This window comes from Epinephelus lanceolatus, chromosome 8, assembly GCF_041903045.1.
Source record: "Epinephelus lanceolatus isolate andai-2023 chromosome 8, ASM4190304v1, whole genome shotgun sequence".
NCBI classification, from domain to species: Eukaryota; Metazoa; Chordata; class Actinopteri; order Perciformes; family Serranidae; genus Epinephelus; species Epinephelus lanceolatus.
In genome coordinates, this window is record NC_135741.1 from 8,294,737 (window position 1) to 8,538,644 (window position 243,908).

Sequence of the window (243,908 nt, forward strand, 5' to 3'; positions counted from 1 at the left end):
ACATTAAACCCTGGGAGGGCTGGAGAGCCTTATGTTGCTCACAGCCTGTCTTCGGAGAGCAGCTTTGCCTCCTCCTCACCAAAGGAGCTTAGATTTGGGGGCTCCTGCCTCCTGCCACATGTCTGAGGCAGCTGTGTTATTATGGATGGAGATTACTGAGCGTTGGTGGGCAGAAGAGGACCTCAACTGATTATTAAGGAAACAAAGAGCACTGCCTGCTCAGGGTGGTCTGCTGGATCGCCGCTGGAACACTCCACTGTTTAACATCCTCTCATTAAAAGGGTCAATAAGGAGCACCAGGGTTCAATCAAAGACCATTTTGCCAATAAATGTCCTAGATTTGTACAGATATTGTTGCTTTATGTTTAAGGGGTTCTTTGACTCACCAGTTACTGCAGAGGGAAGCTACAGCACTGTGCTGAATCATACTGTGGTAACAACTCAGAGAGTTTAAGTGAAACCCAGAAGTAAGAGCTCAAAATCCCACTGACATCTGATTTAAAATGACAAATTCCCAGCCCAGTCGCTAGAAGGAAATTGTAGCCTTGTACATTTCTGCAAACCATGGATATGTTACACTTGTGACAAGCTGACTTTGTCATCAGGAGGTGGAGGGGATGGTGGATGGTGTGACACTCAGGCACGACAGCTGTCAAGCAGCAGACTGCTGTTCAAGACCAGCAAACAACAAAAGCAGCTGTTATTTCGTGTTTCCTGTTCTCGTGTTTTAGCAATCACATATGTGTGTTTTGTAGTGACCCATCGCTGTTTTCCGGCTGAGATGGTGTCACGAAAGCAATTGTTTTTTACCAACATTCTTGCATTTTCAGTCAGGATTGTGCCCCTAAAATTTGGTATTTTAAGCCAAAACACTGGCCTCTAGTTTCGCAGACCGGGCGAGGCGGAGGCGCAGTGCACCTGCGCTTTGCCAACTCGGTGTGGCCAGGCGGATTTTGCAAGTTTGGCACACCGTGCGCGCTGGCGCAGCTACTCCTCTTTCCTACCTCCGTCCCTTGCATTGTTAATGTGCCTGATATTCTGGAAACCTGCCTGTGAGGTTTTGTTGACGTGTGCGCACTGTCTGCCAGTCAGCCAAACTTCCGCTACATCGGCTGCGCTCCGCCTGTGCTGACAGTAGACCTGGTTTCAGCTGGTGAGCTTTTAGCGCACCTTCGGCAAAGCCTTTTGGCACAAAACTGTCACTGCGCCAAGCTGGATCTGTCGTCACCTCCCCCTGGTGTGCCGTCACACCCATCTCAGCGCACCTCGGTCTGCCAAACTAACAAACTGAGCCTGCCTCGGGTTGCGCTGTTTGAAACTAGCTCTGCGCGGGGTTCGTCACCCTGCGCCATGCTGGGAAACTAGAGGCCATAATCTCTACCTAACCCCAATGAAGTGGCTTTTGCACCTAAACCCACACGTTAACCACAGCGTTCTTGAAATGTAAAGTTTCAACGTATTAGCTACATAATAACGTGCAAATATAACTGTGGGTTGCAGAAACATACAATGCTAATATTTTTTAATATGGTTGTAAAATCAAACCAACATTAACATAAAGCTACTCAACAGTGTGATGTGTGGTTAACTCCATACGTTTATATGAGGAGGTTCCTTATAAAAACCAAACGAATTACAGTCTGATATTGTTGTTATTTCAATATCTTTGATTTTTAGCTGATTTAAACAAAGACCATTAACGAAGACCTCAGGCCTGAGGTCATAACCAGTTAAACGTCACAGCTTGATAAATGAGGCGAGACCATGGGCGGATCAAAGGGCTGAAGCTAGTTCAGACATGTCTTTAAAGCAGTGGTTCCCAACTGGTGCAGTCACAGGAGTCCATATTTCTCCTTAGTCATTAATTCAAGGTCCACACAGTTCAATACATTCAGTGTCATACTTGTGTTTCATCAAGATAGTTTGCTGTCTCTGTTAAGTAGCTGTCCGTTAGTCACTCACTCTACAGCAGGAGACGACACTTCAAAATAGAAGCTCTGTGCCGGAAATTTACTATACTTAAAAATAAAGTGCGTTTCGTACAAACTTGACACGTTTGTGAGTCACTTCACTCCATTCAGAATGGACCCACTTTTGGACCACAACCCGCCAGTGGGGAACCACTGCTTTAAAGAGTAACTTAACACCAAATCCACTTTGTTGTGTTCGTAAATTACATGTCACTTTATCATCTAGTAACTATCTATAGATTCTGGACTCATTCATCATAATTTATTATTGATCATTGCAACATGAGCTATTTTCCTTTATCCAAATAAAATGTGATAAATACAATGCTTGATTTATGCTTGATGGATCTGCAATGGTCACGGGTGTCCACAAGGCCAAAGTGAAGTCACAACCCCTAGACACTGCATTTCACGGGGGTCCCACGCATCGGGTTTTCACCTGTATATGCATGTCAAAAATTTTCTGGCCACACAGATATGGATCGGTGGAGAACCATGCTGCAGACATGAGTTAGCTGAGTCATGTGTCACCTCATCGCCATGTGACCAAAAGTATAACTGAGCCTTAAGACGTAACCCAGGCCACTCTGCCCCCGAATTTCAAGGCAATGTCATGAGGCTGGTGAGGGTAGCCCAGATGTGACATCACAATTCTCAATTTGGCTCACCTAGGCAGGTAGTCTCTTTTTTTAAGGTATTCAGACATTTCTGTTGCACTTTGACGGTCTGTTTCTGTTAGCATGAGCATTTGAACACAAGATACTGTATGAGTAAACTACAGGGATGGGCATTTTAAGTAAATTCCATTTTCAAGTACTCCCATTAAATCATGATTCAGTCCTCATCTAACGTAAGAATAGGAATGTCACTTGGCCAACAGTGGAAAACAAGTACAGCAGCAAGTACTCTATCCACTGAACGAATACTGACGTCCAAATTAGGCTGACCAAACGTCCTCTTTTGACCGGACATGTCCACTTTTCACGTCCTGTCCGGGGCGTCCGGGGGGTGTTTATAAATTGATGATAATGTCCGGTTTTCCTTGTGTGTGTGTGTGTGTGTGTGTGTGTGTGTGTGTGTGAGAGTGTGTTTGAGTGCGGCACGGGCCGCATATTTCTGTCTGAACCCGTCCGAACCCGACAGTCATTCTGTTTTGTTATGTCCGAAACCAAACCGAGCCCAACATTATTTAATGACTAAAGCACTGAGTTTGTGTCACACAGTTGTTATGGTTACAGGCTATCAAACAGGCCGGGCGTGCGCCGTGGGTGCTCTGCGGAGAGGGAGACCTCAGTGTTTGAGATGGGAGTGGGAGGCGGGAGGTCCGAGGCTTCCAGCGAAGGGAGACGGAAAAATATAACAAAATAAGATAAAATAGGAAAAACTTGTCTCCCTCTTTTATTTTATTTTCAGCATTTAATCAAGGCGGAGGCAGGCAGTAGGAAGTCCGAGGCTTCCAGCGAGGGGAGAGGTAGAAACAAACAGCCACTGTGTGTCTGTGTGTGTTCTGTTCAGGTGTTGTCACATAAATAACAGTGCCCAAGCAATAAACAGGACAGACAATAGGATTTTATTTATTTTTACACTACATTTTCACTGAAAGCTGACCGAATCCGACCCGAGCCCGAATACAATTTATAGCTACATTTTTGACCAAACCCGGCCCGACCTGTCGGGACCCGTCGGGCTCAGATTGCCACACTCTAGTGTGTGTATGTGTCCCCTATTGGGGCCTATCTGAATTTCTGTCTTTGAGAGATATTATTTTGTAATATAACTGAATATTCTATCCATACATATAAACTTTAAATATATTAAAATTATAAGGCATCTTTGAGTAAACTGCGAGTATCATTTAAGTAGGCTATGTCGTGGCCGGCCGAGTGTCCTCATTTTTGGAAATCAAAATATGGTCACCCTAGTCCAAATAAGTACTCAAGTACTCATGCCCATCCCTAGAAAATGATATTCTAACGTCTTAAATGGCAGTGAAGGCTAACTGGTAGCTGGCTAACTCCTTAACCTTTCACTAACTGCCTATTGAAAATTTTAATGAGGTGATTGTGGCAGAGCTGGTTTAAAACATACAAGTTATAAAATTATAGCCTAAATACAAAACTAAGATCTAGCTACACAGCCAGATGCTGACAAACTATTCAACCTCTAGTTTTAGCCTTGATGACTTTTTTGTTTTTCTATCCTTGTTCCCTTGTGATTGTGAGACTAGATTAACTTCAATGAAAAAACAAAACAAAAAAACGTATAATTTGTTTGTGATGGCAGAGCAGTATCAAAACACAAATCTTTTCCATATCTTTAAGACTGACAACGCAGACACCCGAGGCAATTAGGCAAATTGCTGAACCTGTTTTGTTCCTCGTGTGATTATTTTCTGCCTCACACACTTTGAAATTGAAATAGAAAAGTGTTCTCAATTGCTGAGACAACAGTCGAGGCTGTGTTTATCTACACAGAAACAAATCTCACGCTACTGCTCCTCAGCCAAACATCCTATCATTCTGCCCCAGTGATTTCATGCTCAGGGAAGCTGAGGTTTGGGAGGATATATCAGGTAGGAGGGGACAGTAAGACCTCTGGTGTGGGAGCACCTTCTGACAGACAAAGTGATTTGCTTTGCCCACATTCAGCACAGGTATATTATCTTTTTATTGCCTATAGGGCCGCTTAATCTCTAAATTGTTCTTATGGCACTTTAGTATATGCTTGAAAGGATACACAAGCTATTTGACTCACTCACTTACGCACAATTTGGATGGACAAAATTACAGCTGCATGGATCAGATATTTGGTAGGAAAGAGTTTCACTAAAAATATTAGATACATTCAAGACTTACAGCACTGTGTGGCATTTTCTGTTAATAATCTTCAATTAAATCATGAATCCTGTGAGATGCCTGAGGTATGTCATGTTATATTTCATACATCTGACACATTGCTAATCAAACATTCAGGTTTTTCTTTCATATAACCCCTTGACTTTAATTTATTAAACCTGTGTGCATGCCTGGGTCCAGTTACCGTGGTGACTAGATCACATTTCCTCCTGTATAATGAAAACAAGCTCATCATCTCCGGGCTCTGTGCTTCTGCACCTGCTCAATACAAGGCTATAAATGTCTTAAATTACTAACACACCTATTGGACCATAAATAAGTAGCCTTGGGCAGTACATCCTTGAGAGGGGCCTGTGGGGCTCATGAGGAAGACGCTTCCGTATATATATCAATGGTCACGGTATGCAAGGCTTTAGCAGGAAGACTTGGGGATAATCAGTGCGGTAATTTTGTACTTAACTGGATTTATACTAAAACCAGGCTAATACCCAGTATGCAGTAGATCCAAGTAGAACATGGCAGGATATACCAAAACAGATCAACAATGAAACATCTAGGCAATGGAAACGTTGTATGGACCCACTGGTTGTGGCTTTGAGCTGAATGCATGATAAAGTGCTTACACTAGGTGCGTTTCCATTCCCCTGTTTTTACATGCATTTTCAATTTGCGCATAAAAACCTGAGTGGGAATGGACATAAAAGTGGGAAACACAAAGCAATCTCGAATTATTGCAAAAAAAAGTTTTACACTTGGGGGAGGTGGAAAAGTCAGTGTATCGATAAAAGGTAAATGCGACTTAGTGCAGTGAAAACATACTCAGTGTATAGATGTCTATGTTCAATCACGACATAGGCCTTCGGTCACTGCATAGGTTGCTGCAAGCTCTCTTCGCTGTCTCTTTTTACACTCTTATGTGTGCACACAGGGCTGTTAACAGAACTCTTCCCCGAGCCACAGAGTTGTAATATGTTTTAGAATAGATTTTAAGATTTTACTGATTGCTTTTAAAGCTCTTCATCAAGTAAAGTCTCTCTCCCAGCTATATCTCCGACGTCTTAATGCCGCACACGCCAGGACGTACTTTGAGGTTCTCGGGCAGAGGTCTTTTGTCTTTTTGAGGTTCAGCTGAAAACTAAAGGGGACCGAGTGTTTGGTGTCAGGGCCCCGAGGCTCTGGAACAACCTGCCCGAGGAAATCAGGTCGACCGAGTCAGTGATCTCTGTTAAGTCCCTTCTTAAAGCAAACATTTATGGAAGAGCCTTTCCTGATTTTACTTGAGTTAGACTGACTTCCTCAGTTTTTATCAGTTCTTTAAAAAGCTGCTGTTTTCATGTCTTGTCTCTTTTAGTTATTGACATGTACAGCACTTTGCATTTCTGTTTTGAAATTTCCATTGTCCAGTGTGCTCTTCGTTATTATACATCCATTGTTTTCCTTCATTTGAGGTTTGACTAGCACTCTTTTAATTACATCATCTTGTTGCACTTTCCCGCATTGGCACCTGACCGGAGAGCGCCGCCTACCCTTTATCTCAATGAATCAACTAATAACAGTAGTGAATGGAAAAGCACATAAATTTGCTTTTTGGGGGGTCAATTTTCTAAAGAAGTCCAAATAATGACACCACTAACATGCTGATGTCAAGCAGGAATAATGTTTACCATGTCCAGGGCAACATGAATATCCTTATTAAATTTAAGGGATAGCCATCCAAAAGTTGTCCAGACATTCCACCTTAAAACCACAAATGTGAACCTCATGGTGCGCTAGAGGAAAAGTCAGGGGATCACCAAATGCATGAATGTCAGGTAAAAAGCATTCTGTGCCAGATGTTTAGATATTTCACTGGTTGAGTGAAAGGTTTGACCTGTTATTGGTGCTAAAGGAAAACTCAGGGGGTCACCAAAGTCTTTAGGATTCATCTACTGGGCACCATGAAAATGTGCACCAAATTTAATGTTAATGTCTATCCAATAGTTGTCAAGACATTTCCCTAAAAATCCAGAATCTAAACCTCATGATGGCATCAGAGGAAAAGTCAGAATATAACCAAAGCCGGTAATCTCCATCCTCTGGGGACCAAGAAAATGTGTACCAAATTTCATGGTAATCCATCAAATAGCTGTCAAGACATTTTCCTACAAATCAGAAATCTCAACCCCATGGTGGCGCTAGAGGTAAAAGTCAGGATATAACCAAAGCCAGTAATCTTCATTCTCTGGGGACCTTAAATGTTTGTACCAAATTTCAAGGCAATCCATCCAATAGTCGTTGAGATATATTAGCCTGAATCAAAGTGGTCAACCAAACACCCGGCCAACAGACCGACAATGCCAGCCCATCCTTCAATTTCTCCATCCACTTATTCACTCAGCCATTAATGCATCCATTTAAGAGCTGAAACATTTCCAAACAGAGTCCTCCACCAGGCACTCACTGGCTACATGTCTGCACAGAATCTGTCTGGCAGTCTCCCCATGTGATCTGACTCAACACCCGATGGTAAACAGTTCACCAGACTCTCACCTGCAAGCAGGAATGACTCACACCGAGGATTCAGTCATTTCTCTCATACCGAGTAGTTTTTGGCTGACTGTGGCTTGTAAACACACTGCAGTTGGCAGAACAGCATGTCTCCCAAGCCTCAGGCTAGAAGGGCAGACCTGAACAAGCATGAGTGACAACATGATACATTGCTTGAATATCTGTCTAAAATGTCACAAATATTGTCAGATATCCCATAGATTCATCTAAACACATTGACAACTATTGAAATACAGTAACAGGATAATCATATTACAACTGTAAAAATAAGAGTCTACAGTATGGCAGTGTACAATGTTAGCATGCCTATGTTTAGTTAGCTTGGCATCGTCAGACCAATTTGTAAATGCAAATTAGTCTGGAACCCCTCAGTTGAGTTTTGACGTCCAAGTGGCTTTATCAACGGCCATAGATCAAAATACTAAGGCCGCCCCCAACCAAGAATTTTCCTAGTTGCCCAGTAGTCATCATTTAGGGCCATTCGTCGACTAGTCGCCCGCATGTTTACGATATTAATTTGATTATTAAATGATATATTTTGGGCGGGGCAACACAATGGTTTGAGTTGAAGGTGTGAGAAAGAATAGTATCAGTAACGTTGTTAACACTGTGCTACATTATATCATGTTTGTAGTCGACCAATTATTAACTAGCCTGTGGAATAACCGCAGGTACCAGCCCTCGAAATTAACCTGACTCCTGTCTGACTGTTGAGTGTGGCCACTTCCTGTGTCTGTCCTTTCAAATTAAATTCCCATTCCCTTTTTTTTTCTGTGACTAAGCAACCAATGAAATTTTGCCGACTAATGACCTTTCTGGTTGACGAACATTTGATTGACTATTAGGGGGCAGCCCTACAAAATATCTCTTGTTGTGACATAATTTACCTACAACGATTCAGAGCAATAAAACGTGACATAGTGCTGAGCTACAGACAACTGTGAACAGACTACAGCGTGCAGGGACGAGCTGTGATGGTGAAGCAATGTCAATGTCTGTGAACCAGTGTTGCCATTTTTGCCTCAGAATAAAAAAATAATATTCAGCAAATTCCACATCAGTTGAAGCCATCTTGGTTGTTTTCGAAAATGCCTTAGCGGCTAAGCTAGGTTTATGCTCACCATCATGACCCTGGTGTGACATGACATCACCACGTATGCACTGCGCACACTGGAGAGTGGGACAGTTCGAAGGGTTGGAGACAGCGTCTGTCACCAAGCCTGTATTTTCTCAGTCTGTGCTGCACACCACCTCTCCTTCCTCTTTTCCTTTTGTGTTTCTTTGCCTATATTCCACCTTCTGTAGCATTTGGGCTACTCCGTAACAAATGGGGGATGTGCAGAGAGTCTTCACCTACTGCTGGTGGTCGAGGAGCAAGTAGTACCTCTGAGTTGTAGGCAATCCTGCTGACAGCCTCACCACCGCCATCATAGTGCCCACAGGTGAATCAGCTCAACAGAGTCCAAAGTGCACCAAAAAAACCCAAGTAGACACCCTTCATGGTTAAAAACATTTTCTCCTGAACTGCAAGTCATTAAAAGTTGAGTTAGAATTTTAAAAAAACTGCAGGCATGAAGACTAACATACAAACGCAGACAAACAAATACAACCACAAGCTGCTCCTTGGTTGCACAGGCATCTGCCCAAGCAAATAAAACACGAACTTGCAGATTTGTTTTGTTCTCACACTCATGTTTAGCAGGTCTCATCTTTAACCATGTTTACAGTCGTAGTTTTGCATCTGATAACTGGCACTGAACACAAAGTACAGCTGAGGCAGATGGAAATGTCTTTAGTTTTGCAGGTATTTGATCATAAACCAAAGTAATGGACAGTTGAAATTTTGAACTGATGGTGTTAGATGGAAAATAAAGGAATCATCAAAATTATTACAATTCATCTTAAGTGTCTGTGACAAATTTCATGAAAATCCATACAACAGTTGTTCAGACATTTTACTCAAAACACAAAATGTCAACCTGGTGGTGGCACTAAAGGTAAAGTAAGGGATCACCAACATTCAATGGCCAGTCTATGGATGCTGAGATTTAACTGGGTGAGTGAAACGTATGACCTGTTGGTGGTAGTTAAGGAAACTTAAAGGGGAATTTCGGTTTATTTCAACCCGTCTCCTATCGTCCTAAATTTGTTTCAAGTGACTAGTGACATAAAAATAATAGTTAGCATGTTAACCGAGATACAGCCGGGGCGCATAGTAGTGTCAGACCTGTTAAAACGTAAGTGAACGGGCAACCTTCAAGTGCAAAGTTAGTCCACTAAACAAGCTTTTTTTCCACAAAGACCGCCTCATATCGTTAGGATAAATGTCAGAGAACATATAGAAAACGACATGTAAACGTGTTGTCTTACCTTACTGGTGTGCTGCCATGTTTGTTTACCATCTAGCTCTGCTTTCCAAAGCGCGGCCAAAATATCGCGAGAACAAGCTGCGATCTCATACCGTGCCTGAAATCTCGCAAGCTCTAGATAAAGCCCAGCTGGATACTACTCCAGGTGGAGGTGTCTCATTCTCGGGTCACATCTAGACCTTGAAAATAAGGCTGCAACCGGTCCCATTCCTTGCAACAGAGGCATTCCTCTTCTGTGGGCACTGGGGCACAGCATTCACAGGTACACCACCAATCTCCAGAGCTACGCAGCCTTGCAGCAGCCATTCCTCCTCTCTCGTCCTCTACCTGTTGCGCCTCTCTCTCTCTCCTTCTCCGTTCTTCAATTTCACGAAGCTCTTCGTCAGTGTATTCTGGCTCAAATAAATAAGGGCGGCCATCAAACTCTGCAAAATCAAATTCCTCCTCCACAAAGTCGAAGTCTGGCAAAAAGTCAGCCATTATTCTATAAATCTTTCATAAAATAAATGAATGAACTTTTCAGGCTACTGTCTGGTCCTGCCTTCCAGCTGTTGCTGCTTGTTCTCGCGAGATTTCATGGCAGCACACCGGTAAGGTAAGACAACATGTTTACATGTCATTTTCTATATGTTCTCTGACATTTATCTTAACGATCCCCTTTAAGGGGATCACCAAAGTACTTGGGATCCATCCTCTGGGCAACATGAATTCTTATACCAAATTTCCTGGCTTGCCATCCAATAGTTGTCGGATCAATATCTGGATCAAAGTGGTGAGATGGATCGGTGATTTGGTGCAGCTTCTGCAGTGATACAGGTGCTGCACTGGACCATCGTGGTGAAGAGGGAGCTGGGCTGGAATGCAAAGCTTTCCATTTACTGGTCCATCTACATCCCAACCCTCACCTATGGTCATGAGCTCTGGGCAGTGACCGGAAAAATGGGATCACAGATACAAGCAGCCGAAATAAGTTTTATCCATTGGGTGGCTGAGCTCAGCCTTAGAGAAAGAGTAAGGAGCTCGACATTGGGAGGGAGCTCAGAGTAGAGCAGCTGCTCCTTTGCATCTAAAGGGGTCAGTTGAGATGGTTCTGATCAGGATGCCTCCTGGGTGCCTCCCATTAGAGGTGTTCAGGGCATGTCCCACTGGTAGGAGGCCCTGGGGCAGACCCAGAACACACTGGAGGGATTACACATCTTGTCTGGCCTGGGAACACCTTGGGGTCCCCCAGGAGGAGCTGGAAAGTGTTGCTGAGGAGAGGGACGTCTGGGGTGCTTTGCTTGGCCTGCTGCCCCCGTGACCCAGCTCCGGATAAGCGGATGAAAATAGATGAATGGATGGATAGATCAAAGTGGTCAACCAAACGCTTGGCCAAGAGACTCACTGTCTTTTTTATTCTGCAAGCAAGGTCTTTCTTTTATTTCACAGTAAATGTTGTTATTCATCATTGTCTGAATTTTTTATTTTTTAAATAAAAAACATTTAAATTCTTAGACTAAAGTTCAAACGACTTCTTGTCAGTGTAAAACATTAAGATACTCAAAAGCACAAAGGATGTTTCAGATATTTTGACACAAGTTTTTGATGGAAATCTTCCCTGTCAATGTACATTAGAATCAAGATTTATGGGCGCATGAGTCACCAACTCATCTTGTGATGGTGCTATTGAATTGTTAATACTGTCTAAGATAATTTTCATGTTCAAGCTGTTTTTTAAGATCTGGAAAGGTGATTTTGTACAGTACATTTCATATAAATATACCCTTTAAAAGGCTTTAAATAATGTATTAAAAACATTAACAAGAAAATAAAACATACACCTCAATCCAACTTTCAAAGCAGCTCCTTTCTTTTACGTCTCTCTTGCGCTCTAAAAGCAAGAGAATAGATCAAAGACATCATTGATCCTCTCCGCCTTCACTTGCCATCAGATCTGAAGAGTGGCACTCTGCTACGATAATCTACTGTACACACCAGAGAAAGTGCTGCTGCAGTTACTCCGACAGTCAATCTATCAGAGTTTTTTGTTTTGTTTTGCTTTGTTTTTTCCCCTCTGTTTACCAGAAAGGTCCCATTGAGACAGAATATCTCTTCTAGCAGGGAGTCCTGGTCAAGATGGGAAGTGAAATCAGCAAATTTCAAATACAAGTACAAATAGGGACTGATAACACCATAAAAACATACCAAAATACAACAGACAAAAAATGATGTGTGTGCCAATTTTGCGAGATTTCAAGAATCCTAGGCCCCTCAAAAATGTGATTGCACAGCAGACAAAAAGAAAAAGAAAAGAACAATCTTAACAAAACAATAGATTCTTTTTCAGTGGGCCAGTTGGGACCATTGGTCCCGTTAGGCCCTGCTCATGCTCAGTGCCAAATTAGTCTCAACCATATCATCCCAAGTTGAGCATAGTCTTAGTTCAGGCAGGACACGATGTCAAGCTCAGCTCACATTCCAGCTACATCAGCTGATCTCAAACAGCCAATCAACTGATGGAGCAGCTGATTGATGGAAGGGAGTCAGCTGATAGAGCACATGATTCATTTCTATGCAACCAATTGGTAAATCTCATTCAAAGCGCCCTATTTAAACTGCTCTGGCCTGCCTACTGTTGCTGCTTCCTCTGCAAGCTGCTTTACAACCTGCCTCCACCCTAGCTCCTCCTTTTCATGCTGTATCTGACTTATCAATGTCATTTCTGTTTGTCATTGATGCTGCTCTGTTCTGTTCTGGTGGGGTCTTTGCTGCTGCTCTCCCTGCCTTAGGCTTTCCATGTAGGCGCATGGAAGGGCAGCTCTTTCAAGCGGGATTTATGCTTGTGCATCAGTGCTATGCAGAGCCTATGCCGTTATGAGCATTTATACTTGTGTGGTGGTGTGTCTGTGTCACTCTGCAGTTACACATCTCAAAAACACTAGTCAGTGGTGGGGTACAAGTTCTGTAACGTTTACTTGATTCAAAACACACATTAAACATGGCTTAATTGAGACAATTTCAAACACAAGTACAAAGTTCGGCTTTGCTATAACTTGCAGCATTCACAAACAAAGCGCTCGTCTTTATCTGGACACATTTTCCCCACAAATACAACATGCTAATGTTTTTAGCACAAGTCTATGGCATTTTACATTGTATAAATTAGCCTCCTGACTAGCGGACTTTTCCTCTACTCATATGAAGCCAGGAAAAACAGCAACATATATAAAGGTAACATAACAAAATTCAGCTCGATTACAGCTCACAAGGTTCACTGACAAAACAACTGTCTTATACTAAACATGTTTTCCAAACAAATACAACATGCTAATGTTTTTAGCACAAGTCTATGGCATTTTACATTGTATAAATTAGCCTCCTGGCTAGCGGACTTTTCCTCTACTCATACGAAGCCAGGAAAAACAGCAACATATATAAAGGTAACATAACAAAATTCGGCTTGATTACAGCTCACAAGGTTCACTGACAAAACAACTGTCTTATACTAAACATGTTTTCCAAACAAATATAACATGCCGTTATCCACCTTATTTTTCACGGAAACACGGAGGCAAAACAGAACGCAGCCAGCTTCTGTTTTTTTGTGTGACACTTCCGGTCCAGCACTCTTACCACTGTGTAAATGGGAATCCCCTTGTTGTTTACCTTGCTGAGTTTAGCTATATATATGTATATATCACATTTTTCACGTCACTATATCACCGTTTAGACTAATCTGATGTTTGTAAAGTCTATAAACACAATGACTGAACAAACATTAGTATTTTCTCTATGTGTAATTAATAACATGGTTATCGTAGATTAGCTGGGCTAACCGTTAGCTGTTAGCCGTGTCTGTAATAACTCACTAAACTCACAAAGTGGCCCGTGAAAAAAAATATTTTCTCCAGCGGATGTCTTAATTACAACATGATTGAGCTAACTGGAGTAGTTTCATGTCGTATCCGACAACGGGAGGCTTTTAACAGATGACGATCCTGATGTTAGCTTTGCTGCTAGTGTTAACGTTAGCTGTCCCTGTCAGCTGCAGCCACTGATGCTTTCTAGACATCGTGATTTCCCAAAACTGAATAAATACCACACATAGCAACACAAAACTGCTATGCTAGCTCAATCATGTTGTAACGGCTGGATGGTTGATGCGTACATGCTGATTCAGGTGCTATCAGAGCCGATCCGCACATCACTATGGCTTAACGATCAACTCAGTCAATTAAAACAACCCGTCCTGTGTTAGGAGTGTATGTCGCTGACAGAGAGAAAGAAAGAAAGAAAGAAAAGGGAAAAAAAGATAGAAAAGCAGCGTACACCTCACATATTTATTTCTCACAGTTGCGCACACGTTTGGCTGGCATGCAGAAGCACCGTCTGTGTGTCGAGGGTGCGAGCCGCAGCTTCAGCTGCTCAGGTAGAGAGGCTGTGTAGCCCGGTGTGTTTGGTTGATTCGGTTCTGCAGGTTCTGTGCTGGTACACTGGAGATGGGGATCAAGCAGTTTGTCTCACTCGGGATAGATTGTGCTTTTTTGGTTCATAGTTTATGACTGACGTGCGATTTATTCGCGTTTAGAGGGAATAAATTTCCGTTATAACAGAAACGTGGGCACAGTTATCTATACAAAATACACAGACTAACTAACTGACTGACTAACATAAACAACTGAAAATTGAAAAAAAAATAGCTTGCACCGTTAGCTCCAGTAAGGGAAAGCATGAGGGAAAGCGGCTGACCGGAAGTCACGCACAAAAAAAACCGAAGTTGATCACTATTTACTTCCGTGTTTGAAAATAAGGTGTATTAGCACAAGCCTATGGCATTTTACATTGTATAAATTAATGTAGCGACGAGCAGAGATTTCCTCTGCTCATATGAAGCCAGGTTAAATCACACACAAGACTTAAAATGCTATTTTTTTGTGGAGGCTTTATTGTTTTCACAATTTATTGTTTCTTGTCTGTGACATTAATGTAAATAAAAGCTCCGTTTCCACTGAGGGAAATGATTTCAGCTTACAAAAATAGACAGGAGGTCTGCGGCACTGCAACGTGTAGTTACATGTCTGGGGAGGTGCACGTCAGGCTACAGTGTAGGGTATGTTGTAGGCTCTATATCGACGCAGTGCCTATGCCATAGGAATGGCACAGAAGTATAAATCCTGCTTCAACCTTAGGCTTTCCACTTAGGTACATGGAAAGGCAGAGAGGTGTGCCCTCTCCACCTTGCCTAGAAAAGGCAGAGAGGCCCCAGAACAGAGCCATACCGCCAAATATAATACTGCAAATAGAAATAAAGTTTTCTTTGATGAAAGTGTTCTTGACTGAAATGGATTTTGCTAAAAAAGGTCTTTAAAAGTCTTACATTTAAATTATTGAACCCTGCAGACGCACCACACCAAACTGACAGCTTTTCTGTCAGTTGCAGTCTTTTCATCACATACTGAGTAAGCTGAACGGTGGTCCATGAAAAGTGGGTGCAGCCTTTCAATTCTTGGCTTTTTATTAAGAGTTGTGTAGACCTGTAAAGGAATAATGAGAAGACTGAGTAGAAAAAAAAGCTGATGACATTTACATGTCTTGGGATTGATATGGATGACAGCGGGCACCGAGAATCGACTCTTTTGGGTTCCATCGCTCCTCTGCACCGGGCTGACAGGAGCTCAATTAAACACCTCATCTCAATGACATTCAGGACATGTTTGGATGAGATACCGCTCTGTGCACATTTCACCTGGACACAGAGTAATTACGCTGATCGCCATCCACGCTCTGGACATCGTCACTCTCGTTCATCACTTGTGTTGTGTGCATAGCCTTATTGAACAACACTGTGATATCATGGCTCCATAAGTATTTTAAGCCCCCTTTGAGGGCTTGACGGAAATAGCATGTGTGCGTTGCATTGTAATTCCTGCAGGCTCTTGTGTTATATTCACTGGCAGATCTATTTGTCCACAGATCATCGCTTCATCTGTTGTATTGTTGCTTCAGAGCACCATCCATCAAATCCTGCTTACACAATTTAAGACTGTTGCTAATGAGCTTAACTATGAGTCAAAATAGAAATATTTCTCTCGTTGCCCCACAGCTGAGTAGGGAATCTTTTGATTAACACATCGTGACAATGAAACACACACACACATACTGGGATACACCAACACACTGGCTATATACTGTATAAATCCTGCCTCCGTGGCCCTCCGGAGAAGTTTGTTAAAGTGCTGATGTTGATTAGCATAGCTTTGAGTGAGCCAACCCTTTGTCATGCATTTGCCACGATGAATCAAGTTCAACATCTGCAGCCACGGGGCTGTCACCACAGAAAGATTTGCCACAGATGAAGTTGATTTGCATATCAAACCGAGGACCTTGTGTGCCACAACCCCCTCATTTGCTGTGAAAAATATGCCTGCACCTGCTTCAAAATTATCAATATGACCACCACTACACTCCTCATTTATTTATAGCTTATAGGCAGAACCCCTAATGACAGCAGACTGAAAGGGTTTAAATCTGCGGGATTATTAGTACCATCTAAAACGAGCACTCTCAGCAGTTGTCTTGATTATCGCATTAATTCACCATCAGCATACAGAGGGCCTCCATTTGTTTTTTTTAAATCACTTGTGTAGCTGCGGAGATCTAAATTATTTAGAGATGGAAACACAATTATATGAGAAGCACTATTTTGTGTTCTTTTTACTGTGCCTCGTGAATAATTAATAAAGAGGGTAAATGCGCTGCGCGGTTAAATCAGAGCCGTTTAATCAATGTTTCATTCTGTTTAACTTATAAGAAGGCGGGGATTTGAACACAGTGTTGATCATGTTTCCTCTTTGATTTGATGCTACTGGGATATTTTCAACTGATGTTTATTCAGTTATTACTATCGCCCCTGTCAGTGTTTAGATCCTTTACTTAAAGGATAGTTCGGGTTTTTGATGTGAGGCTTGCAAGCTTTTATTTATAGTCAGTGCATTACGTACAGTAGATGGCGGCCGTTGCGCTTTGTGTTTGCAGAAAAAGACAGGACTAGCACCCCATGAGATCAGCTATGCACTGCTGTGGATTAGGGTTAACAGAAACACGTAATTTAACCACTTAAAAACACGCCTACCTAGAGAATTTAATATCAGTCTAAGTGGACGCGAGACTGAGAATATTTTCACAGCTTTACCTCACTGTCAGACAGATGCTACATTTTCTCAACTGTCCATGTTCATACGCAGAAACACCAAACTGTGCTCCCACTGCATTATGATGCAGGTCAGCTGTTTGTGTCAGAGTCAGAGAGCTGCTGCTGCCTGGATCTGGTTACAACCCAACCTCAAGATCCTTCCGAATAAGGAGACGCCTGCACTTCACACTTCACTGGTTGTTTGGTAAGTCATTATGCCATGGCCACAGGCATTACATTTTCAGGTTGTCTGTCCATCCATCTGTACGTATGTACCATTCTTGTGAACCTAATGTCTCAAGAACACCTTGAGGGCTTTTGAAAAAAATAAATAAATAAATAAAAAAATCGATGAACTCATTAGGTTTTGGTGGCCCTAGGTCAAAGGTCAGGGTCTCTGTGACCTCGTCTGTCTTATTCTTGTGAACACCATATCTCAAGGACCTGTGGATACGTCCATTTCTTCACGCTCGGCATAAACGTCCGCTTGGACTCAATGATGACTTGATTAGAATTTGGTGGTCAAAGGTCAAGGTCGCTGTGATCTTGTGTCCATTTCATTCTCATTAACATGATATCTTAAGAACGACTCAAGGGAATTTCCTCAAATTTGGCACAAACGTCCACACAGACTCAACAATGAATTGATTAGAATATGGTGGTTGAAGGTTGAGGTCAAGGCCACTGTGACATTAGAAATCATGTTTTTGGCTAAAACTCAAGAACTCATGTGTGCTTATCATGATAAAAGTTCACCAAAAAAGTCAAATAATGAAAAAGTGATGAGATTTTATATACAAAAGGTCAAAGGTCAGCTTCAGTGTCACATCACAATGTTCTGCACAAACACATTTCTGGCCATTATTCAACATCATATCTCAGGGACAGAAAGGGAGACATTTGGTCAGATACTGAATTGATGACTTTAATCTTCAAAGTCCATCTTGAAACTGTGCTGATTGTATAGATCGTCTGTGCTGCTGAGGGGAGGAAGTATGAAACATCCATGTTTCCATAGACATGTATGCAAAATATATCTTCAGCTTGACTGTGCGGAGGCATACAATCGCAAGGCAGCAATTTTAGTTTCATTTATTTGTAGGTATATAGCATAATTTTACCTGATGGTTCGGTATAGCAGTAGAAAGTGTCTCCCTTATTTGATGATGGTTTAACATAATCTTCTTGAGAGTAATGTTCATTGCAAACACTGAGTTGTTTCAGTCTTACAGAAATCTTTAGAAAAGTAAAGTTTCATTTCAGCTGGATTGTGCAACAGCTCCTTCTGACACAAACAGCTGACCTGCAGTGTAATACAGTGCACTGCACACCTGGGTGTTTTGTGTGGGAATATGGAAGTTATATGGTCGAAGAAATGTAGCACCAAAGGAAAGGGCTGTCTGACAGTGAGGTAAGGCTGTGTCCACTTAGACTGATATTTTTTGGTAGGCCTTTCTTTAAGTGGCCTAAATACATTTTGCTATTAACCATAATTCACAGCAATGAATAGCTGAGCTCCTGGGGTGCTAGTCCGGTCATTCTCTCAAAGGCCCTGACACACCACGCTGACGGTCAGCTGTTGGTCAAAGTTGAGCCGTTGGTGAGCGTCTGTCGCCCTCATTGGTGCAGTGTGTCCCGACGGTTGCCCCTTGTAGGCTCCCGTCGGCTCTTTTTTTTTGGCTGATTTAACATGTTGAACCTGCAGTGATAGCAAAGCCCATTGTTGAATGAAATCACTCTGACTGGCGCTTCAGCTCAGCAGACGAGAAGAGAAATGGAAGTGAGAGAAGTAAACAAACACCTAAATTCAAGAGGGAGTGAGACCATAAAAAAAACTTCTTACATAAGGTAAGATTTTTTTTCTTTAGCCATTGATCTCTTTAGCATAAATGTTTGGTGATGGTTTGTATTATTATTCACTTGTACACGGCAAATGCTCTGTTCTTTCAACACTGGATAGTGTCGTTAACGAGCTAACTAGCTAACTAGCCTCAAGATGGTCTTCCAGTTTCCCTGTTTTAATGGCGCGTCCCAGGCAACCTGTAAATCATGTTTTTACAACCTTCTACCCGTGACAGTGCACTGGAACGGCAGTCAAACCCGTAACTTAGCACCCATGAACTTGTACCAGATCGATGTACTCCCAGTTACGCTTTCTGACGTCACACATCCCTCTAAACCAAATACCTTACTCCTCTAAACAACAATGGCAGCCCTATGGATGCAGTGTTGATGCAGGTGATACACAGTGAGAAATAGACATAAAATAACCCTAATGTTAACGCATTATTGGCAGCCGCTCTAACAGCTGGTTTCCAGTGCAAGAATAAATCAATACAAAATACGTTTCCAAACACACAGATAACATAAAATCAAAAGTATAATAGCATCTGTGACCTTATGCACTGCTCCTCCTCCGTTTCGCTCAAATGAGAAAGGAACCGGCACCTTTGGTGACAGAAGTGATCATAAACAAACATAAACCCCGCACGGTCCGCCATGTTGCTTTGAGAGTTTGGCATGACTTGCCTGGAACGCTATGAAGTCGTGACTTGAAGTGGTGACTTACGGGCTCAGAAACTTGCCTGGAACGCAGCATTATTTCCTCTCACATAGGTGCAGAAAGTACGTGTTGGTTGACTGTTGGCTGTAGTCTTTGCGGTATGTTCATGTGCAACTTTTTTGGCTGGGAAACGGCAACGTCGGGCAACGCAGCAGAGAGCCTTCATCACTGCTAGCTCTCTGAAAATGGTTTGGTGTGTCTGGGCCTTAAAGGGATAGTGCACCCCAAAATGAAAATTCAGCCAGTATCTACTCACCCATATGCCGACGGAGGCCCTGGTGAAGTTTTAGAGTCCTCACATCCCTTGCAGAGATCGGCGGGGGAAGCGGCGAGCACACCTAATGGCAGACAGCGCCCCAGACTAACGTCCAAGAACACAAAATTGAATCCACAAAGTATCTCCATACTGCTCATCCGTAGCAATCCAAGTGTGCTGCAGCCGCGACATAAAAAGTTGTTTCGAAAAACGTCATATGAACTCTGTTTTTAGCCTCATTGTAGCCTGTAGCTCTGACTGTTTCTCTGTGCTCCTCGCTCACGTGTGCGCGCTCAGGGTGATCGGTGATCTCTGAAGAGCAGCAGTCTCGTCAGTACTGATGTCCAGATTCTCAAGTGCAGGCATCGCCAATTCCCAGTCTGAGCAGCAAAGACTTTCCTCATCTGTTGGCATTGCTTTGCGTTTGAAACAACTACACCACCAGGTTTCCAGTGCTCGACTCCGGTATTCAACTTTTTATGTCGCAGCTGCAGCACACTTGGATCACTATGGATGAGCAGTATGGAGATACTTTGTGGATTCAATTTTGTGTTCTTGGACGTTAGTCTGGGGCGCCGTCTGCCATTAGGTGTGCTAGCCGCTCCCCCCGCCGATCTCCGCAAGGGATGTGAGGACTCTAAAACTTCACCAGGGCCTCCATCGGCATATGGGTGAGTAGATAATGGCTGAATTATCATTTTTGGGTGCACTATCCCTTTAAGGGTTAGAATTTTCTCAACACGTAGAGGAACATCCTTCAGTTCATCACAAACATTCAAAATCAACACATCACTGAACAGGAAGAGTGTGAAAAACTATAATCTGTAAATTAACTAAAGCTCTCAGAGAAATGTAGCGACGTAAGAATATTTTCCTCTGAGATATAGTATTAGTATAAAGTTGCAAGACATGGAAATACTCTGGTGAAGTACAAGTACCTCGAATTTGAAAGCACAGTTCATTCCACCTCTGCCCTCTGTTATTATTCTGCTGACTTCCTCTGTGTTTTATCCGTCTGCTACATTATATATTATTTCACCTCATACTCATGTGTATTGTGATGTAAAGTTTACCTCGAACTGCAGCGTATAGATAGGGTTATTATTAATGTGGAAGTGAGGGAAGATGTTGGAGGCTTCTCTCAGTAATGGTGCATTATCTTTTTTATGGCAGGTTATTTCCCAGCTGCCTTCATGATGCAATATATACGTTAACAAGGAACCAGTGGCGTTATTTGTCTGACATACTGGACATCTTTGGACAACACCCTCTGAATAATGTAGAAGTGGGAAGACGTGCTGCACCCCAGGTCTATTTTCCTCCAACATTAAAGCTGTTACATCGGCACTGTTTGCAGCACTGGAAGGAAATCACTGAGGTGGCTTTGTTTTGACATCTAAGCACCATCTTGTGAATGTGAATACAGGTAGGCAGCAAACTTGTTTGCATTAACAGGACCGCAGGGCAAATGAAGGGGGCGAGTCAGTATCAGCTGTAGCAGAAGCAGACAAGTAATTGACTCTTTTGAAAAACCGCAGCCAGAAACGATTTGTTATTTGCCTGTTAATCAGGACTGCCAAAGAGGAGAAGATCCAATCTTGAGTAACAGGAAGCGTAGTAGACCCCCAGACCCAACCTTTGAGAGGAAGCCCGGGGTGGGGGCTACAATAAGCTCTCAATTATCTGAGATATCTGGGAACAATAGCCTGCCAATGTAGACAGCGTCGTATTTACGCCCTGCTTTAACTGAATTAAGGAGGCGAGCTGAGATCTGCTTAAACTCAATATCACTTTGTAATTAGAAAAGCATGAAATCATTTTTCTGATTCGTCACAGGGTTTATTGAATTACTATAATTAATGGTTAAGAACATAATTAAGGGATAAGGTCAAGCAGGTTCACATATAGTTCAATATAATTCAGTGGAAAAAGTCAAGGCAATTAGGTTTTTCTCTCGGGTTTTTTTTTTTTTTTTGCTTCAAAGCCTTGATTTGATAATAAACACATCTGAGTGTTCACTTACTCTAATTACCCAATATGAAAAATTAATTTGAATTGAATCCTCAGAGGTTTAGGATCAGCTGCTCGAGGTATATTTGCTTTTATTGAGCTTCAATAGTCTCCCAACAGAAACATTCAAGCAACTTTTACATCCCAGCTCACACTTAGTTACATCAAACTGACAGTTGGTGCAAAGTTTTAAACTGTATATAAAATGAACACATATCCAGTGGTCCCTTTACTTTACTTGATTATTTCATTTTTATTCAACTCAGTACTTCCACTCCACAACATTTCAAATGGAAATATTGTATAATATTTAAGGCTGTACTTTCAATTATCTGACTGGAGTACAATTAGTTTTCATTTTTCATTCTTTGTTATGAGTTACTTTATGGATTAAGATTTTAAAACAAAACATGATCAGCTTATAAAATATGATACTGTGCTACAGAATACAACATACACTAAACCAGAACCAGCAGCTAGGCACTATGCTTCTGCGACAACGCCGTCCCAATATCAGTGGTAATCACTGTATGTGTGCAGTGTAAAATGGCAGCGTTGAGCTAGCCAGTGGGATACACACATGTACTAACATGCATGCACAATCTGATCATTTTACCGCGACAAACCACAGAGAAACTCAGATTACAACAATCAAAGAGGTAGCATGACTTCACTCTCTGCTCAGGGCATCACAATCTCTGAACCCATTCAGTCTGATGATGATAAAGTTTCTGGGGGTGAAGGCCAATATTTCAGGCCGATCCGGTGTAGTCATCAGATATCCAAGCCAAGACCTACTCTTATGTGTGCCAATCATTTCGGACTAATCTCTATATACAGATATCTGCATATGAATGCAGATAAATAAAACAAGCTAATAAAAAGCCTAACTGCAATCGCCAATGGACCCTGATTGCATTTCGCTTCTTCACACAGACTGTTACCATCATTAAAACATGATTTGTCAGTACAACTCGGGTAACCAGAACACTTCTGATACCCAAATGTTGTCCTGTCCCTACAGATGCTGTGTATTTATAGAAATTAAGGATGCCATTACTCCACTATATCTTTACATGGATAACACTGGTTTGCTGCTATATTAATGCCCTGATGCTGCTTACAGAACCTTTAAGAGGTCTAAATGTGCTCCACCTCCACCAGTGTAACATTAAAATGCTGTGTCTGTAATATAATATATATATAGAGACCAAAATGTGTCCCCCTTGTAAACCTGCAGTCCCTCCATTGAGAATTAGGAAACACTGACGGACTGTTTCTTTCAAACAGTGCAGCATTTGTAGCACTGGTAAGCAGACCTGGACACTTACAAACCAACTGCATGTGTTAAATCAGTGGTTCCAAACTGGTGTGTCACAGTCCAGAAGTGGGTTGCAGGTTCATTCTGAATGGACCGCAGGTGACTTGCAAACATGTCAAGTTTGTAAAAAACACTTTATTTTTAAGTTTGTGAATTTCTTTTACTTTGTTGGTTGTTTCCTGTTGTAGAGTTAGTGACTAACAGACAGCTCCTTGACAGAAACAGCAAACTAGCTCGATGACATGGCCAAACACAAGTATGACACTGAATATATTAAACTGCGTGGACCTTGAACTAATAACTAAGGTGAAATTTGGACTAGGCTTGTCACGATATCAGAATTTCAGTAGTCGATACCAATACCAGTGAATCTCCACAATTCTCGATACTCATTTGACAGCACGATAAAAATCAAAAAACAGAACTCATGTATTTCTATATTCACTACTTTATTAAAACTGTTTCAAACTTTAATTCTAAGGCCTCATTTACACCGCAAGCAATCCACAAGCATTGCGGCAGCACACGTGTATTCACACCAATACCGAACAGATGGTGGCGGTAGTGCACTGTGTTTGCAAATCTCCAATAAACCCCAAAGAAGAAGTGAGTTTGGACCCAAAGCCCAGGGTGGACAGGTTCGCGTGCCAGTGATTATTCCAACACCTGGAGAATTAATATTTAGCATTACATATAGGTAAGTACATGAAACATGTGCCTGTCAGGTCTTGCTTGGTCAAGGGGGAGATATCTACGGTGGCCGAGAGAGGTCACAACACACACAAACTCATGTTTTTTGTTGAATACCGTGACCATTCACTCGCGAGTCGCGCAAAAAAAACGGTGTGTCTTCTATTTTTGAGCTTGCTCGCGAAAGCAGCGCGACTCGAGCAGCGCGTAGAACGGATGCGGTGCAAATGCTCTAACCTGTCAACATGCTCGCCGAAATGAAAACGTGAGTAAACAGCGACCGTTTGCAAGCACTAGGCGAACGCATCACTTGCGGTGTAGGAGGCCTATCCCTCTCCACACAGGACTCCTACTACCTGACTTTTCAACAAGCAGAGGTGTTGTGGCTCCAGCAGCACTTGTAAAAGCCATTGTTTCTAGCAAAGACGATGGAGAACAGGGGTTCCTCTTTGGCGCTCATCCTCGGCACCGACTGACGCGCGTATACTGCCCCCGTCAGTTCCGACATGAATCAACATGGCCTGCTGAGGGCAAAGTTGTATCTGGTACTTAAGGTACCGAAAAAAAACAGGTACCTACGTATTTTTTGCTTGTTGGCATCGACTTGGTACTGAAGTGTCGGTTCTCATGACAACCCTAATTTGGACCCCGTGGCTGGACCAGTTGGGAATCACTGTGTTAAAGGGAAATTTCGGTTTATTTCAACCCATCTCCTATCGTCCTAAATTTGTTTCAAGTGACTAGTGACATAGAAATAATAGTTAGCATGTTAGCCGTTAGCCTAGATACAGCCGTAGCGTCAGACCTGATAAAACGTAAGTGAACAGGCAACCTTCAAGTGCAAAGTTAGTCCACTAAACAAGCTTTTTTTCCACAAAGACCGACTCATATCATTAGGATAAATGTCAGAGAACATATAGAAAACGACATGTTAACGTGTTGTCTTACCTTACCGGTGTGCTGCCATGTTTGTTTACCATCTAGCTCTGCTTTCCAAAGCGCGGCCGAAATATATCTTGCAAACTCTAAAGCCCAGCTGGATACTAACGTTACTCCAGGTGGAGGTGTCTCGTACTCGGTCACATCCAGACCTTGAAAATAAGGTTGCAACCGGTCCCATTCCTTGCAACAGAGGCATTCCTCTTCTGTGGGCACTGGGGCACAGCATTCACAGGTACACCACCAATCTCCAGAGCTACGCAGCCTTGCAGCAGCCATTCCTCCTCTCTCGTCCTCTACCTGTTGCGCCTCTCTCTCTCTCCTCCTCCATTCTTCAATTTCATGAAGCTCTTCGTCAGTGTATTCTGGCTCAAATAAATAAGGGCGGCCATCAAACTCTGCAAAATCAAATTCCTCCTCCACAAAGTCGAAGTCTGGCAAAAAGTCAGCCATTATTCTATAAATCTTTCATAAAATAAATGAATGAACTTTTCAGGCTACTGTCTGGTCCTGCCTTCCAGCTGTTGCTGCTTGTTCAGGCACGCTATGAGATCACTGCTTGTTCTTGCGATATTTCGGCCCCGCTTTGGAAAGCAGAGCTAAATGGTAAACAAACATGGCAGCACACCGGTAAGGTAAGACAACACATTTACATGTCGTTTTCTATATGTTCTCTGACATTTATCCTAACAATATGAGGTGGTCTTTGTGGAAAAAAAGCTTGTTTAGTGGACTAACTAACTAACGCCCCGGCTGTATCTAGGCTAACGACTAACATGCTAACTATTATTTCTATGTCACTAGTCACTTGAAACAAATTTAGGACGATAGGAGACGGGTTGAGATAAACCGAAATTTCCCTTTAAATCATCTCATGCGATCCTGCTCATCCAATCAAACCTCTGCATTCTGATAAGCATTGGGACTACAGTCAGTGAGATACACACAGGAAAGATGAGATCATGGGTATATAAAGAGACCTAGATACAGTGTTGGAGGCCGGCCTCTGTTCATTCCTATGGAAGTTGCTCAGTGGTGCATAAAGTCAAAATATCTCTATATCCGTTTTATGAAATTACCCAGATCTTTCGCATTGTGGGGCCCAAACAGCGAGCACACTACAGACTTATGCTAGCTGAGTGCAGCCGAGTGGCTAACTTCCAATTTAGCACTCTGCTAACTTGAATGAGGATAAAACTATTAAGTCTTGCAGCTCTTCTAGACATATGAAATGTTATCAGACCGTATGAATCAAATACTGATCGTGAACATTTCGTGGGGTTGTGACGCTCATAAAAATGTATCCACTGATTTACAGACGTCTCTTTCATAATGTAAGTCTATGGGAAAAGGTCTTTTTGGGTCCCATAGCATCACGTGTCCAACCTGAATGGTGTAATTCCACTATCTGCCACTATTTTAAATTGGCTTCAAAGCCCAGCTTTGTTCCTCGGGGCTTAGATGAGACGAGAGACAACCATAAAAAGAGAAAAAAAGAGAGTTTGGGAAAAGTAATTTCACATGGCGTGCTTTAAAGAGAGAAAAGTAGACAGCGAAAACAGAGCTTTTAATCAAGAATGGACACATGTTTATGTATTCATTATTCCCACGGGCAGTTTAAAACCAGTATGTGTCATTATATGTCCCGAGAGCGCGGTGATTACTGAAAGTGGAAGTGAAGCACCACTACCACACAAAGCAAAAAGCACTTTTTGGACAAACATGCCCACTCACATCCGAACTGAGGGCACGGAAAATAAAATATTTTGAATCACTGAATCAGACATGACAGCAGGAGTATTTTTACAGTACAATATTGATAAAAGTACTTCTACTGCACATACATATCAGCATTAGTTCACACTGTGCAGCCTCATGACTTGTTCTCCCTCCTCCCTGTCGTTGTTACTCCTGTTCACAGACATAGTTAAACCCTCATCATTACAGGTTGTAAACACTCAGGGATCACAATCTGAGCGACGGGGGGATTGTCGGTGGGAGCAGCGAGACCTGAGGAGTCACAGGTGGTTCAGCTCGAGGAGGACTTTATCACAGGAGACATTTTGACCTGCAGGGACCGAATCTGTCCAACTGTGAGAAAAACAAGCCCAGTGGTCGTTAGGTTTTTTCTGTTTGTGCAGACTCAGAGGAGGAGTGGCGGCGGGGGCTTTACAGTCACATTGAGGGTGGGGGGTGGGGGTGTGGCAGGGGAGTGATGTGGTAACAGAGCAATGAAGAGACAGGAGGTGGAGGAGGGGGCGTTTTTTTTTTTTTTTTTTCCTAGGCTCTGGTTAGTTGTTGTGTTTCTTTGTGACTTGCTTTCTGTAGCGTATGTATGTATGTGATGCAATAATTCTGCCCCTCCATCACCTGGGGACAAATATGATTCATTAAGTCCTCACACATTACTGCACACACACATTAGTACGCATACAACATGTTCATGCACTTACCATGGTCCTGCTTACACACACAAACTGAGGCACACACACACATTTGTACATACACTCAAGTGTGTTTGTGCATAAACACATTTGAGACACCGTGGAAGGAGAATCAGCCGAGGACGGAGACAAGTTGAATTCATCTTCTGCATGTTAGGTTGCTGCTGCTGCTGCTGCTGCTGCTGCTGCTGCTGCTGCTGCGTGTGTGTGGGTGTGTTAGTCCCCTTGGATAAGCACACACTCGGCTGAGGATGCAGCTGGGAGCATGAGTTCTGACCGAGAGGAGTATGACATGGTCTGTCAGAAAGCTGTGACCTTAATTGTTGACCTTTGCCTGCACAACAGCTCACTGTTGGACCAGGACACCTGTCAGGATTACCTCTTCCTGTTGTCCACCCACAGCTCTGACCACAAAGAATTGGGTAAGGACTATAATTAACTCCTGATCTATACTGGGGTGAGAGGCTGCAGCTCTCCTCGTGTGCTTTGTAAGTCTCCATGCTCGTCTTTTCCTCAGAAGAAAGCTCATTTTGTAAATGCCACGGCTAAAATCGAATTTTATTGCCAGTTAACATGTGGTTTTACTTCTTTCCCCTGCTGTTTATCACACGTGCAGTCACAGATGGTTTCTCAGATAGAGCTTCGACTGAGCCATTAATACATCCTTAATGAGTTTTTGTGACCCCGGGGCAACAGGGAGCCATAGGTGTGTAAAACAAACTCACATTGACTCCCCAGTTTGCTCCAGAGAGCAGCGCATCTATACCGTTAATAGATAAGCCTTCGGGCTGACTAATGCCAGCTGATGCTGTCCTGACCACTCAGGCTTACCGAAGAAAAAGAGATGAGAAACAAACAAACCTCTTTAGAAATGTATCTCGCTGTGCCCAGGTTAAAAGCATCACGCAGCAGTGCCGTGTGTTTAATCTGCTCTGCAAAGTTTCAACATCCTGAAGTGGATTTTTTGAGTTATTCATGAGGGTTGATTTACACATCTGTTGCCGCCTCGTGCATCTGTTGCTTTGGCACTTGTGGTTGGCTTCATCCCCGTTAAAGGAATAATCCCTCTCGTCAGACGCATTATTAATGGAGACGCTCTTGTGTGCTTTAATATTTGTTGTGTGTGAATATTAGTTGTGAAAATGTAATGTTTGATCTGGCAAACATTGACTGACCTGGTGAATTTAGTGTTATGCTGCAGAGAACACTACACAAGATGTGATGAAAGGGTGTGTGGAGAATTGTAGCTTGATAGATTTAGACAGACAGGCGTCCCTGAGCTCTGACAGTGTTCAGATTGTTTTGATATCAGAGCTTAAACATTAAAATATCTCCGTGTACAATTTGAAAAACAGCACTTTATTTTTATCTGGATTAACTGGATTTAAAATATCTACGCAGTAAATATATTACCAAATATAATTCCATGCTAGTTATGTGATCTGTTGCATATTAGACACCCATAACTGCTAATCCAGCTGATTTTTTATTTCCTCTTCCAACGAGTGAGTCTGGCTGTTCGTCAGCAGGTGCACAAGAAAGAAGAAATATCATTTGTAGCTGCTTTTTCGAGGATGGGTCCCTGTTCACAGAGTTCATGTCACACCAATCCTGACCAAATCCACTGTCAACTCACATCATTCTCAGCGGAGGAATTGAACGTACATCACAGTGCCACTGGCATCCACTACTGAGCTGTGGGGACATTAAATGCCATTGCATGTTATGCAGCCATTGATGTGGATTATTTCTGCCACATGGAAGCTAAAGACAAGCTGCTTCCCATAGTGTTGGAGGATGTGCAGGTTGAGGGGGGGTTGTATGAAATGTCTCCTTGTATATATTTTTAGTTTCTATAATTCATAGGTCCCACATAGAGCACTATGTGGCTGTTCAACAAACAGGAATTTAAAGAAACAGACCATGAATGTGCTGAGGCTACAACTTATTATTCCTTCCCTTCTTATAACACACGACTAAAAACTACACTAACTGAACGATATAATTTTCTTACCATACTACTAGTTAGTTTGTTTTTGCTAACACATCAGTACACACATCCTTTGCTTTGATTTGCGGACTCATCTGGTAAACAAAGTACAATTTTGATGTACTTTTACTTGAGTATCTCCATTTAAAGCAAGTTTAAGCTGCTACTCCACTACAATTAAGGGAAATATTTCATTTCTTAATTGACGAAATTTATCTGACACGGGTTAAGCTACTTTTCAGATTAAATTTCACACAGAAAATGTATCAGGAATTTTCAAAATGATATGCTATCAAGGTTTGAACTACCAAAAAGTATCAGATATATATATATATATATATATATATGTACGGTAACATTACATTGACAGGGGCCATTTTGCTGCCTAATGAGTACTTTTAAGCCCAATTTCCACCAAACACTTTCGTCATAGTACCTTCGGAACCAAAAGTAACCCTTCAGACATGATACCTAGACCCTTCATCCACTAAGTGTTTCCACCACAAACAGTTCTAGCTGTATTTCCTCATCAGCGGTGACACAGATGGAAGTCTGCACCTCGTTTCTCATCCACACACGAGGCTGCACGCTGACATTTTCAGAACAAAATAAAACAGGCTGCAGTGAGAGTCTCTCTCCATGGGATATTTAAAAATAGCAGGTTTGTGCATTTTTTCCTTCTCAGGCAAGCTCGGGGGTTTAGTGTTGCTGTAGCCCACAGGAAAGATGCTCCATGATGCTTTTTTTCTCTAATTGAGGACTAGAATATATACGCAGTTCACATAGTCTACTTGAACTTAATATTTTTTCATGCTTGAAGATCCACTAATTTCTAAAGGTGTAGGCCATCTTACAGAGACAAAAAAACAACTTAAGTAATGGTCATAGTTGTCCTATTGAAATTTAACAGCCGGTATACACTGTGCGATTTTGGGCTGTCCCAGATGAAAGATGGCCATCGTGGGAGAAATGTGGCGATATCTTTGGTCGTGGCTCTAAAACGGTGGTCTTACGTCGCACTGTGAGACAGGTTCAAGGACGGCCGTTGTCAACATCTTGCGACCAAAGATAACCTGAGATAAAATTCTGACAGTGTCAGAAATTTAGGATGACTATCTCACAGTGTGACAGCTGCTACGACCTACGTCTTCTAATCAACCAATAGAAATGCAGCACGAAATGACACAATGGTCACCGGCGCTAAACCCAAATAAATGACCGCTTGCCATGGAGGTAAAACGAACAAAAAAACGAACTCCCAGACAGAGGAAAGTTTGGTAGAGCTGTGGCAGCAGAAGCCTTGTTTATTAATGTTTCCTCCAGCTGCTATCATGACCGCGAGAAAAAAGATGCTGCATGGAAGGCCATCGTACAATCTGCACACATCAAACTTGACGTCGTACCAAAGTTTATTAGATCCACGTCTCACAGTGTGTCATGCAATGGTCTTATAAGATTGCTAAAATCGCAGTGTATAGAGGGCATAAGGTGTGCGTCACGTCGTCACCTCATGCAACAAGTAAACGTTCCACCTTAAAAGTCGCTGGCAGTTGGCCCAGTGAATGAAGTTATTTTTTCTCAGACTCCAGCTGCTGTGAGAGGCAGCAAAACATCCTTTCATTTTATAGTTACAGTTCACTAATGAAGCTCTCCACAGTATGAACAGTGGTTACATGAGCCTCAAAACCAGACACAACTCAGCCCTGAGCAGAGTGACTGTCCTCTACTGACCAATCAGACTGCAGTGTTCACAGCTCCACCTTTTAGTACCAGATCTGTGTGCTAGGTACCCCAACAGAGGGGGGACCAAAAATGGAGACGGTACAGAACAGTTCCATTGGTACCAAAATGCATACCGAACTGAAATGAACTGTACTACTGGTATCTTAAGCACTTTTTGTTGCTAATTTTCATGCACTTGCTAAGGTACTTTCTTAACAATATTTTTTAAACTAATATCCTAGTACTTTTTTCATGTGGGCAGCTGGGGCCTTGGAGGTGGAGCCGGTTTGTCCACTAGTCGGAGGATCAGCGATTCAATCCCCTTCGACATGTCTAAGTGTCCTTGTGCAAGATACTGAACCCCAAATTGAATGTCTACAACTGAGTAGCAGGTGGCATCTTGTACGGTAGCCTCTGTCACCACTGTGTGAATGTGACTCGTAGTGTAAAAGCGCTTTCAGTGGTCAGAAGACTAGAAAGCTGCTTCACAAGTGCAGGTTTACTATTTATTCACGAGGTAATAACTTAGTAGTTACTATCTTTTCTTATTGGTACTATATGAATGCCTAGATTTTATTACCATCTAGTTTCCTGGTAGGTTTCCATGTACTCACTAAGTAACCTATTAACTTCTTACTTACTAGCCAGGTCTTTTGGTACTTTCCTAATAACTAGATTTTGTTACCATTCTGTTTCCTAGTTAAAACCAGGTAATTAGCAGACTGTAAAATAAAGGGTTACTAATATTTTAACGCAGGTCTTTTACTTGTGACAGAGTGTTTTTACAATCTGATATTGTTATTTGTCAGTAAAAGATCCAAATAAGTCTTTCACTTCTGACCAGTACTCTAATGTCATCTTTTTAACGTTTTAGCCATCATCTCTGCGGTCCAAAAAAAATCCCGTCTCTGTCCTGCTGTTATTACAGACATGTTAGAGCTAACTGCAACCTCTCAACTCACTCGGGGTCTCTTTTGTCCGGCACAGACGTTCAGCACACAGTGGACCTCAAGCTTATGGGAAATGGTCTTTGTTGAAGGCCTCTCAAAACAGAGTTGTTAAATAAACAATGATATTAGACAAAGGAAAACACAAAAAAGCAAATTCATGAAGACTCAATTGCGGCCGCTGATGGCACCATGAATTATGCATCACTTGGCAACTGCTATCTGCTTCATCTCAAGGTCTGATTCACAAAAGATACTGCACCAAAGGTGTAACACAGGGGTTAAAGCAAGAAAACATTTTGTGCCTGAAATGTGGAGCACAGAAGATTTGTGTGCCTGAAATCTGAAATCTTTTCCGGAGCGGGGGGCTTGGTGTTGTGGTCACAAAATGAAGAAATAGAAATGTATGTGTTGCAAAGGAACGTGTTTAGTATTAAAACGAACAAAAAGATTATAGCTTTAGTAGTTACTTTTCAGATTAAACTTTTATAGCATAATGAGTTTATAAATAAAGATTAAACTTTCAGTGGTTACCAGACTTTTTGACTTATAGCTCCTACATCTCTTTTTGCCTTGGTGCTATTTATTATTAGAAGCTAAATCATTTAGGCTGTTTGCAAAATTGTATCACGCTTGATGTGAATTAAACAGGCAGTTACGTCGAAATTTCACCTCTGGGCAAGCATGTCATCATTGAAATGGATCATATAACGTTGTGGTGGTGACTTTAAAACTTCAGCATAGAGGATTTTTATTGCAACCTTCGTTTCTGTCTGGTTTCTGTTACCTTACCTTCAAAATTACCGCTGGCTTACCGGAGCCTCTCCTGCTCTGTCTGTGCTCTGTGTCTCAATGTGACATGATGTGAAAGCATGCACAGGCGTCAGTGTTGATTGGCTATCACTTGTGCCGTGTAACCAATCAGAGGGGGCTGTAGGTGGGACATTGTTACAAAGCTCAGTGCAGTGGGGACTGCAGGCAGGGAGGGAGACGGCTGTATCAGAGCCAAAGGGGCGAGTTTTAAAATACATTTATTTGATTGGTTCTCGATGAAAAAACGTCCGATGCCGATTATGGTAAACAGTAGGCTGTGTTTACTCGCACACTGTGCACCTAAATCATTTTCCCGGTTCGCACATATGTATATATTTTTAGGGGCAAATGCGAGTGAAATGCTCACACTGCAGAGCACTTCTGCCTGTGCCGGACAGAAACTTCGCCATGCCGGAAATCCGGCGCTGTGCTGGAGAACTTTAACCCCTGTATAACAGCACACATAATGTTTTGCACCTAAGTACTATAAAATACAACTGGAACTTCAGACCAAGAGCTACAGGTCCTGAGATGCAGCAACCTGTTGTCATTCCCAGGTCATCAAATACACATGCTTTGTCTCTTCCCTCTGCAACTGATAGCAACACAAAGGGCACCGTTTATCTATGTGATGCACAGCTGCAACACATTGTAATGTGATTTAAGTTGTAAAACAGTGGTGGTTAGATTTAGACAACAGACCTACTTAGTTAGGGTTAGAAAAAAGATCATGTTTTGGGTTAAATACTTATGTTTCACATGATTAAAGTGTGCAAACCACGTAACGTTACATTAAAATAACAGTGACTTGTCTACTGGGTGAGCGTCCAGTTTTGACGCTGGTTGCAGCGGCATTCCTCAAAACTTCAGGGAAGGAATTTAAATGTAACAGAGAGTCTGTGCTGTTGGTGTTTTCAAACACACACCTTCATACTGTTATGAAAGATGAGTGTGACACCCATTATAAATGTGCCTCTCTTACCACCAGCTCCCTAAAGACACTGATAACTTCACTGTACCTGTGTGTGACTGTTTGTGCTGACCTTCGTGAAAGGGACTGCTTTTTAAATTTGGCTCATTTGCGTAGAAAGGGGCCGGTTTGGGGCAAAATGTTACATTAATACATGTTGCTTTATTTAAATATGTGCAAACAGCACAGTAGCACAGAGATGCTTTTTGCTTGGCAGCACAGTTGAGGATGCATTTCACGTTTCACTTTGCAGGTGTTTCGAGAATTATCCAGTTTCTTTTTGTCTTATTTGTGCAGATTAAAAACTGCATAAGCCATGAAATCCTTTTGTGAATTCACCCCTGAGTGTCTTGGAGCCTGACAATGACTTTGCAGGTGTTCAAATAACAAACTAACAAAAAGTAATTTCTGGTGGTAATAGATGTAAAGTTAAACCAAAAGTGTGTTCAGGGAGAACACAAAGCAAATTTCAGAGGGCGATGGAAAGTCACAATTAGACACACATTTACTCAGCGAAGTGCAGATTTATGTGAACATGCATCTGTGCGCATTTGAAAAATAATGTTTCAACCTGAGTGAAGCATTTGTGAGTATTCCAGGTCCTGAAAATCTACTTTATAAGTGGACAGAGGTGAAAAGGAGAAGGAGAGAGACTGGAGGGAAATAAAGCTTGCACTAGTAGACACTAGTTAGCTTAGCTTATTAGCTTCAAATTTTTCAAGTGAAATGGATAATTAGCAGCACGGCGGTAAAATTGGTAAATCATAAACAGTTGATAGCTGCACAAAATGTAGCTAGAATCCAAATTTCATTTACACTTTTAACTGTGTCAAACTTGTAAAGTGTGCTGCATGTTTTCAGTTTCTCATTACTCCATAAACTCACCTCAAGATGCACATTCACAGTTTACAAAACTCAGTCGCCAGAGCAATTTATGTTTATGCACAAAAATTTGGTCATGGTTGGGAAAAGATCATGTTTATGGCTTAAAACACCTGGCTTTGGTGCCACAACAGCCGCTGGAAATGCTGCTGATGTCTTGCTGGAAAAACAACTGTTCTTCTTGTTTATTGGTCTTGAACAGTGCCTTGCAGCTTGGCAGCCATTTCACGGGGTCACGCCATCCACCATTCCCTCCATCTCCACCTCCACCTCCCCATGACAAAGCACGTATACTCCATCACTTTGGAAACGTTGATATGATCCATATGAAACATGCAAACCTAACATAACCGTGGTTTGCAGAAACACAAACCCAGTATTTTCTTCTGGTGACTCAACATGTTTTCATCCCAACTCGTCAAATGCTGTTGCTTTGACTTACATGTGCAAATATGAAGCACTAGGTAACCTAAATCCTGCGTCTGTTTCGGACATTCAGGTGGTGGGACATTCATCGTGTCTCTTTAAAGCAGCTGTGCGGAACTTTTTACCATTCATAAAACTGTCCCTAGTTCGTATCACCTCCCCTTGAAGATCTGCATATTTATTTGAACCCAACAGCGACAAAAAAGCTTTTCTCTATATGGCTATTTAGCGTAGCCTGGCTCGGGTCGGACACAGCGGAAGTCAGCAAACCAGAATATGGCACCCGGAGGCAGAAGTAAGTCTGCACGCCCGCAGCAGCCCACAGCCATTAAACCACAGAATAAGAAGGAGCTGTGTTTACGAGTAGGATTTAAGAAACAGGCTAAATGACATGTAGTAGGGAGTAGTCTCTTGTACAGTAGGTGGTGGTATGCGCCTGGAAGTTGTTTGCGATCCGCCAATAAATTGAGAGAAGAAGAAGAGCCGTGTTTACAGAGTGTTCTCCGAGTAAGCGGTACGCAACGGGCATTGCTGAACACATAACAGTTTTACCAGATGTATCTATAAGGACTTGGTTGTACTTTCGATGTCATGGCGGATAAAGAAGGAGCACCATCTAAAAGAAAAAGAACAGAAGAAGGCTAAACGGGACAGTGATAGGGCTCGTGTAAACCTCGGTCGGGCATTCACCAAGTGGAGAGAGCTGAGAGATTTGAAAGGTTTTAAAAGTGATCCCAAGTTGGCCCTTTTCCTAATCGACAGGTATGTCATTTTTGTTTTTATTTAGAGAATATACCGCAACTTGTTAGACGTTGTTTCACTTCAATATATGACGACATGGAAGTTATAAGCAAGCTAAATGTAACGTTAGCTGATGTGAACCGCTTTTGTCTAGTAACGTTACAACAAACGCCACAAAATTATCTGTGACTGTGACCATGAACACAAATATACAGCAAGCAGTTGTCCTCAGTTTATAAGAAATTCAGAGCTACACCAGAACATTTATGATTTTCCTCTCACTCTCCAAAACAAATGCATGCAGTAATTGCCAGTTGCAGTCGAGATTTTACGACACCAGGCTGTGGGTGTCATACCGCTTCGACCAAAGGGGGGCGCTATAATCAATGAAAACGTAAAGTTCCGCACAGCTGCTTTAAATACACTTCTGTTTCTACAAGAAATGTACAGTTTCTGCTTGTTACATGCATGCAGCCTTTTTGAAAACACGCTTACAACATAGGTAAAACACTATTTTTGATAGGGGATGTACAGCTCTTGATTTTTATGTTTAAATTTGGTCAGAATGTTGTTAGTGTCAAACTTGATGTTACCTGTGTTTTTCTATTCCTCGTATTTAAACATTTTTTTTAAAGGACGTCACGTCATAATCACAGGTGTACCACAGGATTGTGCAGAATTTGCACTGTTTTCATCGGAGACCTACTTCAGTGAATTTGATCTCCTTCTGGTTGACCACTCAGGCAGGGGTGGGGTTGCCTCTGCGGTACACAAGCCTGCGTCCATTTCCAACCAGCATCACATCTGGCTTCTCCACAGGCACAGACAGACCACGGGCCAACGTGTACCGCACCTTGAACTTCAGGGATCCTCCATAGGAGTCAATCTAGAAACAGATGAAAAGATTCAAATTGTTCGTGACAAACACCACGAAACATTTACATAGTGTTTCTATTTGAGCTGCTTTAGTTGGTCAGTGAACCTCACAGATGTACAGCTTGTGCATTCTTTCATCTATTTGTAATTTCCATTTTTCTCTCCACTTCATCCCAGCTTTTAGAGAGATTTGGGAAAACAACAACTCAATGCTTCAATTTGGCCCATTTCCTCGTCTGTGACAGCGCAAAACAGCACATTAGTTTTGCGAACACGCAGCTGTTTGAATATATCTGCAGCAATCAGGCTCACAGCAGCAGAGTCATTTTACCAGAGCAAATTTCCCTTCCGAACTCCTCGCTGTCGGCCGAGTATTCCCTCGCTAGTTTTGAATCGATTATGATAAAATAAGAACGACTAATTAGAAAGCCTGGGACTTTAATTCCCATGTCCTGATGCGGCTGGGAGATAATAACCCATTGTCTTTATTGACCAATTTGTTGAATCTTGAGTTGGCTGATTGTATTCCAATAAAGGCCGCGTCGGACCCACCTGCTGTGCGTGTGAAAGGCAACACCAGACTTTTTCAGCGAGATAAATGAGAGCTCGGATCAGGCGTCTCACACTCTGCTGAGCGAACATTTCCCACTGATCAACTGCCGGCCTCAGATATTGATATTCACTCCCGAGCGTTATACAGGTTACAAAACATATCTCTTAAGCCCCGTGTGGCTCCTGAACGGCTGGATGCACTTATAACCCACCTTCCGCCCCCTCCTCCAAACACTCACTCACCCGCATTACAAATTCCTCTTTCATTATCAGCTGCAGCTTCAGGTGTGTGGGCTCTGAATTGACGAGGCTTATTTTTTTTTTGATCATGTTAGTTCTCGCACGCCCATCTCATCTTGAGGTTTATTAAACAAGACCTTGGCTGGCAGAGGACATTAGCATCAGCAGATCATTCATTTAGTTCCCACCGGTATCCGCTCTCTCTCTGTCCGTGGTATTTGCAGGCTCGGATGGTGCATTGCAGGTTGAATCTAAAACAGAAAAACAAGGACATCAAATTAACTGCACTGTGGAGATTAGAACCCCGGCCGAACCACTGTGCCTTTCAATAATTAATACCCACTGTCGACTGTCTCTGTCTTTTATTGATACAACATTTCACTGTAGACCACAAAAGAACAGTGGAGACACTACGTGTTCCTGTTGTGGAAGATAACAACCAGAAAAATGTCTGTCATGAAAAGACCAAACGCCAGTCCTCCAAGGCTCCTGCTTTTATTGCTGTAATCATTAGTATAATAAAATAAGTGGCAACAAGGTGGGCAAGGGAAGAGATCGAAGAGGCAGAATTAGGAGGGTTTAAAGGAACAGTGTGTAAGATTTAGGGGGATTGAGCTGTGAGGACTGAAGATTGCAGCCAGCTGAAACTTCCCCAGTTAGAATTCCTTCAGTGTTCATTGCTCAGGAGGTTTTTACTGTAGAATTATCCACAGAGGTCTCTTCCTCTCCAAAAACAGACCTGGGATCTCATTTAGAAACACTGCGTACACACACAACAAGGCCTGAAAGTGGCGTATTCCATTTCCCGCGCAAAAGCAGATTTGATGGGAGAAACTTTGACCCACGCTTATGAACATTCTGGAGACGGGAAATTGGTGATGCAGATGTATGTAATTTTTTTTTTTTTTTGGCAACTACCATTTTTGGCTTTTGTCCATACGTACATTTTTAGTATGGACCCTACGCACTGTTTTTATAAATGAGACCACAGGTGATTTCAACAGGTAAAAACACTGACTGAAGTAGTTTCATGTTACATATCAGCTTTTCTTTAATCTTCTTAGGCTCGTCAGAGACAGGCTGCTAGTCCAGCCCCTGCGAATATGTGCTCACCTTTTTCCTTTGATAACCTAAGATCTAGACGTTCACATTGTTTTTATCAGGAGCTGCAGAACTCTCTTTATTTCCAAAACAAATGGACCAGGTGATTCTAACCAGTAAAAACACTGAATAAAGCAGATAAGAATCATAGGGTGCTCTCAGATCTAGAGTTGTCTTGGTCTGAATCAGGGACTAATTTTGTCACAAAATTGTATAATTGCCTAGAGTTGGTTCATGTTCTCAGGGACCAGATCAAATGCCTTGTGTGAGAAAGCTGCTCTTGATTGGTCAGAATTTCCATGTGGGAAAAATCCAGGAAGTAAAGCAAACGTTGAAGAAGAGTACACTTGCAAGATAAATGTGACACTTTCTAATGTCACAATGGAGGGACAACTACGCAGGTTGATTTTAGCGCTGCTCATCGTGGACTATATTGCTGTCATTGTTCATTTTAGTCAAAGCATACAGTTTGAAAAAGAGGCGCGGCTCCAACTAGAAAACAATGTTTTGATGCATTGGATGTGCTGAATGTGCATATTAAGGCAGTACAGGAGGAGGTGCACATTAATAATCCTCCAGGACTGTAACATGCTCATGTTTAACCCAAACAATGTGTCATGTGACTGCAGTTGGTTCAGATCCAGGTCGGAACACCTTCTCACCACAAACGAACCGCACCAGAGTTAATTTGTAACCAGACTGAGACCACCTCTTCAAGAAGGTCTCGGTCTGGTTGTTTTGGTGCACACCTGAGTGTGATTGCTGTGTTCACACCTGCCCAAACGAACTGCACTTAGGGGGCAAACAAACTTGTGTTCGATTGACCTGAACCAAACAGGGCAGGTGTGAAAGGACCCATAATGTTTTCTTTACCTAAGAATGAGCCTCTTATATCTACATTATGAGCTGGTCCTCATCAACGAAGATCGCCGTGTTGCACTAACATGTTTCTGCCCAGGATGGACAAACCAAAAAGTCGCTCTAGATAGGGCCTTTGTGTTTTTGAGTCCACCACCATAGTAAGAAGCCCCTTCACAATGAGCAGTGTCAGAATAACACTGATTTTTTTTTTTTTACGCTAAGCTGCTTTTTGATTTATTTAATGGTTTAAATTACTGGGTCGCTTTATTTGGGCTTGTGGCCGGTCTGTGACGTGCCAAACTGCATTGGTGAAACACTGATTTGTATGTGAAACTGCTTTATTCAGTGTTTTTCGAATTAAAATCACCTGTTCCATTTGTTTTGGAGAGGAAGAGACCTCTGCGGATAATTCGGCTCCTGGTAAAAACCTCAGAACAATGAACACTTAAAGAATTCTAACCAGGAGAAGTTTCAGCTGGTTGCAATCTGCAATCCTCACCACTAGATGCCACTCAAATCTCCCTAAATCTTACACACTGTTCCTTGAAGAGCCAGACATTCAGGAGGTTTTTACCGGGAGCCAAATTATCAGCTTTGTCTCCCAAATAAATGGATCAGGTGATTAAAATCATTAAAAACACAGAACAAAGCAGTTCTACATTACAAATCTGTGTTTTCAGACACTGCATTCGTAGCCATGTGAAAACGCAAAAATAGAAATGGCCCTAGAGACTGTGTTTGGTTTATTCGTTCTGGACAACTGTAGAAACATGGTGGCGCAACATAGTGATCTCTGAAGACGAGGACCTGCTCCCTCTGCTCATTCTAAGGGAACAAAGCATGATAATTTTTTTCAGGTGATTATACACTAAAGGAAATATGCATACTATATTCTGCCAATTTATCCCCCTAAATCCTCCACACTGGACCTTTATGTATTTATTCAGCCTTTATCCTTTCTTTGCACCCTAACAAAAGAGGGAAGGTGTAAGATTATCTAATGCAAGAGTGATTTTATGACACCAGAGGTTCAAATCAAACAGACACGGCTGAGTAGGGTCAGCGGAGGAGGAAGTGGAAATAATGACCGGCAAAGTACACATTTTTCATTAAAGTTAATGCGTTAAAAGACAAAAGTCAAACAGTGGCTTGAATACCAATCAGCTCCTCTGTAAGCAGTCTGTGAACAGCATTACAAACAGGACCGCCTTCATTCCTCTTTCTCTGAGGGCTTCTCTGGTGTTTCCTCCCCCCACATTCTCATTCTGATGCTCAATGGCACCCGGGATGTCCCCAAAGGTGCTAATTTCTAGTGATGTTATCTGCTCCTCCAGTTGAACAGCTGTGGAACTATAGTGAATGTGAATCCATCTCCATGAATAAATAATAAAAATCCCTCTTCCTGGACTCAATAGCGCAGACGACACCACACTGTGTTGTATCTTTGTGTCAGTGTTTCGCAGCAGAGTGCTCCTCTCTCTGCGTGGCTTTCTCCAACAAAATGCATCAGTGTCATTAATGACAAAAGTGTTAGGTGGATGAGTAATGTAGAAACCTGCTGCGTGTTATCCAGGCCAGAGCACTGGGCAAGGCCTCTGCTGAGCTATTGAGCAGTAACATCGGTTTATTGATTAAAGAATCAGGCCCCAGGCGAGCAGAGCGGTGAGAGCCTCACAGGGCAACGAGAGACACAGCAGAGCATGAGAAATTTTTGTTCATGCCTTACGCCCCACTGGAGCACATTACACTACAATTTGATACTGGAATGCAACACAAGCACACAGCCTGAGTCACTGCTGCTACACATGCCACGCTTTCCGTTGACATACAACACATGTAGTTCACAATGAAAACACAAGGAAGACATGAAACTCATGGTAAATTCATGAACAATGTGTCCTTGATTTCAGACAGAGGTAGACAAAAGCAGGCCTCTCATTTCAAGCCAAGAACAGTCAATTTTGCGAGCTTTCCCCAACTAAGAATTTTCCTAGTCGACCAATAGTCTTCATTTAGGTCCATTAGTCAACTAGTCGCCCGCATGTTTGCAATATTAATTTAAATATTAAATTTTGTACACAATGGTTTGAGTTGAAGGTGTGAGAAAGAATAGTATCAGTAAGGGGGTGATCACACAGAAATGAGACGCTAGAGACGCGGACGCTTCAAAGACGCTTGAAAAGGCTGGAAGCGCTTATTCAATGCGCGCTAGACAAAAAAAAACAGCAAGGAGCGCCTGTGGAGCGGGGGGGGTGTGCGCAACACACACACACCTCCTGTCATCTCCCTATGTCTCCCCTTGAATATAGTGTTTCCCTCAAAGACAGTAGAGACAGTACTAGCTTACATGAAACTATCACAAGCTAATCAAATCAAATCCAACTTTGTTTATATAGCACTTTTCATACATAACAATGCAGCACAAAACTGTGAACTACAAAATAAGGTCACCAGCCCTCTCACATATCCCACCGTCTGAAAGTTAACTAGCTGCTATGACGGTATCGTCGTCATCAATTACATTGCACTCACCAGACAAATTTGTTGCGCTGCTCGCACAGCTCCATGCGTGTCTCCTCCTGTGTTTGTTCGAGTACTGAGGTGTGCGTGTGATGTATAATTCTTAAAAATCAAATATCGTCAGGATAAATTTCTCGTCTTCGGATTGCGTTGTGTTGTCTGTCGCTCGTAACTGCTGTAAACTACCGTAACTGACCAAACTGCCGTAACTGCCACAACAAAACAGGAAGGAGGATTTGATTGGCTGCCTGGGCCAATGACAAATGGTGCTACTGGCGTCTGACGCTCAAAAAGTTGAAAATATTTTAACTTTTCAGCATCTACACGCGTCTAAAAATGCGTGTCTAAAAAGACGCCGGAAAAACGCCCGCCTAAAAAGACGCCTGAACGCCGGTCAGACGCGCCGTATCATAGGAAGACAATTGTTTTACTGGCGTCGCGCTTCTAGTGTTTCATCTCTGTGTGACCGCCCCCAATCATTGTTAACACTGTGCTACATTACAGAAAAATACAAAACCGTACTAATGAAGCTTCATTAATATAGGCCTATATTCTATCTACAAGTGCACGTCACACACTGAACGAGCCGCCTGTTAATGACGCTAATGGGGCTAATGGGCATGTAGCTACTTCCATGTTTCAGATGATACTCCTAATAGAGTTTCACATTTGTTAGTTTTTTTGTTTTCTTTTGTTTTTTCTGTGACTAAGCGACCAATAAAATCTTGCCAACTAATGACCTTTCTGGTCGACTAACGTTTGGTTGACTATCACGGGGCAGCCCTACTTCTTTGACAACTCCTGCTAGCAGGTTTTGTAAGCTGTAGCTAGCTAATTAACAAAGACCTATTAGGCTTTTCCTTATTTTCTGTCATACAGCATACAGTTACAGTGTGGTTGAGTTTCAATTAATCAGAAATGTTTTATTGATCCCTGGGAGGAAATTGTGAAATACTGGGGTAAACACAGGGGCGTAAATATAGACAATACAGGCAGTACAGTTGCACAGGGGCCTGTGAGGTGGAGGGCCCATAGACAGTGTAGGGCGCTTCAACAATGTGTTGGGTGGAGAATGGGCCCTTATGAGTGACGGCCACCTTAGAAATATGCCTGTGTTCAAAGAAGAACTCTCATTAGACTAAAAACAGTGCCATTTGAAAAAGGCAAACCCACCTCAGTCATTTTTTTCTTCTTCTTCTTCTTCTTTTTTTAAAAAGGACTTAAAATGTTGCTCCGTACTTGATGTGTGATGTGTAAACAAGTAACAGTTTGCTATAAAGTGCAACTTAAAAGGTGATGATGTGTCAAAGTTGTGCTCACAGCTTGTTTCTGCTGCCCCCAAGTGGCCCAAAAATTCTACTGCAGGTTTAATGTTTCAAATGCACTGAGACTGACACTCATGAGGTCCCAGGCAAAAGTCAGGAGACGCATAGCCTAAACTCTGATGGCATCCAGGAACAGCTATTACACGCTGAAAAAATATTACACCTTCGATGAGCTAATTGTGAGTGGAACTTTTAAATATAACTGGCAAACCAACAGTAAAATATTTGTTGGCTTCTGAGGTAATGCTGGGTTAGATTAGTACCATAGGTAGTCAGCTGGTTGGTCGGACATGCTAACGTTTGCAGGTTGCATGAAAACACTCTGTTTAGTCAAATGTTAGACTTTTGCTCAAAGGCTCAAAAAAGTCTTTATATACCAAGCATCACTTGTGCTGCAGCTACATACACACCACAGATTGCTCAACTGTATTTTGGGATTGTCTTATTTTTGGATAGCAGCTGAGACAGAGAATAAAAAGTAGTCCTCAGTCTTCTTGTTTTGCCTCATTTGACTCCACGTCATTGATGTCAAGCTCTTCTGATCCCCCTCTTTTCTAATGAAGCCTCTTGTACCTTCTTCTGTCTCAGACTTTCACTGGCTGGTTTCGGTTCATGTAGCTGTTCTGTCATAATGGCTGTTGAGCTGTCTGTCACGGTGGAAGCGTCAGGGCCTCCGGGGGCTGACGCTCCTGTCACGTTCCCAGGGTTGATGGTGTAGAATTAGACGTGGGGCCCGAACACTTCATCACACAAATTAATGTGCAGTCTTAGAGGGTAATATCACTAAATGGTTGAACATTGAAAAGACTGGGTTGTTCCAGCAAAGAACAAAATCAGATCTGAGATCTGTAAAGGAGAAATAACAAACACTAACTTCAATCTGCAAATTGGACTGATGCTCTTGAGAAACATTTTTGCATTTTTTCAGCCCCAGAGGTTGCCGCTTGGCTGCAACTAGTGCTGCTACCAACTAAGAATTTTCCTAGTTGACCAACAGTCATCATTTAGGGCCATTTGTCGACTAGTCGTCCGCATGTTTACGATATTAATTAAATTGCTACATGATATATTGTGGGCGGGGCAACACAATGGTTTGAGTTCAAGGTGTGAGAAAGAATAGTATCATTACAGAGAAACACAAAACCGTACTAATGAACCTTCATTAATATAGGCCTATATTTTATCTACAAGTGCACGTCACACACTGAGCGAGCCGCCTGTTAATGACGCTGTGGGCTAATGGGCATGTAGCTACTTCCATGTTTCAGATGATACGTCATGTTTGTAGTCGACCAATGAAGATGAGTTTACATATCACCCTGGGTTCGTCCTTCACCTTCTCAAAATGATCCCACACTTTGGATTTCCTGCCCGACATGTTATTAACTTAGTCTGAGACTAAGCGACCAATGAAATCTTGCCAACTAATGACCTTTCTGGTCGCCTAATGTTTGGTCGACTATAAGGGGGCAGCCCTAGCTGTACCCTATATCCATAATGTATCGATATCTTGATATTAAATATCATCTTAAGCCCTGCTCGCACAGGATCAGTATTACCAATGGATTTGGAGAGTGGAGAGTTTCAGAAAGCAATATCTGCTGGTGATGTAATCAGGTAACTGATAAAATGTGCACTCTTACAACGTTACACACTGATAATGTGTCAATGTTGTGTTAACATGCTGCTTCACTACCCTTAAAAAAAAAAAAATCAATTAACACCACTCTCAGCCTGATCTTAAATTAGTCAGATTAATGAGATTTGTAAGGATAGGTGAGGACATGTGTAGCAAGTATTACAAATATCAATCACTCAAAGTTAAATTAGGCCTTTAATTTCTTTGCTACCAAGAGGATATACAGTGTATTTTCATCTCCAGAACACACTGTCAAAATGCACCATCAAACACAGCTGATCCGTGTCTGATACTGTAAATAAACAGCCATCTGTTGACTGTAACGCTGTAACTTTATAAAGGTGACAATGTGTTGATGTTGTGTTCACAGTTTGTTGTGCTGCCAAGAGGTCAGAAATTAATTAATGCTGCTTTGAATAACAAAGAAGCTGCATCTGTTTTCTGCACCTCATTTGTTACACAATGTTTAAAAGATGTTTTTTAGATTAACGAGCAGAGAAACCAGAAATATATAAACATCTTATATAATCCAGCAACAGCCCCACAATAAATTAAAGGTCCTGTATTCAGTGTTTGTTCAGACTGTGCGAAGTGTGTTTATTCAGCTGTACACTCATTGTGAAAGCTTGAAAATGTTTCTAGTGTTTAATCCACTGTGGGTTTTTTCAGCTGCACACTGATGTAAAAGACACCACACTTAAACAGTGTATGTCAGGGGTTGTGGGTCATAAATAGTTGAAACTGTAAATTATATAAATACACGAATGGACCATTTATTTTTTTGTTAAACAGCTGAAATAATCCATCATTGAATTACACGGCACATAATAACACCACATATTGCTGCAGACAGACTGCACATAGTTCCCGAACCACACAAAGAAAGAAATACATGTTTCACACAGAGACACAATACAATAGAAACATAATAAAAAATCTATCTGTATGACACTTTTTTGTCCAGAGACTGTGTCAGTTTCATAAAACCTTTTCATTATTTTCTCCAACAAAGAGATCTTTCTAGTTTTACTTCACAGCCTCCTTCTTAGATTGTGATAGAAGGGATGATATAAACACGTATTTTCATTGTCAGTTCACTCACACGAGTCCGACCCTGTTTTTCAATACCTGCACAATATTCTGTTTCCAGAGGCAGTCGTGATAAATCACCAAACCTGATTGGGCACAAGAGATTTTGGTAACACTTTATAATACATCCCTCCATTTGCCGTGTTATTTTGTTGTATGAATCATGAACCAATAAAATACTTAATGGTTCGTAATGGTACCTAAACATTCAACCTGTTCTCATACACAGGTCATCAAATACTAGAGCTCCCTTTGCCTCGTCAAAATAAATCCAAACCTATATGACTGGACCATGTGTGACTTTAATTTGAAAGGACAGACACAGGAAGTGGCCACGCTCAGCAGTCAGACAGGAGTCAGGTTCATTTCCAGGGCTGGTACCTGCGGTTATTCCACAGGCTAGTTAATAACATGTCGGGCAGGAAATCCAAAGTGTGGGATCATTTTGAGAAGGTGAAGGACGAACCCAAGGTGATATGTAAACTCATCTTCTTCTTTCTCACACCTTCAACTCAAACCACCAAAATATATCATTTAATCATTAAATGAATGTGGTAAACATGCGTGTCTAGTCGACTAATGACCTTAAATGACGACTATTGGTCGACTAGGGAAATTCTTAGTTGGGGGCGGCCCTAGGTACAGAAACTTAGTTTTAGGGCTGGATGCTCAAACAGTAGTACAGGAGGTACAGCAACATACTTATATGGGATTTAACAGGATAAACAGTAGCCCACTGCATAGACAGTTTAGCCAACCAGCTTCTGTTTTATAGGTTTTATTTTATAGGTTCTGCAGAATGTTAGTGTTGTTTCATTTTCCAGTACTGCACCCACAAGGTTCCCAATATTTACAAGAATACTTTATTTCCCCTTTCCTCTGAAACACCCAGTTGTTACTCCCTTGTTCCCCACTGTTTAGATTTTTTCCACTGTACCTGCATTTAATTACCATTAGGAAGTATTTTATTGGTACCATGGGGATACAATGAAATTACAGTGTAACTTGCAGGCTGTGTTAGAAATAAACAAGCACCTAATTTTACACAAACACAACATAAATCTCCTTTGGGGTGTCGGTGGCTTAGGGGATAGAGCAGGCGCCCCATGTACAAGGCTGTTGCCGCAGCGGCCCGGGTTCGAATCCAGCCTGTGGCCCTTTGCTGCATGTCATCCCCTCTCTCTCTCCCCCTTTCACACTTAACTGTCCTGTCCATTAAAGGCAAAAAATGCCCAAAACAATATCTTTAAAAAAAAAAACCAACAACATAAATCTCCTTTAAGTGAAGTGACTGAGTGAGAATGTGTTGTTATTCTGTTACAGACGTGTGCGTGACATGAGGTCCACTCAGCAGAAGGGTGTGAGGTGTTTCTCGTGTTGCCTCTGGGTGAAGGATGTCAGATATTTTCTTTCTACTATAACTGTAACTACCCGAAGGATATGACAAGATAATGAGCAGGAGGTCTACTTTATTAAAACTTTATCCACTAATTAGAAAGAGACGTTGCACGCATGAAAGACTAAATTAAATACAAATACCAATGCTTACGGGGCAAACCAAGGGTGTCATATTTATGCAGCGCTGCACTGTTTTATACTGCGATGCCAAAAGGGTACTGAGTCCTGCTGCCATGTGTTGTGACAGTGATTGAAGATGTTTTTCTTCCCTTTTTTAAGTTCAGCTGAAGGGAAGAGCTCCATTTTATGTATAAAAAAGTCAATTATAGTATGTGAAGGATTTTTAAAATGTTTTTATTTATTTTTTTAGGTTGCAGACGGTATACTTTTGTCTTTGCCTATGAATCCTGTGTGTTCGAGAGCTGCCAGAAAATGTGTTAGTCACGGTGCACCTAGAACATATGTTGCCTGCGGCCCTCCATCAGCTCAGACTATATCATTCCCATTTCCTGGAATCTCTGCTGCTTCCTATATTTTGTGTTTTCACTTATACTGCCATTAACAATCCCCCGAGGAAACATGACCCACACAAAGCACAATCAGGGTAGATGGGAGATGGGGGAAGAACAAACTGAATAACAACCTCACGACAGAGTGTGTCTCGCATGTCAATATGTGTAAATGTGTGTTTCTTGTGTGTTAGCAGCACAAAAGGCTTTTGAACAAAGTGTTCATTGTGTTTAATTAAAACAAAAGGCAGAATTAGATTTTTTACCTCCGTCTTTGAACACAACGGGAAAAGAGAGGTTTGCAATTTGAGGTTTGTTGTGACATTTCATCCTCTGATTATATTAGCGCCCTCTGCAAAGCAGCCGCTGCCTCTGAAATGATGTTACCTAAGCTGACAAGAATTGATGGAATGACCTTACAGTTTGTCTACCAGCAGAAAATTGCACCACAATTTCACCGTGAAACAATGGAGATGTGAAAACAGTCGTGTGTCTCTGTTGCATTTTTATCTCTAATATTACATCAGTGGAGCAACACCAGACTGTGGCACTGCAGATCAGAGGAGGAGAGAGTTCTTGGAAAAAAACAGAAAAGAGCTTTTTATATGTAATATTCAGTAAAACATATAGTAGATTGAATTTTTGACACATAGCCAGACAAAAAAATGTTATAATCACCTCATCCACACACACTCTGGAGGCCATGTTCCATTATTCATCAACAGATGTGTCCTGTAAATCTGCATTTTTCATTTATCTGTGAGATGCTGTAATAAATATCCAGATATAGATTCTGTTCGGTGACAAAATTACTTGAAATTCATTAATTCTGAGGCAGAGGTGGAAGTTTTGCCTCGAAAACACTGACGAGAAATATTTTGAAATGCAAATAGCAGGAGTGGAACTTTTATTTATGAAACATATAAATAATTCCAGCAGATTAGGAAACAGGTGAGTTGCAGATTATGAGTTCCTTAAAGTTTATGATAGATGTATAGAAAGTTAAAGGTATACTATACAGGATTTTCCTAAGAAGCAACTTAAAGACTCATTACTTGACCCACTACAAGTGTGTGATGGTGTAGTTATCTGAGACTTTGCCCTCTGCCTGTATTCTATTATCATTTTGCTTTGTTTGGGGCATTTCTGAGCACATAGTCTCGAGCTAATAACAGTGTGCAGGTGAAGTCAGAACTTTATAAAAAGGTAGCGATCAGGTGCTAGACCGTAAGCAGCATGTATCCAAGAGGACGCTATGAAAAATGCGGACACAGGACAGAGAAAACAAAAATGAAGCAAAATGAAACACCAAGCGGACACAGCTCGTTCCAAAACAAGAAGGAATCTGGATTGGACTTTCACTTTAGGTGAGCACTGAAGGAGAGGATGAAGATGAAGAGTTTTTTATTGTTACTATTTCTTACTTTTATTTAACAAGGAAGTCCCATTGAGACTGAAAATCTGTTTTACAAGAGAGACCTGGCCGAGGCAGCAGCCAATCAAAACACATTAAAATGCAACAAAATAAGCATAGCGTTAGCTCAGGCAGGACATGATGTCAAGCTCAGCTCACATCCCAGCTACATCAGCTGATCTCAAACAGCCAATCAACTGGTAGAGCAGCTGATTGATGGAAGGGAGTTAGCTGATAGATCGGACGATTCCTCTCTTGCAACCAATTGGTGAATCTCATTCAGGGCGCCCTATTTAAACTGCTCTGGTCTGCCTACTGTTGCTGCTTCCTCTGCAAGCCGCTTTGCAACCTGCCTCCACCCCAGCTCCTCCTTTTCATGCTGTGTCTGACTTATCAATGTCATTTCTGTTTGTCATTGATGCTGCTCTGTTCTGTTCCTGAGGGATCTTTGCTGCTTCCATGTAGGCACATGGAAGGGCAGGGAGGTGTGCTCTCTCTGTCTCAGGCTTTCCTCGTTTGCACCTGGAAGGGCAGAGAGGTGTGCTCTCTCCGCCTTAGACTTTCCCGGTAGGCGTGTAATAGAGGTTTTCTGCATAGGCCCAAGGAAAGGCAGGGGGGGATACCGCCAAGCATAATACTGCAAATGGAAATTAAATTTTCTTTGACTATAGTGTTCCTGACTCATATACAACATACAAAAATCTACAATAATACATTAACTTTTCACACATGTGGCCTCTCAAGAAAAACAAGCACATGTCTCTGTCACCATTCTTTATGATGCCCGTAAATTCATCAATGGATATGAGTATTTCTAATTTTAGATTGTTCCATGCCAATTGTGCACAGTAGGAAAATGCCATTTTCCCAGATCTGTTAAAACCCGGGGTTCATTAAAAGGCAACCACTCGGAGGAGTGTGGCTGGTAACTATCAAAGCTGACACACAGAGGGTGCAGAGGTAGGACACAACAATTTCTATTTTCAGGTGATTATACGCTCGAGAAAGCGTAGTTATTTTATTATATTCAATTTCTGATGATATAGCCCCCTGAATCCGACACACTGAAGCTTTAATGTAGCTGACATAGGTGTTTATTGCTGTGCAACTGACATCACTGAGCATGTTCACAGACTCCGAGACTCTCCTATTTTTCTTCTGCTGTTACACTGTTACACTTTTTTTTTTTAAATTCCCTTTCTTTTACAGGTCCATTAATTACTAATAATTTCCGAGAACATCTCCTGATAATCACTATGTAATGTTGTACTAATTATAGAGAAAATAGAGGCATGGTTCTGTGGGTAATTAATTTCAGCTGAACATAAAGTAAATCCAAACTGTCTCCAGGCAAACATGTAATTTACCATATATGAAGAATAATTAATGAATAATAATTAAAAGCATGTTTACTTGGGTTGAATGGAGTAGTTCTTTACCAGCTGCTTTCAAACTAAACACAACTAACTGAAACGAGGAAAGTCTGATTGACGCCAGGTGAGTCTGGGGGCATGTGGGTGGAGCTGTGTGTCCAGCATGTAGGCATGACACTAGTGAAAAGAAGGGGAGACGATATACAGGTTACATTATGAAGGTGTAACTACAGTAAGCCATATAGGGACAAACTTCAGACAAAATGTCCAATAAAACCCCTCCCTACGCCCCCTTCCCTCCAAACAAAGACTTGAATTTCACCCAGTTGTTCCTTCCAGCTCCCTTACAGTCAAGGCGGCATATCGTCTGTGAGACAGATGTAAAGCTCTGGGTAGCCCTGCACTAACATGATCAACTTTTCCATATTTATCCATAGACTGTATAAAAATATGGACGTAGTCACTGTGACATCACCCATTGGTTTCTGAGGAGCGTGTCTGAAGCTCAAAGTAGGTGGCTCTGGCCGTCGCCATCTTGGCAGTGCCTGACTCCGCCCAACTCCCAGCCAATCAAAAATGGGCAAAGAGGCAGGCCAAATGAAGCCTGGTTGCCTAAACACACCCACCTCGCTCGAAGCTGCTAAGTTAGCTAAGGCTAACAAGCTAGGCTAACAAGCTACACTACTTTGGCTAGCCCTGTGGTGTGGGCTGCTCCTGCTCATTCTCCTGCTTGGTGGCAGCTCCCTCACGAAACAAAATATCCAAAAGGCACAAAGAGGGCTGAGAGGTCAGGTTCAATGACTTGCGAATTAGCTGAGATGATCCCGAGCAGACAGCCAGCGGCTATTTAGCCACCCATGATCGCACCACCTGTCACTCAAAGTGACCACGCCCTTAATTATGCGCAACTTTAAGCCTTAATAAATTTTAAACAGATGAGTTATAAAAAAAAATTCATGCCCCGTACAGTTGTCATGAAAGGGGAAATTAGCTATAGAGACCAAAACCGTTTTTTGTACCTTGTAAACATGTTTATTTCTGCTGTAAATTTGAGCGTTTAACATGGGAGTCTATGGGGATTGGCTCACTTTTGGAGCCTGCCTCAAGTGGCCATTCAACGAACTGCAGGTTTTGGCACTTCGGCATTGGCTTCACTCGTCATCCCTGGAGGTTGCCGCTTGTATTTATCACAGACTGAGTATTTACAGAAGAAGGGAAAGATATCTGACGGCTGTAATTGGTTGTTCCTTGACACATGACATGCGGTGCGTGCTGCTGCTTTCCAAAAGTTGAACTTGGTTTATCTCAGGGCACAGCCATTGCGCCCTGAAAAATAGGTGCTCAGGAACACGTGTGTGCCGCGACAGCATCGCTCTGCTGTTTGAGCGCACCGGCTAAATTGAAAACAATGAATTTGAGGGCGCAAAAAACACAACATGTATGGCCCCTAACACAGTCAATAAAATTGACCACGAGAGCATACATTCATGAATGTGCACACAGAATATCAGGCTGAAAGGCCCAGTAGTTTGTGAGATTAGTTGCGGACAGACATGCTGCAGTTACATGGGCGATATTTCTTCAACCCAGTTAAAATCAATTTGATTAGAGATTCCAACTTAACTGTTTACATGAACCATAAATAAAGTGATCTGTTGAGAAAGCATTTCATCAGAATATATATTTTATGTCTTGTGCAACGTGGCGGCGTCTGTTGTGAAACATTTAATCTGACGGAAATATAACAAAAGGAGAAGTTTTTTTTTTCCAGCTGAGAAAATTCAGTTCGTTTTTTAATACTTAAAACGATATGTCATCACTGGGAAGATGGCCTCTTAATAAATCGAGGATGTCTCTGCAGTAGAAAGATGCAAATACTTTTTAAATTGGTGCTGCACATCAGAGAAAAAGGATGCGTTTGCAAACACGTCCGTTTGAACCAATGGTGGCCAGCTGGCAAGAAATGATCTTGATCTCTCTCTGATTTCTGAAAACATCCGAGGCGAAAAAATACGCAACTCAGTAACAGAATCTTGGTTTATATTTGATCAGCGCTGCTTAGTTTTACCATCTGATCGGATTCTGCAACAGCTGCAAAATTAAAATGACGTATACTGAATTCTACTTTCTCTGTTCTTTCAGGTAATCTGATGAATGAAATAAGTTTTCAGTGAATATTTTGTTGATACGTTCAGCAGCACTTCCTCATTATTTGATATCATTGTAAAATAGAACTCGCTCTGCATTACGTTTCCTCCAAAACAAATCTGCTGTTTCAAATTAGTTGTATATGAACATATTTCTAGGAGACAGGGCAGGTGTATGAGGCACTTTTATTTTGATTAGTGGAATATTAGGGTCCTTGTAAATTTATCTTCAGGCAGATACATGCATACACACAGGAGTACAACAGTCCCAGAACTTCCACTATATCATTATATTTGACACCAAATTACATTGTTGTTCCATAAAACTTTCAATAAGTTATCAGGAATTAATTACAAAATATCAAACTTGTAAAATAAAGTGTTATCAATCAGCATTACACTCTAGACTTTTAATTGTTTCCATGTCCAAATCCATGCTGATCTGCATGGACCAGCCAGCAGATTAGTTTTTAATAATTTTCACTTACAGAACAATTATCTGTCGGTATATCAGTGCTGTTAATGTCTGTGTTGGATTGTTCCCAGTGTGGCATTAATATTACAACAGGTGAAACGTGTTGGGAGAGTGACAGGAATGAGTCACCCTAATTTACACGCCATCAGTAATGACCTGGGGTTCACGTATGGAAATCCCTCTATGTAAATAAGTTTTTACAGATGGTAATTCATCCCCTGGTAGATCACAGCCCCCTCTCTTTGACAAGCTAATCCTCAGCCAAGCGTGTAATTAAGAACAGAGTCGGGAATGCTGGGAATACAATGCATGCATGTGACACGCCAGTGAAGCAGCAGTCTGTGGCATCAGTGTGGAAACTAATCACCTGTCACCGGCTGTCACTGACCAAACACAGTCGCTAATGCATCCCATGAGCCAGGTTTGGATGAAGACTACGAGAGGAGCATTACTAAGTGATGAACGGAGCATCATTATCAAGTGGCAGAAACATTCTGTCACATGCATGGGGATGTTTCATCTGCACGAGGCTGCGACAAACCCTGGATATCTATTTCATAAAAGGTAACACTACAGCCAGAGGGAACGGTTGAGGTTTGGAGCCTCATGCGTAAAACACCCTGTACAGCAGAGGATCCATATCATATCACTGTATTACCATAACATAATCATCACTTCATTGCAGCAGAAACCTTACACACACCTGAGGGCTTTTTTAGGAGTCTAGTCAGCAGTCTGTGCTACATGATAATATGACGACCAGCATCTCTTCTACATTTCAACTATGGTTTATAGATGAAAAACAACCCCACTGAAATAAACAAGATTAAACAAAGTTAGTTTGACTTGGCAATGCAACTTTTTACCTTTTGTTTAATGTTTGGGAGTTGTTGTTTTTTTGTTGCATGCCTCTGGTGAACGAAGAATCCAAAATCAGACACATTCTTGATGAACTGAAGTCATAGGGGGCCACATCTATCATTTTTCCATTGACTTTCTGACTATAGACACCTTGAAGGGCTTATTCCACTTGTTACATGGTCACTTGCCGCAGAAAAAGAAATTGAATCATTCATGCATTTTGCAATCAATATCTTAAGTTTTACTCAAGCTGTAACACCTGAGGGTTTGACTAATACTTGGAACAATCATTACCATTATGTTCTTATGCAATGGAAACACTGTTCACTACTTCAGTAAATAGGACGACCCTTAGCTACGACTTTGCAGTGATAGATATTTCTAGTCCCGTCAGATACGACTTGTAGGGGTCGTTATCACCAGAGACCACGATACAATATTATCACGATGCTAGATACAATATTATTGGGATTTTAATTATATTGCAATTTATTACCTTTTTCAACCTTAAATTAAAAGGAAAACTTTATCAACATCTGTTTTATCTAATAAAATAAAGTTGTTGGTCTGTTCATCTACTTTTTAGCAGCAGCAAAATGTATCTAGTGGACTGAAAAATTAATTGTTTATATTATTCTACTAGGCCACATAAAGTTTAATTTGTAATATTAATTATATTATTCGGCATTATTATATTATTACCATGATGTTCTTAAATAATGGAAATGTTGTTCACTACTCCAGTAAATAGGATGAACCTTAGTTACGACTTTGCAACAATGGATATTTATAGTCCTGTCAGATACGACTTGTTGGGTTGGAAATCGCCAGAAACCACGATACGATATTATCACGATACTTAAGTCCTGATACTATCTTACTGGCATTCTAAATATGTTGCCATATAATGAGTATTGCGATAAAATACATTGCAATATATATTGCAATTTATTACCTTTTTTCAGCTGTAAATTAAAAGGAAAACTTTGTCAACATTTGTTTTATCTAATAAGAAAAAGTTTTCAGTCTGTTCATCTCACTTTAGCCATTTTTTAGCAGCAGCAAAATGTATCTAGTGCAGCAGTTCCCAACTGGTCCGGCTCCAGGGTCCAGATTTGTCCTTAGTCATTAGTTCAAGGTCCACACAGTTTAATTTATTCAGCATCATACTTGCATTTGGCCGTGCCGTCGAGCTAGTTTGCTGTCTCTGTTCAGTAGCTGTCCATTAGTCACTCACTCTAACGTAGAAAACAGCACTATCAAAATTTTCCCCCACCCATACAATTTATTACCTTATTTTCAAGTACAAATTATCTCCCCAACGGAAATCTTTGTCAGAATCTGTTTTATCTAATAACATAAAAAGTTTTCAGTCCATTCATCCCCTGTCTATCAATTTTATTATAACAAAATGTTTCTCGTGGACTGAAAAAGCAATTGGTTTTATTTTTTCTAGAAGGCTACCAAAAGTTTAATTGTACTTGCAATATCAATAATGTATATGATTAAACAAATCGATAGTCAGCGTCCATGTACCGATTTAAAATTGCCATGCAAAATACCATAATACTATGTTGCAAATTTCGAGGCCACTCAGCTCACAGAACCCTTAAAATCAGCTATTAGCCAGAAAGCTAACGTTATGCTAGCAAGATTCAAAGTCAATAACACTGCACACAGCTAACAAACAGTAAATATAATTACATAATTTGACAGTATCTAAAACAACAAGACCAGCGAGCTATCCGGCCATGTCATTGTCAAGATGTTCACGAACAAATGACAGGCCTGTTGCTATGGTTACTCACTTTAGATACAGGCTGATACTCTGCAGCCAGCACATTAATTTAGAACGATGAACACATTAATAGGTCTCCTTTAGCAGGAATTAACAGACACTCTCCAGCCAATCAGAATCAAGTAATAGTATCAAATGACAATATTAAAACAAGTTCAGCATATCAGTTTAGAGAGTGATGCCATACTTATATTGTTAACTTTTTCCTGCTGCCAAAACAATAGTTATTGCAGGATTATGAATGACTTTGCACTCAATTTAATTTCTACCCTTTGTTGTGGGGCCATAACAGTACAGTCCAATAAAATAATAACTGCTATTTGTCACAAGGCAGCAGTTTGCTATCCAAAGTGGCTTCATATTGTGAAGATATCCTTGGCAAATTTATATTTAAAAAAGTTAGGTCTGTCCTAACTGGTAGGAATAAATGTACTTTGAGCCAAACCAGAAGAAAATGTTTGCATTGAACATTTCTGCAAACCAAGGATACATTACACTTGCTTTCCATACATATCATATGAACGTTTCTAAAGTGATATAGTACTGTATATGAGGTGACTTGGGATGGTGGGTGGCAACAAAACTGGTTGTTATTTAACATTTCATCACTGGGTTTCTGGTGGCTTTTTAGTGACAAAAGGTGGATGTTTTTCTAGGGATCCTTGCCTGTGTTTCCACCACGAATAATGCCAGAAAAAAAGCAATTGTTTATTAATGAGACATTGTTGTGTTTCATGCCAGGATTGTGCCCCCAAGACAGGGTATCTTATGCCAAAACAAAATCTTTTCCTAACCATAACCAACTGGGTTTTGTGCCTAAACCAATGACACATAAACCGCAAAAGTTGTTGACATGTAAAGAAACAAAGTTCCAATGTATCTACTACAAGATAACGTACAAAACATGGGTTGCAGAAACGCACAATGCCAACATTTACTCCGGTGATTGGGTGGTGTGAGCAGTTTACTGACTTTCTTAAACAGAGTTCTGCTTTTTAAAGCAGTATTAACTCTTTTGAAAACTTAGGGGCAGTGCAACAAACTGTAAACAAAATACTGACTTTTTAATCACCTGTTGATACATCAGTTGCATATTGAGCCTACACCTTTAGCAGACACTTTTAGCATCAATTTGGAGTCGTGTTTCTAACCTCCTGACAAATGTAAGTGCAATATTCACTCTCCTTTTCACTCTGTTTTTGGTTTCCATCAACTCCCGAGGGAAATGTCTCTCTCTTAAGCTGCTAAATGCTCCACTATCTTCAGCAGTTAGTCTCTAAATTTGTCCATCTGCTTCAGCAGGAAGTGTACAGCAAGTTTTTAAGAGTTATTTCACTGGAGACAGGTTCTCTCTGCTGCTCTAGAGGGGGTTGATCAGCGCTGTGAGAGTGAACCAAAATAGTAAAATTGTGGGCTGTAAAACCAAAACAATGGGCTGAAAGATGCTAAAGAAAACTTCACACAGAGCTGCTTTAATAATACACACATTAATTTGACCCACTGTTACTGTAAAAAATGCTTAGTGCCGCTTTAAAAAGTTGCCTTTCCATTCTTTGCAGCCTCAGACATGCCCTGTTGACATCAAATTTCTTTTTGTTATTACCCAGCTGACAATGATTGAATCCCTTTTCAAGGACACCCTTCACGTAAATTCACTGTGGACTCACTCCCATCATGGTGAGTGGGCTCTGCATACCAACAGGTCCCTCATGGTAATGACTCTCCGACACCCTATACGATGCAAAGATAACACTGGATAGGAAGGTGTTCCTATAGCCATAGCCCCTGTGGCACTTGGCCTCGACTGAAGTGAAAATGTGTCAGTGTTTGGAGAGCTGCCCTGCATTCAGAGTGGAGCAGGTCAGTCTAAGAGAGGAAATGGAAACACTCTCCCAGGACTGCTCAAACCACTAGAAGGAGAAGTCCTGCAATATCCGGCCTCTGCCTGATCTGATCAAGAACTGATATCTCTCTCTGCGGCTCAGCAAAGAGCTCCTCTGCTTAACCTAATCAGTTTTAGTACCAATCTCTGGCCAGGTTCCCATCCAAATGCTGTACAAATCTTAACCTAATCTTTCAGAAAATGAGCTAAAGAAATAAGAATTTATGTGAATTTCATTCACTTTGTAAATGTTGGGAGTTGGTTTATCAAGACAAGCAGTTAGTGGGGTTTAATCATCCAGTCAGGTACCATTAAACCACTGCAGAAGAAGAGGGTGCAACAAGATGACGCAATGTAAAGTCAAACCCAAGGAGTTATCTCTGGCTCTGAACAGTGATGCCAATGTCTTAGGGGCAACTTTTTGACATGTGTTGCAAACAGAAGTCCTATTGAACAAACGTCTTTGAGAAAATGATCCTTATACTTGCTTGATTAATTACCCCAATAAATCTGTTCCTAATGAGGCTTATTCATTACAGCATGATGTTCATTTTGTAAATTATGGTCCAATTTAAATGAAAACAGATGATAAAGTGCGGTTTACTTTAGACCGTGGTGATGGCAAGTTGCTACCACATCAGTGTTCTTAAGTTATCAGTCAGATCCACCCTTTGCTCCTCCAAAGCTCCACCCCCTTGTAGAAATACAGTCACTTCTGGCTCCATAAAAACAAGATGGAGATGACCAAATGCCAAAAACAAGGATGCTTTCTCAGTAGGCCAGGTCCTTTCAAGTCATTTACTTTAGAGGCTAGGCAAGACTCATTACTAGCATTTAGGGCCTGTTTATACAGATCCATATATTTCGAAAATGGGTATTTATGATTTACACGTAACTAGCGTTCTTCTCGACAAAAACGGAGAATTTCAAAAACGGCTTCCAAAGTGAAAGTTTTTAAAAATATCCATTTCTATGGAACCGTGTAAACAGGCTAGATGGAGATTCATGAAAACGATGACGTTGCTACCCAGTTTGCGCATTTCCATTAGGCGCCCGGGAACCACAACAACAATGGCGGATATAGTATGCCAGGTTGTTTAAGTTTTGTTAGCACTTTTGGAACTACTTACAAGCTTACAAATGAACTTTGTACTGCTGCATCAACATCACCGCTACATTGGCGCACAAAGACGTCTGCTGTGCCCAATATTAGTAAGTGCATAGCAGCTCACTATGCTAATTAAATTTAAAATGTAGTTTCATTGTTTTTATCACTAGCGCCAAGACAAAAACAAATCACTGTGCATGCACAGAACGTTCTTCTATGGTGTTTGACATATGGTGTATTGCCACCTACTGGCTTGGCATGCTAATTGCAGCAAAAAGCTGCCATTTTTGCATTTTCGTGTACACAGGGATATCGTTTTCACAATGGGATAAATAAAAATCTGTTTTTATTTGGATCAGTATCTGTGTAAACAAGGCCTTAGTGAACACACATTGTGACAAGCTAGTGAGTGCCCAGGAGTGCGTCATTAAAGAGGCCCCGCCTTCAAGCTCAGCAAATCAGGCTTAAAGAATTGAGGGTGCTTCATGTCTGCTGGGAATACACACATGCATCCTTGAAAATTCTCCAAAGGAAGGACTCGGTCCTCAGTAGAATTCACAGGATTGGAGTGCCTACTTGTTCACCTGGTAGAGCAGGCGCCCCATGTACAAAGGCAATGTCCTTGCCGCAGCGGCTGTAGGTTTGATTCCAATCTGTGGCCCTTTGCTGCATGCTATCCCCCCTCTCTCCCTTTTTCACACTAATAGCTGTCCTTAAAAAAGAATTTGAGGGCTCCTTGACATTGGAACAGTCCTTCAGCGGGATTTAATCACACAGCCTCCTTGAAATTCAGCTGTTTAAGGATCCGTCCTTAACTTTGAGAAGCACCATGGAGGCTTCAAAACGGCAGTCCACACACCAATGGGTGACATCTCAGTGGTTATGTCCACTTTTTATACAGTCCATCACCAAATACCCAAATGGTAGGGAAAAGTTTTTTCAACAAAAACATGTAAATATGGAATTTGTGCTTGTTTCATGTATTTATTTGAGAAAGGTTAGTCTCTAAATCTCTCTGCACAGACCTGATGTTTTTCTCTGCTGCAGTTTACTTGAGAATATCTATTTTCTGCTGCTTAATACTTCTGCTACTTCTACTATTACTTCCTCCAAATATTGTACTTTTTTACTTTCATTTGACATTAGTTACTTTGCAGATTCAGATAAATGATACAAAATATGATAAATCAATAAACTATGAATTATCATTATAGATAAAACTTAACTTATAAGTAATCAAAATGAGCCCCAGCTTTACCAGCTGCAACATTAAAATAACATGCGTTCAATTCTATGTTCTTTTAGCTGAGCTGATGCACTCTTCCTTTTTAATCTTTTATTTTCATGTATTGTTTTACAGTTTTTCCATGATTCTTTCATCTGCCTCCTTTTTAAACACATTGAATTTCTGATGTGTATGAATTGCTGCATTATAATTAGTGATGCCCTACACAGTAAGGCATCACTAATTATAATGCAACAATATAATATACATTATTCTCAATCCTGCACAATAAGTACTTTTACATTTGGTACTTTCAGTTTATTGTGATGCTGATACTATTGTACTTTTTGAAGTAAAGTAAAAGGAGAGAGTATTTCCACACTGCTGGTGTTGTGACTTCTGCAAGTACAATATCTGGGTACCTCTTCCACTACTTTTCTGTTCACTCTTAGAGGGAGTTTCGTACCATAACAATGTAGATGGTATGTGTAAATAAACAATGATAAACTTCCCTCGATCTTACCTGTGCCCAGATCTCATCTGGCTAGTGCAGTCTAATATAGTAACATCTACTATTTATATAGTAGATGAGTTTATCTACTTTATATTGTGAAAATATCCTTGATATCCTTAGGGAACTTACATTTAAAGAATCGCAAGTAATGTGAATGTTGGGCCGTTTTGCCAGCAAGCTGTGAGCGTTTACACACACAGAGCCGGACTGGCGTGTTGATCCGAGGTGCCCGATTTTTCGCCTCGTAGGGTAGTCTCATTAGTGGAACCCTTTTAGTTTAAACAGACCGAGGCGGCCCTCCGCCACAGGTGGGGCTGTTGTTGACTTGTGGGAGGAGCTGTTGATGACGCCGCACGTGCAACCCACTGGCGGTGGATAAACAGGAAACAGCTGATAGCAGGAATTAGCGAGCAGCTAGTAGCAAGAGGGAAACACAAACCTGACAGACACTGTAAAGTTGAGCAACTGGAGAGACAAAGCATTGCGCGCCCTCCTTGTCCTCGCAAACGAAGAGGCCATTAACCGTCAGATGACAGGAATGGTGAAGAACGGGCCGACTTAAGAGAGAATCACCAAAGGACTGACCAGCCGCTGCTTCCCTCCCACGTCACTGGTTACGTCACACACTGAGCTACACGCTTTGTTACTTGCTCACGCCCCCCATTGCCCCGAAAAAGGCGCATTCTGTATAAACAAAAGTAGACAGGCAGCATTTTGCTGCACTCCCCGATTTTGTTTTTATACTGCCAATGCTGAACGAAGACCAACTGGGTTTTCCTGCAAATCTGCACAATTCCTGTTTAAAAAGGGCTACAGCCTGTCCTTATTGGTAAAAAAAAATAACTGTACTGTGAGCCAAATCAGTTGCCCAAAGTTTGGGGTGGTGGATGTCCTATCACCTCGGTCAGATGCATACCAAACTGTTCACCACTGTGAAGACCAACAAACAGCTAAACCAGTTGTTTTCTAGTGAGTCACTGCTGCATTCCTAGTGTTTTTTAGCCACCAAGCGTGGGTGTTTCTTCTGAGATATTGCTGTGTTCCAGCCAGGATCATGTCCCCAAAACAGGGTATTTCATGCCAAAACATGATCTTTTTCTAATCATAACCAACTGTTTTTGTGCCTAAACTTAAGCACATGTTAACTACAGGGTTGTTTAAATGTAAAGAAATGTAAAGTTGCAACAAATCTGCTAAATAATGACGTACAAACATGGCTTGTTTACTAACATTCTTTAATGGAGTTCTGCTTTTTAAAGTTATATAACATTTTTAGGATAATTGTGAGCAGTCACAACCGTGAACAAAACACTGACTTATTATCATTCATCTTACAAAGACGATACGGTAAATAGTTGCATATTTAACCTACATATCCAGCAAAATATCCCAGCTCAAATCTGCCGGATAAGGTAAGCTTTTCACCGGCTCTAGGGGCTGGTGCTTCAAATAGAGACTGTACTTTCACAGTATCACGGTCACAAAGATTAAAGAAGCGGATCAAGAGAGACCTGCCCCTTTCACCCTCTCTCAAACTCAGACCAAACTCCAATCAAACTGTAAAACGAGGCATTGCTGATCAAATACAAACCAAGATTATGTTACTGCACTGCCTTCTTCACATCTAAAATGTCTACAGAAACATAATTTACTGTACTGTTTGGCTGTAATATGAGAGTTTTAGAACAGGAAGTGGGAGCCATACTGTTTCCTGTATTGTAAAAACAGAGGCTGAAAATACTGCCTTGCATATTTTTTGTCTCTAATGTCTTCGGACACATAATTTAGCTTATTATTAAACTTTCACATGAGATTGTTTGTTACCAGCCAACTGCCATCTTGCTTTCTGGGTCAAAACAGAGGAACTTGCATTACGTCACCCACCAGCAGGAGCGTTTATCAGTCCGGTGTTAGTAAATGTCACTGCCCTTTTCCTGTGTTTTCTCTGGTCATGTAGCACTAATTTCAAAAGTATTTGTGTCCTTTTACTGCAGAGACATTCTGGTTTTATGAAAAGACCATCTCTCCAGCAGAGATTACTTTTTTAGTGTATCTCTGTTTATAACTCCTTTATCATCACAGGAAACCACCATGAGAGGACCTAGAAGTGTTAACACTTGTTTATGTGCATGCTGTGCAGACTCCTGTGAGTATTTTGAAAAGTAATGAATAAAATAGAGTTGATGTGATACCAGACACAAAGATAATAGAGCCCATAGCCATATCTGTTCCTTCTTCAGCAGCAGAAGACGCCCTCTGTTCCCCAAACATGCTCTTCATGCCTGCACCTCGAGTCCAGTCTTATTAAAGCCTCTCCTTTAACCTTCTTCCAATCCTTTCCAAGTTAACGCACAGTTTCAGGTCAGGCTTGCTGATGCATGGGAGGATTTCAGGAGGGCTGTATTAAATCTCCTCCGGCGAATACCTGAGTGGATTTTGATTTAGATTTTTTATTCTCGAAGCATCAGTACCCCGGGGAACACAGTCCTCCAGCCTGAGCTCAGCTCCCTTTGAACTCTACTTAGATTTTCTGGCTGGGCCACCGGCCATAAGCAGATCCAATGTGTTGTTGAGACCGGAGAGGACAGGAGGCTCCTGATGTATGGTTCATTAGAGAGATGAATTGTGCCGAGCGCATCTCCGGTGAGGGTTAACCCTGCTGAAGTTACGTATGTATTCAGGCCATTGCTTTCCTCAGATTCACCGGCAGCAAGAGAGCATGTCAAGCATCCTAAAATAAGGCTTGTTTACCCAGATATGTCACAAACCGACACTTCTGAGATTCAAAGACAGGTAAATAAAGTTGATCCTAAAATACAAAGTAAAGCACCTTCAAGTTGTCAAAATCTGATGTGTGTTGCTATATTTATGTCCAAATCAAGCAAATCTAGATTCATTTGTACGGCACTTGATGGTGCTTAGACGGATCTGTGTACCAGGAGTGTCTGTATGTGAAGACGGATTAAGGGCTGTAATTTTAATTCCACATGACACAAACACAGACGAGGCTGAACAAGCATAAAGTGCTGCCTGATTTTTTTAAAATAATTTTCCGGTAAAAAGCTACAACTCAGTTGGATTAGGACTACATTGTGAAGTCGGGTGACGTAGGCCCATTCAGATCCCTTCTTTCTCCCTCCCTTTAAAAGCACACTGTGACATGGCACTCTGACATTTTCATGATGAAGAGAGCGATAAGGAGCGAATGAGGCACAAAAGCTTCCCCCTCCCAAGAGTATATTTAGGCTACTGTGTGTCCTTGTGCAAGCTGTAAGGAATTGTAGTGGCTGAAAATCTTAAATTAAACCAGCGTGAGAGCAGAAAATGGTGTTTCTGTTCCTGGGAAAACCAATGCATGTGTATTGCCCGCACAGGAAACTGCTGAAAATGAAAATAAGAAATAAAATAAAGATTAAAGTCCCTGTGTGGGGGAAAAAAAAAACATAAAACACATTTTTTCTAGTTAAACTAAAGCTCAATAGCCTGCAGGAGATCACTGACCATTTTGAGAGTGGGGATTCAGCAGTATGAAGGATTTAAAACCAGATTTAAAGTGACAGTTCACCCAAAAATCAAAAATACATATGTTCCTGTTACCTGTAGTGCTGTTTATCAGATTGTTGTGGTGTGAGTTGCTGAATGTTGGAGATATCAGCCGTAGAGATGTCTGCCTTCTCTCTAATATAATTAAACTAGATGGCACTCAGCTTGTGGTGCCCAAAGGGCCAAAAAAATCAATTGAAACACTCAACAGCAATGTCTCTTTCCAGAAATCATGACCAGTTTACTCAAGATAATCCACAGACCTTGTTGTGAGCAGTTTCATATAGGAACTATTTTCTTTCTACGGAGCTACACCCACCAACGGTAGGCATGCATCTACTTCTAGCTCAACTAAAACCACTGAGCCAGCTAATGTTACAGCTCAGTTGGGGACACCGCCATTAATGTTTACATCACATGCTGTCATAAACCTCTCGTTCATGAGGAGATGCACACTTCCTGTCACTGATTCCTTAAGGCACAGTGGGGGCGAGGAAAGTGTTTGGGGACCTCAGAATTGCAACTCTTTGCAGATGATGTGGTTCTGTTCACCGTGACCTCCAGCATGCACTTTTGCAGCTGAGTGTGAAGTGGTCGGGATGAGAGTCAGCACCTCCAAGTCTGAGGCCATGGTTCTCTCCTGGAAAATGGTGGATTGTTCCCACACGGCTGGGGGGAGTTACTGCCCCAAGCGAAGGAGTTCAAGTATCTCAGGGCTTGTTCAGGAGTGAGGGTAAAATGGAGCTTGAGATGGATTGGTGGTTTGGTGCAGCATCAGCAGTGATGCAGGCGCAGCCATTGTGATGAAGAGGGAGCTGAGCCGGAAGACAAAGCTTTCAATTTACTAGTCCATCCATGTCCCGACCCTCACCTATGGTCATGAGCTCTGGGTAGTGACTGAGAATGAGTGAGATCGCAGATGCAAGTGGCTGAAATGAGCATCCGCCGTAGGCTGGCTGGACTCAGCCTCAGAGATAGGGTAAGCAGCTCGGACATCCAGAGGGAGTTCAGAGTAGAGGTAGAGGAGCCGAATCCCCCAGGAGGAGCTGGAAAGCGTTGCTGGGGAGAGGGACATCTGGAGTACCTTGCTCAGCCTACTGCCCCCACGACCCTGCCCTGGATAAGGGTATGAAAACAAATGGAAATAGATGAAGAGTTCTCCCTTTAAATTGTTGTACAAAGTTCTTGTTAGACACCTGATTAGTGACCACAACTGTGTTGAAAATTCTGGATAAAAACTGAAGTTTAGGGGGATTGATTTGTGGATTAAACATCCTGGAGTCTGAACTGAAGCAAACTGAAAACACCTTTTTGTGTATGTGTCCTAGAAGTGGACACAATGTTCTTTACAGGGAGACATCTGAGCATGCAGGTTTAGGTTTGGAGTTGAGTAGTGACCTAGAAAAAAGTGCCAAGGGAAACATCCTGAGAAACATCATGGGAGTAATGATCAAAGATGGGTAAACTCAGTGTTCAAACTGAGGGAGAGCCAGCGGGGGCTCCCCAGAAAGAGACCTGAGCTCCGCCAGAAGCAACAACATCTAGAGTTTGAGGAAGTCTCAAAAAACTGAGATAACAATTAGCATTGAGGATGCTGTGAATTATATACTGTCAGACATGTAGAATGTAAAGTTACAATCTGACGAGTTGTCACTTTCCCATCACACACTTTTGTGCAGCAGGTTTCTCCTTTACGCGGCCACAAAAACAAGATTTTAGAATACAACAGATGTAGTTACAACCCAATCCCACACAATGACAAATTAGTTATAAAACAAATCAGTTATCAAACTAGACAACATACCTAAATTTTAGACCAAGTGGTGGAAAAGGTGAAATAAAACACTGATGGTGAGACACTGCACCACCTTCTTTCTTCCTGAAGGCTCGAGGCAGTGTTTAATACTGAATAAGATCAACTCACACATGCCCAGGTCAAGGAATTCCTGCAGTACAGTCTCCGATAATATGCCCCAACATTTTCCCTCATCATCAGGGTATCTCTTTATTTTTTCATCTGTTATCTTCTTGCAGATACCTTCACACACTTTCACTCAGTCACTATCCTTTACAGGAATAAAAGTATCAATACATTTATGTAAAAATACTCAACTAACTAATCAAAAGTTCAACAGTAAAGAAAAAAAGGTCCCTGATATATTATTCTATATTATTGTAGCTTAGGCTCGGGTCCCTCCAAAGGGTCACGTGGTAAATCTGAGGCGTCATGAGGAGACTAATGTCAGAGGGAATAAGAAAAACAGAATCCTTCAACACAAATTTAATTCATATTAAGCAAGGACGTCATCTTAGTGGGCGGTCCTTCAATGTGACACAGACGTGCCAGTTTAATACAGTTCATTTCAAATCCAGTACTGCGCAGGTCTGACCCAGTCATGCATTCACATACAGTGGTTACTACTTTGTATTAAAATCCCCTGCTTATATTAATAAGAGAGTAATGATTTAGAACAAATAAATAATCTAGAGCCTTTTAAATAAATGAATAGCCTTGGACAAAGAGTCAGGCAGAGGATCAAAGTCTGATAATTACGAGATGTGGATCAATATTTGTGGGTCTATGATATGAAACACAATCAACAAATATTGAGGTTAGCACAACAAAGAGAATACCGTTCAATTAAGTCACTGTGGCGGGCTCAAATTAAAACACTGGAGTGGGAAGACCCAACTGCTGGTTTCCTGGTGTGCCGGTCAGCTACAGCAGCAGCAGCACCAGAGAGACAGTTATGTATAAGACATTTTTATACTTGTTTTCATATTTATTATGTGTACTAGCCTTTCGTTGCTCATGTATAGTTTTATCTATATTTCAATCAGAGTCAAATGCAACGAAATTTTGTTCTTATGTGCACCGTTGATGCTGTGGATTTGAATGACATTTAAAGTCTATCTATCATCTAGGGCTGACCCAAAAAATTCGAAGCTTCTGCGCTTTTTTTTTTTGTTTTTTGGGGGGAGGCCTTAAACGCAACACTAACCCCCACCAGTCCGATACTGACAACGAGCACACTCAGAGCTGGCAGACATGTCCAAGAGGTCATCAGATGTGTGGTTGCACTTTAAAATATGCCCTGACAACCCCCAGAAAGCAGAGTGCCAGATTTGCCAAAAGCAATTAGCATATCACAACTCAACAACAAATTTGGGAAATCACTTGAAAAACGTAAGTAGTAACTAGGCCTAATATGCATTTTCCAGTTCCACCGGTCCGCTCTGAGTCTGGTGTCAGAGACACTTCTGATGTTCTGAGTTGCGCATCTGTTTGATTGTGCTGTAGTGTGCGCCGGGGGTTTTAATTTAGTGTTCAATCAAAAGTTAAACACTACTTATCACCGACCATTAGTGTTTTTTTGTTTGTGAATATTTTTATCTTAATTCTAGTGTCATCGAATGCTTCGAATTAAAATCGTTTTGAGCTCCGAAGCTTCGAATGTCCATAAATGGATTCAAAGGTCAGCCCTACTATTATCGAATACTGTATTTATTAAGTGCAATCCACTATTTATTTTACAGAGCCCTTCTTTAAAATACTATATACTTGGGATTTTATGAATGATTATGCTGTCTGTTTTTTACTCACTTGTTTTAACGACCAGTTTTCCAGTTTTGTTGTATATTCTTTTTACAATGACAATAAATGCTTTCTTTATTTCTATATATCATTTGTTCCTGCTAAAATATATGACTATAAAGCGTTACTTTTGTAACGTGTTACCCCCACTGAATACCACAGTGTACAAATACTCAATTACAAGTAAAAGCACAAAAGTATTAAAATATACTTAAAGAGGCAACAGATAGCATCTTTTCCTAAATATATCATTATGAAAATAATGTGGGTTGCACAGGGTAGTGGCCACAGTAAAATCAGACTACCAGCGTTTACATAGGTTACTTAGTGGCTGTGCAATAAGCTTCTGCCACCGGGGGCGAAATTTCGCGGGAAAAAATTTATGGCAGGAAACGCGTCATGTACTGCGAAACTGGTCGGTCAGCCAATCAGGGACTGGAGCTGGTCCTTATGAGAAGCTGGGCATGAGATAGTTGAGTCACGAGCACAATGGCAGACGGACAAAGTTTGGAGACAAGTGAAAAACGGCCTAGCAAAAGAAAAGGTGCTCCTCTGTCTGAGGAGGCAAGAAGAGCAAAAAGGAGAGTGATAAAAGAAGAGGAAAAACAAGAATATACCTCAGTCAGGCGTTCAAGAGATGGAGGGAGCTCCGTGACCAAAGAGGCTTCAGAACCCATGTCCAGCTAGATTTCTTTCTAATGGATCAGTAAGTAACACGGCTAAATGTTAGCTAGACCAGAGTGGACTGTACTGTACTGGCTGCTAGTTCATTCCTAGCTGGCCAGCATCGCAAATCGCCGCAACCAGGGAGCGGGTAGCGAGTGATGGTTGGCTGACATCCTGGTTGCCATTCTATGGCAGCCCTCGGACAGTGATACCCCCTCCCTTCCTTCTGTTCTCTTCTCATGGAGGCAGCTATCGACAGACATCGCCCAGCTAAGTTACGCCCAGCTGTGAACACTGAACTTTGTTTCCCATTCAATTTGAGCTCCAACCGGCCGCATCGTTTCCATACGGTACCGTTTATTCTAGAATGGGGGCTGTTTACATGTGCATATTGGTATAATTCCACTGTGTCTACTGTTGTTTGAACTGATACTGTACATATTGGTATAATTTACTGTGAGTTGTTTGTACTGGTACTGTGCATTCTGGTGTAATTATTTGCATTACTATTTGTTTTTTCTTCAGATAAATCTGATAATTGTTGCTCAGTCTCTTTACTCATTTATTTAGTAGAGTGTCCACACACCTTCTCATTCTACATATACATAGAGGTATACTGGTGGCTTTACAGCATATATTTTATTGATTATCTCTGATCCCCACGGTCAGTTTGGTCGTTGTGACAGTGCAAGCAACACTGCTGACGCTAGGTGGCGACAAGCTAAAAAACAACAACAAATCCTATCTGTTGCCTCTTTAAAGTACCAAAAGTAAGAATATTTGTTATGCAGAATGACCCATTTCAAAATAAAGTGTATTACATTATTGTATTATAATCATTAATGCATTAATGTGTTCATCACTTTAATGCTGCAGCTTGTAAATGTGGAGCTAAATTTAAATACTTTATGAACTGCTGGGTATCTTAATCCATAATATTACATTATAATCTATTGGTTAATTAATGATTTGTATCATTAATCGGAATCTGTGATGTAATTAGTAACTACAGTTATTTAAAAATGTAGTTCACATTTACTGTGTTGGCTTCCAAAGTGGAATAGAAATATAAAGTGGCATGAAATGGAAATACGTAAAGTACAAGTACCTCAAAATTACAGTACTTGAGTAAATGTACTTAGTTATTTCCCCCCATGACCCAGTCCCTGATAAGCGGATGAAAATGGATGGATTTCCACCACTGAGTGGCCTCTCCATTGAGGACTGTGGTGACAGCCACACCTCTGCAAATTGTTTTCTCCATGGTCAATACGAGGGTGTTCTAGTGAAGTGTATCTTGTGCTTTGTAGCGTAGCTGTTTATCTGTTTGGTCCCTTGGGTAGACATCTACCCCCAGCGCCCCCTAATCAGTCTTAATCCACTTATATTAGCCAGCTACAGATGCTGGTGTTACTGCTCCAGCAGGAACACCTTTATCCAGCTCCAGAGGTAAAATTCTGTCTGCTGCTTCTGGCATGTTGTGAACTGAACCGTACTTTCTGTGTGTTCTCCCACACCTACGTCAGCTTACATCTGTTATCTGAGTGTTTTTGTTGGTTGCCCAGTTTCCTCAGGCTTGTAAACCACCTGGGCTGCATGGCTGACTTTCAATTGTGTTTGCGGGCTGCTGCTGTTTTGATGCTATTTCATCTTCTTTTCAGTTATTTACCACACTGCTCGCTCTGCTGTGGCAACAGGCATGTAAAAACGGCACCGTGGTGACCTTTTTCCTCTGCAAAACAAGCCGAGACAAAGAATGCATTCTTTATGGTTACTCTGGTGGTGCTTCAGCTGCTTCTGAGACTGCACTCAGTGCCATCTTCGACAACATCATCATCAAAGAAGACAATTCACTGCCTGCAGCTTGCAATCAATTATGTGGGGAGAGGGAAAATTAGCCTGTGCATACCTCCTCTCATACTTCTGTTAGATCACCTTATGTGCCTTCTGCAGGTGTAAAAAAACACCTGCAGTTTCAGCGCCTTCACTAAATAACCATGTTGGACATTTGCAGAATTATAGTAGGAAGACAACAAGAATGATGGGAGGAATGTAGCGGCTATGCAGCACACTGGCCCCTAACTTGAATCATATGACTTCAGGGCCCTCGCTTCGCTTCAGGCCCCAGAGTCATGGCATGACCCTCATTACGCCCTCATTCATCTCATGTTTGCCTTCGCAGATTTCTTGCAGTCAACTGGGGCTGACCCCGCTGCAGTCCTTTGCATTTATAATAAGAGACCTTGGCGACTTATGTTGATACTGTCATGTACAACCACCGTTTCTATCCACTTCTCAGAGGTGTAGAAAAGCTGATGCTGTATACTTGGAACGATGGGAGCTGAACCTTTCCCCCCACTCATTAGTAACTGTCAGCTGGCTCAACCCCAAGGGTTTGTTTGTATATTTGTCGCATCATACGGGTGCTAAATGCAATTTTCAAGCCTGGTAACCCCAATGCTAAGAGATGATAAGAGTGTGACTTAGTTCTAAATATGTAGGCATATCATTTCATAATCAGCTGGTCACCATAATTCTGCAGTTTTCTGCTTAATGTTGTAACTTAATAAAAGGCTGGAAAGCAGAGTTTTGCTGCCCTCTATGGTAAAAAGCTTCAAGCCTGTTCCACCTCTGACCACACCCTACAGTGACGTCACATGGTCCTGGAGTGCATCCGTACACTGCAGAGAGGTGAGAAGGTAAACCACTGGACATTTTATGGGGGTGCTATGTTTTTATATGCAGATGTGTTCTAAAGTGTTTGGCCTTCTATCAACAGAATCAGTAACAGGTTTATTGCCAGGTATTTTTTTTGTAGCCCGAATCGAAACACTGATGGCACTGCTTTGTTCAGTATTTTTACTGGTTTTATCACCTGGTCCATTTGTTTCGGAGAGGAAGAGACATCTGTGCATCATTCAGCTCCTGGTAAAAACCTCCTGAAAAATGAACAATGGAGGATTTCTAACCGCGAGAAGTGTCAGCTGGTCGCAATCTGCAATCCCCAACACTAGACGCCACTAAATCCCCCTAAATCTTACACACTGTTGAATGACCTGCGACTGGCTGGTCAGTCTAAAATATGCCGATTTCAAATGGCGGTCAAATTCCCGCCGTGCTGCGTGATTGACATCGTGTAATATCAGCAGCGCGCACACACACACATATGCAACTCACGGCTTGGGCGATGTGAAGAAGTGAAACATGGGCTGCTTCTCACCTTAATCATTCAGGCACATTCGTCAAAAGAGAGAAGGAGAAAGTTGTTAATTGTCCGTGTTAAACTTAACTGCGGAGCACTCACTGCTGCACGGTGCCGCTTGAAACTGACGAGGCGCGTGTCCGCGTTCCGAAGAATGTGCACCTTTTTTCTAGTTGTTAAAATAAGACTGTCTATAACACTGCACTTTGTAGATGTGAAGACCTGTGTGAATTTTCCACAGGAGATATTTTTACTTTTTTATCGAAATTATCCACAAATGCTACACACCAAGAATTACTATTTTATTTATCCATGTTTTTATTTATGTATGCCTTTAGTATAGTATTGCATTATCTTGTGTGCTATGAAGTGGTTTGAAGAAAATGAAATCGGAATCGGCCGTCCAAACACTCTCTCACAAATCGGAAATCGGGGTCGGCCCAAAAAATTGTAATCAGTGCAAGTCAAGTTTCTAGTATGAACCTTGTGAGTTGTAATGGAGCCAAATTTTGTCACATTACCTTTGTAAAAATGTTGCTGTTGTCCCTGGTTTCATATGAGTAACAGAAAACTCAGCTAGCTTTTAGGCTAATTTATGCAATATTAAATGTCATAGACTTGTGCTAAAAATGTTAGCATGTTGTATTTGTGGGAAAAATATGCCCAGATAAAGACAAGTGCTTTGTCTGTGAACCCTGTGAGTTATAGTGAAGCTGATTTATGTTCTTGTGTTTGTTACAGCACTTCACAGAAACTCCACCGCCAGCTAGTGTTTTGGAGGTGTTATTGCAGAACAACATAGACACAACACTGCACAAGTAAATGCTCACAATGGTGTGGGGCACTTGTGTAGGTTACAGCGTAGGCTCTGCATAGAGCCAATGCACAACTATAAATTAGCATTAAGTTGAAAATGCATCACCCTCATCCTTTACAGTTTTTATACATATTTTATTTGTCATTTATTTCACTGAGAAATGAGATCTCTTCCTCCAGGGAGTCTGTTCAGTCTGATTAAGACAGCAGCACAATCAGCACAGTCAGTTTCACTTAAAAAATCTGTTTCACTTAAAGCATCATCAATCCCTCAACACAAGACAAATTATGTTTGGGACAGCAGATTCTTTCCCCGGCTCATACATATTGTGCACAACTACATACTAGAATTTGTTTAGCTAACACCCATCAGCAGTCTACCTTTAGCTGAGGCATCACCATCCCTCTGCTTACACCCATCAATGCCCCATCACGGGCCTGTCCAGCCGCTGTCAGCCGATTGTCATGCTGTTCGCTTCTTATAACCCAATCTGTCATGCATTGTTAATGTTTAAAGGATATTGTTGTGTATGCTGTTCGCAGCAGTTTCTTCAAACTGAGTGATAAGAGGCGACAACAGGATTACGGGTGCATCTGTTTCTTTGATATTAGACTTTTTGGGGCGGTTGTTCGGCTTACAGTACACATGCTTGATTTGATTTTAATTGTTAAAGAAATGAAAGGATGGTGCTGTAAGTCAAAATCACATTAAGCTTCTTAGCAGGAAGTTCAGTGTGTTGAAGCGGTTGGTGATGAAATCCCTGACTTTATCCAGTGTTGGTATTAGACTCACAAAACTGTTTACTGATGCAGGTTTTTTCCTGGAGCTGATCTCTGACAGAAGAGTTATTTCATTAACAGTTTTTCACTCACAGCACAGCACAGGGATTCAAAATATATGTGTGAAGATTGATAATGTGCCTAAAATGAAACATGAAACCTGCAACACGTCCTTCATATTACACGAAAAATACATTGTCAGAAGCATTTTCTGATTTGATCTGACACCATTTGTCTGTGCTTTCCAAAACTGAAAATCCGTCTTATCATCTGACAACGGTGTGGTTGACTTGGTTAGGTTTAGAGAAAGATCGTGGTTTGGATTAAAATAAGTACTTGGTTACGGTCAGAGATGCATTGTGGTTTTCAAAGTGGAAACAAACTCAAGTGTTAAAGCCTCCCTCCACTCAAAAATGTGTTTTTCTTCTCTTTTTGTCCCATAAAATGTCTGACCTTCACTACACTGACTTGTATCTTTGCAAAATTTGTCACTGGAGAGATGTTTTCACATTCCTCTCCTGAAGGGGTGATGTCTGTGCACTCACTTAAAATCTGAGATTCATACGTACCCCAGGCAACTGAATTAGGTATCTTACTTATACAAAAGCCAACCGACCTGGATGTGAACCAGCTGCAGTCACATGACACATTGTTTGGGTTAAACATGAGCATGTTACAGTCCTGGAGGATTATTAATGTGCACCTCCTCCTGTACTGCCTTAATATGCACATTCAGCACATCCAATGCATCAAAACATTGTTTTCTAGTTGGAGCCGCGCCTCGTTTTCAAACTGTATGGTTTGACTAAAATGAACAATGACAGCAATATAGTCCACGATGAGCAGCGCTAAAATCAACCTGCGTAGTTGTCCCTCCATTGTGACATTAGAAAGTGTCACATTTATCTTGCAAGTGTACTCTTCTTCAACATTTGCTTTACTTCCTGGATTTTCCCCACATGGAAATTCTGACCAATCAAGAGCAGCTTTCTTACGCAAGGCGTTTGATCTGGTCCGCTTGTAAATGCTGCCTTGTAAATGCTGCCATGAGAACACAAACCAACTCTAGGCAATTATTAGCCATGAATCCTTAGATGAATCGATTGTAGAGTCATGGATCGGGTATCACGAGACTAGCAATCGGTTGACTGGCTTTAACAGTCTGCATCTCTAAAACAACGTGAGAGCCGTCGGCATGCTCCGTAGCAGGCATTACTGACAACGATGGATGTAAACATCAGCGCCAGCTTGACCGGTGGAGCTGAGGAACAGAAGCTAATGCTGGTTGGATAAACCAGGAAGCAGCCAAGCTGCAGCAGAAACTAAAGGCGAATCCTGCCGGTTGTGGGTTGAACGAGGGGTCACAGACACAGAAATACGTATTCCTGTCAAATATGGCGGCCATAGTGCTCCGCGGCACAAGATAATGGCTTACCGGTGACCGAGAAGCCCGGTTCCAGGTCCAAGAAGTCTTCGTCGGTGTCATGACTGCCCAAAAATACCTGAACAACCGAGCTGTGGCAGCACCAGCACACAGGTATGTGACGTGTCAGAGGAGAAACGAGCCGTTCACATTTCCACAAAACTCACCACACTTTAGGGACTGTTCTTTACTTGTCGGGGGAGGAGGGTGGCTGGTTGATTTTGATTTTATTTATTTATTTTATTTTGATCCCCCCTATGTTAATCACTTATTCATGCTGTTTTTGAAGTATGAATAAGTCAATAAGTAATTTATTCCATTGAAATATCATTGATGTATTATAGAAAAGTGATTTAATTTTTTATAAATGACAGAGTGTAGCAAACACAGAGAAATAGTCTGACATGCTGTCAGTGATAAGCTGCTAGTCATCACAGTCCATGATATCAGCTAATAACAGGAGATGTCAGATTCTGCCCCTACATTGCATGTTATTATTTTATTCTGCTTTATGTTTATATTGCACAGCGTTATGATAAACTTTATTCTAGACTCAAGTCCATATAAGATACATACAAAAACACAGACAATGTGTGATTTTGTTGTTGTTTGTCTTTTTATTTTATTTTATTTTTGCCAATGCCATACAGCAACAATGCTTGGGGATGTGGTGTTTTACAAATTTGTAAATACTGTAAGAATGTCACTTTTATAGAATTGGCTTCTTTATTTTATAATATATGATTAATGTCTGCATCAACAAATGTTAACCATAGAATCGTATCAAATCGTATCGAATTGTAGCGTTCCTACACTGTATCGAATCGTATCGAATCATATCAGTCCTACACTGTATAGAATCATATCGAATTGTATCAGTCCTACACTGTATAGAATCATATCGAATCGTATCGGTCCTACACTGTATCGAATCGTATCGAATCATATCGGTCCTACACTGTATCGAATCGTATCGGTCCTACACTGTATCGAATCGTATCGGTCCTACACTGTATCGAATCATATCGAATCGTATCGGTCCTACACTGTATCGAATCATATCGAATCGTATCGGTCCTACACTGTATAGAATCATATAAGATCGTATCGGTCCTACACTGTATAGAATCATATCAAATCGTATCGTTCCTACACTGTATCGAATCGTATCGAATCGTATCGGTCCTACACTGTATCGAATCATATCGAATCGTATCGGTCCTACACTGTATCGAATCATATCGAATCGTATCGGTCCTACACTGTATCGAATCGTATCGAATCGTATCGGTCCTACACTGTATCGAATCGTATCGGTCCTACACTGTATCGAATCATATCGAATCGTATCGGTCCTACACTGTATCGAATCATATCGAATCGTATCGGTCCTACACTGTATAGAATCATATAAGATCGTATCGGTCCTACACTGTATAGAATCATATCGAATCGTATCGTTCCTACACTGTATCGAATCGTATCGAATCGTATCGGTCCTACACTGTATCGAATCATATCGAATCGTATCGGTCCTACACTGTATCGAATCATATCGAATCGTATCGGTCCTACACTGTATCGAATCGTATCGAATCGTATCGGTCCTACACTGTATCGAATCGTATCGGTCCTACACTGTATCGAATCATATCGAATCGTATCGGTCCTACACTGTATCGAATCATATCGAATCATATCGGTCCTACACTGTATAGAATCATATCGAATCGTATCGGTCCTACACTGTATAGAATCATATCAGATCGTATCGGTCCTACACTGTATAGAATCGTATTGAATTGTATCGGTCCTACACTGTATAGAATCATATCGAATCATATCGGTCCTACACTGTATAGAATCATATCAAATCGTATCGGTCCTACACTGTATAGAATATTATCGAGTCGTTCTGTATTAAAAATATATCATATATCGTAACCCGTGTATCTAGATACGTATCGAATCGTCTATCACAGAGAGATTCCCAACCCTAGCAACTATACAACTTGGTGACAAAATGAGTCCCTGATTCAGACCAAAGCAAGTGAACTCAAGCGAACTCTCGCTGCTCAAGCAGAGCTCATACACATGCATGTTCTCAGGCATACTACTCATAGACAGAAGTGTTTTACATTGAAAGGGAAGTACTGAGTGTACAACTGGATAAATGAGACTTGGATTATACTGCATGAGTTGTGTGAGAATTTGTTAACGGATGTTTCGGTATAGTTTTGCTGTTGTTACTTTAATTCATGAAGAATGTTCACCTTTTTGGGAATCTCTGTTCACCACGGAGGCAACTAAGTTTTCTTCCCGTTAAAACGCAGCTAGTAACTGATATGCAAATATTCATTTTGCAGGTGGAATATTCTTCAAGTTCACGGTTGCACGTGTGAAAGGGGCTTTCCTGAAATAACTGATGCTGTCGTTCTTTTTAGGAAAACAGTCTCAAAACTCTACCAGTGTCCTGATTACTTGTAACATTAAAAATGAATCAAGGACAAGCCAACATATTGCATCTAGTTTTTATAAAATTCTGCAGTATTTCGGAGCAATCCATAATGCATTAGCTACAGTAGCAGCACAGAAACCCTCTCAGCTGACAGAACTGCGCTGTCCATGTTATCCAGAACACTTTCTAGGATCTCGATTTTGAACGCTTGCCAACTGCAGCATTTCTTACATGTGTGCAGCGCTCCGAACGCAATTAATTTCTATCTGTTTTATCAGTGTTGCGCGACCAATTGATTTCAAGGTGCTCCTGCAGCCTCTGGTCAGAGAAGCATCCTCTGCGGACCACAGCCTGTTGAGGAACTGATGCTAATCTAGATAGAGGGAAGACTTGGGGGTTGCACTTTCTTCTCGCGCCCCTCCTTCTCTCCCTCTCTCCTCTCTCTGTTGAAGATTGTACTGATTGTGCTGCAATATGTCGCATGACCACGGTCAGGACTGCAGACTGAGGCACAATTTCTCCCATGCTTATTAAATCACTGGTGTGCGCCTCTTTAAGCAGTGCATGGAGGTACATGTGTTCATCACAGCAGCTTACCGCAAGCTCTCCTGACACAGAACAAAGCAAAAAGCCTTGCATGTGTTGCTCATCAAAAAAGACTCCCTTTTGATGCCTCATGACGCATTTGCCTAATGTCATTCTATGTAGAAAATAAAACAACTCTTTGAATGTGTTATCTGGACATCTATTCAAAGAAAAGCTTTGATATTCATGAGGACGCCCTCATGTGTATTCATGCTCCTAAACTTATGCATGTTTCCTTTCTTTTGCTGCATTGCCTGTGTTTTTAGGGAGCAAACAAACTCTTCCTTTGCTGGGTTTCTCTTTTGCCGTTCCCCCCTTCACTCCCTGTTTAGTCACAACAATGCTGCCTGCAACAGAAGTTGAAGTGGCTTGCAGGCATTTTAGCACAACAAGATTGAAGTGAGAGGCTGTTGAGCTTCTTTGACTGTTCGCCGGGCTGAGTGAGGGATCTGCCCCTAGACATTTGCACTACAGTATCCTGCTGACTTGCTTTGCTTGCTCACACTGCCATAGAAACTGGTTTCCTGAGCGCAGTGGAGGCTCATTCTGTTCAGGAGCAAGCAAGGGAGAGGATCGGGAGGAGAGAGTGAGGGGGGAGAGTAGAGGAGAGAAAAAAAAGAGACACAGAGAGGAAAAGAGAAGCAGAGGGAGGGAGAAGTGAGAGTGTGGGATCAAGAGAGGAAAAGTGAGAGACACTGTCACTGGTGAGTACATAGCTGTCACAGCTGATTCAATCAGTGGTTCAAATCTGATGCTTTGAGCGTCTTTTTTCCTTCTTTGTTGGCTTTTGACGACTGATTTCCCCGGCTTGGTTTCCCCGCTGTGCTTGTGTGAGGCAGGTTGCAGGTTGTCAGTTTGTTGGGGGATGTGAGAGAGGGTGAGACGCATGGCGTTTCGCTCTCAGACGCAGGAGACAGATGCAGAGCAGAGCTGGCTTTTTATTTTATTAATCAGTTAAATACTGTTGTAACCTCTAAACTGGTAATCTCTGACTAATATTTACTTTTGAATAATAGATGCTGAGATGAACCTCTTTTTTTGGCAGCCGTCCTGACTATATCATACTCTTCTCCATCATTTATGAAGCAGCCTGTTAATATTTGATAAGAGTGGATGTCTGCAGCTGCACTTTCCGCCTCTATCTTACACACCTCTGCCCATTACACTGCTGTGCGAACCCTGCTGAAAATTGGCGAGATATTGACTTGTCCTTTCCACAGCTTTTATCAATTATTGAGTGGCTGATGTGATGCTTTTTGTTCACCTGCGTGGCAGAGGTGAGGAGACACCTACCAGGCTGCAAAATGTTAAGTCAGGTCACTGCTTTGTGCATGTTTCCTATTTGTGCCTCTGTCTGCTTCTGTTTGCACATGCTTATGTCACTTTTTTTTTCCTTCCTGCTCCTCGCTCTTGCTGGGTTTGATCAACGTGCATCATGACACTTTGATGAAGCGCCAGAGCTGTGGGGCTAATAGAGGAGGAGAGATACAGCAGGATACCCTGCGCCTCGTGTCAGCCTGAGTGCGAGGAAATTGTGCTGTTCTGATCATCGTCTGCCACATTGTCACTTAGGATTTAAAGTACTTCAGATGTGCTTTGAAGCAAAGATTCCTGCTTTAAATTCAACAGAAAGTGTCGGAAATGTGCGCTACAAAAATGTACAACCTGTTATGTGGAGCTGAGCGTTGATCCTGTTGGTGTTTGTGTTTATCTCTGCGGTTCACTTGGATCCCCTGCCTCCCTTCACCTGTTCCTACAGTGCAGTTATATTTTTCCTCCCCCTCCAGCAGCAGCAGCAGCTTCAGGAGAAAGCTGAATTAAACAAACCCAGCCTTATCAGTTTTCTCCTGGCTTCTGCCGTGACTGGACCCTGTTGGCCCTCCCTGGCAGGCTGTGTATTATTCTTGTGTGGTGGCTCTGCTCTGGATGTGTTACAAAGCGCATGTGACCGAGTGCATGCATGCATGTGAGTGTGTGTGAGCGGCGCTGACATGATTGTATGTGATCAGGATAGCCGTGGGGGTCGTTTTGCTTTTCTTTGTGAGAGGATTCAGGGATTCTGGCATTTGTTTTCTCCCCTCTCTCCTGTGACATGTTTTATGACTTCTTGTTAAAATGTCACTCACTAAGGCCGGACCGTAAAATGTCCCTGAGCGGGAGCCTAGTGTGTGAACAATAGTGCACACAGCGGTGTGATAAACCTGGTAAAGCACACAACTGGGAATGCACGGATGCAGGGTGGGTTGAGATAATGCTGAGCTCTCTGACGGCCCCCTCTGGGCACAATTTGTTTCAATACAATATAAAATTGGGCCGAATCCTGACAGCCTTGTGGCCTGGATCAATACCCCGGTCGTCTGTGAGAGGAAACAATATTGCTCTTGTAAACAAGAGGATATGCTATACTGACAATGATTGCGCTTGTTTAGTGCAGAAAGCTAATGTTAGATAAAGCACCTGAGAGGAGGATCCTGTGTTTATGAGGTGGCCAAATGTTGCATCTCCAAATTGTGAGAGAGAGAGAGGAAAAAGCGCTGCATGGCAGAGCTGCTACTGAAATGCAAATGCATGTTTAGCAAGTAGGGTTCTGATAGCTGAGCACATTTTGGTAAAATACAGATTTATTAAGCTCTGAGGAGGCCAACAAATCCCTCATCAAATCATTAATTCACAATCTGTCTATACCAGTCTCTTTTGCTTCTGTCTGACACTGTTGACATATTAAAAACCTACAGTCTATGATACAAACACGTGATAACTCAGCAACACAGTTATTATCAAGACTGACTGAATGAACATGGCCGACAGTTACAAAGTGTGGACACACTTCACCAAAAGATACTAACAACAAGTGTGGGAACAATCAGTTCCCTGCTTAAATATTCATCAAATTTCCACCCCGTTAAATTAAGAACAGTTTTGATAATTTCAGAGAAACAAATGCTCCTCCTCAGTCTACTGCTGGTGTTACACCATGGTCTGTGACCCAGTGGTCCTCAAACTTTTCTCAACAGTATTCTAGGGATTTTCCCAACAACTTATTTTGCTGACGTTTGGACAAAGCTTTAAACTGAAACTAGTCAACTAGTCTGAAAGTAAGAAAACAGTCAAAAGTGTCTTCATCTTATTTGATAAAACAGATGTTGACAAAGTTTTGCTTTGAGGACATAATATACAGATGAAAAAAGGTAATAAATCGCAGTATCTTTAAGCGCAATACTCAGCATTTAAGTATTGTGATAATATTGTATTGTGGCACCTCTGGTGATTCCCACCCCTATTAAACACTATCCAAAAACTATTGCATATTATAAAAGCCTTTTGACACTGTTTATCACATTCTTTTAATACTTTATTTTTATCTATTTATTTATTTATTTTTACAAAAAAAAAAAAAAACAACCTCAAGGACAACAGGCTGGGACATCGTAGGTGAAGGTGAAATGCTAACATCTTGGAAAACAAAATGAAAAAAGCAAGATTACAACGATTATAGGTCCTTTATGTCCATGATCTTCCTTCAAGATTACTAAGGTCGTTATGATTCATAACTTTGATTAATGGAAATCCTGGCTATTTTTAAGAACGGAGGAATCTTCCATTCATTAATAAGTTATAGTCCATCTGTAATACCAAGGGGCATAAAACAAAATTCACCCGACAAGATACACATATAAATAAAAGATCATGTTTAAGTTAAATAAGAATTCAATTTTTTCCAATATTTTTCACATTTGTTAGTGGCATGACTCGCAGTTCATCACAGTTTTCAACAACTAAATCGTATTTTGCTGAAATGTGTAGCATTTTGCACCATACATTATAAACACTGCACATTATCCTATTAGACATGACAACAACTTACTACCTAAAAGTTGAATAACGTCTATTGAAAACAACATTCTTTAGAAAAGTAATTTTTCAGGAAACACGGCTGATTATTACAATGGCATTTTCATTGGGTGAACGCAATCGCATAAAATTGAATAATTTCAACAATTACTTTAACCGACTTTTTTTGGCTATTTTTGGTGCCAATTAGCAAGGGTACTAACTTTTAATTGACTAGTCAACCAATCATGCCCATCTGCTTTGAAACACCCTTTTCAACTGTGTGTCCCCTGAGAGGCGCAAAACATTTCTGGTAGAAACATGAACATGATTGCATTTGTTACAGCAGATGGCAGTTAACTACTGCATTGAAAAAAACAAAATACTGAACATAAAATGTGGTTTATCGAACTTACGTTTACGTTTTTATTGAACTTGTTTAGTATAATTATTTTACAAATTCTGTATAATTGATATTTTTTAGATCAAAGTTTAAAAAAGATCTCATGTACCCAACGTACCCATACTCCGAAGTACCCCACGAGTAACAATACCAATAACCTCATGTGAGAAACACTGCTATAACGCATTCTCACAAATGACGTTACGTACTTAAAGTAAAGTTGCGTAATTAACGTAGGCAAGTGAAGTTACTGTGGTTAGGATTAGGAAAAGAAACATGGTGACAATGTGCCTTAAAATCACTCAAAGTTCACAGGGTTTCGAACATCAATCTCCTGGGGAAAGTCCTGTGTTTTGTTCACCACCCCAAGTTGCCTCCTTATGGGGACCCCTCAAGAATGCTTCACTGTTTTTTACCGTCAGTGCATCGGTCACGTGATCGCAGCCTTGCAGAACATGTGGGATATGCTAGAATTACTGTCTCATGATTACAAAGGTTTTTTACGAAATTCGATGCATTATTTTTCATAGGAAATGTACAAACAATGCATAAGAGCAGCCTGACCTCATTTTCTCTGACATACAATAACAATTTAGCCTGCACCGTGCATGGATGAAAATCTGCGTATTTATTTTGCTAATATTTGCTGAATGATAAAGTAGAATACATATTACTTCCCTTGTTTTTCTTTATTTACTCCTGCAGCTGTAGCACATCTCCCCAGTGGGGAGCAAACTCCATTTACTGTCAGAACAAAAAATGAAAAATGAATCGGGGCAGGGTTAATGAATGTCACAGAGCAGTGATAAAACATGTGGTGAAGGGCCTGCAGCCTTTTGGGTCTCACACTGAGTGACATAAAAACAGCATATTTATTTTTAAACTAAGGTGTCTAGACTGTACTTCTTTTCATTATTAATTAATTTGACTATTATCTTTTCGATTAACTGTTTCAATTAAGCTTAACTATTGGACTATTTCCTTCAGCTCCGGATTATGCCATCAAATTGCTTTTCTTGTCCAACCAACACTCCAGAACTGTGAGATTTTTAGTTTACTATCACTGTTTTGAAGTTTCTGAACATTTAGTCTTGCTACCTCTTAATATAAAGCAGTGTCCCCTAATCGATGAAGTCAGAAGTCAAGTAGTAGAAGTTTGTTTTTGTTTTTTTTTCAGAGCAAAGCTATGGGATTAGAATGTGTGGCAGGACTTTGTTACTTTCTACATAACCAATCCCATGGTGCATCTCATAAACCCCTCAGATTTATACCGTGAGCCATATATAACCCAGCTTGAATCACTGACTTAAGACAAGACAAGCTGCAGATTTTCATATTGAATAGCTGGAACTAAAGAATAGTTGCTCATCATTTTTCTGTCAACTGACTAATTCAAAGATCAACGAATCCTTTTGGTTTTAAAGTAGGTGTGTAACAGTAGGGGTGTATTCGTCCTCAACCTTTCGGTACATGACGTTTGGTTCAGTATGCTACATCCTCGGTTTGTTACGGCCTGTGACCCAAACAATTACCAACAAGTTTATCTATTTATGTCACTACTCGCACACACAGAACAAAAATTCTGGAGTGTGAGTTTTACCTTGAAAGTTTTGGCAGTGCACCAGTTGGCGTCTATCAACTGGAGCATGCTAGTCGGCTTTACCCAGTTCACCAACGAGGTTAGTTGAGATTAACGGACAACAATTTTTGTCAAATACATTTGCACAATAATATCGGCACATCATCTGTATTGGCCAATATTGGCTTTAGAATGAACTGGCCAACATGCTTTTTATTAATGTGCACAATGAATGAATATTACACACATTGAAAAGTATTGTATTTCATGTCTCCATCTGCTGGTGGGCCAACACGATAAGAGTATGCATACATAACAGGATGTTAATTCCACCACAGAAGAGACTTGACGATGACTAAAATTAAGTGGGGGAAAAAAGTGCATATATCAATACCAGTATCAGTTATCGTCCGAATGAGTTGTTACATATCGGCATATCAGATATCTGCAAAAAATCCAATGTCGTGTGTCCCTATCCTCAAATGTTCGGTACATGACGTTCGGTTTAGTATGCTACATTCATCAAGTCGTGCTAGTCAGCCTCTCCCAGTTAGCCAGGTTACTTAAGCTCGATGGACAACAATTTGTGTCAAACTATAAGCGGACATTGTTCAGCTTCAGTCAGGAATATCTGTGGATACACTTCAAGTATCCCATTTAAGACAGCAGTACCCGAATGTTTTACTTGATCTGCCTTCACATGTGCATTTTAGTCCATTGCACCTGCCCTTTGTAAATGGCAACTGCATGCTACAGTTCAGGACTTATCAACAGGTGCAGACTTACGATAGAGCATTATATTTATGTTACATCACTGACAATTGTGTTGTTTCTTATTGGTATTTGTTTTTTTTTTATTTACAATGTGCCGGTGTTTGAGCGCCCTAACTGTTACAGTAAGAATTACGGTCTATGAGCCACCATTGAATGATTACATTTTTCAAAATAAATAATCTGCATTGTTTTCCTTGCTGTGCTGAAAACGTACTGAACCATAACTGAAAAACTGAGGTACTGAACCATGAATTTGTGTACTGTGACACCCCTACTCTAAAGACAAAACAAACTACCCAACAATATTTGACAAGAGATCTGGAACTGGATTCAGATTCAATAAAATGTTCTCAAACCTCAACCCTATGTAGCCAGTAACATTTCCATATAGCTCCCCAACAAATTATTGATGAAATGGCTCCATAATTACACTTTCTATCTAAACTTGCAGGAAAATAAATAAAATATGAAATCCAAGACAGTCATGAGTGGCAGGGAGCTTAAAAGCTTTTATTTCATTAAGCTTCAGGCCTCGCTTCTTACTGTAAGTCACGTTGCAGCTACAAACCAAATCTTTCATCACAACCTGATGTTGTTGAACACTGTGATCCCTCTTTCTGAAACACCACCAACAGATATAATACCAAAACACCCCAAAGGCACTCTTTCACTCTGTGTTTGTCCGGTATACAGGAGAGTATAAATTTAGGTTTTCCTCAAACACAAGAAAGTCGATAAGGACAGTTTGAGCGTTGGAGGTTGCATCCCAGAATGTTTTACAGGAGAGAAAAGTGCTTTAATGGGTTTTTGTTTGGAAGCTGAACTAAACATATAAAAAAGGCCTCGCAGAAATAATAGGAACAAGATGAATCAATGATTAATTTATTGCCTCTCTGTAATTGTAGAGTAGTACTCTTGTTTCAGCTTTAAACAATCATATACGTAACACAGCTACCATATCCAATACAGCAATTTGCTGAGCTGCATCTGCACGATCAATAATCATTTATCAAGATCTGATTGATCAGGCCAACAGAGAGAGGAGACTTGAATGGATTCAGCTCCAAACCCTCACAGGTAAACAGCCTTGCTGAGCAGTCCGGGGGCTCTTCTCAGCCTGATAACGTCCCTGTCATAAAACACTGTGTGCTTGCCATTCTTCATGTTATCAGCTGAGCCATAATGCATCATGAGGCGGCCGACTGCTGAGCACGTGGGTCCCAAATGTCAGACCTCGGCTGATTCGAAAGAGTCAGAGTGATGGATGCATCATTTCCGTATGCTGACTCACTGTTTGCTGCCATCACTCGGGGCCCCGGGGCCAAAGGTCAGGTCAAAACAAGGTCCCAACCCCCGCAAAGAAATCTGATGTGGTGGCATCTTTTTGCGTACTTTAGAGAGCATACTTGATGTGTCGTTGAAAATTAAACTTTGAATGGATGGGTGAAATTGAATATAAAGACAAATGTCACAGAGGTTATACAGTAGGTTGGCAGTCTGGGAAATGAGCCTATTTACTTTCTAGTCGAGAGTTAGATGATAAGTTATCACTTGTGTCTGTATGGTAAATATGGAACTATGGTTGGCAGCAGGTTAGCTTAGCATTAGGACTAGAAACAGCAGAAACCACTAACCTACTCACACCTTTACAGCTCACTTATTAACAGGTTATATCTTGTTTATTTAATGCATAGAAAACATTTAGTGAGTTTTGTTTGGATGCATCATTTGGACAGAGCTAGGCTAGCTGTTTCCCCAGTCAAAGGCTAATCGTTAATCTGTTAAGCACTGAGAATGTTTTTAATTTGTTGACTTTGCTACTCTTCAGTTTAGGAGTAGCACTAGCACTATGCTGTATCATGTTAAGAACAAAGGTTAAAAGGTATTGATGCTACTCAGGTTGCTAGCCTTGGCCATTCTGTACAAGCCGCCAGTAAGTGCATCAGCCCTGAAGCCAATTTTTGCAGTGCAAACAGTGGAACATGATGCCTTGTGGCCCAAAAAGAACGCCTCCAATGCCGTATCAGTTATCTTTATGCATCCATGATTCTGCACCAAACAAGTCACGTGGCAGCTAGCTCACAACACCATTCATTTGGCGATAGCCTTCCTATAGTCCCAGCCCATGGTGGCGGGACGGCTTCACTATGGAAAAAATGTGGCCAATCTCTGGTTTCCCTCCAAGTTGCCCCAAGTTAAGTAGCCTAATTTTGAACCGCAAAATGCCTTTAGCACTGTTAAATGATAGCTTTGTTAGTGCCGTTAGCAGGGTCAGCACAGCTAGCAGTGACAAAATAGGTTAGTTAACAATGATAAAGGGCGTGGCAGCTCAAAATTAAGCTGCTTTCTCACTGAGGACAACTGGGGGAGACCAGGAATTTTGCCAAAACCCGCAGCAACATTAGCTAGCAAGCTAATTAGCTCCCATCCGAACCTGTTGGTGTGCAGTGCTAAATGGCCAAGGCTAAAATTAGCTAATCAGTGGATTGCCTCTGTGCCAGCGATAGCAGTGGCTGGAGGTATTATGTTTTCAGGTCGCCTGTCCATCGTTGCCATTCTCATGATAGCAGTTCTTGAAATTTGGTACAAATGTCCACTTGGACTCACAGATGAACTGATTAGATTTTGAGGTCAAAGGTCAAGAGCATTGTGACCTCATCTGTCTCATTCTTGTGAACAGGATATCTCAAGAATGCATTGAGGGTATTCTTTTCAAATTTGGCACCAATATTACTCCAAACTAAAGGATGAACTGATCATATCTTGGTGATAAAAAGGTCAAAAGTTAAGTTCACCATGACCTTGCATCCTTCTCACTTTTGTGAATATCTCAAGAACACCTTGAGAGATTTTTTTCACATTTGGCATAAACATCCACTTTGTGTCAAGGATGAACTAATTAGAATTTAGTGGTCAAAGGTCAACGTCACTGTGACCCCTTCCGTCACATTATTGTGAATGCAATATCTCAAGAACACCTGGGGGAATTTCTTCTAATTTGGTACAAATATCTACTTGGACTCAACGCTTAACTGATTAGAATTTTTATCAAAGGTCAAGGTCACTGTGACCTCACAAAACATGTTTTTGGCCATAAGTCAGGAATTTGTCTGCTAATTCTGACAAAATTTCACACGTCTCATAGGATAGAATAATGAAGTGATGACATTTTACGTCCAAAAGGTCAATGGTCAGTTTCACTGTGACATCATAATGTTCTGCAAAAACACATTTCTGGCCATTATTCAACATCATATCTCAGGGACAGAAGGGGAGACATTTGGTCAGACACTGAATTGGCGACACTAATTTTGGGTGTCCACCCTGAAACTGTGCTGATTGTGTAAACCGTCTGTGCTGCCGGGGGGAAGATGTGTATGAAAAATCCATGATTTCACAGACATGGGTTTAAACTGTAAGTGTAACTTGATGTGTTATTGGTGATGGCATACAACCACAAAGCGGTCATTCTAGTCTTTTTAAAGATTATTTTGTAGAGCTTTTGCAAATTCACCAACTGCATTAATCTGTCTCTCTTCAAATGATGCATCTGGAGGTATTTCCCAAATTGTATGAAAATACTACTTCTACTACCACCAACAACAACAACAATGAAAAATACTAGTATTGTGTAATGTATACATATTTATTGCCTCACTCTGTCTTCTAAACAAACTCTATTAAATATCCATTACCCTCACAGCCTCTGGTAAACAATCAACCATTTTAATAGGCTCTTAAGAATGTGCCAAAACATATTACCATTTCAATTATGTTTCTCCCACATATTTCTCCTAAACCTAATCAGAGATATTAGGAAGCTATAGCATCTTCCCACTACCTCCACATCACTCACATCACTCACACCCTCTCTTTCCACATGACAGGGCGGCTGCTACTCATATTTATTCGTCATGATTAACAATGCAGTATTTCAGGGCAATGAAGCATTTTGAGTGGAGCAAAAGCTATCATCAAGCAATACCGACCGCTTATAACTTGTGTCTGTAATGGATGTAGCACATCCATTTAAAATCCCCGGTGATGAAAATTACTGAGACTGAAAATGAGCTTAAGCCATTTTTACAAGGGGCCAGATTGCAGCCCGTTAGTTTTATTGTGATACCTCTGGAAATTAAAACATCCATACAGTGGCATGCAGGAAGCATGGGCCACACCGATAGAGGTTCTCCACCCTTGTAAAGTCGTAAATTTTCAGCCTTTATTATTTGACAGCATCATGCAGTCCACCTGCTCCGCTGGTCTCATGAGTTCTTGTGTTATGGAGATTCTAACTCCGGCTGGTTTATGATATTCTCCGTCCTCCACATCTCATATAAAACAAATCATGCGATTCCATATTGGATATAATATTTATAGCTCTCTGTACGGTAAAAATTCATTAGCTACAGAGTGATGGGGCGACTGTGAGGATGATGGATCAGGCAGGATGCAGACGAACCACATGTCAGGTGGCTGGGGGAATGGAATGTTACCTAACTGAGTCGGGCTGCTGAGGAGGACAATGATGAGGTGTCTCAAGGTCAGCGACTCCTAACACCTGAACTGTGGGGAGAAATCTCTATCTGTCACTGTCCAAACGAAGTATATTACCTCTGGGAAAGGACGAAGCTCAACAGGTGTATTTGTCTCAGCACAGTAATTCTGCATCTCCAAGGCCTATATTCAATGCTAGTACAGGAAGCAGGATTGTAAGGCTGTGGAGTACAGGGTGGTGGATGGGTGTATAGCGCACAAAGGCTGGATGACCAACTGGCAACTGCTCTAAAGGCTCCAGAAGCTCCATGTTAAATGTCTCCATGTCCTGTTTTTGTCTCAATGGCTCAAAGCAGTGTTTTTCTCACTAGATTTGGCGATTTTTTTAGACCCTAAAGTGACTTTACTTCTAAAACTAAAATGCTGCCTCCACCACCACTGCAGGCGCAGCCTATTGAGCTCTAAATAGGTTGCAAGGCGGAGCTCTCAGGACGGCTGCTAAAATTTTACTCATGACGTCATCACCCGAATGAGATGATTAGCGGAACAAGACAAAAAAGACTGAAAATTAAGTCCTCCTCCTCACAGCATTCAGGCAGCCTCACACTGCAGATTCGGACAATAACCACCGAGTAATAACTAATGCTCTAGACTGTTCATTGCTGCAGATATCCGATCAAACTCACTTATACTGTACGTTGTAGAGAATGCCAAATTAAAGCACATGGTCAAAGCACTTAAGCTCAACTTCAGTGTGCTGTATAAATTAGAACAAGCTGCAGTTGAGAGAATATTACCAGGGATATTAATTCTAAACATTGCGTACGCACAATACAAGGCCTGAAAGAGACGTACGCCACCAATAGTTGCGATGTATAAAAACCAGACTTGATGGGAGAAACTTTTCCTAACCTTAGCCAGACCATAGTTAGTGTGCCCACATAACAATGTGCATGATTGGGATCAAGACACAAGAATATTAATGCAACCAATGTAAGACTAGTTTGGCAGAACAAACTTAATGATAGTTCCTCCAGCAACAACAACGCTTGCTAACACCTGTTAACAGAACCAACTCATTACTGGTTTTGTTTTTTCATGGTATTCGCTTACGGTGAGAAAAATGTAGACTATCACCAGACTTATCATGGACACAAATTCTCTTACTTTCTCATTTCTTTTTACTTCCTGAGGATAGAGAGGAAGATTTCCCACCAGTCACATAGCTGATGCTTTTTCATTTGAGTAAACAAGACAAATCTGCAGCGTCTCAGGGGCGACACAACTGAGACATAATAGGGTGCTCTTGCACAGAAATCGGACTTGGGATCGCTTGAAATACTAATTTAAACTATAAATTGCAGGCGTACTTACAAGTAGTTTTTTAACCAAACCTGTCAGACTGCCCTGGACTTTATTACCCCGTACAAAAACAAAAAGTCAAATACAAGACCCCAGCCCTGGCTGAACGAATACACTTGCAGAAGGAAAGAAAAGGGAACAAGATAGGTTTGCGTGAATTTTATGAAATCTGTAAATATGCCATGAAAGAAGTAAAGGAATCCTTAATCTCTAATTTAATTTTAGCAAATCACTTCTGCCGTGGTGGATACCGACACATCAGTGGGCTAAAAAGAGATGATGTGTTGAATAAAATCATGTGGCTAATGAACTGCTTTTATGGTTGGAAGAAGTCATCTAAAGTGATAAGTAAAGTTATAAGTTAGATATAGTAACACTTCCAAAGGGGGCAGAGGCTTTCTTTTTTTTTTTTGTCACTAGTCCTGTAAAGTAGGGCTGCCCCCTAATAGTCAACCCAACGTTCATCAATCAGAAAGGTCATTAGTCAGCAAGATTTCATTGGTCACTTAGTGGCAGAAAAAAACAAAACAAAACAAAACGAAAACAAATGTGAAACTCTATTGAGAGCTGCACCTTGTCCAAATAACTCAAAATCTATATGACTGACTGGGAATTTAATTTGAAAGGACAGACACAGGAAGTGTCCATGCTTAGCAGTCAGACAGGAGTCAGGTTAATTTCCAGGGCTGGTACCTGCGGTTATTCCACAGGCTAGTTAATAACATGTCGGGCAGGAAATCCAAAGCGTGGGATCATTTTGAGAAGGTGAAGGACGAACCCAAGGCGATATGTAAACTCATCTTCATTGGTCGACTACAAACATGACGTATCATCTGAAACATGGAAGTAGCGACTTCCATGTTTCCGTAGTAGAGAGACTGACCCCTTGTGGCACATGTTGTGTCCTACAATACATTGCCTAAATGCTGCATCTCCGTATCTGTTTAATAGAAAGAGGAACTTTTTGACAGCACTGAAAATCATTCTTGGGATTCCTTAATACCCCAGTGTACCGTAACACCCTGGTACCGCCTAAGACTCCTGTATATATCTATTTAATTTTATTTATTTTGTTTTTTTACAATAAATCAAATTTCCACCCATAAAAAGGTGCTTCAAAAGATTTTTTAAGTGTTGTTAAATGTCATCAGTTAAAGGTTTCAAAACAAGATAATCTTTGAGACAGAAGGTTCAATTTAGTGCTGTAATGTAGTAAATCAATATTCAATTTTCAGTTTGCCTCAGGAAAGTCCCAGTGTCTTTTAAGTGCTAACGAGTAATGGATTGAATTTGCAGTATACCTCTCATAAGGTTAACTGCAACAGAAATGCAACAGTGTGAACATAAATCGCTCTAAATCTTTCTAATTTTAATGTTTATTTTCTCTTGAGCAGCCTCTGAAGCCCTGCAATCTATTTCAACATTTGCTCTCGGCAAACAGCCCTCATGAGTAAAGGCAACCTGGCAGGGTGAAGCTGTGCGACAGAGATAGGGGCGCCTGGTCAACAAGCAGGTTAATTGTGTGATAGGACCAGATGCTAATGCTGGACTGAACTCGACAATCACAGCTCGGCGGGAGGCTCCCCCGTGGCTTCTGATTGGCCGCAGAACATAGTAGTCACATCGCATTTCACCCAAAGGAAAATGTGCTCGAGCCAAAATGTATTGAATTTTGTAGCGAGTTTAATATTCCAACTTTCCTGGATAGATGACAACAGCGTCTGAACCATTTGGAGGATTAGACGACGTGCAGGGGAAGAAAGACTGCACTTTGATTAACTTCACACTTGTGGAGGAGATAACAGCTTTCAGAGAGTCTTTCTGAGAGTCTCTCATGGGTGGATTATTGAGTGTGAGTACCAGCACATGAACCCTCTGAAGTCCGTTAGCATACTCAAGTCATTACGCAGTGAGACAGTGGGAGCACAAGGTAGAGAGTGTGCACCTTTTGGGTGATGTAAAATTAATTTAAAACTAGTTTTCTAAAAAAAAAAAAAAATCAGTCTGAATGATGTCATCATATTCAAATTCAGTTTGTTAAAATCTGTAATTTAATAGGCCAGGAGTCAGGTCCAGCCCTCATGATGTTTACTGCTACCTTTTTTCCTGTTAACCTTTACACTGGGCCATCATAAGTTGATAATGAGCGTCCCCAACTCGGGGTCGTTTGGTCTCCAGGGGTCCAAAGCCCCTTTTTTGGGACATGCTTCTAGCAAAATTATGTAAATGGAAATATTAGGGCATTACGATGGCATAAACAGTCATACTAGTATGAAATTTGGCAAGGAGTATCCTGACACAAAGTGGAAAGTAGCACAATAAGAATCTGGGGCTTGCTGAGGTCTTATTTCAGAATATCACACACACAACATCCCAAAAAATATAATACTATAATATAATGACCAATGCTGAAGTTAAGTCCTTCAATAGGATTCACTAACTTTTAGTTAGTGGTGGAGGAAGTGCTCAGATCCTTTACTGAAGTAAAAGTAGAAATACCATGGTCTAGAAATGCTCCATTATGGAGTTGGGCAATTGGACAGCTATATGACCTTTTGGAAAACAGCTGAATACATTTCAACGAAATAATGCCACATACGCACACACACACACCTGCACGAATACATTGGCTATCATTGGCTGTTTGGCTGATGGTGGCCGACTGGAAAATTCAAAGATATCGCTCAACACCACTCTATGACAAGTCCGTCCATCCAGCCATCCATTTTCATCCGTTTATCCCAGGCCCATAACATGTAAAAAAGTAAAAGTAAAGACTGGGTGGTTTGTTTTTCTGTTTTAATTACTAACAAATACATAAGAGCATTGTAAACTTGCAGTTTGTCGATGTGGAGTCAATACAGTTCTGCATCATGACATGTTTTTCAATGTAAAAAGTAACTAGTAACTCCAAGTTTCAAATAAATGTAGTGGAGTAAATAGAACAATATTTCCCTCTCAAAGGCAGAGGAGTAGAAGTATAAAGTAGCATTAAGTGTAGTGATGTGCGGGGTGGCATGCAGGTCAGTCGGTTTGGGTAAGCCTCTTAAAAAACATCACAGTTTTAGGCGGGCAAGTCATTAAGTGACAAAGCAGCGTTCCGAGTAAGCTATTTATAACTTACAGAAACATGGTGCAATAGTCCACCTTCAACCTTCCCCCGTCTCTCTCCATTTCCCTCTCGGTCTCTGTCTCTGTTACACACACACAGAGCAGCTTTATCATCAGCACTGCTTCACTCTGGATTTCTGTTATCCTGTTTTTGACTGGGATGATCTGTTCAAGTCCCACATATGGCGTCTAGTAGTAAGTAGTATTTTTCTTTGAGAGGTATGTAGGCCTAACACGCCTAACTAAATATGTACTTCTGTTAGGTCGGGTAAACAAACCACTGAACCTCTCAGCTGTGTGCTCACGATCATACTTAAGACAAAACCATTTAAAGATGAGTGAGTACTTGCTGTCTTCCTACGTTTGGACTTTATAAACAGACAACACAGCAAGTAGGTTGTTATTAGCGATGGTCATTACCAGAGACTTTCAGCTCAGGTTTGCTAGCCACAGGATCCAGATTTCTCCTTAGTCATTAGTTCATGGTCCACACAGTTGAATATATTCACTGTCATACTTGCGTTTGGCCATGTCGTCAAGCTAGTTTGCTGTCTCTGTCAAGTCGCTGTCCATGACTCACTCACTCTACAGCAGGAAACTGCACTTGAAACATGCCAAAAGTTCACTGTACTTCAAAATAAAAATGTGGTTTTTGTTTTTTTTTTACACTCTTAACACGTTCGCGAGACACTTACAGTCCATTCAGAATGGACCTGCGACCCACCAGTTGGGAACCACTGCTCCAGAGTTCACTTAAGAATCAAGTTTGTATCAAGAACATGTTGATATGTGAGCTTTAGAGACGCTGGCAGGTGGATTTTGTTGCCTTGAGGCAGAGCCAGGAAGCTGTTTCCCCCCATTTCCAGTCTTTGTGCTAAGCTAAGCTAAGCACCTGCTGGCTGCAGCCTTATATATATAGCGAGTATATATGAGAGTGGTATCGATCTTTCCATCTCTCCACTAGAAGGCTAAGAAGCAAATTTCCCAATATGTCAAACCATTGGTTTTAAAAAGGAAAAACACTGTCAGATTCTTAATCTAGAACAAACATCAGCCTACCTAACGAGTTTGTAATCAATTAATTTGCTTACTAAAAGTGCAGATAATGTAGATGCATGTGCTGAGCGTAAAGTTTTATATGGTTCAGAACTTGTATCTGTCCTTAGGTAGCCTCCATCCGTCAGCTGTCACTCAGTCTGAACATTTTCACCATGACAGTTTCCTGGACAGGACATCTCTGTCACATATTTTGGCAAAATGGAGACAAAAAAAACACCACCCTGCTCGAGACAGCAGCTCTAAGATATCCGAACATATCTCAACTTGACAGTATATCTTGGCCTCGCAGGTTGGAACTGTCAACCAGACTGAATGATTAAGCTGATAAACAACTCTGTAAGTCTGTACCGCTGCATTTGACGTAGTACCCAATATTCAGTTTTTTCGCTTAGGGCTGCTAAGTTCCCATAATGGGAAAAAGTTCTATTGTCTTTGTAAAGGTTCTGTCTTTTTTATCTTTATTGCCAACACGACTGCGCACTCTGAGAGGAAGCTTACTTTGTAATGAATACAACTTGCAGTAAGCTGGAACAAACATCCTTATCCAAACCTGCTACGCTCACTGTTTACTCAACACCATTAAAACTTGCTTACAGTCCCTTTTTCTACACAGACAAACTCGAAATTAAAACAATCAATACTGAGTAATGAGTTTGTAAATATTTTACGTAAGCATAATTACTACAACATGCTATTTTGAGCCTAATTTAGAGATTTTTTTCCATAAAGACAGCATCTTTCTCCCACCTCGGTGTGGTGTGAAACTACAGTGTTTTTCTCCACAGCCTCAAATTCCTCTTCACACCTCCGGCTGATCTGCTGCAGTCTAAACTCCTCTTCACATTAGGATTTGGGGATCTGGGGGATTATGGGATTTTCTGATTGCTCTGAAAGAGACACCATGGGATACAGAAATCCAAAAATGGCTGAGGTACCCACATCAAGATTAGAGCGTATTATATGCCCCCTTAGGAAAAGAAGACAGGAAAGCCACTGCTGACGGCTTTGAGACAAGTATGTTCGAGAGACATTTACAATTTGAGGAGACTGTAGTTAACTACAAAGCCTGTGCTTTGTGCAAAGTCGATGCACTTTTCCAATTCCATTTAATGTCACTGGCCGTTGTCTACAGTGTACTTCTCCCAAACCAGTTTAATTTTCTCTGCAAATTGTAACCATTAATAACAAGTCAACTGCTCATGATCCTCTTACACTTACATGTTTGGGGTGAAATTACTTTTACAGTTGCTGCAATTTATCCAATACCACTGTTGCAGAATGTGTTGCATATGTCTATGGATGCTGTAGGGTTATAAATGGCAATTTTGAGAAGGATATTAATTTAAAAAAAAAAAAAAAATTAAATCAGTCATAGGGAATAAAAATCAGAAAGTTAACTTTCCTTCATAAATTGTTGCTCGCCCACATTCACGTTTTATGCAGCCCTTTCCTGTCTCCTGCGGACACATCAGATGTCATGTGTGACAGGCAGAGAGCATGAGTAATTGTGGACTACAGGGCACAGACTTCACCAGCACTCACCACCATCCTCAGACACTGGCCTTTGGGTAATGAAGCCAACAGTACACGACACAGCAGCCGTTTTTTTCGCTATTGATCATCGACGTTTCACTCATTAAAAAAGCAAGGCCACCCAAGAGTTATTAATATTACTATAATATGGATAAAAAACACAGCTGCAACATGTCAACAAAAGCAAAAATACTGCACTGATTCAAGTCATTTTATCATTATACCTAAAGGACAGAAAGCACATCGAATTTTCACACAGCCACCAACTGAGTGTTAGATAAGCCATGCCCCCTTAGTTGCTGTTGCTATGTCTTGAATTCATGGCACATTATTCGGTTTACACCAACAGAGTGCTGCAGGAGTGAAGTTTTTTTGGTAGGCATACCTGGAAGTTAACATCGTCCTAGTTCCCTTGACAGAAAGCAAATGAGTTTTCCATTGGATTTTGGATTAATGCAGAAATTACGCTTTGTGGCAAACAGAGGTTTATGATACTAAGACATTTTGTTCTGCACGACAATCAAAAAACACCACTTTTATGATCACCAGAGGTAAAAAATATAACATTAGGCTATACACAAACTTCATCGTCACCACCTAAACGAGGCGTTCTGTTGTCTCATTTAGCCACTTGTTAGCAACCATCTTTTTTTTAAGACAACTTAAAGCTTCAAAACTTTATATTCTTTTTACCTTGTGCAACATACAAAACCCATTGATTTCAAGACCTGGCAACAGTGAGTGATGAAATGCTAATTCAGTCCTAGATTTTAGCATTCCTGCACCACTCTACAACAGTTGCTAATTAACAGTTGAAATCTATCTAATTCTAAAACAACAGTCTGCTATTTTATGCATTCACAGCGAAGTTGGTGAAATCTAGTTCTTGGTCAATGACTTCTGGCGTCATAAACCGACAAAAAAAGCTGTACTTTCACATCGGCATGATACGCAGCCGGTAGCCATTAGTGTTTATCAGCGCCTAGCGGCGATGGGGGAAACGCAGCGGGACAACAACGAAAGTTAAGGTGGTGGAAGTCTGAGTAGGACCAGCGGGAGGGGTGGTGGATGGGTCCGGCAACCACGACTCTCACCCGGGAGGCCAGTGTTCACTTCCCATCAGACTGTAAAGCCAAACCTTGTTTTCCTAAACCCAACTACATGCATGTGTTGTTGAAGAAAAAAAACATCAATTTTTGGTGCTGTACTGACGTAGTGTATTTTAGTTTCATTTAGTTTCAGTTTAGTTAGTAAGTTAATTTTGAAAGAAGACAATGCATGTAACAGGCAGAACACGACACGGCGTCCCAGCACATCAACAACCAACACAGCCAGGGTACCTTGCATGTCGTATCTCGACGTGAAAAGTCCATGACCAAACGTCAATATGTGGCGAGGTCGAAGTGAGAATGTGTTGGCTATTTCACACAGAAGTTAATAAACGTAGACCTCTGACTTCTATCTGATAACAACGAATTTTGTCAGCTGAAAAGACAACCGTTACTTGCACATAGCAAGTGACAGCAAATGCTGATACAAAAAGTCTTTAATTTAATTTTCTCTGTTTGATGCCTTAAGCCGATTCATTGTAAACTTGAATATGCACAAAAGTCTTCTTAGCTCAGTGTCATGAACGTAACTAAGGTTAAAACCACCCTATCAAAAAGAATGTCAATAAAGAAAGAAGCAACACAGGCAGAGCTAGCTGACCCAAGTACTACTGTACATTATTTTAAGAATAATATGCTATTTCAAGATTATTCGTTCTCACATAAGGTATTTCCCATAGTAACCTGTAATAACCTGCTCCTTGCCTTTAGACTAATGCTAGGTTAAGACTGCAGCCTACTGAGCTAGTTAACCGCGCATGCTAATGTTTGCAGATTACGTTAGAGCACACACACACACTTTTTATCCATTACATTACTTGCTTTTTTTGTATTTGGTCTTGGTATGACATTTTCACAGTATGATGACCGGGGTTTCAGAGTAACATGGTATCAGAGAACTATTATGATTGTAATAAGTCAAAATGACACTTAAAAGAATGAAAACAGAGCTTTTTTTTTTGTTGGTTGAACAAATGTTTTATTGCTATATTTGAAACTTTAAACCTTTTTTTTTTTTTTTGGCGTAAAAGGTCTCCTGTTTGCAAATAACTAAAATAAAGCTGAGATTCTCCGCCCAGTTGCATTTCTTTCAATATCATAGATAGCAAATGTAGACGGTGTGATAACTGTCAAATTTAATATCACAGTATACCTAAAAACCGGTATATTGCTGCAACCCTATTTAGCAATTGCCAAATATATGGAAAACATAGGCTAAAAGAATGGTCAATATTCAAGTCTCTAAGAGCTGCTAAATAAACTGTTCTTGCTTCCACCGGCTGAATGAACTGGGCCCAACTTGTACTTTAACTTGAGTATTACAGTCTAACTTTATTTGATACATTTACCTTTTTCATCCTTCACTGTAAAGGTGGAAATAACTGTTGGTAGGGATAATGAGTAACCACTTATACCAGTAAAGATCATGTGTATTGAGTTGTTGTCAAAAGCTGACATATTGGCTATTTGATCAACAAACCTCGAAAGGCAAGGCTGAAATAAAATGGATTTGGGGTGAAAATCAAAAGAAAAAAGACCAGCCTCCCTTCAGCAAAAAAAGACAAGTTACATAACCCCCCAATGACTTCAGCAGAGTCCCTTATAGACCTAAGACAATAAAACCACTGCCTCCACCTTAAAGCCTGTGTGTTTCTCCATCACACCTCAGACTGCAGCTTGTGCAAAGTAACGTACTCAGTGGAAACGGTATTTTGATGTCTCTGACCTGTGTGTACTATTTTCAGTGAAGTGGACTTTCCCTGTTGAAGATGAGTCAATTCATAACAGCAAACAGAGAGAGCACATATTCTCTCTAATGACCAGGTTACTATGGTAACCAGGTTCGATTTGAAAGTGCTTGACGAAGAAAAAAAAAGAAAAGGAAAAACCCTCAGGCTTCACTTTGCTCTTCGACTCAACTTCAAAACAAACCTTGATTAAATTTGTGCACCCTGAGAAACACCTGATAATGTCTAGCCAAGCCCTGTTTCGGTGGGACTAGCAGCACGAGTAAGAAACTTTGACTCCACAGCTGAATCAAATAAATCGTACTGAAACATGCAGAGTGGCAGCAGGGGGAGTAAAGCCACCAGTTGCTTTGCTTGCTGCAGAGCTTGATTTGGCTCAGCTTGTTGGAAAGGGTAGGCATGCCACATTTTTAGAGCAATGGAGCTGTCACTGTATCCACACAAGTCACCTAGCTTAGAGGTCAATACCTGAACCGTTTTTATTCTTAAAAACTGAATAGCAACCTTTCACTCAGCGGTGCCTCACTTCCTTGCCCTCTGCACCTGACCATAACACCCCACCCGGAGGAGCTTTACAGTGAGATTGATTCAGCCATTAAAGTATTGATTGTGAAAGGTGTTTTCAGCATGAAAGGAACCGAAAATACCCTTTTGATTGACTGCAGGTTAGCCATAGTCCACTCTTTCATGGTGTGGGTGTGATCTTTAATAGTCTGCTAAACCCTGAGGTCAGGGTAGTCTCACGCTGTCAGGTCCAGAGGGAGTAATATATGTTCACACAGCTCTGCTCCATTACCCATCTGTCTGGAGAGGAAGAACAATGGCTTTTCAATCACTCTCTGCTTCTCTTACACTCACGCCTCTCTCAGTCTCACTATCACTGCATCATTAGCTCTCTTCATACAATATGTCTCGCCTCCTCAGCACTAGAAGGTAAGAGAAGGACTGAGAAATTAACGCGTCTATTTTTGTAGTCATTATGGTAGAGATGACTTGCTGTACTGTAGGCATCGCAGCGCTGGAGTTCTCTGACTGACCTTATCACACCAAACTAGACTGATGACAGCTGTTGTGATTATCATACGGTATAAAAACAAAATCTTTTTCATACCTTCATAAATCACCGCATCTGTTAAACACGGTTCAAAAGTTAAAAAAGTAATTTTGCAGCTGTGATGTGATCAAAAGGTAATGACAGAAACACTTCCACTCATCATGTCTGCACGTCTGCTCACACTTCATTTCATGTATTTTTTAGCAGTACTTTGATTCAGAGGTTTCCAGATTGAGACGTTCAACTTAGCAAGAAATACTGCTCGATGTGAAGGAGACAGATGAATGCACATGTTCATAAAAAAACAGGAAGCTGGTTACTAAAGTTTGGCCCGCTGATTTGGCTGAGTTACCAAGACGGTAAGCACTTGGAGCTGCAGCAGTGGCTGTGACACACAGCTCAAAGAGGCTGTTCAATCTGGATTGTTTTGGTCTGAGTTGCTGGGTGTTGGAGATATCAGCTGTAGAGATGTCTGCCTTTTCTCAAATGGAATGGAACTGGATGGCACTCAGCTTGTGTTGCTCAAAGTGCCAAAAAATGCATTTGAAAAACTCAACAGCAATGTCTCTTTGCAGAAACCATGACCCAGTTACTCAAGATAATCCACAGACCTTGTTGTGAGCAGTTTCATGTAGGAACGATTTTCTTTCTTCTGAACTACATCCACCCAGAAGGAAGCGTGCAACTACTGCTAGCTCACCTAGAACCGCTGAGCTAGCAAATGTTACAGCTAAGCCAAGGAGGATGCCATTAATGTTTACATCTCATGCAGTCAGAGGCACGAGCCTCATGTCCATGAGTAGATAAGTAACCAGGTCATGAAGTCTCAAAGACATATTTTTATTGGACCCAAGGAACTTTTTCATAGTTCTAAGAACCCCCATTTTTGTTGTGTCCGCACAGCAGGAAACTAGGAACCATCGTAGTTCTTAGAACACTGTTTTGAGGGACAATTTAAGTTTCTATTTTGGAGTAGGTATTCTACCAGCACAAGTGGAACCATGAATGACGCAAGGTTATGGAAATTGGTCGAACGCAGCTAATGTGGGACCAGGAACGTCCATTTTTAAGCCTTGCACACTGAGTCAGTGCTTTTTGTCCAAAAGTTGTACGTCTCAAAATAAATACGACCTCACAATCACATTTGCACAATGAGTGCGAAACTTTCGCCTGTCATAAAAGTTTTGGAACAGGTTTTTGCATCCGTCAGAAGCCTTTCGAGAGTGGTTTCACCAGCGAAGAAAATGTTGTGGCGGAACACATCTGTGACAAGAGAGAGGAAGGGCACGCACAGTATTCTTTCATAACTCAGATAGCTACTTTCAGTCAGAAGTCAGAAAATAATAATCAGGTGGATGATGTGGAGTGCGCACACAGACAGAATGTGCGAAGACATGCAGAGAGAGTGCCAACAGCCAGAAAGGTAACTCCTGTGGAGAGAGGTAGGGAAGGATGTGTCTTTTCATTTGGTCTCGTATTACAAATTGTCACAACGAATAGAACAATGAAATGCACCAGACTCAGTGTGCAAGGTTCCTCTGTGTAATTTTGTTTAACAGTGTGTGAAGGCTTTCAGCCATGTAAACTACAAAACACAAACAAAAGCTTATAATAAAGTACATCACTTCAGCATTCCTATTGGCGGTGCAAATGCAAACATAAAAATGCCACTGAAGCCATGCAGTTCTTGGGGGAGCTCCGTAGTGCACCAATTCTCTCAGGTAGTCCTCAGAACTGTTTGGTCTTAAAACACCTACTGGTGTTGAGTTTTTCAAATGTATTTTTTTGGCAGATTGGGCACCACAAACCCGGAAACCCAGAAACATCTAGTTCGATTACACTGGAGAGAAGGCAGACATCTCTACGGCTGATATCTCCAACACCTAGCAAGTCACACCAAAACTATCTAGATTGATAAAATATGTATTTTGGGGTGAGCTGTCCCATTAAAACCCTTCGATTGCCTGATTGCCACATTTTTTATCAGAAATCACACTCCTCCTCCTGAGTCATAACTTAGTAAAATCTGAACACACAGGCAAAAAAACATATTTTTAGATTTAATGAGATCTACGCTTTTAGGGAACCTCATCATCTCCGATATCCATTGTGAATAAACGTCCATAGATCTTCTTAGAAATAATGGGGGGGAAAAAAACATGCTTTTTAAGTCCAAAACCTGTCAGAGAATCATCAGGGATAGTTGTCTGTATTTATGGACATATTGCAAACAACTGCTATTTGCTAATTTGCCATGCTTTGGTGCAAACTTGCCAAAATGTAAACTAATATACAGGCCAAAACAATGTGGCCCACAGCCTAATCGTACAAAGCAAAGTTATACTTCCTGCTTCCATCCCCCAAAGCATTATGGTTCCAAAAACTGCAGCATGATTTATCTACCATACAGACATAAGACAATGAAACGTCTTGATTTAGTCTGGGGGGTCCCCACAGTGTCAGACCTCTGCTTTAGTGGATACTTCACTTTGAAGGATTCTGCTGCAGTGGAAAAAAGTAAAACAATCCAAAGCCACATACTCAGATACACATTTCTGACCTGTCAACGCATTTTGCAGCGAATGATTGTCACCACAGGCGCTCGTATTTCAGTACCACAGCGTAGGATCTGCTTCGATTTGCCGTGACAGCGGATGAAGACTCTGCGAGCGACAGTCCAGTCAAGACGAAGCTTTGTGGGGAGCTGTGTGAAATTTCAGATGACATGGAGAGGCCAGGGCTGTGGACAGCTGAGAAATCCTCCTCAGGCACAAATCCTCCAGACTTGAAATCCTGTCCACTGCTTGGCTAAGCTATAAATTCTTTGTGGACACTCCATTTAGTTTTTTAGGTTTTTTTTCACATGAAAAATCTCAATTAGTGGGGGTAATGTTAGTCTTTTCATAGCCTTTTGGTCAAATAAGGGTAGTTTAGATATAAAAGCAATAAAAGTTTGTTATACAACTATTATTCTATGTGAGTTATTTTGAATTCTAAAACCATTTTACAACAAAGACCAGAGGTGGAATTAAATTTACACTTCACTACATGTCAGAGGCAAATACTGTACTTTTTGCTCCACTACATTAAATAGAATATGATGCATTGTTACAAATAAAGCCAGCAGTACATGAAATAGCTCAGATTAGTTCATCCTTGATCAAATACAATAACATCACAACAAATAGTCATCCTGCTGCATAATGAGCATTTCTAATTTGATACCCAGCGGTGGAATAAGTACTAAGATCATTTGCTTAAAGGGTGAGTTCTGTTTATTTCACCCTGGACCCTATTTTCCCATGTTTTTTTGTCTAAGTCACAAATTGGAACAACCACACTCTAGCTGGCAGCAGCAAAACAGGGTGCGATGTAACCACTTAGGGAATGTTCATACCACCACTTTACGGCTACTTTGTGCTTGTTTTTGCCACTGACGGGCTCAGATTGTAATTATAAGTGTCTGAAAACAATATGGAAAAGATCCCAACAGAGATCGACCTTTTTGTTGGAGAGTATTTAAATAAACAGTCATTTTGGGTGTATAGAGCCAGCATATTTTACACATCTAACTGCTGTTTCTCTTAACACTGGACAACTTTCAACAATTGCCGCTCACAATAGTCACTTAGACACAAAAACCATAGGAAATTGGGTCCAAAAATACTGAACCTAATCTTTACATAAAAGAAGTAGAAGTATCAGAAGTAGAAGAACTCGTAACCTGTGAGTGATGTATCTGACATTATAAGATTGTTGATACTGATGTTCCGATGCATCATTTTACTGTTGTAGGTGGATGTGATGAAGCTAGTTTTAACTGTTTTATATACAAGGTCTCAGAGTCGGGCCCTTCCAAATAAATTTAAAAAGGAGTTAGTGAGATGATAAATGTGTAGTATAGCAGAAAAACCACAGTTAGGGGCCATACACATGCTGCATTTTGTGCGCCCAAAAATCCATTGTTTTTAGTGTAGACGTGCAGCAGACATGCTCAAATGCCAGAGAGACATAGCAGCACGCATGCGTTCCTGAGCACCTGTTTTTCAGGGCGCAACAGTTGCGCTTTGAGATAACTGGGTTCAACTTTTGGAGCACAGCAGCGTACACTGCTTGTCATGTGACCAGGAACAACCAATCACAGCCGACAAATATCGTTCACTTCTTCAGTAAATATCAGTCTCATTCATATTTAATCAACCAAGTTGTTTAAAGTAACATTTAAAATCGATATACTCAAGACAAGTACCTTAAATTAAAAGTTATACTTAATGAAAGTACTTAGCTACACTCTAACACTACTAATACTTTTACTCTAAGTTTTGCTTAAAATACTTGCATAGTTAAGTTTGCATAAAGTTTGAAACAGAACTTTTACTTCGTCCTAAAATGGAGTTTTATTCCAATGTTGCTACGTGTTAATGTTACTCATTATCTGATTTTTAACATGATTAATAAATCACGTTTTCTCTAAAAACTGAACCCCATCTGCAGGTTTCAGCGCGTGTCGTGCTCATGTGTCGCTTAAGTGAGGAAAGGTTGAGCTGGGTAAATATTAGGAAAGAGCTAATGCAATGTGCCTCGAAGCAGCGTGCTGCTATCTCAAGAGTGTTATGTGGAGACGGGAGTTCAGGGACCCTCTGAGAGGCCACAGAGACGCTCCTCAGTGTGAGTTATTGTAGATAAATTTGAGCGGAAAAGAACACTCCAGCAAAATTGAGAAAATTGAATTCAGTCCTGGCCGGAAGGAGCAGAAAACATTTCAAGTATCAGGTGCAAAAATATAATTACTTGAAATCAACTCTGGCAGGTGTCCCAAAAGGCAAAAGCCAGAGATACAGTACTGTGTTTTCTGTTTGTTCTTTCCCCCTTCGAGTCCCTGTGAATCCTCGCAGAGTGCTTGTCAGCATTCTTGGGACGTCTCCAGGTCTTTGTATGCTGCTTGTTCCCCTGATAGCATATTCAAAATGCTGGAAAATAAATGAGTTTGACCGTGCCCGGCTCCTTTTATCTGTTTCATGGTAAAAATCCCAGAGGAAGGCATCTGACACATTGGTTTATTCCTATGAGCAACTTTTTTAAAATTCATATAGATTATATTTCTTTTTTTTTACCATTTGACAGGCTTTAATTACTTGTACCTCTAATGTCAGAGAAATTATCTTTGTACGTGTACATGTGCATGACTGCATACGATACCCACATTTGAATTCTGTTTACATTAATACGCTTTCCTTATCCCTTCGCTGAACTGACTAATGGAAGCTACTTAATATTTATGAAGCACATCTCCCAGTATACTTGGCTGGCTGTTTGTTGTCTTATATAAAAACCACTGATATAGCACCAGAAAATTCCTGCCCTAATGCACCGTCTCTCTCTTTCTCCTCTCTCACCCTTGTAATCACCATCTGTTTGTCCATATTGTCTGATCCTCTGTTTCCGGTCCCCGTGGCTCGCCACCAGACGCTTCTTTTGGCCTCCTGTTCGTTGTGTTTGTGGTCTGTGGCCTGGCTCTGCTAGGCCTCCTTACATTCGTCTCCTGGAAGCTGTGCCGTGTGCCTTGGCGAGCTAAGGCCCGTTTCCCCAGCCCATCCCTCACCGCGGCCTGTGACCCAGAGGACTGCCCACTCCAGTCGCCTCCCCTTCTGCCCAGCCCCCAGCAGCAGCCACCGGTCACCATGGCGACAGAGAAGGTGAAGGACCCCATGGGTTCGATGGGTTTCCTGGAGGCGGCGGTGAAGATAAGCCATACATCTCCCGACATCCCCACCGATGTGCAGCTCTCCATGAGGGAGCACTTCCTGCGCCGCACACAGCGCATGCAGAGGCAAACCACTGAGCCAACATCCTCCACTCGGTTAGTCATATATACACGCATGTGTATGTAAGTTTGTGATGTGGTTATTCATGTGTAAATAAGCTTAAGGATATACAGAAGCACGCATGCATGCTCACATGGGCAGATTTTAAGACATGAAGTCATGTAGTATAAAGGACAATTAATCCAACATTAAAAATGAAGGGAAAAATGTAAATCTGAAAACACCTCACTGCTATTCACATTATATTTTAAGTGACTAGGCACCAAATACATTAAATATAGCCTCACTAATGAGGGGAGAACATTTCTATCAAAGCAATTTGGTATCTACAAAGTTAATTATAATAAATACTGTAGATTGTGTTGCCTCAGAGGCATCTCTTTGTAACTCATAATGGTAAGGCTAATCATATGCGAGGGCTTCTTCATGAGAATTTATGAAATAGAGGGGAGAAAACAGAGAACATTATGCTGTAGTAATTCTAGCAAAACTGCACATTTTCACCATGTTAATAAGTGCACATCAGTAGTCCTGTTGATTATGCAGCTAGACTTTAAAAAGCACATCTAAAGCAGCAGAAATTTCCATTTAGGGTCCTGACACAGCAAATCATCGGTCACCCCCGGGTCCTCATTTGGTGCTCAATGAGCTGTCGCTGGGCTTTCTCTGTTGTTGTTATTGTTATTTCATACATTTAAAGCAGTTTTATCTTGACTTGCTCATTTTCACCTACACTTTTTATTTTATTTTTCTGTTCCTCACATAAAACCCAGCACAGAGCATAGAAAAGCAAAACTAACAGTGTCTGATGCAAATCAGACATATTCTCAAGTCGGTATTCGAAGCATATAACAGCTCTGACAGAGACATGAGAATAATACGCTAGCTTTCTATGATAATTGTTTTCATGCATTTTTAAAAACAGTATAAATAGAGGCCGCAGGCTGCGAGTTATTTCCTCGCACACAGGAGAGAACTCAGCTTGCTGCTGGCTTGTGTCTTTGATCAAATGCAACTTTAACAGAAGACGTCAGGCGACACGAGGAGATGCGATCCGTCACCCTTTGTCAGCACTTGTTTGAGGTCAGCTTTGTGTGTCAAGGCCTTTGAATCCAAAGCCTCCCTCCCTTGAATTTAAAACCTTCCTCCCTTGAATTCAAAACTTCCCTGTTTTGAGTTTCCTTGCTCATCAGCCCTACAGCTCTTCACCACAAACCCTGAGACATTCCCTGTCAGTCACTCTCTCTTTCTTCCTGTCTTTCCTGTCCCTGCAGGCACAATTCATTCAAAAGACACCTGCCCAGGCAGATGCAGGTAGGCAGTCTCGATCTGGGAAATGACTATGTGGTGGACAATGATGAAAAGCCCACCGGCATCGGCCGCATCCAGCCAGAGCTCTACCAACAGAAGGACCTGGAATCAGAGGATTCATCCAAGAACGGCAGCAGCAAAAACTGTGGCAGGATTAACTTCTCTCTCAAGTACGACTACGAAAACGAGGCCCTCATTGTCAACATTCTCAAGGCAGCAGATCTACCAGCCAAGGACTTGTGCGGCACATCTGACCCTTACGTGAAGGTCTACCTGCTGCCTGACCGCAAGAAGTTCCAGACTCGCGTCCACAGGAAGACCCTCAACCCCACATTCAGTGAGAGCTTCCAGTTTCCTGTGCCTTACGATGAGTTGGCAGTCAGGAAGCTCCATATGAGCGTCTTTGACTTTGACCGGTTTTCGCGGCATGACATGATCGGGGAGGTGGTGCTGGACAACTTGTTTGAGATGTCGGACCTCTCCAGGGAGACCAACATATGGAGGGACATCCAATATGCCACCAGTGTAAGAATCTATTGGCTTTTTCTGATTCTTCTAGACTGAGTATCAAATGACTGATTGTATTGAGACACTCATGTTCCATATGACTGATCTATACAACCAGGGTCAGCGCTACTAAAGAGCACACTGAGGTCATGTCTTCTGGGAATGTGAGGGAAGGGTAAAGTCGGGTAGATACTGTACATTGGAGTGACCAAATTTCTGCCAGATCAATTGATTTTTGACATGCAGTTGATCATGACGCCTGATTAATTGCCTAAACAATCAACATTCTGCATGAAAGATAATTGAACAGACAATCTGGTCAGCTGTCATTCAGTTTGAGCAGTTCCACAGTTTGATTTCCCACATCGCTGTTCATTCAATTGCTCATTCATTATAAACTGGAGTGAGCTTGTTTTTATATTAGTGGAGTAATATTTTACAGGTTGTAGTTAAACCTGCAGTCTTTAAATGAGACTCGTTATATAAAAATGAACTTACTTAAACTTGTACAAAGTAATGGTAACTTTTACTCTTTTTGGTCAACACTGACGATGTTTACATGCAAAACACATTACATTTTTTGCCCTTATTATTAATTATTTGCTAATGAAAATAATTATTCCCCTAATATTCCTGTTTACATGTAGCCACGCATACTCAGATTAATGTGTCCTGAAATGTTGTTTATCAGGTCAACATAAGTCTTGCAAATTTGCTTCGCTGCATAAAATTCTTTCAGACTTGTTCGACCACGCCAACACAGCCTCCCTTTTTCATCCCTTCAACCACCTTCTCAAAAAGGTTGGTGTTGCAATGTTTGTGCAAATCCTGTTGATATCCAAGTCTTTCAAAATGTTTAAAATTAGGTGTGTTTCTCCTTCCGACCAGAAATGTGGGCTTTTCTTTTGAGGGTGCATCGCTACACCAGCCTTGCAAAGTGTTGGCGAGTTGGTTTGTGTACAGCGTATCCATGACAACGCACAGAGCCAACCGTAAACAGACAAGAGGCAGCGTGTCTCAAACTGCAGTATAAACCCCAATGGAGACTGTTAACACCATAACACAATAACTTCTCCAGGGATTTCATGGCCTTGCGAATTCTGTAAATGGTTTATATATTTGTGGCGACGCAACAACCAGTGAAAGCAGCACTCTGACAGTTTAAAGTTGCTCATCTGTGTTGTATTTTGGTGCTCTGCGTGTGCACTGTACAGGTGAGAAGTTTATTCAAATACTGCAGTGCAATGCAAGTTATTGGTGGAAATTGGCTCTGACATGCTGAGAATAGACATCTCAGAACCAGGTCTATTTCTGGTGCAAAGTCACTCTTTTGTGTTATGAGAATGACTGGTAATGGGCTCTTTATGAGTGTCAAGGCCAAGGTCATTTTCTAGGGGTAATGACCAAAGGAAGGAAAATTTAAAGGCTGGCTGGTAGTGGGTTGTTTGGGGCTTACCTTGAGTTGGCATCAGTGGGTCACCCAAGCAGCGTGCGTCAACAATGTCTTGTTCAAGTTCTGTTCTTTGTAGTTGTTCCAATCAGAAAACCTGAAGGTAGTTGGCTTGACAGATGTAGCCTCTCAGTCCAGCAGTAGCTCGACAAAGCTACCAGCTAGCCAAAAATAAAGGAGAAAAGTGACAACGTCAATGTTACTTGTTGACCTGCTGTTTTCATGCTTTCACTGTGATTGGCCCAGCTGTTTCAGAGCAATAAGAGTGGCTTAGGGTGTATTTATTAATCTGCACACCCTCCAATCTACATTCAACTTTAACTAGCCCTTTTGCAACTTGTGCTGTTGCACATCCATGAACCAAAATAACAAGTGTGCTTGACGACACCCACGCCATCCCAAGGCCTGACACTTTGCACTGGGTGTTGCGTCTATGCTATTAAAACAGGACCAAAATGTAAAATATTCACCACTTTTAGGCCAATAAATAAAGGATGCAGTATTTCTTCATCTGAGCAGCATTTCAGCATCTTCATATAGGGAATTGAAATTTCGAGAAAATCTAATGCAGCAGTGAACTAAATAATTAGAAATATCTGGCCAACATTTTCTGATTGCTTAAGGGGCGTGTTGAGGGAATTAAAATCCTGGCAGCAGCCCTGTAATTTGAATTAAACAACTAGAAATGCAGTAAAATAGCAAATGAATCACCAAAAATCAGACACATAGTTTGTTTTTTTCTCCTACATAAACATAATTTTCACTTATTAAAATACATAAAGGGACTGGCTGCAGTCGGGAGGTGTTAACATCTCAAACATAAAAGGATACATCTGACTCACTCGCGCAATTATTTTTCTGTTGGCTTTGTTACTTGTAGATGATGTCCAGGGGCTGTTTTGCAAGAACAATGTGTTCCCCGTCACTTTATCACCTCCACAGAGCCCTTATATCTGAGAGTTCTTCCTCCTTCAGTTGTTGAACTTGAGCTTCTTCAAGGGTTGTTCAATAATCTCAACGTTATTGCTTAGAAGGCAGAAAAGCAACCGGCCCTCTCCTTGGCACACAAACTTTATTGAACCACCAAATGATTTTATGACAAAGTCCCTTGCTCACATTAAAATCAAGATTGGCAACATAAAGAATGCACAGATGGTGGAGTTCAGTAGAAACAAAAAACAAACAGAAAGTGGAGTATAAGGCAAGTCCAGGGTAAGATAAAGACGCTGCTTTATAAACAATGTGCAGCTTAATGAGTGGAAGAGACACCAGTATTTAGGAGACGAGGGAAGGGCGAAAGAAAAGAGCCAGCAGCTTTCCTCAGTTCATAGATCAAGGAGAGATATTCATCAATAACACCAGCTTAGCACTACTAAGATGACGAGTGTGGAGGGGAGGAGTATACCTACTGACTTTCGACTGATTCTCATGTGTGTACGATCTGAGCAAACTATTTTTGGGAGGTTTTTACATTCTAATCAGCAGCTTGAATGGGGAAGTACATTTATCATGGAAGTGACTAAAACAAAGAGGTAATCATTCTTTTTTAATAAGGCATCCATAATGTATAATGAATACAGCGATGAAAATGTAAATACAGTCAGTGACTAATAAGTAATTGACTTGACTCATGAGGAGTTTACTGCCACGCTAGCAGCTAAATGCTAATGTAACATGCTAAAATGCTCACAGTGACAATGCTAAGGTGCAGCGTGTTAGCATGCCAACATTTGCAAATTAGCATTAAACAGAGAGAGCAGTTTTAGACTGTGAAATTGATGGTGGCGCTAAATCAAAAGGCAGGAGATCACCAAAGTCATTACAATTCATCCCAAGGGGAACATGAACATCTGTACATTAGCTTTATGGCAATCAGTAGAAAAGAGTTTTGAATGGGTATTTGGTCTACAACATAAAATACGCCAGTAAATACCCCACTCGTAAATTTTGAAGCCTTTACGTAACTTAAAAAACATAATTGCCAACAACTGGCCGAATGAGACTACAGAACGTCATCATGCCGAACACCGCTTTACAGCCTCTTTGTGGCGGCAACGTTAAGTCATGCTACCGTGGTGTAGTTTGTTTATAGCCTAACTTTAGCTTTTTAGTTCTAGCGATTCCATTTACGTTTCAAAAATCATAAAAGTGGTGTTCATTTGTGAAGTTCATCTTGCTTAACAAAACATGTATCGTAAACTTTTGTTTGCCTCAAAGCGTATTTTCTACAATAATCCAAAATACAAAAACACTGATAGGCTTTTTGTTAGGGGAACCAGGGCAGTGTTGATTTCTAAGTAGCTACAAAAAAACATCATCCCTGCAGCACTATTATTGTTGTGACATTTCCATCATAAGCACAAATGATCAACATCTCAGTTAGCATGCTAACAATGGCTAACTGGCACTAAACACAAAGAACAGCGGAGGCTGACGGCAATCAAGTCATAAACCAAAGTACTGAATAAAATGCATATTTTGACCAGATGATGGCGCTAGATCAAGAGAAGAAGAAGTTTGGGGATTACCAAAATCAATAGGATCTGATATGGTCTCAATTAACAGATATCTGCGTGTATTCATAAACTGCGGATGGACTTTGGAAGGCTATGGAAAAGTCCTGGTTTCCGTTTGTAGTATTGACCAGTCACGTTTGAGGGGCAGGTAAACCGAGCAGGAGAGGTGGAACACATTGACTGCAATGCAATCTCTGAATCAACTGACTTGTCTGACAACAATTTAGTTTCTAATTAATTTTTTTCTAATTAATCTGCATTAATATACAGATATCTGTTTATAGAGATTAGCCAAAATGTTATCTGGACGGCCATACTCACGTGTAAGTTGCTAATCTAACTGTAAACAATGACTGGCACTCAGAAAAAGGATATCCGCTGGCTACACCGGCTCTGCTGAGGTATTGGTTGTTGCTATATATTCATCAGACAGTAGCTGAGGGATTCTGTGATTGGATCCGATATATCCTCAAAGAGCCGTGAATGTCTGTATGAAAATTTGTGACAGTCCCTCCTTTAGATTGTAAGATATTCCAATGGATAAGTGAGGCGCCAAAGGAAAATTGAGTAAGTACACCTCATCATCAGGGGAACGTCAATGTCTGCATGCCCGATCTTATTTTCAGCCCGTTGTCATTCCTAGGTTGACAAATACAGATGCTTTATCAGGCCCCTCAGTGTGTGATGCCGACACGGAAAGCACCCTTTGGCATCTCTATGAGACCAACCGCGCTTTCAGCTAACTCCAATCTATACCCATCTGTGGCAATATGATGCTCAGAGAAACTCAGGTAGTATAAAGAGCGAGAAAGTTCACAATGGGGGTAAGAGAGGGGACACTGATGGGTCAAACTAACACAGACTCACCCAGGAGACCACTGTTAGTTTCCTGTGTAAAACCAAAAGTCAGTGCAGTTTCAACGTGAGGTTACGTACATCCATTTGTCACATACTTCTGTCTCTCACATGACCTCTTTAGGTCATGTTACATACTTATTTTGACCCAAAATGTTTTCTCTATACCTAACAATACACTTTGGTTGCCTAAACCTAACCATGACCATTTCACAACTTAAACGATGGGTTGCAAAATGTTTCACCCAGAAGACAACTGTGTGTCACATAAAAACACCATGTCGCAAGCCAAGGGGAGTGAGAAAGCATCGGTATTTGAAGACCTGACCCAAAAGAACGTGTTGTTATAATTATAGACATACTGTAGATGTTAAAGTCTGGATCAAGGTGGTGGACTGACCTGACAATCGATGGACAGAATGACATCTCTGGCGCTTTGCCACTAAGCATGGCTAAAATATGATTAATGCAGTACAGATTATACGGACTGGCATCAAAACGGCCTGTGTTTCTACAAGGACAATCAAAGTGTCACTTCATGCTTTTACAACACTTGACATTTCTGCTGCGCTCTCACATTATGGCTGAACCTTCACACCCTTCAAACGAAATCCCTCACTTCCCACAGCAGAGAAAGCCAAATCGCAGCTGCATGTGTGAGGAGACGTTAAGACTGCAGCGCTCAGACAGACGTGCTGGGGTTTGCCAATCAGTGGAGTTCTCACTGAGCTCATTCGGAGTGATTAGGGGTCTGTGCGACCTTAATACTGTTTATAGGATGAGGCTAAGAACTCACATGAGGCAGATAACAGGACTCTCATTAGCTCAGTAGGGACTCATACAGCACGTCTCCACACAAGTAAAAGCTAATATTTTCGTAGGCAGGTTTTGCTCATCTCAAAAGTAATTTAAAGTATAGAAAACATTCTTACAAGAGGGACCTAAGTGATGGAATTCTCTTTAAAAAAAAAAAAAAAAGACTCATTCACTCGCTGATGATGTGGGTAATTTAGGTTACATTAGGTTAAAGTACTGAGCTGTAAATTCGATTTCTTCTCTGTTTTTGTTTTAATTCTCTGTCTTGAGTGATGATAATCATTTGGAAACAGAATTTATGTTTTTTTGATAATGTAATCAAAACTCCATGAGAATAATGAAATTTGCCATTTGGCAAAAGAGTTTATCGGGAGGTTGGCCATAATTTCAGAATGAAACTAAATTGTTTCCAGGAGATACTGACAGCTAAATAACCTCAAGGACTTGAAGTGAAGCCCAGTTGTTCAGCTCACTTTACTCAATTAAATAGCTCCATACTATTGGTGGTGAAGTCTGTGGCTCATCTAACTGCATCAGGGTATAAAAGATAACTCAGAACTTTATTTTCTGTTTGAACTCAATTATTTCTCATTAATATTTCTTCTTAAAACTTTATAATTTAATCACCAAGAAATGCTGGTTAAATGAGAAGATCAATCTAATAGCTCTGCATAAATGCTGCAATCCATTCATTGCAAGTCAGAAGTCGATAATTCCGAGTTGGTAATCCCGACCTCTAATCTAAATGCGTCTCAGTGCATCTGCCCGGGAAAACATGGACCTCCACAGCAAACTAATGTTTGTATATAAAGTCTCTGAGCTTCACAAGCATCTACAGAGGGCCTACATCAATTATCACCACTATAAGTGAAGAGAAACAGCCCATAAAGTAAAAGGTCAACTATCATCATTGCTGATTAAAATAATGTACAACAGCTCAAAATCATGTAAACAGGTGTCAAGCGTAACAGCGTGAACCACCACAGCCAATAGCACAGAGTTGTATAACTTGTATGCAATTGTTTTGTGTGGTCAGAGATAGAGACACACATGATCACAAAGGCTTGTATCAAGCACAAATAAACTGAACGAAATGGCAGCTACAACATTGTTACACGTTTCATTGTAGTTTTCTGCATTGAAGATTATTTTTTTTACAATTTCCGAGTACAAGGGAATGCTACTCTTCAGTTTACTGCACTGTTCGCCACACACATCTAGTGGGAGCTAATGTTAGCTTAGAATCATAAGTCAGTCTTAAGACGCTTTGTTTAACTAAAGACTGATGACTTTCTCCCTGGTTTTGTGTTTAGATGGGTGGATACAATTTCAGAGTTTAAAAAAACTCCCTACGTTGCAGAACCAATAGTAAATCCGCAGGGCAGTCCTTCGGTGGCTCGCTGAACTCTTGTGCTCGTAAGCATAGTCCGACTAGAAACGTGTAGCGATACAAAATGGCTCAAGTCGCTGTATGTCCTTCATTTCCACAATCTTGTGGACTGAGCACACGTTTGATAAAACGGAGTTAAATCTCTCGGCATCCATTTTCATGTTCTCTGTGTGTTTGTTGCCTTGCGGACGAGAAAAGGGGGAGCGCACATTCCCGGGAGGGCGTGTCCTTTTCAAAAATGCAAGAGGCGTTGCTTTGTTGCCGGCCGTTTTCGCCGGTGTGTTAAACACATTTTAGAAAGGAGTGTCCCCAGACTATCAGAAGGCGGAGATCTCTGATTGTCTGGTGGCGAGACGAACGTTAGCTAGCAGCATCACTCTGTCAGCAATTACCACTTGTAAAGCCCTCCAGACCCAACAGCCTTGCTATAAAAACGTGCCCACCCTCCAGTCTCCCCCAAGGTTGCCCCGGTGAGTAAGTGGTTTCATTTTTAGCCACAAACCCCCTTTAGCATTGTGAACAATGTTAGCTCTGTTAGCACCGATAGCAGTGTCAGTATGGCTAGTGATGTTATCATAGTTAACAGTGCTAAAGGGGTTTTGCAGCTTTAAATGAAGCCGCTTACTCACCAGGGCAACCTGGGGGGGGGGGGCACCATCGGGACACAAGCAAGCAGCTGCATTTTGAGCAGCAAAACCCCTTTAGCACTTTTAACAATTTTAGCACCACTAGCCATGCTGACACTGCTAATGGTGCTAACAAAAATGCTAAAGGGAATTTGCGGCTCTTAACTGAGCCACTTAATCACCAGGGCGACCTGTGTGGAGACCAGAGGGTGGGCACAATGTTTTCACAGAAACGCCGTTGGGTTGGGACAGCATTAGACATGGTAACTGCCAAATGAGCAGCGCCACCAGCTAGCCCCTACCCAACCCAGGTGGTGTGCAGTGCAGAGAGGCTAAGCTAACATTAGCTAACTGGAGGAGACAGGAGGGTGGGCAGTGGGCACTATGTTTCTGCGTGTGACCTCGGTTAGCTGGCTGTCTGTCAGCAAAGCCAAGAGACAATTAAATTAAAAGAAAAACATTAAATATTAAAATTTCACCCTCTCTAAATGGATAGTGCTTTGAAATGAGGTGCTTAAGCTCACTGAGTCAATGGAGGGTCATTGCCAACCGGTTAGTTACTGGTTTATCGGTGTCAGCCTGTCAAAAGAAAAATCAACTGATTCTGACATCCCTAATTGGAGCATAAGGAGCTGAAACCCAGAGGTGATTAGCTTAGCTTAGCATAAAGACTAGAAGCTAAGAGCAGCAGCTAGCTTTGCCATCAGACATATCTGCTCTGTAAATAACATGTTCCGTGTTCTCTTTTCATGATGGAACTCCTTAGTTTTCCATCAATTACATTCATTAGCTTTCCTGCTAAATTCTCCTTCTCTTCTAAGTTGCACACATGAACACACATCCTGCTCTTCAACTTGCTAAACCAGCAACCAAACAAACATGCACCCGAGAAAAGTTCAGTGCTCACATCAGTCTGCAGGCCAGACAGCTAATTAAGTGCTCAGCTGCAGCACGTTAAACAGCATGTAAACGCACCTGCAAATGTCACTTTGGTCCATTTAAATGCTGGCGTGGCCGTTACTCTTAAATACCACTAACAACACGCTGTCTGACCATGACATGTTCCCTGGGGTGTAACACTGGCTCTCTGGCAGGGCTGCTAGCTGCTGTCAGTCAAACCCAGACACGCCCCACCAGCTGGCTGAGACGAGAGGAAGCATTTCTGACCTTTTTTCTTCCTGTTAATAAGTAAAAACACAAATTTTGACGATCTAATACTCTTATATCACACTGTATGTCATTCGTTTCATCTGTAGACAAACAGAAATGTAAAAACGGCAGTTTGCTCGTTAGCCATGCAGCACCATCCACTTTAACCTCCTCCGTCTAAGTGTGAACAGCCTCACGAATGTTTGCAGAGAGTTACAAGACATGAGTTTATGGTACATAAACTGCACCACTGTAGGAACTAATGACAGCAGAGCTTGTTTCCTCAGAGAGTTTTTCCCCCTCTTTAATAAAACCTTTAATAAAATCAAATGATGTATAGCCGTCTGCCACTTTCAGTTGGGACCAGGCCTTGAGCAGAACCAGGCCAGCAGTTTCCCACTGCTTTCACTCTTTATACGAAGATAAGCTCATCATCTCTGAAAAAAAAAAAAAACACTTTACCCAAAATGTCAAACTATTTCTTTAGGGAAAAAAAAAAAAAAGCGGACCTTAAGATATAAAATGTCCTGTGCTACAAAATGACAACACAACTCATCCTCTATCTTGCTGTGTGCTTTACAACAAATATTCTCCATTTGTCTTTGACACAACTCACCATCCCCCCAGTGCCTCATCTAAATACAAAGCTGCAGTAACCAAACAGCAGATTCATAATGCGGTTATTTTTCAAGGCAAAAATGCAAATAGAGAAGTTGCATTATTTTGCATCATATTACCTTTTTATATACCTTTGTGTGCAGTCTGTGCTCTAATTAACTAGTTTACAGTCTCAGCTGTGAGGTTTTATTCTTTGTGGCAACAAAGAGGCATTAAATGCGCCATGTTTTTGTTATTTCATGATAGAGGGATAGCAGATAACCCTGTGGTAGGCTACATCAAATATATTAATTCCTTGTGTTAGTCTTCACCCGTGGTGGAATGTGCCTAAGCACATTTACTCAGGTACTATGCTTCTTTATACTTCTTCTGCACGACTATCCACCACTATTTCGATAATTTTGATAACTTTAGTTAGTAGCTATGTTGCTATTTAGATTATTAATACAAAATATAAATCAACTTACAATACATTATTATAGGTCAAAGGAGTTATGTAGGACATGCAGAGTATATCAATGATCAAGAGTCTGAGTAGGGATTGTCTACACATGGCTCAGGATATAAATAGCCGACAGTATTAACATAAGAGGGGAACCGGAGGGTGGGCGTTACAATTCTGCGAAGACATTGTTCCACCACCGAGGGTCAGGAAGACATTATCAGCTGTAACTGCCAAATGAGCGCAGTGCAGAACAGTGGCGATTAGCTAGCCAGAGGGATACACACACAGGAACTCACCAGGCCTCAAGGAAGTGTACCAGGGTTTGAACCCAATTTTCGTAGTGTCCAAACAGTGGAATTACAACTTCCAAACTTATCATGTGATGCCATGGAGCCCTAAAAACACTTTTTACCTGAGATTTACATTGTGAAAGAGACATCTGTAAATCAGTGGATACATTATTATGCGCATCCCAACCCCCACTGAATGACTTGCTTCATTATCAGGATTTAAACCATTTAATCTGATGACATTGGGAAAGTCTAGAAGAGCCACAAGGTTAAATCATTTTATCCCAATTCAAGTTAGTGAAGCGCTAAACCGGAAGTTGTCAGCTTGATCGGCGGAAGTCTCTAGTGGTCCTGCTCCATAGAGTGCTGATAGATAACCCATTTTTTGTTGGCGAATGCGGAAGTTAGCATTGCCCTGGAACCCCCAACAAAAATCCAAAAGGGTTTTTTGGATTATCGCAAAAAATAAGCACTGTGGCAAACAAATGTTTGTGATACTAACACGTTGTGTTCAGCAAAATAACTTCACAAATTAACACTACTTTTATGATTATTGAAGCCAAAATGCAATCACCAGAAGTAAAAAGCTAACGTTGGGCTATAAATAAACTACACTACAATCACATGACCTAATGTCACCACCGCAACAAGACTGTAAAACCATATTCAGTGTGATGATGTTCTGTAGCCTCACTAAGCCTCTAGCTAGCAACTGCCTTTTTTAAGACACGTAAAGGCTTCAAAATTTACTTATGTCGCAGAGCAAAATGTGAAAGTCTCTTAAGCTTGTGTTGACCACAGACCTTATTCTAAAGAAATACACATTCAAAAAGCCATTGACTTCAAGACAAGGCAATCAGGAGTGCTAAATTTCCAGGTTTTAGGACTCACTCCTGGAGCACTCTATGGGCTCAATGATGTGGAAGCAGTGCCGGTCATCCTGGTTATTTTATCCATAGCAGTTGACCGATTTTGGCTTCATGTGCCACTGAGCAGCTTTAATAGGAATGAACAGGCCAGGTCTCGCCTCCAACACTGTATCCAGGTCACTTTATACAGTACATTCATGGGACTCACATGCATTAACATGCAAGCACGGCCCAACTGTCTACCATAACAAAGAGTGGTATGAAGCGTGACTTTATTCTCCGCTCAAGCAACCCCATTACTCCAAAATATATTTACACAGACATGGGCCACTTTGCATTATGAGTACTTTAACTCTGTGTACTTCAAGTATGTTTTGATGCTATCACTTTCGCAGTTTTACCTCAGTAATAGTTTGAATGCATGACTTTTACTTGTAACAGTATTCCGACACTGTGACATTACTACTTTCACCTAAGTCAAAGATCTGAGTACTTCCACACTGATGGTGTGAGCAGACTACAAACAATACAGTATTGATCCAGGAAACAGAACATGAGGATGAGACACTTGTACAAGTCTCAGGACCATCTGCATTGAATGTAAATGTGAAACTGAAAGAGATTTTTTGCTTGCGTTTGTGTTTTTCCACAGGAAAGTGTTGACCTTGGGGAGATCATGTTCTCACTATGCTACCTGCCCACCGCAGGCAGACTCACACTTACTGTCATCAAGTGCAGGAACCTCAAGGCCATGGACATCACTGGATACTCAGGTGTGTTTGCATGTGTGTGTGTGTGTGTGTGTGTATGTGTTTGTGTGATTCACATACAGCCGCAGCGGCTCAACAGGAATGATCCGTCTTTTAATATCCAATTGTAAGCATGTCAGATAAAGTGAGCAAACAGCGGAGAGCCGTCTCCACAGCTGCGTTCTGTTTATTTCAGCAGTTATTAATATTCAACACTTGCAATATTAAGACATTGTCAGCAAATAGTTGCAGGGGGTGTGTTTATTGTAATAGACTGCTGCTCCACTTCTCCATCACCACTTTCCCCCACAATACTGATGTGACTCGTAAAATGTGACATTTATTGTGCATTAAATGCCAGGGTTCAGGTGTAATTCAGAGTGAACCTGGCATTTTTTCCCCTCACATGTTTGATGACATTTCACGATTTTAAAGTGAGTCCCAATTTTAATCCCCGCTTCAGTTTTTAGGGGTTTAACTGTCTGCCTTTATCTCAATCTGTGGGTCGTAAACCAGTAGCTATCAAGTTGTGCCTTGGAGCGTACTGGGCTGCCAAGCAAGCACTCTTGTTTGTTGCTTATAGATTCAAGGCAGCTTACATCTGACTAAAAACGTGGTATAATGAATCATATGAGGCGATTTGCTACTGACTGATACAGATCGAGATCAGCATTCATCAGGAAGCTTTCTCAGTCATGCTGTTTTAGCTATCTATGGCCTCTCATGCTCTGTGTTTACACAAGCCATTGACTCATCTACATTTATGCACATTACCGATGCCAGCTCCTCCAGGGTTGCTTTCATGCTTAAGTAGAAAAAACACACACACGCTGGATGATGAAATAGGCCACTGATGGCTCTATCTTCACGGACTTCTTTGAAGATGTTTTGGCAGTCAAGGCAAACATTTGTAAAAGCTCTGTTCTTAATAATCCCACAAACCTGATCTTCATGCTAATTACTGCTCTGGCAGTTTTGCCCAAAAAAAAAAAAAAAAAGATAGATAACTTGAAACATGATGAGATTAAATTATCAGCGCTTCCTGTTTCGATAGTCACTTCTCCTTTCCCTCTTTCTCTCACCGATTAGATCCCTACGTCAAAGTGTCGCTCATATGTGACGGGAGGCGTTTGAAAAAGAAGAAGACGAGCATAAAGAAGAACACTCTGAATCCCACCTACAACGAGGCCATCATCTTTGACATCCCGCCAGACAGCATGGACCACGTCAGCCTGCACATCTCTGTCATGGATTACGACTTGTACGTACATGTGTAATTCATTTCTCACTGTTGTGTCTTCAATGAAGAACATGCAAACATTCATGAATCTGTGTCCATGAACCATTCAGAGGTACACAGTTTCACCATTACACTGAGCAGCATACACCTGACTTCACATAGCTAGGCTTTGCGGTCAAAAAACTATGTGTGCTCCTCCATCTAGCAACACCTGTCCCTCAATGAATGGTTCCTACCTTTACTGACAGACACCCATGACAGAACAGTGACCCCTACAGGACAAATTAGCATACCACACACACATTTTACACTGTGCCTATAAACAGTATGTAAGATTTGCATCTAGCGGTGAGGATTGCAGATTGCAACCAGCTTAAACTTCTCCCAGTTAGAATTCCTTAATTATTCATTGTTCAGGAGGATATTACCAGGAGCCGAATCATCCGCAGAGGTCGCCTCATTTAGAAAAAACAAACGGACCCTGAGATTTAAACCGGTAAAAACAGTGAATAAAGCAGTTTCACATTAAAAAAAAAAAACTGAGTTTTTCTGATGCACTTGTCACAAAGGGGCTGCTAACAACAGTGGCCAACATAAAAATGTGAATGGCCCCTTCTAGAGCAAGTGTTTGATTTGTCTGTTCTGGGCTACTGTAGATTGCAGTGCAACAGGTTCAGACAACACAACATTTTTGTCCTCTCTGACTGTCACAAGGCCTATGTCAGATTAGGCGATTATGGATTACCCGACTGTGATGACAGACTACTCATTGGTCCACGTCCTGTTTTGATTATTACTGTTATTTCAGTCACTGTGGGTGTTCATGTCCCAGTCGAACAGTCTTTGTAGTAATGTAAAAAGTGCCACCAAATGGCAGGAGCTACACTTGAAGTACCGCATGAAAACCGTGCAAGTCAGTGAATCCTCCACAACAAGTTCCATACAGTTATCTACAGCAGCAGATCGGTCTGTGTTCCTGGTCAAAGTGACAGCTGTGAGTGGAGAGGTTGTCGAAGAAAAAGAAAATCAAAAATGCTAGACTTTCTGTTAGGACGTCATGAGGCATCCCAGTCTGTTGGCGTCTACTATGACACCGTGCGACAGCCGCGTCGGGCTGTAAGCGGGCTGAACTGTGCAGTCTGAACTGGGCGTAAAGTTAACATACTCATTGGAATACACTGTATTTCTGAAATAAATCTTACACACTAGAACTTCAAATCTAAGTGTCAGGCAGGAGATATACCTCATAGATAAATTCACATAGACAGGGGTGCCCAGAAGCTCACCTGGTAGAGTAGGCGCCCCATGTACAAAAGGCTATGTCCTTGCCACAGAGGCCCCAGGTTTGATTCCAATCCACGGCCCTTTGCTGCTGTCCTATCAAATAAAGGCAAAAAGCCCACCAAAATTACGTAGACAACCGGATGCATCCTGAACAGAACTGTCACATACTTGCCTATGTACATGTGTTACTGGAGGATTCTGCCAGAGAGCACATCAGAGAATTGATGGTTCAAACCGTTTTGAGCTTCTAAATTTTTATGATGTAAACAAGTGGCACCATTATAGATAATATGTGAGGCCCACGTAAATCAAGCACGTTGTTACAGTGGCGAGTTTGTTTCTCACACTGCCTCTACTGCTATGCATGTATTGCATCCTATGGACACACAGCTTTCATTTCTGAGGACATGCAAAACCAAGGCTGCAAACAGAGCCAGGATACACGGGGCAGCCATCATGCGCACGCAAATGCATAGTTCAAAGCAAGTTTATCTCCAGCCTAACCATACAATTCCACCAGATCCAGTAAGGATGCTGGAGGACACGCTACTTCACTTAACTGCTAGCTTGATGGGCTTCTCACTTTTGACATACCCAGCAGTGGAATGCACTGCTACTTGGGTGGTCCCTGGTTCTCTGCTCGCCATTTCAAACAGGAAACAACATGCTCACAAACTTTCTGTGACTCTATCCAAAAATCTCTTTCCAAAAACATTAAAGCCAAGAAATAGGCAATGCATCAGCTGAATCTTGTTTCATTTTAGAACTACGTCACCTAGTTTGACAGCTTGGTCCAAGTTCTGTGAGCCAGACGCATCCCTCTTGGATGGAATAATATACATAAAGCTGAATTTAGTCTACTTTATACAAATACAGACCGGGAACACACCGCAACCCCACCAAACTCGCCACAACACACCCACCATGCACTGCGTGACTGCTTCTCCTCTCTCCAGTGAAAGGAATGTAGAGCACTGAGACGCCCTCTGTCACCAGATCTAGTGGGAATGCGCCGTAAGACATGCATAACTTCGGGGCATCAAAACTAGTTTTGGAGCTAATCATGGTCCAAAATGCAACTTACACAAGTGTGTTTCAGCAGCGTAGGAGATATTTCGTAGTTACATTTTCACATGAACAATATTTGCATACTCACAGTATTTTCATTTCTGTGCAAATATATCTGGAGGAGATTATTAATAAAAAAAGATTTTAATTATTCCTCATTTTCCAATTGTGGTTCTTCAGAAAAAGAGAGCACTGCACCTTTACAGTATGAAGCTATAATAGGAAAGGGAAAAAGTGCAGACAGCTGACAGAATGAGAGCACGTGTGTTAAAGGTCGAACAGATTTTTTTTTTTTTTTTTTTAACTGTGTAGTATAAAAGGAGCAGACACAATTTAGAAACCTACCCTCTTGTGTTTCATTTACTGTCCGCTCTCATGCTTAGGATTAAATCAGGCTGTGCTAATAATAGGGGATTAATAGGGCTTTCATTTACACTTCAGGCATTGTTAAAGGAGCGAAGATCTCCTTCCTGAGATGAGTCACAGAGACAAACAGCTGCGGATTCACTGTATCAATCGTCAGGACAACCACACTCAGATGTGTGTCTCCTTTTATTACAAGCTGTCCTTCTTGCAATTAGAGAAAAAACACAATTTGATGTATGAGTTGTCCTGTCAGGTTAAGTCAGATGTATTCATACAGTACGTGTGTGTGTGTATGTATGTGTGTCCCCACAGGGTAGGTCATAATGAGATCATTGGTGTGATGAGGGTTGGATGCCATGCCGAGGGACTTGGCAGGGACCACTGGAACGAGATGCTGGCTTATCCACGCAAGCCCATTGCACACTGGCACCCCCTGCTGGAGTCCAAGAAGTCTGAGAAGGAGGTAGGTTTGATTGGAGTCATTTTAAAGGAGCATTCTGTATATTTATATAATTTTGGATGAAGACTCAGGGGCTTGGATGGTCATTTTCACCTCCAAGAGTTTAAATTATACCGTGCTATGAGTTTAAGGGGCACAGTGGGAGTGACATGAGGCATGTGGTGAAGGGACAAGTGCATACAAGTGGTCGTTTATGTAGTTTGGATGCCCACCAACACTCAACAAGCAGCATCAGCAGGAATGTCTAATAAACGGCTTGTAGAGGCAATTAAGCTAACTGCGTCACAAACCGGACTCCTTCTCGGTCTTATAACTCAGTCAAATCTCAACACACAAACATAATACACATATTTTTAATATATTTTTTAATTTTGTGTGACTTACTCTTTCAGAAAATGCCATTATCTTTGATGTACATCACGAGTAAACGTCCTTAAATTCGCGTAGAAGTCAAAGAAAAAAGACGCTACTTGTGAGTCCAGAACTTCACTGAAAATCATCGCGATTAAAGCTTTTCTTCAGTTTTTAAATTATCCGGTGATAGTTGTCTGTAATTTTATTAGTTTAATAGAAAAAGGAACTTCTATTAACTAATTCGGCATATTTTAAATGCCGCTAACTTTCAGCAGCGCTAACAAATATAGATGCTAAAATGAAAAACTCGTCTAAAGTCGTAGCCCGCTGCCCACGTCAGAACTCACTACACTAATAGCATCTTTATACTTCCTGTTTACATCCCCCGGAGCATGATGGGAACTCCACAATAACAGGAGTGACAAAATATATTAGTATGATCTTCTTTAATGTTGTATTTTCTGTAATTTTCCTGCATTGCTAAGGCTCAGAACATCCCATCAACAATGTTCTTTTATTTTATTGTATTTTTTAATATATTTTTAACACAAATGATACTTTACAATGCTTTTCTAAAAGAAAAACCTATCTATTTTATTTGTTTACTTATTTAGCCTTTTTTTTCTGCAGCCATGTAATAATAATAGTAATAATAATCATGATAACACAAAGTGCTTTACAATAAAACTACGAAAAAGGAGAATGAAATTAATTAAAACGTCATCAAACTGTCACCAGAGTAAAAGAGAAAATACAAGAGGGCCAAAACTAAAATAAAGATATCAAACAAGAATAAAAATCAATAAAAAAGCAATAAGATAGACAAACAGCTCAGATAAAAGTATGTTTTTAGGAGAGGCTTAAACAAAGACACTGGCTCAGACAGGCTTTCATCCTCGGGCAGGTCGTTCCAGAGCCTCGGGACCCTGATTTCAAAAGCTCTGTCCCCTTTGGTCTTCAGCCTGGACTCTGGAACAGACAAAAAGACCTCAAACTACACATAAGTTCATGAGGGGCTAAAAGGTCAGAAATATAATCAGGAGCCAGGCAGTGAGGAGCCTTAAAAATAATCAATAAGGTCTTAAAATCAACCCTGAAACGAACAGGGAGCCGATGTAAAGAGGCTAAAATCACTGTGATGTGATCGTAATTCTTGATTCTGGTTAAAAAGAGAGCATAAAGGGGTTGTTGTTGTTGTTGTTGTTGTTTTGATACTATAAAGAGCCAAGACAGAGATGATAACACCGTGTCTGTGTTTTTGATGAGATAATAATGCAGGTATCCTGTCAGATACTAATTTTTGAGTCTATGTTCTTTGAATGAATGCTTTCAGTCTTTTTAATTATTATCATTAAGTCCTTTTCCTGAACCCCTACTGCACTAAATGGAAACATAAATGTTAAATCACACAATGGGCCTCATGCAGCAACATTCTCTTAAACTTCTCTTATATTTTCTGCTGAGAAAAAATAAAAGAAGTAAACTCCAGATGCATCCAAATCTGCTCTTACCCAGGTGTGCTAAATCCCACTTGATCATAAGTCACATATTAGCATATATGCCTACCATAAACACTATATAAGGGCAGGTGTTGTGCCATATGCAATGAGTCAGGCACATGCCCAGGATCTGGAGAGATGCCACCAAAAAAAAGACTGTAAGAAGAAGAAGGACTTCAGCAGTAGTGACACTGACTTACGGTTGAATAAACTTGAATAAAGTGATTACAGATAGCATTACAGGGGGAAAAAAAAGGAATGGCTACACAGTTGTGATACTGCAAAGTCCGCATCAGCACTAGTGGTGGAGGAAGTTTTCATATCTTTTACTTTACTAAGTAAAGGTACTATTGCCACAGTGTTAAAATACTCTGTTACTAGTAGAAGTCTTGCATTGAAAATGTAACTTAAGTAAAAGTGTGTAAGTACAACCAGGAAAGTGTATTTAAGTATTAAAAGTAAGTACTCAATGCTGAAGAAAATTAAATCAGTTTAATCAATCAAATTAATGAAAAGGAAAGCAGCAAGTCATCATAGTTGAGAAGCTGGAGCCATGAAATGTTTTTGCATGAAAAATAATATTAAACTTTAATTAAAACAGTTGCCAATTAATATTCTAATCAATCAACTAATCATCTTAGCTGCACTTGTTTATCTTCATATAGTCTGTGTGCAAAAAAACTTTACTTGTAAAGTGACTAGTGACTAAAGTTATCAAATAATTGTAGTGGAGTAAAGAGTACAATATTTCCATCTCAAGTGTAGTGGAGTAGATGTAGAAAGTTGCATGAGATTAAACACTTAAGTAAAAGTACCTCAAAATGTGCTTAAGTACAGTACTTAAATGTACTTAGTTACATTCCAGCACTGGTCAGCAGATGGATGAACAACTGAAACCACAGTAATTGGGATCAATGGAACAAGTACAATAGTCTTTCTTTAGCCTACAAATTCCATAATCTAATCATTATAATAACTCTAAAACATAATCTGATTTTTTAAACTTTTTTTTGCAACCTTAGATAGATATACAGATCAAGATCAAGAATGAAGGGCGGAGGTGACATGCAGCAAAGCAGGTTGAAATCAAAGCAACAGCTCCGATGGCAAAGACATGGGGTGTCCATTCTATTGGTTGAATCTAAATTTGATAACATACATGCATTTTCAAACCTAATAGTCAAACAATTTATGGACTGTGAAAACAAATTGTTTTTCTCCTGTCTTGGTCAGAGTGCTCTCGACTACTTGTAAAATTTCCCCTTACCTATAAGAAGAGCAAAAAAAGAAAATATTGGTGAATCCCAGATATCAAAAATAAGAACAAATTGTGGATACAAACAGAAATATGAAAAAATCTGTGTATCACTTACCGTTAAGTGACAGCCTTGGGGGGCTGAAAAATGAAGCCAACACTGAAGTGCAGAAGACTGCAGTTCCTCTAATGGCCACTTGAGGCTGGCTCCAAGAGTGAGTCAATTCCCACAGACCCCTTTGTTAAAATGCCCGACTTTACAAGAGGAATAAACATGTTTACAGCCTGGTACAAAAACGGTTTTGGTCTCCATATATAATTTCCTGGTTCGTGACAACTGTACACGGGGTCAACTGTAATAAAATACACTTACACTACATTTTTTTAAGGCTTAAAGCTATGCATATTTAAGGGCGGGGCTGCATGACTGACAGGCTGCCTGCGAGACGTCACCACAGTCTATTAGTCCGTGCTTCTCCACATTTTCTCTTACCTATAAGAAGAGTAGAAATAAGAGAACATTGGTGAATCCCAGAAACTTAAAGTATGAACAAAAATAAGAAAAAATCTGTATATGAGGCCCACTGTTCTTATATTCCTGCAGCACACATCGTTAGACTGATATGTGCCTTGTGTTGAGACCTGAGAGTGACGGTGCTGCAAATAAAAAAGGCAGCATATGTGTTATGAATCACTTCCTTGTGTCTGTGTGTCCTGCAGTGGAAGGCGAGGACAGCCAGCTTTGACAGCCAAGGCTCCTGCCCCTCACCCCGGCCCCCTGCTAGTCCCTGAGCAGAGCCACCTGTGACCCAGCAGCCCAGAAGGGGGTTTCCTCCCTCCTGCTGATCCACTTCCTGTCTGTCTGATTGAGGAGAAACACAACCCCACTGTCTCTCCCTCCCTCTCTCACTGTCCCTCCCTTCCTCAAGTCTGGTCCCAGAGCACTCCAAAGAACTGATCTAGGACCACCGTCAAGTCGGTTAGTTGTGTGAAGTGCAGTCTTTTCAGGTTTTAGGGTTTGAAGTGTGGGTGTTGTGATGACCCAGAGCTGTCCTGGTTGTCCTCAGAGGAGACTGGCTGGACATCCGGTGTGCAGACATTTAATATGGAGCTGTCCGAGCTGAGGTGGACGGATCTCAGTGTCCTCACGTGGACACTTTCCAGACGCTGAAGATTCAGCTTTGTGCTGCAGAGACTCTTTGATGGAGAGCAGCGGAAGTTTCACAGAGTGGCGCTGAGGACTCGGCCGCGGTAGAAAAGAGGCTTTAACTGGATCTGAAGCGATTTCAAAAACTCTCCGGCTCTCTCTCGTTGAATTTTAAAGTGCTGTATTAGCATAAAAACCAGACTGAACTGTAGCATTTTGGAACTATTAGATGTTAAACTGCTCCATTCGTCGTTATTGTTTGTGAATAGCAAAACAAATGAATTTCAAAGCTCCAGCTGAGTTCACTGTACTTCAAGTTTCATCAGTAACATAAGCAATTATCTGATCTGTAGCGAGTTGAAGGGAAAATATTCTCAACCTGGCAATTTGCAGTTTTAGTGTGTTTTCACAAGCAGCCGAGACGAGACGTTTTATGTAATGAAGACGAAGCAACAACAGGATTATTGGTTTTCACATGAGAGCAAACTGACGATAGTGATTTCACTTCTATAACAAATTTTTAATTTTCGATACAAGTATAAGGTTAAATTACCTGCCAAAGGCACAAATGTCTCATTAAACACAACAATGACTCAGACAGATTTTACAGTTCGGATAAACATTTTGTCGATGGCGCTCTGAAGGTGGTTTCTGCAAACAGGGAAACTGCGAGCACACTTTACACTTCCTTACCTCTGTCTCTGGTGTTTGCTTTTGAGCAGCTCTCACCCTTTTCTTCCAAATGAAACTCACACAAACGCTCATGTTTTCCTGTTCGAAGCACTTCGTTGTCTCCTCTTGTTCTTTTTCTGAACAGGTTTCGGTGGATGTGTATAGTTTCATGTACAGCCATCTGTATGTTTCATTCTTTTTAAAGCCAGAAAAGATACGATAGGTGAAGATTAAAAAAAAACAAAAAAAAAAAAACTGACATTTTGAATATATGTAGCTTCTTTGTGGTGACGATTGAGAAAAAGGTGAACATATTTGTCTCTTGAACTTAGAAACATGCAACTTTCTTGATGTTTATCCTTTCATTAATCATAATGTTGTACAGGGTGAGCGGGATGAACTTGCCAGCGAGATGCTTGATCTGCAATGTGTGGTAAATGGATTATTTTTTGAAGATACTTTGATGTGATTATAAGAAAAAGACTGTGGCACTGCTGTTTTATCAGTTTTCTTCTCATCAGGATACTTTCCTTCAACGGTTCCCTGCATTTAATGTGCTTTAATTTCGCTAACTCAAAGTTTTAGTCAGATAAAAGATGCACAAAATTTCAATTAAGGCCTGATTCTTTAATTATTCAGGTGAAAAACAGCGAAGCGTTAATAGTGTTTAATTAAAAATATTGCATAATGGGAGTTATATCTTCGTGATGAGAATAAAACTAAATCAAAAAATAATTTGATTTATACATAATTTTCCTCCAGTTTAAGCTTCCAGTAGTTGTAGTAATTTTGTTTCCGAGCACTGAGATGTGTGTGCATACAGGGGTAGAGGACAATGCACATACGGCATACATGATGTACGAAAAATGTCCCAAGATAGAAACCTTTTTTCAGCTCACAGTGTTTAAACATAATTAGTTCAGGTCAGAGCTCATACCACCAATACGACCACACAGGTCGTTTGTTCCAACCTATGAATACGACGACCCACCGAAGTGTTTCCTGAATTAGCACCCCTACTGGTCGATGACAGAATAGCTCGTATATGACCCCTCACAGTCGAAGTTTTTAATTGAAACGGCACCAAAACTACATGGTCAGGTTTAGGAAAAAAGATCATGGCTGAAAGGAAGTATGTGTGTTTGTAAATTAATATAACGTGACAGACGTCGACATTATACATTATTAAAATTATTATAAACTGACATTTGTTTCACACTGGACACAAACACAGGTCTCGTGGATGAACATCCTGTGTTTGTTTGATCCATCTACCTCCTCTCCCTCCTTTCCTCCCACCATAAGCGCCACGTCACCTGACTTCCTGCATTGCAACTGTCGTAATAACTACAGTTACTAGAAGTTGCCGCCTAACAGTTAACGAAAATATGTGTAGTAACCACTGCTTGTACAAACGACCAATGTGATTGTATTGGTCCTCCAACCAATAAAACCACAAGGCCGTTTGTTCCTTCCTCTGAATACAATAAACAGAAGTGTTTCCCCTTACCAGTGGATGACAGATTATCTCTGATATGTCCACTCACAGTCGAAGTTTTAAATGAATGGATGACATTAAATGGTCATAGCTGCACCAAAACTACATGGTTATGTCTAGAAACAAAGATCATGGCTTAAAATAACTATGTTTGCTACTAACTTACAATTAACACAAATATGTGTAGTAACTGCTGCTTGTACAAACGACCCTATATGGTTGTATTTTAAAGGATAGTATCGTATTTTAATAAGATCTCTTATAGTTTTGCACAGGATGAAGAAACGAAGCCGGTTTTAATGTAAGACAGTTCACACTGTTACTAGTCTGGTTTCTATCCAATCGTAGTGCAAATTCTGACAAAGCTGGAAAATGAAAACACAAAATAATGCTCGTATCCATCCACTACTGTAATGCAAATGTTAGAAGTTGGTTCATTGAAATAAACAGTTGGTGGCACTGATTGCCGAAGAGGAAGATGCGAACAGATAATATAATTAAAAGAGCGTCAGTCAAACCTCAAGCGGTGGAAAACCAAATAAAAAACATGATGGTAATTACTCCACACAGATCTGATGTTTCATCTGCCCCAATTTCACAAAGTCACCTGCTTCATAAGGTCATAATTAATTCATTAAGTCAACCCTGTGTCACTCCCAACTCGTCAAATACTCACTGCACACCCCTTAGCAGTGGTATGAGAACCACAAGGCCACAGCGTTTTCTGAAGCTTTAAGCAACTGCTTTAGTATGAAACTCCGGACTTTCACTCAGGAGACCGCTGTTGGTGTCCCGTTTGAAGCCAAAAGCCACGTATTTATTCATTTTCTGTAACAGCTTATCTTGATGGGGGTCGCGTGGGGGCTAGAGGCTATCCCAGCTGACATTGGGCGAGAGGTGGGGTTCACCCTGGACTAGTCTCGCCACCAGACAATCAGAGATCTCCGCCTTCTGATAGTCTGGGGACACTCCTTTCTAAAGTGTGTTTAACACACCAGCGAAAACGGCCGGCAACAAAGCAATGCCTCTTGCATTTTTGAAAAGGGCACGCCTTCTCGGAAATGTGCGCTCCCCCTTTTCTCGTCCGCAAGGAAACAAACACACAGAGAGTTTGAAAATGGATGCCAAGAGATTTAACTCCGTTTTATCAAACGTGTGCTCATCCGTGAAGAAAATATTTTTTACAGCGGATGTCTTAGTTACAACATGATTGAGCTAACTGGAGTAGTTTCATGTCGTATCAGACAACGGGAGGCTTTTAACAGATGACGTCCTGATGTTAGCTTTGCTGCTGCTGTTAGCTGTCCCTGTCAGCTGCAGCCACTGATGCGTTCTAGACATCGTGATTCCCCAAAACTGAATAAATACCACACATAGCAACACAAAACTGCTTTGCTAGCTCAATCATGTTGTAACTAAGATATCCGCTGGAAAAGATATTTTTTTCACAGACTGTTTATTGAGTTATTACCTATTACAGACACCGCTAACGGCTAAACGTGCACACAGAAATAGTAATGTTTGTTCAATCATTGTGTTTATAGACTTTACAAACATCGGATTAGTCTAAACGGTGATACAGTGATGTGAAAAATGTGATATATAGGCTATATATATATTTAGCTAAAAGCTCTGCTGGTTTTCTACCCTAAGTATTTGTAAACAACAAGGCGATTCTCTCTATAGTCCGGCCAGACGGATGAGTCATGACCTTGTAAAAGATTATGTTTGTTTCTTTTAGTTGGTGAGAATGTGTCGCCGCAAACGCGACAAACATCCACTAACTTTGACGGCGTTTTCTGCGAGCGCGGCTGAGCCACTTTGTACCGCTACACGTGTTTCTAGTGGGACTATGTTTACAAGCACAAGAGTTCAGCGAGCCACCGAAGGACCGCCCTGCAGATTTACTATTGGTTCTGCAACGTAGGGAGTTTTTTTAAACTCTGAAATTGTATCCGCCCATCTAAACACAAATCAGGGAGAAAGTCATCAGTCTTTAGTTAAGCAGAGCGTCTAAAGACTGACTTGTGAGTCTAACCCTGGACAGGTCACCAGACTATCACAGGGCTGACACATAGAGACAGACAACCATTCACACTCACATTCACACCTACGAACAATTTAGAGTCACCAATTAACCTGCATGTCTTTGGACTGTGGGAGGAAGCTGGAGTACCTGGAGGAAACCCACGCTAACACGGGGAGAACATGCAAACTCCACACAGAAGGGCTCCCTCACCCCGGGGTTTGAACCCCTCTTGCTGTAAAGCGAAAATGCTAGCCACTGCACCACTGTGCCGTCATGTTCTGCTTGAAACCAAAAGCCAATCGAGTTATTTTAATAACAACATAGTATGCTAATATGTGTAGCACACTATGCGAGTGACATGTGTCATGTGATGTTTCGTTAGAAACAAATGTACTTACTTTAAGCTGAACCATGATGTTTTTTTTCCAAACTCATCTGTATATTTTTGTTGCCTTAATCTAGGTCGCAAATTCAGAACAAAGTTTTTTTTTACCTACGTTGTCAGTTTATCTTGAAAAACTGTGGAAACTTGACACACCATTCTTGCAATCTAAAAACTGCCTAGAGCATCATAGTTTGACATATAGGGCCACTGACCAAGCGTTGGTGTTTGTTGAGTTGAGAGTGAGTGTTGATTAAATCTAAGTCTATTGTCACATTTTGCTTCAAAGGAAACACCAACTTTCCCCACCAATTACAGTTTTTCACTGCAGTGCAAAAGCCATGTTAGAGCCGACGGTCAGTGTGTGTAAAACAAACACGAATTCTGGAAATTTAAGATGCCACATACAAAATACACATAAAAACTGCAAGTTTCTTTATTTCTAAACAATGGAAATATATAAGCCATATATATATAAGCCACTGTGACTTTGGTGCATTGAGTTGTCGACCCTCCTGCTGCACACACATCCTCAGTTTACTATAAGAGGGAAACCGGTCTATAGCTTTTCATTAAAAACAGTGATTAATGCAGGTCTCTGTGATGAGCATAAATCCTGATAATTCGATTTCTATTAACATTGACTTCAAGTTTCAGGTTTGCCCTTCAGCAGTAATAGATTTGTTTTGCTATAATGGACAGGCACAGATACCATCAGTACATTCAGGCTGGGAAATGTTGAGTTACAGAGTCAGAGTGATACAGGCAGGAAGCATTCACAGATTATATTTGGTACGGCTTGTACAGATCATGTCTTTTTGATATGAGGACAATTTACTGAATAGCATCCGCATTATCTCGACAGACACTTAAATCTGATATGTAACAATGTTCTTGGCCGTGGCTTCCACTGGTCTAGACTGCTGGTGCCTGATTCAGCAGCAGAGGACGAGTGATACTACGGCTCAAACTACTGTACAGTGAATAAGCCATATATCACAGAGCTTGTGAAATCGGTGGGCAGACATCAAGACGCGAGCAGATGCGTTCAGCAGACCCAGACAGATCTGTTTTAGCCATTTCCTTCATGTGTAAGTTAGGGTCTGAGCTGTTTAGTAGCCCAGTGTGTGTCTGGGAGGCTGAGACGGCAGCGCGGGGGCAGCTGATGGGTGGACGGGTCAGCATCTACAGAGCAGTGGCATTTCTCTAATTGGCACTTGTTACAGCGAGAAGGAGTCAGTGCATTATTGTTCGTGCTTGACGTAATCCACCATCGCATCAACACCCCTCCACAAATGTTTGAAATTTTCACACAGTTGTTTTGATGGTAAAATTCCTCTATAATGGCATTATTCATAGATTTATATTATCTTCTTTTAGTGTTGAAACAAGTGGTTGAGTAATAATTTTGTTTTTAAAACCTGTGCTTTACGATGGTCATATATTTCTCTGACAGTGTGGTGTGTTTTCATAGTAGAAGAAACCTGTTAAATCACTTGCCTCACTTTATGGACTGTTTGGAGACCTTCTAGCTTTGCCTAATATTGTAACGTTTCTTGATATGATCTTGTATCCCTTCCAACTGTTATGATAGCACTGAATTTCCAATTTTTTATTGAACATTTTGTATTTGTAATAATAGAAATGTTTGAGAAAATGTGCAGGTGATTGATATCAACAGTTAGTCGAGACAAACGTCTACTCTGAGTTCCTAGATCATTATCGAGACTCACCATACGAGTGACCCAGTGTGTAATAAAGTAAACTGAAATATCTTACATCGTTTCAGCCACAAATTGTCATTCTTTTGTTCCGACACGTCTGAAAATCAGCAGCAGCAAAAGACTGTTGTTTTTTTCCCGTGTTATCAGTTCTGTGAGATGATTTTATTTTCTTTGATTAAAAGACTTTATGCAAAAAATGGGCGCCGCGCTGTGAGTTTTGTGGCAATAAAACACAGCATATAATGACGACGCAGCCGGCGGTTTAACAAGCAGGAAGGGGCACAAAGGAAATGAGATTTCGTCTGAATCTAATGGTCAAATTAAACTGAGAGGAGGACACAGAACACCACATAGCAAGTACGACTTGACAGCCTCTAATAAACCGAGTGGCATTTTCATGTTTGTTTTGGTATTTTACACACAAAAGAAAAAGGTCAAATTAATAAATAGCAGTGCAAAGGCTAATTTGTGTGACTTTATGGCCGATCTGTATTAAAGGTCCAGTGTGTAGAAATCAGGAGGATATTTTGGCAGAAATGGAATATTATATTAGGTTTTCTTCAGTGTACAATCATCTGAAAATAAGAATAGACTGGCATGTTGCACTGCCATATTTCTACAGTAGCCCAGAACGGACAAACTAAACACTGGCTCTAGATAGGGCTGTTCACGTTTTTGTGTTGGCCACCATAGTTAGCAGCCCCTACAAAACAAGTAGTGTCAGCAAAACCAGATTTTTTTGAACGTGCAACTTCTTTATTCAGTGTTTTACCGGTTTAAATCACCTGGTTCATTTGTTTTGAAGAGGGAAAGGCCTCTGCAAATAACTTGGCTCCCAGTAAAAACCTCCTGAGCATCTGGATTTAAATAATCAGTAAAAAGGTGAGCACATATAAGCAGGTGCTGAGCTAGCTGTCTGTCTCTGACGAGCTGAACAGCATCAGAAAAACACTGATTTTTAATGTTAAACTGCTTTACTCATTGTTTAGCCAGTTTTAATGAAGGGGTGCCTTTGTTTGGGAGAGGAGGAGACCTCTGCGGATCATTCGGCTCCTGGTAAAAACCTCTTGAAAGTCTAAATCAGATGTGGCAAAGGGATACTCGGCTAGTAGCCCTTTGTCACGTCCCAAACAGCGTAAGAGAAACACTGATTTGTAACGTGAAACTGCTTTATTCAGAGTTTAATCGGTTTTAATCACCGGGTGCATTTGTTTTGGAGAGAAAAACCTCCTGAACATCTGGGTCATAAGTTATCAGAGAAAACGTCAGCGACATCCAAAACAGTATAGGAGAAACACTAATTTCAACATGAAATGAATTTTTACTTGTTAAAATCACCTGGTCTGTTTGTCTTGGAGAGGAAGAGACCTCTGCAGATAATTCATCTCCTGGTAAAAACCTCCTGAACAATGAACACTGAGGGAATTCTAACCAGGAGAAGTTTTAGCTGGTTGCAATCTGCAATCCTCACCACTAGATGCCACTAAATCCCCCTAAATTTTACACACTGAACCTTTAAATCTACCATGAATGAAGAGTCTTCAGGCTACTGAAATACTTTTCGGCATAGCGTGTGTAAGTTTACCGCTCCTTTGCTTTATTATTGCCTTTGGAAACCTGACACCACCTCCCTGCTGTCACACCAGGAGCTTCTTCTTCATGCTCAGTCTGTAAATGATTTGGTAGCCATCATCCCAGCCGTAGAGCTGTCTCTCCTCGGGGTTGTATTTCAGGCTGGCGTGGGCTCCGTACCTCCTGGGAAAGTATATCAGCGGAGCCTCCTCGCTGATCACCATGTCATTGACATCAAATAGGCATTGGATTCGGGACCTGCTGGGCATGCGGGTGTTGTAAACGACATAGACGGTCCCACACACCACAAAAGCTGCCTCTGCGTTCTCCCGTGGGCACCGGGTGTCCCAGATTTGTTCTATATCGAGCGTGTCAGGGTCCATTTTTGCCAGGTTGATGTTTGGTTCACTGTCGCTGGAGGCGTACAGGAGCCAGAGGCCTTCGTCGTCTGCTGCGAGGTCCGCAACAGTTTCTGGGTTGAGGCTGTAAACCGCAGCGTGGCTCTCCATGGGGAACATGGCGACGTCTGTCACCGAGCCACTCAGCAGGTCATATTTGACCACCTGCACGTCTGTATCAGCCTCCTGCTGTATGTAGTACAAATAGCCGTTATAGACAGCGCTGCCTGGACCGCTCCACTCAGAGGGAGGTCTGATCTGTCGGCTGCTGGTGACGCCAGGAGAGCTGGAAAAGTCTCGTACAGAGTTGAACTGGTAGATGCTGTCTCCTGATGTCCCATTGAAGACGTAAACTTTGGACGACCTTGGGTCTCTGGTCCACATGCCTTTGGGACTGCCGACTCTCTTCAGGATCTTCACTGACCTGATGCCAGAGATGATTTCAACACAGTCTGCAGTGAGAGACAACAAACAGAGGGATCAGGTTTGGTGCATTAAGAAAGTGACTGTTTACTGTACTGTTGCTACACACGTCAAGCTTTCACTGTTAAATAATGTCCCCAGTGTTACGTAGCATAGTCTAACGAAGCCAGACCTATCTCTACAGTGCTGTATCAGCGCTAGAGAAAGGTCTGGAAGCACACATCATCTCTCTGCTATACTGTAGGGAGAAAATGCGACGACTTTTTTGTATATCTTAAAACCAATCACAATCATCTTGGGCAGCTCGAAGCCCAGGATCCAGCGATGGTGTGATTGCAAAATACTGGCGAGAGGGATGGGTGGGTGGGGTCTTGTTTTGGTGGAACATTTGCAGAAGGGGAGGTGAGCACTGTCAGTTTTTAGCTTACAGACATACACAGGAGGTCTGCATCGCCACAACGTGTTACATTTCTGGTGAGGTGCACATCAGGCATCGGCGTAGGCTTTGCGTCACAGCCTACAGCCTATGCCATAGGTGCGGCGTCACGCGAAAGTATAAATCCAGCTTTACGCTTCTGCGATGACAGGATGGCGTTATCAGTGGTAACTGTCACATGAGCCAATTGCAGAGCGGCAGCAATTAGTTAGCCAGTGGGACACACACACACACACACACACACACACACACACACACACACACACACACACACACACACACACACAGGGATTCAGACAGACAGTCCACCACAACACAGGACAGAGAAGCTCAGACTATAACACACACAGAGGGAGTCTGACTTCATTCTTGGCTCAGAATGCCATTACTTGACTATATCTTCACTCAGCGAATAGTGGTGTGCTTTCAATGCTTTGAATGTTGTGTCAAGCACCTTTAAGATTAGTTTTCAACTCAGTGATTAGATGTTTCCGGCCCAAATGCAATGCAAAGTTTTTCTGTGCGGAGGCTTTTATCATCAGCTTTTTACATCAAAGAACCAGATCTTTTCTATCAGCTTTTTTATCTTTGTTATTGATGATTCAAGAGGGAGAGATTCAAGCTGATCCAAATCACTGAAGCGGTCCAACTGTGAGTCACACTGTCTTTGTCGACATGAAAGTCTCCCATATGTGAAAACTGAATGGGAGCTAATTAAGCTGGCAGTAACGCCAGCGCCATGAGTTGGTTGAAAACGCTGTCTCTGGCTGACTTAATAATGTTTCCTGCTGACTCATCTTAAAATGAAATTGGTAAAAATGGTCTTATAGTTGCTTGATACAACTTTTGGAACATCAATACAGCAGCCAACAACTATTATGTAAAGACATTAAAGAGTAAAGACGCTACCTGTGTCTGTGCTGTAATGTTAGCTTCTCTGTGGTTTGTTGTGGTAGCCGGTCCAGCCACACGTGCGGGTGTATCCCACTGGTGATGTAATTGCTGCCGTCCTGCACTGCGCTCATACAGTGGTTACAACGGAAAACATGTGACACCTCAACCCCGCCCCCTGTGATCCCCCCCGGGCTCTGAATGTTGCATACAGCTCCTGTAAATAAGCCATTATGAGCTACATAATATTGTGCATGAAAATCGGTGTTTGGTTTTAGCAAATGGACAGTTCATATCAGTCTCCGTTGACTATGATGCACATAAAGAGATGGAGATAGATTTCTTTCTTTATCTTGGTTTCAAATTCACCTTTAAAAAAAATGGGTTTCTCCCCCCCTGAGAGAAAAGCAGCCAAGGACAAAAACAGAAATCTCTTAAATGACCAAAACGGTTTTGACTTTGGCAGAAACTTTTGTTCACGTGGGACCACATCGCTCATAGTAAGAAACAGATTGAGATAACAGGTCTTACAACCCTCCTGTGTGGTAGTTACATGCTCACACTGTGCAGCCAAAAGCCCCAGAAAATTGTTCTAAATTCTAGTGGAGATCCTCAGTTACAGTTAGTGAGTTTCTGAAGATTCATATGGGCTGGATGTTTAAGAAAATGTGTAAAGTGATGCAGAAACATTTGGAATATTTCCATTTGATGTCATGCAGAAATAAAGATTTGGTTTCAAGACACATCTCTAGGATGCACTGGGGTGCATCATCCGTGACGTTCCTGGGGTCATAGGGGGTTTCGGGTCTTTCAACATCAGACCGCTGCACCCAGGTGATCATCCACGGTTGATCAAGTCCCAGATTCGACCCAGCAGCAGCAATCCACAGGCTCGCCCTCTTTATCTATCACCACCAACTGGCTTTCTCTGCAGCTTCAGTAATGGTACGTATGGCCCTCCTCATTGCAGCAGGTTTGAGTAAAACGGACCACACTACATCCTCACAGTCCTGACGCAGCAGATTTGTACAGTTTTATAGAGTTAAACTCCTAATAAATAATGCATTATCCAGACGTTATGTTTCATCAATATTTAAAGCTTTAAAGTGTCATAAGAGGAAATAAAAGGGATAACTGTAAACCACTGCACCTCAGATTAGTCAGTTTACAGCCCAATCACCAGGCATTACATGTTCCTGCAAACAGCTGACACAATACATTTGTACATTACAGAGCGCAGTGGTTCCCAACTGGTGGGGTGCGGTCCAAAAGTGGGTCGCGGGTCCATTCTGAATGGACAAGTTTGTAAAAAACACACTTTATTTTGAAGTAAAGTGACTTTCCAGCACAGAGTTTTATTTTGAAGTGCCATTTCCTTCTACTGAATGAGAGAACAATGGATAGCTACTTAACAGACACAGCAAACTAGATCGACGATACAACCAGATGCAAGTATGACGCCGAATATTTTAAACTGTGTGGACCTTGAACTAATGACTAAGGACAAATCTGGACCCCATGGCTGGACCATTTGGGAACCACTGACGTAGCGGATACAAAAAAACGTCACATTTCCTTTACGTTTTAAAGGGGAACTAATGTTTTTTTCAACCTGGACCCTATTTTCTGATCTACTCTTTTCTAAATGAGTGATAGGATGTTCAATATTTGACATTTCTCCAGTATGAAGCTAGGGCTGACCTGCCTGCAGCCCGTGAGCGCACGCTATATTAAATAATAGGGCACTCTGACAGCGTCAAACGTCAAAATACGTCCACTAAAAGAGCATTTTTTTTCACACAGATAGGCTCAGATTGTTAGTATAATTATCCGACAACATAACGGAAAGGAGAAATGAACGTCTGTGTTTACCTTTAGCTGGATTTGGACATGTTCCTCTGCCTGTTGCTCTCTCCTCGTCTACTCTTCAATTTCAATGACGTATTTTGACGTTGTTTGACGCTGTCTGAGTGCCCTATTATTTAATATAGCTCACGCTCACGGGCTGCAGGCAGGTCAGCCCTAGCTTCGTACTGGAGAAATGTCAAATATTGAACATCCTATCACTCATTTAGACAAAAGTAGATCAGAAAATAGGGCCCAGGTTGAAAAAAACATTAGTTCCCCTTTAAAACATAAAGGAAACTTGAAGTTTTTTCGTATCTGCGAACGTATCCGTCAGTGGTTCCCAACTGGTCCAGCCATGGGGTCCAGATTTGTCCTTAGTCATTAGATCAAGGTCCACACAGTTTAAAATATTAGGGCCCAGATTGAAAAAAAACATTAGTTCCCCTTTAACAATGCTGTGGTTAAGGTACAATTCGGTTTATGCACAAAACCACCTCGTTATGATCACGAAAAGATCGTGTTTTGGCTTAAAATACCTGCTTTTGGTGGCACAACCCCTGCTGGAAACACAGCAATAATGACTAACTAAAAAACTGGTTTGGTTGTTTGCTGGTCTCAGCTTGGCAGGCATGTCACCTAGATGTCACACCATCAACCACCCTCTTCATTTCCAGATGACAAAGTCAGCCCATGTGTCACTTTACAAACGTTGATATGATATGCAGTCATTCATTCATTCATTTTCTGTAACTGCTTATCCTGTTGAGGGTCACAGGGGCTGGAGCCTATCCCAGCTGTCATTGGGTGAGAGGCAGGGTACACCCTGGACAGGTCACCAGACTATCACAGGGCTGACACATAGAGACAGACAACCATTCACACTCACATTCACACTCACATTCACACCTACGGACAATTTAGAGTCACCAGTTAACCTGCATGTCTTTGGACTGTGGGAGGAAGGCAGAGTACCTAGGGAAAAGTCAAACTGACCCAGGTTCCAACCAGGAACCCTCTTACTGTGAGGTGGCAATGCTAATCACTGCACCACCATGCCACCACGCCAAATGTAATGTATCTGTGGTTTGCAGTGGCGTACATGCCAGCATCTTCTGGCGACTGGGCTGCTATCTGTTGTGAGAAATTACGCAATTACTATAAAAAACATCTCACAGGTGTGAAGTTAATCTAATTATAATGATTTAGATCTCAATCTCCCAGCTGGCACGATTAGTTCCACTTGCACGTTTCAGTTGTTTCACTTCCACTCCTCAGCTGAAATGTGTATTTGCAACCTAACATTCAGAAAGCATCACGCAGCCTGCAGCAGTCACTATCCGGCTCTCCAAATTAAGGCAAATTCAAACCAGTCAGGGGGAAATTGGACAGACAGACTCATAATGAGAGTAAGTATGAGCGCAGCACACAGACGGCATGAAGATGCTCTCAGTAAAAGAAGTAAGATTGATGCCATGCTTTCACTCAAACACACGAACAAAGGATGTCCCCCTGTTGTGTCCTGAAGCGAAATTAACATCATGTTCACAAATCTAAAATGGGTCCCTACAATACAGTGAAGTTCGTTTTGGGTCACTTGACAAACATTTACAATGGATCACTGTGCGCAGAGCGAACATGAGCTTGGAGAGAAATGCCGCTGACCTCAGGGGAGCTTCCTGTCCCTCCTCTGTGCAGAGACACACAGACGCAGCTCCAGATTGCACAGGAGACGTTGGAGTAGCCTTTGGTCTGCATTGTACCATCATCTAATTCGTATTAAAACATCTGAACAAGAGAAATCTCCCCTGATTATGTGAAGCATGACTGGCATTATGATTCTGAGCAGACCATTTATCATATTACTAAATAATTCTTGAATTTATGTGCTATTGATTGTTTTATTAAGTCAGCGTGAATTAATATAAATCAATATTTTTTCATTTGGTTTTGCAAGGAGAGTCTGTATAAATGGTACCAGAGAAATTTAATGATCCATCTTTGGGGACTAAGCTTTTGATACCAATTAAAAATATAGATTTTTTTGCTCAATGTGCACATTCAGTGAAATCTGCCATCATAAAGTCTGATGTGTTTCATGGAATTAACAAGTTTAGTTTCACTCCTTTTCCACATTCACACTCTAACAGGGTTGTAAGTCTCTGCATTACACTGACTGAATGACTCAGTGCTGCAGTTATATCTCAGCATTGTTTGTAGCAGCACGCCTTGGGATCTGGAGATTATAAAGACAAACGCTGTGCTCAAACAGTGCAAGCAGGGGAGTAACTCTGCAGAAATAAATGAGTTGCATCAAGCCACATTTCTCCTGGAAAACATGACTGATTCAACTGACTCAAAGCACTCCATTAAATGAGTTGTAACAGCAGCGTGCTTGTTTCCCGTTTTCCAGACGCATGGCTTTTCCAAGACAGCAACTCTGCAGAATGTGTGGTGTGGAGCCGGGTGTGATGTGTAAAGCTAAAATTAACTATAGAACATAGTGCCTTTATGTCCCATAGGTTCTGACTGTGCCAGAGCTCCGCTATGAATGAAAATGAAAGATCAAACGCAGCCATCCCACAGAGGGCTTTTGGCCGAAGTGTGTGTGTGCCTCTCTGCAGCTCACCAGAGACTCTGGAGCGCAGCTCCTCCCAGTCCTCTTCCTCCTCTTCCCCTCCTCTGCTCTCCTGCAACCCCCAGGCTCCCTGCTCCACAACCTTGTCTGCTTTATTCGCGCAGGCCCGAGGGGAAGTCTGGGTCTCAACGTAGTCCATCTCTCGCTCCACCCGGTCCACTCGGGCCGCAGCTCCCTCCAGGTCTTTGAACATCATGCTGTGCTCATTCTTCAGCCCATCCATGGCCTCAGCAGTTAGCTTTTTGAAATCCAGCATCTCTGTGTGGTAGCGATGGGATTGTTCATGCCACAACTGCATGCGGTCCTGGCAGACATGGGCACAGCAAAACAAGTGTTATAATAAACTGCAGGATGTGTTCTCTCTGGTTTTTACTCGAGCCACTGGTGTGACAAATAGAGGTACCACTCAGAGTGACCATACAACACGATGTGGGCATTTGAAGTGTGTTATGGAGGCAAAAAAAATTCCTCAGCACCCATGTAAGCAGCTCTGAGGTTGTACAGCAGTACTTTGAGCTAAATGCTAATATCTGGGTCTCAAATCACATACTTCCGTTAGTACACTTCCATGTAGTATACTATGTGCACTATGTACTTATTGGCGTAGTGCGCAAATTTCGACAGGGTAGTGTTGTCTCAAATCAAACACGGCCATTGTGCACTTACGACCGCATGCTGTTAGCTAGTCAGCAAACTAGCATTAGCATTCGCGTTATCGTTCGCGGTACCAAATCATTACAGACTGCTAAATTAACCCAATAAACATACTGCTGGCTTATACCCAACACAACAGTATAGTGGTGCTTAGTGCAAAAAACACATGTATTTGTACAATGCAGCGACGTTCACGGTCGCACAGTCCTTGGCCGCCATTTCCAGTTTGAAAAGTGGTCCCTCCCCTTCCGCAACGTAGCCAAGATGGCGACCATTGAGGGCGAGAAGTGTCCATAGTTCCACACTCAACTTCTTGACCGTTTTTTTTTGAGCGAACCATCCAGGTACTCATAGTGCGCTGCATTTTTCCATACTTCTCAGTGTGAATGCACTTATGCACTCAAAATATTAAGTGTAAGTACAGAAGTACGCGATTTGAGACACAGCAATGATAATGCTAACACGATGATGCTTAGCATGTACACATGTTCACCATTTTAGGTCAAGGTTTTAGCATGCTTACATGCTACAATTATTAGCACTGAACACAAAGTCTGTCTTCAGTTTAGCAGGGGATTGAAAATTGACCAGTTCATTCATTCATTTTCTATAGCTGCTTATCCTGTTTGGGGTCGGTGGGGGGCTGGAGCCTAGGCAGGGTTCACCCTGGACAGGTCACCAGACTATCACAGGGCTGACACACAGAGACAGACATTCACACTCACATTCACACCTACGGACAATTTAGAGTCACTAATTAACCTGCATGTCTTTGGACTGTGGGAGGAAGCTGGAGTACCTGGAGGAAACCCACACTAGCTATGTTTCCATCCAAAAGTGATTAGAATCATTGGGAAATGCGCATAAAAAGAAATACGAATCCTGTGTGTTTCCATTAAATGTACACACTTTGGTGAAAACTACAAACTTGCGCAAGTTTTTCCACAGAACCGGAAACAAAACAAGTCTCGCATTCTTCTTCTTCTTCTACATTTTCTGGCGGTTGGCAACCAGCTTGTAAATGCATTACCACCTTCCCGACCCGGAGTGTGGATATCACCATGGAGAGAGGTGCGCTATGTCAGACTTAAGTCGAACATAACTGTTTCCATCCCCCGTTTTGCGAATCAACATTTTTTCGAATCAACCAAAACCCGGCTAAAGCCAGCGTATTTTAGTTTGTGCGAGTCAGGGGATTTTAATTCGAATTATGACGTTTCCATCATAATTTTCCAATGCAATACTTCCAGATGCGCATCTAAACAGGCTGATGGAAACATGGCTACAGACACGGGGAGAACATGCAAACTCCACACAGAAGGGCTCCCCCACCCTGGGTTCCAACAAGGATGCCTCTTGCTGTGGGACGATAACGCTAACCATGGTGCCACAGTGCCAAGTTATTTTAAGTTATCCTGAGGGAAACATGAATGTGTGTAAATTTAATTTGAATCCATGCAATAGCTGCTGAGATAGGCTATCTTACTAAAAGCCCAAAATGTCAACCTGTCGGTGGTGCTACATGAAAAGTCAGAGGATCAAAGTTGGTGGGATTCATTATCTGGCTAGCATGAATGTCTGTAATAAATTATCATAATCCATCCAATAGCTGTTGAGGTTATTTTAGTCTTGACCAAAGTGGTGGACCAGCATTACCGTGCCTAGGCTGAAAAATCAGTTACACAAAAAATCAGTTGACATTCCCATTAGGCTGAGCTGTACGTTGTGTTCAGGGCTGATTACAAAATGTTAGCATGTGAGCACGTGAAACCAAAATGGTAAATAACTGTTTGCAAAACCTCACTGTGTTAGCATCACCTATGTTAGTATTTAGCTCATTTCAAAGCCTCACAGAGCAGCTGTCAACTCTTAGTCCTGATTCAGTCAAAGCATTATCACCATCACCAAACAGAAACACAGTTTCTCAGCGTAGTGATTGACATGTTCAGAGTGATAGGTAAATTATTTAGAGCAAGATTTAATAACAGCACTGACAGCTCCTCCACTGTCTCCTCCACCACAGTTTCATTTTCTCGCTTTGCTTGCTGTGGGCCTGTGGTCAAATGGAAATGAAAGTTCAATGAAAACTTGCTTGATGAATTGTCGTGTTCATATCAATGCAGAAGTTGAACCAGCATATTGGAAGTGAGACTGCAGGGATGCCACAGGGGGGCTGAAGAAAGCAGGATTTAGCTGTAAATAGACAATTCATTTCATGCGGATAACAGCATTAAGATTGTCGTTTTTGCAATGCAAGCCGCACCGAGGATAAAAAGAAAATTTCTGACTCTGAAAATATACTCCAAAAGAATACATTAAAATAATTATTTAAATGAGAGTTCACTAAAATTACTCACCGAGGCAACCAGACATGTAATCCTCTTGCATTTCATATCGTAAGCCAACAAAAGTCTTCCCTTAGACAAACTCTGCCGTCTCATAACCTCCCTTTAAGAACACAATGCTGAACTCTCAGTAATTTGATTCCTTCCCTGAGGCACTTTGTTGTAGCACAGCTTCCTTTTACCTTTGCAGAACACATCCTTCTATTAAGGCTGTTGGGATGTTTGATGGCGAGGCAGCAAAGGTTGAGCTTGTACTCATTACCGTTGTGTCATTGTCTTGAAACTTTGCAGAAATGGTAATGTCGGACAGAAACTGCATGCTGTGTGCATGGTCTGCTTTTCCCTCGGAGGCCCCTGCAAAGTTGATGAGCTGGGCAGAGATTGCATTAATTGGACTGCATTAGATAAGACATTAAATCCACATAAAAGGAAGCAATCAGGAAAATATCAACTTTTATATCAATTTTTTTTAATGACTGCTACTTCAGAAATCTCACTCAAGGGGTTAGATCAATGCACATTTTAGGTGGGGGATTGTTAACTCTGCACATTGGACATATTTTTATACTTACTAATGTGAATTTTTGCAGATTTTTTTCATTTTAAAAACATATTTTACATATTTAAGATGTAGTTTTTACTGTATTTTTTCTATTTTCAGTTTATGATCCTTGACGTTTTTTTCTCTTATTGCTATGCATCAAAGATACCAAGGCAAAATCCATGTAGAGATCTGTGCCATCACTCAACTCATGGAAATCTACAGTATATTGATCAGATATCAGTCATTCAAAGGGATTTTGCTTCTTACCTCAATAGCCAACAACCTGTTCTCCAGATAATCCATCAGCCCCTGGTAGTAATACTGGGCTCCAGTCAAAGTCCAGGCAGTGGAAACAAGGAGGACAAACACCGGCTTCATTATGAGCCGATCAGTGGGGACAGCTGAGTTTTCTTTGTCTGTCCAGACTTTGGATGTTCCTTCGGGTTCCCCCCTCCTTGACGTGTTGCCCCTGCAGAGCTTCACGCAGCCTGTATAAACACTGTATACAGTGCAACTACATGTGCAACGAGGTGAGAAAGGACAGAGAGTAAGTATAAGAGGCCGCTGTGAGAGTTTCCAATTCTTTGACCGCTCTCACTTTGCTGGAATGTTTTCACAAACTCTCAGGGAGGAGCCTTCAGCCTCTTACCCCTCTCTGTCCTCCAAAAGTGAATGTGCTCCAGTCTGCATGTGTGCGTGTTGGTGTTTGTTGCACATGTTGTACACACTGTCTTTGGCATGGAGGCAGGGATTATAGCATCGACTCGAGCTCTGTAAACTGTTGCTGCTTACACAGTTTAGACGGAGTTGATAATAGCAGGGTACAGTGGTATTGTTCATGGGGAAAATGGGTAAAAACAACTAACAGTTTGGATTCTGCAAGGAAATTAATAGTGCCTGTCAGCGCTGGTGAGTACAGGCAACAAAAGGAGAACTGGAATGGCGACAATCAGGCAGACAGGAACAGTTTTTTGAAGGTATGATAGTGTGTGAAGCTTCCTGGCAAGTCCAAGTCTCCAAGTCCAGAGGATAGCAGGGATAAGGCAGCGGAGGGTTCTGGTAGGTCAAGATCCACATCCAGGGGTCAAGGTTGCAGGGCTCAGAGGCTGGAAAGCAAAGGAAGGGTTACCTTGCGACTTTAAAAATCTGGCCAGTTATAAGTGAAAATGAGTCGGTTAAATACTGCATGGCTGACGAGGTAAAGTGGAAGCAGGTGAGCAGGTGGGCAGGGATTGAATACTATGATGACATCTGGTGGACAGGTAGAGAATGGCAATAAAGGGTTCTGGGGAAGTGGGAATGTGGCTGGAGGGAGGGACAGAGAGGCAGATGACATTAAGCTCAAAATAAAATTCTTGTTACTGTTGCAGTGGAGAAAACCACCCAATCGCCATAAAAAATGTTTGTATTGTACACTTCTGCAAACCACGAATACGTACATTTGTACATTATTTTAAAGCAGATACACTTAAACTTTCTTAACAACGCTGTTGTGAAGGTGTGGTTAGGTTTAGGCACAAAAACCACTTGGTTATGGTCAGAAAAAAGATCACGTGTTGGTGGCACAAAAACTGCTGGAAAAGCAGGGACCGGTCAGTGAAAAACACTCAGGTTCAAGACAAACACCGAAGGTTGCCAAAAGGTTATCCTGTCGTCTGATGTTGTCGGTATCGAACAGTGGTCTGCTACTTGGCAGATGTCTCGCCAAGATGACATCACCTAAGTGACATGCCACCCACCATTTCCTCTACCTCTCGATGACAAAAGTCAGCTTATATCCTCCAGACACCCAGACTTTTGTTTGGTATGCATTTTTAAATTCTCCTAGTTATTTGGGATCAGTAGGACTCAGTAAGTATAAAAAACTAAACATTGTCAACAATAATAAAGTCCTAACGTCCTCAAACAAGAACTTCCTAGTTAACAGTGTCTTATCTTGGTACTGTTGCTAAAATTGGCCAAATTTGTTGCCATATCAAACTACAAACGTTATTAATCATAAACAATCAAGTGTCAACCATAAAATGTGATCAGGTTTTGGACCTTGACGACTTTTGTGTCGGGATCACCTTCCGTCCGTGCTCTGCGTTCATTTCGTCCATATTTCTGCACGTTTCCATAAAGCTTACGGATACGGGCCAAACGGAGCAGTACCACCGGGAACCATGGGGGCAGTGTTGCTGTCACTACCTGATACGTAGCTCTAGTGAGACACGAAGAAGAAATATCAATTCAATTTCTCTCATTGGCAGTACTAGAGAAAAGAATTCTCCATCCTCCAGTCGCGATGTATTTAACGGCCTCACCGACCACCGCCTCCTACAACGCTGCCTCTGTTTTTGTCTTTTATGCAAGAGGTACATTATCAGTATCTCCTCCACAGTCGCCATGTTTGTTTTTGAGTTTGTTGTTGTCATAAACTTTTGACACTGGGCTGCCTCCTGGTGGATATATTGGTTAACATCCATGCCAACGTAAAGGGTGCATGGAAGTATGTGGGCAGTGACGGTAACATCGTTTGAAACAGACGTATACATTTTCGTATGTAAAGGGAGCATAAATGAGCCTTTAGACTGACTTGGCAGAGATGGCTGCCATCTTGTTTTTACATGGATTAGTGTATTGTGCTCTTACTACCACTAGATGGCACAAAAGTGTCCACGAACGAGGACAATGGGACTGAGTTAAGTAGAATGAAGTATAAGGTCAAGTAAATTCAAAATGTGATACCCTCATATGAGGACACAGGGTCTCAGGAGGATATATTGCATCACTTTAAAAACATTGATATTGAGCATGTGTGAAATGTACCAATGTGACGTATCTGTGATTTGCAGAAACATACAATGGCAAAATTTTATCAAGGCCACTGGGCTGGGAGAAAACATTAGCCGATACCTGCAAAGAAGGATGTCCACTTTTGTAGATCTATGAAAGTTTTTAGGGATGAGGGAGTTCATTGTTATCTGTATCTGTATCTGTATCTGTATCTGTATTTGTTCAACCCACTAAATTATCTGTATCCGTATCTGTACTTGGAACGGGCTGACTTTAAACTAGACATAGGTGGGACCTAACCCAGCAAGCAATAGTCGTGATTTAAACGTATTGGCTATATTTAGCTCCGATTTAGTCTAGCTACATGTAACCCAAATCTAGCTGATTTAATTTTGAAATTGATTAAATGTAATTTTCGCCATTGCAGATGGCATGCGGTATGATATTCAATCACATATGGAGTGTCAACAGTAATTAAAATATGTTTATCTCCATTTTTTGGACATGGTCTCTACATAGCCATATAATTGATGACGTCTACACTTTGGCTATGGTTAGACATCTACCAAATTTTCACTGACAGCCCAAATTCAGCCGTGATTTAGCCTAGATGTCAGGTCTTCATGTAGACGGCTATTAGACGTTTTTTAAACAAAAAAATGCTTGCTGGGAAGCCTAAAATTGATATGGTTCAATTAAAATTTGCTTTATTTATTATCTATTAAAAAATATTTACAGAACAATCCCAGAATTTAATCTTGTAACAAATGAATAACAGATTGATCATAGCTATGCAAATAAAGATTTTCCTGTGTCAATAGGACGGATATTGCAACCTGTTCTCATTCCGAAGTTATTAAATGCCACCGCTTTGTCCCTGATTTCAGCATCAGACACTGATGCCAAAAGACACCGTTTATGGTGGTATGATACGCCATTGGGCGGCGTCAGTTTAAAACGCTGCCAGTAACCTGGCAATATAAGGAGCTAGAAAGTCCCCATAGGGTGAGTGGGAGGGGTGGCGGATGGGTTCAACAAAGTCTGGACTTTCACCCAAGAGCCCACTGTTTGCTTCCTGTATGAATGTAGAGCCAAACCATGATGTTTTTTTCTAAACTTAACCATGTGCAGTCTCTAGTGTGGTCTCCCGGAACATCAACAGCGGACGAAGGGGAATACCTAGCACGTAATATATGTTGATGTGAAAGGCCACTGAAAAAGGAGACGAGTTTGGATGAGAGTGTGTTGAATATCGGCACATTTTACTCGGATAATACTCATAAAAAGTACATTATTTGTACCGATACTAACCTTCCAATGGTCATGATATTAGGGCTTAGAACAGTTTTGTGTCCTCAAAACTCAAAAACAACAAACTTTATTGTGTTTAATTTGAACAACACACAGTTTAAGGTGCTACCACCCTGAGGTCATTGTGTTTGTTTGTATTATGGGCTTTAGCCATCTCTTCCTCTCTCTGGTGAACCTGCTGTGGTGGCTCTGTGTACTTGGCTGCAGGTAAGACTCTCTGATCGAAAGTCTCTCATTTCCTTTCAGAGCTTCCAGTCCCTCACGCTGTTAAGGTCAATATAAAGCCAGCAGAGTTCAAACAGCTCACTAAAAAGACGAAACCATCATCATCATCATCATCATCATTATTATAGAACAACACCACACAACAAGAACGAGGTAATAAAACGAGATTAAACAAAAAGGCATTAAAAGAAGAAGTCAAGATACTCTGGAGGAAAAAGTCCAGTGAAGCACCATGTTTTAGGTTTGAACATTACGATGTGAACTGTTGAACTTGTGCCAAACTACAATTATCTAAAAGTTAAGAAAAAAACATCTGCAGTGGCGACTTTACTCCATTAAACAAGAGTTGGACATTTATGTCTTCACTGTGCCTTGTTGGTTCCAACATTAAGCTCTCTTCTCACACTGACAGCTGGAATTAGTCGATCACACTTCATTGCTGCTTGGAAGGAGATTGCTTTGCTCTGATGTGAGCAAACAGTGTATATGCTATAGATTGTCCTCCCTGCAGAGGCAGCGGTGCATGAGGGTTTGATTACACAGGCGATCACACTGACTGACAACGCCTGACCTTTCACCCCAGGAGGCAGGTTTAGAAACTTTTAAGTAACTCTGTGTAGCCTACAGACGTGGACAGATTGTGAGACAACAGGCCCCTGGATACAAACATGTTAAAGGCCTTCCACCTGTCCGACATAGGAGCAAGACATACGGACTGAAAGACGCAAAATAAATACAATTAAATCAGCCATGTTTAGTGTCTCTTTCTAATCATTTTTGCATGTCTTTGTCATTGCTCTGTATTTCTTTGTGGTTGTTTTGCATCCTTTTTCAGTGTATTTGTGACTCTGAGGTAATTTTGCATCTATTTGTGGTCATTTTGCACTTCCTTCTCATTTTTTGCATCTTTTTGTGGTTGTTCTGCACCTCTGTCATGGTTTTAAATCTCTCTATGGTTGTTTGGCTTCTCTTTGTGCTCATTTTGCGTCTCTTTTTTGTTGTTTTATATTTCTTTTTTGAGATAATTTTGCACCGGTTTGTCACTCTCTTTATGGTCGTTTTGCATCTTTGTTGTTTTGTCTGTCTTTACAGTTGATTTGCATCTCTTTTTAGTTGTGTTGCGTGTCTTTGTGGTCATTTTAGGAATCTTTTTAGTCGTTTGACATCTCTTTTTTTGTGGTTGTTTTGCATCTCTTTGTAGTCATTCTGCACCTCCTTTTCATTGTGTTGCATCTTTCTGTGGTCATTTTGCACCTCTGTCATCATTTTGAATCTCTTTATTGTTGTTTGCCGTCTCTCTGTGTGGTAATTTTTCATCTCCTTTTAGTCATTTTACATCTCTTTTTTGTGGTTGTTTTGAACCTCATAGTCACTTTTGCATCTGTTTGTAGCCTTTGCATGTATTTGTGGTCATTTTGTGCGTCTCCATCATTGTATTGCAGTTCTTTGTGGTTGTTTTATCTGACTTTACAGTTGATTTTTGTCTTTTTTTTCAGTGCTTTGCATCTCTTTGTGGTCATTTTTATCGTCTCTGTGGTCGTTTTGTGCCTCTTTTTCTTTGGGATCATTTTGCATCTTGTAATCATTTTGCAGTTCTTTGAGGTTCTTATGCTCCTCTCTGTGATTCTTCTGTCTCTTTGTGGTCATTTTGCGTCTGCCTCCCATTGTTTTGCACTTTTTTGTGGTGCTTTTGCACCTCTGTCATTGTTTAAATCTCTTTATCACCGTTTGACACCTTTCTGTGGTCATTTTGCATCTCTTTAAGTCGTTTTACGTCACTTTTTTTGTGGTCGTTTTGCATCTCTTTGTCATTATGCTGCATTTCTCTAGTCATTTTGGATTTTGTTGTTGTTTTGTCCATCTTTACGGTTGATCAGTGTCTCTTTGTAGTCGCTTTGTGTCTCTTTGTGGTTAGTTTGCACCATTTTGTCATTAATTTGTGCCTCTTGGTATTTTCGTATCTGTTTGTGGTCGCTTTGCACCTCTATTTGTTTCACTTCTGTTTTCTTTGGGAACATGTGACATCACTATGAAATCGTTTTTATGTCTTTGAGATTATTTTATGTCTCTTTGTGGTTGTTTTGTGTCTCTTTGTAGTCATTTGATTGACTTACCAACTAGAAATGTTCCCTTTAAATGTGCCCTTTACCTGTTGGGCCTGTTGCCTACCCTCTGATGAGGCAGGTAAGTAGGTTGGGTGGGGCGGTCACAACAGATCAAACTATGATCGCTAGAGGCTGTTTACACATCAGAAAACAAACCACTAAGTCAGAGAAGTTTGGGTTCAGTTCTTGCAGCTTGATGCTGTATCATCATCATTGTCTGATTAAGGGCCGGTGCCAGATACTCCAGCAGCCTAATGACTGAGGCCTAATCATGCTCTCCTTTGATTGTCTGCTGCCCACTATGATCTCAGCAAGTCCTGAACTGAACCACAACCCCCTGTCTATTTTTATGACCACAGACGGCGGACCAGACTGCGAGTGTCGTCATGGTAACAAAGTGCCGTACAGCTGCTTTTAGAAATCGAAATGGGCAACCTGGAGTTTGATCTAATCTGGAACACATTGCCTGTCTGGAGCTGGCAGGCGAGAGCATTGACAGGCCAGTGGCTGTGTGTGTGTGTGTGTGTGTGTGTTTGTGTGTGTGTGTTAGTGTGTGTGTGTTAGTGTGTTTATGCCCCAGAGGCTATTTTTCAATCATAGTTCTTGATTGATGTGAGTAATTACAGTTTTATCCCTTTTTTTTCTCCATTTTGCTAAATCGATTTGAGGCATGCGTCCTGTGCTGCCTGCCACTCAGTGTGGATTTTTAATCTATTATTAATCATCTGCTTAATTGCACCATACTGTACTGTGATGTGATCAAAGGGCAAAGCATCATTCAGGATTCATTATGTTTGACTAAACATCGCATATTGCAGTCTCATAACCTTTTAGCTGGAGGCTGGTGCACAATGAAAGGGTGTAACTGAAGTCCAGACATTTGTTTGAGGGTGGGACTCACTGATTCAATTTATTCAAGGGAAAGAAATGACAGAAATGTCCTGTGGCAAGCATCACTGACTCTCCACGGTGCATGGATTCTTTGCAAAAATATCCACAAGATGGCAGCATCTGTCTTTATGTGAGAACGTCAGTAGTGGAAGAAACACACCGATATTTCAAACAATACAACTCCATTGAAAGTTTTATATTACTTTTTATACCTTACAGTTATATTTCTATTTTATATTTAAAATACTACCTAAGTAAAAATACAACAGTATAATCAACACAATGTACTTAAAGTAAGTAAAAGTGCTAGTTCTACAGAAAAATGGCACATATTATATTTCACAAAAAATACCATTAACACAGATTAATCAGTGTTTGAGGTGAAGCCACTTTCAACTACTTTAGATGCCGCTGGGTCATCCAGTGGTTTCCAACCTAAGGGCTGGGTCCCTCCAAAGGGTCACAAGATAAATCTGAGGGGTCGTAAGATGATTAATGGGGAAGGAAAGAAGAAAAATAAAGCTCTGCCACAAAATTCTGTTTGAAGATTTGGGGACTTTTTTCTGATTTTTGCTTTTTTGTGAAACATTAATTAATCTAACCTCTCTGCGCCTCAGACCAGGGGCGTAAATATAGGCAGTGCAGAGAAAACAAGTGATTCAGATCGCCACATCAGAAATACGCGTGTTCAGAAAACTAACTCACATGGTGCCATCTGCTATATATGGAATCTATCATGGTTTCTTTCTTTCTTTCTTGAGAAATTACTAAATGCAGTCTTTACAAAATGATATGTTTATTTCACAAAAACTGAACACATAAACACATGTAGTGAAAAAAGTAAAATATTTCCCTCTAAATTGTTGTGGAGCAGAAATATAAAGTAGCAGGAAATGAAAATACTTATGTAAACCACAAATGCTTCAAAATTCTAGCCTACTTTTTTAAAAAGTTGAATTATTTTCCATCACTGACCGCCAGTGCGATCGGCTTCATTGTCTCCTCTCAGTTGGACATTATTGGTTGTGTTTTTCTGAAACTGATTTCCTCATCGTTTGGAGCTCCACTGCTAACATTTTTTTCCTTTAGATACTTTTTCCCAATATGTGAGAAAGTGTTTCTCTTTGCCACAAACTGAGCCTGCAAAACCCACAAAACCTCAACTGCACAGACGCCGGATACAAAACAAATCAATAGTTGCAATACAGAATGTATCTGCACACTGGAAGTATGACTCCTTTAACTTTATACGCAATATTTTGACCAACTACAGGCTTTTCTCAGGCTAATAACCCCTCCCAAACATCTGATCAGTAGGTCACAAAAGATCCAATAAAAATATCAAACACTTAATTTAGTAATCAACGTGGATGCAATAGGTTAGAGAGACACTAGGGGGCAACAAAAGTCATTAAAAGACAAATACAGTGTTGAATAATCAGAACTATTAAAATAAATTATGTATATAGACTAAATGTAATATCACAATTATATACAGAGAAGTTAAACTCCGTGGTAGACCTCAAAGATCAAACAGTAATAAAACGAAAAGAGAAAAAAGAAAACGGAAATCCAGACAGACTTGAGATCTGGGAGGAGTAATTCTCATAAAACTAGGAATAGTCATAAAGTGCCAAGCTGATAAAACAATGCTGTTACAGAGGGCCGAAAAACATTAGGGGAAAAAACATCTACCTCAATAAAGTAACTGGATAAAAAGCGAGTTTTCTTTGAAATAATGCATTCTCAGGAATTTATTAAATGAGGTATGTGACGAAAATGAATATATATAAGCGTTGAATGAATGGTTTATAACACACCTTAATGTAGATGTGTGCAGTTATAAGGATATTTTATGTCTTCTCTTATGAGGACATAAAATATTTAATATTATTACAACTGCTAATACATTTTCATGCATTCAAATGCAGCTTTAAATGCTAAATATAGGTGTTAAAGTAATCTGTTACCCTACATTTGAAAATGCTCAGCACTTTGGTTGTGACTGCGTGTGCATCTACTTGCATGTGTGTGTGTGTGTGCATGCATGACAGAGTGCAGAGGATCTCATGTAATCTCACGCGTTCGCCTTCACACCAGGCGTCAGGAGCCGCCCATAAAAACCCTCCTTTCCTCTGCAGCCGAACAAAAAGCCAAACACCAGTTAAAGCAGCATTCTTTATTACCCTTTCGTATTGATTGAGAGAAAACTTAGCAGCCCGCTGCCAGGTCGTATAAAAGCGCAGACCGAATGGGTGAAGCAACGTAAATCCTTTAGGCCCTTGTAAATAGCTTTAATACACCCAAGGCGCCAAATCACTTGACCTGCGTTAGCCCTGCCGTTTGGGGGCTTTCTGGCTGACTGAGCAGTGTGGAGCCAGCCCTTCTCCTCCCATTCTCTGGCTGTCAGTCCAGGTAATAGTCAAGGCCTTATTAGTGACACACTTGCTCTGCCTTGGCTTCATGGCATCTCCTGTATTTAATCAGCCGCTGAGAGCCACGTTTTAGATAACTTAGATTTATTTCTATTGGAAGAATTTGCAGTCAAAAATGTTCCATTTTTCCATGCAAGTTAATTCTATTTTGTGCTGGATCTCTGTGTTTGTGTTGTTGGCCACATAATCTTGGAAAGTTAACAGCTTAGTGTGACTACAAACCAACTTTTGGGAACATCCACGGAGCATCAGTGAGTCATGCAACTACCAGGAATTGTGAAATGGTTTGAGGTGTGAGGTGTATCCAAGCCAGATTTCAACGAGGTATGCATTATGTACACACATCAAGTACGCACAGTACACAGGTGTGTCTTGTTTTAATTCGCTGCATACAGGGGCTTCTTGAGAGAAATATTATTTCAACGTGATATCTAAAGTTGGCCGTGCGCTATAATGAAAACTGTCTCTCAACTTCAACGTTCATTTCTCACTGCCCTGACAGCCGACATGCACTTGCTTGGGTTGCTGAGCAGAGGAGTGCCCGAGGGGCTGTGGACAGCTGCTTGCAGGGGTGAAAACTCCTGACAAAAGCAGCATTTATCCATGGTGGGCGCTGCAATGGGAGCTTGACCGCTGGAAATAAAGACACAGTATGTGAGAGAATATCCAAGGAAATGCCGTCACAGCCAGTTGTCCCTGGACAGGAGCACACAGCTGCTGGCCATACTGAGTCTAGACGCCGCTCTCTGCTGTGCTGCAGCATGATGTTACGCACACTAAGCATCCACAAACAGTATTAAAGCAAGTAGTTTAAGGGGGAAGTGCACAGATTTTAAAGTCTGCCTTAGAGCAGGACTCACATGCCCATGCTTTAACCATTTCTCCTGTTGATACTGGATGATAAAAGATCACCCTCTAACAGTGTCAGAGATCCACAGTCCACTTCCACGCAAAGATATATTCCAAAGTTTAAATTAAAGCAGCTATGACAATGTAAATAGGATTACTCACAGTGATGAACCTACAGAGAATAATCCCCCAAATCTGCAGCTCCCCTCAGCTTTATGCAGCTTTATGGAAAGTTCTAGCTCAATTGTTTCGTTGTCGGCTGAAACGCGACAGATTAAGTTCACTCCTACTGCTCTCATAGGATCATTTTTAGCCGCAGCAGGAACAAAAGAGCTCTAAAAACCTATATGCTACCTTCTCAGCACCGAAAGGCGAGTTCACATGACACGACTGGCCGACCAGTCTTGAGTTGCGGAGACTATAGTAATCTTTTCAGTGTTCATACCTGGCGACGTGTGTTTCTGTCATCGGGAATCTCTGCAAATGCATTACGCCCTGTGCATGCACACCACAAGATTTCTCCACTGAGCCCTCGCTGACAGAGCCCCAGACGACATGGTGACGTCACCAAACTACGTTTTTTAACTTGGAGACAACACATCGTAAAGGCATGGATATTCTTCCCAGTGCTGAATCAGATCTGCCTCCAGGGCCTGGGTCCAAACACAATGCGTTCCCCGTGATCCTGTGGACGCCACCATTGTTGTTGTTGCTTGCCGGCTTGTCTTCTTCACATTGCTTCTGTCCTCCTGCGTGCTGACGTGGGATGTATCCCGCCTCTCATTGGCTGATGCGTCGTGGCAAACTATCTGCCAACTCACCTCCGACCCAAGGTGGCTCTCAAGATCCTCTGTGACGTCAAAATCGGGGTGAAAATCGTGTAATGTGAACCAGGCTTTACAGACACTTTCAGCGACTGCCTGGTGAACATAGTGGAGTATTGAGTAGCTAAAGAACCAGGTATTTTCCCAAGGAGTTGGTGGAGCCCAAATGCAGAGCTAAAAGAGGCTGATTGATGGACTTGTACTCACTAGGTAGTCTCGCGTGACCAGCCTCCCTTACTTCGGAATGGGAGTCTGGGGACATGCGTCTTTTGTTTTGTAATAGATATGGGCAGGGATATCCAGACCACGTGACGGTGTTGCCATAGGTACGGCATGTAAACGTCTGCTGTAAATCCTTAATTTCTCCAATCTTGTGGATGTTGCAGCTCTGCAATATAGCCGAATCAAATGAAATCACATCCATTTTAATCTCTTCTTGCGATGCACTGAACACTTCCTTTTCTGTTTCGGGGAACAGCAATTCCGGTGTAGGTGGGTGTAAGGCCAAGCTAATCAGCCATTGGTCGAGGAAGTACGGAAGTACACGGATTTGGATCCAATCACATCACTGCCACTGGGAGCCAGTGCTAGTTCTATTACAACTTCCTATGGGAATGTCCACAGACGACAGAGTCAGCCAGCGCGCTGACGTCATCAGCGTCTGTGTAAGAGACTACTCACTAGGTAGCCAGGAGCACAACTCCGAATAAATAATAGTGTCTCCATTACTGCTGGATTTAAATGATCAACTTCAAAGGTGATATGTCAATGTTGGGTTAACAACTTGTTTCAGATGCCTCCTACTGGCCCAAAATCATCAGTTACTGCAAGTTCAAGTTGGCATGAGGCCTCTTTGTGTTTCCCTGGACAACACCGACATGGACTACGGTGCTAAAAAGACCGGAACTTCGGAAGATTTGCACTTGATTTGACTTACTTAGACTGCTGAAGCCTTACACTGTATTGTTTTCAAATAAAGGGAGGAATGAAGCTGAAAACACACCAGTGCCAGCATGGCGCAGCACGTCATGTGACAAGTGTCAAGTGCAGCTCGTTAACCAACGACCACATAAAGTTATTACTACTGTTACAGAAAGATCCGTCTTCCACCTCTGCATTACTTTAAACTCATGTGTGGACATCCTTAAAAAAGTTGATTTCTTCTTTTCTCCTGGAGAGCCGATCTCCAGTATTCCGACTCACCAGGCAATATTTATTTGGTCATAGTCTTTATAATGTCAGGACTGTGAGTCTCTCCTTACCCAGTCTTCGTCACACATGAGACACAGCAACAGCTAAAGAATTCTCTTTGCATCAACGTTGAAGAGAGGAGTCAAGCTGCAATAGGAGCTGAGAGAAAGGGCTGCTACGGAAGCAGGTATGTGCAAGCAGAAAACAAGTGGTGGGAAAGTGCATTTATTTCCAGGGGTGGTGAGGCTGGAAATAGGACAGTGCCTTGAAGGGCTGTGCATCTAAAAGGACCAAAATATTTTCTGCAATAATCAAAACTCCAATGGAAAAATCCAACTGACTTTTTGACATGGGAATCAGGGCAAAGCTAACATCCGCCTCGGCCTACGGAAAAACATCCATGACAGACAGTAACATTATTCTTAATATGATTGTAATTTGTTTTCCAGCATTCTATCAACATGATGACAGTCATCACGTTCAGTCTCGTGTATGTCACTCTTCTGGCCGGTGCCCAGGTGATTGCTCACGCCCACGGAGTGCGAGTGAGAGCAATAGTAAGGCTGATGGGGTCACCAATAACAAGCCTTACATACAAATCTTTAAACACAGGCCTTTGTGGGAGTTACAAATGTGCTCTGTTAATTTCTGATCAGGTGTATTAGAGTTCCACAGCTGTCAGGACGTTTATTCAATACAACACAATCATGTGCCACATGAAAATCAGATTATATTGACAACGCTCCCCGCCAACCACTCCTCAAGCGCCACATGCATCCTGAGCTTGTCTACATGACATGTTGCAGCATTGTTCTTGTTGCTGTTTCTGCCCCTGGACCTAAGTGAGGAAACATAGCAAGAGGCGGGCTCGTGCATACCATTATCTCACAAAGCACTCATTACAGGAGTATCTCCCATATCCTCTATACCAGCAAAACATGTCACCTCACGCTCTACGCCTCATCCTGAACACCGCAGCACTCAAACCCAACACCTCTTTGGCACTCGGCTCCACTCAAACCATGACTCACTTGAGTGAAATGCCTCAAACATTACAGTTGCCAAATTATGAAGTGAACAAAAATGTATGCACGGGGCTTGGCCTCCTCTTCCTGTAAGCGCAGGGAGGGGGTCGGTTGATGCAGCCATTTGCAACCCCACCTGCAGGCCCCCCTTTCATCCAAACAAACAGTCATGTTTTGCCACCATACATCAAGAGTACATATGTTTTATTTACTGCCAACACCCAACCAATAAAAGTGAGGTAATACTCTGCCTACGAGAACATTAAATTACAGTTATAATCGCTCAAGTTCATTATGTGGGCTCTGCGCAACATGCTCCAACACTGATTAGTGTGTTTACACCTGATCCCAGTACTTATCTTTGTGAAAATCACCACATTATCTGCCTTTACATTTTGTTGAATTATCTGAGTGCATGTAAATGAGGCATACTTCTTTTATAAAGGTAACTACATGTTCAGCGGCTCTACGTCTGGATCAGTGAAAGTATGGATGGATCCTACCCTGAGATTTATCCATAGCTGCTCTGTAATTACCGCACAGCTCCTATAAGGAAAAAAAATCCATTGCATGATGTTAAGGTTAAAACCTGTGATCGCCCTGATAAGCAGCTGCAATTAGCTACAGCACGGTGCTGCAAGATGGAAACAATTTAGCAGTTCCTGGACTTCGGTTAAATTAAATCAACTGTTGGAGGAAGCCCATTAGGTATTTGTTTATCAGGCCATCATCTTGAGGTATGTCCCGAGAGTACCTTATCCCAAAAACCGGTGTCACAATCGGAGCATCACAGCAGACTGGAGCGGGGCTCAGGAGAGATGGGCTTGTCAGCAGCTGTTTCAGTCCGTCGCACAGTGTGGAAAAGCTCTGTCATGGCCTACCTAATGGTAATTGTTTGGAGCGGTGAGAGTCCACCGTCCTGTCTGCATGCTGGTATCTGAGAGGTTTGGAGTGGTGGTGGAGAGGAAGGGTGGGTTGTTAGAGGGGAGATACTTCTCTTAGATTACTAATTTTTCCATTTTTATTCATTTGATGAAAACAAGTTCATGCTCTGGATGTATTTTTGAAACAGGGGCAAGTAAGGGACTGTATGAAAATTATCAGGGGGGAGGTGGAGGTCAGAGAAGGGGCAGAGTGATGTACGGCAGAGGTGGAAAATAGGAAAAATGGAAATATAAAGCAAAGTATGGGTACCTGAAAATTTTACTTAATAACAGAACTTGACTAAATGTTCTTATTATATCACACCACTAATGAACATTTTCTTTTCACTAAAGGGAGGGAGGTCTAATTTCTGTTCAGTATACGGGTATTGAGTTGGGAAATTTGGAAAAAATGCATGATGGAAAGGACCGATGGCACAGTGTGATCTAACCTCTACTTGGGTCCAGCAGCCTTTTGGGTTGTACCTTGATGCAGGGATCAGCGGTTAGGTTTAGGCAACAAAACTACATGGTAAGGGTTAGGAAAATATCGTAGTCGACATAAAGCACGTCAGTCGACTCACGTGACTAACCAGTGACTAATGAACCAAGACATGACAAAATAACTGAACACTGACTTTAAGTTTCACACAGGACACAAACACTAATCTCCTGGGTCAAAGTCCTGTGCTTGATGGACATGCCTCCCCCCCAACTTGCCCTAACAGGACTTTCTTGCTCTTTATACTACGTCTGTTGCGCTGTCTAATAATGACACGGATGGGTTTACATTGGAGTTGGTTGAAGGCATGATGCGTATCATTAAGATGCCAAAGCAACAGGGCTGCAACTAACAAATTTTTTTTAAAATGGAGACAGGGCCCTGTTCATTTCTATTAAAGTTGTACAGTGGTGCATGAAGCTCGGCGCTGCCCTCCACACTGTGTGGCCCATAGGAGGTGCACTAGAGACATCCACAACCCGAGCCGGCTACTTCCAGTTTGGCGATTTGCTAACTTGAATGGGGACTTGAAATGTTATTTTAGTGGATGGATCAAATTCTACATTCTTAAGTAAAAACTAAAATGATCTCTCATTTCTTTAGTTTGTGAACAACAACAGTAGCTCAGAGTGAGATTCAGATTCTGTTACAATATTAATAGTTCAACTAAATAAAATCTACCACAAATTACACATTTAAACAGCTCCCAAATACAAAAAATATCCCCTGGGATCTCTATATATAAATCAACAGGTGATTTCCGTCTTTTAGTAAAATCCTAAATGATTGAGCTGTTTTTTTAGCACCTGGACCTTTATGCTCTGCCATTTCTCCTCTAATCATCACGCTGTAACCTGTGACAGGCTGTTATGACACCACAGCTATCACACATTCACATATATGGAGTTTTTTGTCGCACCGTGAGCGTCACGTAGGTTTACGTTAACAAAGGTTTATGACAAAATCACTAGACTACACCGACTCCCATGTGCACACGGCGAGAGAGAAGAGGGAGAGACGCTGTGCTGCTGCCAGAGGAGCTGCTGAATGAGTTCCCTCTGAGCAGTAAGTCATTAAAAGAGTCTGAGAAGGCCGGGGCTGTTCATAAAACATTGAGGATGCCACAGTTTATTCCACACTGCTGAAGCTGCTCCTCTTTTTGGAGCCACCGCAGAATCGGTAATAATTTTGCTTTCAGCCATGCTTGTTGTTGCCGTGGGTAACAGTATGACGTCAATATGTCAACAACAACTTTATTTAAATCCCAAAGTTTTCAAAACAAAACACTGCTGCAGTGGATTCAAACTGGTCTTAATGTGTCTTTAGACAGATGTACGCAGCATGTGCCTGCATACAGATGTGCGAACTGCAGTAAGCTGTATACGTTATAAGTTACAAAGATGTATTTCACCCTGCCAGAAGTTACAGAAATGTTAATGTGTCATTAAGACATTATTGTTTTAACTGGTGAACACCCTGTTTGTTAAATACTTTGTTCTTGGCCTCTTTTAGATATTAATGATCCAATTAATCAACTCATTACTGCTGCATTATTTTGACATGGTCAGGGAGGGTGTTGTTTCAGGGGAGGAAGACCAGGGGAGCATCCAAAGAAAATATTAATAACAACTCTGTGGAGTTTCAGCAGCACCTCCACACCCTTACAACTCTCATACATGTACAGTCCCAACAGCAGGAAAGGTGAGGAAGGAGGAAAAAGTGGGAGACAAGGAGAAAGAGAGGGATAAGAAGTGTTGGGAAGAGAAAGAGAGAAAGAGAGATGGCGTCTCAGACAGACTGTCTGGCTGCAGCGGGATCTCCAGCACTCAGCGTCATATGATTCTGGGGTCAGAGGTTATCCCCACTGATGAATATCGGGCCGAGCCTTGTCTCCCTCACAAAAGAAAGGGAGTTGTTTTCACTCCCTGGGTCTGGAAAGTTTATTTCAGGAATCCATCCCGCCAGCACGAGACTGTAAACCTGTCTCAAGGCAGAAGAGTTACGTCCCCAAATATTACTTCTTTTTTTTTACGGTTTTATTGGCCTGACAAAACATCTAGAGATGCTCTTTCTCATTCAGATGCACCTAATCGCAGCAGCAGCAGCAGTGGGAGAAACATACAGTGAGTGTGTATATTTACTAGTGAAACATACATCCCTGGGATTTTGACAGGATTTGGAAGATTATAGCTTACAGTCTGTGAACTGTGTGAAAGTACACTGGTGTTTTGTGTTTATCCTTTCATACTGAACGCCTCATCCCACGAGCTGTCTCATTATATCCCCGCGCCTTAAGGTGGTAATACACCAGCTGCTCAGGCAACAGTCCCAGCAACAGGCAAAAAGACGCAGTTAAAATACACGTCTGATTATTTCCCTCTAACAGAAAGTACAAGTTATTTCCGTCCATTCTGTGTATCCTCATCTTTCCCACAAATGTGTAAACTCTATAATGAATAATCACGGGGCTTTTCAAATAACACTGTCAGCGGGATTTCTACTAAAAGCTTCTGGGAGATTATAGCTGCCCAGGAGTGACAAGTGTGATATATGAGATCACACATGTGAACAAATGGATGGCAGACGCCTGGGCATTTATGAGCCTACTGGATCAGTCTCCGCCAGGATATACACAATCGTTTGACAGTCTTGATTTGAGTAATGAAAAACCACACCGGCTCTCCCTGCAGGGTGAGAAAGGGCTGGTCTGACACTAACTGAAGTGTTTCAGAGGGAGGAGGTTCAAAGACTTTTTTCAACAGGCCTGCAAGGGCAGAAACACCATCATCACCCCAAGAGCAGATTCACCAAAACCTGAAGGTGAGCTGATGGTGGTGGATGTTAGTGAGGCAGGGTGTGGCCACGTTTGAGGTTTTCATTTCATTAACACGATAACAACAAGAGGAGCTAATGCTGCATGAAGGGTTCAAAAGGCACAACGTGAAAAGCTCCACAAAACTTTCTTTTGTTCACATCCTGCTCCCCATCAATCACAGAAAATAGATCAGTGACAGTTGTTACAAATTCTTGCTGCTTTCATGGTTGTTGAGTGATGATTCCCTCTCTCTTTGTGCCTCTCTAACTTTATATTTGATCACTTATATAACTAACAACTGTGGTGGAATTTTACAAAGTACATTTACTTAATGAGTAATATACAAATTTGAGGTACTTGTACTTTACTAATATATTTTATTTCCATGCCACTTTCTACTGCTGCTGAGTGTTTTGTAGTTTAGACTCTTACTTTAAAAATTAAAGGGGCTCTATGCGAAATTCAGAGCGTATGAGTTGTCTGCACACAGCGCTCTGAGCCAGCAGCTAGCAGCTAACGGTGCTAACTCCATTCGTTTTAATATTTTTGGAGCTGGGCCACTTGTGAAGTGCACTGTACATACACACACACCCTCCAATACCATTGCTACACACACTCGCAGCGCAGAGTGTGCAGAGCAGCAGAACATCAGGTGCAATGAAAGCGAAACTTAACCGCGCTGGGTGTAAAGGTTTGCCTTCTTCTCCATCCATCGATCTGACCTAATCAGCTCTGATTGGATCGTCTGATCAATTATCCACCCCACAACTCAAAAATCCACAAACTGCTGCTGAGGTAAAAAATTAAAGTGTTGCATTCATGGACCCGCAGGTATAGAACAATATAAAGATATATAGAAAAGGGACACAACGGAAAGTTGGTCAGTACATTTACATGCAGAGTTAAGCTGAGCTACGGTTACTCTATAGCTCAACCAGGCCATTTAATTGGACTACTGTCCTGAATCAATTGAATCAATTTATTGACCCAAATATGTCCAACTCAGCAACAATAGGTGGCTATAGATGAATTCGGCGAGCAATTTGTGTATGCCGCCATCTTGCGGCGGCGCCATTGCTGCGGTGACATGTGTCAGTCATCAATTCATAATGCTGTCAGTGTGAACTTACTCTCTGGCCTCCAGTAACTGATGAAGGTATCTTAAATGAGTACCGATATTAATATAGAGATTAATCATTTGTTTGAGCGATAAGCAGGAATGATTAGAGTAATAGGGAGATAATAGACTGTATCATTAAACACTGTGTAATATAACGTTAGCATACGTTACGTGTGCTGGCGTTAGCAAGCTAGCAGCGTGACATTTAGTCATTATGGACAGGCTACGTGACTTTTTTTTTTTTTTTAAATTTTACTAAAAGGCGGTGTAAAATTTGCCCGACCCATCCGGAGTTCAGGTAATTTTGACCCTCAATCAGAGACCTGTAATTGCCGTTTTTTTGGTCATCGGAGGCCAGGCGATCAATAAAATATTCTTGAATACCTAAAACAAAACACAAACACGTGTTGTTGTTGTTTTTAGTCACATAGCCTGTCCATAATGATTAAATGTCTAGCTTGCTAACGTCAGCACACGTAACGTATGGTAACATTATATTACACAGTGTTTAATGATACAGTCTGTTATCTCCCTATTACTCTAATCTTTCCTGCTTATCGCTAAAACAAATGATTAATTTCTAAATTAATATCGGTACTCATTTAAGATACCTTCATCAGTTACCGGAGGCCACCGTCTAACATCATCAATCCAGCTATTCATGATGCTGTCATTGTAGAGAGTCAGTTCACAATGACAGCATGATGAATTGATGACTGACACATGTCGCCGCAGCAATGGCGCCGCCTCAAGATGGCGGCATACACAAATCGCTTGCCGAATCCGTCTATATGCCCCCTTTCTGCTTGTTAGTGTCGGACCTTTTCCAATACTAACAACTAAATAATTCACAACAAACAAGTTAGCTACGGTTAGCTAGTGGCAAACTGGTACCATGGTGGACAACTTTACAGCTCTGTACATTCTGTCCGTCCAAAAATGCACAGTTCTGGATGTAGACTTAGCCATGTTGTTACCGACTTCTTCTTCTGTAACGCATTTAATGCCATTCTACTTACGCATCAAAGCCCGGGATGGAAACTGTGAGCGCCTTGGCCAGTTTGGGCCTGATTGACTGTATACATGCAGGAGTAATTCGATTCCCAATTGCATTATGTGGATGTGTTAGTCCAAGTTTGAAAAATTTGATTTAGTACATTTTCAGTCAGACTAACATGTTTACGTGTATTTCACAAGTCTGGTTTTAGGCGTGCTAACACAATAAATTGATTTTCTCTAATATGATGTAACTGTACTGAGTGAGTGAATGCCACACAGATTATAAATCTGTGGGAAACACTGGCGTTAATCACAGTACAGGCACAGGGCATAGCTAGTGGTGGCAATGAGCTCGCTAGTTGGATGCACACATGGACTAACATGCACATGAGGCCGGACCAGCTTACCAAAACAATCAGGGGGCAGGTTTGTCATTGAAAAATGCAGCCCATGGTCATGATGGCATCAAAAGTGTCCTTATTAAAGAGACCATTGATTATATCATCAAACCCCTCACTCACATCCTCTCTCTGTCTCTTAAAACTGGAATTGTCCCCCAGGATTTAAAAATTGCTAAAGTCATACCGATCTTCAAGACAGGCGACTCCCAGGAATTCAGTAATTACAGGCCAATATCAATTCTACCATGCATATCAAAAATCTTGGAAAAGCTTGTCTATTCTAGATTATTTAATCACTTAGCAGCCAACAATATTTTATATAAACATCAATACGGCTTTTGTAAACGACATTCTACTGAGCATGCCCTCATTCAACTTGTTAACTATATTAGCTCTTGATAATAAAAAAATTGCCCTTGGAGTCTTCCTGGACCCGAGTAAGGCATTCAATACGGTCAGTCATGATATATTGATATTGATATTGATATCATATTGATATTGATATCATATTGATTGCCAAACTCAACAGATACGGAGTGGAGGATGCTGCCCTGAAATGGTTCAGAAACTATTTAACTAACAGAGAGCAATATGTTCATTTGGCAGGCTTTACCTCCAAGAAATCACAAATTATGATTGGTGTTCCTCAGGGATCAATCCTGGGGCCTTTACTGTTTTTAATTTACATCAATGACATGGCCATGACATGCACCAAACTTCTCCCAGTACTATTTGCAGACGATACAAACCTCGTAGCTGCACACGAAGACCTTAATATTTTAATTAAAACTGTCAATGAGGAAATATCCTCTATTGCGGAATGGTTTCAATGGAACAAACTTACCCTCAATGCAAAAAAATGCAACTTCATGATTTTTTGTAATACTAATAAACATTATCCTATAGAATTAGCTAAAATCTTTATCAATTATACTCAAATTGAATTGGTTCAGCATACTAAATTCCTAGGAGTTATTATAGATAGCGGTCTTAAATGGTCTGATTATATCGACCTTGTCTCTAAGAGATCTGTGAAAATGTTTGGCATTTTGAGGAAGGTTTGTCCCTTAATTCACTCCTCCGCTTATTTAACCTTATACTATAGCGTTTTGTTCCCATTCATTAAAGAAGAAATATCTCAGATTTATATCCCACTCAAATAGATATGCACCCTCGGCACCCCTTTTTAAAAAATATAAAGTACTCCCCATTGACAAGGTAAATGTTTATCAAACATGCTTACTCATGCATAAGTTTATATATAGGAAACAAGATCTTCCAGACACCTTTCAGAATTTGTTCATCCCCACCACATATGTACACACATATCAAACTAGACACAGCAACTACAGTCTACTCTTACCCCGCACACGGACTTCAAGACACCAATTTAATATTACTTTTAGAGGTCCTAAGCTCTGGAGTGAATTAAGCTCATCACTGCGATCAATGTCCTCCCTTTCTGCTTTCAAAAAGCATTTGAAGAAACTTCTATTACCCGCCTGATCCCTGTGCTCATCCTTCTCTGTGGAACTCTGTATAAGCCTGCAGAGGCTTCATTCCCACCTTGCACAGTTTTGTACTTGTACTAAACTTGTGCTAAACAAATAAACTAAACTAAACTAAAAGTTACCTACATTGGATCTACAGCCACTTTAAAGAAGACACTGATATACTGAATAAAACCAAAGCAAAGCAGATCAAGACAGGCCACTAAAACTTAATGTATTTCAACTAAATCTAGTGCTTTTATTAGATTAAAATATATATCCACTGTCAGTTTCCCATTTTCAGATGATGAAAAATACGTCATATGAGCTGTAGTTGTGGACTAATCTGTCTGACTCTAATCAGACACTGCTGCTTCATCACTCTGGGGCCCCTCAGCTCTCCCTACTCAGGACCCTTATCACCACAAGGCCTTATCTTATCCACACCATCTACCTCAGACTCGCCACACCCTCAGACATGAGCTACTGGCCCACAACATGACTGGGTCTGCTGTGTTTATTCCCAGGACGCCTGAGTCGCCTCACCTGCACCCTCCCAGTGTCTCCTGCTATCACTCAGGGGAAAGATAATGAGGGATATTTGGCCTTATTAGTGTCAATAGTGCTATTTAAGGTCTAATCATCTGTCATATGGAGAGGCATGTATTACTCTGGATGTCTGACATGTTTTCCATAACAACTGAGCTTAGTGCTGCTGTTGCATAAAGACGCCTGAGAACATGCTGCTGTAACTGGAGGCTTGAGGGAAGTTTAAACAGATGGAAATTACAGTGGTAAAATGTTGGTAGATGAGGCAACAAAGATACTACATACGGATAACTGATAGGTCCATGCAGGTGCTCTACAAACAACTAAGTCATTTCAGTTTGGCCTGCTCACCAAAACTATCAACAGTTGCAGCGGCAGCAGTGGCTGATAAACAGCTAAAGTTAATGGAGGATGGAATAAGGATAGGATAAGCTACTTGTATCAAAAATCTCACCTCTTCCCGGACTCGTAACTCAGTCAAATCTGACCACACAGACAAGGAACACATATATTCAAATTAAGTAGGACTTACTCTCTCTGAGGATATCATTATCTCCGATGTCCATCATGAATACACCTCCATAAGTCCACTTGGAAATCAACAGAAAAAGACGCTGCGAAGTTCCAGAAGCTGCTTGAGAATCGTCACATTTTTAAAGTTTCTTGGGTGTGAAAGTATTTCAGTTGTAGCTGACTGTATGTTCATGGGTTAGTTGCAAACAGAAACTGCTAATAGCTAATTCGGCATTGTTTTAATAATGCCATTTTGCCTAAATGTGAACAAATATGGCCTAAAAAGAAGGGACTCAAGTAGCTAAGAGTGAAACCCATTGGGCCAGTGGGAGCTGTAGTGCCAAACCTCAGAGTATGAATGTCCAATTAAGAGGTGTTGTGACAGGTTGTGTTGAAATAGTTTCTCAAATTTTATCACAGTGACTGACTTTCGAAAACACCTGGTTTAATTGGTGCCAAAAATCCAGGTGTAAAAAATGAAAAGTTGGGCGGAGCCAGGCTACGTGTTTCCCCATGTGTCCAGGCTGTATGCTACGCTAAAGGCCCAAACACACTGAAAGCATCCCAGCCAACATTTGTATATGGGGCCCATGTGGGTAGCAAATGGGCTGAAATTGCCCCCTATACTGGGTTGTCCACATGTTCCATATTGGCCCCATACCAATTGCCCACATGGGTGGGTTTGCCCAAGTGGGCTCCACATGGATCATGCTGGGGCTACCTGGGTACAAAGTGGGCATGGGTCCAAAATGGGCATCTTATCTGGGGTCCACTTAGGTAAACCCACCCATGTGGGCCAATATGGAACCTGTGGACAGTCCCATTTGGGCCCATTTTTCAGCCCATTTACTACCCACATGGGCCCCACATACAAATGTTGGCTGGGATGTGATACACTTCCTGTTTTAAATGGCTGAATATGCACCATGCATGAGGTGTGTCAAACTGCTTTGCTCAATGGCGCATGAAGCCAAAAAAGTTCAACTACCATGTATAAATTACCCAGAAGATCAGCGCTGCTTCTGCACTGTTAGGCCAATAAAGCAGGCGCACTAGCAACTTCTGCTGACCAAGCTGGCTACTACCAGTTCAGTGCTTCCCTAACCTGAAAAGGGATAAAATGAATCAATCATGCGGCTCTTCTAGACCTTTCAAATGTTCTTGGACCAAATGCATCAAATCCTGACCATGTCACGTGCCATGTCGCTTGGTCATCTTGGTCGCAGTGTCAGCTTCTGCCTGTTACATGCATTGTGTCTTTTCAAAATACACTTCTCTTTTCACAGGAAATGTACAGTTTGTATACAGTCTCTTTCAAAATAAACACACTACATCAGTACAACGCCACAAATTGCTGTTTTTTCCCTTCAACAACAATCGCATGTGGTTACGTTAGCCCACACTAGCACATGATTAGGTTTGGGTTTGGCTTTACATTCATACAGGAAGTGAATACTGGCTTCCACGGAGAAAGTCAATAGCCCCTTTTACACTGCCAGATTTTCCGCTAATGTTGGGCTGTTTTGCCGACAAGCTGCGAGCATTTAGTCACACAGAGCCAGATTGGTGAGTTGATCCGTGGTGCCCAATTTTCCGTCTCGTAGGGTGGAACCCTTTTAGTTTAAACAGACCGAGGCGGTCTTCCACAACGGGAGGGGCTGTTGAAGACTTGTGGGAGGAGCTGCTGATGACGCCGCACGTGTGACCCACTGGCGGTGGATAAACAGGAAACAGCTGATAGCAGGACTTAGCGAGCAGCTAGTAGCAAGAGGGAAACGCAAACCTGACAGACACTTTAAATATAAGCAAATGGGGAGACAAAGAATTGCGCGCCCTCCTTGTCCTCGCAAATGAAGAGGCCATTAACCGTCAGATGGCGGGGACGGTGAGGAATGGGCTGACTACGAGAGAATCGCCGAAGGACTAACCAGCCAACTGTAACTCTGCAATGCTAAATGAAGACAGTTACTACTGCAAACTTTTACAGATCTGAACTGTATTGTTTCATGTCATATACTTAAAATAAATAAATAATAAATAAAGAAAAATAATAAATAAAGAAAAATAAACACTTCTATCATCTATCAAGAATATTTACTGACATCTACTGGTCATAAAACTTAACTTGCTACATAAACCTAACAACAGCGGTTAATTCGCATTGTATAAAGTCATGATTAGCTTTGCTTAATTTGACTTTCATTCACCTGGAAGAAAAAATAAAAGATGAAATGAGATAGAAAGCAGCAGCACCCAAGATAAATAAAATACTGCTGGTTCTGTGATGATCGCGTTTCAAATCTGATACCTACAGTCCACCCAGAGCATCAACTGACGTGTCAAATAAGGGGACACTTTCAGTATGTTCAGGCCTGACTGTAGTCTCATGTTAAACAACAGGTATGAGAATGGTATTAATCTCCTCATCTGACTTCTGGCAAAACAAATCATAAATGCATTAAACAAAAAGTCCTCTGCTATTCCTTTAACATACATAAAGATAAGCAGTGAGGAGAGGCATGCAAGAAGTCAGACAAAACAGGTTCCAAATGAGCACAATAGGTCTTGGGTCTGCAATTGTCCCTAATTATGACAATGATTCAAGGGAGCTCCACATTCCAGTGCCTCTTATGGTTTTGCTGCTATGTATCTTGGAGCCTGTGGAGCCATTAACACGATACCAATCTCACCAATGGCTCCAGTTTGGGCCTCCCATGGGCTCCTGAATGCAACCTGTCCAGCCCGAGGGGATCCAAACATCCACCCTAACCCTCCCCTCCCCTCCACACTCACACACTTTTCTCCCCGAGGAGGTGGGCATCAGGACAAACAATCAATGCCAATGACAGATCCACGTCAGACAGAGCATAATTATGGGAACAGCGTTCTGAGAGATACTGTGTCATTAAAACCCACCGTCTCCACTCCAACTGCAGCAGACTCTTTCCTGCTGCCTGTTTGTGCTGCGAGGTGTGTGTGTATGAGAATGTCAAGCTGGACCAGTGTTTCTAATGTGTCCCTTGTCCTCATATAACTTTTTGTGTAATTGCACCAGAGGCTGCTGAGTGAACCTGTAAAAGGTGCAGCGATGTAGACATGACAGAGACATGAGACTAAAACCTTTTCAGGGGCCATGCATGACTGAGGGAAGCCTCAATTGCACTTGACAGCCGCAATTTGAGAAGTAAATTGTCGAAAATACTTACATAGCTGCTGTCTGATTTCGAAACCGCCCAGACACCATTAATGCAAGATTATTCAGAGGAAGATATGACACATTCAGTTTGCATGGGCTGCAGAAAAGTAGTCTTGGCACTCAATTTGCACAGGTATATCAGGATAATGTCCTGCAGGCACTGCACAAAGACATGATCTGTGTTTGTGTTTCTCTTCTTCTTCATCTCCTTGTAGGCAGTAATTAAGCTGCTGAGCCAAACATCAAATCATGTAGAGGCCGAAACAAAACCCAGGAACAAATGAATGTGATTTAAAATCTGTCTCTTTCAATTTAAGGCCCAGTGATGAATCAATGAGATGACAGCTGAGCAATGAAATACAGCATCACAAGTGGTGGAAAAGATAATCTGATCTTTTACTTAAATAACTAGTAACAACACCACAGCACAGAAACACTTTGTTACAAGTAGAAGTCCTGCATTCAAAATTTTACTTAAGTACAAAAGTGAGCTATAAGCATCAAAATATAGGTTACTTAAAGTACTGAAAGTAAAAGTACTCTGCATGAAGAATGTTACAGAGCGAAAACGAACAATTTCAGATACATAGATAGATACTTTATTACTCCAGAGGGAAATGAAGATACCCAGTAGCTTATTTTTATTGCCAGGTAGCTTGTGAGTTGCACCAAAGGATCAATGAAGTTTTATCTGTATCCATAAAGCATCATCTAGCCTGTTAATTTGTTGTTTATATTTTGCATCCAAATCAACCCAGTAACTAGTAAAGCTATCAAATATATGTCGCCAAGTGGAGTAAAAAGTACAAAAGCGATTCTCAATTGTAGTGGAGTAGAAGTTTAATGTCACAGAAAATTGGAGATACTCATGTAAAGTACATCAAGATTGAGTCCTAAATGAGTTAGCATTTTAGCACCCCTGGCTCCCTCGTCTCAAAGTCAGTGGGGTTTTGATTAGGCGCCTGAAATAACTTCTGTGATTAAAACAAGTTTAAGACTTTTTTATTTTGTTCCACAACATAAAATATGCCATTAAATACTCCACTCATTAATTTTGCAGCTTTTGTATGTCTCAAAAAAGGCAGCTGCTAACAAGTAGCTAAATGAGACTACAGAATCATGCAACCGTGGTGTACTCAAATATTAGCTTTGTGGGTCTTCTTCTGGTGATTGAATTGAGGCTTCAAAAATCATACAAGTGGTTTTAAGTTGTGAGGATTATCTTGCTGAAAGAAATAGTGTAAGTATTATGATTGTATGTTTGCCACAGAACTTATTTTCTGTAATAATCCAAAACCTATGGAAAAAAATCCCATAGGCTTTTGGTGAGGGAACCAAGGCGACACTAACTTCCACGTAGGCCGAAAAACATCATCCCTGGAGCACTCTATTGTACCTAAGTATAGTGCTTGAGTTAATGTTGCCTACTGTATTACTTTCCACTGCTGTAAATCACACATCAAACCTGTAACAATTAGCAATACTATACCAGCAGGAAGACAATCTGTTCTACCCTACAAAGCCAAAATACAGTAACATATTTAACAACTCAAAGTACACGTCAAATAAAATTTCTTCAAACATGTTTCTTGTTATTTTAGGTAGTTATTATCACGCTAATGTATGTTCAAGTGTTCATTTCCCCCGATAAGTTGGTTTTAATTCGTTATTTGATTCTATAAACACAGTCTGACCATCTCAAGCTTTTATTTTGGTACTTCCGGTGACTAGCAGTGTGAATTTGCATATTAGCTAAATATTTAGTTTCACCCAGAACATTTAGATTTAACATTTAACATTTAGATTTATATTTAGCATTTAGATTTAACATTTAGATTTAGATTTATATTTAATATTTAGATTTAACATTTATATTTATATTTATATTTAGCATTTAGATTTAACATTTATATTTATATTTATATTTAGCATTTAGATTTAACATTTAGATTTAGATTTAGATTTAATATTTAGATTTAACATTTAGATTTAGATTTAGATTTAATATTTAGATTTAATATTTAGATTTAGATTTAGCATTTAGATTTAACATTTAGGTGCCACATTTAATATTTAGATTTAACTATTTCATATATTTCTAAGTTAACAAATGTTGCTGTAAATGTGGTAAAAGGTGACGTTAAAAAATTCACAATACTTTTTTAAACATTGTTTGAAGCTAAATGTGGCAAAATGTTGATGTTATTTTCAGCGTGAGACACTTTACAAACAGCACCCCATATAAATCTAATCATCATCATATCACCTGGTAAACTCGTCCAGCTAAAAGCTAAGTAGCCTAGCTTAGCAAAGCAGCATCAGCTACTGGCTCTTGAAGAAAGAATGTGTTTTTATTTGTTTAGTGGCTTTAAATCACATATTAAATGGCCTAAGTAGCCTTTAAAGTTCAACCCTTTTTTCCTAAGGCTGTATCATGATAAAAGTTTCGTTTTGAAGCTACAGTGAGGTGCAGTTTGCACACTGGTTTACTATGCAGGGAAAGTCTTTCAACAGGCTGAAGCAAAGGGCTAAAAGTAGTTGACAGTGAGTCAGTGAATGTGAGATTGATAACAGCACCACTGCCCAAAGGGATAACTTGTCATTAGTGGCTTTGTTAATGTTTAATAAATCATTCTGGGTCATTTATAAGCCATTAGAAGTACTTTTTGTTGCCAGGTTGTGGAAAATACTCCTCTTCATACCTGCAGTCACATGTCTATCTAAACAAATCTAATATATCTTTCTAATTCATCATGTCTGCCAGTTTAAATGGTAAATCATTCATAAATGTCTGGTAAAGTTATACATCAAGTTTGTTGTTGTAAATGTTGGATACTTGGGGGCAGCAGAAACAAACTATGACTATCAACAGGGATGTATTTTGGTACTGGTATCTTTTAAGTTATGGTGAACTTCATATGGCAAACATCTGATGAATGTAAGTCTAATATTCATACTCACTGAGCTCTGTTTTAACTGGATCTTCAGCAGCTAAATAATCTTCCATGTTCACCAGATAGTTGCTTACCATGTTTTTTGCCTTGTGGTGCTGTGCAGATAGTGAGCAGTTTGTTAGAGCTTTTTTTGGCCAAATAGCTGCAAAACAACATCATGAGAATCAAAACAGTAAAGTTGCCATCCAGAAAACAAGCTCAGAATAGCCTACATGAAGGTGATAGGTCACATCAAGTGACACCTTTCACATACTTACGTAATCCATTATCCAATGTAAAAATATTGATTAGCATAAAGCTGCTTTAAAGGTATGGTATATGCAGGAATTGTCACTGTTTGTAAATGTGCTCGCCACCAGTGAAAGTGAAAGTAAAGGCCGACCCCAGATTCACTGTCATTTTGGATTGAGCGTTGTCCACTTGGTAATTTGTCCTGCTATAATTGACCTTTTAAAGCTGAACTATAGGCTACAGATAACAGTGTAAAAGTGAACCACCACATCACTGCTGATAACAACACAAGACAATGAATATAAAGGGAAACTTCGCTGATACTGAACCAGCTGTGTGGCATCGCAGTGTGTGCAGATGAACGGTGTTTGGCTTCACCCCCGTGCTGCTGCCAGCACCTGGACCTCCAACGCCGGATGGGCAGGGATCTTCAAACAATGTCCATCTGCACACACTGCGACGACACAGAGCTGGTTGAACATCAGCAAAGTTTCCCTGCTTCCCTTCACTGGTTCCTGTACAGCAGGGTCGGTCTTTGTTTCACTGTTACAATCATTAAAAAGCAAAAGCAGCATGTGTATACATTCAGTAGGCTATATCTTCAGTAGCTAGCTAGCTAATCCTACACTTTTCAGGGTTTGATTTTGGTTTTGGAACAGGGAAGAAACGTATAACTTTTTCCAACCTCTCCAGGTAACGAGTATCATTAATACACGACGTGTCCCAGGCACAACATTTAGCTCCAAATCCACAAAACCAGCCTGAAAATGAAGGGAATCTGGAATGACTGCATTAGAGTCAATAGGCCCGTTTCCACTGTAGGAACTTCGGGGTAATTTTACTGGGCCAGGGCCATTGGTGCGTGTCTCCACCGCAGGAACCACCCCCGAAGGACAGAGTTCCGGAACTTTTACAGGGGTTAAACAAGTCCCTGCCTCGGAGTAGGTACTCAGAACCGCCCCGAGAAACTCCTGGCTGGGGCTTGAGAATTACTTGGTGCTGATTGGATATACTCAAGGCGGGATGTGACGTTTTGTAAATAACAACATGGTTATCGTAGATTAGCTGGGCTAACCGTTAGCCGTTAGCTGTGTCTGTAATAACTCCGGTCACGGTCCGTTGAAAAAAATATTTTTTCCAGCGGATATCTTAATTACAACATGATTGAGCTAGCAAAGCAGTTTTGTGTTGCTATGTGTGGTATTTATTCAGTTTTGGGAAATTACGATGTCTAGAAAGCATCAGCTGACAGGGACAGCTAACAGCAGCAGCAAAGCTAACATCAGGACGTCACCTGTTAAAAGCCTCCCGTTGTCAGATACGACATGAAACTACTCCAGTTAGCTCAATCATGTTGTAACTAAGACATCTGCTGGAAAAAATATTTTTCTCACGGACCGTGACCGGAGTTATTACAGACACCACTAACGGCTAACGGTGTCCCTACGTCCCTACGTCGCCCCGGTCAAAATGGTCGCACAACGATTACGTCACATCCAGAGCCCTGTAACTTTACAGGAACCTTCCTCCTACTCTGCTCTCTCAGTGGAGACACGGCGGTTGAGAGGGCCGAGCGAGAGGACGTTCCTGTAGTAGTTCCTGCCCCCCAAGTAGTACCAGGAACTTCTTCAGTGGAAACGGGCCTAATGGAGCACAGCTGTGTTGTTGTTGGACCCTGGTCTAAGCCAGCCTGATGCTACGTTATGATTGGTCAGTCTGCGTCTGGGGTGGGACTTAGCAAAGGGTCAGTTGCATTGCAGTGTGTTCTGGGTCTACCCCAGGTAGTTGGGAGTGGCCAGAAAACGTCTGATGCCTGAACCACCTTAACTGGCCCCTTCTGACTCAAAGGAGTAGCGGCTCTACTCTGAGCTCCCTCTGAATCTCTGAACAGCTCAATGGCTAACAAATAATCTTACTTAATACAACAAGTTTGATTCAATCTCATGCTCTCCTGACTTAAGTCATTTGTTTGCTTTTCTCACTCCAGTTTCTCTTCTTGTGTGCTGAGCTGAGCTGCCAGTCAAAGAGATTGTTCTCACCAATGGGCTGTGCTGCCGATTAAACATGCTGAAACAGCCAATGGTGTGGGACACATCACAATAATTACGGCGACAGATGCTCATCAATGGCCTGAACACTGACCGACAGCTGACAGTCAGCCTGGTAAAGAGCTAACTATGAAAGACAAAGCAAGTGTCATGCTAGAGGAGGATTTTCCACAACCCGAAAACCCAGAAGCTGTTCTTATTAATGATGTATAACAGATTTATAAAACACTAGCATGACTTATTTAACATTATTACGGCCATTTGTTGCAGCTGATATCCTCCTCATAAAAACTGCTTCCTAAATGCACAAGTACTTATAATATTATTGGTAAAGCCAGCAAGTAATGAGCTCCACTGCAGTGAAATTATCTCTCATCTTCCTCTCCACTTGGGACGGTATCACAGCAACAGGTTTGTTTAGGCCGGCCTCGGTATCAGCAGGACTTGGACTGCTCGGCTCTGTTTGGAGTAACTTAGGCTGCTGTGAAAAAATTCAAGGCATGCTAAAAACATAATATACAGGAGCCTGGCATCCCTAAGAGAGAGTCTCACTGTCTGTTCCTCTCCGCAGGTAGCCATGTTTGGAAGTGCTGACAAACAGAGAAGAAAGACAGAATGCATGGGGTCCGGGCTGGTGACTGGCCTCTCGCCAAAATGTCACGTCCTGCTCATATTTGGGCTCCAACTATGGTCACCTTTCATAACCACGCTTGATTGTGTGTGTGTTTGGAGTCAACAGCAGCACTTTTAATATTAAAGAGAAGTGGTTTTGCTGCTTTGTATGGATTTTGAGTTTGTAAAAAAAGGGTTAAGTATTAAAAATGCCACATTTAGCTCTTTGTTTTAGGGACGCCTGCGCACAGGGGGATTTGCTTAAAGCCGTCACCCAATGAGTCAGTCACTAAGGTAGAGGAATCTCATAATTAAGGCCTCATTAAAGCCACACAGCACAACTATGTTGGTTTACTGGGCAGACAGAAACCTCACAGATTCACAATGGGGCCATTCATAATACCTCACTCCTCTGAAGGAAAAGAGAAAAGGCAGTTGCTCTTAGCATTTCGGCAGATGTAATTGCAATCACTCAGCTTGTCTGATGCTGATAATGGGGCGATGGGAAATTCCTGTCAGAGTCGTGGCGCAGGGTGGTTTCGCAACCACTTTGGCAGGCTCCGTGTTCCACTGCAGGGCAGCGAATGCGTTACGGCATGCTCACATAGCTGTCATTAAACACATTTTGGAAAGAAAAAAAAAAAACATAAGACAATCACAACTCACAAGTGTGTGCCGTTCGCTCTGCTTCTTGAGCAATGAAAAAGCAAATATTATGTAAACGTATATCGTCTGTCATCCCCGCACTGTTAAACATGTTGAAAGACTACAGCTTGTGAAAAAAAGGAAAGTGAATAGCGATCTCACTCACCTAACACACACTGTTAATTCTGTCTGGACTGTTTTCTTTATTTTCATTTGTCATTTTCAGAACATTTCTCCTGACTGGTAGTTTATGTGAAAAATAAGCTGTTGGGAAATAAGAACACACATTAACTGGTGCCTGAAAATGTGGCAAGTTCGTTTAAAAATGAAAAAAGTAATGTTTGTTTTCCAAATTTTGGCTTTCAGCAAGCAGCCCATTCCTGTCTACAGTAGGTGGCTGAAATAGCACGTGGGTGCGACGTTCTTGTGGTTGGTTCTTGGGTACAGTATGTGACACTTGGCATCTCAGCAATGCTTCCATAAGAAGCCTCTATTATAAGGCATTCATGCAATGATGCTAACAAGCTCATTTTACTGTCTGGATAGGCATTTGTGCAATAAAGTCTTTCTTATTAGTGCTTTGTGAGACCACCCAAGAAACAATGTAGTGATATTACAGATTATCTAATAATCTCCAAAGAGCAGCAATAAAGGCCCATTAACCGGTCTGCAGCATGTTGTGATGGACAACAGCTATTCACTTTTAATTAAACTGGAAACTTGAGAAATATAAAATACATTAAAAACAGACTAGACAAATTAGATTTAGCTCCCTGGACACATGATCCTAAATGACGTGCAGTGGGTCTCAAGATGTTTTAGTAATATTTTACAGGTAGTTATGAATTCGCTTGGTGCTCTGCCAGCATTTGCAAAGGTATTTGAAGTATTTGGGGTGTTTTACAATTCAAATGATGCCGCAGAGAAATGTTTTGCTGAGCTCCAGAGAACTTTTTTTTCCTAAATAAATCAAAGATACTGAAGAAAAAGAAGAAATTCTGACAGCAACTCAGTGAAGTTTAGATATTTCCCTGCCTTGAGCAAGTGATAATAATAAAGTGTTTAAAGGTACACAAAGCAGGATGTTGGTTATGGTTTGTAAACACGGTCAACAGCAAAAGTGAAAGTAAAACCCCAAGTTCACTTTCATCTGGTGTTTGGCTCAAGCGGTAACCTGCAGGGCTGAAAAATGAAGCCAATGCAAAAGCGCAAAAAAACTGCAGTTCCTTGAATGGCCACTTGAGGCTGGCTCCAAATGTGAGTCAATCCCCATAGACCTCCATGTTAAAATGCCCAACTTTACAGAAGAAAAAAACATGTTTACAGCCTGGTACAAAAACAGTTTTGGTCTGTGTAGCTAATTTCAACATTAATGACGACTGTAAGGGGGCACATTTTCATAAAACTCACAGGCTTACATTTAATTAAGGCTAAAAGTTATGTTTCTTTTGGGTGCTTTCACACCTGCCTTGTTTGGTTCGGTTCAATCAAACTCAAGTTTGTTTGCCCCCTAAGTGCAGTTCGTTTGGGCAGGTGTAACCTTAAAAGTGGGCAACTTTAAGTGACAGACTATCTGCGAGGCATCTATGAGTCAAACCCACCCCTCGCTCCACCCTCTTGTCCAAATATGGTCACCTCTGGCTTGAAAAAAACAACACAATAACAAAAATGCTGAACTTGAGGCTTCAAAACAGGTGTCAAAAATCAATGGGTGACGACAGGGTGGCTACATCCATTTTCTTTTACAGTCTATGGTTTTGCCTTGGTATTGTCTTTTTTTTTTTTTTTTCTTTGCATCTATTGAATGGCTAGTGCCTACCGTATGACACCTGGAAGCTACCTTTTAATGAAGCCCCAATCTGACCTGAGCGCTATGGGGGCACACGCCCATAAACATCCCAGACACTCTGCAGTCTCTGCAGATAAAAACTAGGGCTGAGCAAATACATGATTATCTGTATCTGTATCTGTATCTGTAATTGGCTAACCAACTAAATTATCTGTATCTGTAAATGTACTTGAAATGGGCGTGGTTTAGACCAGAAGTGGGTGGAGTTTGGATTGAAACTGGGTGGGGCCAAATTGGAATTTTAAGCCTGAAATTGATATGGGTTGATCAGAAAACTATTTACATACAACAATCTCAGAACTGAACTTCAGATATTGACACATTTCCCTCATTTTGTACTCTTATTTGTATAAAGTACTACAAATTTTGCATAGTATACCTATAAATGAACGAACATCACTATTACCATCATTATTATGGGCGGAGACCGAATGGCATCATTTTTAAAAAGTTTAATTTCAAATTACAGCATAATATGGATAATAAAAAAATAGCAAAAAGATAAATTTTATTCTTGCAATAATCTGTGGTTTCAAGAGTCCACGAGTGTCAATCAACAAGTGATTCATACACATAAATACCATAGTAAATTTCAATGCTTTCCAATGTAACTGGTGTATTAGTTATTATAAATTACAAACATCTATATGTCAAGAAAATAATAAAATACAGTAAAAAATTAAAAAAAAGATGATGAATGATAACACAAAATAGACTGTAAAAATAATCTTAAGGTAAAAAAACAGTTCTCTTACAGCTCTTAACAGTCGAAGTGAATCTCGATTTGTCTGACACATTTAAAAAAGGCGTATGCACATAATCGTGGATAACCAGCTTTTTCTCCGTTATAGTGTATGTGGTGTGTTGTGCTGACTTTGCACAGACATCTGTGGTGCAAAGAGAATTCAAATTTGTTGAACTTTGACCTGGGCTGACGTTTGTTGCTTTTCACCACTGCTTGAACTGAAAGATGGAATTACTTGTGTCTTTAAATTTCCATGAGCGTACAATAATATAACCGGCCTCATATCGACACCACACAAATCAGATATTCGCTCTGTAAAATTTCAGCATGCAGATGCAGCTTTGCAATCTAATGCTAGCAACAATGGCATTGTGCTTAGGTGGTGTTGTCTAGTAAAACGCCACTGGGTGTCCGGTAGTGGTAAACACGGCACCAACCAATTCGGAGAGCACAGCGCAAGACCCTTCTTTTCCTGCTGTAATGTGAAAAGGCTTTAAGAGTCTATAGCCATGCTAACGGCTCTATGAGGCTGTATGTTGGGCACAATGACTGTTTGAGCTAAACGCTAACATCAGCATGCTAACCTTGTCACTATGGCAATGCTAACATTTAGTGGGTACAATGCTAAACATGTTTACCATCTTAGCGGGTTAGCATGCTAACATTGGTTACAAATTCTTCCTGAGGAGATCAGATTTAATGCCAATCCATCCAATAGTTGGTGCAATATTTCACTCAAAACAACAAATGTCAGCCTCATGGCGAGGCTACCATGGATGTATAAAGAGAACTGGATAAAGCTTTGGAGACGGGGCCCCATTCACTCCTATGAAAGTTGCTCACTGGAGCAAAAAGTCACAGAAGGCCGAACTCTGTGCGCAAAATAACCTGAATCTTTACTAGACTTTCGAAATGTTATCGGACTGAATACGTCAAATCCTGATATGAGTGAGTCATCTATGAAATAAGTCATCTCTCAAAGGTTTTGACGCTCAAAAAAATGTATCCACTGATTTAGAGACGTCTCTTTTACAATGTAAGTCTATAGGAAAAGGTCTTTGGCATTATGTAACAGACCCAAAAGTTGTAATGCCACTGTTTGCCCACTATAAACTTGGCCTCAAAGTTTAGCGCTGTTCCTGGGGGCTTGAAGGCTACATGAAAAGTCAAAGGACCACCGAAAACAGTAGAATTCATTCTCTTGGGACCACAAATGTCTGTGCAAAATCTCATGGAAATCTATCCAACAGTTGTTGAGATATTTTGGCATGAACTAAAATGGTGGACCAAATGACGCTGGACACACTGCTAGAATGACTAAAAATGCAGTTATAGTAAATGACAAAATATGTAATTACTATGGCTGTCAAGCAATTAAAAAAAAAAAGAATTTTGGCAGGTGTGTCATAGTAAGGCTGCTGGATTTTGGACACAACTGTCCCGTCCTCTTAGTCAGTCACAAGTAGACGTACTCAGTTTGTGTCTGAACACCTGGTCGACTGTGGTTTGATGAGGCTGGCTGCTAGCTCTAGCATTAGAGGCTGTGCTAGCTCTGACCTCCGGGTTCGCTGCTAATTGCTTTGCGTTAAGGTGATATTTTCGACTACAAGTACTCCGATAGTACGAAAATTCCTCCCTGCAGATATTGCAGAGAACGATGCTCCTATCAACAGTTCCATCGGGTGTTTTTAAATGTAATTTTCTGCTCACAGGGCCAAGCAGCATTGTCTCATCTGCCTCCATCATGTGACAAAGCCACTGTGGCTTTCAATGAAGCATCTTGTCAAAGGGTACCATGGAACGCGATCAATCGCGTTGTTGTTAATTAATGAAAATGAACGCATTATTCTGACAGCCCTTGTAATTACATATGTGGGACAAGGTCTCGTGAGGGTGTATTCTGTCTATTGAGCATGTTTCCATTGTCCAGTGTACTCACAGTCTATGTACCATATAACATATATAAGTGTGAGACTTAATCCATGATAAACAATAACTATAGTTCTTGAGTGTGTACATAATAGATCACGTAGACAACAAACATTAACATGTCAGTACACATTTAACACAAATGTACTTTCTCATGTTCTCCAGCTCTTCCAATATCTTTCGAGAGAACATCAAAAAACATTGATATTTGGTTTACCGCAAAGGTCTTCAACAACCAGGAAAAGTATACTGTAACAGATGTACTTTATTTTCAGGTTATTTTTATTGGTGAAGCGACAGGCATCCAAGTTCCTCGGGGAAGTGGCAGTGGTGCGCTGTGAAAAACAACCTCAGTCCTTGAGTTCTTCACACTGTCCTTTCACCATCTGACAAGCAGTCAAGTCCATGTCAGCCTCGCTTCCTTCCTTCAAACCTCCCCTGTGGTTTGGTACCAAGCAGTCCATTGAAAAAACAAAACAAAAAAGGCAGCAGTGGATGGTTGGATGATGCCTTGTTCATGTCGTGAGGCTATACACCGAGCAGCATGCCCATAAAATCGGACCCATTCTGTATTGTGATGGAGGCGCCTGCTGCGTTATCCACAAATATGGAGGTGTACTGCCCAGCCTGTGGAGGAAATACACAACAATGATGCAGGAAAGATTTGCACCAATACAGATGTTTCATGTTAGTGTGTTTCTCAGCGTGGTGCTCACCTGCAGCTCCAGCAGCCCCTGCACACTGACAGTGAATATCTTGCTGTTACTTTCTAATCCAACAATCATCTCCAGTGAACTGCAATGATATCAAAACAAGAACATTTCAGAATAAATATTGTGTTTTCAACAATTTGCGCCAAATTACCATTCTTTAAGACATCGTTAAAGTGCAAAATGCCTTATCTTTTAAGGAATCATTCTATATCTTCTTACCGAGTTAGATGAGAAACTCACTCATGTGTATGTACAAGTATGATGCTACCACCAGCAACTAGCTAGATTAGCTTAGCACAAAGACAGGTCATGAAGGAAACAGCTAGCCTGGCTCAGTCTAAACCTGCATACCCAACACATTCTCATTCCCAACTCGTCAAATGCGTATGATTAGTCATTGGCCTTACACGTCAAAATATGACTTGCGTACCCCTCCAGTGTCAGTTTTGGATGCTCAAGGACGGCATGTCATAGAACTATAGTTGGACAGAACCAGGCTAGCTGCTTCCTCCTGTTTCCAGTCTTTATGCTAAGCTAAGCAAAGCTAAGCTGAACATCTCCTAGCTGTAGCTTCATATTTACTGTAAAGGTAAGTAAGTTACGTGTAAACAACAATCCACCTTTTATTACCTTCAGACAGAGCCACGCTAGCTGTTTGCTCCTGTTTCCAGTCTTCATGCTGAGCTAAGCTAACCAGGTGCAGCTTCATACTTAGCGTACAAACATGACAGTGGTATTAAATTTTCTTATCTAACTCTGAGCCAGAAAGCAAACAAGCGTATTTCCCAAAATGTCAAACTTTTCCTTTAACAACTCCGTGCCCTGAGAGTCTGTGTAGATGGCTGTAACATCACTGCAGGCTCTAACCACACACAGAGAGCACTGGCTCCTGTTAAGTGGAAAATGCTACATTTTTATGGCAAATCAATCATGTTTGTCTTCACTCCAACTGCCATCACAATGAGCCTCATTTCACATTCTCTGCATTTTCATGTGTGGGAGGACGAGACTGGCTGGGGCTTTGGCTCGAAAGAACCAAAAGCCAAGGACTCTTTTGGGTTAGGTAACCCATCATAATAATATTATTTATACGTTCTCCTCATTGTACCAAGCTAGAAGGGAGGCTGCGGAGCTCTGCGCAGTCCGGGGGAGATTTGAGGGAGCAATTCATTTCTGCAGTTTTCACTGACTTTATGTAAATAGAGATTTTGAAATATTGGAAAGAACTCAAAACCTTCCCCGACTGGATTTGTAATTTCTCGTCATGTAGAAACGCTGTATCAGATACTTCATTATCTGACTCCCACATCCCAAACAAGGGCATTTCGCTGCTGTGCTGCTGAGTGTAACAGGCTGCCTGAAGTGTCAAAGGTGAGTCTATAAAGATTAGTTAGGCGACAGGGACGAGGGCTCCGAGTGAGAGGACATTTCCTTTAAAGACCTGCTCTGCTTTTATACAGGAAATGCCAAACTGGTTCCACACAAACAGTAACAGACAACACCTTCAACAGCTCGTAAATTCTGTTGACAGTTCAGGCAGCATTAAACGCCAATAAAATATCACTGTTACACAAGGAAAGTAAACAATTTGTCAAAACAAGAATGTCAAGAATGCAACGTGATGGTTGTTGTTGTCAGAGTAATTGTTCCCTAGATCAGTTTTATTAACTCTTATTGGTGATAGGTGGTATGACTGATCTGCATGTGCTTTAGCCATGTAAATAAAAACCACATGGATACAATCTATTGAGGTAACAGAGAGTTTTCGGCAGAGTGAATTCGATTTGGATTCAAGGAATGAATATATAAACATACATATTTTCCCTCTTACCTGTAGTGCTATTTGTCATCCTGGATTGTTTTGGTGTGAGTTGCAGAGTGTTGGAGATACCGGACGTCGAGATGTCTGTCTTCTCTCCAATATAATGGAACTTGATTTCATTCAGTTTGTGGTCCTCAAAGCAGCAAAAAATATATTTGAAAAATTCAACAGCAATGTCTCTTTCCAGAAACTATGACCGGGTTACTCAAGATAATCCACAGACCTTGTTGTGAGCAGTTTCATGTAGCAAGGTTTCCCCCACATTTATTTCTTTGTGGCGGCCCGCCACAGTATCAGCATTGTCCACCACTTATTGATTTTTATTTTTGGAGTTGGACCATTAATTCAGAGCGCTGTTGGATTATATTTAGTGTCTGTTTATTCAAAGCACAATACCTCCAGAGTGCATTGTGTACTCTGGGCACAGACAAAGCAGCACAGTGCCAGGCACAATGAAAATGAGACTTAGACATTTTTTAATTCATGTAAAAATAGTCTATTTCTTAGAACAACAGCACTCTCATTTTAGTGTTGCCCATAATTTTTCCATTCTACTTTACGTGAAACTGGCTCTGTCCAAACTATGCACCCTGCAGTCCAGCACTGCATCTGATCTGTGCGATGGCAGCAACAGAAAGTTTGCTTTCACTCGCCTCTGCAGCAGCTGTTCCTCTAATTCACCAATCTGATCTGATCAGCTCTGATTGATCCGACCTTAAACTGAACACACAGATCAATTCTCCACCCCACGACACTCTGGGCTTTGTTTAAGGACCCGCAATGCAGAGAGGGGACATGGAAAGATCACGAGGACACGCACACACACAAAGAGACAAACAACAAATGACAAAACTTTGTCAGCTACCGCCACACATAACTTTTAAGTCTGTGGGAAACATTTTATTTTCTTTCTGCCAAACTACACCTGCTAACCATAACATGGCACAAAACAAAGTGTGCATGTACTGCTAGCTCACCTACCACCACTGAGCTAGCTAACATTACTGCTCAGCCGAGGAGGACGCCATTAAGGTTTTCATCTTGCACTGTCACAAGCACAAGCCTCTCGTCCATGAGTAGATACACACTTCCTTCTGCGCAGTGATACAGTTGCCAGGTGAAGAAAATAGTTCCTACATGAACTGCTCAAAACAAGGTCTGTGGATTATCTTGAGTAACTGGGTCATGATTTCTGTAAAGGGACATTGCTGCCACTTTGAGCACCACAAGCTGAGTGCCATCTAGTTCCATTATATTGGAGAGAAGGCAGACATCTCTACAGCTGATATCTCCAACACTCTGCAACTGACACCAAAACAGTCTGGACTGATAAATAGCACTACAGGTAAGAGGAAAAATATGTAATTTTGATTTGGGGGTGAACTGTCCCTTTAACAACAAGGGCATTTACTGTCCATGTAAATGCAGGATATGCTTCCTGAAGTACTCCAAAAGAAAAAACAGAATACTGTGGCATGTGGAGATCTTATCCATGTTTCTGAACATGCTCTGTTGGTACAGAAAGTAGAGGCTGAGACATCTAGGAGTCACGACAAAAATGCACACACACGATCAAAACCTGATACTGTGCATTCATGAGTAACCAGGTTTATCCATTTCCATGTTAACATCAAATCTGGGATAAGATTTAAACCAGAATAAGACTCAAAACTGAGATGTGAGTGCGCATGTTAGCACACTTAATAATACAGAATACCTACGTGTATCTGTGGCAGAGTGATTCGATGCAGATCAGCACCCGAACATTATCCCTGGCCTTGAGCTGACTCTTGCTCCTCTTCACCTCATTGTGGTCTGCATGGAGGTAAAATGTTCACAATCAACATGTGGATACTGACTCAGCCATTGCTCACAAATACATATATATATTCCCCTTGAAGTGAACAAAACTCAACAGGCCTGTCAGGCTATGGATTTCTCCACACCCTGAAGCTGTCTGTATACATGAGGCTGTTGATAGTCTGTTTATAAAGAGTTTGGATGACGGATTTTTTAGTCTTTCCAACTCCAAAACCAAAAACACAAGAGCAGAAGTGTAAGTAATGGATTAAACTGTGTGTTAGTGGTTCGTTCCTGCTCTTTATTGGATTTGGTGCAGTTTACACTCTAGCAATCCCAGCTCACATTACCTGAGATAGCATTAAGTTTGTTAAATACATCAGTCGTCATCCTGAAAGACTTTTATCTTGTAACAAAAAAGGTGAAAATATGAACAAATATGTGAGCTAAGCAGCCAAACAGGGTAATATTAGAACACACGGACAGTCTGATCTTTCATTTTTCCGTAACATACTTTTAATACTTGGTCTTACTAGCTCTACACTGTAATACAAAAACACCGCTAGGAAAAAGAGATGACTGGTTGCTCTGTATAATCAAGCATAGATCATAATATCGGGTGCTTGTGGAGAGTGGAAAACAACTGAATACACAGGACGGCAATCCAAACACTGCAAAAAATTATCAACGAGGACGGAAAACTATTTAAAAAACATTTTTGAAAGCAGTGATGAAGACCCACTGTGGTTGAAAAATATTGGCTCTTTTCATGATTTAACCACTACAATAAAAGCTTTTAATATCTCCTTCCTTATTGATATCATTTTTTGAGTGTCTGGATTACCTGTGTACAAGAACAGAGCTGTTTCTATTTTTCCACATCTTTTACATGAGTTATCAATTGGTAAAAATGCTACCTTTTTCCTGGGGCATGTAGCTTTAGCCTCAGTCTTTAAGCACAATATCATGTAGGTAAACATCATATTTAAGACCCTTTTTACAGAGTTGTCACTTTAAAACAAGTCAGCTGGAAATATTAAAAAGTCAGACCAAGACAGCTTTTTCAACTAACCCATGGAGCTAAAGTAAGCTAGCTACAACTGATGGAATTTGTCAGATGTCATGTCAGGGATGAAAACCAATCATTGTCAGCTAGAAATAAAATGGTCTTGTCTGCCTCTGTCTGAAATTAAGGACCCATTATTCCAAAATTCATAGGTGCTGTGAAGGAGAGGAATGTTTTACAGGTGCAGCAACAGTAAATAAGGGGGGGCGTGGGGCTCAGTAAACAGTCAGTCAAAACATTAAGGACTAGAACACATCGTGTCTTTTAATGCCTGGAAAATGTGAGGTCAGGCACTGGGTGCTATGCCTACTTCTAAGGGCAGGGTTGTGCCTGATGTTGCACAGTGATGGAGCTGACCTTCTTTCAGGTGTTGTATTTTAAAACATCGTTTGTGGGACAGATGTAAAGCCCAACACTAAGATGATCAATTTCTCGTCCTTATTTACCACAGGCTGATAGTTACCGAATAAATGAAAGATATCTGCTTGTGATTAGTTCCATGAGCTGAACTATGTTTATCTCAGGGTTCAGCTGTCACGCCCTGAAAAAAAGGCACTTGGGAAAGTTTGAAGGGCACAACATTGTTGTTGCTTTTGAGCTCGTCTTCAGTCGTCTACGTTGAAAACAATGGATTTGAGGGTGTAAAAAATGCAACATGTGTCATGGCCCTGAAGTGCTTAATCAATTATGTACAAAATTTAGAGGATCCAGGACTGCTCCTTGACTGTTTGAAACTCTTAAGGCCTCAGTATATTATATGTACTGTGATACCATATAAAAGAGTGACTGTGATTTACCGATGTGGACGTTAGCAGAGAACTGGTAGATCCCAGTGATGGGAGCAGTGAATCTCCCAGTAGACTGGTCCATTCCTGTCCCTCTGAGGAAGGCTCCTTTAGCTGGTGGCTGAAAGCACAGAACCTTATATTAGTACATTTTAGAGTGATAATGAATTCTCTGGGAGATAGTCAGAGTTCAGCTCTCAACAAAAGAGGAAGGGTATACAAACACTCATAGTCTTTTGAATAAACTGGTCCTTTAGCGACCAAGATACCTCGCCTGCTGTCTAACATTTAGCAAGTTCATTAGCTTGGAGAGCTTCTTTTATCTCTTCATTAACTCTGTATTGAATGACACGATATACAATCCTGAGAACAAAATGTCAGGGGACAGTAAATGGCACAGTAAAGACAAAGCAGAAAGAACGTCAGAGAGCTAGCGCAAGCTAGGCTGTGTTAGCAGTTAGCTCACTGGCTAAAGTTTACCCACTAGACCTGCAAGTTGTCACAGTGTCACTAGGCTCATAGAATTCGGCATGTCATAACATCTTTGGTTGGACGACATATTGTCCCAGAAAAAGAAATGTGATAATTAGGGATGCACAATATTGGATTTTTTTTGCCGATATATGATATGCTGATATCTAACAACTCATTTGCCGATAACCGATACCGATATCGATATATCCACTTTTTTCCCCACCTAATTTTAGTGATCATCAAGTCTCTTCTGTAATGGAATTAACATCATAATATACATACATACTTTTATCATGATGGCCAGCCAGCAGATGGAGACATGAAATACAAAACTTTTCAATGTATGTAATACTTATTAATTGTGCAAGTTAATAAAAAGAATGTTGGCCATTTCCGATACTTCATTTTAAGGCCAATATTGGATGATATGAATGACCTGTCGATATTATCATAAATCCCTAGTTATAAACAATATTACCCATGTTGAGACCATCTTACATCACTGATATAATGATAATATAATGGCATAATAATACAAGAAAACCATTTAAAAGAGCAATGAACTTTTATGTCTTGAGACTATTCAGACACTAGAAATGGAATTTGGAATAAAACGTTTAAAAAAGTCATTAAAAGTAATTAATGCCTGTAAATATATACAAGAAAGTATATATAAAATTGTAGTACCTTCTTAGAAGTAGCCCAAAAATACTCAGTTGGAGACTTCATACAGAATTTAACCAACAAAAACAAAACTAAGTGATGAATCTTGCAACTAACAGACAAACTTAGAGAAGCTCCTGGAACACCACAGTTACCTCCATAATCCGTCCGGTGTGCTGCAGTTGGCTCACGTGGATGGACGGTCTGAGAGTCAGAGGGTTTGATGGTGGATTTACGGAGTAGGGGATAAAGTTGTTGGAGGGTATAACAACAAACGACAGATTTGTTGGCTTGTTGCCAGGGACTGGCAAGCTAACAACCATCAGGACTGTGCCTTTTTCACTCCATAAGTGCAGCCGCAGGCTATCGGTAAGCTACGCTGTGTCATCTCTGAAGTTTGGTTTTAGTCTTCTTAGGAATCGGGCAAGCAATGGATGGGGATTGATGCGCCAAAATGTTGGTGATAAGCTGATGACATAATTATCATGACAGGCCTATATGGAGCCACATATTTCATGAAGACATGTAGACGAATTTCACTGTTCCACTTTCTGGTGTGACGAGGCTTAAAGGCCCCTGAAGACATGTTAATTTTAATCCTCGGTTGCCTTGTGTTCTATTTTTGTCTGTCTATTTACTTCTGACTCTGCAAAAACATGTACAACATCTTCTCCAAAGCCATAGTAACACGCCTATTCTAACATAGTGCTGTGTTAGCATGTTAAATAGTTCAGCAAAGCTTAATCCTCCCTCCTCCAGCCTTGTCAGCCCATCCCAACAGGGCATAGTTCTTCCACTACAGCATGCTGTTTCAAACAGTGTCTATTTCTGTCCTCTCCACACTTTATTCCAAGTCAGAGACAGAGTGCCTTTTGTATGCCGCCCAGAGAGTGATGTGTAGAATTGAAAAAGTAGATATTTTTGACCAAAGAGCCAGTCTGAGTCTCAGAGTGGCAGCACATGCTTTGCCAGTGCCAGTTACCAGCGAAGGGATGATCCTCTCATAATTCCCCCACATGCAAACTAAGCGATGATTACCAAACACTCGCTCTTTCAAACACAGTTAAGACAGAGAAGCAAATGGGTCAGAAACAAAGCGTGTAACCATGCAGAGGAGGATTAGCCAAAACTTTTTCTTTTTCAGCCATGCACTGGGAGCAAAGCCGAACCAGTTCATAAACATTTACTCAGTTTCAAACAAACATACTGTCTGAAAGTTCTGGAGCTCCACCAGAGTCTTCTTGTCGACCACCACAGGTCCCTTGAGCTTGCAGTGGAAAGCCTCCTCTATTCGCCGGTAGGAGGTCATCCCCTCCAGGGTGAGGAGAGCAGTAGGTAGCTGGCTGGGGCTGGTTTGTCTGTCCAGTGCTGCTGCTCTCCTCTCTGTAGCCTCTGACAGAGAAACATCCAGGTCATAACAGTGCAGATTGAGTAAGCATTGATTTTCAAACTATTTTCTCATGATAATGTGATGAAATATTATATTGTGGACATAAAATTGTGCATATCCAAATGTTAACTGTAGGTTATCTCTGCAAAAATAAAGAATGGGGAGCTGAAATGTGCCTGGGCTGGAAAACCAACATGTTTCTACCTTTAATCATGTCTTTGAACTCCTGCAAAAGAACTTCCTGGGTCACTTCAGCCCCAGGAGAGCCAGGAGGTCCCTGAGGGCCAGGAGGACCTGGAGGACCAGGTGGGCCCGGCTTGCAGAGAAAAGATATACAAAACATTGTCATGCATCAAACTTGATCTGAAAGTCATTATGCAAGTTTGTCTTATTCACCAGTTGCTGTAGTAAACAAAGAAAACATGCCAGTTATCATAAATCAAGTGCAACTGTTTGAAGAACTGCAAGACACAGAGTCCATCTACTGGGTTTACCAGGGGTCGTTTGCGTTTGCGACATTTTCCAGGGAAGTTGCCAACAGGTCTTTTGACAAAGTCCATCCATGATCCCAGTGGATCCACTCGCTGGTTGTCTGAAATCTGCAGGAGAAACAAAGACACAGACAAAGAATTTATTATGAATTAATGGACCAATGTGAGCATTAACCTATTCGAAATAAAGGATATCAAGGAAAATTACGATATAATTAATAATAAGTGTCTTTTCAGAATGGTTTACAGGCTGCATAGTAAAATAAACAGCATTACAAAAAATGTATACGCCAAGCGGCAACCTCCTGGGCAGAAAAATTAAGCCAATGCTGAAGTGCCTAAAACTGCAGTTCCTCTAATGGCCACTTGAGGCTGGCTCCAAGAGTGAGTCAATCCCCATAGACTCCCATGTTAAAATGTCCAACTTTACAGAAGAAATAAACATGTTTACAGCCTGGTACAAAAAACAGTTTTGGTCTGTGTAGCTAATTTCAACATTCATGACGACTGTACGGGGGCGATTTTTTTATAAACCTCGACTGTTTACATTTTATTTAGGCTTAAAGGTTCATGTATTTAATGGCAGGCCGCTTTGAGTGACAGGCTGTCTGCTGGCCAACAACAGTTTTGGTCTCTTTAGCTGATTTCCCTGGTGTGACAACTGTACAGAGGTGAATCTTTATATAACTCACCTGCTTAAATGTTAAGATGGCTTAATGTTGTGCATAATTAAGGTTGGGGCCATTCTGAGCGACAGGTGGTTGCCATCCGTTGACACCACTGATTAGGTAACGTAACCATGGTATTACCCCAGATTCATTGAGTACAGGCGTAACCCTAGCCATCGCTATATCTGTGTGTTTTAAATTCATGAAAGTTGTTGGATAGGTATACAGACAAGGATAGAGCCTTCTTCATTTCGTCAGTATTTGTGTATGTTTTCTGAAAGCTAACAGATATGGACAAAATAGAGTAGCACCATCAGAGATCAGGGGGGCAGTGTAGCATAGTTCAAGCATGATACGACCGTAGGAGATAATGAAGACATAAAAAAACGGCGGAATGGAGGGAAACCATATCATAGTGAAAAGAATTCTCCGTTAATGGTACATCATTATGACCTCCTCCCCTGTCACCTCGTTCGTCATCGTGTGAAACTTTTGACTTTGCCCTCTAGTGCCATTTATTGGTTGTATATATGCCATCATAAAAGATAAATGGAAGTATTTGGGCAGTGACATTTACAACGTTTTAAACGGACATATCCATTTTGGTACATAAAGGGTGTATAAATGAGCCCTAAAAAGTCTTGTTCAGTGTTTGGTTGTACTACAAGACCCTCTAAGGAGTCAAACATTCAGTTTTTCCGGTAATTCAGTTTGTTTTAATGATTTTAAGCCTATTTTTTGCTAGCAAAATTAGCATTAGTATTATAACAATTAACCATAGCTGTAAATGTACGATGCTAACCAAGCCAGCAGCTAGTTTAAGGCCTTTACATACTCCGCAAGAGCAGAGAAATTTGTTCTCTCTCACAGGGCTGCATTTTTTTCTTGCAGCCCTGGTTTGGGAGTTCTTAGAGCTTGTTCTTGACACTTCATCTGGGCAGAACTTTTTTCTTGTGTGGTGTCCGAGAACTATTTTGTGATTGGTCAGAAATTTGAAGTGGGCGTAGATAATGCGGAAAAGCGTGTGACGTATGCGGCAGTGGGAGGGGCCTATGAGGACCTCCCAGGAGTTCTGCACTTGCGTTTCTCTTGAAGTATGAAATGTCCTGGCCAGAAAGAACTTTGCTCTTGTTCTTGCCACCTTGAGAAAAAGAACACATTTCTCTGTTCTTGCGGAGTATGTATAGGGCTTTGGGGTCACCTCCACCCGCTCATTCAAGTATGGTGACTTCTGGCTCCAAAAATCCAAGATGGCGACAGCCAAGATGCCAGACTCAAGCCTTCAAAACCATAGATGTAAAAAGAGAACTGGAGATAGCATTGTAGGTGGGGCCTTGTTCATTCCTATGAAAATTGCTTAGTGATACATTAAGCCAAAAGAAGGTTAACTTCCAGGGTGTAAAATTACCCGAATCTTCCGCATCATTGGGCCCATAAAGCGAGTGTACTACAGACTTCCACCGGCCGAACCAGTTTAATGCTCTGCTAACTTGAATGGGAATAACATGATTTAATCGTGTGTCTCTTGAAGATTTTAAAATGTTATCAGACTGAATGAATCAAATCAAGGTGGTGGAATGAATAAAGCCGCTGTGTTCTCACTCAATAATTACAGCCTATAAAAAAATACTATTTACTAGTTTATTTCTAAATAATTTTTGCCCAATTGAGGCATGATGCAAAAGACCGTACCTACGAAGCTAAATCCAATGAGTCATTATTTCTTCCTTTAAAACCATCGTTGGAAAATCCTGCCCTAAGATACAATTAAATGGTGCCAGACACCAAGGAAGGTCACACTGGGAAACCTCTCTCTTTCTGTCTCTCCTGTCCAGTCGACTGCAATTCCTCAAAAGAGGCTCTTTCAATCTGCCATCTAAGTTTAGTCACCATTCTCCTCCAAAAGCCTCACCTCATGCTTATTTCTTCATTCCAGATAATTCACTCAGGTGCCACGTCAGTTCTTATTTGCCCAATGTGCTCGGATGAATGTAAACAAACCTTGATTTTTTTCAGCACATGAAAATTTCCATGAGCACTGCGGTGAAAAATGAGTCTGCCCCGTGTACGTGTGATGTAGATTCTGTGGATTGCAGTCTTCAATTACTGTAGTTTAAAACAACACGTCAAAATGGCCAACACTTTCTCCGTCACCAAAAGACATACTTGTATTTTCTTTTATTAATACTGCTTGTTTGAGTAATGTAATGATGGAAAATTTAATAAACGAGATAACACATGTATATACAGTATGTGTACCAGGGCGAGTGATGATTTAAGATTGTTAGTCTGTTTCCTAATCGTGTGTACGCTCGATCTGCTTATCTGAAATTTATAATAAATTACTGTATAGGAGACTGGGATCTGTTAGGGAGATAAGAAACACTCCAAGAAGCGTTTTTATGCACAGTGCTACAACTGATGTGTTTTCATTTTGGTAAAAATGTGAAGCTGAACGAATTCCAGCTTGAATCTTACTCTAACCCTTCCCCAAATGTCAAGTGCCTTCAGTTGAGATAGAAGAGGAGATAAAGACGAGCCATAGAGGTGAGCTGCCTGAAATGGAATTTGTTTAGGGTTGGCAGCGGGACACGGATCACTTATCTACAAAACCAACATGACCCTTTCTTCACTGTTAAAGACTTGCCTCTAGTTCCACCACAACAAAGTTACTCCTTGTTTGTCTTTTACAATATACTGGAATAAAAATTGTTTTTTTATGTTTGGGATTTGCAGCAGCCTCTCCCTGTCTCCCCCTCCCCTCTCTCTGACTTTCTCTTCTCTCTGACAGCAGACAAAATAAACAACTTAACAGGCCCTGCGCTGGCTGCGTGTTGGATCATTCTGTGTTTTTGTTGTGATTTTGAGGTTTGGAAACAGATAAAAGCATGACTGATTTGGTCAAGACAAGAATACTTTTATGCTACTCAATACTGTTTCCATAAGACTGGGAGCTTGTTGGATAAGCTGCTTTTTCCTTTGACATGTCAATTTTTCATTTTCATTAACATACTAGTTATGTAAGCTTTATAGGAATAGTGTGATACTTTGAGAAAAACTTAAACCTCAAATTACTGTTTTTTTTTTTTTGTGGTAACTTGGGGGCAGCAGAAATAAGTTGGTAAGGAGAACCTGGAATCAAACAGCTCATTTACTAGGGCTAGATATTGTTAAAATTATGATACTGGTACCAATACCAGTACTTTTAAAGTGACAATTAGATTCCCTTAATGTGAACAGAGTAGAGTGTATTAAAGCCAACTCAACTTTGCCACTCCACAGACTATATGGGTTGTAGCTGCGGCTGCTGCAGGAGTGTGAGCTCTGCACTGGGGACAGAGAGCTGCCCGCGCACACACAATGACAGGGCTAACTTTAAGAATCACACACGGCTAAGTTTACAGTTATTAACCGGTGTAACGACACAGCCAAGCCATTTTGGTGCTGGTGTGAGTGTGTTCAGACCGTTGAGTGACTTGGTGTTGGATGTTAGTGGCTGCTCATGTTAGCTTGCGTTACCGGGCAGTTGTTGAACTAACCATTTGCCAGAGGGGAGTGGCTCTAGACACGGCGGCAACAGAAAGTTTGCTGATCCAGAGGGGAACTGGGATCCGAAGCCCGGTGCAAAAAGCATCAAATGCAGGTATTGTTTGACTTCACATATTTCAATACTACCTTGTGGTGGGTTATTTCAGTGATACCCAGCCCTATTATTTACACATCCAGCATTTACTGAGCAACCTTATCTTGTTTCTGGCCACCTGGTGAATTAAATCTTTTAGCTTCATTTTTAGTCGCCACAAAATCCTGAAGGAAATATCTGGCTCTAGCTATTAAGTGTTGTTAAAAGCTGCTTTAAACTTAATTGCTTTTGTTCCAAGAGTTATGCTGAAAACACACTGCCAGCCCAGTGCAGCTCATCAATAGATGACCATACAAAGTTATTACTACTTTTACTTAAGATCTGCACCCCTTCCACTTATGCATTAGCTTAAAATCATGTGTGCTTGATTTCTCACCTGGAGAGCCCATCTCCAGAGCTATGACTTGCCAGGAAGTATTCTTTGGGGCAATTGTCTTCATAATGACGGGATTATGGGTCGTTTAGCTCAGGATATTTTTTTACCTCAACAACGAGCTTCTCCTCAGCCATTCTTCGTCACACATGAAACAAGGCAACAGCAACAGACTTCCTTTTATGCATAAGTGGTGAGGAGAGGAGTCGAACTGCTAGAGGAGCAGAAAAAAAGAGCTGCTACAGGAGCTGGTATGTACAAGCAGATGGTAAGTGGGGGGAAAATGCATTTCATTTCAGGGGCGACAAGGCTGGAAATAAGACATTGGCATGAAGTGCGTCTAGCCGCTGCTGATGCGTGGTTATACATTGAAAATAATAGGGACGTATTTTTTTATGGGTGTCGTTTGCCGTCATTGTGTTTTGACCTTTAATTAAGGAAATCAACACCACTCTCATATTTGTCCATTCAATTTAAAGCTATAGCTAGAAGCTAGTTAGCTCAGCTTAGCATAAAGACTGGAAACAGGAGGAGTCAGCTAGCCTGGCTCTGCTCAAAGGAAACAAAACCTGCCAACCTGCACTTCCAAACTCACTAATTAACTTACTCTATCTTATTTTCGAAATCTGTGCATTAACTGAAGAGTAAAAATGTCAAATTGTGGGTTTTGTTTTGGACTTTGGGACTATTTCTGACTTCCTGGAGTTCATGTCAACATCTAAGTCGTAATGACGACTGGGAAAGCTCGGATATATCCAGCTTTACTTAGAACACCAAAGTGCCTGAAAAACAAGCCAACATAGACCAACCAAAGTCTGTTCAATGTAAACTCAATGTTTGTTCACATAACCAGCCCGAGCCAAGTTGTCAGGTGACGTGAAAGCAGGCACTTACCCCCAGTAAAATCAAAACATGTTGTCTTTACACTTTGGTTTTTGCACGGATTAAACAAACAAACAAGTTATGTGTTAATAAGTGGGTGCTGGTAGACAGATGTTAGACAGAGCCAGGCTAACAGTTTCCCTGTTTTCAGTCTTCATGCTAAGCTAAGCTAGCTTAGCTTCATAGTTACTATACAGACATGAAATTTTCCAAAATATTGAACCATTCCTTTGACATACCAGTCCTGTACACTTGAACAAATATTAACATGTTGATGACTTGAGGTTGCAGTGGCGCTGGGGTTGTACCAGTGTTACCTGCCTGTGGCAGTTTGAGTATATTTCCACTGGGGATGATTGTCAAACTGTGAATCATCACCTCAAACAGCTCAGTGCGATAGAAAAAAACACTCACCCTATTATGCGAGCCAGTGGGCGCTAATTTTTTTTTTTTTTTAAAAAATCAAAGCTTCACATTAGTTGTTGTGTTTATATCCATGTCATAGATCATTGTCTCACTTCTTCGGAGAAAAGACGCAGTGCAGGTTGGCCCACACATGTGACTTATAATTACACATCTTAGCCATTCCGTACATAATAATAAAAAAGACAGCATATCATTGCCAGGAAATCAGCCATACTCTGAGCTTGTTATCCTCTTTAACACACGCCATTGTAATTAAACCATTAAAACCTTGCCCTCAAGGATTTTCTGTGCTCAAGGAAGAAAGGCTTTGACCAAGGTAATTATTACCTTCATTTCTGAGCTAAAAACTAACAGCAAATCACTGTATAAATAATCCAATCATCAGCTTAAGGAATGCTCAGCTCTTTCCATTAAACAGATTGTGTTTTTATTTTAAGCATGTGCACTGTCAGAGCGTAACATACACTATGAAGTGACGGCTGGGATGGCTCACACAACTTGCCAAAAGAAAATCTGATTCATTGTGTGCAGGTGAGTCTCTGTCTCGACTGAGAACATCAAAGACTCCACACATGCAGACATGAAAACCATATTGCTTGACGACATAGAAAGATCTGTCAGAAGCGTTCAATCTCTCACTTGCCGCTATTGACTGTGGCGTAAAGTAAATTACGGATTCCCTCGCATAGCTCTGTATCAGCACATACAACTCGTGAACAAAGTGGGGAGGGAGTAGATCCAGGTATCAGTCTGAGAGCTGATGAAGAACACCAGGGCTCTGGCTTTGATCACCGCTGATGTGTGAGTGCACCAAAGTGGCCTCGTCTGTCAGCAGGTGTGAGCACACGCCTTTCCAGCACGGACCGAGAGAATGTGTCAGGTATTCTGTCTGAAGGTGAGAAACTTTAAGACCTCTAGACAGTGTTTATCCTTGTTGATGGGGCTCTAAATCATGACACATTACTGAGGCTTCAAATCTTAAGAATGGGACGCATTGTGTCCAGGGTTTGGAAGAAATATTCACATCCTAGTTACGCATAAATACACAACAATTGAAAGAAACTCCACCACAAGCACAAGCTCTGCATTCAACATTTTACAAGAGTATTACCAGCAAAATCATGTTCCTCTGAGTGCTCCTATAATGGCATTTGCAAAAATCCACCACGCCTGAATAAAAACAGCCAGTCAGAGCCAGGAGGAGTCATGTTGTGCAGCTCAAGCCCCCAGGAACAGCACCAGGCTTTGAAGCAAATTTTTTGTAGTGGCCAAATGTGGAATTACAACACCATGTGATGTCATGGGGCCTAAAAAGACTTTTTCCCTTAATCAGGATTTATACTTGTGCAGTGGTGTGTCTGTGTCACTCTGCAGTTACACCTCAAAACACTAGTCAGCTGCAGGGCTTCTGTGAAGTGCTGTAAAGTTTAGTTGATTCAAAACACACATTAAACACACATTAAACATGGCTTAATAGAGACAGTTTCAAACACAAGTACACGAATCAGCTTCACTATAACTCGCAGCATTCACAGACAAACACTTGTCTTTATCTGGACACATTTTCCCCACAAATACAACATGCTAATGTTATTAGCACAAGCCTATGGTATTTTACATTGTCTAAATTAGCCTAGCGGCTAGCGAACTTTTCGTCTTCTCATATGAAGTCAGGGACAACAGCAACATTAAACACAGGTAACATTACAAAATTCGGCTCCATTACAACTCACAAGGTTCACTGACAAAACAAGTGTCTCATACTAACATGTTTTCCAAAAAAAATATAACATGCTAACGTTATTAGCACAAGCCTATGGCATTTTACATTGTATAAATTAGCCTAGCAGCTAGCAGAGATTTCCTCTGCTCATATGAAGCCAGGATAAATCACACACAAGACTTAAAGTGCTATTTTGTGGAGGTTTTATTGTCTTTACAATTTATTGTTTCTTATCTGTGAAATTAAAATAAATAAAAGCTTTGTTTCCACTGAGGGAAATGGTTTCAGCTTACAGAAATAGACAGGAGGTCTGCATCGCTGCAACGTTTAGTTACATTTCTGGGGAGGTGCACGTCAGGCTACAGCGTAAGCTCTACGTCATTGCAGAGCCTACGTAATAGGAACGGTGTCGATTCAACACAGAAGTATAAATTCCGCCTTAGACTTAGACATGTGCTTAGACATCGTGAGAGAGACATCTATTAAAACATTTTTAAGCTTCACGAACACCTACAAAATGACTAATTTCTCTGTCAAGATTTGATCCATGTCCAATAATATTTCGAAAGAGCCTAGCGATTAAATCATTTTATCCCCACTCAAGTTAGCGTAGCACAGTGGCAGTTAGCCATTCTGCCACTGTAAGTCTTTGGTGCATGTGCTTTATGGCCCCCATAATGCGGAAGACACAGGTAATTACATACTACGCAAATCCAGCTTTTTCAGCATCATGTGCCACTGAGTAACTTTCATACGAATGAACAGGACCCTGCCTCCAACACTGTATCCAGTTCACTTTATACATTCATGGTGCAGCCTGCCTCTCCCGCACATTCCCTTTCAGTCAAGCTCAATATCTTCAGCGCACAGCTTCGGGAGAAGCTTTGAAAACAGGATAGCTTAGAAACAACCACCAGCAATGAGAAAAAGACTGTTGGTCGTCTTCTGTGAAAGTGAAAGCAAGCTCTTTGTTGTCAGTCTTCTTCTGCTTCCTTGTCGCTGCTGTGCACGCTGGTGTTGGTAGCACAGTCTGCACGAGCAGTGATTGACGCTTTAGAAACTCCTCTGCTCTGATTTGTTCAAATTTTGAGCCACGGATTTACAGACATCGCTTTCACCATGTAAGTCTATTGGAAAACTATTTTTATGGGGGGGGGGGGGGACCTGATGACATCAAGAAAAAATTGGCTTTAAAGCCTGGCGCTGTTCTTGGGGGCTTTGGCTGCACAGCTCTGATTGGTTGCTTTCGTTCAGGTGTGGTGGATTCTTGCAAATGCCATTACAAGCACTAGGAAAAGCAACTGGAATGAGTTTTCGCTGATTATCTGTCTCTTGTACTACTGTCAAAATATATATGGACAGTTTCTGCAAATATAACAAAATTGTATTTTTTATAAAAGTGTAGGTCGACACTTTACCACAGACCAGCTAGTTTGTGTCATGTAGGCTACATCTGTCTCTATTTATTTTGCGACCAGTGTAATAACTCTGTTGACACTCGCTTTGATGGCATACGTGTGACGCCAACAAGTTCACAGCTTAATCAGTGCGTTGTGTCATCTTCTGATGTCATATGAGCAAACCTGGAGATTTGCAGTGAAATATTCAGGCTTCTTTGTCCCTTTCTGACCATTCATTATTTAACTCAAATGTTATTTGTGGCGACATGTGTCATTTTACGGTGCAAAGTTTGTTATGATAACTCTTAATGTTGGCATTTTAAGAATTAACATATTTAACAGGTCAGAATACCTGTCTGGGTGTCTGATCCCGGACTGTTCTGGATTAGCAAACTTTCTGTTGCTGCTGTCTCTGAAGTCAGCCCCCTCCAACAAACTGTTAGTTCAACAACTGCCTGGTCAACACGAGCTAACACAGCAGCAGCAGTGAACATTCATAGTTAAAAGTCCCAGTGCAGACCCTTTTAGGGCCGACGTCACAATGACGTTGTTAGCTAGAGGCAAAAACACGACTCGACACTGAAAGCTGAGAGTCTGTTCTCTGTCGTCTTGTTATAGGGACCCGAATAGAAATCATGGCTCAAAACTTAAATTTTATCACATACTAGCCGCCACTGCCTGTCAACAAAAACAAAGACAACAAAACTGTCTGATCAAAATGCTCGGTCGGAACTAACTGTTTTATATATTACAATAAATAACATCATTATCTTGGCAACACTGATGCATTATCGTGTTATAGCTGGGAGAGCGGGAGCTAAATTTAAAGGAATAGGTCAAAATTTTTGGAAATACGTTAATTTGTTTACTAGCATAGAGATGTAAGACATAAAGTGACACCAGCAGTCAGTTTGCTGAGCTTAGCAACAAGACCTGAACTTGCCTAGTTCTGTTCAGCAGTTACAAAGTCCTCTAAGTGGTTCCCAGCCAAGAAACAGTCCATCACATAGCCCCTCATAAAAAAAGACGTGTTAACTACTGAGCTTTAGAGGTGTTGGCAGCTTGATTTTGTTACTGCTGGATAATGCCAGGCTAGCTGTTCCCCTCTGTTTCCAGTATATATGCTAAGCTAACATGCAAATGTCAGAGTGGTATCTTTATTCTCATTAAACTCTCTGCTGTAAAGCAAATATGCATATTTACTCAAATGCCAGACTATTCCTTTAACTTCTCTCTATTAGATAGTTTAGTCCAGAGGCTTCCAACCTGCAGGTCAGGCCCCTCCAAAGGGTCACAAGATGAATCTGAGGGGTCATGAGATGATTAATGAGGTAGGAGAAAAGAAAAAACAAAGTTCTAAAACAGAGAGTTGTATACATTCTTTTTGACTTGTCTGTAATATTTGCTTTGTTGTGAAATATTGTATAACTTTATCTCTTTGGGCCAGTTCTCACTGACCACGAAGAGCTCATAGAAACGTGACAAGTGGCCCCAACTAGTTGCTACTTTTCTAAAAAGGGCCACAAGCCAGAAAGTTTGGGAGCCACTGGTTTAATCTTCAACAATGCATTGTACTTTTATCTTTGAAGTGAAATAAAAAGTAACTAACTACTACAACTAGAAAGCAGCTGTAACTGACAAATAAACATAGTTGAGTAAGAAGTACTTTGTTCCTTCTGAACTGTAGATGAGTTGAAGTATAAGGTAGCAGAGCATGTAAACACTCAAATACCTTTGTGCTTAAGTACAGTATACTGAGTTACCCTCCTCAACATATAGTGCCTAGTTCTTGTAGTACACAATAAAAGTGCACAGTTTGTTTTATGAACCTCCAGCACAGTGGGTTTGGAGGTTTTTTTGGATCAATTAGTGAATCAGTTGTTGATCACTCGCAGAGACCTTATGAGATTTTATTACCCCCCCAAAAAAGAATAATTTAGGACTGCATGGATCATTCTTTTTACGTGCTCTGCTTTAAGTGTGTTTGTCATGTAGTTTGAGGAAAATTAGGTTGAATTTATTTGAGGCAATAAAATGGAAAATATTTCCCTGGGGCAGCATGCCACCAAAAACACAAACACAACTGTTAAAACATGTCTCTGGAGCCGCAACCAGATACTGAAACTCTACTCCATCGCAGGCAGCTCCTGAATACCTCCATGTGTACAGCTGAACTTATCTTATTTTCTTTTGTGTGTTATCTGTTTTTCGACCTGCTCGCACACACTGGACGACATGAAACTTTTTGCCGCTGATAAAAAAATGTTGCACAGGCAGGTTTAAAGGTTGGACAGGATGATGGAGAGGCTGCTTTAATCCCCTGTTTTTACATCCCCGTACTGCTCCCTGTGCAGTCATCCATGCATGGGTGGACGGGCCTAACGCTGGGCCGATCCCACTCCAGCAGCGCAGGGATCCCCGGGCTGTGTGGGACGAGGGGATCCTAACCTGCGTGCATCCCAGCCGTCATGCACCCACCCCCGTGTTCCCCACCACTACACTTCACAGAAACAGATTGCCTTGAGGATTTATCGCCGAGAAGCTAAATACAGTTAGGCATGCAATGTTGACTCTGTTCTCTTCGCACTGTGTTATTACTCAATTGGCAAGCACCGTGAGCAAAACATAATTACTCTATCACACCATGAGGATGCTGTTATTAGTTCAACAAATGCTGAAGAAACACTTTTTGGAAGTGTAAATGCAATATAGTTTTTATATAATCATATAGCTGAACATGCTACTTATAATATGGGCTGATTTAAACGTCACTGTTGTCCCAACAAAAGGTGTGTATACATTTATTATGTGTGAGAGAAAGTGAATAAATTTGTGTTTATGCTTAAGAGATCACCCCGAGACAATCTTGGCTTGGTCTTGATATAAAAAAGCAATATAAGCTGAAGGAGACTTTGAACGCTGTGTGACATCTGTTTTGTGTACGAATTATAGCTTTGAAATTGGAGTGAGTGCTCATTTTCCCTGTGGGAGGTAAAATGAGCCGATGAAAAGCACCAGCGATCCAGATCCATCTCAGGTACACAGCTCTGCCGTGTGGCTCGACTGTGGGCAGAACATTTCAGGTAAGGAGTCATTAGATCCTCCTCCTTTTATACGATTCATTTGTGGCTCTGCGTTATGTTACAGTACGTAAATACACACACTGTAATGATTCATTTCTTCTTTTCCCAATTTTATTATGCAACCAATTTGCCCTCTGTCGTGTTGGATTACAACTGTGTAGTAGCCAGAGAAATATGATAAGTGGTGACACTAATAGGAGTGCAGGTTAACTGAAACTGCAGAACTGTTAGGTGCTTTATAACATGCATTTTATTGTTTTTTGGTTTCTATTATGAAAAGGATAAGTCAGCGTTTTGGAAAATATGCCCTCTCGCTTTCTTGCCAGGAGTTAGATGGGGAGATTGACACCACACGTCTATACCATAAATACGAAGCTACAGCCAGGACACAGTTAGTTTAGCTTAGCTTAGCTTAGCTTAGCGTAAAAACTGGAAACTAACTGGCAAAAACTGTATTCTTCAACCTGGACTCTATTTTCCCATGTTTCTGAGTCAGAAGCCCCTTTTACACTGCCTCCTCAGGATGGGAATTTCACACTGTTATTCCACCTCGCCGTTCTGTATACAAGGTACAATCGCGAAATGAGGGGACAGAGTTGTCTCGTCTTTTAAGCCGGTATCAGAGGTAGTAACAGCACCAATACGTCTGTGTGAAAGGGACAGGAAGGAGGACGGGATCATAGGGGGCACAAGTGTGACATTTTCACAATGTGTCATGTGTGCAACTCACTGCGGTAGATTTAAAAAGTAGCTAATAGCAGTTAGCGGCTAACTCAAAGAAGAAGAACAGTGGCTGAAAATGTCTGCAAATTGGGAAAACAGTGAGGTCCATTAACTTCTTAACTTCTGAGTAGAAAATGAGATCAGCCACAATATTACAGGGACGGTAAATGACTGTTATTGCCATGTAATGTCATTGTCATTGATTATAAAGCACTGCAAACACGTCACGCCCTTCATGCCTCTTCTGATTCTGCGACTCCTGTATGCTGTCTGTGATCACACACTGGAGCAATATGATGCTGCTGTTGTTTGGTTCTTGTAAAAATGGAAAGTCTGGTTAAAGATGGCACATCAAGCGGCACTTCGTAGCGGCCCTAAAGCGTGATCTCTGTTTAAAAATGGCTTCAACAGTAATGAGAACAACAGTTTTTGAAACTGGCCCAGCACTGACTGAGGGCTGCAGACAGCTGCGGTGAAACAGGCTACAACGTAATGTACGTCCACAGAAAGTGCTTGTTTTTGCTACTGATAGGCTCAGATTGCTATTTTAAGTATCTGACAACATTGTGTAAAGGATCCCTAGAGGTTGACCTGAGATCCTTTTTGTTTCACCAGAAACAGCCCAGAAATCGCCATCGCCAAACCCACCAGACTCCATTTAAATGAGCAGTAATTGTATCATCGTAAATCACACTTAATTCAAAGTTGACAGGAACACAATAAAACTCATACAAAGAGTCTTAGTTCATCGTTCCACTGTTCCAACAATCATTAACTCTGATTTGGTTGAAATAAATCCTTAATTCACCCAGTTAGATGTGAAAATATCCTGGCTCTTAACTCACTAAAACGACTGTTCATTTATCTTGTGGGTTTGGCGATGGTGATTTCGGGGCTGTTTCTGGTTAATCTGAAAGAATCTTACTCTTTAACAAAAAGGTCGACCTGTAGGGCTCCTTTGCATAATGTTGTCAGACACCTACAATAACAATCTGAGCCTGTCAGTGGCAAAAACAAGCACTTTTAGTGGACGTAAATTGACGGCTACAGTGGCTACGTTGAAGCCTGTTTCACCGCTGCCAACTGCAGCCCTCTCACTCAATACTGGACCAGTTTCAAAAACTGTTGTTCCCATTAGTCATTTACGCACAAAAACATGGGGAAATACGGTCCAGGTTAAAAAAATACCTAAGTTACCCTTTGACACGTTATATCTTATTTGTTATAGCCGAACAAATTCAGCATACAACCCCTTGGGATTTTGTTACCTTCAGACAGAGCCAGGCTAGCTGCTTTCACCTGTTTCCAGTCTTTATGCTAAGCTAAGCTAACTGTCTCCTGGCTGTAGCTTCATATTTACAAAACAGATAAGACCCTGGTGTCAATTTTCTCATCTAACTCTTGCCAAGGAAGTGAGTAATATCCGGAAATGTCAAACTTCTTCATTAACAGTAAATACCATTGTTTTTTTGGCATCTGTTTCACTGATGCACAGTAAATTGTTAACACTCTCTAATGTGGTATTAATGTGATTTTCTTTATACAACTGCACATCAAATGCATCTCCAGACAAATCTGAAATATCATCCTCCATTGTTAACAAAATAAAATGGCCATCTAATGTAGTCTAATCGTTTTATCTTGAAGCCATAGCTGACCAATGTTCTGTTAAGTGTGTAATTCTGAAATCATGGTTTCGGGAATATGACCAGCACATGATAAGAATCAGGCAAGATTAAGGGATTTCTATATATCTGGCATCAATCTGAAGCTATTACAAATGAAACTAAATCCAAATAAAACAGCTGCTCAGTGTCTGTGCGGTGAAAGCACAACACTGCGCGGTTTATTTTACTTGCAGATTTCAGATGTAATGACGAAAGAGTTTATTACGTGTTTATCTTTCGCTCACTCTCAGATGACTTCATTAGGTAATTTCAAAGTTAAATAACCTTTTTAGTGGTCTGACATGTTGAAAGCAGAGTTCACTATCATGCAGCACAGACTGTCGGTAGTTCACACCATCAGTGGTGTACGAGAGGTGTGTGCTCTCACAGTGGCGCTGTTTCCTGTGGGACTCGCTCTTGTCTCTTGTGTGTATGTTGGTCCAAAAGGTCCCACACACTGCTGCATTAATCATCACTGGGGATGAGAGAGAGGAAACAAAAACCCTCGCCTCAGGCTAAACCCAGCCATTACTCAACACGCCAGGCGTGATGTTTGACTTGACTCCCTCAATTACAGCCATCACAGATCCCTCACCTCGCTCAACAGTGACAGATTCCTCTCATCTTTAGAGAGCGGGGCAATAAGGCTTAAATATGTGCAGCTTTTGCCCTAAAAATCGCACAACGTGACGGTTCACAGAGATCACAGTTGTTTGAAATGTATTTCACTTATCATCTCATTAAAAAAATTCCACTCACAGCACAACTCCACACCTCACTATTGTGATCACTTTCAAATGGAAAATCTCCCGAGGAATGCAGTGTACGACTGCACGCTGCCAGCAGCCCACACACGGGATTGGTCAGATAGAAAGCGAATGCCATCATAAGAACTGTTTCCACTGTTTCCACTGGGCACAAGGGAAAAACATGTAAATGTGGAGTGTAAATGTTTGGCTTGTTTGAGAACACAAATTTCTTGCCAAGGCAGCTCCAATGGACGTGTTGTTTTCTCTGGGACCTAACAGATGTGTAATAGGATAAACTTACAAACTACCCAAGAAAAGCAAGTTTACCGCTCTTCACCGTGTGTGGCACGCTTTTTTTTCTTTCTTTCCTTGAACAGAAACCCGTATAGGGTGGCACCAACAAATGCGACCTTGAATACAACCACTTCTACAGATGTCAAGCTTAAAGCTCAGGTTCTCATCAGAGGTGACAATGTTTGGCAAAGACACTATCTGGCATAACACTGCGTCTTAAGAGTGATTATGTCATTACCCTCTGATTGTGGGAGATGAGATGAAAAGAATGTTAGAGAGGGAGGCACAGGGGGCTAATCCTCACCGAGGTGTTCTCTTTCAGGACCCTTTCTATGGGGCTTTGTGAGGGGCTTACACGGCATGCTGCCCCAGTTTTCGGGGCCGCACCGCCCCTATCGGATGTCCCAGACACAGCGGAGTCAGACTAGGCCTGTGAATGACAGAATCAATGGGCTGGGAACAACATCGCTATATCTTTAAATATCTGCCCACCTAATTTTCCCAGGAGTTACATCATGGCAGCGGGCCTGTAAGGGACCTCAGGGGAAACAGTGTTTGTAAAGACACAACACCGGCTCCTGTGGGATGAGACGGAGGAGTGAAACCCCAGTGGGGTGCAATCTTCAGCAGGCTTGAGGGTTGACACAAGGTCATCCTTCATAGCCTCTGCTTTTACAGGGCAAACCAAGTCAAATAAACAGCACCGGGCCACAACCACCTACAATGTGTTCTTAAAGATACAAAGGAGACCTCACTGCTTGGTTTCAAGGAGGGGAAAAAAAGGCGGCGAAGGTTACGGTTAGGATTCCAGAGACTGGCAGCTGGTAGGAGGCGAAGGCTGGTATATAGGGCAGTGAGAGTTATATGAGAATGCCAACATAATGGGTGGGCTGAAAGCAAAACAAATAGGCTGTTGGAAACCTTCGCAAATATGCAACACCAGCAATAAACCAATAAATAACAGAGTCAAGGGCCAACTGTTGCTCCTGAAGATTGAATTGTACCACTGTGATGCAGTTTAGCTGGAGGAAGACGTCTGTAATAAAAATAACACTGGTCTTCAGTTACAGCTCACTATTTTCCTCACGTATCATTGACACAACTCTCTCTAGAAAACAGCAAAATGTCTTAATTTTCCTCTTCATTTATTCTGTTCATACCTTAATTTCCTGCTGCAGGTACAGCGCTCATAACTACCCTATCTTATATCACTTTATCAGGGCAGCAGCTAATGGTTATTTTTATTTGTTGCATTTGTGAAAATGGGTCGAAAAAGATGTCTTGTTTTATCCACAACCCAAAGATAGTCAGTTTACTGTCATAGAGGAGTGCAGAAACCAGAAAATATTCACATTTAATAAACTGGAATATGAGAATTTAGACTTTTTTCCTTTAAAAAATTATTGAAACTGACTAATCGGTTATCATATTCGCTGACAAATAATCAGTTAATCGCAGCTCAACACTGTTGTATCTGATCATCTTATCTCCTTCTGCCTGATACATAAAACTTCTCTTCATCCTGATTTGTTCACTTAGGCCGGAAAATTGGTGGCAGACACCCGGAGCGAGCACTAATTGATGCATTGATCAGCCTTTAGATGTTCACATTCCTTGCATACCTCCGGAAGTCATCCATTTAGTGTTTCACACATTTTGGTCCGTCTCACTGTCTGAAGCTTGACCTGGTGGGGCACACCTGTCCTGTCCCAGCTTCTACCATTGCCGCAATTTATTTTTCCCAGCATATTGCCTGTGCTGACAAGAAACCTGCACATATCTCACATATCTGCAAGTTGACTTCAAACTTCAGTCTGCACTACTCTGTTTCTATATGCACTGTCATCATAAGGAAGCAGCTCATGAAGGAATTTTGACATTTAATTTTATAATTTTACCTTGATGTTTCCTCCGACCTCCTCACTGTTGGAAATGGTAGCATTGTAGGTCTCTGTGTGTTGTGGGGTGGCCTCCTTTGGCCTCTTTCTCTCCTTCTTGGCATCCACCCCATCCAGAAGGACACACTGAGTCCAAAACACTGCAGCCACCACGGCCAGAGGCCCAGCCCCACACCACATCTTCACACTATTCTTCAATCAGCACCAGAATCTCTGCACAAACAGTCTGAGTCTTCTGTGGAGGACTCAGCCGTGTGATCAGACAGGAGCTGAGGATGCCCACGAGGCTGACAAACACAAAGTCCCAACGGGGGGAAGGAGACCAGAGGAATGCAGCTTCAGGGACTCCCTGTCCAAGAGACTGTCAGACTGACTGCTGCCGCCGCTGCTCCTCTCTTGATGAGCTCTCAGCCAGCACAACGTTGCAGGGGCACTGTTAACTCTAGCCAGAAAGCTAGGAGGCTTACTCAACTATGAAATGTGTCAAGGAGAATGGTCCAAGGGAATGACAGATCGGCGCAGATCTGACAGCAAATAAACCCATTAGTGAGATTTTTCACGCTTTCTGCTCTGTTGGGGGGTGAGGTGTGGAGAGGGGGGGGGGATACAGGGGGCAAAAGAAGAGGCAGAGAGGAGGGGCGTCCAAATCTGAGGGTGGGCTGTGGGGGCTAGAGATGGATGGCAATATTCTCTTTTTCCCCCCGCTCTCTCCTGCTGTTTCTCACACTGAGCAGTGGATCCAGTCTCCAGCAAAGTTGTGTGGTGGCTGGAAAAGCTGCAAGATCCAGAAAAGTTGGGCTTTCATCAGAAGGTGCAGTTCAGTGTTCAAATCAATCTGTCTGTCTGCACACCGTGCACCCTGCGGGGGGGATGCAGAGGGAACAAAGCCCGAGAGGAGACAGATGAGGTCCAGGTTTGATCTTTGCCCAGCCTTCTTCTCTTCTCCTCGCCGCTGTCACAAAGCTTCACAGGTAACGGGCAGCTCTTCTGCTTCTGTCTGACACAGCTCAGGTGTTCCCCGCTAACTCTCCCAACAAGTCATCAAGGCCATGTGCAAGTCTCACAGCAGAGAGTGGCAGGTCCCGTTTTGCCGTCGCACTCCCTGTCCCTCTGGTCTCAGTTGCTCCTTTGCTCTGACTGAGCTTACAGGAGGGCTCACAGTGGAGTTTTATCATCACCCTTTCTCCCTCCCGCTTCTCTTTCTCCCCCTCTCCCACTCCCTCTCCCTCACACTGTTTCTCTCTGTTTCTCTCCCTTGCCTCTATTGGCAACCTTACGAGCTTATTCAGCTCTGTTTTATCTCATAGATGAAATGTTCAAGCTGAAGAGGTTCTTTGGCAGACAAGTTGTGTGTGTGTAGAGTTGTGTATCTGTCTGAGAGTGTCTGTCATTTTGGCTCAATATTAGTCTACTCTACCAAAGCCCTGTGTTTACATCCAGGCAAGAAATAGAAGTGTACTTTTTTTGTGACCTCGAGGCATTATCTTGTGTAATCTGCTGCCTGAAAGCCTGCCAAACAATACTGACAGTGCCATATACAAGAGTGCATACCTGTTTGATTTATTCTGCGCTGATGTTCAGCAAAATGTCTCACTTTGCTGACTGCTCTATTAGGAAAACATTTGAGGTAATACTTATATTTCAAGTACTGTAAATTGCAGGTTTCAGTAAATAATATATGACTGATGCGGATAAATTGTTGGTCTTGGTATTCCTACAATCAGCTCATTTGTCTAAAAGGAATTCAGCCCTCTTGTACTCTTATTAGAATAAATAACATGTTTGCTCATGAGTGCCAACCAGATCTTTTTTTTTTTTTTACTTCACAACTTTCATGGTGAGACTGCTTTTTCCTCGACTTGATATTATTACATTTAACACAGTGCCACCCAGAGGCAGCGGGCTGCAGTACAAACAACTCACCAGTACCTTTCCAGTATGGCTTCATACTGGTGTCATCCTACTTCCTGTATGTGCTGGCACGTCTGTCTGAAAACGTAGCAGGCAGCAGAGGCAGCCAGCAGGGTCAAGCTCAACACGGGGAAACAGACCAAAACCAGAAACTGGGAAACGTTGCCTTTTGAAATAAAAGAGAAAATCAGATGGTTTGTACTGACATACAACAATTAAAATAAAAGTTTGTAAAAGAATAACACAATAAAACCATTGCATGTCTGCTTTTCTGGCTCATGCTTATTTTGTGCACCCCAGTTTTCGAGTGTTTTATACCATTTATTACTAAAGCTGGGTATTTCAAACATATATCCATACATTTAGCTGACTATTTTGCTACTTTGCTAATACAGCTAACTACATTTAGCCATTAGTTTTCAGTTAATTCACCTTTTTATTCATTACCTTTAGTTGTTTCACTATGTATCCATTTCCTTTAGCCACCTTTAAGAACCTTTCATTCATTATACCATTATACCAAATAAAACTAATAAATAAAACATCCACCATTACGCAAGTCAAAGCGTACAAACAGCAACATCAGGGTATGAGAAATCCCTCAGAAAATCTGATATAGTCCTTCAAATAATTATACATGCATTCTTCCTAATCATCAATTTTTAAAAAGCTGAAACAAAACCAAAACAAGCATCATTTTAGTACAAAACCACCACCTTTCACCTTCTTTTGACACCCTTGAGAAAAAGGATGTTTTGACAAATTTAAGTATTTAAAATGACTGTCAACATTTTTTTTATACCATTTATTTATCCATTACTTTTTGCTAACTATTTCAACTGTATATCTATCAATTTGAAATATTCCAAACACAATCTATTACCTTGATCTATATTTTAAAGGAGACATATTATACCCCTTTTTCAAGAATAAAAAAGAAGTCTTACACACCAGTAGGACATGTCTGTAAAGTTTCTTGGTCAAACTCCACTCTGATCCTGTATTTTAGCCTTCCTCAAAAACCCTCTATTCAGCCTTCATTCAGAACAGGCTGTTTAGTGCCTGTAGCTTTAAAAAAAACCCGGTGGGTGACGCCCCTCCCTGGTGCTGTAGAGAAAAGGATAGTCAACTCAGTGCCCCCCCCCCCCCCAAATTGTGTGTAAATTGTGTGTCTAAATTTGTGCAAGACGTAGAGAAAACACGTTTCAAACAAATCAAGGCACAAGAAACACAAATATATTCTTATATATATATAAATATTGTATTCAAGTAAGAGTATTGTTGCTTTAAAACAATATAACTCAAATAAAAGTAAAAAGTATTTTGCATTAAAACTACTCTGAAAAGTACAATTTATCCAAAAAGTTACTCAAGTATATGTAACTGAGTAAATGTAACTACTAAGTTACTACCCACCTCTGCCTGTGTCAACCATATTTCCATGACTATAACTATTTCAACATTTATCCATAACTTTTTGCTATCGCAACCATTTATCAATTACTGTTAGGCACCTATTGTAACAATTTATCTATTGCTTTTAGCCAACTAAAACATTAATCAATCATTTTAGCTATTGCAACAGTATATCCATTACTTTTAACGTTAGCTATTTTGAACAAGTATCCATTACCTTTACCAACATTTTAAACATTTATCCATTACTTTTAACTTACTATCTCAACCATACAGCCATTACCTTTAGCTAACGTTAACTACTTAAACTGTGTATCCATTGCTTTTAGTTATATTTTAACCATTTTATCCATTGGATTTACCTACTATCAACTCTGTGTCCATTAATTTTAACATTAGCTGTATTAAACTATATGTTAACCCTAAAACTGAACCTTTTACATGATCCATTAACGTTAATGATTTTTAGCAAAAATGTAATTAACGCACTTTTAGCTAACGTTAACATAATTCTTTAAACTATAAATATATATATTCTTATCGTAATTTCCGTATTTTTTAATTAATTGAGTTACCCCAATATATTTTCACATACCTCTAGCACCTGTAGAAGTAAGCTACCATTTAATTCATAAGGTCAACAACACACATCTCTCTACACGGGTTTTACTTTGAAAGTCCCGCCCGGAAGTCATACTTGTGAAAGTGATTAGCTTCACAAAACTGTACCACAGCAACATTAGCATTTAGCTGGGAACCAGTTCATCTGACAGCTTGAGTGAATCAGCGCTAACTTCACATCAGAAAGGACTCTTACAGCCGAGTCACATCTCTTCAGTGGTGTTTTCACACTGAGCCGTCCCACATTTAGGAGTGGGGTGTTGTGGGGGAGCCACGTGTACAGGAACTGGAGTCTGACAGTTGCCTGACTGGAACCACTGCACTGTTTTACTAGGAAGTCCATCCCCGCAGCTAGCCATCTCTCGTTATCCAAAGTCGTTTGAACTTCTCACACAGCGTCACTTTCAGTCGTTGTGCTTGACAGGTAGGTCGCATTGTCCTCATTATACTATTCACTTACACCAGCTCGCGCTAACCTTTAATGATTTATTAGCTTGCTTGTGTTAGCCGCTTAGCCTGCTAACATAGTCAACTGCGGTATATAATAATTCGTATGACGTGACGAAGCTAAATTTACGAGCTAGCCGTTATTTGCGTTAATGATCCGTTTGTTTACTCCCAGGAATACAATTCCGTGCTGGTAAATAATATTAAAATGAATAATGTGAACATTAACGTTAAGAAACGACAAGGTCTGAGGAAACTAAATTATCGTTATAACCTCATGTAGCGTTCACAATACACTTCATACCACCGTACAACGGAGAACTCTAGGTGTCTTAAATGTGTTTTAACAGTGAGTGTGCATTTCCGTAGTTTATTTTGCTGTTAGTTGCTTATGCTAGTGTATTTCTGTATAGCTTATCACTATAGGTGATTTAATGTTGCAAACAAATCCTCCGTCGTGAGTCCTCCACAAGTATTCCAACATTGAGGGCGACGTGAACGGGATTTTCCAGTGGGCGTGTTGTAATTGTTGAATATCAGATATGACCTGAACGCGGCATTAAAGTTGAGCCAGCAGCAGTGTTGTAAGAAGTAATCTGACCTTGTACTTCATGGGAAGTTACCACAGTGTAGAAATACTCTGTTACTTACAAGCAAACGTCCTGCATACTGAAGTAAAAGCATACTGTATTAGCATCCACTATATTCAGAGTACAAAAAGTAGAAGTACGCATCGTGCAAAATGTCCCATTATACAATACTATATATTCCATTATGGGATTAAAATTATTGATGCATTAATGTTCGTATCACTTAAGTGTTGCAGCTGGTAAAGTTGAAACTTTTTTTTTTTTTTTTTCCAGAACATATATTGCCATGTCACTTAGAAATTTAAGGGATAAATAAAGGCTAATCTGAATCTGTAATAATAATTTTACATCATAATGTAATTGTTGATGTGAATTTTGTATCATTATTTGAATCTGCAAAGTATTAAAGTAATCAAATAAATGTAGTGCAAGAAAAAGCACGATATTTGCCTCCAAATTGTTGTGGAGTAGAAGTTAAGGTAGCGTAAAATGGAAGTACTCAACTGTAAGAGCCACAATGTGTGAATATAAGATAAGTTAATTGAAATATTATACAAAATTAAGCTCCAGACATTGTATAAAACCTATGTATAAAAATGTAAAAGGACTAAAAAGCATGTATGTTGAATTTTGATGATGATGCTCTCTTTAATTTTGTCATGTGCGTCGTGTGCAGGTTAGTTGACCAGACAGCTGCTTTAGGCGTAGGAGCGTATAGTTTCTTTTAGCGTGTGAACCTTTTTACTAAAAACGTTTCCCTTTCTAAAGGCAATCATGGCTGTTTGGAGAAAACTGTGGTGCAGAAACCTCCTGGCCGTGTCCCTGCTCTTCTGCATCCTGCTCCACACCATGGATGTGCACGCACGGCCAGCCAACATGTCAGCTGCTAAAGAGAAGTCTCCAGCCTCCAAGGATGACAACGAGATTCTCCCCCCTGACCACCTGAATGGGGTGAAGATGGAGATGGATGGCCACCTCAACAAGGACTTCCATCAGGAGGTTTTCCTGGGTAAAGAGATCGAGGAGTTTGAGGAGGACTCGGAGCCGAGGAGGAACAGAAAGAAGCTGATTGAGATTTTCACCAAGTAAGACTTGTCATCCTTTAAATCTCAGTCAGGAGTGACAGCATTCCTGAACTGAGTGTAGCTGCTGATCAGGTTTTTCAGAGGTCACCAGTATAAAGGCCAAGTCTACAGATTATCAAAGAGAGGTGTAACCTTTCGCTTCATGCTGTGATGACAATACTTAACACTGTTATGATTCAAGGTGTGCTGCGTCTAGATGCACTTGGGGTGTCACAATAACTTGGTGTTATGAAACACATGAAATGAGACAGTGAACTGAGACTTGGAAACCCCAATATTATTTACTACAAGTCATTTACCTGAACATGGAGATGTGAAAGAAAAACTTTCACCTAAAAGGACCAGTGTGCAAGATTTAGGAGGATTTATCTACTTTTTATTTAACCCATTTTTAACCAGGTTAAGTGACTAGTGGCATCTAGTGGTGAGGACTGCAGATTGCAACCAGCTGAAACTTCTTCGTTAGAATTCCTTCAGTAAACGACACGAGCAACGCACTTCCTTTCATAGTCAGCACATTGAATGCAAGCGACACTTGAAATGCAATACATCGCACGCGGAATAGGGGGTAGCAGAGTCACTGGTACATTCCGGCTAGCTAGTACTGCTGTAGCTAGCTAGTACTGCTATTTTATGAGAGTGCAGGGCACTAGAACTGTCATATAAATGGGGGTGTGCCCGTACGAGTTCGCAAAGTTTTTCCTCCTCGCCTGCCATATTTCACACCTGCTTCTTCTGTGAATAACAAAAAGTGGTTAATTTCAAGTACGTCGCTTGCATTATCACCCCTGCTGGCAATGCTTGGTATTACACGCATGGTATTACACGTGTCGCTGCATTGCGTAGCAAAAAAATGGACAACACATTTTGAGACGCAAGCACGCACCATGGCGACCAATGCGTCTCGATGCGTCCCAGTGTGTCCTAATGCTTTCGCATCTGCGTGCCTTTATGTCAACTATGAAGCGGCCCTAACTCTGTAAGACCGCGATACAGTGAAACCACAATGTTTTCTGAGACGGTTATTGTGCCGTGAAAATCTCATGCCATTGCAACCCAAGAGCCAAACTATCCGCAGTGGGGTCTCCTTTATAAAGCAATGCGCAGGATCCATACTAAAAATGTAGGTACGGACAAAAGCCAAAAATATCTGATGATTTCTACAATCAGGCGTCCACCTCACCATGTGCGTTGCCAGTTTCCTGTCTCCAAAATGTTCGTAAGCATGGGTCAAAGTCTGTCTTTATACATCACAACTTTTGCGTGGGAAGTGGTGTACGCCTCTTTCAGGACTCGTTTTGTGCAGTGTTTATAAATAAGACCCCAGGTGATTTAAACCATTAAAAAACACTGCCTAAAGGAATTTCACGAAAAAAAAAGGGTTTTCCGACTCTCTCATGATGGAGGGGCTCCTAGCTACAGTGGCTGATACAAATCCTGAATGGCCCTATCTAGAGCCAGTGTTTGGTTTGTCCATTCTGGGCTGCTGTAGAAACATGGTGGACTCCATGGACGAGGACCTGCTCCCTATGTAGATATAAACGGTTCATTTGAGTTAACAAAAGCAGGTGATTATAAACTAAAGTCAACATACCTATCATATTATATTCCATGTCTGCCAATATATCCCCCTCAATCATACACACTGGACCTTTTAAGAACAAACACAAGGCAATATATTAGAGCACCTGGATTCAAAGGAGCAAACAAAACAAGCTGTGCAAATATTTGCCTATTGTCCACATTCACCAGGCAAGGTGCCATTGTTATAACAGACGGTGACAAGAGAGGACAAAGGCCATTCTGTATTTTTTAATTAAACCACCATGACTGGACAGCTTTCCCTCACCCCTTCCATCTCCCTTGATTTTACTTTAAATGGGAAAGAAATGTCAATGTTAAAGGTTTTAGTGCTCAGCCAGTATAAACAGAAGCACTAGGCACAAGCCAGACAGGTCACAGGGTCGTTACAGCTGACGGTATATACAGTGTTAATGTCCATTAACTTGAGCTGAATTAGCAACCCATTTATTCTTGTTAATTCTCTCTTCACAGAGTTGATTTCAACAAGGACAGGAGTGTTAGCGCCAAGGAGATGCAGCGCTGGATTATGGAGAAGACGGAGGAGCACTTTCAGGAGGCCATGGTGGAGAACAAGAACAGTTTCCGTGCCGTTGACCCAGACGGTGACGGTGAGAGAAAAAAAAAAAAAAAAATCACATCCCCTTGTAATTCAGAGCATGCTGACTGTTTTCAAATCCTGTCAGGTTTGTGGTCTGTGTGGGCCACGTTTCAACAGCTGTCGTAAGGTAATGAATAATTTCTGTTTAAACCCAGTCTAACCTTCTCAATACACGCTCTCTCCTCAGGTCACGTGACATGGGATGAATACAGAGTCAAATTTCTGGCCAGCAAAGGTTTCAATGAAAAGGAGATGGCTGAGAAAATAAAGAACAATGAAGATCTGAAACTGGATGAGGAAAGTAAGTGTCGAATTATAAGGACTATGGCGTAATATTTTCAAGAGTATCCCAGAACATGTGCTGCAGAGATCACAGTAACAATTTAATTGAGCTGAATTTTCTCATGGTTGCAGCTCAGGAGGTTTTGGAGAGCCTGAAGGACCGCTGGTTTCAGGCCGACAACCCCCCAGCTGACCAGCTGCTGAACGAGCAGGAGTTTCTGTCTTTCCTTCATCCTGAGCACAGCAGAGGCATGCTCAAGTACATGGTCAAGGAGATTGTGCGCGACTTAGGTACACTTTACTGCCACCCTATACCTGAATCATGAGCTTCATCGTCTTAAACCTGTGTAAACCGTTTATTTAACCACCCGTATGAAGCGGGAAGTAACTGCTGACACTGACATGTTTACTTGATGTGGGGAACTTGTTAGCAAACAGCGGCTTAATAACACATCCAGCAGTCATGTCCACAATATTAGCTTTGAGAGTCATGTTCTTATCAGGTGATAAATGCAAGTCCAATACTGACAGGCCTGGTAGCTCGGTAGTGAAGTAAAGTGTCATATTCACCAGCTTGCTCAAAACTAGTCTCACACACTGATGCACTTAATTGCGTTTGACACTAGAGGCATCATCTGTGTATTCACAGATCTGAGGTGATAAAAATTAGTTGAACCGTAAGTTAGTAATGCCACCAGACAAAGCCCAAGCAAGTACAGCAGCACAAACTGTATGCATTGTGTCGCCACGGAAACCCACATGCATTCAGTTGTTGATGCAGAAAATCTGAGGAAAGGCTTTTGCACTCGGAGTCCGTTTTTTTTTTCGCAATACATGACAAAATGAAAAGACACATTTCCTCCTCTGCCTCTTCTCCTCTGGAGTAACCTATCTGTCTGTCACTTCCTCCCTGTCTTGAATTTGAAACAAGACATTAAATGACATAATTTTGGTGTTTGGGAGAGACAGACTGACATTTTTCAACATTCTAACACATTTTTCGATGAAATTATTAATCGACTAATTGAAGAAATAACTGACAGATTAGTCAACAATGAAAATAATCGTTAGTTGCAGCCCTACTCTGCGCCCCGTTCCTCTGTCTTGTTACAGCTGTGTCCGGCTGCCACATTTTCGTCACTGATTATTGGTCAGACGTCTCTAAAGACTCTGACGGATGCGACAAACGCAGAAAATCAGCCCCGTTCAGAAAACTTTAATGATGCACAAGAGTTTCGGTCTCAGTGTGCGAACATGATTGACACAATGTGAAGACGTATTTATTTTTAGATGTGTGAAAATTTTGGACGAAAAAAACGGACTCAGTGCACAAATGTATGCTTCTATTTGCAAGTCTGTTCTTGCTCTCAGTGAGCAACTCAATATGTTTGTAGCCTCTCCTCCTATAAAAGTCTTCAATGAAATCATACATTAAAGCCCCGTTTCCACCGAACACTTTCGGTATGGTACCTTTGGAACCTAAAGTTCCCTTCAGACATGGTACCTAGACCCTAGCGTTTCCACCACAAACAGTACCCTTAAACGTGGGCGGGGTTGTTGTCACTCACTGCTCCGTCCAGCACTCACTGTATTTTCTCATTACCGGTGACACAGATAGAAGTCTGCACCTCGTTTATCGTCCACAGAACGAGGCTGCACGCCGACATTTTCAGAACAAAATAAAACAGGCTGCAGTGAGAGTCTCTCTCTCTCCATGGGATATTTAAACATAGCGGGTTTGTGCATTTAGTACTTCACAGGCAAGCTCAGGGGTTTAGTGTTGAGTGAGGATTAGAATATATGCAGTTCACTTAACCCGGTCGAAATGAATACATATTAACACTTGAAGATCCACTCGTTACTAAAAGTGACTGTCATATAAAAACTAAAGTGACAGTCAAAGTTGTCACAGTGAAATTTACGGTGTGTTGATGGATTCATGTTGTCAGCTCATGCACTGATTAACATAACAAGTTAACGTTCCACCTTTAAAGTTGCCGGCAGTCGGCCCAGTGAATTAAGTTATTTTTTTCTTTGACTCCAGCTGCTGCTAGATGCAGCAAAAATCATTTTATAGTTATAGTTTACTAATGAAACTCTCCACAGTATGAACAGTGGTTACATGAGCCTCAAAACCAGCCACAACTCAGCCCTGAGCAGAGTGACCGTCCTCTACTGACCAATCGGACTGCAGTGTTCACAGCTCCATCTTTTAGTACCAGATCTGTGTGCTAGGTACCCCAACAGAGGGGGGACCAAACATGGGGACGGTAAAGAACGGTTCCATCGGTACCATCCACAACTTTACACAGTGGAAACAGAAAGAAAGCGTACCGAACTGAACTGACTGCTCCGTGGAGAGTAGGCAGAAGTAGGCGGCATGTGATCGGTCAGTTTTGCGTGGGACAAGAGTCAAATGACGCCGAACTCGTTCTATGGGGACACATACAGAGCCTGAAGGAGACAGCCTGGTTTAACAAAGACAGTTAATAACCACCGTCGTGGTAGCTATTATCTCTAATTAAGGATTTAAGCTTTGGTGAGCCAGCTAAGGCAAAGAAAGCCTGGCTTTGATGAAGCTGCTTTGTGGTACACCTCTCTGATCTGAAGCATGTTGCTGATCAGGTAGTGCACAGCTGATGCTGATGAGAGGGAACCAAAACAGACTGTAAAACCAAAACACATACACATAGTTATTTGGTCTTTTGTTAATATAAAAAAATAGATTACTGTACATCCTTTAAAAATATTTAAGATGGTGCTTTATGTTTTTAAATATCTCAGCAGACCTGTTAACGTTACACTCGTACCATGACAGGCTGATGAAGCTTGTTCAGCTGGTATTAAACAGGGAACTTGGTTATGCAAACAACTTCCTGCTCACTGTTGGGTCACACTTTCTGCACCAACAGGCTCTGCACAGTGTTGTAACTCCCTGTTGGCATTTAGCCTCAGAGGACACAGTGGAGAGTGGCAGGAACATTTAAGTTAAATGGTACACAGCGTAAAGGCTGCAGCTAACAATTTTTGTTATCAATTAATCTGCAAAATGCTGTTCATCACAAGTTCCCAGAGCTCAGGGCATCTTTAAATTGCTTTTTTATATGAACAACAGTTCTAAACCCAAAGATTACAAGTTTACTATTTTATAAAACAAAGAAAAGCAGAAAATTGTCACATTTTTGTGGCAGGAACCAGCTAATCATCAGCATTTCTCCTTTAAAAATGACTTAAACCATCATCAGAGTTGTGCAGTTAATTAAACAAAACTCCATCATTAGCACATTTCCATTAAAACAGCAAGAAGCAGCGCTAGATCTGTTTCTATCTGCAAATATCTCATCTATTTATCTAACAAATATAATATTGGGTCTGTATATTTGATGTACCTTACATCAGTGTATTTGAATAAGCATTGCTCTGTGATGACGCCCATTATGGAAATGTGTTTTAACACACACAGGGCACAGATGTGACGTTCACTGTTGCTGTGTTTGTAGATCAGGATGGCGATAAGAAACTGACCCTGTCAGAGTTCATCTCTCTACCTGTGGGCACCGTGGAGAACCAGCAGGCTCAGGACATCGATGACGACTGGGTGCGAGAGAGGAAGAAGGAGTTTGAGGACGTCATTGATGCAAACCATGACGGGATCGTGACCATGGAGGAGCTGGAGGTGAGAGATGGAAAAGCAGAAGTCACGTTTGAGTCGTCTCTTCGTTAATATCATATATTTTTGATAGTTTGTATTTGTTGACTGACGTTTTAGAGTCAAAATATACTTAAGTATTTTAAGCTGGTCAACAAGGACTCCTAAAACACTATAATATTTTAATCACTGTGCAGTTGACCATATCATAAATGCAAATAAATGTTTCTTTTTTTCAAATGTGAGACTAAATTGAAACTTAGGCTGCTTTCACACCTGCCCTGTTTGGTTCAGTTAAATCAAACTCAAGTTCGTTTGCCCCCTAAGTGCGGTTCGTTTGGGCAGGTGTGAGCACAGCAATCACACTCAGGTGTGCACCAAAACAACCAGACTGAGACCTTCTTGAAGAGGTGGTCTCAGTCTGGTTACAAACGAACTCTGGTGTGGTTCGTTTGTGGTGAGAACGTGTTCCGACCTGGATGTGAACCAACTGCAGTCACATGACACATTGTTTGGGTTAAACATGAGCATGTTACAGTGCTGGAGGATTATTAATGTGCACCTCCTCCTGTACTGCCTTAATATGCACATTCAGCACATCCAATGCATCAAAACATTGTTTTCTAGTTGGAGCCGCGCCTCGTTTTCAAACTGTATGGTTTGACTAAAATGAACAATGACAGCAATATAGTCCACGATGAGCAGCGCTAAAATCAACCTGCGTAGTTGTCCCTCCATTGTGACATTAGAAAGTGTCACATTTATCTTGCAAGTGTACTCTTCTTCAACGTTTGCTTTACTTCCTGGATTTTTCCCACATGGAAATTCGGACCAATCAAGAGCAGCTTTCTCACACAAGGCATTTGATCTGGTCCGCTTGTAAATGCTGCTCGTAAAAGTTATATTCTGATTAAATGCTTTGGGGCATGTAAACGCGCATCTTATCAGATCACTTTTAGTTTCCATGTACATAGTTAAGTTGGAATCTCTAATCTGAAGGAGAAAGAAAGAAATAATGTCTGTGTAAACGCAGCTACTGACTTTTCCTCCCTCCTCCTTCTCCTGTCTTCTCGTGTGGCGTACAGGAATACATGGACCCGATGAACGAGCACAACGCCTTGAACGAGGCCAAGCAGATGATCGCCGTCGCAGACGAGAACCAGAATCATAACCTGGAGCTGGACGAGATTCTCAAGTACAGCGAATACTTCACGGGCAGCAAGCTCATGGATTACGCCAGAAATGTTCATGAGGAGTTCTGAAGACCCCCCCCCCCGCTCAGCAAAGCGGGGCGACATCCTACATGTGCTTCAGGGACCAGCCTGAGGAGAGGGGCAACGTAATGATAGGATGTTCTAGTGTGCAATTCTGTGTTTCAAAGCCTAGCCCCAACAGCCTCTTTCACTGCTGACTACGATCGACAAATCCTCCCTTCAGCCCTGGACTGTCTGCCAGCCGTCATTAACATGGTCTGCCTTTCCGTGTGCCATCAGACTTTAAAACGTTGGGCTGCTTGACTCCAAATTTATTTGTGTGATATTGTGAAATGTGTGTATATGAGGAATTTTAACCCTGGCTAGATATTTCCGTTCCTGGTGCAGTGGTGAGGGAGACTGCGCAGCTAGGCGTTATCACTATTCGTTCTGCAGGATCTGTCGTTTTAGCTTGCGTGTCTGTACAGAGTGTAAATATTCATTGTCACGTTCCGATGCCTCTGTCAGAGGGAAGAGCTGAGAAAATAAATATAATGCTGCTACGAAGTAAAATCCCTCATAGAGATATCATTATAAGAAGAGTTTATAGGTGATGCACACCAGATTTCCCCAAATTTAAAGGTGACTATGAATAGCTTCCGTCCTTCTACTTACAAACAGGGTAAAAAATAGAAGTATAACTTTTAAAAAATCCACCTCAGTAACACACAGCAATCTGACTTAGCACAGACTTTCATTAACATTTATTATCAGAGTAATATATGAGAACAATGTGACTTTTCCCAGCAGACATTTTGACTTACTGAAGGAAAAGCAGGCGTCGCTGATGACATTAACACTATTATTAACAGCATTAGTTTCACCTGTGTGTGTGTGTGTGTGTGTGTGTGTGTGTGTGTGTCGGGTCAAAATGTCTCGTGTGTGTAAAGGCCTGTTGTACAATTAAAACTAATCTAATTCATGCTCTTGCTAAGATGCAGATAAAGAGAAATGTATTTATTTGACCAGTATAATTTGGATCAGCTGCCTCCTTGAACATCTCACAGGTTTGTTCTTATTTTCACAGTAGGAGTCAGGTCCTGGTGTCTGTGTTCACTCTTCATCACATTTACCTGTTCACTAAATTCTGAATGCTTTTGGTTAATGCGTCCATTTCCACCTTGTTTTCGAATGCATGGACAAACAAACAGCATTACATTCCTGGTTTTTGTTTCCCAGTAACCTGTGGAGTGTTTGGATCCTGCTACAGGCTTCTCTGTCCTCGGTCCTGTTTCGATTGTAAGATAAGATTTATGATGACAGAATGTGACACAGCTTTATAAAAAAAAAATGTACTGCAAATATACTGGTAAACAATAAATATTTCTTATCAATTAAATAGCACCTGGGTTTCTTTAGTGGTTTAGTTGTTTTGCAGGGTTGTGAGTTAGGATTACTTTCATTACAAGTTTATGTTGGCGACAAGTTGTCCACCACAGTTTTGTCTTTACAAAGGATCCAAAATCTCCCAAAATATTCACTTTACGATGATGTTGCTTGACAAAAGTTCGGTAGCTCACAAGATTTATTATGATCGACCCACTCCAGATCATAAATGTCTGAACAAAATATTACAGCAATTTTAATTTTCACCACAGAGGTGGAGCGGCTATCTGACCATCTCTGTCCTCAGTGCGCTGTGGCTAAAAATGAGGATTCATTGATTAGAAAAAGTAGTTTTTATTGATTTTTTTTTGTCTATGAACTAATCCATCAGTCAACTAATTGTTTCAGCTGTTGTTTTTTGGTGCTAAACAGCGAGACAAGTACAAAGTACAAAAGCAAAGCATCTGCGTACGTAATGTTCTGCTCCACCTCTATCTTACTATATAATGATGAATTTTTTGTGTGTGTGTGTGTCTGTGTGTCTGTGTGTCTGTGTGTGTGTCTGTGTTCCACGTTTTTCTGCTCACTGACTTGGTCAATCCATGTGAAATTTGGCACAGTGGTAGAGGGTCATGGGAGGATGCGAATGAAGCAATATTACATCAATTGGCCAAAGGGGGGCGCTATAGCAACTGATTGAAATTGCGAACTTTGAATGGGCATATCTCATGCCCCGTATGTCGTAGAGACATGAAACTTTGCACAGAGATGCCTCTCCTCATGAGGAACACATTTGTCTCAAGAACCCATAACTTCCACTTATATAGATTTTCCGCCATTTTGAATTTTTTGAAAAACACTTCAAATGGATCTCTTCCTAGGAAGTTTGAGTGATCTGCATGAAACTGGGTGAACATAATCTAGGGACCAATATCTAAAGTTCCCTCTTGGCAAAAGTTGGAAAACTTACTAAAACTGAGCTTCTATAAGGCAATGAATATTGCGGAGGGCGTGGCTCATCACATAAAGGTGTATAACATCTCAAGGGTTTCACCCATCACCACGCAACTTTGTAGGCATATGACCACACATAATCTGAGGGGACCCCTCCATTATTGACCCCATCAAACAAAATGGGGGCGCTAGAGAGCTAATTTCTTATTTAGTCCTAACCGCCATATGGATTTTTACTAAACTTGGTAGATACGTAGAACAGGATGCCTCAAGGTGACTGGAGAAATTTAACTCTAATTGGCAACTGTTCAATCACAGTACAAATGTATGAAGGGAGTTTACCCAGTGTGGTTTTATAAATGAACAAATACAGGGAGCCTACAACAGGTCAAAGATGGCCGACCAGCCCTGGAATAAACCGTACAGTGATAAGTAAGAGCTTTACAGTTTGTAACAAATCTCAGTGCACTATGATGTGCAGTTTCTAACACGCAGATGCCTTCATGTACAACAAATCACCAGAATCCAGAGCCGGTATTTAATAACTTAACTCTCGTCACTTTGCAAATTAAGATTTCTGCAAACAAAAGACACACACAGAAATAAATAGTATAAATTAATAAATTCAAAGCAGTCAAATCAAATTGTTAATCAAAGTCTCTCAATCACAAAATGTCCATTAAATCAACAAACCAAAATAAAAATGTGTCTTTTGATTAAATACACTGAATAAGGACTCCAGGGCCAGTTTTCATAAACATTTTGAGAACTGAGCTCCTAAATTAACCTAATTTTTTTTAGCAAGGACTCTGAGCTGAGTGATTAAGGAAATTATCAGTGCAAGGAAGGGACAGAAACTTTGACCTTCATGAGGAGGTGCGGTCGACCTCGTTACCAGGTGTGACACATTCTTTTAACAGATGTAATTGGTTGTCCTTTTGTGAGCCACTGAGGTGTGGATGTCCAGTGGAAATTAAATTAACTGCGTCACAATGGGCCTCATTTACTAATTTGAGGGTAGAAACACTTCTTACTTTGACCATCAAAAACGAGTGCACACGAAACTCACCCTCAGTTGTTTCTATGCACATGTTAAAGGAGAAGTCCGGTATTTTGCACTTTGAGCCCCATTTCTGATTGTTTATGATGAAATAGAGTGGCTAAGACTAAAATAGTGACGATTGCTCCTTTTCGGAGAATTTGTCTTTCCCCTGCCTGGCTTAACACTGCTGCCTATGGCCATGTGTGACCCTGTCCTAAAACCACCCTAAACGTTCGTTTTCAAAGCCATGAAACTCACCGAGTGGTCAGTGGTGTTCGTTGATGTTCTGACATAAAAATCGTAGCAAACTGTGATCTCCATCCGTGTTTTCACTATTCATCTCGATTGTGGAACTATTTTTTCAGCTGCCTCACACCCGTGTGTAAACTTCCACTTGATCGTTCATTTGACCCTGAGGCGTTATACACTCCAGCCCACTTGATGGCGATAATGGGAAAGGGGGCTGACACGCAGCAAAGGGCCTCAGGTTGGAATCAAGCCTGCAGCCACCGGGCAAGGACACTGCCCCTGAACATGGGACACCCAGTAGCTTGGTGGGTGAGTGGACGCCACCTCTTTGTTGCCACCATTTTCTCCTCTGCTTAAAAAACTCTGAAGCTTCCTAAAAGTCCTCCTCTGTACTCCCAACATTTTTTTTTTTTACCTTAGGAGCTCTTTTAAGGGCTGAGACATTCTTAGAAAACATTTCAACTCTAAGAATTTTCTTTAAGTTATGTCACTAGGAGCAACTCTTAGTATGAGAAAGCTTTGTGAAAACGGCCCCAGATGATCTTTCATCATTTCATTGCAGGAGTTTGTGTGCAAGTTGTGTGTGAGTGAATCAATGAACAGTTTGTAGGCCCTTTCAAATAAACAAAGTGTGTCGGGGGGGGGACGACACTTAACTGTCCAAGCAGGGAATGAACGCGGTAAAAAGGCGGTGTGCAAAAACAGAGTAGGCTGAATGTAGAATATGAGAGGCCATGCACATTAACCTGGAGGCAGGAGAATAGGGGGAGACTGGAGAGTTGACTCACCTTGACTCGTGCAGGTCCAGCAGACAGTCATGGAGATAGTTGAACAAGTTTCATCCAAACCTGCTCCTTAGAGAAGTCAGTGAAGTCCAACAACTGCCACTCTGTTTACTTTGCAGTGTGTATTTGTTTGTTTGTCAGCAGAGATGTCCGAGAAGCGAAACAAACTTTTAGTAACTCTCACTCCTCTTCCTGGTCTCCATGCTTCCCTCCTTCGTCAGTCCCCTCAGCTCACAGGTGTGTCTCATTTACACCTCACTTTCCCCACGTTGCTCTCCTCTCAAGACTGAAAAGCACAGTTCCGTACCTTATATCTTTTCTCCTCTTTCGGCCACACACTTATGAAGCTCAGCATAAGCTCAGTCAGGAAGACTTCCTTTATGCTATATTCATTCACAGTTCTGACTGAATTCAAATTTGAAGACTTGCAGACTTTGTGGGCGCCTTCCAGGGAAGTCTGGGAGTGCTGTTCAAATCCACTATTCAACCAGTCAACAAGAGGCCTCAAGTGGACTGTCTGCAGACTTCCAGAGAGTCCACTTGGGGTGCAGACCTCACTGATTTAATAACCCACAATTCATTGCCATACAGATTCCACATTGTGTTGTGTTAAAAATCGTTACTGTTAATTAGGCCTATTGAAATGCTGCTCGTATCGTGTAGGCCAGAAATAATATTCAACCACATCATGATACAGAAATATGTCGCAGTATAGGCTGTAGAGGGACTGAGCATGCGTTTCATTATTTTTATTGCATTTTTCATTATTTTATTATTATTTCTTTAGTATTTAATTATTATTAATAAAATGCTAAAAGATAATAGGCTACAAACACTGGCCAAAAAACAACAATAGAGGGTCTTCTCATGGAAGCAGTACCCAGTTTATTGAGATATATAGTCCTGTCCTTATTTACAAACATTTCTGTTTTTTTGAATGCGTGTAGCATGTTATATAGAGCTGTATTGATAAATTTTTTTTCCTTACTACGTCTCTACAACCCTTCTGGAATAGATGACATCACGATGGGGTCTAATCACCAAAGACTTTTCAGATTTCTGATACTTAGGTGCACATGTAAATAAATATTCTTTTCTCTCAGAGTCTATCCTGTCTGAAATATATTCATGTTAATGTCACATTTCTGAATATAGCAGCCTTTTGTCATTTGTGTTTTCAAGTACTCTGTGTTTAAACAAAATAAAGCAACATCTGATCCTCTGAATTAGAGCTGTAATCATTAGTTGGAGTGAGATAGTTGAGGAAGTTGGATTTTAGTGGCAAATAAGATACTTTGTCTCAAAATTTAGGAGCTCGGACACAAAGATTTAGCAAATTATAGGTGCTAACTCGGCCATACTGCATGTCACTAACTCGGCTTCTTCTCCGGAGCCTTTGTGCTCCACTGTCTCTCAGATTAACTCATATTGCAGCGGTGCCTGGACAGCGTGACGTGTGTGGTTGTGCTGCTGCCGTGGTCCTGCCAGATGCCTCCTGCTGCTGCTGCCATCATTAGTCATTAGTCATACTTCTACTGTTATTATACACATATGACTATTGTCACACATGTATACTGCCAGATATTAATACATACTTTCAACATATTGTACCACAATAGCCAGAACTATAACTATAATATTATTACTTTCATTAATGTTGCTGTAAGCTACTGTCATTACCGTCTGTCCTGCATATCTCTCTCTCTCTCTCTCTCTCTCTCTCTCTCTCTCTCTCTCTCTCTCTCTCTCTCTCTCTCTCTCTCTCTCTCTCTCTCTCTCTCTCTCTCTACTGTTAATTTATCATGTTGATCTGTTCTGTACGACATCTATTGCACGTCTGTCCGTCCTGGAAGAGGGATCCCTCCTCAGTTGCTCTTCCTGAGGTTTCTACTGTTTTTTTCCCCCATTAAAGGGTTTTTTTGGGGAGTTTTTCCTTATCCGCTGTGAGGGTCCAAAGGACAGAGGGATGTCGTATGCTGTAAAGCCCTGTGAGGCAAATTGTGATTTGTGATATTGGGCTTTATAAATAAAATTGCATTGAAATTGAAAAGTTGACCCATACTGGACACCCGCACCACCTGAAGACAGATGTCTTCTTCATGAATAGACATAAAGGTCAGGTTGGCTCTTTAATCATGGGAAATCTAACAAACAAGGTTATCCATCATTTCAGTTCATTTGGTCCAAAATAAATATGCAAATTTGGGGATTTTTTTTGTTCTTAAATCTTAAAAAAAAAAAAAAAAAGATTGCAGAACAAGTGTCGCACACTCTGGCTTCATTTGCATTTCTTTCATTTTGATGACATGTCAGTCTTTGGGTCTTCTTCAAGATCAACAATCATGATGGCCCAAAGGCCGGCACAAGGTCTGCTGCACAAGTATAAATCCCGCTTTACTGCCGCTTTTATGTTACATCCCCCTGCAGATGTGCCCAGCTTGTCAGTCTTGAGAGGTTTTGCCCCTAAACTAGCTCCTGTAAATTATGTCGCCTCGCCTAGACTTGATATAGGACAACATCAACATACATATTACCTAGCAATCATCAAAACATATCTGTATATGACAAAAACTACAAAAGAAAATAGGAAATTGTTTGTTTAACTAAATTTTTTTATAGTTAAATTTTTTTTTTATAGTTCATGTAGAATAAGCATATTGGTTGTGTTATAGATTGAAACTATACAAAAGCAAAAAACCATGATGGAGATGAATTTTCCTTTTTGAGGGCATACATAGAAAAATCACACCATTTTTGATGTAACGTGAGTTCTTCTTTAAACACTGGCGTATTTCCAGGTGGCAATCAGGGCCTGCACTGCCTACAGTAACCTCCCTGCTCGGGGCATAATAAATAAATAAGCAAAATAAATAATGAAGCAAATCTAAGCAAAAATCCCTGATGTGATTTTTTTTTTTATATAGTGTGCAGGCTCACTGTTGCCAGTACAATCATTCAAAAACAGTATATGAATGCACCTCCATATCAAAACTTCAGCCTCCCACGACAGAGTACATGTACTCATTAGGTTTGGTTACTGCATAAATAAGCATTTTAATGAGAAACATTTGTTGTCTCTAAGAACTACTCTTAAAAGCTTCAGTAACAAATACAATGTGACATGATATTTGTTAACTAACACAATATCTTGATGAATTAATTTGGAATAAATGACTGTGTTTGTGGGACTTTACTGAGACAGAGCATCTCTTGTTCTTTTGCTAGATATATTTATTTTAAGTGGTTGTATCTTGTGCTATTAATATATTTCTTTATTTTTATCCCATCTGTTAAAAAAATCCCCCTGTAACTGACAAAACCCCACAAAGCTTTAGTTTCACATTCTCTGGGTTTGGGGGTGTGGTTTCCTGCATTTAGCCATTTTATAAACAGGAGCTGCAGCAGACAGTCTGAACTCTTCAACCAAAGACGACCAGCAACCCTTAAAGCTCAAACATGGCCAGCACCTCAGGTGAGTCATTTTAAAATACAATTATTTTACAGTGATATAACAGTGATCTGACTAATCTGATTTTATGCAATTAGTTCCCACAAAGACATTTATATTATTTTGTATTTCTAAACTAACCTTTTGTTCCAAGATCTTAAACTGACTATAAATTCTGGAGCTCTTTTATACATTGTGAAGATTCATTCAGTCAAAAATCCTGATTTCCTGGTCACCAGGAAATAGATTAGTTTTTGAGATGGATGCTGTTTTTGTTTTAAAGAATCTGACTACTCCTTTTTGGAGGAAAATCTGGGAGATGTGCTTTTACATAAAAGGAATACTTCACTCCCCAGATGACCGTTTGTAAATGGTTTACTCATGTCATGCCCATGTTACACTGAATTTGTGAGAAAACTATTATCTTGCATGCCTCAGGTGAACAAATAATCCACAAATGGAGAAATTCATTGATGGATTTAAGTCATAGGGGTCTGTGTTTAATAACAGCAAAACTATATTAGGACATATGTTTAAAAACTCTCAGTACTCTCAAATTCTCAGTTCACTTTAAGTTCAGTTCCTCGTTGGACTGTCTGTGTGGGAAGTACTGAGCACACAGCTGGCCCACTCCTCAAGAGCAAGACACACACACTTGATATTTGTGAGTTGTTAGTTGTGGTTTTGTGTCTCTTTGAGGTAATTTAGTGTCTTTTATTGCTCATTTTTGTGTCTTTGTGATCATTTCTATAGTTATTTTTTTGTCTCTTTGCATCTCTTTGTGGTAATTTTAAATCTTTTCCTGCTAAGTACATGTTAACTCAAATAGCTTGCAGGTGAGGTCCAGTGGGGCCACCCTAACACTTTGGTCCCTGGGTCTGTACTCTATGGAAGCAAATCATGACTAATATTTAAATTAAAATGTATTTGCAGAAATGCTTTTTCATTTTAAGAATGTGGCTACATTATTTGACTCATAAATAAAATTAATCATCAATCATCCTATTTGCATTTTAATTTTCTTCTTCAAGACTGCTCATTCTTTTACTTAATTAAAATGAAAAAGAAAAAGACATTTGAGATTTAATTTTCAAAATATGCCCCAGCAAATAGATAGCAAAATTCAATTTGAAATGTAAAATTTGAAAATTAAAATGCATTTGCAGAAATACTTTTTCATTTTAAGAATGTGGCTGCATTATTTGACTCATAAATAAAATTAATCATCAATCATCCTATTTGCATTTTAATTTTCTTCTTCAAGACTGCACATTTTATGCCATAATCAAAAAGAAAACAAAGAGGACATTGCAATTTCATTTCATTTCGGAGCTGAAGAAGAGCGGCTACTGACGTCACTCTCCTGCGCCGCTCAGATTGCCAAATCATTTTTGAAAAAAAAATTTGAAATAGCATTTGATTGTGGCATAAAATGTGCAGATTTTATTTGCAAAGCATGGGAGAGAAGGCAGAATATTCTGTTTAAAGTCTGAGCTGTAAAAGGGGCTGTAATTATGTATGAAATGAAAAAAAAGGTACACTGCAACTGTACTTTCTTTTTGGTGTCTTATAAACCCATGAGGGTTGGGCACTTTGTGCATGACACATAAATAAAAATAATCAATCAATCAATCAATCATTAATTTTATTTATGAGTCAAATAATGCAGCCACAGTCTTAACATGAAAAAGCATTTCTGCAAATACATTATAATTTAAATATTAGTCATGATTTGCTTCCATAGTGCTCAGTAGGTCTGTTCAGTAATCCCTCCATGCTGGGGTGCCGAAAAGGGGGGAAAAAGGAGAAGGATTCTAGGGGCCCATGATTAAGAGGGGCCCAGAGAGGCCCCTAATAAAATTATAATACTGACAAAAAATAATATGACACTAAGTTATTAACTTATAATCACAAATATATTTTATTTACAATGTAAATAAGGGGCCATAAGGGGCAATATGCCTCAAAATCAGGTAGCCAAAAACGGAAAGAAAGGAAGCTAAGAGAGGAGAAAGAAGCAAAGGGTCGACAGTATGTTACCCAGTATTTCAAAAAGCAAGGTGGGTTTGTTAGTGGTTCATGTGGTGGAAAGTTATGGAATATTAACTTTGTCCATGGTCTATAAGCTAGCTCACTTTTCTCCCCATGTTAGCTCATATTTCTGAAGAAAACTCTGGATTTTTACATTTCACTGTTGTTTTAGTTAAATAATCAATACAGTCAAACATTTAGCAAGCTGCTCATATTCAATCAGTTGACCTCCCCTCTGTCAAAATGATGCCTCATTACGAACAGATACGTCAAGTGCAGCAGCAACAGCAGCAGCAGCAACAGCAACAGCAGCAGCAGCTGTCTGTCAGCCCCCAGCTCCACCTGCCCCTGAACCAATACCCCCACATCAGGAAGGAGGTGAGCAGCTGTGTGTTGAATTAATAATAATGATAAACTTTATTACAGACTCAAATGTTAGATAAGAACAAAAAACAATACACAAAAGATTATATTTATATATATATATATATATATATATATATATATATATATATATATATATATATATATATATATATATAACTTTTTTGTTTTGTAAAAAGAAAATTTGTGGTGTGTGCAGCAGACTGGGTGACTGCTCTCAGTCCAATCAGAAAAACGTATTACATATTCTGGAAATCAGAAGATTAAATAGATTAACGATCATATAGCCTCATATATGTATTTTTTCACCCCAAATCCAATGCCACCACCTGTGACTCTACAGTTTTGGAGATAAATTATACCTACAAGAGGGAGACAGTGAGCAGTGGGGGATTGTTAGTGAAAATCGCATTTTCTTTTGTTATTTTTGGTCAAATCACTGAAAGTACCTTTAAGCAAAACAAAATGGTGGGAGGCCACCTGAAACAGTGACTATGATGCTATTACAATAGGCTACATTATAGGAAATACTATATAATTTATGTATGTCACGTACAGCCAAGTAAATCACATTTACTCTGGTAGGCTGGTCAGCTCACATCGCATGGAAGGGCAGAGAGGTGTGCTCTCTCCGCCTTAGGCTTTCCACATAGGCGCATGGAAGAGGCTTTCTGCATAGGCCCGAGGAAAGGCAGAGAGGCAAATATAATACTGCAAATGGAAATAAAGTTTTCTTTGACTAAGTGTTCCTGACTGAACTACTAGTTATGGTTCATGTCTAGACTTAAAATACCAAGTTTTGGGGCAAAGTCCCTGCTAGAAATGCCAAACTAAAAAACAACCGCTTTTTGTGGCACTATCCCCGCCGACAGGTGGCTAAAAACACCCACGTATGACGCCTAAAAGGCTGATGGAAACAGCATTAATTTGCTAAATCACAATCGGTTTTGTAGTTTGTGTCTAGACTGTGGTCTTAAGCTCGGCAGGCATCTTGCCTAGGTGTTACACTATCCATCATCCCCTTCACCTGATGTCAAACTGATGAAAAAGTCAGTTTTTATACTACGTCACTTTGACAACATTGATATGATACACAGGAAAAGTGCAAATTTAACTTATTCATAGTTTGCAAAACATACAGCAACATTTTCCTTTAGTGACTAGGTTTGTGATGTGATGATACGATGTATAGGATTCTTATTCAGTGTCATTCATTATTCTCCACAGGAAGCCTCTTCAGAAATGATGAGGAGCTCAGGATAGTGATGGTCGGGAAGACTGGAGTTGGGAAGAGTGCCTCCGGAAACATGATTCTGGGACGAGAGTGCTTTGAATCAAAGTTCAGTTCAAAGTCTATGACTGTCGACTGCTCTAAGGGCAGAGGTCAGGTGGACGGGCAACGGGTTGCAGTCATTGACACCCCGGGCCTGTTTGACACCAGGTTTGGCTCAATTAAAACAACTAAAGATTTATGCCAGTGCATCTCTTACATTGCTCCTGGACCCCACGTGTTCCTGGTGGTCATCAGGCTGGGCAGATTCACTGAGGAAGAAAAGCAGACGGTGCAAAAGATTGAAGAAATCTTTGGCCAGGCGGCGAACCAGTACAGCATGGTTCTCTTCACTGGTGGTGACCTCATTGAAGGCACTACTATGGAGGAATTCTTGGGTGAAAGCTCAGAGCTTCAAGAACTCGTGGCCAGGTGTAACGGCCAGTACCACGTCTTCAACAACAAGCTGAAGGATCGCTCTCAGGTCACTGAGCTGCTCCAGAAGATCAGAAACATAGTCCAGAAGAACGGAGGAAGCCACTACACCAGCGAGATGTTCCAGGAGGCTGAGAGGGCAATCGAAGAGGAGAAACAACGCATCCTGAAAGAGAAAGAAGAACAAATGCAGAAAGAAAGAGAAGAGCTGGAGAGGAAGATTCAGGAAAAATATGAAAACCAGATGAAGAAAATATACGCTCAGTTCCAGGCTGACAGAGACACGGAGAGGAGGGAGAGAGATGAGGAGAGGATGAGGGAGAAGAGGAGAAAGAGGTTCATGGAAGAGAGTGAAGCAGAGAGAAAAGAAAAGGAAAGGGAGATGAAAATCCTGCTGAGTAAAATAACTGAACAGCATGAAAGAGAGCTGAGAGAGGAAAGAAATAAGCTGCAGAACAAGTATGAAAGTGAGGCCCGAGAAGAAGCTGAGGGTATTAATCTGTTATATCCCCTGGTGGTAGCTGGTAAATGTATAGTTAGAGCGGTTGACAAACTCGGAAAGGCAATTGGGAGCTGGTTCGTGTGAGCGGTCCCAGATTCATGTGTTGACCACAGAGGGACCCTCCAGAAGCTCCGACACACAAGAACATATGAGAAAAATAAAACTTCATACACAGTTTGAAATATGAACCTTATTTTATTTGTTGAAGTTCTGTGTGTTTTAACAGTTTGTAATTCCTCACATTATATTGTTTTCATGTTGGTCTCAGTTTGACAACAAAGTATTCATTTCATGGGTTATGCTGATGATTTATGCCACACAAGAGCAAATGTCTTCATGTGCCAAACTGAAAATAAATAAAGATGTGATGTTAAGACTGAACCGTTGTTGAAGTAATGATTAACTGTCCACTCAAGAGTTCAAAGATCACAGGTCAATACAGTCTTACACTGAACTACTTGTAGATACCTTGTTAACAGTGTTATTAATATCAAAGGGCTATAGAAGGAAATAATAACCAAAATTATAAAATGTATAGGCTATTTTAAAAGTGCTGCTTCGGTCTCAACTCAATGGAATAATTGTAAGAACAACAAAATATTTGTTCCAAGCAGAGACGAGCAGGGTGAAGTCAGGTCATTTGAGACATCAGGTAAAACAGGACAAATGAGGTTTACCATCTTGAAATATCAGCAGTCAAGTAACAATATTATTAGAGATTCAAAGAGTCACTGGTCCAAGAACTTGCAAGGTGAAACATGTCACATGTTGATTTTCTGTTTTTGGTGGGCTAATATGAGCACTGTATGGAGATATATTTGTGTCTTTATTACACGCAAGAAAATAAATGATATGAGAAGGGAAAAAAATGTTTGAGAGAAAAAAAAAATATTTGAGAGAAAAAGTTTTCACACTGATAGCAAAAAATAATAATATTTGAGACTAAAAAAAGTTTTGAGAGAAAGTATTTTGTCATAGAATATAAAAAATAATAATTTGAGATTTAAAAAATGATTTCCAAGAAAAAAAACTCTCTCAAAAACCTTTTTTTTACTCTCAAATATTATTTTTTTGCTATCAGTGTGAAAACATTTTCTCTCTCTCAGAAAAAAATTGTTTCTCTCAAAACATTTTTCTTCTCTCTCTCAAAACCTAAGTCTTTGCTCTCGTGTCAGGATTTTGCTCTCACTGTGAAAATAATGTCACGGGCGGGGCCACGTTCCTATTGGCCAGTCTCAATTGACAGCTAGGTGAGGATTGTCTTGGGAGTCGAATTCAACTGAATCATTCATCCACCATGGTGGATTCATTGGCATAGATGTGCTGCGTTATTTGAGAGCAGAGACTCCAATGTTTGGGTAAGATGGTGACACACACAATTGATGGGTAGCTAGCTGAGCAAGTTGGTTATCAAAATCATTCCTATAATGAATCCCTTTTCTCACCTAATGTTATTTTACCGAGATTTGCCTAATTGCGCAGTGGTGGCACCTGCGTTATTTGGTCTTCCCCTCACGGGCAGCTTCGGAGGGGACTTTGAAAAGCGTGGTGTCTGCTCTTCCTCACTGCGAGACGGTGACTGGGTTTGAGCTGTGCGCTGTGTGTTAAGCTCCCTTCGCTCCGGTAAGCTCGCTCTGTTTTTTTATTTCTACTTCTGCTAGTTCTGTTAACTTTATGTTAACAGGTTGTCCTGCTCTCTGTCCTGCTGTAGCTGAGGCCACAGCTTGTGGCTTCTTCTCCTCCTCTGCGCACTGTGTGGGGCTGCACGGTGACGTGGGCCGTCAGCTGGGCGTCCTGAAGGACGGCTATCCACGGCCTCCAGCCCCGGTGCGGCCGCTCCGTTTTCCACTGCTGTTCTGCCAGTTTCCCACAGACGGATTAAAGCACACTGTAACGCGGCTGTGCATTCATGCGGCTTTGGACCTCTGTGTTATATTTGGAAGTCCGTCTCCTGTCCCCATATTTACCAGTGTACGAATCTGTGTGACCTTCTGTTGTTAAGAGTAGTTTACAGGTTTGAGTGTATTCCCTGGGGTGCAATTCCACAGGTGGTGTTGTCGATTTATTTCCCTCTCCTCTCCATTTGGCCACACGTGCATAACGTTATATATGCATATCCGCTCCCAAATAACGCAGCACATCTATGCCAGTGAATCCACCACGGTGGATGAATGATTCAGTTGAATTCGACTCCCAAGACGATCCTCACCTAGCTGTCAATTGAGACTGGCCAATAGGAACGTGGCCCCGCCCATGACATTATTTTCACAGTGAGAGCAAAATCCTGACAGGAGAGCAAAGACTTAGGTTTTGAGAGAGAGAAGAAAAATGTTTTGAGAGAAACTTTTTTTTTTTGAGAGAGAGAGAGAGAGAGAAAATGTTTTCACACTGATAGCAAAAAAATAATATTTGAGAGTAAAAAAAAAAAAGGTTTTTGAGAGTTTTTTTTCTTGGAAATCATTTTTTAAATCTCAAATTATTATTTTTTATATTCTATGACAAAATACTTTCTCTCAAAACTTTTTTTAGTCTCAAATATTATTATTTTTTGCTATCAGTGTGAAAACTTTTTCTCTCAAATATTTTTTTTTCTCTCAAACATTTTTTTCCCTTCTCATATCATTTATTTTCTCACATGTAATAAAGACACAAATATATCTCCATACAACACTGCAGCTAAATCATAAGCCCTTTTTAAAACAGGAATTGTGCAAATTTGCAGGAAAGCCCAATCAGTCTTTTTTCAGCATTGGCAGTATTAAAACAAAATTGAGGAGTGCGGCAAAATGCCGCCTGCCTACTTTTGTTTAAATACAGAATGCGCCTTTTTCGGGGCAATGGGGGGCGTGAGCAAGTAACAAAACGTGTAGCTCAGCGTGTGACGTAATCAGTGACGTGGGAGGGAAGCCATGGCTGGTCAGTCCTTCGGTGATTCTCTCATGTCCTTCGCCCGTCCTTCACCGTCCCCGTCATCTGACGGTTAATGGCCTCTTTGTTTGCGAGGACAAGAAAGATGCGCAATTCCTTGTCTCCCCAGTTGCTCATCTTTACAGTGTCTGTCAGGTTTGTGTTTCCCTCTTGCTACTAGCTGCTCGCTAATTCCTGCTATCAGCTGTTTCCTGTTTATCCACCGCCAGTGGGTCGCACCAACAGCCGTCATCAACAGCTCCTCCCACAAGTCATCAACAGCCCCTCCCGTGGCGGGAAGGCGCCTCAGTCTGTTTAAACTAAAAGGGTTCCGCCAATATGTCTACCCTACCAGGCGGAAATTTGGGCACCTCGGATCAACTCGTCAATCTGGCTCTGTGTGTCTAAACACTCGCAGCTTGCCGGCAAAGCGGCACAACATTTGCGGAAAATCTGGCAGTGTAAAAGGGGCTAATAAGAGTATAATAAAAACGGTTGTAGGATGCTGCATTTCATTAACTTACTGTGATCACATGATGCAGGTACTTTTGCAGATATCTACTGTTAAAGGGACAGTTCACCCCAAAATCAAAAATACATAAGTTTACTCTTACTTATATATTTATATATTTATCAAGCTAGATTGTTTTTGTGAGTTGCCTAGTGTCGGAGATATTGGCCGTAGAGACGTCTGCCTTCTGTCTGATGTAAACTTAATTGGGTCCTTCTTGTTACAGCCTCTCTAAATAGACAGAAGCTCAACTACAGACCGGAACATATAAAGGATGCTAGAGAGATCCCAGCCAAGACAAACAAGAGATGGGGAAATCACTGGGCCAACCGTTGCATCTAGTTCATCCCCCTAACTTCCTAAACTGAACTAAACTAAAGCCGAAAACTGAACTACCAGCAATCTTCAACCCAAACCCAGCAAGCTAGCTCATGCTGGGAGACGAAGCAGGAAGAAAACCATAAGTCATTACTGCTATGCTGCTGCAGGTTGGTGTCTCTGTGTCTCCACACTCCTCCCCCCAGCTCCCTTTTACTCTCTCCTTCCAATCACTCTCAGGTGCTACACTCCTACAGAGAGGTCAGGAGACAGGTAGAGAGGAGCGAGAGAGAGGAAAGAGGGGGAGTGAGAGACATTGTTGTTGCAAGTTCCATTATATTGGAGAAAAGGCAGACATCTCTACAGCTGATATCTTGACACTCAGCAATACCTATCCCAGCTGACAGTGGGTACACACTGGACAGGTCACCAGACTATCACAGGGCTGACACATAGAGACAGACAACCATTCACACCTACGGACAATTTAGAGTCACCAGTTCACTTGCATGTCTTTGGACTGTGGGAGGAAGCTGGAGAAAAAAGAAAAAACCCATGCTGACAACATGCAACCTCCACAAAGAAGGGCTCCCCCACCCTGGGGTTCAAGCCCCCAAACCCAGATTCAAACCAGGGACCCTCTTGCTGTGAGGCAGCACTGCTAACCACTGAACCACCAATGGTTATTCATTAAATTCATTCAAAACCAATTCAAAGCAACCAATGAGTTAATCAAACACAAAGTCTGTCACTCACATGTCCTGGTTTTCTTTTAGCAAAACGTCCAGAAACTGGATCAAACTTTACATCACTCTCACTCCTCTTTCTGTTCTCCACCTTCCTCTGTCAGTTCCCTCAGCTCACAGGTGTGTCTCGTTTATCTGCTCACTCACTCTTACCACCTGACTCTCCCGTCAAGCTTGAAAAGGGCAAATCTGTTCTTTTTTTATTTTCCCCGTTCTAAAACAGTGGTTCCAAACTCACAGTCCAAAAGTGGGTCACAGGTCCGTTCTTAATGGACCACCAGTGACTCTAAAATGTGTCAAGTTTGAAAAAAACACACTTTATTTTAAAGTACAGTGATTTTCAGGCACAGAGCTTTTAATTTGAAGTGCCGTCTCCTGCTGCAGAGTGAGTGACTAACACACAGCTACTTCAGAGACAGACAGAGACAACAAACTAGCTTGATGACATGGACAAACGCAAGTATGACGCTGAATATTTTAAATTGTGTGGATCTTTAACTAATGACTACGGAGAAATCTGGATCCCGTGGATAGACCAGTTGGGAACCACTGCTCTAAAACACACGTTTATATTCATATTAAAGGGGCTCTGATCGAAATTCAGAGCGACTGCACATGGTTCTCAACCAAGAAAAAAAAAGCCAGATTAATTGATAATGAAAACAGCCGTTAGGTGCAGCAGAGAATCTGAATCAATGCTCTGTCCCATTCTGGATTTAATCTGAATGTATATGAGATTGTGTCATTTAAGAAGATTCTTCAGTTTCAATCAACAATGAGACTCAGAATCTGTTTTGAGAAGATTTTATTGCGTATATACGGGTTAAGGTTCATTGTGTGTTCTATGTAATGTAGCACTTCACGACACAGCAGGATTGTAAGAACAACCATCATTTCACCAAACCAATGATTTGTTTAGAAGCGGTTACATACTGAACATCAATTCATGTTTTTTTTATAAATCATCTTTTGTCAGATTTGATTATTCACAACGCGTTACTGTGAATTTTACAATCTAAATGGCTTTGACTTTGACATGATAGTGTGATACCCAATCAGATTTTTATGTGCACGCTTTTACTTCACAGACACCACTTCACAAGACAAGAGCTTTTACATTTTCCCCGATATCATTAATGTGTTTTGAACGTAACGTTAATAATCCGTCCGTCAGCGACACTGAGAATCCGTGCGGCTGCGGTTTTTAACAAACCTCTCCTGGATGCTACCCCATGTCAGACACATGCAACCTTAAGAATAACTTTAAAACTGTAAAAAACACGACAGTCCCCTTTAAATACCACACCTACGCTTGAATGTACTGCATCATTCAACATACTAAACATATAAATATAATCGAGTCAATGGCCAGCACTAAAACAGAATCAACGTGAAAAACACAGTGACACATCATTATACAGTACGTAGCTTACCTTCTCCATTTTCTTTAGAGTACAGATATAACACACACACACACCCACACACACCCACACACACAGTACATTCATAAATGAAACATACAACACCTATCACAATGTGCTAACACATCAAAGTTTAAAATGAAAAAAACTGACGTAAATAAGGCGATATTTTTTATGTAAATGCAACTTTTAAACAATTATTTGATAACTCTGATGATGGTGATATCAATAATAATATTAATAGAGAGCAGCATAACAGTTAGTCAAGTTCCAGTTTTACTCGCTTCTCAAATAAAATAAAAGTTTCGGGCTCAACATGTTAAAAATGACTACAGCAGTGCAGTTTGTTCATATCAGTTGTATTTTCAGCTCTATGTCTGGTCCCTTTGAATTCAAGGACCGCGTTCAAAAACGGCAACACTCTTTGAGAAAACTGTGCTAACGACAACCACATAGGGTTCTTCGGCTTGTCGCCAGAGGAGAACCTGTGCTGGTTCCTGGTAGGACCGTTTATAAGGAACCCTTTCAGAACCCTTTCCACCTATGAAAGGTTCCACCCTGAAACCCCACATTGAACCCTTCTATGGCGTCAATGCAAAGCCTACGCCGTAACCTACGCCCTAGCCTGACCGAAGGCCTCCCCAGCCTAGCCTGCACCATCCCAGAAATGTAACTAGACGTTGTGGTGACGCAGACCTCCTGCCACTGTTATTGTAAGCTGAAACCATTTCCCTCAAAATAGCATTTTAAGTCTTGTGTGTGATTTATCCTGGCTTCATATGAGCAGAGGAAATCTCTGCTAGTTGCTAGGCTAATCTATACTGTAAAACACCATAGGCTTGTGCTAATAACGTTAGCATGTTGTATTTGTTTGGAAAACGTGTTTAGTGTAAGACAGTTGTTTTGTCAGTGAACCTTGTGAGTTGTAATGGAGCCGAATTTTGTAACGTTACCTTTGTTAAATGTTGCTGTTGTCCCTGGCTTCATATGAGTAGAGGAAAAGTCCACTAGCTGCTAGGCTAATTTATACAATGTAAAATGCTATAGGCTTGTGCTAATAATGTTAGAATGTTGTATTTGTTTGGAAAACGTGTTTAGTATAAGACAGTTGTTTTGTCAGTGAACCTTGTGAGTTGTAATGGAGCCGAATTTTGTAATGTTACCTTTGTTAAATGTTGCTGTTGTCCCTGGCTTCATATGAGTAGACGAAAAATCTGCTAGCTGCCAGGCTAATTTATACAATGTAAAATGCCTTAGGCTTACGCTAATAACGTTAGCATTTTGTATTTGTGGGGAAAATGTGTCCAGATAAAGACAAGTGTTTGTCTGTGAATGCTGCGAGTTATGTAAGGAAAATGCTCAACTTCAGCAAACACTGAAATGAAGAGACTCGGAGAACCACAGAGAAAAGTTACAGCCAACGGGGTTACTTGAATCACAGAACTCAGCATAAACAGTATACTAGTCTACACAGCAAAACAGATGGAAACAGCCCTAAATAATCACCCTTAAAATGCTTTTATAAGGGGTGTCTGCTCGTTCATGTGCATGTGTATGTGTGTGTGAACATGCTTGGGTCGTATTTCCTGGAAATCTAAAGTTCTCTTGATTTCCCTTGTTTGTTCCTAAAGCTGGACTTCATGCGCCAATGTTTCCTGTCTTCTTTGTCTCTCTGGCAAAAGCAACCGTTCCTATTGTGAAACTCCAACGGTCAGGTCACTCTAACCCAGAACGTTCTCCCTCATTTGACCTCCCAAGGCTTGACTTACGCACAAACTACTCAAATTTTCAAAACACCTCTTATGGGACCTTTTTGCTGCCAAATCTGATATTTGACCAGTTGCTTCCTAAACCTTGTGTAACGGACCTTATTTTTTCACCTTCGGTATAAAATGATACATTATCTGCCTCTACAGTTATAGTGAAGCTGACTCATGTACTTGTGTTTGAAATTGTTGCTATTAAGCCATGTTTAATGTGTGTTTAATGTGTGTTTTGAAGCAACTAAACCTTACAGCACTTCATAGAAACCCCACTGCCGACTAGTGTTTGCTCTAAAATAGTAAGTGGATAAATTATCCATAGATCTCTCTCCCACTTATCATGATTTTAGTTTACCAGGTTAGCCTGGGGCCAAAGGAACCACGTCCAGCAGCCTCGGGCTTCATGAGGCTCCTAAAGGGCCGGAGCCGATGTGGTCCAGCACCTACAACACTTAAGGTTCATTCATACTCCCATTATGCATGAAAAAAGATACATCTGTTTCAAATATTGTAAATGTCACTGTCCACGTATTGCCATGTGTCCTTCATGATGACATAGGAACAGCTAATAGATGGCACTACACGGTGAAAGAGTCAAAAGTTTCACACAACAACAAACAAGGCGACGGTGGAGGAGGTCGAAATAATGACCCTTTAAAGTGGAGGTTTGTGGTCTGTGCGGCCATTATAT

General features: G+C 41.2%; 5 protein-coding genes and 1 long non-coding RNA gene across 8 annotated transcripts; 3 read left to right on the plus strand and 3 right to left on the minus strand.

Annotated features, from left to right (window-relative positions):
• The first annotated feature begins 27,305 nt into the window (after positions 1-27,305).
• syt6a (synaptotagmin VIa) lies at positions 27,306-134,107 on the plus strand. Its single transcript, XM_033630193.2, has 7 exons — positions 27,306-27,557; positions 105,128-105,521; positions 106,761-107,322; positions 118,981-119,101; positions 120,167-120,338; positions 123,348-123,498; positions 127,324-134,107. Exons 1-7 carry the CDS (start codon positions 27,401-27,403, stop codon positions 127,393-127,395), a joined length of 1,629 nt encoding a protein of 542 aa, XP_033486084.1. The 5' UTR covers positions 27,306-27,400; the 3' UTR covers positions 127,396-134,107.
• On the minus strand, positions 36,355-108,923 carry LOC144464128 (uncharacterized). Its single transcript, XR_013491924.1, has 3 exons — positions 108,761-108,923; positions 37,298-37,545; positions 36,355-36,512 (listed from the first exon to the last, which is right to left on the minus strand). It is a non-coding gene; the product is annotated as an uncharacterized LOC144464128 (long non-coding RNA).
• olfml3a (olfactomedin-like 3a) lies at positions 132,754-168,989 on the minus strand. 2 transcript variants are annotated; one of them, XM_033628056.2, is made up of 3 exons: positions 168,767-168,989; positions 142,250-142,562; positions 132,754-136,477 (listed from the first exon to the last, which is right to left on the minus strand). In XM_033628056.2, the coding sequence occupies exons 1-3, from the start codon at positions 168,782-168,784 to the stop codon at positions 135,693-135,695; spliced, it is 1,116 nt and encodes a 371-aa protein (XP_033483947.2). In that variant the 5' UTR covers positions 168,785-168,989; the 3' UTR covers positions 132,754-135,692. The 2 variants fall into 2 exon arrangements, with proteins under 2 accessions (XP_033483947.2, XP_033483946.2); XM_033628055.2 differs by lacking the exon at positions 168,767-168,989 and adding an exon at positions 146,069-146,924.
• An 11,730-nt stretch (positions 168,990-180,719) lies between these two features.
• c1qtnf12 (C1q and TNF related 12) lies at positions 180,720-210,856 on the minus strand. Its single transcript, XM_033628037.2, has 8 exons — positions 209,690-210,856; positions 192,164-192,268; positions 191,874-191,985; positions 191,487-191,671; positions 189,155-189,263; positions 187,213-187,306; positions 183,673-183,751; positions 180,720-183,583 (listed from the first exon to the last, which is right to left on the minus strand). Exons 1-8 carry the CDS (start codon positions 209,867-209,869, stop codon positions 183,485-183,487), a joined length of 963 nt encoding a protein of 320 aa, XP_033483928.1. The 5' UTR covers positions 209,870-210,856; the 3' UTR covers positions 180,720-183,484.
• Positions 210,857-213,746: 2,890 nt separating this feature from the next.
• Positions 213,747-224,464, plus strand: sdf4 (stromal cell derived factor 4). Its single transcript, XM_033630223.2, has 7 exons — positions 213,747-214,061; positions 215,443-215,759; positions 217,815-217,951; positions 218,129-218,242; positions 218,356-218,514; positions 221,724-221,899; positions 222,958-224,464. Exons 2-7 carry the CDS (start codon positions 215,449-215,451, stop codon positions 223,132-223,134), a joined length of 1,074 nt encoding a protein of 357 aa, XP_033486114.1. The 5' UTR covers positions 213,747-214,061; positions 215,443-215,448; the 3' UTR covers positions 223,135-224,464.
• A 6,417-nt stretch (positions 224,465-230,881) lies between these two features.
• On the plus strand, positions 230,882-235,925 carry LOC117257979 (GTPase IMAP family member 9-like). Of its 2 annotated transcripts, XM_078169797.1 has the most exons (3): positions 230,882-230,953; positions 233,225-233,338; positions 234,572-235,925. In XM_078169797.1, the coding sequence occupies exons 1-3, from the start codon at positions 230,938-230,940 to the stop codon at positions 235,633-235,635; spliced, it is 1,194 nt and encodes a 397-aa protein (XP_078025923.1). In that variant the 5' UTR covers positions 230,882-230,937; the 3' UTR covers positions 235,636-235,925. The 2 variants fall into 2 exon arrangements, with proteins under 2 accessions (XP_078025923.1, XP_033484305.1); XM_033628414.2 differs by lacking the exon at positions 233,225-233,338 and having other exon boundaries at positions 230,885-230,953.
• The last annotated feature ends 7,983 nt before the right edge of the window (positions 235,926-243,908 follow it).

What these genes read in the sequence shown, in the direction of transcription:
- syt6a (XM_033630193.2), top strand. Translation starts at nt 27,401, where the DNA reads ATGAGTTCTGACCGAGAGGAGTATGACATGGTCTGTCAGAAAGCTGTG. An exon ending in CTCTGACCACAAAGAATTGG is followed by an intron (nt 27,558 to 105,127) that starts GTAAGGACTATA and finishes GCTCGCCACCAG; the next exon opens with ACGCTTCTTTTGGCCTCCTG. An exon ending in GAGCCAACATCCTCCACTCG is followed by an intron (nt 105,522 to 106,760) that starts GTTAGTCATATA and finishes CTGTCCCTGCAG; the next exon opens with GCACAATTCATTCAAAAGAC.
- LOC117257979 (XM_078169797.1), top strand. An exon ending in ACCCCCACATCAGGAAGGAG is followed by an intron (nt 233,339 to 234,571) that starts GTGAGCAGCTGT and finishes TATTCTCCACAG; the next exon opens with GAAGCCTCTTCAGAAATGAT.
- c1qtnf12 (XM_033628037.2), bottom strand. Translation starts at nt 209,869, where the DNA reads ATGTGGTGTGGGGCTGGGCCTCTGGCCGTGGTGGCTGCAGTGTTTTGG. An exon ending in GTTCAAAGACATGATTAAAG is followed by an intron (nt 191,672 to 191,873) that starts GTAGAAACATGT and finishes TTTCTCTGTCAG; the next exon opens with AGGCTACAGAGAGGAGAGCA. An exon ending in AGCTCCAGAACTTTCAGACA is followed by an intron (nt 189,264 to 191,486) that starts GTATGTTTGTTT and finishes CTGTGCTTTCAG; the next exon opens with CCACCAGCTAAAGGAGCCTT.
- sdf4 (XM_033630223.2), top strand. Translation starts at nt 215,449, where the DNA reads ATGGCTGTTTGGAGAAAACTGTGGTGCAGAAACCTCCTGGCCGTGTCC. An exon ending in CTGATTGAGATTTTCACCAA is followed by an intron (nt 215,760 to 217,814) that starts GTAAGACTTGTC and finishes CTCTCTTCACAG; the next exon opens with AGTTGATTTCAACAAGGACA. An exon ending in GGAGATTGTGCGCGACTTAG is followed by an intron (nt 218,515 to 221,723) that starts GTACACTTTACT and finishes CTGTGTTTGTAG; the next exon opens with ATCAGGATGGCGATAAGAAA.
- olfml3a (XM_033628055.2), bottom strand. Translation starts at nt 146,179, where the DNA reads ATGAAGCCGGTGTTTGTCCTCCTTGTTTCCACTGCCTGGACTTTGACT. An exon ending in ACAGGTTGTTGGCTATTGAG is followed by an intron (nt 142,563 to 146,068) that starts GTAAGAAGCAAA and finishes CATGTCTGCCAG; the next exon opens with GACCGCATGCAGTTGTGGCA. An exon ending in GCTGCGCTCCAGAGTCTCTG is followed by an intron (nt 136,478 to 142,249) that starts GTGAGCTGCAGA and finishes CTCTCACTGCAG; the next exon opens with ACTGTGTTGAAATCATCTCT.